At 37.8% G+C, this 285,350-nt stretch overlaps 20 protein-coding genes and 24 non-coding genes across 50 annotated transcripts; 27 read left to right on the top strand and 17 right to left on the bottom strand.

Moving 5' to 3' along the window:
* Positions 1 to 3,810: 3,810 nt before the first annotated feature.
* abhd11 (abhydrolase domain containing 11) lies at positions 3,811 to 7,620 on the bottom strand. The gene is made up of 6 exons (XM_063011938.1): positions 7,478 to 7,620; positions 6,378 to 6,513; positions 5,563 to 5,736; positions 5,298 to 5,468; positions 5,009 to 5,190; positions 3,811 to 4,047 (listed from the first exon to the last, which is right to left on the bottom strand). The coding sequence occupies exons 1-6, from the start codon at positions 7,609 to 7,611 to the stop codon at positions 3,912 to 3,914; spliced, it is 933 nt and encodes a 310-aa protein (XP_062868008.1). The 5' UTR covers positions 7,612 to 7,620; the 3' UTR covers positions 3,811 to 3,911.
* A 1,514-nt stretch (positions 7,621 to 9,134) lies between these two features.
* On the top strand, positions 9,135 to 9,207 carry trnaf-gaa (transfer RNA phenylalanine (anticodon GAA)). Its single transcript has one exon. It is a non-coding gene; the product is annotated as a tRNA-Phe (tRNA).
* A 492-nt stretch (positions 9,208 to 9,699) lies between these two features.
* Positions 9,700 to 9,772, top strand: trnaf-gaa (transfer RNA phenylalanine (anticodon GAA)). The gene has a single exon. It is a non-coding gene; the product is annotated as a tRNA-Phe (tRNA).
* An 821-nt stretch (positions 9,773 to 10,593) lies between these two features.
* trnaf-gaa (transfer RNA phenylalanine (anticodon GAA)) lies at positions 10,594 to 10,666 on the bottom strand. Its single transcript has one exon. It is a non-coding gene; the product is annotated as a tRNA-Phe (tRNA).
* Positions 10,667 to 11,789: 1,123 nt separating this feature from the next.
* On the top strand, positions 11,790 to 11,862 carry trnaf-gaa (transfer RNA phenylalanine (anticodon GAA)). Its single transcript has one exon. It is a non-coding gene; the product is annotated as a tRNA-Phe (tRNA).
* A 611-nt stretch (positions 11,863 to 12,473) lies between these two features.
* trnaf-gaa (transfer RNA phenylalanine (anticodon GAA)) lies at positions 12,474 to 12,546 on the top strand. Its single transcript has one exon. It is a non-coding gene; the product is annotated as a tRNA-Phe (tRNA).
* A 497-nt stretch (positions 12,547 to 13,043) lies between these two features.
* On the top strand, positions 13,044 to 13,116 carry trnaf-gaa (transfer RNA phenylalanine (anticodon GAA)). Its single transcript has one exon. It is a non-coding gene; the product is annotated as a tRNA-Phe (tRNA).
* Positions 13,117 to 17,024: 3,908 nt separating this feature from the next.
* Positions 17,025 to 17,097, bottom strand: trnaf-gaa (transfer RNA phenylalanine (anticodon GAA)). The gene has a single exon. It is a non-coding gene; the product is annotated as a tRNA-Phe (tRNA).
* Positions 17,098 to 24,964: 7,867 nt separating this feature from the next.
* LOC134330612 (claudin-4-like) lies at positions 24,965 to 30,665 on the bottom strand. Its single transcript, XM_063011812.1, has 2 exons — positions 30,159 to 30,665; positions 24,965 to 26,388 (listed from the first exon to the last, which is right to left on the bottom strand). The coding sequence occupies exons 1-2, from the start codon at positions 30,663 to 30,665 to the stop codon at positions 25,777 to 25,779; spliced, it is 1,119 nt and encodes a 372-aa protein (XP_062867882.1). The 3' UTR covers positions 24,965 to 25,776.
* A 9,216-nt stretch (positions 30,666 to 39,881) lies between these two features.
* LOC134330088 (claudin-4-like) lies at positions 39,882 to 40,797 on the top strand. Its single transcript, XM_063011038.1, has one exon. It carries the CDS (start codon positions 39,932 to 39,934, stop codon positions 40,574 to 40,576), a length of 645 nt encoding a protein of 214 aa, XP_062867108.1. The 5' UTR covers positions 39,882 to 39,931; the 3' UTR covers positions 40,577 to 40,797.
* A 3,923-nt stretch (positions 40,798 to 44,720) lies between these two features.
* On the top strand, positions 44,721 to 47,462 carry LOC134330087 (claudin-like protein ZF-A89). Its single transcript, XM_063011037.1, has 2 exons — positions 44,721 to 45,199; positions 46,763 to 47,462. Exons 1-2 carry the CDS (start codon positions 44,721 to 44,723, stop codon positions 47,400 to 47,402), a joined length of 1,119 nt encoding a protein of 372 aa, XP_062867107.1. The 3' UTR covers positions 47,403 to 47,462.
* Positions 47,463 to 49,144: 1,682 nt separating this feature from the next.
* On the top strand, positions 49,145 to 49,711 carry cldn28 (claudin 28). The gene has a single exon (XM_063012296.1). It carries the CDS (start codon positions 49,148 to 49,150, stop codon positions 49,709 to 49,711), a length of 564 nt encoding a protein of 187 aa, XP_062868366.1. The 5' UTR covers positions 49,145 to 49,147.
* Positions 49,712 to 51,718: 2,007 nt separating this feature from the next.
* Positions 51,719 to 52,630, top strand: LOC134330885 (claudin-4-like). The gene has a single exon (XM_063012155.1). The coding sequence runs from the start codon at positions 51,719 to 51,721 to the stop codon at positions 52,628 to 52,630; it is 912 nt and encodes a 303-aa protein (XP_062868225.1).
* A 4,864-nt stretch (positions 52,631 to 57,494) lies between these two features.
* mettl27 (methyltransferase like 27) lies at positions 57,495 to 60,425 on the bottom strand. 2 transcript variants are annotated; one of them, XM_063011882.1, is made up of 6 exons: positions 60,361 to 60,425; positions 59,415 to 59,533; positions 59,186 to 59,314; positions 58,952 to 59,087; positions 58,682 to 58,774; positions 57,495 to 57,851 (listed from the first exon to the last, which is right to left on the bottom strand). In XM_063011882.1, the coding sequence occupies exons 2-6, from the start codon at positions 59,529 to 59,531 to the stop codon at positions 57,649 to 57,651; spliced, it is 678 nt and encodes a 225-aa protein (XP_062867952.1). In that variant the 5' UTR covers positions 59,532 to 59,533; positions 60,361 to 60,425; the 3' UTR covers positions 57,495 to 57,648. The 2 variants fall into 2 exon arrangements, with proteins under 2 accessions (XP_062867952.1, XP_062867951.1); XM_063011881.1 differs by lacking the exon at positions 60,361 to 60,425 and adding an exon at positions 60,220 to 60,270.
* A 2,788-nt stretch (positions 60,426 to 63,213) lies between these two features.
* On the top strand, positions 63,214 to 75,851 carry nf2b (NF2, moesin-ezrin-radixin like (MERLIN) tumor suppressor b). Of its 3 annotated transcripts, XR_010014985.1 has the most exons (18): positions 63,214 to 63,357; positions 64,557 to 64,665; positions 64,791 to 64,916; positions 65,612 to 65,734; positions 65,842 to 65,925; positions 66,049 to 66,117; positions 66,250 to 66,332; positions 66,946 to 67,021; positions 67,118 to 67,255; positions 67,567 to 67,641; positions 67,741 to 67,854; positions 67,984 to 68,106; positions 68,634 to 68,851; positions 68,935 to 69,037; positions 70,522 to 70,658; positions 70,810 to 70,963; positions 72,628 to 73,276; positions 73,351 to 75,851. XR_010014985.1 is itself a non-coding variant. In XM_063011147.1 (17 exons), the coding sequence occupies exons 2-17, from the start codon at positions 64,576 to 64,578 to the stop codon at positions 72,673 to 72,675; spliced, it is 1,761 nt and encodes a 586-aa protein (XP_062867217.1). In that variant the 5' UTR covers positions 63,214 to 63,357; positions 64,557 to 64,575; the 3' UTR covers positions 72,676 to 75,851. The 3 variants fall into 3 exon arrangements, 2 of the variants coding, with proteins under 2 accessions (XP_062867217.1, XP_062867219.1); XM_063011147.1 differs by having other exon boundaries at positions 72,628 to 75,851; XM_063011149.1 differs by lacking the exon at positions 63,214 to 63,357 and adding an exon at positions 63,422 to 63,470 and having other exon boundaries at positions 72,628 to 75,851.
* A 31,255-nt stretch (positions 75,852 to 107,106) lies between these two features.
* On the top strand, positions 107,107 to 135,827 carry caln2 (calneuron 2). Its single transcript, XM_063011771.1, has 6 exons — positions 107,107 to 107,272; positions 112,516 to 112,637; positions 115,991 to 116,134; positions 118,274 to 118,386; positions 131,245 to 131,401; positions 135,646 to 135,827. Exons 2-6 carry the CDS (start codon positions 112,523 to 112,525, stop codon positions 135,771 to 135,773), a joined length of 657 nt encoding a protein of 218 aa, XP_062867841.1. The 5' UTR covers positions 107,107 to 107,272; positions 112,516 to 112,522; the 3' UTR covers positions 135,774 to 135,827.
* A 7,082-nt stretch (positions 135,828 to 142,909) lies between these two features.
* On the bottom strand, positions 142,910 to 148,115 carry sdf2 (stromal cell-derived factor 2). The gene is made up of 3 exons (XM_063011603.1): positions 147,938 to 148,115; positions 145,253 to 145,449; positions 142,910 to 145,040 (listed from the first exon to the last, which is right to left on the bottom strand). Exons 1-3 carry the CDS (start codon positions 148,113 to 148,115, stop codon positions 144,744 to 144,746), a joined length of 672 nt encoding a protein of 223 aa, XP_062867673.1. The 3' UTR covers positions 142,910 to 144,743.
* A 1,120-nt stretch (positions 148,116 to 149,235) lies between these two features.
* On the top strand, positions 149,236 to 168,275 carry supt6h (SPT6 homolog, histone chaperone and transcription elongation factor). Its single transcript, XM_063011310.1, has 37 exons — positions 149,236 to 149,332; positions 151,276 to 151,389; positions 151,816 to 151,974; positions 152,474 to 152,547; positions 152,920 to 153,091; positions 153,219 to 153,300; positions 153,585 to 153,840; positions 154,148 to 154,249; positions 154,370 to 154,483; positions 154,839 to 154,928; positions 156,604 to 156,746; positions 157,127 to 157,275; positions 157,361 to 157,468; positions 157,682 to 157,811; positions 157,948 to 158,098; positions 158,791 to 158,945; positions 159,069 to 159,264; positions 159,733 to 159,872; positions 160,019 to 160,136; positions 160,240 to 160,316; positions 160,419 to 160,554; positions 161,266 to 161,403; positions 162,245 to 162,412; positions 162,489 to 162,616; positions 162,711 to 162,918; positions 163,233 to 163,380; positions 163,486 to 163,628; positions 164,076 to 164,216; positions 164,364 to 164,559; positions 164,738 to 164,976; positions 165,135 to 165,248; positions 165,412 to 165,536; positions 165,623 to 165,735; positions 165,913 to 165,990; positions 166,077 to 166,258; positions 166,782 to 166,978; positions 167,776 to 168,275. The coding sequence occupies exons 2-37, from the start codon at positions 151,284 to 151,286 to the stop codon at positions 167,960 to 167,962; spliced, it is 5,163 nt and encodes a 1,720-aa protein (XP_062867380.1). The 5' UTR covers positions 149,236 to 149,332; positions 151,276 to 151,283; the 3' UTR covers positions 167,963 to 168,275.
* A 3,796-nt stretch (positions 168,276 to 172,071) lies between these two features.
* On the bottom strand, positions 172,072 to 175,400 carry rab34b (RAB34, member RAS oncogene family b). The gene is made up of 10 exons (XM_063011665.1): positions 175,347 to 175,400; positions 174,836 to 174,927; positions 174,606 to 174,671; positions 174,323 to 174,424; positions 174,047 to 174,111; positions 173,661 to 173,712; positions 173,480 to 173,561; positions 173,311 to 173,401; positions 172,727 to 172,834; positions 172,072 to 172,225 (listed from the first exon to the last, which is right to left on the bottom strand). The coding sequence occupies exons 1-10, from the start codon at positions 175,398 to 175,400 to the stop codon at positions 172,161 to 172,163; spliced, it is 777 nt and encodes a 258-aa protein (XP_062867735.1). The 3' UTR covers positions 172,072 to 172,160.
* Positions 175,401 to 178,025: 2,625 nt separating this feature from the next.
* On the top strand, positions 178,026 to 181,207 carry rpl23a (ribosomal protein L23a). The gene is made up of 5 exons (XM_063011304.1): positions 178,026 to 178,094; positions 179,541 to 179,721; positions 180,013 to 180,189; positions 180,377 to 180,446; positions 181,150 to 181,207. Exons 1-5 carry the CDS (start codon positions 178,070 to 178,072, stop codon positions 181,162 to 181,164), a joined length of 468 nt encoding a protein of 155 aa, XP_062867374.1. The 5' UTR covers positions 178,026 to 178,069; the 3' UTR covers positions 181,165 to 181,207.
* On the top strand, positions 179,869 to 179,938 carry LOC134331006 (small nucleolar RNA Z17). The gene has a single exon (XR_010015078.1). It is a non-coding gene; the product is annotated as a small nucleolar RNA Z17 (small nucleolar RNA).
* On the top strand, positions 180,237 to 180,301 carry LOC134331000 (small nucleolar RNA SNORD42). Its single transcript, XR_010015072.1, has one exon. It is a non-coding gene; the product is annotated as a small nucleolar RNA SNORD42 (small nucleolar RNA).
* On the top strand, positions 181,017 to 181,081 carry LOC134330999 (small nucleolar RNA SNORD42). The gene has a single exon (XR_010015071.1). It is a non-coding gene; the product is annotated as a small nucleolar RNA SNORD42 (small nucleolar RNA).
* A 3,463-nt stretch (positions 181,208 to 184,670) lies between the features above and the next one.
* On the bottom strand, positions 184,671 to 188,145 carry tlcd1 (TLC domain containing 1). Its single transcript, XM_063012225.1, has 4 exons — positions 187,940 to 188,145; positions 186,226 to 186,308; positions 185,785 to 185,867; positions 184,671 to 185,054 (listed from the first exon to the last, which is right to left on the bottom strand). Exons 1-4 carry the CDS (start codon positions 188,143 to 188,145, stop codon positions 184,671 to 184,673), a joined length of 756 nt encoding a protein of 251 aa, XP_062868295.1.
* Positions 188,146 to 190,764: 2,619 nt separating this feature from the next.
* ca4c (carbonic anhydrase IV c) lies at positions 190,765 to 195,592 on the top strand (the record flags this gene model as incomplete). Its single annotated transcript, XM_063012154.1, has 8 exons — positions 190,765 to 190,855; positions 192,408 to 192,455; positions 192,543 to 192,707; positions 193,089 to 193,234; positions 193,319 to 193,411; positions 194,959 to 195,025; positions 195,125 to 195,288; positions 195,398 to 195,592. Coding segments are annotated over 8 exons (969 nt in total), but the record flags the coding sequence as incomplete, so codon positions are not given.
* Positions 195,593 to 197,541: 1,949 nt separating this feature from the next.
* Positions 197,542 to 205,253, bottom strand: asl (argininosuccinate lyase). Of its 2 annotated transcripts, none has more exons than XM_063011337.1 (16): positions 205,101 to 205,253; positions 204,305 to 204,499; positions 203,694 to 203,777; positions 203,105 to 203,161; positions 202,895 to 202,992; positions 202,182 to 202,259; positions 202,011 to 202,088; positions 201,725 to 201,777; positions 201,518 to 201,580; positions 200,854 to 200,968; positions 199,538 to 199,622; positions 199,301 to 199,360; positions 199,132 to 199,215; positions 198,981 to 199,061; positions 198,789 to 198,895; positions 197,542 to 197,943 (listed from the first exon to the last, which is right to left on the bottom strand). In XM_063011337.1, exons 1-16 carry the CDS (start codon positions 205,113 to 205,115, stop codon positions 197,799 to 197,801), a joined length of 1,398 nt encoding a protein of 465 aa, XP_062867407.1. In that variant the 5' UTR covers positions 205,116 to 205,253; the 3' UTR covers positions 197,542 to 197,798. The 2 variants fall into 2 exon arrangements, with proteins under 2 accessions (XP_062867407.1, XP_062867408.1); XM_063011338.1 differs by lacking the exon at positions 205,101 to 205,253 and adding an exon at positions 204,771 to 204,908.
* A 1,832-nt stretch (positions 205,254 to 207,085) lies between these two features.
* Positions 207,086 to 210,975, top strand: crcp (calcitonin gene-related peptide-receptor component protein). Of its 2 annotated transcripts, none has more exons than XM_063011700.1 (6): positions 207,086 to 207,118; positions 207,894 to 207,930; positions 208,023 to 208,121; positions 209,047 to 209,141; positions 209,411 to 209,468; positions 210,389 to 210,975. In XM_063011700.1, the coding sequence occupies exons 1-6, from the start codon at positions 207,111 to 207,113 to the stop codon at positions 210,530 to 210,532; spliced, it is 441 nt and encodes a 146-aa protein (XP_062867770.1). In that variant the 5' UTR covers positions 207,086 to 207,110; the 3' UTR covers positions 210,533 to 210,975. The 2 variants fall into 2 exon arrangements, with proteins under 2 accessions (XP_062867770.1, XP_062867771.1); XM_063011701.1 differs by lacking the exon at positions 207,086 to 207,118 and adding an exon at positions 207,249 to 207,269.
* Positions 210,976 to 214,726: 3,751 nt separating this feature from the next.
* Positions 214,727 to 223,249, top strand: tpst1l (tyrosylprotein sulfotransferase 1, like). 2 transcript variants are annotated; one of them, XM_063011441.1, is made up of 4 exons: positions 214,727 to 215,026; positions 219,730 to 220,814; positions 220,898 to 221,096; positions 222,764 to 223,249. In XM_063011441.1, exons 2-4 carry the CDS (start codon positions 219,994 to 219,996, stop codon positions 222,806 to 222,808), a joined length of 1,065 nt encoding a protein of 354 aa, XP_062867511.1. In that variant the 5' UTR covers positions 214,727 to 215,026; positions 219,730 to 219,993; the 3' UTR covers positions 222,809 to 223,249. The 2 variants fall into 2 exon arrangements, with proteins under 2 accessions (XP_062867511.1, XP_062867512.1); XM_063011442.1 differs by lacking the exon at positions 214,727 to 215,026 and having other exon boundaries at positions 219,592 to 220,814.
* A 1,267-nt stretch (positions 223,250 to 224,516) lies between these two features.
* trnaw-cca (transfer RNA tryptophan (anticodon CCA)) lies at positions 224,517 to 224,588 on the bottom strand. The gene has a single exon. It is a non-coding gene; the product is annotated as a tRNA-Trp (tRNA).
* Positions 224,589 to 225,066: 478 nt separating this feature from the next.
* Positions 225,067 to 225,138, top strand: trnae-cuc (transfer RNA glutamic acid (anticodon CUC)). Its single transcript has one exon. It is a non-coding gene; the product is annotated as a tRNA-Glu (tRNA).
* A 2,061-nt stretch (positions 225,139 to 227,199) lies between these two features.
* On the top strand, positions 227,200 to 239,920 carry zgc:152891 (uncharacterized protein LOC767741 homolog). Its single transcript, XM_063011600.1, has 14 exons — positions 227,200 to 227,346; positions 227,446 to 227,659; positions 228,046 to 228,127; positions 228,250 to 228,339; positions 228,447 to 228,562; positions 228,695 to 228,867; positions 229,413 to 229,556; positions 229,663 to 229,866; positions 230,430 to 230,516; positions 230,644 to 230,813; positions 231,233 to 231,354; positions 238,495 to 238,595; positions 238,814 to 238,984; positions 239,540 to 239,920. Exons 1-14 carry the CDS (start codon positions 227,200 to 227,202, stop codon positions 239,717 to 239,719), a joined length of 2,001 nt encoding a protein of 666 aa, XP_062867670.1. The 3' UTR covers positions 239,720 to 239,920.
* LOC134330983 (5S ribosomal RNA) lies at positions 232,040 to 232,158 on the bottom strand. The gene has a single exon (XR_010015062.1). It is a non-coding gene; the product is annotated as a 5S ribosomal RNA (ribosomal RNA).
* LOC134331013 (5S ribosomal RNA) lies at positions 232,646 to 232,764 on the top strand. The gene has a single exon (XR_010015084.1). It is a non-coding gene; the product is annotated as a 5S ribosomal RNA (ribosomal RNA).
* LOC134330981 (5S ribosomal RNA) lies at positions 233,767 to 233,885 on the bottom strand. Its single transcript, XR_010015060.1, has one exon. It is a non-coding gene; the product is annotated as a 5S ribosomal RNA (ribosomal RNA).
* Positions 234,433 to 234,551, top strand: LOC134331001 (5S ribosomal RNA). Its single transcript, XR_010015073.1, has one exon. It is a non-coding gene; the product is annotated as a 5S ribosomal RNA (ribosomal RNA).
* A 385-nt stretch (positions 239,921 to 240,305) lies between the features above and the next one.
* Positions 240,306 to 240,424, bottom strand: LOC134330989 (5S ribosomal RNA). Its single transcript, XR_010015065.1, has one exon. It is a non-coding gene; the product is annotated as a 5S ribosomal RNA (ribosomal RNA).
* Positions 240,425 to 242,069: 1,645 nt separating this feature from the next.
* Positions 242,070 to 242,188, top strand: LOC134330984 (5S ribosomal RNA). The gene has a single exon (XR_010015063.1). It is a non-coding gene; the product is annotated as a 5S ribosomal RNA (ribosomal RNA).
* A 999-nt stretch (positions 242,189 to 243,187) lies between these two features.
* Positions 243,188 to 243,306, bottom strand: LOC134330980 (5S ribosomal RNA). The gene has a single exon (XR_010015059.1). It is a non-coding gene; the product is annotated as a 5S ribosomal RNA (ribosomal RNA).
* Positions 243,307 to 243,853: 547 nt separating this feature from the next.
* Positions 243,854 to 243,972, top strand: LOC134330982 (5S ribosomal RNA). The gene has a single exon (XR_010015061.1). It is a non-coding gene; the product is annotated as a 5S ribosomal RNA (ribosomal RNA).
* Positions 243,973 to 244,944: 972 nt separating this feature from the next.
* On the bottom strand, positions 244,945 to 245,063 carry LOC134331025 (5S ribosomal RNA). The gene has a single exon (XR_010015095.1). It is a non-coding gene; the product is annotated as a 5S ribosomal RNA (ribosomal RNA).
* Positions 245,064 to 254,027: 8,964 nt separating this feature from the next.
* st6gal1 (ST6 beta-galactosamide alpha-2,6-sialyltranferase 1) lies at positions 254,028 to 266,375 on the bottom strand. Its single transcript, XM_063012153.1, has 8 exons — positions 266,260 to 266,375; positions 263,350 to 263,556; positions 261,855 to 262,223; positions 259,209 to 259,473; positions 257,617 to 257,714; positions 257,417 to 257,518; positions 254,951 to 255,125; positions 254,028 to 254,305 (listed from the first exon to the last, which is right to left on the bottom strand). Exons 1-8 carry the CDS (start codon positions 266,275 to 266,277, stop codon positions 254,028 to 254,030), a joined length of 1,512 nt encoding a protein of 503 aa, XP_062868223.1. The 5' UTR covers positions 266,278 to 266,375.
* A 2,994-nt stretch (positions 266,376 to 269,369) lies between these two features.
* trnav-uac (transfer RNA valine (anticodon UAC)) lies at positions 269,370 to 269,442 on the top strand. The gene has a single exon. It is a non-coding gene; the product is annotated as a tRNA-Val (tRNA).
* A 1,323-nt stretch (positions 269,443 to 270,765) lies between these two features.
* trnaa-cgc (transfer RNA alanine (anticodon CGC)) lies at positions 270,766 to 270,837 on the bottom strand. Its single transcript has one exon. It is a non-coding gene; the product is annotated as a tRNA-Ala (tRNA).
* A 647-nt stretch (positions 270,838 to 271,484) lies between these two features.
* Positions 271,485 to 271,566, top strand: trnas-uga (transfer RNA serine (anticodon UGA)). The gene has a single exon. It is a non-coding gene; the product is annotated as a tRNA-Ser (tRNA).
* Positions 271,567 to 285,350: the final 13,784 nt, after the last annotated feature.

Raw genomic sequence — 285,350 nt, 5'->3', positions numbered from 1 at the left:
GAAAAGCCTCACCTTAGGAGTGTCAACCCAATGAAACCAGAGACACCTATTAGCAAGCAACGGTTAGCTATTTTACTACAGCAAAGTAAATTATTCCTGTCAGTGTGAATGCAGGGTTACAGCTTAAACCAAAGTATTGCTTTATATAAAAACAGTTTCTGTGCAACTCATCTCAACAACTCACACCACCAGTTTGATCCCATGCATTTGTACCGTTAACCATAAAACTTAAAACAAATGTTGGTTAAATCTATAAACCTATACATTTGAAATAAAATGACCCTCCAATATATCTCAGGTTTACATTCTGTTACAGTCACAAAATCCTCTTCACTAAGTGCAAAGTACTGTGCTTAAAGAACTATACATCAAACATGTTTGATTTGTTCATTTATAATTAGTTAAACATGACAGAAAAGACAAAACATACCTATTTTACATACAATTAATTATAAGCTTCCAAACCTGTGCCAACAAAGCCCTTATCTCAACCCCAGTGAGCATCTTTGGGATGAATCGAACCTTTGTAAGCCAGCTAGTCCAACATCAGTACCTGACCCCACAAACGCTCTTTCAAATAAATGGGCACAAATTGCCACAGACAGACAACAAAATCTTCAACAGAAGAATGCTGTTATAGCTGCAAAGGTCACCAACATATCAACAGCCAAGTCTGCAATGTCTGCAAATGTTTGGTCATGTGGTGAAGCTTTGTAAATTTGGCCAGTCACTTAATTTTGCCCAAATTTAGTCATTTTCTTATTTGTGACAGATTTCTTACAATTTTAAATAAGGCCACTTAATGCAACACTATAATCTGGTCCACCTTAATGTGATCCGAGTCAGATCAGAATTCATGTCAGTGGATGTCGACCCAACTAAATAGAATTGCTTTAAAATTATATTAAGGATTAATGATTTGAAATACATTTACACCGTCATAGACAGAACCAAGCTATAGTTTTACTTTTTAGATTTTTAGGCTATTATTTTTAATGCATTTGTACAGATCACTGTCTACTTTTCACTAAAATGAACAGCCTGACAAGATTGTTTGAAGCAGAAACGGAGCTTTGCTGTGTGAGCAGCTAGATATTACAATCAATAACACTAACATTATTCTGATAACTGTTAATACACCACAAAGCACAATACATCACAATGAAACAAGTGTTCTGGTTTGTAACATTCCAAGCAAGGAAAACTGACTGACGCATGATTAATATCAGGGTTGGGTAGAATACATTTGGAAAAAGCACTGCTGATAAATACACTGATCTAAAAGTGTTGTCATTTATTTCAAGAAACTTGTATTCTTGTGTAGTTACTGTATATACATAAATTCTCTATTGCTAGAGCAGGCCAAATTTCAACAAAGCTCAAAGAAGGTTTTCCCAACAACTGAGATCAAAACATCCAGCCATATGACTAAAATGTGACCAGTGATTAAACAACAGGACAAGCAAAATAGCGTCAGGGAATAAAATAATGATGCGTAAGGCTGTTGAGTGTTGGTGGTACAATTTTAAACAGCCCAGCAGTTGAATAATTAAACTTGGTCCCTTATTATTGTATATATCATCATTAATAAAGAACAGCTATGAGAACAAGTAGTCCAGTTCATCGACTCACAACACAATATGTTCATAACAAACATCTAGTTATCAAGAACAGGATCAAAAGGGTGTGTGAGGGAAGAACAGCTCATATAATTCATGTGCAAATTTTCAATACATTAGCCAATGAGCTGACCCAGGCAGAAAGATTTAGTGGAAAAGTCAGATTACCACATTTTGTGTGTGGAGCGGTGTAGGGAAAAGAGCTGCTCTGATAATCTGTTTGTGTTACATCATACAAGTGTTCTTCTAAATCCCACCTTAATACAACTACTTAATTTTGCATGAATTACATATATTGTTGGAGTATTCCCCTGAACAGAGCCTTTTAAATAAATATCTTGGACTTACTATAAATTTGTACTGTTTGTATTTGTAAAATATATTCTGATAATCCCAACCTTGATATTATTTTTATGCTATATAGAGTCTATGGCCAAAAATAGGTGGACAGCTCACCATGAGCTTTTTGGACATACTGCTCCAAAAGTGTGGATGATTTAGAGTTGGCGCATGCCATCATGGCTATTAAAACACAATCCAGTATAGCTCCACAGTCTCACTCCACAGTCTCACAGGTTTACAGACTCATTTTCAAGAGAGTCAATAAGAAACGAAGACGATTGTACATACTTTGACTAAATGCTATAACTACTTAGAATAAAGATTTTAAGTTGAGGTAAATATTGGATCATAAAAGTAAACTTTAGTTTAGGAAAGACACTTTGGAAACATACAAATAGACATTTCCATACACACAAAATGTCCTGCAGCATGTTTCATAATGATAAAATACCACCTACAAACATGTAACCTACAACAAAGTGTTATAACATCACAACAATAAAATATAAGTATTTCTGTTTCATTACCTAAATGTAACTGTAAATATTGTGATATAAAATACATATCAGTCACAAAATACAGACACATCACACAGTTTAAAGGTGTTCACTTAAAAGCACAGTGCTATTGAACTTGAATGAACTGTTTTAAGACTAAAATACCCAGCAGCGTAGCTGTTAGTGTATAAGGTTTTAATTTATTATTAATATCAGTTTTGGTTATATATCCAACACAATACTACACGACATTATTGTGACGGTCACATTACATATAAAATTGCACCACTAGCACCTAATGCATCAAAAGAGAATAAAATACACTTATGCATCAGGTTATCTATTAAATCAGGAAGATTTCAGTAAATCTCATTTGCAATACAGGAAGCTACTGTATGTGTACGCCTAAAAACAGTGCCAAAAAGCCTGACCCTGTCTGCATAGGCATCCTTTTTCCACCTTAGACTGGAAAACTCGTGTGGAAGTGTCCATCACACTGCAGATTTGACCTTTATATTAAACACTAAATACATTTGTTCATAAAAGTTATTAAAATCAATTCAAATCAACTGCATTCATTTCTCATATGAATGCAACAAAATATGTCCAAAAACAGGTGATTATACTGAGCAAGGCCGAGATGACCTAGCCTCCTACAGTCTGTGTACATATAGGTACACTATAAGGCCAAAAGTATTAGGACAGCTGACCATGGGCTCGTTGGTTATCCCAATTTAAAAACAAATAGTAGAGTGACCACTATGTGATCTTTTTAGCTATTACTGAGAGGGCTTCTTACAAAACTTTGAAGTATGTCTGTGTGAATTTGTGCCCAGTCAGTCAAAAGAGAATTTGTATGGCTGAGAACTGATGTTGGTCAAGAAAGCCTCAACATTAAACATTTAAAGGAAAACATCCTTTAAAGCCAGCTTTTGTTTGTGTCATAGAGACAGGTAAAAGGCCTTCCCTAAACTGTTGCTGCAAAGTTGGAGATATATAATTTTCTTTCTATCACTGATTTATTACAGCTGTTGGGAACCGGTGTGCCAGAAACACTTGAATAAAAAAAAATTATAAGGGATGTCCTAATACTTTTGTCCACATAGTGTATTGGTGGATGAGAAATTAAATAAGAAGCTTTTTTAATAATTAAGGAAACAAAATAAGAGTACATGCCACTGGGAGATGATGCTGGCATATGACATTTCAGCAATAGATGCTCGGTGAGGGGCAAGTGCACCTATTGCACCCCCACGCCCATGTTTCCGAATTCAATTTAAATTAAAACATTTAAGAACTGTTAGAACCAATCTTCAGTTAACATCAAGACAGTGCATACAGAATATATGTTTAGCTAGGTGTATTACATGTATTAATACCTAATCGAAGGTAAAAAGGTCTACTCAAGGCTAGGTCCTGCACAATCATCTCACTGTAGTCCTCAGTTTGGAGACTAGGACTGCAGGAAGGTGATGACAGAGCTGATGAACTCCAGAGGCTTGTCAGCATGGATCCAGTGACTGGCATCAGGGATATACTGAATATCTGCACACGGAAACAGCCGCTGGATCTCTGGATAATCCTCAGAGCTGGGAGACAAATGAGGGTGTCAATGTAATAAAAAACAGAATAATAATAATAAAAAAAAACTTAATAAGCCAAATTGCTGAATTTGCTAAACTGCCAAATGCCATAGACATAAATGTACACTAATTGTATTGGTTCTGTGTTCCTTCTGCACTGTAACTAAAGTCTCAGCAATGGTAAGCCAAAGTATTACAGTAATGCACAACCCGAGCACCCTAAAGTACTGAAAATAACTTTTAATGACTTTAAATATTCCTTATTTAAAAAAAATTTAAAGACTGCAAAACGTTTTTATTCCACTCCTGTTTACAGCCCACTGAATCATGTCTAGGCTGCAGCTATTGAAAGAACCATGGTAACCCAAAGATCTACCCAAAGGAACTTCAATTAGTGATGGCTAGCCATTGGAAGGTGCACTTGTCAGTGTCGGTCTGTTTGTTTGTTTATTAGGATTTTAACATCATGTTTTACACTTTGGTTACATTCATGACAGGAACGGTAGTTACTCATTTCAAGGTTCTTCAGTTCACAAGGTTATATCAAACACAGTCCTGGACAATTTACTGTCTCCAATTCATCTCACTTGCATATCTTTGGACTGTGGGAAGAAACCGGAGCTCCCGGAGGAAACCCACGCAGACACAGGGAGAACATGCAAACTTCACACAGAAAGGACCCAGACCGCCACACCTGGGGATCGAACCCAGGACCTTCTTGCTGTGAGGCAACAGTGCTACCCACTTAGCCACCAGGCCGCCCAGTGTCGGTCCTAAGCACGAAAAAAACAAATAACATCCAAGATAAAAACTGTGCCAAATCAGGTAGGTGGACCAGAATGATCCACTGTGTTTGTGGCCGAAAGAGTAAAAAAAAGAAAGTATAAAAATAGCAGTAATAAATAGCAATACTAATACTTATTAAAACATAAAGTATTATGTAAGTGATCTCTTCAAATGCTCTTACCTGATGTAAGCTGAGCTACTGCCACCCAGAAAGAGAGTGGGACCTTCGTAAGTGGTGCTAAACTCAGGAAAGCCCATGAGGTCCTCTAGGTGATTTGATATAGCTTCTAAATTGACTCTCCATTCATAATGTCCATTCTGTTCCACCAGATTAGTGAGGAGAAACTGTCGAACCGAATGCTCCTATGCACAACCCAAAGAAAAGACCACCATATAAAATCTACATTTAGCCATAATACAGGTCATTTAAAAAACAAGAACATATTTCAAATATAATCTTAAATGCTTACTTTAACTCCATGTCTGAGCTGATCTTCTGCTAACCTGCGTGCTGTGGAGCGTGGAATGTCGGTGGCTATTTTTACAGTCTTCATAACGTCAATATACGAGCGGAAATTGGTCCGGACTGATGTCGGAGATGGACTGATGTCCACAACGACGAGACGCTCCACCAGACTAGGCTACAGTCGACAGAAGTTCAAAGATGTGAAACTGAATAAACAGCACAAACTTTATTATTTTAAATGGAAACCCATGCACAACAGATAATAATACCTGTGACAAAGCTGTAGCCATAGCGACTTTGCCACCCATGCTGTGCCCGATGAGAATACATTTTCCAATGTGCAGCTGATTAAGTAGGTGCTTTAGGTCATCGGTCATTGCCTCGTACGTCAAAACTGGGCTGTGTTCGCTTTTGCCATGGTTGCGGGCATCGACTGTCAGCACCTGACTGGACAAAGTACAATTAGGGCACTTTTTTCATTTTAAAAATTGTGCAATAATAATAATAATAATAATGGACATAAAAACATCACAGCTAAACCATGAGCATTAACATGAAGAAAAGTGACTTTCTAAAACTGTTGCCACAAGTTAGGAGACACATAACACTTGTCTATATACACCAATTCACTGTTCAATAAGGCATTCTTACTGCTCTAGGGTCTAATGGCAACATGCTTTACACCACTAATTCAATGGCAATTTGAAAAAGAATGCAGTAAAACATGTTTAGTTATTACAAAGAGATAATTAAAATTATTAATATAAAAGTTCTAGGCATTACAGATCTAGCTTGTAACATATTTTTTTTACTATAATAGATTGTGTTCTTGGCATGCCATTACATAAATAAGCTTTGGCTGTTTGTTTCATTTGGAGCTAACATTGTGGAAGATGCACTTATTTACAATAACAGCTCACAAGGTGAAATGTGTGGTTCTGATGGAGTCAGGACAATTTAAAGCCTTTAAAATTAGGTCTATGGACAAGAAATGTTAAGTACACCTGCTTTTTGGTAGGATCAACTTTCATTAATTCTACTCTCATAAATACTGTAAAAAACACTATCCTTCACAAATCTATACCTTTCGGCCGGTCCTCTGTACCAGAGACTTGGCTATAGAGTGGAAGTTTGACTTGCTCCCAAATAAGCCATGCAGAAAGACCAGAGGTGTGTCATCCACTTTCCCATCAAACACATCATAGGTGAGATTTACAGGACTGGAACAGAGCAAAAAAAGCATCAATATGATGATTTATACTGATAAATTATTTATTAACTTACTGAAAACTACAAGTGTAATAAGACAAATGAACCTATATCAGATATACAAAGTGTCTCACTTGCTGGTATAAGCTCAGCATCAGTGACAGTAAGTGCATTTTAAACAGGACTGACTCATCATGAGGACTCATTTGCAGGTCAGAAAAAGAGGTGTTAATAACAGGCTGTGGGCTGTAAACCTTTTTTGCCAACACATTAGCAACATAGCAGTTGAAGGTTTATCTTATACTATATTTACATTTTCAGTATTTAACGGACGGCTTCATCCAAAGTGACTTACAATAAAGACAGTATACATTGCAAACAATTGAGGGTTAAGGGCCTTGCTTAAGGGACCAACAGTGGCAAGCTTGCAAATCTGGGGCTTGAACGTATGACCTTCCAATTACTACCCCTGCCCCAAAACTATGTACCATAATTATACACGAAACTAAATAGGGCATCTGATTACTAAATGGGGTGTTTCTGTTTTCTGTTAACTGTAACAGTGTTCCATACAGTGTCAGTGCTAGGTCTTCTACTGAATATAATTACATATAACTGGCTGAAATGAACCCAACCGAGGGTTTAAAATGTACACAACTCTCTCCAGTGTTTAAGACAGCTGGTGCAGATGTGTAGTCACACCGGTGTGTGGTTGAAGTGAAGTGTACGGAACAACGTTAGGTACACTGTTATTCGGGTTCAAATGTGTTCAAAGGTGTAGGTCATAATTTCAGTTATCATTGACAAGCTAACTATAAACAACCAAGATTTAATCCAAAATCAAAGATTATATACACTCATGCACATCACTGAAACAGAGTTCTAGCTTTTAAATTAAAGCACATTTAAGTATATCTGCCCTCAATACAGCTTGTTAGCTTTAGCATTAGCATTAGCATTAAAGGTCAGCAGCACCTAGTGGAGTTAGCAGAGCTGTCTCGCCGGGCACTGGATACTCCGCTACAGAAACACTGCAGTCCGGCTACAGAAGCCCGCTGAGACTGTCCAGCTATCAATCCTCGGCTTAAGATCCGACACAGGACACTCATTGTGAGACATGGACTGTAACAGCCACGCAGAATGAGTCGTTCAGATTCGGTTTACACTTCCACAGCTTCCACAGGTCCAGACACCCAGCTGAGTCATACGTCATCACGTCGTACGTACTGGAGTCGTGTCTGCAGTCACATCCCAGTTCCTACGTCAGAGAGCAGAGTTTAAACGTGCTGCAGGTAAGAGACCCATCATGTGCAAAAATAATACCATAAACCCACAGAACTCATGAATTTATACTTTTTAAACATCTGTGGATAGATTATTCTACAGAGAAGAAATAAAGAGATTACCAAATTACCAAACACTTACAGAATTGGAAAAATTACAGAAAATGCTGGGAGAAGGACATACTGCCCCCCTCGTCGCACAGTATGTGTCGGCTCCACACCGCCTGAGACAAATCTGTGTGTATATATACATATGTTTATAAAGGACATACATAAATATATATATATATATATATATATATATATATATATATATATGAGAGAATTAAAGGTGCTCACTCAGTACATGCAGTCTGAGTCATCTACAATAGACTTCAAGTCCAAATTCCTGATATTATTTTTAATGTAGTTTTAGTTATTTTAATTGTACTTTACGAAAATATTGTAATATAATAATGACGACCTGGCGAGTGCAGCCAATGGGGGGCAGTGAGGTGAGTGGTTGAGTTCATGTCGTGGAGCCTCCCCCCCCCCCCAACCATGGGCCCCAGTGCACCTGCCCCCCCTGTAGTTACACCACTGTCCTCTGTATATCTTTCTGTAAATTTGCCAAAATATTTTATTGTTTATTTTTTTTATCTTTATTCACTTTTATTGTTTATTGTTTTACTGTCATCTTGTTGCTTCTTTTGTAATTTTGTTATTATTGTTGTAATGCTTTAGTAAGTCTGTTGTTTTCTGCAGTCATGCCAATAAAGCTACTTTAAATCTTGAGAGAAGAAACAGCACAAACTGATCTAGAAAAATGTCAGTAAGAAATAGGAGCTCACAAAACACATTAGAAACGTAGAAAACTTAATTCTACATGTTTCTGTAGTTTGTCGATTTAACTTGATCGTGTTAAGGCAAAACGCTGATAAAATAAACATAAACATAAAGATGAAATCTGACATTTGAGGGTTGGCGCAGCGCTAAAACACACGGCGGCGCAAGAGACCAATAAACCGCATTTTAAACCCTCTTTTAGATCTTTGGACCTTTAGATCTTCAGTCTAACGCGGTCCGAACTGAGCTATTTCGGCTGCTAGTGTAACACTTGGAAGGACACCCTGCATAGTTCACTAGTAAATACATCAATGACCTAGTGCCACTTGAGAGGAAAGTTTTTAGTGGAAACTGGAGTACCCACAAGCTGTATATTTATTTTTCCTCCCTTAATATATTTCCATATTACAATTGAATCACTGCTCATTTTGGTGCCCATTCTAACAATTTAAAGATAGTCAGTGAGGTTGATTTTACCCATTTCAGTCTGCGACACGGACAGCTCATTTTTATTCCTGCATGCAGCCGAAATAGCTCAGTTGGGAGAGCGTTAGACTGAAGATCTAAAGGTCCCTGGTTCGATCCCGGGTTTCGGCAGTGAGGAAGGTTTTTAACAGCATATGTTACCATCTATGGGTAGAACATTAATATACATTTAAAACAAATCTGTTCTGAGTGCTCCTCTCACTCCTGTCAGAAAAAGATGCTTGATAACCAAATAAAATTATGTTGATAGTCTGCATATTATAATCCAAGATCATTGTTGTTAGTCATTAATCTCCAATCACAAACTAAATCTGTACCCGCTGTATCTTTACTAAATCATATAATTTAATGAAAATTACTAACACGTCCAAATATGTTTTTATAACAAATCTATCAATGTTTACTGTTCTGTAAAGGTAATCAACACCCTGTAAGGACCTTACACAAGGTGGCTTTTGCTTTCAGGCATATTGTGCTCATATTGTGCTCTACCTTAAAATATTTGCGTAATGTGTGTAAGTCACTACTTATTTATTGGTACTCAATTACTAACAGCCCTTTACAGTTTTCGGCCTGAGAAGCCCATTTTACTGTACTAGAGCAGCCGAAATAGCTCAGTTGGGAGAGCGTTAGACTGAAGATCTAAAGGTCCCTGGTTCGATCCCGGGTTTCGGCAGATAGGATACTGTTTTAGTAGCCCTATCGGCAAGTAGAAAATATACATGTATATATGATTTATCTAACTATCTGTTTAAATAAATTATTAAATAGGAATTTAAAAATATGTAAATATTTTATATACAAACTCCCCAATAAATCATGTGTTAACAGGTTTTTGCTCATTGAGAGAAGTACTGTGATGCAGTATTGGCTAAAAGTATTTTATTTGGATATTTTAAAGTTGTGGGAGGTGCAAGGTGTGCAATCTATCACAGCGTGTTACACATATTCACTTACACTTAGGGGGAATTTATTGTTGCCAATCAACCTTCTGCGTGTTTGGTAAGTAGCCAGATATGGAGTGTCTGGCAAAAACCCACACAGACAAGGGAAATACATGCACAATTCTTCACAGACAACAAACCTGCCCCCTGGGATCCATGTTACTGTGCCACACCTACTCTACTAGAAAAAAAGGAAGAAAGAAAGTTGCTGCAAAAATGTTTTGAACGTTCAGAGCACAGTCTACATATTATTTATTGTGTGCACATTTTGCAGTATATATTTTTTTGGTACAGTGACACAATAACTTGGGTGAAGGGAGCCCAGGTTTGTTGTCTGTAAGGAGATCTGCATGGATTCCCCTTGACTGTGGGTTTTCTCTAAATTCCCCCTAGTTGTACATGAATATGTCTAACGCACTTTGGTAGATTGTGCAAATCTTGTGCATTTTTTTATATATGTAGATAGGTTGATACATCATCTACACATATACATCTTGGTTTTCACATAAATTTTCTATTTGTCAGTGGCGCTACTAAAACCTGATCTGAATTTTGCCAAAACCCGGGATTGAAACAGGGACCTTCAGAGCTTCAGTCTAACGCGCTCCCAACTGAGCTATTTCGGCTGGTAAACAAAGCCATGGAAAGGACATCCTGCATAGTTCACCAATACATCAATGACTATTACACTGTCACCCACAGGTTATCCCATTTCTCCATCTCGCACTCATTCACTATGTATTTTTTAACTGGTGGTTGTGATTACGGTTTATCCTGGGGGAGGGACATTTCTGTGATTGGCCAATGGACATGCAGTGAGGATACTGTGGTGGGCCAATGCACACTTCAGGATTATTATTCAGGAATATTTAAAACAGAATGTATTTTTCACTCTCTCAGCGGCCCACCAGGAAAACCGACCCTCCCGATGGCCAGTCCATCCCTGAACATGGGTAAAGGGGGCTCTGGTTTATTATCTGTAAGGAGATCTGCATGTATTTCCTGTGGGACTGTGGTTCTCTAAATTACCTTTAGCGCTACTAAAACCAAGCCTACTATCCTGCCGAAACCGAACCAGGGACCTTTAGATCTTCAGTCTAACACTCTCCCAACTGAGCTATTTCGGCTGTGATGTGTAGCTTCTTGCATTGGACTGTAGATTTTAAACCCTTTAATGGGTCATGTCATTTTAGAAATGAAAATGTATATTTATGTAAATATTTCTATTTTGCACATGGCATGTAGGATAGTTTGCAGATTATAAACTAAACGAATTAGCTGACTCTCAAGATTATTGTCATTAATCTCCAATCACAAACTAAAGCTGTACCCACTGTATCTTTACTAAATCCTGTAATTTAATGAAATCCTGTAATTTAATGTTTATAAAAAGTCTTTAAATACTGTTCTGTACATTATAGAACTGCTTATTTTTTATTCCAGTCTAATCAGTGCAATTTAGACAGAAAATGTCTGAAAGCATGGAGGAGTTTAAGGGGTTAGTTTGGTTACTGTAGGATTTCACCAGTTTCTGTGTGGATTTTTCGGTTGGAGGCCTAAAGGTAATCTCCACCCTGTAAGGACCTTACACAAGGTGACTTCTTCTTTCAGGCATATTGTGCTTGTATTGTGCTCTACCTTGAAATATTCGCGTAATATTTTTAGGTCACTACTTATCTACTGGTTCTCAATTACTAACAGCCCTTTACAGTTTTAGGGCTGAGAAGCCCCTTTCATTGATCGAGAGCAGCCGAAATAGCTCAGTTGGGAGAGCGTTAGACTGAAGATCTAAAGGTCCCTGGTTCGATCCCGGGTTTCGGCAGTGAGCAAGGTTTTTAACAGCGCCATCTATGGGTAGAAAATTAAAATACCTTTACAACACCTATAAATCTGTTCTGAGTGCTCCTGTCAGCGTTGGCTTTTATTAAAGCAATAAGCCACGAGAGGCCGTGCGTTACTGATAATAATTATGCAGTAATGTAAAACTAGCCTAGCCTAGTAGCCTAATATTAAATATTACTGTAGACAAATATTATAGATTTTAAACTGCCTTTAATCTCTGTTTTCAAATATAGCCACCTATTACAGTTCACCCTAACAAGACAAAAATAAATGAATAAAAACATACTGGAAAAAAAAAAGTTATTGCTGAATGTGCACAAAAGTAATGCAGTATGTTTATATATATAAATGTATATTTGTGTAAATATTTCTATTTTCCACATAGCATGTAGGATAGTCTGCACATTATAAACCCAACAAATTAGCTGGCTCTCAAGATTATTGTTGTTAGTCATTAATCTCATATTGTGACCTACCTTAAAATGTTTGCCTAATACTGTATATTTAAGTCACTACTCATTTACTGGTTCTCAATCACTACTAGCCCCTCATGGTTTTAGGACTGAGAAGCCCGTTGTACTGTGTAGGGCAGCCGAAATAGCTCAGTTGGGAGAGCGTTAGACTGAAGATCTAAAGGTCCCTGGTTCGATCCCGGGTTTAGGCAGTGAGGAAGGTTTTTAACAGCATATGTTACCATCTATGGGTAGAACATTAATATACATTTAAAACAAATCTGTTCAAATCTGAGTGCTCCTCTCACTCCTGTCAGAAAAAGATGCTTGATAACCAAATAAAATTATGTTGATAGTCTGCATATTATAATCCAAGATCATTGTTGTTAGTCATTAATCTCCAATCACAAACTAAATCTGTACCCGCTGTATCTTTACTAAATCATATAATTTAATGAAAATTACTAACACGTCCAAATATGTTTTTATAACAAATCTATCAATGTTTACTGTTCTGTAAAGGTAATCAACACCCTGTAAGGACCTTACACAAGGTGGCTTTTGCTTTCAGGCATATTGTGCTCATATTGTGCTCTACCTTAAAATATTTGCGTAATGTGTGTAAGTCACTACTTATTTATTGGTACTCAATTACTAACAGCCCTTTACAGTTTTCGGCCTGAGAAGCCCATTTTACTGTACTAGAGCAGCCGAAATAGCTCAGTTGGGAGAGCGTTAGACTGAAGATCTAAAGGTCCCTGGTTCGATCCCGGGTTTCGGCAGGATAGGATACTGTTTTAGTAGCCCTATCGGCAAGTAGAAAATATACAGGGGTTGGACAAAATAACTGAAACACCTGTCATTTTAGTGTGGGAGGTTTCATGGCTAAATTGGACCAGTCTGGTGGCCAATCTTCATTAATTGCACATTGCACCAGTAAGAGCAGAGTGTGAAGGTTCAATTAGCAGGGTAAGAGCACAGTTTTGCTCAAAATATTGCAATGCACACAACATTATGGGTGACATACCAGAGTTCAAAAGAGGACAAATTGTTGGTGCACGTCTTGCTGGCGCATCTGTGACCAAGACAGCAAGTCTTTGTGATGTATCAAGAGCCACGGTATCCAGGGTAATGTCAGCATACCACCAAGAAGGACAAACCACATCCAACAGGATTAACTGTGGACGCAAGAGGAAGCTGTCTGAAAGGGATGTTCGGGTGCTAACCCGGATTGTATCCAAAAAACATAAAACCACGGCTGCCCAAATCACGGCAGAATTAAATGTGCACCTCAACTCTCCTGTTTCCACCAGAACTGTCCGTCGGGAGCTCCACAGGGTCAATATACACGGCCGGGCTGCTATAGCCAAACCTTTGGTCACTCGTGCCAATGCCAAACGTCGGTTTCAATGGTGCAAGGAGCGCAAATCTTGGGCTGTGGACAATGTGAAACATGTATTGTTCTCTGATGAGTCCACCTTTACTGTTTTCCCCACATCCGGGAGAGTTACGGTGTGGAGAAGCCCCAAAGAAGCGTACCACCCAGACTGTTGCATGCCCAGAGTGAAGCATGGGGGTGGATCAGTGATGGTTTGGGCTGCCATATCATGGCATTCCCTTGGCCCAATACTTGTGCTAGATGGGCGCGTCACTGCCAAGGACTACCGAACCATTCTGGAGGACCATGTGCATCCAATGGCGGTGCCGTGTATCAGGATGACAATGCACCAATACACACAGCAAGACTGGTGAAAGATTGGTTTGATGAACATGAAAGTGAAGTTGAACATCTCCCATGGCCTGCACAGTCACCAGATCTAAATATTATTGAGCCACTTTGGGGTGTTTTGGAGAAGCGAGTCAGGAAACGTTTTCCTCCACCAGCATCACGTAGTGACCTGGCCACTATCCTGCAAGAAGAATGGCTTAAAATCCCTCTGACCACTGTGCAGGACTTGTATATGTCATTTCCAAGACGAATTGACGCTGTATTGGCCGCAAAAGGAGGCCCTACACCAGGGGTGGGCAATTAAACTTTCGAAGGGGCCACATAAGCAACTGGGACTGTTGTGGAGGGCCGGACCAATAAGGTGAACTTAATTCTGCTCAATATTAATTTTATCTCTTTATTTACATTTTCAGCATTTAGCAGACGCCTTGATCCAAAGTGACTTACAATAAAGTTACAGTATACAGTCTGAGCAATTGAGGGTTAAGGGCCAGCAGCAACCTGGCGGTGGTGGGGCTTGAACCAGAGACCTTCTGGTTACTAGTCCAGTACCTTAAGCACTAGGCTACAACTGCCCACTCTTTATTAAAAGCAGTAAATTGTGCAGTTCTAATAAGTTGTTAATGTTTAGATGACAATTAGAAGTAGGCAGAGTAAAACATCAACATTATTTTACTATTTAAACAAACAAATGCAAAAAAAAAAAAAAAACAAACAAATGTGAACAAAATGTGCAGGTTTTTAAACTTTACACTATTTTGTTTTGAGTCTAATTACCTCATTTATTTTTGAGTCTTTTGTTATTGTTGGATATTCTTATTAAAATCACAAAGCTGGTCCTGACTGCTTCAGTTCTGGATGTGTTAAACTTTATAAAAAGTCCTTGTTGCTTTTGCAGTTTAGTTAGTAAAGCTTCAGGTGTGACGCTCCGCATCGTTCATGTTCTTGTATTTCTGTTTAGTACCATAACAGCGATTTAAACCCTAAATTGTGATCGTTAAACAGCGTTACACCTGACTTCAGTACATAAATACTTCAGAAGTTCACGTCTTGTTAAAAACTCCACCGTCAGTCACACTCAGTTGTGTTCGCATTACAGTGAAGCTGATACACTCTCACACACGTAAAACGAAACGGATATTTAAAGACACAGCGCTCCCGTCAAAATCAATCCTGTTATATTGCATGTTTGATGTACATTTATTTACGTCTAATTTTTAATTGCCACGAACCTCATGCGGGCCGGTTGGGAATGTCTCGCGGGCCGGATGTGGCCCGCGGGCCGTACAATGCCCAGGTCTGCCCTACACGATACTAATAAATTATTGTGGTCTAAAACCAGGTGTTTCAGTTATTTTGTCCAACCCCTGTACATGTATATATGATTTATCTAACTATCTGTTTAAATAAATTATTAAATAGGAATTTAAAAATATGTAAATATTTTATATACAAACTCCCCAATAAATCATGTGTTAACAGGTTTTTGCTCATTGAGAGAAGTACTGTGATGCAGTATTGGCTAAAAGTATTTTATTTGGATATTTTAAAGTTGTGGGAGGTGCAAGGTGTGCAATCTATCACAGCGTGTTACACATATTCACTTACACTTAGGGGGAATTTATTGTTGCCAATCAACCTTCTGCGTGTTTGGTAAGTAGCCAGATATGGAGTGTCTGGCAAAAACCCACACAGACAAGGGAAATACATGCACAATTCTTCACAGACAACAAACCTGCCCCCTGGGATCCATGTTACTGTGCCACACCTACTCTACTAGAAAAAAAGGAAGAAAGAAAGTTGCCGCAAAAATGTTTTGAACGTTCAGATCAAGATCTCAAGCAGAAGAAAAAGCTGTTTGGACTGGACTGTGCCAATGTGACCAGTGAAACATAGGCTATGTGTTTGGAAATGATTAGACATTTGTACATTTGTGCTAGTTTTTAACCTGGGTAAAATATCTGTTATTAATGAACTGTGTATACTGAAGTAATGTGCATATTGACAACAGACCTACGGTGTACGGTTTAATGTTTTCAACACCAACTTTGTTAGTTATGAAGACTAACATTTTCGAGCTTTTTCTGCCTTTAAACTGAGAGGAGCACAAAGAACAGATTTATAGGTGTGTTTTTAAATGTAAACCGATCAGCCATAACATTAAAACCACCTCCTTGTTTTTACACACATTGTCCATTTTATCAGCTCCACTTTGTAGTTCTACAATTACTGACTGTAGTCCATCTGTTTCTCTGCATGCTTTGTTAGCCCACTTTCATGCTGTTCTTCAATGGCCAAGATCCCCACAGGACCACTACAGAGTATGTATTATTTAAGTGGTGGCTCATTCTCAGCACTGCAGTGACACTGAAATGGTGGTGGTGTGTTAGTGTGTGTTGTGCTGGTATGAGTGGATAAGACACAGCAGCGTTGATGGAGTTTTTAAACACGTCGCTGTCCCTGCTGGACTGAAAATAGTCCACCAACCAAAAATAACCAGCCAACAGCGCCCCGTGGGCAGCGTCCTTTGACCACTGATGAAGGTCTAAAAGATGACCAACTCAAACAGAAGCAATAGATGAGCGATTGTCTCTGACTTTACATCTACAAGGTGGACCAACTAGGTAGGAGTGTCTAATAGAGTGGACAGTGAGTGGACACGGTATTTAAAAACTCCTGTTGAGCTGCTGCACAACACACACCACCTAAATAATACCTACTCTGTGGTGGTCCTGTGGGGATCTTGACCATTGAAGAACAGCATGAAAGGGGGCTAACAAAGCATGCAGAGAAACAGAAACAGTCAGTAATTGTAGAACTACAAAGTGCTTCTATATGGTAAGTGGAGCTGATGAAATGGACAGTGAGTGTAGAAACAAAGAGGTAATTTTAATGTTATGGTTGATCAGTGTATATTAATGTTCTACCAATAGATGGCGTGGTTAAAAACCTTCTCCCAGCTGCCGAAACCCGGGATCGAACCAGGGACCTTCAGATCTTCAGTCTAACGCTCTCCCAACTGAGCTATTTCGGCCTGCTGTCAAGTAGTATTTAGCTTTCTTCCTCGAAGGGTATAACTAATCAGACTGACTAACAAATTGTTAGAATGGGCAACAAAACTGTATAATTTAGTCAGCACCGGACTTCAGTGAACTTTAAGGTGCAGATTTTGGATTCTGGAGCACCTTGGACATCCTCTAAGTCCATAGCAATGTTAAGTTCACTTTACTACGGACACTGTTACCCACGTTCCATGGATTTTTCATGAAAGTAATGAATTTAGAAAACTTTTTTAAAGACAAAGCATGTGTACTGATTATTCAGTCACAAAAAAATCATGAAAATTATTTATGAGTGTATGTAAACATTTGACATTAACTGTATGATCAACAAGCTCATTTTTAAATATTTCTTATACAGATTAGGAAAGGCAGTAGGGAAATAAGTAACAAGTTAAATCAAAGGTGTTTTTAGTAATTTAAATATTAGCCAATAAAGTCAAATGACACACATAGAGTGCAAGTAATCAGTTACTTTTCAACACTGACCTTGTGTAGCTGTTAAGCTTTAAAGTTTATTAGTGGGGGTCTTAATCAGTTGCACATTGTACTTTGAACCATGGTGGATGCACAGAAAAACCTGAATAAATCTCTGGTAAGCAGCTGGGCGGGGGTTATATCAGCGTTCCATATCAGGCGCCTAACAATAAAAGTAATGTGTCATCAAACTAAAACGTTAAAATGTACCATTCAGAGTTTACATACATTAGCAAGAGACGTATATCATAAAGTCTTTCAACTCTATTTTTCTATGACTAAGAAACTGGAACATATTCATCTTTGTCCAAAACTATTGTCACCATTATAAGTCCTAATTTTAGATAGTAGATAATAAATGAATTGGTGTTGAGGGAACCAAGCAAATCACAGGTTTGCCATTATAACACTAATGGATCAATGCTGACCCTCTCAAAAGCAATGGTACCTTCTCTCATCCAAAAAGAGGCAGGGCTGACTCCACTTGTTTAGTTAGTTGGTCTTGGTATTCAAACTAGTGATGTAGTGCCTGCCTATTTGGTATGAAACCCTATATATATTGTTTTCAATTAGACAAAGTTACATAAACATACAGTAGCAAAAACCATAAAGTCAAATGTCACGTCTTGCATGTATACACACTGTCAAATACACATAAACTTTTAACTACCTTTTATTTGTAATAAAATTATACAGGAGTGAAAGGTTATCAGTTATCAGTTGTGAGCATACTAGGCTAATAAAATCTGATTCTCATTCTGATAAAACCAGTCAAAGACTACAGTAACTGAAGGGCCCCAGAATGTAAGAATAGACATGATCAAGAACACAGGAAATCTTAGCTAGCTTAGGTAGCTTCATTAATTTAAACAACACACATACAAGAATGGCAAGGTCAATACCAGAATGATGATAAAAAAGAACCTCAAATGAATAAATTACTCAGATTTCAGTATTTATATTGATTAGGATGCAGCGGCTTTATTCTAGTTGCTTTTAAACATTACAAAATTAGCTGCATTTTGGTAAGATAGTTCTCTGTGTGTATACCATTGCAGTATTTATTCTTCTAGTGTTTGCTTATTTTGAGTATGTCTGTAAATTCTTCCTGTCTCATGGTGGCATAAGATAATTAGCGTTCTAGGTATGTGAGTCACATGTCATTTTTTTCAAATTATGTTCCTAGGAAGCAAAGAACCCTATAACCAAATATGGCAACCCACTAATACCAATGTTCTAATACCAAGAATTCTGAGGATCTGAGTTAGTAATAAAATCAGACATGTTTAAATGTAGGGTGGTTTGTGCTTAACATTAGGTACTGTTTAAGTGAATGTTTTGTTTTCATATGATCTAACAAAGCACTGTCATAAGATTTAATATCAGGAACTGAACATTCTATCTAGACTGACAAAAAACGTCTGTGCGATAAGTTGTTTTAACGTCTGTGTGATAAAACTGACATAATCACTTAGATAGGCTGACCTGTTTTCTTCATGATGAGCGAATGAGTTTTATATTTTCTGTTGGGGAAGATTCAATGTTCTGTCACAACAAAAAGTTTACTACAGTCATCTCATCGTTAGATTAATTTCAGGAGAATCTGATGTAAACTGGATGCAAGGACAATAAAACATTGTGAACTGTACCACTGTTACAAGAAGGACGACACAGTATCTATGTTCAAATTGAAAAACAAAAGGATTTTTAATAAAGGAATGGTACAAAAACTATCAGTTATTCTATTACAGATTATTGATGTTTATGTTAAGGTTAAGAACTGGGAATGTGTTAAAAGACATGACAGTTATTTTATCGGGTGAATGATTCTGATTATATAGACTAGTATACAGTGTATCACAAAAGTGAGTACACCCCTCACATTTCTGCAAATATTTCATTATATCTTTTCATGGGACAACACTATAGACATGAAACTTGGATATAACTTAGAGTAGTCAGTGTACAACTTGTATAGCAGTGTAGATTTACTGTCTTCTGAAAATAACTCAACACACAGCCATTAATGTCTAAATAGCTGGCAACATAAGTGAGTACACCCCACAGTGAACATGTCCAAATTGTGCCCAAATGTGTCGTTGTCCCTCCCTGGTGTCATGTGTCAAGGTCCCAGGTGTAAATGGGGAGCAGGGCTGTTAAATTTGGTGTTTTAAGTACAATTCTCTCATACTGGCCACTGGATATTCAACATGGCACCTCATGGCAAAGAACTCTCTGAGGATGTGAGAAATAGAATTGTTGCTCTCCACAAAGATGGCCTGGGCTATAAGAAGATTGCTAACACCCTGAAACTGAGCTACAGCATGGTGGCCAAGGTCATACAGCGGTTTTCCAGGACCGGTTCCACTCGGAACAGGCTTCGCCAGGGTCGACCAAAGAAGTGGAGTCCACGTGTTCGGCGTCATATCCAGAGGTTGGCTTTAAAAAAAAGACACATGAGTGCTGCCAGCATTGCTGCAGAGGTTGAAGACGTGGGAGGTCAGCCTGTCAGTGCTCAGACCATACGCCGCACACTGCATCAACTCGGTCTGCATGGCCGTCATCCCAGAAGGAAGCTGACGCACAAGAAAGCCCGCAAAAGTTTGCTGAAAACAAGCAGTCCAAGAACATGGATTACTGGAATGCCCTGTGGTCTGACGAGACCAAGATAAACTTGTTTGGCTCAGATGGTGTCCAGCATGTGTGGCGGCGCCCTGGTGAGAAGTACCAAGACAACTGTATCTTGCCTACAGTCAAGCATGGTGGTGGTAGCATCATGGTCTTGGGCTGCATGAGTGTTGCTGGCACTGGGGAGCTGCAGTTCATTGAGGGAAACATGAATTCCAACATGTACTGTGACATTCTGAAACAGAGCATGATCCCCTCACTTCGAAAACTGGGCCTCATGGCAGTTTTCCAACAGGATAACGACCCCAAACACAACCTCCAAGATGACAACTGCCTTGCTGAGGAAGCTGAAGGTAAAGGTGATGAACTAAACCCAATTGAGCACCTGTGGCGCATCCTCAAGTGGAAGGTGGAGGAGTTCAAGGTGTCTAACATCCACCAGCTCCGTGATGTCATCATGGAGGAGTGGAAGAGGATTCTAGTAGCAACCTGTGCAGCTCTGGTGAATTCCATGCCCAGGAGGGTTAAGGCAGTGCTGGATAATAATGGTGGTCACACAAAATATTGACACTTTGGGCACAATTTGGACATGTTCACTGTGGGGTGTACTCACTTATGTTGCAGCCATTTAGACATTAATGGCTGTGTGTTGAGTTATTTTCAGAAGACAGTAAATCTACACTGCTATACAAGCTGTACACTGACTACTCTAAGTTATATCCAAGTTTTATTTCTATAGTGTTGTCCCATGAAAAGATATAATAAAATATTTGCAGAAATGTGAGGGGTGTACTCACTTTTGTGATACACTGTATATAAGTTGGGGTGGTAACTAAAAAGTAATTACCTGAATTGAACTTTTATCTACAAATAAGAAAATGTGAGTTGTACAATCCCATTACATTAAAAGAATCATAACCTAGGACCTGGCCACAATAGCATATCTTGCTAAATTAATGAGGGTGTAGCTGCAGCTATGAACTGAGTTGATGTGTTAGAGACCGCAGTGGATCTGTTCAAGTTATGAATATGTGTGTGGGGTGTGCATTGTAAGAATGTGGTTAAGACAAACTGAGCTTTTACAGAACCTTCTCCAACTGATTGCACCATATCTTGCAGACAAGAAGTGGTAAAATGTATCTTTACAAACTGTATCGACTCAATGATGTCAGCCAGCAGTCTTTTTAGTACATACAGTTAATATTAAAAATGTACACTGATATGTGATATGTGATGTCACTGATATGTCAAGTCACTGGAACTGTACTGAAACACCATTCTTTCAAACGATCTTCACACAATTCTGTTTTGATTGTGCTTTGAGTGCACTGTCAAGCACATCTGTCCTAAATTATCTACAGGTGTTCAGCTGGATGGACATCTTTTGAATTTTGACTGCAGCGTATGATTTACATCATTTCTACTGTCATCAAACCTTTAATGTTGTGTGAATGGGGACCAATTTGCCATTCACCACTTTAAAATTCCACTTTAAACCAACATTTTCCATCACTTTGAACAGGTAATTCTTTAAAATAATCAAACCATTTTAGCAAAATGTCCACCACATCCTTAAAGAGCCACTAGATCCCTATTACCATGGGTCAAACATCGAGGCAGTATTGCTCTCTTTGTACGTATGCATCACAAATCATTAAACCCAAGCCAGCGAAGCTTCTGCTCTCCATGCCCTAACAGGAAGTCCTCTTTTAAAGTAACTTTGATCTTTTTCTCTTGTACCAAAATCAAGTTAAGCCTGCTCAGCATATACAGTATATACATGACACAGAACATTGTAAAATGTGAATTGCTAAATGGTACCTATGTGGGAACATTTGCATTTATTATGCTTCTCCAATCATATTTTCAGATTTTGGTGTTATCTGTGCTATATGGTATGTGGACCCAATAAAATGGCTAATGGATGTAGGCACAAGGCAGGTGTATCTAATAAACTGAGTGGATTTTATTATCATGGCTGTACAATAAGCTGCAATTTCATGCTTCGTGAGTTTTACATTTTATTGAAATGTATGATTAACAAACAGTAAGCGAACAGCAAAGCATCACCTATACAAGCTGCCTAAAATCCCCTTCCATAAAGCTGATGAATTTGTATACTGGTAGGAAGGCTGTACACAGTGAAAAACAACACAAACAACACAAACAAAACAGACTTATCAAACTGAAATGACACCTTGTTGGTTCCCCTGATTGATGTTGACCTTTTCTTTCTCAGTAAGGATTTCCTTAATTCCCACCACACAATCACATCAGCTAAGCTGCTTACCATCAGTTTACTGGTGGCTACTTCTCGAATTGGCTTACCAAACAATTATAAATGTTAACTACTAAAGATGTTTGTAATTTAATAAGTACATCTTGTGTAAAAACACATGCACAACCTAAATCATCAGCAAAAACCTGCAGGCTGATTTACTGACAATGAACAGCTGATTTGCTCAGTCATATGAGTGCAGTCAAACTGGTCCTATTAACAGAGAATTTACTGTAAATAAAAAAAAAAAAACCTTAACATGTTTTCACTTCATTATTGTGAGTGATCAAGTGTAAATTGGTGAGAAAAAAAAGACATTTCCCTTTTGAATACCCATTTAAAATCTAATTATTAATTTATTACATGCAAGTGAGTGTGCAAAATGTTTCTATATATTTTTTTTTACTTATTTTGTCTTTTATTTAGCTGCTGCTGGTCTCTCTAAAAGCTACCAAACTAAGTTTTGTTGCATAACTACACAATGCCAATAAAGTCTTATCTTATCTTAGCTTATCGTAAAAGGTCAAGGGGGTCTGAATGCTTTCTGAATCCACTATATACTGGGTCACAGAAGTCACCAGCTGTAGTCAGTTATGAAATTATAGAATTATAAAATTCTCCACATTAATGTGTTTTATTTACGTTTATACATACTGTATGTATACTGTGTATATTTTTTGAACCAGCAGGTTTTGTTAGATATTTAGATAACCCACATTCATACTCCTTACATCTGTATGTACATTTTTACCTTAGCTGTATCTGTATTTATATGTTTTGGTCTTTATTGAAAAATCTTCACAGATTTCCTCTTTAAAAATTGCAAAAAAATGTTATTCCATGAACACTGATGATAAAATCAATGGTTTAACTATAGAGGTGATGAAGCTACACAGAACAGTATGGAATCATTTATTTTAATTGGCTCCTGCATGTTCACAAAGTGGAAAACAAGAAGTCGGTCTCGAGTGGATCGTATCTATAGTGATTCAGCCTGAGAAAGGTGTGTTCCATCAGCCCCCCTGGGCAACTTCAAATCCACTGACTACACCCCCCCTCCCCGTAAGCTTTCATGCAGTATATTCAGTACAATAAAGACTGAATTATCTATTAAACATGAATTAATGAGTGACTAGAAGTGTTTAGTAAATAAGTGAGAAATAAAACAGGATATAACTGTGCAAATAGGAAGAACCGTGAAGCAAATCAGGGTTTGATTCATTACACTTAAACAACTCTTACCATTCACTCAGCTTCTCACAACTCGGGGCAATTTAGAGTGGTAAATCTACCTGCAAGCATGTTTTGGCAGATGGAACTGAATAGTATTTATAGTATAGTAATGAATCAAATCATTATGAGACATTCAGATGATCTTGGTCATTTTTTATGATTAAGAGAAGCAGCAATATATTTGAAATGAGACTAATGGTATTTTTTCCCTTTTTACATTTTACTGCCCTGTACATTGTGCTTCTGGTGTTATCTTTGCAGAACGGCAATTCCAAAAAAAGCAGCAACAGTACTAAATTCCTACATTTTTAGACAACTATTAGGTTTTGGGCTACAGTTTTACTAGGTTTCTCTTTGTATGAAAATAAAAAAATCACTGTCTTATTCACTAACAACGCAGGCCTCCAACTATGTTCTTCTTTCATCCTAAATGATCAGGTGATGAAAAGACTCTTGACATCACACAGTGGACCAAGTTATCTACACAGTAATGTGAATGACTGATCTTTGCACGTGACTCAATCAGTGGGATCCAGGTTTTGAATTCCCAGCTGTGCTATTATCCAGTCAGGTGTGTAAATACAGACATAATTGGCTTTGTCTGTGGATTGGCTGGGGCCCAGCGATGGATTGGCGTCCTCTCTGGGGTGTGTTACTGCATATCACCTGATGAAAAACGGCCACACCAAGACCCTGACCACGAAAAATCTGTGACAAAACCTGAAAATGAAATTAATCAATTAATAATAAAAAGTGTGTTTTATGTTTTCTTATGATCTTCTTGTTTTGCACACAATGTAAAAACACTTTTCACTTTATTCACAGTATTGATCTTCAAGACCAGCTTTTGTTGGCTGTTGCAATCCAGCTGACAAAACCAGCAATTAACCACTGCTATAACCATAATATATGAGAGACATTGTCTCTCTCTCTCCTTCTTCTTTCTCATTCTCTGATGACTTTTATGTAATTTGTCCCACCTAAAGTAAACACTCATGCATTTTGAAGCTCTGTGTGCTAAGGGCCTGTGTTTGTATTCATTATCCAAATAAGTAGTTTTTCTCCTTTGTGGTTCTAAATGACTGAGTAAATAATGCTCACAGTTAGAATGTCACACCCTTCAGGTTTTTGTAGGAGATTTTAAAAGTCAGTTTGATTTATTATTAACTCAAATGCTTGTGCTAAAAGCTGACAAGTGACAGAACATCAACTGAAAATGGCTCGAATTTACATGAAAGCGTAACAAAAAGCACAAGCAAGTTTATTAACAATCAGAAGTAGATGCTTCACACAATAAGTGAAAAACAAAAAGGAAACTGTCATTAAACATGCAATTCAACAGAAGGTCTTATGAGCAAATTAGGACTCTGGTCTCATCTGTGTGATAATCCATGCGCCATGTTTCTGTCCTGGTTCTAATTTACAAAGGCAAATATATGTAAAACTGCAGCGCCCATTGTGCTCTCGACATTACATCTCAGTGCAAAATGTTTTACAAACATTTATTACAGTGCAATTTATCCATTGCCTAAAGAAAAAAAACATACAAATACATATACACATATAAACAAAATACATACAAGTATAAAAGTACTTAAAATTCTTAATAATACAATAAAATAACCACACACATAGGTACAGAGGCCCTGTACGGTAGGTCAACTTTAAAAATAAAAAGAGACAGGGACTGAGAGCCAATAAAAATAAGAAATAATGTAGTTATTTTAAGTATTAATCTTTGTATTATTCTTAGTTTTTTATCTTTCAAGTAAACAGAGTAAATAAATAATAGAATGGAAATTTAAATGAAGTAACAAATATAAAAACATCACTCATCAACAACAAAAATATTTAGTGTAATTTCTAAGTGATTATTTTAAACTAGTTGTTTCTAAAAACACCCTCACAATTGACAACACAGCAAACATGGCACAAAGCAAATATAAACAGCATAACATGGCCCTTCATCTTGGAGTCTCTCAAAAGAATCTTTATCCTCTTGTACATCATAAAATCGTCATTAATGTCTGAAAACTGTTTAGACATAGTCCTTTCCATATGTGGATCGCGGTGCGGAGTAACCCTTTGGTGGCTTGTATTTCCTCTCACTAGGTGGACAGGTGCAGCACAGCAGGGCTCCTCCGATGATGAGAAGGGCAGCAGCAGCAAACCCAATGTACAGCGAAGTTCCGATCTCCCTGCGCTGAGTCGTAGGCACCAGTGGGTTATAAAAGTCCTGGATGATGGCACTGGTGGTCCAGGAAATGGGAACAAGCTGCAGCACACCAGAAATGATAAAGAAAACACCAGAAATAATCATGACCTTCGCCTTGGATCCCTCGTCCTCGATGCAGTTGGTACACTTGGCACCCATGATGGAGACCAGCAAAGCAAGCACACCCAGGATGATGGAGATGATGGTCATTGCCCGGGCTGCCTGTAGGTCCTGAGGAAGGGCCAGCATGGAGTCATACACCTTACACTGCATCTGTCCTGTGCTCTGCACCACACAAGACATCCAGATGCCCTCCCAGATGACCTGTGCCGTAACAATGTTAGCGCCTATAAAAGCTGTAACTCTCCACATTGGCAGGGCACAGGTGATGATAGCGATGATCCAGCCAAGCAGACCCAGGGCAATGCCCCCGATCTCCATTCCCATAGACATGGCGGATTTAGGTAGATGTTCCGGCCCTGACGATGCAAATCAGGTTGGAAACTAGTCCAACCAATCTCGACTTCACAATCTAGACTACTGGAGATGTGGTGATGCTCTGGTGACAACCAGCTCTCTTTATACTCCCAGAGCAGCAGCAGAGGAAGGAGGAGGAAACCTCACTGCCATGACATCATGAGGCACAAGGGCAGGAGGCTTCTGGTTGTCTATACAAAATACAAAACACCTGCCTACATTAGCCAGGATCTGGTTAAAACTAGGATATAGTTCAAACAAACAATAATGTTGACCCTGGACAAAGATAAACCCAGAGTTATCTGTCTACATTAGATCTACATTGGAAATAGTAAATAAAAGCAGCTGATGTATTTGCTTAAATGAGTCATAAGAAGCTCTAACACTTCAGTGCTGTCAAAACCATTGTGAGTAAAATAGAACATAAATTCCACACTATCTTTTAATTCAGTTTAAATCTTTTTATAGTATTTGTATAGTAAGTATATAATAAGTTTTATATTATTTGTGAACATACAACTTCTTGTAGTTTTGCAAGTGAAATGTTTTGCCCATTATTGTTAGAAACAAGACTTCAGCTGCTCAGCATATCTGGTTTCCTCACACAAGGTCAAAGACATGGAGTTTAGGCCAACTGTAGCTACTAAAAAGTGTGTTTGTGTGTGTGTGTGTGTGTGTGTGTGTGTGTGTGTGTGTGTGTGTGCCCTTTGATGAACTGGCAACCTGTCCAGGATGTATCCTGCCTTTACTCAAATGAATTAGACCCACCACAACTCTGACAAGAATAAAGTGGTGATAAAAGAGACACTAAATTAATTACAATTGTATTATTTAATACCCATTATTATTGTCAAAAATAATTATCAATAGCTATTATTATTATTATTACTATTATTATTATTAATGTTATAATAATTATTATTTTATTATATTAATAATTTTACAATAATTATTGTTTTATTATTATTATTATTAATTTTATAATAATAATAATTATTATTATTATTAATTTTATAATAATAATAACAATAATAATAATAATTATTATTAATTTTACAATAATCATTGTTTTATTATTATTATTATTATTATTATTATTATTATTAATTTGTAGCGTAGTTATTAAGTTACTGGACTAGTAATTCAAAGATTGCTGGTTCAAGCCCCACTACTGCCACCGTTAGGCCCTTGAGCAAGGCCCTTAACCATCAGTTGCTTAGACAATATACTGTCACAGTTCTGTAAGTTGCTTTGGATAAAAGTGTCTGCTAAATGCCAAAAATGTAAATGTTATTATTATTATTATTATTATCATTAACTTTATTATTATTATTATTAACTTCAGTTATATGACTGACAAACTGCCTAAAGTATAAAACAAACACTTCTTGTGTGCTAACAGGCTTGTTTGCTATTTAAGTTTTTGAGGACATGTAAACCCATTAAAAACCATTAAACCAGTTGAGGTACTCAGGTTTATAATCACAACAGCTGTTTGTAGTAAAACATCTTACTGCGGGAGGTGAAATGATGTGAGATTAATCACTACTGAGAGAGACTGTCCAGCCCTTAAATGTGCATAAATCTTCTGTCAGTCATTCTTACTAAGGCACATATTAAATGTTAAGTGTACAGAATCAGTAAATGATATCTAATCTGCTTCAATGTCATTTCTATTTCCCTTTGCATCACAATAGCAATTAATATATTTATATATGGAAACGTAAGTAGAACATAAAAAAATATGATTTTTTGATAAAACAATATGCCTATAAATGTTTTACACTGAAATTATTACTGACTGTAATTAGCACTTCATTCCAATATTTTGGCTCATGTCATAAATAAAAAAACTGATGTAAGAACAGCCAAATGTTTTGGAACACACTGTTATGAACAGGACAGGAGCTTCAGTTTCCTCCCACACTTCAAAGACAAGTAAGTTAAGTGAACTGATGATACAAAATTGTTTGTGACTGTGTTTCACACTGAACTTGAACTGATGAATCACGTGTAACCAGTAACGACCTGTCCTGTCATAAATGGAACTGAATGTGTAATCCTAGTAAACAAACAAACACTGTCTGGTCTAAACCAAAGATAAAAAGGAAGATCCAGACATTTCCTTGTAACAAGCCCCAAAACCAGTGTGGAGGAAGCACTAACCAGTACATAGCCATTCTTTTGTTCATGTATTTGCTGAAATTTGTATCCTGGTCAGGGTCAAGGTGGATCCAGAAAAAATTTGTGCAAGGCAGGGAAACACTCTGGACAAGACCAGGCTGATCAATTATATGGCAACACAAACTCACATTTAGGTATAATTCAGAACAGCCAGTCTTCTACATTTTGCGTGTTTTAGGAAAAAACCAGAGTACCTCACACAGACAAGGACCAGAGGCAGGGATTATACCCAGTATCATACGACCAGTGATAGCTCAGTGGTTAAGGTACTGCACTAGTAACCAGAAGGTTGCCAGTTCAAGCCCCACCACCACCAAGTTGTCACTGTTGGGTTCCTGAGCAAAGCCCTTAACCCTCAATTGCTCATCGTGTTCAGCTCATTGTGTAAGTCGCTTTAGATGAAAGCGTCTGTTAAATGCTGGAAATTTATACGAGATATATTCCTTACTATATGTATATGACCAGTGTTGCTATGTGGCACTCCCTTTTACTAGCTGGGCTACTGTACACTTATATGTATTTATTTTTTAACTACCCAGTTGTATAAACCAAATTATGTAACAAGCTTATGTATGAACAGGTTAACAGCTCAAAATATGTTTTTATTAGAGGAGAATTGATACATCTGTAGTGCTGTGTCCTTCCAGTATTAGAGTCTGGCCCTTCTGTTAGAAACTATTATGCCTCCACCTGGCAGTAATCAAGGCCATAAAAAATGATACGATCAAGGTCATTTGCACAAATATATAGTATAGTATGATTCATTTACTGGTGTGTTTGTGTCTGTTAACTTCTACATTTATACACATTACCTCAGACTGAACTACACCACTGAGCACAAAGTTCTAATTTTGGTACAAAACTACAGTTTATTGTGTGGTTTTCAATAAAAAAAGGACTAAGTATAAAATGCATTTATTATTAATGTACAAGCACATTACATAAATTAGCTTTTTAATTTCATTTTTAAACATAGGTCCTGATTAAAATGTGATCAGCATGATTTATTACATAACCTTAGTATGGAAATATAAAGACATGGAAAAACTGATACCCAATGACACCCAAAAAGCAAAATATATATCACATTTGGTTATTTGTAAGTCCAGAATAGCATATGAAAACATAGAAATAAGTATTTAATATTAATTCTTCTTCTGTTGACCTACCCTGTTCGCAGGTTCATACTGAGCCACATGGCATCACATGGTGCCAAGTATTTTTAAGCATTTTTCCCCAAAACAATAATAAATAGTCACTTCAGAGTGTCCTTTGGAATGTCTCTGCAGTTTACTCAAGCAAACTTCAGGTAAAACATTGGCAGAACTCATATGCTTGTATTTTCCATCCCCTGAGGCAAGGCAGTCAAAACCAACCCGGGTTCAGTGTTCTCAGACATAGTCCTTCCTGCTGTAAGTACTGGGAGCCACAGAGCGGTTGGCAGAATAGGTCACACGACCTGCCGGAACGTACTTCATTTCCTTTTGGGTTGGTGGACAACTACAGCACAAAATGGATCCCCCGACCACCGCCATCGCCGCAGCAGCCCAGCCCAGATACAGCGAGGCACCTATCTCCATCTTCTGAGCTTGAGGTATAACCGGACTGTAAAACTCCTGAATTACAGTATGAGCTGACCAGGACACCGGGATGAGTTGCATGATCCCAGCGGTTATAAACGTCACACCAGAAACGATCATTACGCGGGCTTTGGCACCTTCATCCTCGATGCAGTTGGTGCACTTGGCGCCCACAACAGATACCAGAAGAGCCAGGAAGCTCAGAATAATGGAGACCACTGTGAGAGCCCGGGCTGCCTGCAGGTCCTGAGGCAGAGCCAGAATAGAGTCGTAGACTTTACACTGCATTTGGCCGGTACTCTGAAACACACAGCTCATCCAGATGCCCTCCCAGTAGACCTGCGCCGTGATGATGTTGGTCCCTATGAATGCAGTGACTCTCCACATGGGAAGTGCGCAGCACACAATGCTGAGAATCCCACCAAGAATTGAGAGACTTATTCCCAAAATTTCAAGACCCAATGCAGCCATAGTGTCCTGTTTCTTTGTGTTCCTGTTTCTTAAAACAAATTCCAGCAAAAAAATATTGAGTCTTTTTAACAAAAATTGTTAAAAATGTTGAAAATCAGTCCTTCAGCCAACAATATTCACATCAATTGTTAAAAATGTTCGGAGCATTTCCTTAGCTTCTATATCAAGCAGTGTGCAGAATGAGTTTGTCTGAGCAGAACTGCCTTCCCTTATCTTTATAACGTTTAGGAAAAGAAAGGCTGAACTACCTGTGATGTGACATCTAGTGATAAGGTGCAATTTTGTCATTGGGTAACCCACTTTAACTCAGAACTTTTTAATGACCTCTTCGCTCAGAGTACAGTTTCAACAACGTCCTGTTTATTGAACCTACCTGAAGTATAATAAATGGCCAAGGCTTGGCTTGTTGTTCCCTGATGTTAATGGTTAGCTTGTCGCATGGGTGGTGGAAGCCGTGTAAAACATCTATTACTAAGGGACATTAGTCTCCACTCTCCTTCCCATTGTGTGAACAATCCCCACCTCAGGTTATATATCATGCACATAGGACATAATGACTGCTGTGTCCACTTTTGAACAAAAGAACCCTTTGAAGTAGTATTCTATATAGTACATAAAGCCTTCTGTTGGGTTATAAAACAATATCACACTGATTATTCATTGCTATATTTATTTGGCATAGAAATACATCAATCACATGTCTCTGGTATCAAGGTCAGGTGGAAAACCCCAAACTGTCCTGTCATGCTTAAGAGCAATTTGTGTGAATGATCAAATGTAATTCAAGAATCACCAAGAAACTAGAAAATAAAAGCCAGACCTTTTCTGAGCCAGATTGTCTTGTCTAACATTATTGCCTGACCTAAAAAATCTATTTTTATTGAATCCCCACAGACAGACCTTTGTGGAAAGCTAGAAGAGTGAACACTGTTAGTTGTTGCCTATGGTTTTGAAATCGGATGTCTAACAAGCTCATGGCTTGGTGTCTACATACTTCTGGTCACATTGTGTATATATGCCATAGATAAAAGGCTTTTCAAACAATGTGGCTTATTTAGAAATTAATAATAAGACTGTTACATATCCTCTACATGTTTTTTATGTTTGCTTATATATTCCACTATCAAGTAATTACACATGTACGCAAGCTGATAACATCTAGTATAAACTGGGTTTGATTGTGATATTATTGTATTGAGTCTGATATTATTGTATTATTGTAATCAAATTAGTTGGTCACTTTGATGATTTTGACAGTGTAAACATAGATTAGCTACCTAAAGTTGGCACAGAAAGCAGGACCAACAAAATAGTGGTTGAAGGAGTTGGTATTATGTATTGTTGATGTGTTGGGCTGATATGCAAAGTCAGAGAAATATATTAAAAGATTATCCTATTTTATGCCAGTTTAGTCATTGACAATTAACAATGTTTTTCCTAACCATGGTGGCAGTTAGGATGTACAAATGTATCGTCATTGGGCGCCATAAGGCAGCTGAGACTTGGCAAGTGTTAGTTTGATTGGTAGCAAAAACAGAAATACCATTTGTTTCACTAGTGGACCTTTTTTTATCCCATTCATTAGCTTAGTGTATGTAAATATTTTGATGCATTACTTAGTTAGCATACTGACCACAGGTGTTGCTAATGTGACCCAGGTATTTTGATAATAAAACAACTTTTTAATAAAACTGATTCTTTCTGAGGTCTGAGGTTAGTTTAGCATGGACACCTACATGGGCAATGCTCATTTTAATTCCAGCTATCAGCTTCTTAGATTCAAAGAAATAATTTGAACATGTGTGGTGTTTAGTTTTAGGTAAACCTTATCTTGGGTGTTGGGGTAACAAAGCTGCCTAATACCCTCTAAGCCGTGTAGCTCAGTACTACATAGAGCTCTAGATCTCGAGTTCAAATTTAAGCTGTGCTATCAGCCTAATGGGGTGCTTTAAAAGCACATTTGGGCATTTTTGAGGAAGGGGAGGTCAGATGGGGTTCCTCCTTGCTGTTGCTGCAAAAACGTGACATCTGCTGTCTGGTTAAATCACCAGCATGAGTGGTAGAGAATTCACAAAGGGCTTAATAAGGTCCTCCCTAACCTTTGTAATGTGACATAGCTCTCTGTGAGAATTCACCTCGGTTGCTGTGGGGGTGGTACAGCTCGCAGGGGAAGTGCAGTAGGGAAATGGAAATGAATAGATAAAGAGAAAAAGTAGCAAAATTCTAACATGGAATTGGTATGATGGCATAAGTACGGTGGCCGAGAAGTGCAAAACAAATTTACATTTCAGAAAACAAAATTACAAAAAAACAAAAACAAATTTACATTTCAGAAAACAAAATTACATATGCCGAAAACAAATTTACAAGTGCTGAAACACTTTTACATATGCCAAAACAAATTTACAAACACTGGGTACCCAAGCACTTGCAAATTTGTTTTGCTTTCATTGTAAATTTGTTTTTGTTTATTTTTAATTTTGTTTTCTGAAATGTAAATTTGTTTTGCACTTCTCGGCCACCGTACATAAGGCTGATCCCACAAAAATAATATGTAAAATTAATGAAATTAAATTTTATATGTATGGACTTTTATTTATAAATTGGTTAAGCTCGTAAAAATCTTTTGTTGTGTGTACCAGACAGACAGTAACTATACATGGTGTAATTGTGAGTGACATCAGATCACAAGCTTATCAATTTCCTGTCCATGATTAAAGTCCCTTTGTGCAGTTTCTGTTCCGTGTGGCAGGGTAATGAAGCTGCGCGACGAGTTTCTGTTTGCTCAGATTGTTTCCCTATGTCACCTGGACACATGCGCACTCATTCGATACTCAGCAGATCAGGCGTAGTCTGCATTTAGCATGTAAATAGGCTGTAGTTCAAACAGACTTTTACAGAGAACTGGGGGAAGGCAAAATACAAACCCAAACATAATAGTCAGGGCGTGTTTGTGTACAGCAAAACCGCCAAAGACAGCACTGTGGTACAAAGTTTAAACCTCCAGCAAGGAATCTGTTATCTTATAATGGCTCTCATTTAGAAACAAAGTTTGATATTGATGTGCTTACACAAAACTACACCTAAACATCATTTTAAACATTTAAAAAGAACACCTTAACTTCTTAAATATACTATTTAAAAATACTATTTAAAACTGTCTTCCTGCTATCCCAATAGGCTGGGTAGCTAATTGCTAGCTATATATTTTTCTATACATACATACAAATTCTATTAACATTTAGAATTAATTTATAAATTAGACACAGTAAGATATAAGTAAGATTATACAACAATAATACTACAACAGAACCATACAAATATTTTGGTGTTACAACATTTTAGCAACTAACTCTACAGCACTGTGATACTGTCATAGTTGACGGCATCTACATGACATACCGCATGTACCATAAACTAAAACTGACTGTGTTTCAAAATGCACCCTAGTGCATCATATTTTATGTTTAGTTAGTGCACTTCCCATAGTATAGTTGCACACTGTTGTACAAACTATGAACACTAGGACTTGTATTGGAGCTTAGCACTGTGCTGCCACCCACAGGGCACTGTATTAAAACACTTCTGAGAGAATGTAATCCAATGTTAAGCCTATTTTGAATGATTAGTTTGAAATATTTTGGTTGATGAAGAGTAAATAAAGAGGGGGTGAGTTAGAAAGTACCAGATGTGATGTTGCAAAACTGGCAGTTACCTAACTGGCCTGTTGTTTTGGGATGATAGAAAATAGGCTGTTTTAAATGCCATGTTTATGAATATTTTCAAATTCAGAAATTTCTATTAAGGGGTTCTAAGAATGATTTGATAGTATTTTTATTAATTTTTGGACTTCAAGAAATGCATATAAGAATATATTTTCTCAACAAAAAAGAGTTTTATTTATTCATGCATTTTTGCTAATCATATTATTGTGGTGAGGATTTTAGTGTATCTGGCAACAGCTGGTAACACGGTGCACACTGAATTAAGCATTATTCTATTAAGAACAACACACATATTTACTCATTTACTCACATGTAAGGACAATTTAAAGTAATTCTTACTGGTCTGCAACCTGCTTAATGGTATCTCATAAACTAATTTTTAAAAGTTTTTAAAAAATAAAATAAAGTAAGTTGTGATATTCGGTCACTTTTAATAAAACTACATGAGCTTTCTTTCCTGCCACACATTTTTTCAAATCCTTTGTCAATGTTAATCGTCATTGCTTTTATTATTAACTAAATACAAAGCAAAAGCTAAAGTCATTGTATTTTGTCATTGTCATCCTTTGTTCATCCATTTATATTTGGCTGTGTCATTCTTTCATTCGTCTATTGTGTCAGTCTCTTAATCACTGCAGTATATTGTTATACAGTGCTCTAAAAAAGTAAATGCCCTCCTCCTGAATGCATGTTATTGCATGCTGTGTTCATTACATTTAATTATTTCTAACATTTTACAATCTGTTTAATATTTAAGTCCACAAAGGGTTACAAAGCTATTTGTACTGGTATAATGAAATAAGAGAATGTTACATTACACATTTTGAATGTTTTAAATAACCACAAATCTCCTTGTTTTAGGCAAAAAAAACTACTTCTGAATTTAGTCCAGGACAACAGTAAAACATGGTGGTAGTTGCATGATGGCATAAGGGTGCTGCATCAGATCAGATCAGACCCAGATGATATGGCATTATTAAAGGGAACAAATGCTGTTCAATGCCAAAGCTCTTAAAATGTTTTTTTTTTTTCTTAAAGTAATTAATAAAAATAAAAAAAAACAGAGGAAATGTGACCAGTCATGACACTCTTGGCTCACCAGTCAAGATATTCTTGGGATAAAAGTCAGTAATATACTTTTTTTGCTGCATAAAGCAATGTTTGTTTGTTTGTTTGTTTTATTAGGATTTTAACGTCATGTTTTACACTTTGTTTACATTCATGACAGGAACAGTAGTTACTCATTACACGAGGTTCATCAGCTCACACAAGGTTATATCGAACGCAGTCATGGACAATTTAGTATCTCCGATTTACCTCACTTGCACGTCTTTGGACTGTGGGAGGAAACCGGAGCTCCCGGAGTAAACCCACACAGACACGGGGAGAACATGCAAACTCCATACAGAAAGGACCCGGACCGTCCCACCTGGGGATCGAACCCAGGACCTTCTTACCATAAAGCAATGAAAATACTATGAAAATTTTTTTAAGAAGTGTAAAACCATCTGTCCATAAGCTGTTCCTCTAAACTGTTTCCACTCATTTGGAAGCATATAATGTGTTTCCCATAACTGATACACCTAAAGCATTAGCAGGCCATATAGAGTAAAGGTAAAGGTGGTGTAACCAGTTCAAAAAATGGGAAGAAACAACAATAACGGGAAGAATGATGACAATCGCAACACAAATACACAATTTTAATTACAGCTGACAATAACAAAGCTTTGGAAGAAACAGTCACAGATTTAGATAGTGGAACGTTATCTAACACCACACCTGCAATTAAACTGCAAAGTAAAATGGGTGTTACCTAAAATAATGTTATTTTGAAACTACCAGTTCAGGCATGTTCACAATAAACTGCCACAGTTTTACAAAACCTTCACATGGTTATGTACACACACACACACACACACACACACACACACACACACACCTGTAGCTGTGTCATTGGGTTTGGTTGACAGGTCTGCACCTGCTGCAGTATGATTTCCCATGGCTGAGTCAAAAATAAGGTTTATGCACATTTGTATATTAATTTTAAAAAATGCAACATTTCTGTAACTGTTCCCATCTTGTGATTAAATAATTGAAATTAAAAGACAAATTACCCTAAAGTTTTCAAAATGAAAACTAAATCTGAACGGTCAGAAATACTCATAGTGTACAGTACCCCTAATATTTGGTTTTGTTTCACTAAGCTCAGTTTAACTGGATCAGCTGCTTTAAATTGCCATCAACCATCTTTAGGCACAATTCCTGATAAATCTTAGACAACTCTACTTAGCTGAATTGAGTTCAGTCTAACGTGTTACTTTTGCATTTTACATGTTCTTGATGCAATTAAGGTGAGGAATTTGGAAAGGTATTCCATCTAGGTTTCATCTTAGCCTGATTTCAAAACCATTTTTTTCTGTGTTTTGGTTCTTTGTTTTGACTTTGCACTAGTTCCAATGGCAGCATAACATTATCATCATCATGCCTGACAGTATGTAAAGTGTACAGACCATACTTTTGCTCATTGTGTCCAAATTACTCAATTTTTATTTCATCTTAAATAAATTACTTTGTGTATGAGTGGGTGTCGTTTGGGCTTTACAGTTTCCACCTGCTAACAGCAGCATTATACTGCAGTAGAAATGTGAGTGTTGAATTGTTAAATTAGTAATTTCTGTCTTTACTTGTTTTTTTCACGACATTTACAGAAGAACCAGAGAGAATCCAGTGTGATTTATAACTTGATTAAAAACTAAATGCTGGAATCCAGAATGCTGAAGCCTGTTTAATTAAAGATTAAAACGCTGCGTTTTGTCATGCCGAGGCACAGCGTGAGTCAACAGTCACACAGTCAGAAACTGGTTCAACCAGATCAGGTGAATACCGGTTTGGTCCACCTGTCCCAACCCCCCACAGAGTCCTGCAGTCATGTTTGTACTAACACAGAGGAAGTTTCAGGGAATGTAGGTGATTTTTTAATTGGGTTTTAGCTGGTAAGCATGTGAAATTGCCCCTTGAATTACTCATTAAAGTTTTGTTCATGTGACGTTATAGCTGTGATTGACTGGTGATCATGAGTCATTTACTGGTACTTTGCACCTGTGTTAACTTGAATGATGTATAAGGACACACTGTTTTTTCAGTCCATGATGTTCTCCAATGGGTATAAACATACACAGGATTAAAAAAATACCAGGACTATTAGACAGAAAAAAACAAGAAAAATCATTCTCATTTGATGCAAGAATTGAGTTGGTCATCTTCTAGACCTTCATGAGAGGTCACAGGACGCTGCCCATGGCACGCTGTTGGCTGGATATATTTTTGGTTGGTGGACGATTCTCAGTCCAGCAGTGACACTGAGGTGTTTAAAAACTTGAAGAACAGCATGGCAAAGGGGGCTAACAAAGCATGCAGAGAAACAGATGGACTACAGTCAGTAATTGTAGAACTACAAATAGCTTCCACTGCCATCCAGTTTTAATTATTATAAACAAATATTTATAACTAAATTACTGCATGTACCCTGTAAAACACTCCTTATACTTTCACTTCTTAGTTTCCATGTTTTGTAGACTTTGTTTACTCACAAATTTACCATGCAGCTTTGTTCATGCACTTGATTAAACAGTCAGTCGTACCTGCTTCCAGTGTCGCCCTAACACTGTTTATCTGTGAAATATAAGCAGTTAGATTCAACGTTTTTGTTTTTATTTTATTTTAAGGAACAGGCTGAAGTTATGTGGATGCTTTTTTCAGTGACTGATACGACATGTACTTTAAAAGAATACACAAAATTATACCTAAAAGTTTAATATCTAAATAAGACACAGCGCTTTATGACCAGAAGTATGTGAACACCCATGAACTTATGCATTAACATGGTTCCCCCAACACCTTTGCAACTATTACAGCATCTGTCCTTTGGGAAAACTTTCCATGAGACTTTGGATTGTGTCTATTCAGACAAAAGAGTGTTTGTGAGGTTAGGTGCTAATGTTGTACAAAAAGGCCTGACATAAACGGCAGTCCCTTCACACCAAAAACATCAAAACATGTATTTTTGGACCTCACTTTAAACACAAGGTGAAAATCAAGCTGAAAAATAAAGATTTTTTTATTGAAAGTACTTAAGTTATTTTATTTTAATCATTTTATACACCTGTTAGAAATCTGTGAGGTGAAAAATCTGCACTTAGTATTTTATACACTGATCAGCCATAACATTAAAACCACCCCCTTGTTTCTACACTCACTGTCCATTTTATCAGCTCCACTTACCATATAGAAGCACTTTGTAGCTCTACAATTACTGACTGTAGTCCATCTGTTTCTCTGCATGCTTTGTTAGCCCCCTTTCATGCTGTTCTTCAATGGTCAGGACTCTCCCAGGACCACTACAGAGCAGGTATTATTTGGGTGGTGGATCATTCTCAGCACTGCAGTGACACTGACATTGTGGTGGTGTGTTAGTGTGTGTTGTGCTGGTATGAATGAATAAGACATAGCAATGCTGATGGAGTTTTTAAACACCTCACTGTCACTGCTGGACTGAGAATCGTCCACCAACCAAAAATATATCCAGCCAACAGCACCCCATGGGCAGCGTCCTGTAACCACTGATGAAGGTGTAGAAGATGACCAACTCAAACGGCAACAATAGATGAGTGATCGTCTCTGACTTTACATCTACAAGGTGGACCAACTAGGTAGGAGTGTCTAATAGAGTGGACAGTGAGTGGACACGGTATTTAAAAACTCCAGCAGCGCTGCTGTGTCTGATCCACTCATACCAGCACAACACACACTAACACACCACCACCATGTCTTTGTCACTGTAGTGCTGAGAATGATCCACCACCTAAATAATACCTGCTCTGTGGTGGTCCTGTGGGGGTTCTGACCATTGAAGAACAGGGTGAAAAAGGCTAAAAAAAAGTATGTAGAGAAACAGATAGACTACAGTCTGTAATTGTAGAACTACAAAGTGCTTCTATATGGTAAGTGGAGCTGATAAAATGGACAGTGAGTGTAGAAACAAGGAGGTGGTTTAAATGTTATGGCTAATCAGTGTGTACTGTATTTTATAATTTGTAAAGTATAGGAATATAAAGAGAATATGGATTCATTTATGGATAAAGGATTTAAATATTTATAAAAAATAATATTTGTATGAATATATGAAAATCTGATAGCATAATCACAACATACTTAGATAAACAGAGTATTGTTTTCATTAGGGACATTACGGTGCTTCACACTATGACTCAGATTAAGCTTTTGGACATTTTTGATGTATGCCTATGTAAGGCAAATTGTTTTCTTTTAAAGTTGGTCAGGTATCGGCGGGTGAGTCAGTAATTTACAGGGACATCCTATGAAGTCGAAACAGCCAAACCAGCCAAGCGAGTTGTGAGGTCACAGACCCCACCCCCCTCAGATCTTTTATAGTATCGGCTTTCACACCAAGTTTCAGATGCAAGAAAGGAGTCCACAGGTTCCATTCTAACAGCAAACAGGAGAGACAATCAGTGAAGCACAATGGTATCTGCTGGCATACAAATGCTGGGCGCAGCCCTAGGAGTGATCGGCTGGATCGGTGTGATAGTGGTCTGTGCTCTCCCCATGTGGAGGGTCACGGCTTTCATCGGCAGCAACATTGTCACCTCGCAGGTTGCGTGGGATGGCATATGGATGAACTGTGTGGTCCAAAGCACGGGCCAGATGCAGTGCAAGGTGTACGACTCCATGCTGGCGCTCAGTTCGGACCTCCAGGCTGCACGTGCCCTCACCGTGATCTCCATCGTGATAGGCATACTGGGTATCATGCTGGCCATGGCTGGAGGAAAGTGCACCAACTGCGTGGAGGAAGAGTCAGCCAAGGCAAAGGTGGCAGTGGCTGCGGGCGTGGTCTTCATCATCTCTGGTGTTCTCTGTCTGGTTCCTGTGAGCTGGACTGCTCAGACCGTCATCCAGGATTTCTACAACCCGCTGGTCAACCAGGCACAAAAGAGGGAGCTTGGTGCAGCGCTGTTTATCGGATGGGGAGCTGCTGCTCTGCTGATCATCGGGGGAGCCCTGCTTTGTTCCAGCTGCCCTCGCGATGAAGACACAGGCTACACAGCCAAGTACAAGGCCACTCCTCGCTCTCAAGCCTCTGCACCGTCCACCAAGGACTATGTCTAAAAAGTTCTCCAGGTTTGAAAATTGCATTAGTACTGTTTGGCTAAGATCGTAATCATGAGGACTCGATGGACTTCATGTTGCTGGTTTATGATTATGCATTGTGCAAAGGAGATCAAGGACGCACAAAGAAAAATCTGCTCGTGTTCCACTAAGCTCTGCGCTTACTGAATGTTTGTGGTCTAAAAGTGTGATTTTCTTTTTTTTTTTTTTTTTTGTAATGTCATATATCCATTGTTGTGCCATGTTTAAAACAGTATAATTTTTCATTTGTCATACTTTATTATGGAATCCATGTTTTTTGTAAATAAATGTTTTTGTACAGTTTACCTCACTTTTCTTTATCTGCTCAGGTGTTAAAACAGGAAAAAAATAAAACCATGTTTTTCCTGACAAGCTTTTTGTTTTCACTGACTACCTGAAACTGAAGTTGAAATTTTTAAACAGGAATTTGTGTCAACCGCTACGAGCAGAACAAAAGACGTTGGCTCACCTTGAAAATCCAGTTCAGGTGGGGCTCAGTTTGAAAGATTACAGGTACAGGTAAACTGATACCAACATTTGTACAGCACACAGAAAATAAGCTTTTTTGACTAATCTGGGTGGCACTTCTTAACACTTTAGAAACAAAAAAAAGAGAAATGTTCATCTTTCATCATCTTTAACTACCAGCAGGTCTGAAATTAATAACCATTTGTATATATCAGCATATCAGGAAAAATGATACCATTTTAAAGTTAAAATCTCTACTTGCAAAAAAGTTTATTTATATTACAAATATGTAGTTTCAAAAGATCATGTTAAAACATTTTTTTTCATTTGCTATATTTTGAACACAATGTGATTTTGAACATGTATCATATTACTATAAAATTTCAAATACAAAATGTCAACATCATGTGTGGAGTTAAATAAAAATAAAGTTTTTTAAACACTTTTAACTAGTATCATTATATGGCACAGACAAGACACTCTTATTAAAGCAAAGGTAGTATTTATTTATATTTTCATACATTCATACATTCATAAACGTTTATATAGTGCTTTCTCATAAATGAAAAGAAAAAATAAAGTTTGAATAACTAAGTGTGGTATTGATTTGATATAGATCGTGTACACCCAGTGTGCCTAAAAAAACTAGTTTAGGTGTGTTGGGAGCTGCAAGCAAAATGGGTGTGGTTCCATTGAACTGGATTTTGTTTCAAGGCCTTTCGTTTCAAAACAACCACATTTGAATATTTCAATAGTAGAAACGGCTGTGTACTATAAAAGATTTAAATACATATTACCTAGTTTAAAAATTATAGAAATATCAAGAAAACAGGACCAATGAAATCAGGGAGGGAACACTTTAAGGGAAAACTTTATTTCCCCGACCTATTTACTAATAAACAATGCATCTTCTAGTTTATGGTGCTTTATTGATTCTTGGGGGTGGCATGGTGGCTAAGTGGGTAGCACTGTTGCCTCACAGAAAGAGGTCCTAGGTTCGATCCCCAGGTGGGGCGGTCCGGGTCCGGGTCTGTTCTGTGTGGAGTTTGCATGTCCTGCATGGGTTTACTCCAGGAGCTCCGGTTTCCTCCCACAGTCCAAAGACATGCAAGCGAAGTAAATTGGAGATACTAAATTGTCCAGGACTGTGTTCGATATAACCGTGTGTAAACTGATGAATCTTGTGTAATGAGTAACTACTGTTCCTGTCATGAACGTAACCAAAAGTCTAAAACATGACATTAAAATCCTAATAAACAAACATTAATTCTTGGTGTTGCTCTCACTGTATGATACAGATCCAATTTTTTACATTAAAGTGTTATTTTTTAAAACTAGAAAAAGAAAATGATAATAGATAAAAACAGAAAACTGAAACTGTTGATTTTAACATGCACTATGCTAGTAAATAGTTTTTACAGTTTTTTTTAGTTACATTTATCTGATGGTAAAAAAAATAAAGAAAACAAATCTATGTGTGTTTGTGGACCTCAGCTGATATAGTTCGACACTCTTTTGCCCCCAAACACTTCTCAAACAGCTGGATACTGAAACAGAGCATAAATGTCGACTGTCTGGTGTTTCCGAAAAGTGGTCTAGAAAAAATAATGGAAAAAAAACACCTAATGTTTTGTACGGTCCAGAGTACGACGACACAGCTTATTATTATTAGTCTCAGCCACACCCATTGCTAACAGGTGTATAAATGTAATGATGTAATTGGCAACAGTATGAGGAAGGCCCTTTCCTGTTTCAGCATGACTGTACCCTGTGCAAAGTCCACATAGACATAGTTTAAAGAGTTTGGTATGAAAAAGATGGTCTGCACAAAGCCCTGACTCAACCATACTAAAAGCTTGAGAGATTAACTGGAACATCAGGTGTGAGTCAGACCTTCTTATTTAATATTGGTGTTTGATCTCACAAATCCTTTTAATACTGAACAGACACAACTTCTAACAGACACACCAAAAAAAAGTCTTGCCAACAAATGGGGGCTGTTATCACTGCAATTAGGGGGAACTCTATATTAATGCCAATTGTTTTATAATGAGATATTTAGAAGAATAAGAAAAAAAGTCTGCCTTGATTTGTCATATATACAGCTGTACAGTACAACGACATTCTTTGCTTATTTGGAAGCTGGGGTCTGAGCGCAGGGTCAGCCATTGTACAGCACCCCTGGAGACAAGAGGGTTAAGGGCCTTGGTCAAGGGCCCAACAGTGACTTCATGACAGACCTGGGATTTGAGCTCTACCCACTAGGCTACCACTGCCCCCCTTAGCATGCTCATGGCCAGGTGTCCACTTACTTTTTGCTATATAATAATATCACTTAAAGACTGGTAACAATTTAAAGGAAATACCCAATTAAATGAGTGCATTAGGCATAATAAATACAGATGCTTCCAAAAAGGCGTGTTAATGACATAAAGGCAGTTAATGACCTACAGTGCTCTGTGGTACTGGTCCACAGAGATGTAGGGAAAAAGTGATATGACCAGATGAGTGCTACTTTAATATTTTATATGTGGTAGGTACACCAAGAAAACAGTACAGACCTGGTAGGCGTGGTCTCTTTCAGAATAACAACTCTATTAACAAGCATAAAGGTTCAGTTGTTTGTTTATTAGGATTGTAACGTCATGTTTTACACTTTGGTTACATTCATGACAGGAACGGTAGTTACTCATTACACAAGTGTCATATCGAACACAGTCATGGACAATTTAGTGTCTCCAATTTACCTCACTTGCATGTTTTTGGACTGTAGAAGGAAACCGGAGCACCCGGAAAAAACCCACGCAGACACGGGGAGAACATGCAAACTCCACACAGAAAGGACCCGGACCGCTCCACCTGAGGATCGAACCCAGGACCTTCTTGCTGTGAGGCGACAGTGCTACACACTTAGCCACCGTTCCACCCTAAAGGTTCAGTGAATTGTTTCATTTTTAATTTAAAATATATAAATATTTTGCTTTGGCCTTTTGCAGTAATCAGATTTCAACCCCGATGAAACACTTACTTTTTAGCACATTAAGCCAATGCCAATTTAACACACAATTTAACATTGCCAATTGGCATTAAGCCAATGCCAATTTAACACATATGTTCCAGCAGATTTTAATTCATGGCAGTTCTGTTTTTGTTTTCTCATTATCTGGAAATAATGTTTGGATTTTCTGCTCAACCTTGGCAAGAAACCACAGTTCTATGTACCTAGTAACTGTTGCGGTCAAACTAGTTCTTTGTATATGATTAATAAGTCACTAGCTGTAGTCAATGTGTTCATAACATTCAGTCACAGAAGAAAAGTTGTGGAAATGATGCGGAATTCCATGTCATAAAACACAACTTTGATTAAATGTGTGGATTTTAAACAAGATTCTAAACCAAATCATCATGACAAAGTTCGTGATGTTATTCAGATTCCATGGTTGCTCAGCTTCTGAGAACTGAATAGGACCTTCAGAACAATAGATGGAAAAGAGCTCGTATCAAATGACTATTTTTTTTTTTAATATGTTAACAAGAACCCCTCCCATTGAGTCTGGGACATAAAAACTTTCTGTTAGTAGCTTCCAGGCACATTTCTTGAACCATCAAATGAAGCACTGACCTGTTTTATGACTTGTTAAGAAACTTGGTAACAATGGCATCCCAAAGCATCCAGATACTAGGCGTGATGTTGGCTTTGTTAGGTTGGCTGGGCACCATTATCACCTGTGCTCTGCCCATGTGGAGGGTCACAGCTTTCATCGGAGCTAATATTGTTACAGCACAGGTCATATGGGAGGGTTTGTGGATGAACTGTGTAGTACAGAGCACCGGACAGATGCAATGTAAGGTCTACGACTCCTTGTTGGCACTGCCGCAGGATCTTCAGGCAGCCCGAGCTATGGTCATTATCTCTGTCTTAGTGGGCGTCTTTGGTGTGCTGATGGCTGTAATTGGAGGAAAGTGTACAAACTGCATGGAGGATGAGTCGTCAAAAGCCAAGGCTTGCATCGTCTCAGGGGTGATCTTCATCATCGCCGGCTTCCTTATACTAATACCTGTGAGCTGGTCCGCCCAGACTGTTATCCGGGACTTCTACAACCCCCTGTTGTCCGAAGCACAGCGTCGGGAGCTGGGAGCCTCGCTCTATATCGGCTGGGGTTCTGCGGCGCTCCTGCTGTTGGGCGGAGGTCTGCTTTGCTGGAATTGCCCACCCAAGGACAATAGGCCATACATAGCAGCCAAATTCGCCTCTGCAAGATCAACATCTGCAGGAATGAATTATGTTTGAGTATATTGAGAACTGAAGTAGGTACTGAATCCTGAACTGAAGCAGACTTTACTATTTCAGCTGTCATGAGTATTTTATTAATGTCACATGTATTTTTATTTTGTGATTAGAGATTTTGATAATGATTTGATATGTAGAATAATAAGAAACGCATTTAAGAATTAAACCATTTTGAGATCGAAAGCCCATAAAACTCAAATTCTGTAATGGTTCTGTAATTAAATATGCTGTGCTTAAATATCATAAATGTTACTGTTGTTTTTTCTTTTTACGTTCTTCCTATTCCTATTCTTCTTCTTCTTCTTATTATTATTATAAAAGTCATAATCCGGTGTACTCCCACCACCCAGAGGCATGGCTTTTCTGATTTGTGTCCTGTGTTTTTGTGACCCTGTTCAGGATGAAGTTATTTCTGAGCACAAATGATTCAATGAATGAATTAATAAACTGGTGATTATTGGTTGATATTATTACTTTTATTAATTTTTATTTATTGTCTATCTAGCTCAAATACTTTATATCGTAAACATAAAGTCTTTGGACACCTGAGCAAAAGCTTTTTGAACACAATGCAGTAATATACTCAGACAGGACACATTATTATTATTTTTTTTTATTAGAATTATTGTTATTAGTATTACTATTATTATAATAGATGTTAAATTGCCCTATGTGTGTGTGCCCTGTGATGGACTGGTGACCTTTATGGTGTGTTTTCTGTCTTTCGCCCAGTGAAACTACCTTAATACCTAAACCTTGATGACCTAAATTTTATCCTCTTTATTGTAAACTGGGAGGTTCTAATCTTCAAACGTTTCGCCCTAGCCCTCACCGCTGAACAGTCCCAGTTCTTTCTGGTGGCATTATTGTGTTATGGTTTCACATGGTGTAGTTTTACTGTTGGGTAGCAGATCGAGACAATGGGGTCAATCACGTGACTTTTGTCTTGTTTGTTAAAGACTAACTGTTAATTCTAAAGTACTAACCTGTTTGCCTGCATACATATACGAACCCTATTTTACTGTATTTTATGTCTTGCTGTATTACTAATAAACTACAAAAAAAAGGATCTTATATCCAATTTGTGTCTACTGATTATGGTGCAGTTGCATTACAGCTACATGTGACAACATCTTTTTAATGGTGCTTCACAATGTATTTGAAAGTTGAGTTTTAGGCATACACTGTTCCCATATTTCATTTGTGTTTAGTGACTAAACAGGCTAGTGTGTTACAGAGCTGAGCAGGTCTAATTGGTTTAACCCGAACGCAGTCACGTGGTGCAATCAGCCTTAATGAGCAGCACCTGTGGTTAATTAGAGTTGAGGGGTATAAAAGGGGCAAGAACGAGCAGACTTTTAAGAGTTTGTGATTTCGGCATTTTCACTAAATAACCGCTAACACTGGAATACGATGGCTGCGTCTGGTCTGCAGGCTCTGGGTTTGGCACTGGCTCTGATCGGCTGGATCGGTGTCATCGTCATCTGCGCTCTGCCCATGTGGAAGGTCACTGCGTTTATCGGGCAGAACATCGTGACCGCGCAGACCTTCTGGGAGGGTTTGTGGATGAACTGTGTGATGCAGAGTACCGGACAGATGCAGTGTAAAGTCTACGACTCCATGCTGGCGCTTCCTCGGGATCTGCAGGCTGCCCGCGCCATGGTCATCATCTCCATCTTGGTGTCTCTGTTCGGGCTGCTGCTGGGAGTCGCGGGAGGAAAGTGCACCAACTGTATTGAGGATGGAGCTGCGAAAGCGCGGGTGTGTGTGGTGGCAGGGATTCTGTTCCTGATCGGCGGAGTTCTGTGTCTGATCCCGGTCTCCTGGTCCGCTCATACCGTTATTCTGGACTTCTATAACCCGGTGGTGGCGGAGGCGCAGAAGCGTGAACTGGGTGCGTCGCTGTTTATCGGGTGGGGTGCTGCTGCTCTGCTGATGCTCGGAGGTGCCCTCCTCTGCTGCCAGTGCCCAAAAAACGAGTCCCGCGGTTATTCTGCCAAATACACGGCTCCCAGATCTAATGCACATGGTGGAAACTACGTGTAGAAAATTAGTTATCCTGGACTGACTGGTTCAGATTCAGTCATGTTTTATACAAGTCTTAATTTTGTCTGTATTTGGACATTTTTATGTAATAAACCTATTTTTAAGTATCTTTGACGTTGTCTTGTGTCGAATCTAAACCATCCTTGGTGAGATTTACTATTGAGTTCCAAAGGAAAACTGCTGTGTTTTAACAGCAAGTTAAACATCAAACACTTCTAGTGCAAAATGGACCTAAGCTAGTTTATATGTAAACTGACTTGTGTAACTATGGTGTGCCCTGGAGAAGCACTGTCTTTTCACAGCATGAAGGTCCTGGGTTCGATTCCAAGGTGGTGTGGTCTGGGTCCTTCCTGTGTAAAGTTTGCATGTTTGCCGCATAGGTTTCCTCCCACAGTCCAAAGACATGCAGGTGAGGTGACTTAAAGCTAAATTGTCCATGACTTTTTACAAACTTCTGAACTGACAAAGCTTGTGTAATGAATAACCTCTAAGTGTTAGGGTGTGCACTTGTGCAAAACATGGTACAATGTGCCGTTATACTTTTTAGAGGGTATAATTTCTTTACATCAGGGAAAGTATCGGTAGAAATTGTGCCACTGCTGTGGGCAGTATTTCTGCTTAAACGTTTAATCAAATCAATCACTACATAACATCAGTAAAAACCAAGAGGGTAACAGGAACTGCTGTGGCAGGTTACCACCATGTGTCATCTTAAGTTTATATGTTTAATATTATTAATGTTGAGTGACGTGTTGGCTGAATGCTGTATTTTACATCTGAGCTGATTTATTACAACCTGAAGTTTCAGTTGAATCTAGTTTACTTTGGCCCACACTTGTGCCTCATATGTAAAGTCAATGTTTACACACTTGACTTTACTTGCTCAGAGTTAAATGTTAAGTGTAAATGGTTACCATTTACACTTAACATTTAACTCGGAGCAAGTAAAGTTGTCACATCTCTCTTATGTCACATCTTTCATTTAAGGAAATTACTTAAAATCCATTACTAATCAAGGCTTTCATTTTAATCCAAACCTGTTTGTGCTTGAATCACAATTTTGAATAAAAGAACCTTATGCAGCATGGTGGTGCATCTGACAGGGTAGTTAGGTGGTCACAGTTGTTAATGATGGATTTGGTCACATTTGATTCATGACACTGAGCCCTGTTAATTACTATAGATTAACGAGTGGGTTTTCACCAGGAAGTAATCACCCATATATGTATGTCTTAGTAACCAAAAGGTAATGTTTGTTTAGCTCCAGAACAGCACAGATTTTTGTTCTATGTGCTGCTGTACTACAGTCTCTGTCGAGAAACCACAACTTTTTCTCTGCTTTACTTGTAAATACATGGAATAACCTGCTTTGTTCACTGCTTTTGTGTAATGCTCACTGATGCTATACAGATCACTGGAACGCTGGAGTGTATTTCGATACTTGCAGTCCAGGTGAACAATGAGGTCTTTTCTTTCTGTTTTTTTCCCACCCTGTCTGAGCTGCTCTCATGTTCACTTTTAATAGAGCGCACACAGTTACATGCCTTCTCTCTCTTATGCTTGCACTGATTTGTTGTCTCTCCTGTTTGCTTTTGCAAAATCAAGTTGAACAGGAAACCGTGCCTGAAAATAGGTAAACTCCACCCTTTTACTTCTGTCTGCTGCTTATTACCTTTTTATATATTGAATCGTAACGCTGCTATGTTTATATTTATGTATTAAAAACACAGAGCTCTTCAGCAGATATGGACAGACAAATCGTGGCACTTCTCCTGGCTATCCTGGGCTTCATGGGTACCATCCTGATAGGAGCACTACCTATGTGGAAGATGACAGCCTTCATTGGAGCCAACATTGTGACAGCGCAGGTTATCTGGGAGGGATTGTGGATGAATTGTGTACTACAGAGCACCGGACACATGCAGTGCAAGGCATACGACTCTGTTTTGGCTTTGCCCCAAGATCTCCAGGCTGCTCGAGCCCTGATTTGCGTCTCCCTTGCTGTTGGTGTGGCAGCCATTAGTTTGATGGTGATTGGAGCCAAATGTACCAACTTTTACAGGGAGGACCATCACAGCAAATCCAGGGTTGGAATAGTAGCAGGAGTGGTATTCATCATTGCAGGGCTGCTGTGCATTATAGTCAGTAGCTGGTCAGCGTACACTATCATTGTGGGATTTTACAATTCTCAAGTAATCTCTGCAAGAAAGGGGGAGATGGGGGCATGCATTTATGTTGGATGGGTAGCTGGATTCCTTCAAGTCTTGGGTGGAGGAATATTCATCAGTTCATTTACAAGCAGCTGCTGAACATATCCTTGTTTAAGGTGTAGCAGTGGATTAAGTACCTAGCACATCTTTGACATTTTGGTCATTCAAGACCATTAAACTAAAGGAAGTGGACCAATAAATGTACAAATATCAAGACTGTATCAATAAACGGCCAACACGTGATGGTCTATCAGTGAAATGATTAATCAACATTTGAATGTGTGTTTATTTATGTAAACTAAAATTAAACGTTCTTGTTGGAAAATTATTTTACTTCTTAATAGCTTATGACTTATTATTAAAATACTATGTACACTCATATATGCATGTTGGACTTAATGGAAAACTATAGAACTTATCTTTAAATGTTATAATCTTGTTGATGTACGTATACTGCTGATTACAGATGCTTTGCTTAACCACTAAAACCAGACGTTTATTTCGGACATATACATATTTCACATATACTGGAACATTCTGTGACGCAGCTTGTGGCTATAAAAAAGGAAACCATGTCTGACTCTCTCTTTCTTGCTATCTGAAAAACCCAAATGCATCTGAATAAACTTTGGACTCTTCTGACCTGCGTTATGATTAATTATTATTGCTAATATCTTAATTGATCTTATTTTATAGAAATTTATCAGTTATCCAGTGTGATTTTTGTTCCCTGGTACCATTGTAGAACAAAACTGGTCCTCCTAAACTTGTAACACATGGGAGCAGCATTGGTGCCACAAGTACTCAGGTTCAATACTTGTTCACATGTTCTGTCTGTTTGTGTTTTCTTTGGGTATGCCAGTTTTCTTCTGACATCCAAAACCATGCCAAGTGTAAATGAGTATGTGTATAAAGGCCTGGAATGGACTGGCACCATATTAAGAGCTTTCCTGACTTGCACTCAGACACATTTCAGTGTAGACAGTATAGGTTTTTTCCCCTCTGCTATCATAATGTGGTCAACAAAGTAACTGTAGTTAGAAGTTGATTTGAGACTGAGAGATCTGACCATACTAGCAATGATTTGCCTTTAATTCGTAGTTTCAATTGTCAATTGCAATTGTCTGTAAATATAATTTTTAAAGGTCGTTGTATATGTGGTTTAATAAACAATAAAAAGTGTATTTGTATTCTGTATTTATTTGTGTCAATATATAAAGAACTGTTGTACAAAAATCTAAAACCAGCTATTTTTGGGAAAAAAAACATCTAAAAACCTTCAGAAAATGTGAATATTTATTAACAGCAATACTTTGTCTACATAGGTCTACAGCCTATCCTTGGAGCACTTTAGTTAAAGTTAAAGTACACCTGAACTGGGTACTAATTCATCACAGGTCATCACACAAAGTCATTACTCACATCTCACCAATTTAACTATCAGTATGTTTTCTGTGATTGGAGAAAAGCAAAGTACCTGGAGAAAACCCACATGGACCTGAAGACAACATGAACGTTAGAAATAAATCCTCACAAACAATTGAGTGGAGGTATTGATTTTGTGACACTAAAGATTGAGGTACCTCTAGCAAAAAGGCCTATTAGAGATAGCTTGGCAGATATGAAACCTAAATTGTATTCTGATATATAGTCCTCAATTTAACTGCCAGCTCATTCCCACTGTGCCCCATTATTTTGGTGCTCACAATGAATAACTCACCGGAGGAACAGTTTTCCAAAGCAAAAGTGAAAATTGTAGGTTTTAGAAGGGGTCAACTTTTAAGCTTGCTTATTGTCCACAACTGGACAAAGAATCTGGTTTGGCAGGTAGTGTGTAAGTTTAGACTGATGGAGGCATGGTCTGCTCTGAAGTCCACACCTCTTCTCTCATTGTTTTCTTCTTTAGTTTAGTGTAAGTACTTGATGTAGGTATTCATGTGAATTTTCAGCTAGTGAAATGAAAGGCGTGTGGGAGAGAGGATAGTTAGGTGCTGCCAGTGCAAGTAGGTATGATGCAGTTTCAGTAGACTGTAAGATAGAAAGGATCATTTCCACACCAAGAGAAGAACATTTTGGCTAACTAAAGGACACAACAGCAGCTAGAAAATGGCTTCACTGGGCATGCAGATGCTGGGCAGTATCCTTGCCCTCATGGGTTGGGTTGGCGTCCTTCTGGCCTGCATCCTACCAATGTGGCGTGTGACTGCCTTTATCGGCATGACTATAGTCACCTCTGAGACAATGTGGGAGGGCATCTGGATGACCTGTGTGGTACAGAGCACAGGTCACATGCAATGCAAACCATATGAGTCCATGCTGGCACTCACTTCTGATCTTAAGGCAGCTCAGTTCCTAACAATAGGATCAATCTTGACTGGAGCACTGGGTCTTATTCTGGCCTTTGTTGGAGGTAAATGCACCCGCTTTTTGGACTACAAAAGCAAACCAGAAAAGGCCAGAGTTGCCACGGCCGCTGGGGTGGCACTGATCATGTCGGGTTTGCTGTGTCTGATTCCGGTCTCCTGGTCTGCCGTTGCTGTGGTCCAGATTTTCCACAACCCACAGATGACAGACTCACAACGCAGAGAGCTTGGCGCTGCAATCTACATCGGCTGGGGTGCTTCCATTCTTCTGTTCTTGGGCGGCGGGATGCTCTGCAGCACCTCGTGTTCTTCAAATGATGAGAGCCAATCAGTCGAGTACAGGACTGTTCTCTCATCCAGGGCTGGATCTGGCATCAGAGGTTCTCAGCAAGTACGGATCCTAAGACCAGCTCAGAATGGCCATTCATTGGGGAGGTCTGAACAAAGTGATGAAGCTTCAGCCAATCAGAGGCAAAACAAAACAGCATTAGACAGATCAATGTCGGGCAAAGCATCATCTACAAAGTCACAGCTCATCATGGACAAGTCTGATCAAAGTGATGTGCCATCTACAAAGTCGGGTTCTTCTCAGAGCTGGACAGCTTCACAACTAAGTGAATCAGCTTCAGTCAAACATGAGAAGACTTATCTCTGATCTGAAAAGGGTTTACATTAGCAGCTTTAGTTGTAGACATATTTTGATTTGAATGGCAATAACAATTAAGCACTTAGACATTTATGCTAACAAAGTGTTTATTTCACTATACAGAAGCTTAAATCATATTACTTTACTGGTACCAGAGAGATTTATGCCATATAAATCTGTTCAGCAATACTAAAGAATTAGTCCTGGAAAAATAATTAGTAAATATGGTTTAGTTTATTTAAATAGAATCAGATAGCATATTCACTGAAATATAGAAAAATCAACTTTATAATATTGTAAACATTATAATAATGTTTTTAACAAAACAAGTTTAAAATTACAAAAAAGATCAGCAGAAATCATCAATCTTAGGACATTAAATAATCTACCACAAGTGTATGTAAGACTTCAACTGTATTAAACGTCATTTCAACATTTTAATGTTAACATAGATTTAACTCTAATTCTGTTTGTTTGAGTTATAGAAAAACTATTAAAAACAATGCTATATTAATAGTATAGTATATAACTACAAACCCAATTGCAAAAAAGTATTTTATAGTTATTTCAATCCATTGTGATTTTACCACTACTTTATCCTGGTCAGGGTCATGGTGGGTCCAGCTTCACCTGAATCACTGGGAGCAATGCAGTAACACACCTCAAACAGGGTGCCAATCCATCATAGGGTCCATCATAGCCATCCCCCCTCAGACACAGCCAATCATGTCTGTATGTAGACGTCCAGTTGGCAATAGAACCACTGGGGATTCAAACCTTGGATTCCAGTGGTAGTGAGCTAGCACAATTTACTGCTGCACCAGCTGAACGCTGTCTTTTACAGTTATTTTATTAAAATGTTTTACCCTATCAACTTTATTATTTTTGTACATTTACAGTAATTCCTTATTTGGGAACAACTAAATACAGTTTTAAAATAATAATTTTACTTGCTTAATTTATCCAGCTCTGTATGCCCCCTTGTTTCTTAATTAAGCAGTTAACCAAATGTAATTGATACAATTTAGGAAGATTAGAAACTGCCACATCTTTTGAATCTACTCATCACCTTAACAGAACGTTTCCATCAATGTGAAGTAGAATAAAAAGTGTCTCAACAAGCAGCACAATATGCTGCAATTTAAAAACACTCAAAAGTCCTACAATATAGTAAAATTAAAATAAAAAATCCTCCACTGTCATTTGTAAGACTGAAATCAAGTTACCTTGATTTGTATGCAGTGGTAGCTTACTGGACTACTAATCAAAAGGTTGTCAGTTCAAGCCCCACCACTGCCAAGTTGCCACTGTTGGGTCCCTGAGCAAGGCCCTTAACCCTTAATTGCTTGAATTGTATTTAGCCACAATTGTAAGTCACTTTGAATAAAAGAGTCTGCTAAATGCCATAAACGTAAATGTACACCTGTTGGCAATGGGCGTGATTGCCGATATCAATACTATCAACCGTACAGTGTGTTATTACAGACTACATTTACAATGGGTTTTTAAAACATCATACTAGGTACAGTACTGTGGCATTTCCAATAAAAACCCTGTCTGAGTGGTACGTTTACAGTAAACATTTGATCTGAAACCCACCTTTGTTTATTACTTATTCACCAAGGCCTCAGCAGTGAAAGAGAGTTTCACACCAAACCGGTTCGACAGAGAGTTCTCTCAGGGAAGTGGTTAACATTTCGTGAGGACTCATTCACATTCAAAAAAGATTCAAATAGCTTCACTGGATGATCAGTACAGAAGTGTGTTGTACTAATGTGTATTTCAGTATTCAAATGATTAGCTCTATACTTCAGTAATACATACGTTTTCCTGTTTGCCTTGTGAAAATAACATGCTCTATTCTGCAGCATGGTGCTTGATCTTGGTCTGTTTGTTACGAGTTTGTTTCTGCAGTTTTCAGGTTGGCCAGCAGCTCTTTTTGAGTAACTGCTGTTTTGTTTTACATTTCTTATCATGTGACTTTCTGTGTTTATATGAACGAGCAATTAAGGGTTAAAGGCCTTGCTCAGGGGCCCAACAGTGGCAACTTGGCAGTGGTGGGACTAGAACCAGCAACCTTTAAATTAGTAGTTAAGTGCCTCAACCACTGAGCTACCACTCCCCTTATTATCATCATCATGTTTAAATCCACATGCTGAATATCACTGAGCTAAGGCTGGGATCATTTTTGCATTCTGCTCCTTTCGTCAACGTTTCGTTCAAAATGTAGGAACAATGTCTGTTGATTTAAATGCATATAACTAATGCAGAATGAAGGCATATGGATAGATTCCTGAGATATAATTGTATCCAACTGTAAAAAGATGCTTATCAGATATTAAGTACAAAATTTTACCATATGAGCTCTGACCAAAGTATCTACAAGTGTTTTTGATTTTCTTTTTCCTTACTGATATTCTCATTGGTGCAGTGGGTAGAATGATTCTTTTAAACTACAAAAACAGCTTGCTTTTCTTTTTTGACCTTTTGATATTAGCCATTTAGCACAGAAGTCTGCCATGTTTGTATTTGAAGACTGCAGGGTCATTAGAGGCATGTTTATAACACAACACCGCGGCTCAGACCTGTGTTTTTACGGGACTGTTTTCTAAACACCGAGTTAGATCAAATTGTCTTAACAATTCTATCTCATTGTGTTTAGCAGAAACATTTTTTACAGTATTGCTCCCACCTAGTGGTGAAATTACAGTCTGGCTGGGCACAGTTTTTGTTGTTATTGTGTTTGATGTATGTACATTCTGCACAGTATCTTATCAACATTTGTCAGAATAAGTGACAAGCAGACACTCAGTAATGAGTAGACATAACACTTATTAAAATGTAATACCTGATAATATGATATAAACATTTATACAGGACACCTGGATTTAAATAGCAAACAATGATGCATCTTTATAGAAGCTATTCTGTCCCTTAGATCTTTAGGGGAAAAGCTTGACTCTGTCTTCGAAAGCCAATTGCAAGGCAACACAGTTTGCAAACATTAAAATCCGCAACTAAATATTTAACATTAAAGTGAATTAGGAGCAGCGGGGGGTGGCACGGAGGCTCGTGGGTAGCACTGTCGCCTCACAGCAAGAAGGTCCGGGTCCTTTCTGTGCAGTTTGCATGTTCTCCCCGTGTCTGCGTGGGTTTCCTCCAGGAGCTCCGGTTTCCTCCCACAGTCCAAAAACATGCAGTCAGGTTATTTGGAGACACTGAATTGCCCTATAGGTGAATGGGTGTGTGTGTCTGCTCTGCGATGGACTGGCTCCCTGTCCAGGGTATTACTGTGTGCCTTGCACCCACTGAAAAGCTGGCATAGGCTCCAGCACCCCCTTGCAACCCTAATTGGATAAGCGGTTAAGAAAGTGAGTGAGTGAGTGAGTGAGGAGCAGTGGGTTGCTAGCCCAGTCAATGCTTCAAATAACCAGTCCAAAAATATGTGATACATGATAAAACTGTCCCAAAACACTTACTATAGTACTTAATATGGGGCAGTGGTAGCTCAGTGGTTAAGGTTTTGAACTAGTAATCAGAATTTCCCTGGTTCAAGCACAACCACTGACAGGTTGCCACTGCTGGGCCCCTAAGCAAGGCCCTTAACCCTCAATTGCTTGGGTTGTATATGGTCACAGTTAAAAGTTGCTTTAAATAAAAGCATCTGTTAAATGCCGTAAATGCAAATAGTATACCAAAATGGTAAGCTACCACTAAAAAAACACTGGTTTCTACCATCTCCATCAACAAAACAGCTTATCTGCAAGCTTTCATTTTTGAGTAGTAATGATGCTATCACTTCACTACTGGAAAGGAAATGAAACTGAAGTATCATCACTACCTGTACAGAACATATTTTTTATTATCACATTACCTAAAAATACTGACCAAAAATAATGCCATAATTTTATTTCTTGCAATTATCTGATAAGTATACACTGATCAGCCATAACATTAAAACCACCTCCTTGTTTCTACACTCACTGTCCATTTTATCAGCTCCACTTACCATATAGAAGCACTTTGTAGTTCTACAATTACTGACTGTAGTCCATCTGTTTCTCTATATGCTTTGTTAGTCCCCTTTCATGCTGTTCTTCAATGGTCAGGACTCTCCCAGGACCACTACAGAGTAGGTATTATTTAGGTGGTGGATTGTTCTAAGCACTGCAGTGACACTGACATGGTGGTGGTGTGTTAGTGTGTGTTGTGCTGGTATGAGTGGATCAGACACAGCAGCACTGCTGGAGTTTTTAAAACACCTCACTGTCACTGCTGGACTAAGAATAGTCCACCAACCAAAAACATATCCAGCCAACAGCGCCCCGTGAGCAGAGTCCTGTGACCACTGATGAAGGTCTAGAAGATGACCGACTCAAACAGCAGCGATAGATGAGTGACCGTCTCTAACTTTAGATCTACAAGGTGAACCAACTAGGTAGGAGTGTCTAATAGAGTGGACAGTGAGTGGACACGGTATTTAAAAACTCCAGCAGCGCTGCTGTGTCTGATCCGCTTATACCAGCACAACACACACTAACACACCACCAACATGTCAGTGTCACTGCAGTGCTGAGAATCATCCACCACCTAAATAATACCTGCTCTGTGGTGGTCCTGACCATTGAAGAACAGGGTGAAAGCATGCAGAGAAACAGATGGACTACAGTCAGTAATTGTAGAACTACAAAGTGCTTCTATATGGTAAGTGAAGCTGATAAAATGGACAGTGAGTGTAGAAACAAGGAGGTGGTTTTAATGTTATGGCTGATCGGTGTATGTAAAGATATCAGTACATATTGAAGTACATTAAAAGAAATTTAGAACAAAATATAATTGTATTTATTAAAATATGTAGAATTTCTGTTTGCTTGTATTTTTAAAAAAATTATTATTATTATTACTTTTTGTCCTATCTTTGTGTATGTAATAAAAACTGACTAAAGTTTGACGTAATAACTTCTATAAGGAATTCCTGTATGTATGTAAATCACTGCTTGGAAGTGAATATTTCTCCAACTGTGTGTTTACATTTTCTGATACAGATAAACAGATCCAGGTATGTATCCACTCTCATGCTCAGCCACGGCCCTCTCCCAGTCTTCCACTTCAGTGATGCTCACACAGCTCCATTTCTGCTCATCTTCCATCAATCTCATCATGTTTTCCAGCTCGGCCTTGTACTCTAGATTATCTGTGTTTCCTCTTGTAGTCATACACACAAAACCTCCTGTAACATGAAGTAACAGCTGAAGGCAACTGTCATAAATACAATGCATGTACAGGCATGTTCAGAACACTTTTGGGGTGCGGTATTCTTACAGGCATGTGTCACAGGCATGTCTGAACTGGGGAACATTAACTGTGTAGCCAAACAACTAATTAAAAATATAAACATTGAAGAATTAATAACACCCTAAAATATTGAATTAATTATTGAATTAATTATAATTTAATCTTAGACTTAGTATTATCATCATGTCTGCATTTACATTCGCTGCATTTAGCCAAATAACTAACAAGTATGACTGAATACAATCTGAGCAATTTAGTGTTAATGACCTTGCTCAGGGGCCCACAGTAGCGACTTGGTGGTGTTGGGGCTTGAACTGGCAACCTAGTGATTACTAGTCCTGTACCTGGTTTTAATAATAATATGGCAGTGGTGGCTTAGTGGTTGAGGTACTGGACAAGTAATCCGAAGGCTGCCGGATCAAGCCCCACCATCAACAAGTTGCCACTGTGGGCCCCTGAGCAAGGCCCTTAACCCTCATTTGCTCAAATTGTTTGGATAAAGGCATCTGCTAAATGCCTTAAATGTAATATTCAACATTTAATAACATTTGTTTTGCATTTGTGTGAGGTGTATAACTGTAAATGTTGTTTTGAGTTAGTATGTTATTTGTACATCATACGTTGTGTGGCATGTCTGGCAAATAGAAGCCCGATTATCAGCTTATCATCATGTATCATGTGCATTATAGTAAACAGCTGTACTGGAACACTGCTTGATACATTAGTGAAATAGCTGAATGAGCAGATGTCTGAATGAGGGCCTACCTGGCTTTGTGGCTTGCCAGAGCTCCTTAATAACTTGCACAGACACTTGCCCAACACTCAGAGCTCCAACAATTACCACAATGTCATATGACTCTGAAACAAACAACAGCATAGAATAACACATTTGGGTGGCAACTTTATTATACATAAGTCAAAAGACAACAAAAAAGTGGTTGCATCTCAAATTCTCCTCACTGCACTTGATTAAAAAAGGTCAGTGCAGATCTAGGAGCTAAATATATACAGGCAAAGCAAAAATACGTTTATTACCATCTTGTACAGGCAAGCAATCCTGACCCAGCATGCACTGCTTCAGCTCCTGATAGAGTTCTGTTTTTCTGGCCAGATTCAGCATTCCCTCACTGCCGTCTACTCCAACAAACTGACGAAACCCCATTTTCCAAAGCTTCATCAGTGCAGAGTTTACAGAAATTCTGGTGTATTAGCAAGTTTATGGATATAAAACTAATTAATAACTGCAAAAAAATTACAAATGCCTCTTACATGTGCAGAAACCAGCCCTGTTCCACAGGCCACATCCAGAATAACTGCACTCTCTTTATCACAGCTGAAGGATGAACTGATGCATTCTGCAGCTAACTGAGGAGCACGGTAGTCCAACAGTCCTACATCCTTTAAAACAATGTTTTAAACACATCAATTATATGAGTCCTGTTTGGTCCGGTCATGATTAAAGCATCTGTGTTACTGAGCATCTAAACTCCTATACTACCTGTTCATAGTTCTCAGCCCAGTAGTTGTAGAAGCCAACTTTATCCTGCGGATCAGTGTTTTTATGAGCAGAAAGGATTACATTCTTGACGTCTGCAAATGACCTGGTGCCAGCCATTACTGCACACAAACAAAAAGAAAACACGTTTAATATGTATTTAGGAAATGGGGAGTCAGACATGCAAACCATGTAAACAAAACACTGGCGCAAAAATGGCATCTCAGCTGGGCATGGCCTGATATAAGATGCCACCTTTCCAATGAAGCAGCGTCATTCCTGCCCAGTTAGAGCTTTCCTCTGCTATTGCTCTTATTGCTGTTATTGTAAAGCTGGAACGTCTAGGAGCAACAACAGCTCAGCCACAAAGCAGTACGCCACACCAGCTGTCCGGAAAAAAGGACCAGCACAAATCTAGAAATACTGTGGTAAAACAAAACAAAACAAAACAAAAAGGTCTACTGTACAGCAACTACATACCCCAACAACACCACTACACCTAATACACATTTACCAGCTCCACACACTATCATGTCATTGTCATGCTGGGTATGATTGATTCATCCTGAGTAAACACAGTGCTGATCAGGGTCACAGTAGATCCAGAGTCCATTCAAGGTATACCAGGAGCAAGGTCGGGTGTGAATCTGTTATAGGGTCAGTAGTTTAGGGTCAGATTGGTTGCTAATCCACCACCTGGCGAACTGAAGTACTATTAGAAAAGCCACGTGGACCAAGGAGGAACAACCTAACATACACAGACAGTAACGAATCAAACCCAGTACCTGAAACTGCGCACCAACATTACCTGCTAAGTAAAGTCCAATGCCAAGTCAGCAGTGGTCATTTAGTGGCGTCTATTACTGTACAAAGACATATAAAATACTGTACTCTATACATACACTGCACACCGTGTAATAAGTACCAGCTCACACAAATACCAGCTCACATGCTTTAAATTAGATCAGTTGATCGCATGTTGAGGTTCAGCAGCCGCAAAAGTTAATCCAAATGTCATCGGTGCTGTTCGTTTTATCTGGATTTTACTTTGGTGAAATATCCTTTGTACATAAATAGTCGATGCGCTGATGTTGCATGCTTTACGGTAGAATGTAAAGACAGCATTACAGCGCCCTCTGCTGTTCATTCAGGCTGCAGTCTGTTCTGAAGTGATCATCACCACGACCTAAAGGTGACATCCACTGTAACTGGCTTAACATAAAGGGTGAAAAGAGTAACTTTATCTTCAAAGCCTAATGGTTAATTTAGTAATAGTGTAGTGGGGAAATATGAGTGATGTTTTGTTCAGCCAATCAGAAGAAAGTATGCATCTTGAAGAATTGTGGCACATGTACATGTACAATTAATCTATGTATGTGGGTGAGCACGTGTGTGTTCACATTTGTGGGCACTCGTGTGTGCACTTGCACAGACAGGCACATCTGCACCTTTTGTACATTACATTAATCGGCACATTTTCTTATATGTTCTTACATTTTCCTATATCTGCATTGTGGCTCACTTTATAATTCCACTTGACAATTCACTTTAAATGTACTTTATTCACTTTATAATTCATTTTATAATTGACTTTACTTTATAATTTATGTTTTACAGCTGTTGTAACTTATAATATATACCAGCCTTGTAGTGTTAACCGAAATAACATTTCCATCTGCATCAGTTCCTGTTTGGTGTTGTGTGTTGTCTGAGTGTTGTTGTGATTATACAGATACTTGTTTGTACAATGTGAATCTATGTAGTGTGTACTATTACTTTTGACTTTTTGATTTATGTAACTTATGTATCTATCTATCTATCTATCTATCTATCTATCTATCTATCTATCTATCTATCTATCTATCTATCTATCTATCTATCTATCTATCTATCTATCTTATCTAACTACTAACTAACTAACTAACTAACTAACTAACTAACTAATCTGGCCGCAGTGTTGAATGTAATAGTTAGTTTGGGTGTCTGAGCTAAAAAATCCAAAAAGATACATTGTCCCTAAAGTTAGGAAGAGAATCCTACCTTGTCATGTGCATGTCTTTCTACGTCGACATCCACCGGGGAAGCCTGACTGAAGCTGATGGACAACAGCCCTCGCACATAGGTTAGTTTGCCCCAAAGTTATCAGTAGTGTGTGGGTGAAGAAAAAAGAATTATGCAACAAAACAAAGTCAATATTTAAATCTTGATTAAAATGAAAATCCCGCAGAGAATTTCTGGAGGTTAAAGGCCAACATCAGTTCTCCAGTTTTAAGATTTAAATGTTGCAAAAGGCCCCTTATTAGCATGACATTATTAAACAGTATTTCCTAAGCATGGGGAAGCAACAGAAATGGTAAAAAAAAATAACAACAATAATAAAATGTTGCTGTGTGTTTTCCCCATAAGAAAATAGTTTTTCCTCGAGTGACATGTTTCTGTATCTGCTCTTTTCCATGGTGAGACCTGGATCCACATCTGCTCTGTATCTCTGACCATGAGGGAATACTCTGCCATCAGCAAACCATATTCTCTATTTAGAGCCTGAACTCTATAATCATCTGGTAACCAAATTTGGCATAGAATAGAATAGAAGAATGCCTTTATGTGTCATTTATACATATACAGGTGTACAGTACAATGAAATTTCTTCTTTGCATATGCAGCTTGTGTGGAAGCTGGGGTCAGCCATTGTTCGGTGCCCCTGGAGCCAAGAGGGTTAAGGACCTTGCTCAAGGGCCAAACCTTGACTGCATAGCAGAGCTGGGATTCAAACTCTCAACCTTTTAATTCATATCCCAAAACTCTACCCTCTAGTTACCACTAGGCTACCACTGTCCTAATGAGCATGAGTACTTGGTCACTTGGCAATGGAAACAACAGCTATATCTAGGCTTACAGATTAAGGGTACCTTACCGAAGGGTACTGTGCAGTGGAAAAGAGGCATAATTTACGTAAACTGTGTTCTAAATATGTTTTACATTTGTATTTGCTGTTTATGGCTGAATTTCCTGTTGATTATCAGATTGGTATTTTGTATTTAGATGCAGTACTGGAAAGTGTGCACTCACTTTTAGTGTCCAGTGCCTTTTAAAGTGTAGGAATTTGTACACTTTGGTTTGGAACAAGTGGTCCAACTCTCAAGAGCCCTTGTGAAGAATGATTCCCTTCCCCGCCTGAATGGTTTGTTTATTAGGATTTACATTTCTGGTTACATTCATGACAGAAACGGTAGTTACTTATTACACAAGATTCATCACTTCTCAAGGTTATATCGAACACAGTCCTGGACAATTTAGTATCTCCAATTCACCTCACTTGCATGTCTTTGGACTGTGGGAGGAAACCGGAGCTCCCGGAGGAAACCCACGCAGATACAGGGAGAACATGCAAACTCCACACAGAAATGACCCGGACCGCCACACCTGGGGATCGAACCCAGGACCTTCCTGCTGTGAGGCGACAGTGCTACACACTTAGCCACCCCCCACCTGAATGGAAGGCATCCTGAGAAACTGTCAAGAATATTTCAGCAGCATGATTGGCACAGTGCCCACAACGTGTATTCCTGTTTTACGCTGTGCCAAATGTTTTTCGGGTGGCACCACTGCGCGACCCTGTCCTGGATGAAACTGGAACTGCTGCTGTATACAAAAGTGCATTAGTATGGGAGGTAAATGTACCATGATGACATTTAGTAAACCGAACTGTAGGCGGCGCTGTAATACTGTACAACAGAGGTTTTACGACCGTAAAGTGTCTAATAGTCTCGCGCGTTAGTGATTTGTGCTTACATGGATTCGCCAAGTAGAAACTTTTTGCCCGACTGAATTATCACAGAAGACCTGAAGAAGTCAAAAAGTCGTTTTGAAATTGGTCATGGATTTGTTTAAGTTTATTTTTGTTCCTCAGTGACATTAAAAAGCTTCAGCACAGAAAACAAATCAGGTCAGCACGTTTGAGTATAATTAGCTCACATTGTTTAGCCAGCCTAGCTATACAAATAAAAGTTTGTTTCGTCTGTTGTTGCGAACGAAAAGCTACCATTTTTAATTTACGAGGTAATATGGGCATCGAGTACAACATTTAGTATAAAGACTTATTATGTTTAATTTGTTCGTCAGTACAACTCCATAAGTAACTTTTGTTGTTATAAACATTGTTGGGGTGCGTCCCAAATAAGGTACTAGCTTCCTAGATAGTGTATGAAGTAGGGCGCTTGTGTGGACCTGAGAGCACTATGGACTTGAGTGCACTATGTAGTGTGGTAGTATGCTGTTTGATACACAACCCTAACAAGCTAAGCTAATCGTCTCTCCAACTAAATCCCACAATGTACTGATTTGAAACTGAACTGGTTCTGTTTTACTGATTTCGTTAGTTTTTATTTAAATATTTTTAAGCATGTGTCCACAAATATAATTTAAATTGATAGTCAAAATAATTCTCACTGTCAAAAATAGTAAATACTTAAAGGCTGGATAAAGACAAGGTTTTAGATGCAAAATGAGTGCTGCAAATGATGTTTCCTGAAAAAGCTTCAGAGCCACAGCAGATATCATAAATGCCCTTGTTTAGCACACATGATTTCACTTAATATACTCAGTAGAGTAAGAAAAGAGTCAGTGATCACTTGAGACAGTTTCACACTTCACTTGTGCATTTGGACTGACCTGATCTCAACCCTACAGAGAATATGTGGACTGAAAAATCAGATTGGTGCCAAATAAAACAGCAAATTTGGTTTGGTTCTTAATTCTGCCCTGTGGTCGAAACAAAAATCCAACCAGAGTTAATCCAGAATCTTGCTGGCACCTTGGTTAATCAAGGAGAACAGAGTTAGGGGACATAACCAAACATTAGTTGTGATGTATGTACATTTTTGATTGAGCTGTTTTTAGAAAACCCACAATAAACCTATTAAAGAACTTAAATTAATAATTAATGAATGAAGATTATTATTCATTTCCATTTACGGCACTTTTATCCAAAGTGATTTACAGTTGTGACTCAAAGCAACTCAAGCAATTGAGGGTTAACTCCTTGCTCAGGGGCCCAACAGTAGCAACTTGGCATGATAGTTAGATGAGTTGTTGTTTTTTTTAATGCTGTACATTCATGTTTATTTACTGTTTCACTTCTTTCAGTGTCATTAAAAAATCCAAAATGTCGATTCTGGGCCTTAAAAAGAAACAGCCGAAGACTTTTAAGGTGAAAGTCGTCACCATGGACGCTGAAATGGAGTTCAGCTGTGAGGTAATACATGTTGTAGACATACTATTAAAATCCGTTCTTCAAAGAGGCTTTTAGAAGTAATCAGCCACCAATAAAGAACTGCATTGTACTGTTTGTTATACCTGATAATGCATTATTACCACCAGGTTAAATGGAAAGGGAAGGACCTGTTTGACTTGGTGTGTCGTACCATTGGACTGAGGGAAACTTGGTTTTTTGGCCTAAGATACACTGTGAAAGACACTTACGCCTGGCTTAAGCCTGACAAACGGGTAGGTGCCGTATTGGCTTGTGTATTTTGTAAATATATACTTTTATATTTGTGTACACATGCAGTCAATGTCAATTCTGAATTTCATCATACTTATTCTAGCATGGGCAATTTTGTACAAGTACATGTCTGATTAAAGCAGCTTTCCTTTTATTTTAAATATTTTCCATCTGCCAGGATGACATGGCATTTGTCATGGAGCTGCAAACGAATGTAGCTAACAAGAAGTGAATGTTTACCCAAAATCAGGTCTAGTACATGTACCCACATGCTTGGTGTCACTTCACTCACTCACTCACTTACTTACTCACAAAGAAGAGAAACCCATGCAAACAAGAACATGCAGTACACAGATAGTGACCAATAGAAAGGATCAGACCTTAGTCTCTAGGATGCATAATGCTGTGGGGCACCCACTCTATAAGCTGTGCCATCTTGGCACCTGAAATGTATATTGTTTTCATAATAAATGTCAATTACTTGCCAGCAAGGTTAGACTTGTTGCTCCAGGGCACGACTAAGGAGGTGAACGTCAAGTCACCAAATAGTCCTGGCTGGTCATATTCAGTGTGAAGAAAACTGTGGAAATGATTTTATTATTGTTGTATTATTCCTGTCACTGCCAAGTTTATTTAGGTAAATAGAGGAAACCTAGATTTATGTGTAATTAGTTAATCATCTTGTCGTTTCCTTAAGGTTTTGGATCAAGAGGTTCCAAAGGATTCTCCTATAACATTTCATTTCCTTGCTAAATTCTTCCCTGAAAAAGTAGAAGACGAGGTTGTTCAGGAAATCACGCAGCACCTTTTCTTCTTACAAGTAAGAGAGAATTAATAGACTGGTTATTATTATTTTTATTATCAGTGTACTTGTAATGTATGTGCCTTTGGTTTCTCTATTTATAATGTGTTGTTTCACACCCCAAGGTAAAGAAACAGATACTAGATGAGGAGATATTTTGTTCTCCAGAGGCTTCAGTCCTCCTGGCATCATATGCTGTTCAAGCCAAGGTCAGTTTCCATAATAAAGTGATGAACATAGCATTACTGTGATATACTTAATGTTATGATATTGCATGTACTGGGTGTGCTCCTACTAAATAATTTACTTTTCCTTTTTTTAAATAACTGCAGTATGGGGATTATGACCCAAACTTCCATAAGCCAGGCTTCCTGGCTCAAGATGAGCTCTTACCTAAAAGGGTAAGGAATAATTATATCCTTATAGTGTATAGGTTTTTCAGAGACGCTTTTATGCTGTTTGTAACTGTGTGTGTGTGTGTGTGTGTGTGTGTGTGTGTGTGTGTGTGTCCGTCCGTCCGTCCGTCCATCCAGGTGCTGATGCAGTATCAGATGACACCAGAGATGTGGGAAGAGAAGATCACAGCTTGGTATGCTGAACACAGAAGCATAGCACGGTAAATAAACCTCCTTCAGCTCTTATACTTTCACAATCTTTAGGTTTAGAGTCTGATTGCGTTTTCTCATCTGATTCATCTCCCAAAAACTATTTGATACTCAGAACCTAGATGTATTAGCAGCTACACCACCAGTCCAATGTTTGGACACATCTGTTTAAAGTGAAATAAATTTTAGTAAATAATAAATTGAGTAAAGAGAGATAAATAGATAAATCAACAAGTGTTCAGCAGATGTGGGAACTCCCTCAAAAGATTTAAACATGCAATTTAGGCGATCACCAAATCAAGCTGGTTGAGAGAGATTTTTAAGAATGGCGGTAATTTAAATGAAAATTGTTAAGCACTGATCAAAGTGCTTATGTTATCTTTATTCAAGGTAATACATTTAACTTTTGAACTTTTGACATGTCATGGTTTTGTTCACACTAGTTAATCACACCGACCTGCAGACTAATCAAAATGAATACTAAATAAATTTTAGTGTGAACACCAAGGTATGTCTTGTCTTTCAGTAGAACATCGAAAAGTTAAAATAGATTTTTTTGTTGCTGATCTATCACTTAAAGGACATTTCTTTATACCCTACTATTCTTTTATACATTTTTTATAGGGATGAAGCTGAGATGGAGTATCTAAAAATAGCACAGGATCTGGACATGTACGGTGTTAGCTATTTCTCTATAACGGTAAGTCATCCTTATGTCTGATTTATAAGTTAGCTCTCTAACTGTGCTGTTGTCTTGAACATATTTACAATAAACATAATTGTGGTTATTTAACAGCAAAATAAGAGGGACAAAGAGCTCCTGCTTGGTGTTGACGCACAGGGACTTCACATCTACAGCCCCAATAGCAAGCTAAACCCTCAAAAGTCCTTCCCCTGGAGTGGCATCCGTAACATCTCCTACAGTGAGAAAGAGGTATCAAACCAGCACCCAGCATGTCCAGATCAAAACATGAACTAGGCTTGACATGGTTCAGTGTTGCCATGTTACCATTTTTTGCTTTTTATTTGAAATCAAAGAAATTGTCACAGTACAACAAAGTACAACAGAGGGATAAATATCAAACCTCTGCATTGACTTTTGGGCATCCAGTTTACACAAATTTTCCCTGCTTGTATAGGGGCAGGACTGTCTATGTGTGGAACATTGTATACTGTTTTTGTGTTAATTGTGTTAAGTTTCTTCATTTCTGTGTTCTTACACTTTTCCATGTAAACACTTTGCAGTTCACCATAAAGCCGCTGGACAAAAAGAACGATGTTTTTAAATTCTATTCTTCACAACTCAGAGTTAATAAGTTGGTAAGTCAGTTGTTGTTTTTAATTGTATTCTATCGTTTTAATATATCTTACAGTATATTGATGCTTTTAAATCAGAAGGGTGTTTTATTTGTTGCTTAGATCTTACAGCTGTGCATTGGGAACCATGACCTGTTCATGAGGAGAAGAAAAGTGGATTCTATCGAGGTGCAGCAGATGAAAGCTCAAGCCAAAGAGGAAAAGGCCCGGAAAAATGTCTGTTTGTTGTGTAGCCTTCTAAAGTGGCTAAATCTTTTTGGATCTTACTTTATTATGCTAAATTTTCTGTTATACAATGTCTTTAATGTGTTTGTTGTTTTCTTATTTCATTTCATGTCTGTTTAGATGGAACGTCAGATTCTGACACGGGAGAAGCAGCTGAGGGGGGATGCAGAGCGGGCCAAAGAGGAGATGGAGCGCCGTCTGTTTCAACTGCAGGATGAGGCTCGTATGGCCAATGAAGCGCTGGTGAGAAACTTGGCAGCATTAGAAATATGATGCATTCAGAGAATTCTTTGTTCATTAAAGCTTTTCTTCATGTATATAGCACTGAGGGAATTGTAATGAAATGACTTTACATAATTTTCCACAGTAAATCTAGTCAGTCAGTCAAGCTGTCTGCATCTGCTTTTTTAGAGATGCATATGTACAATACTGTGTAAAAGTATTAGGCACGGTGAGGCTTTACAGATTTTGTGGTTATTTTAAGTCCTCTGCATTAGTTTGTCAGTGGGAAACAACATTTTCAATTTCAAAATACTTGTTTTGCTTTGGAAAACAAGTACACATGACTTAAAGAACCTCATACTCACTTTTTTATTGAAATCAGTCCAGCACCACTCAGGCTCAGAGGTAGCAAAACCCTGCTGAGCCTATTTACAGTCCAGTAAAGTCTTGTTAGAAGTGGTCTTCATGGAAGAGCTGTGACTGAAAAACCATGGGATATGTCTTTATGTATGTGTATAAAACTGTCTCATTTCCATTCCTCCCTGTAGATACGCTCTGAGGAGACGGCCGACCTGCTGGCAGAAAAGGCCCAGATTGCAGAGGAGGAGGCCAAGCTGCTGGCTCATAAAGCAGCTGAAGCCGAGCAGGAGAGACTGAGGCTGGAGGCCACGGCCATCAAGACCAAAGAGGAGCACAGACTGATGGAGCAGAAGATGAGAGAAGCAGAGCACCTGGCTGTGAAACTAGTGGAACAGTCGGAGAGAAGGTATGTGTTTAGAAAATTCTCTAAAAGCTTTCATCTTACAAAGCAGGTGTGTAAGTGGGTGTTTTTTCATATTTGCTTTTTAGGTCAAAGGAGGCAGACCACCTAAAGCAGGACCTGAATGAGGCCAAAGATGCTGAGCGTAGAGCCAAGCAAAAACTTATTGAAATCACCAAAACAACATACCCGGTACTGCAAACATCACTTACAGCATTTCATTTATTTTTGTCACAATTTTCAGGTATGCAGTAAGGCCAGATAAGTATATCACCTTTAAGCTTTTCCTGTAAATGGGCGGTACGGTGGCTTAGTGGGTAGCACTAAGTGCATATTTTTGTTTGGGTTGAAACTGCATTGCTCTCTCTTTGTTTGAGCTTGTGCACAGAACAGGCACATACACACTGAGGGTGGGTGGGGTTGAGTTGTGATTCAGTGTTATGGGCTCTCACTCTGTACCTTGTGTGTGTCTTAGATCTGTAGCTCTGCTAACACCAATTGTTGGAAACAAATTTAAATTATTTTTAAAACGACTTTTTATTCTGCAACCAGTTGATCATTAACATTTCTGGTCAATACAATGGGCATACTGTGATTCTCCGTATGTGTTTGGACTAACTGTAATAATTTTCCTAAATTTAAACCCTAGACCATTATTTTCAGGCCTTCTTTGACACATCTGAAGCCATCTGGTGCTTTTTAAAGTGTGATGCGCATTCATGTGGTCCAGGCTGTTTGTGAATGTCATTCACCTCCAAGATCGGGAACAGATTGTGATTAGCTAAATGTTCCATGTTACTTAATGTTTCAAATAAAATTTTACACTAGTATAAAATGTTGATCAGTGGCAAGCCATCTAAATAAAGCAATAAGCCACGAGAGGCCGTGCGTTACTGTGATTTTAGCACGGGGATGACGTTTTTGTCAGTTTTCTAAAACTTCTTTCCCCGTGCTAAAATCATAACAGTAATGCACGGTCTCGAGTGGCTTATTGCTTTTATAAAACGGCGGTCAACATAAAATATAATAAATACAACAATGTTTAATTCATAAATGTATTTATTGTGTATAAACTTACAATAAAGCATTCTTCCGCGACGCAAAATAGTTCGATTAACAGTGTTGCTAGGCAACATGAGGGTGAAAATAACATTAACTTTTGTATTCAGTGGCGTATTAATATGGAATGATGTGAGGTGGTCATAGGTGTGCGTTTATCGGGGATTTTACAACGGCTTCGAACGCGGCTCAGCCAATCAGATTTTAGGACCGGAACTATCCGTTTTATAAGAAACATTTAGTCACACAATGTACTCAATTAACCGTATTATGGATCATTTAGAGCTCTAATTCTTGTTTTCTATTTTGCAAATATTCTTGCATGTTAGGCATGATGGTAAAGTTGCTTTATTGAGGTAGTATTCAGGAGGACATTGTCTGTGAGAACTGAATACTGCAGTGGTGACACATTTGCACAAACAAGTCCAGAACTGATCCTGTATGCAGACACACATTTTTGAACTTGCTTAGAAATCAGCAGAAATCTGTTTGCTTCAAAGTTTGATTTATTAATAATCACTTAGAATCTCAATAATCATTAGCTTATATAGTTTACTGGAAAGCTCCTTAACATGTTTAATAAAATGCGTCATGATTAAAAAATGTTTTAAATTCAGGTAGCTGCATATCCCAATCCCCCTCCTCCACCTGGTCCTGACAACATGGAGGTGCAGGTGGACGTGGCTACCTCATACCGACTAGACTTCAAAGACTCTGACATGAAGAGATTATCCATGGAGATTGAACGTGAACGGTATGATTTTGTTTCCATTGGGTTTATTGTTTCATTTGGTAAAATGCTTTAAGTGAGGTAATTGATTGGTGATTTCTTGGGATAAGGCTATATTAAATATAGATGACCACAGATCTAACCTAAGGTGGTGTGTGTGTTTATTTCCTGCTAGATTGGAGTACATGGAAAAGAGTAAGCACCTACAGGATCAGCTGAAGGAGCTGAAGTCTGAGATTGAGTCTTTGAAGCTTGAGGAGCAGCACCAGCAGGCGGGTATCTATGGCCTGAGGGGCTACGCCGAACCCCCATACATCCCCCACAGCAATGTAAGACACCCAATTATTTTTTTGTAGAATCAAGTGGGATTACTTTAGGTTGCATTAGAGCCAAAAGTATTAAGACTGCATTGTTCAGTTTTTTAATGTTTCAGATTTGTATATTGTAAAACTGCTGTGTTGTTCACTGGTACTTTAATAGTGTATTTTCTGCCCTTGTCTTTTTGCTGTTGCAAAAACATCCCAAATGTTTTTTTAATTTCTAGTTTACCAAAGCTTTTTTTGTCTGCTGTATGTTAAAAATCATTTTAATCTTTTTGCTTTTTACAACAATGCGCTCCTGTTGGTATGTGAGGATTGTGTATCTGGAGGACTCTGCTTTTGTGTGTGCACATGTGCTTCTTTGTTTTGTCTTGACATGCAAGGTGACCTTGGGTTGGTCTCTGTAAATCTTTTTGTGACTTGACCAGTCGATTAGCACCAAGCTGCACATTGATTTTTACCAAGTGGTGTTCTGCATACCAAATGCTATGTAGTCAGTCCGGTTAGCAAGAGTATCCTTTTATCAGGTTTTTTTTTTTTAAAGTAATTTTAAAATTCTTTGAAGTCGTTAGAATCATATCCACAATGGCTGTTTCATTTATAAAACATACTAGCTGCATCCCATTCCCCAAACTCTGACTTTAGGTGTTGCTTGAGTACCATTTATGCATTTATCTTACTCCTATTCTGCATTAACATGCTATTGGTACCTGTGAAGTCTGTGCTGCTTAGCTTGCCGCTGTGCTACTTTGTGTGTGGTGAGTCACACACCACACACATCTGCCACTTTGGCACTTGGGATTTACCGCTCGTCGAATTTCAATCTGAATTCAATCTTTGATCCAGTTTGACACTGACCTTTTCAAATCGCCGTCAATGAGACAAATTGTTTATAGGACATAGACAATAGCAAAGCACAGACATGGTGGAGAAAAACTGATTCTCATTGTGTCATAAAACCTTTCACTGTTTACTTTGTGAAGAAATATGGCAGGGCGACTAGTGTGCTGTCAAACGGTGAGACCAGGTTTGCATTTTACACAGCTAACTTTCCATGGCTACATTTCCTCATCCTGAAATCACTTGTCTTGGCTTCGTCGCTCTTCAAGATAATTTAATTTGCCCTCAAATTGATGAAACAAAGTTTTATGAACCCAGTTTGTTGTTATTTATTGCTTTATTAAAATCTTTTCACGTCTCCAAATGACGACTGTTGTTGTGCAAAACTGGATCTGAATAAACTGTCATTGCCGTCAGTCACTATTGTCAATAGTGTTTATTGTTTTTAAGCTTGGTGCTCAGTCAGCTTGTCATGTGAAAGAAGTAAATGTGGCGGTAAGCAGCAATATGCGCCCAGCCTAGTGGTGAAGCGCAAAACACTTATCATGTGAAAGCCACCTTATGTGTCTTGTTATTTTCTGTCATAAATAGTAGCAACACCACTTAACGTGTTGAAAATAAATGCGACTCATCGGCTAAGTATAGTAGCCTGTGTGATACACTTAAATTTTTTTTAAGATAAACGAATATCATATATTGGGGTGTGATAATTGAGTGCATACAGATAAGGTTGTACTCTAATGCATTATTGTTCTATAGGTCCAGTTTTCTGTGATGGCATATTCTGTAGGTTTGCTGCGGTGGTGATCTGACTGTGCTCTGATGTTTTGCAGCGGAACTCTGCCTACATGGCTCAGATGACCTTCTTCGAGGAGGTGTGAATGGACAGAATGTGACAGAACAAAGGAGCGAGCAAAGAAAACATCTCTAGTGTGTAGCACTCATCAGTGAATGTAACCTGACAATATCCAGCATACACTCCTGCACAGAAAGCCTTAAAATGAGTGCTTTTTAATCATGTTACTGACATGTTTAGCGTTACGAATTACAAATCTATGCACAGAGACTTGTTTTACTGTTTATGAGCTGATCTTACAACAAAATGGTTTTTATTTGCCAAATATTAATTCAGTGATGCTAGTAGATATTTGCCTTGTATTACAAAAAAGGTTTTAAAGTTTATGTTTTTACTACTCTCTGTTAAAGTACACAGCAACTCTGTACAGTTTTTACACCAGTCGCATCACATAAAGGTTGTGTGCATGTCATGTATGAATCAAAACTTAGTTCACACCAGATGCAGGCCACTGAGATTCAAACCCCGTTTCTCTGGATCTCTGCAGTAGTGGGCTGGTGTGATTTGTCCTTTATATGGTGCCCACTTTCTAGCCTATTTGAACTGAAATGGATACTGACCTCCTTTACTAGTGCCTTTCTTATGTGCTTGACAGGCCTGCTTTACATTGCACGGCATTATGCACAGTAGGTATTTGTTACTTTCAGTATTTTACAATTTATGCACACTGATTAATTTATTTGCATAATGCTTTTAATAGAATACATTGTCTTTAGGTGGGGTCGGATCTGTGACAGCAAATGAGTGAAAACTAGACAGTGTTTTCCAGTATAATTGTGCTCACTAAGTAACAGTGCTACCCTGCATTGGCAGCTCAATTCGTGCTATATGTACCTCACTCAGAGGACAAGTACCGCCTCTCTACAAAGCATTTAATCTACTTCAGTTCCAGTCAGATTCAAACTGTGTATTTCAACAGTTTAATTTTATATCTTTTATGGTGGCCTTTAAAATATTTTTGTATTTATTATTTTTATTAAAAAACACTAATGTATCTACCTTACTGGATCATGCTAGTTTATATTAGTGTTTTGATGGTATGTTTTCTTACTCCAGCAGTTGCAGGAAAGTTGTGAAAGGTACACTATACCCATGCTAGCTGAATTTCAAACAAGACTAGATATTCCAGAAAGGTAATTCTTTAACCACATCACTCCATATTTTGTTTTAATATTTTTAATGCACAGCGTATTACATTGTAAAGCAATATAGTATTTTAGTCAGCCTTACAAACCCTGTAGAAAGTTGGGGCTTTTTGTAAAATGCAATAAAGACAAGAATCTTTAATATTTTTTTATCCTCATGAACCTTTATTTAAGTGATAAAAGTACAAAGCAAAGATTTCCAATATTTTAACAGAAAATTATATGACTGATGAGGAAAGTGAGCTATTTGTTCCAATTTTAGGGAATGGAATTTTTGCCCATTCTTGCTTGATAAACAACTTCAGCTGCTCAGCAGTTTTGTGTTCACTGTTGTCTGATTCTTATACATTTTCAAAAGGAGACAGATATGGACTGCTGGCAGGCCGGTCATGCACATGCACACACTTTGTCTATAAAGCTGCACTGTTGTAGCAAATGCAAAATGAGGCCTGGCATTGTCTTGCTGAAATAATTATGAACTTTCTGGGATTATATGTCGCCTTGATGACAGCATGTGTCTTTCAAAAATCTCGATTATATGCCCCTGCTTCAATAAAATCAGCACACATATGCAAGTCACCCATGCCATGGGCACTAGCTGAAATGTGGACTGATCTGACTCATCTGTGTTTTAGTCATTCTAAAATGAGCTTGGGTCCAGAGAAGGTTGGCGTTTTTGCATAGAATAGATGTAGGTAATTTTGAACATCCTTTGTCTTGACTTAATTTTATTGGTGTGTTGCAGGCATTAAATTTAAAACTTGTTTATATTTACAAAATTTAATACAGGCTGGTCAGCCAAAGCATTAAACACATTTTTGTACACCTGCCAGTTAAATAAAGGGTTAAGAGAACTAACAAATCACAGATTCGATTTCTTTTTTTTTTTTTGCATTTTACAAAATGAAATGGGTTTTTATTTTTGTATTTAAGACAGATTTCATTTAAACCTGCAGAGGTTTTGAAATACAGACTTTTAAATGCTTAGGCTCAGGTATACAGTACCACACTAAAGCAATACTTAAAACCTTGATTACACTAATACGAGTTTTAGATTAGCCTTTGTAAGACAGTACACACAGTGCAAGAATAAAAAGCCATTTAAACCTGAGTTCAACTTCTATAGATGTCAGAATTCACATACATACAAAGAAATACAAAAACAGATCTGTTTAAGCAACACTGAGTATATTCAATAACGGATTATTAGATGTTGCTGTGTTTGGTAGTGTGTGTGGGTTTTGGCAAAAGTAATGTAATTGTTTAATGAGTTAATGAGTATTGATTACCCAGCAAAAACTTTGTAATGTAATTTTTTACATGCTTTTTCACATTTACATTTCATTGTTTTACTGCATCAGATTATTAAAATGACTAAACTGTTGAATCTCCCACTTTTTATTTAAAATTGAGATATCCATGTTGGTGTGAGCATGGTCAGTAATTTAACCAATTGGAAATGTAGGTGCCTTGTGCTTTGGGTATGTCAAGCATGAGGGGAATGCTTTTTAATTTTTGTAGTATATAATTAAAATGTCTTCGTGTTTAGTAAGAAACATTCCTGTGTTCTATGTATACAGCCATATACACAATATGCATCAGCTTTAGTAGGCTACTATTCATGTTTTAATGAAATTTGCCCGTCTCTGACCTATTAAACACTAATTGTCACACCAAGCTTTTTTTCATGCAGCTTTTAAGTGCCTTATATGTTTTGTAGAATATCGACTGTTTTTAATATTGAATGTGTTCATAAAGATTCAGTCACAAATACTTGTCTGAAAGTGAGTTTCTTATAACAGAGCAGAATTTAATCAAAGCATGGAGTTAAATTTTTTTCTGGCAGTGCTGGGATTTGAACTCACAAACATCTGTTGACTAGCACAGAATTTTAAACTTTGAGCTGCTGTGGTTGGTTACATTTACTGACATTAAGTTCTCATGAGAATTGTACACTAATGTACCTATAAATATGACTTTTTACAAGTATTGTGTTTATGCATTTAATAATAAAATGGTGTAAAAATGTATACACCCCCTTTGATTTCACATGTTACATATTTGTCTTTCTAAATGATTTTAGATTATTAAATTTGACTGTGCTTTGATGGCACATTTTTTAACCTTCAGGCGTTGTGTTCCAGTTGAAACTTTAAGGTAGCTGTTTGACTGTGTTTCACAAATGTAATATCACCGATATACACAGATCAGCCATAACAATAAAACCACCTCCTTGTTTCTACACTCACTGTCCATTTTATCAGCTCCACTTACCATATAGAAGCACTTTGTAGTTCTACAATTACTGACTGTAGTCCATCTGTTTCTCTGCATGCTTTGTTAGCCCCCTTTCATGCTGTTTTTCAATGGTCAGGACCCCCACAGAGCAGGTATTATTTAGGTGGTGGATCACTCTCAGCACTGCAGTGACACTGACATGGTGGTGGTGTGTTAGTGTGTGTTGTGCTGGTAAGAGTGGATAAGACACAGCAATGCTGCTGGAGTTTTTAAACACCTCACTGTCACTGCTGGACTGAGAATAGTCCACCAACCAAAAATATCCAGCCAATAGCTCCTTGTGGGCAGCGTCCTGTGACCACTGATGAAGGTCTAGAAGATGACCGACTCAAACAGCAGCAATAGATGAGCGATTGTCTCTGACTTTACAACTACAAGGTGGACCAACTAGGTAGGAGTGTCTAATAGAGTGGACAGTGAGTGGACACGATATTTAAAAACTCCAGCAGCACTGCTGAGTCTGATTCACTCATACCAGCACAACACACACTAACACACCAGCACCATATCAGTGTCACTGCAGTGCTGAGAATGATCCACCAAATTAAGGCACAAATGAACCTAATCTATGTCAGCATCATGCTTATCACAGCACAACAGAGCTACATAGCAGCATGGCTCCTACAGACCTGGGTTTGATTCTCACCTCTAGTCACTGTCCTAACTTTGCCATGTTCTCACAGTGTCCACATGGGTTTCCTTGATGTATGTTGGTTTCCTCTTACCTGTCAAAAATAAGCAAGTGTTCTGTGATGCACCCTGTCAATTCATAGTGTATTCCTGCCTTGCACTTAGTCTTTCCAGGTGGCATCCAACCCACATCAGCCCTAACCAGGATGAAACAATCAGTGAAAAAAATTATTAAATGTAAGAAATTATTTGGGACAAACAGGCAAAGCTACATTGATTATTTGAGGTTTCCAGATGGTTTAAATGTTGGATTTTTGTCTTAAAGTTAAAATCTTTTAAATTAAAGGTAAATCATCCTTTTAAAATCCAACTATAAAAACAGTACAAGTACATACAGGGCGTTTTTTTTATTTGACTTTAAGGTTACATATTGTATTAATTCGGACAGATTAGGGAATGAGTCATCTCTGGCTTTTGTTTTATTCTTTCTTCAGATTCAGCCAAGTGAGTCTCTTCCAACTTCCACTCGCTTTGCCAGACTAATTTAAGAGTGGATTTTTCCAGCTAAGCTTCTGTTTCGCCCTGTCCTAGCCTTAAGTGGAAATTGATATGTAACAGCTCTGAGCCTGCCCCAGGCTTCCATCATTTATGGACCATTTTTAAATCGATGTTACTGGGCCAACACAGAGGCTTTGCTAAAGAAGTGGGTGCTTTATAAAAAAAGGGGTGGGGGCTTTGTCCTTACCCCCTGGCTCTGTCTGCTAGAGGAGTTTTGCATGTTTTTACCATGTCTGTGTGTGTGTTTGTTCCCTCCAGGTGAATTGTCAACTTTAAAATTGCCCCCAAAATGATGATAATCTCATGTCTACATGCATTTTTCAGGTTCTTCAGTTTTTTAAGCTGTCAGGCAGATAAAGTACTACTGAATTGCTTTAGATATGTATGTATATGAGTAACTACGTGTGTATTGGAATTCTGTTCTCGATTCTGTCTTGTTTCTGCTATATTATCTGGCCCTTTTGTAACAGTGTTCAAGACAGAGCAGGTAATAAAAAAAGCAATTAATTCATGAATAAATCATATTTCTGCTGTTAGTGTGGGGCCATTACCACATACACAGTTATTTATGTTTCAAAAAAAAAAAAAAAAAAAATCCAGTCAGGCTAAGAGAATTTTAAAATCTCTCCATCCTCACAAATACTCAAACACACTGTAAAAATCCTGACATTAGCCTGCCAGCCAATAGGTGGCAATAATACATTATTGTATTGTACTTCTACTTTTAACTTATATAGAAAAAACAGTAAGAATAGTGTGTGTGTGTGTGTGTGTGTGTGTGTGTGTGTGTGTGTGTGTGTGTGTGTGTGTGTGTGTGTGTGTGTGTGTGTGTGTGTGTGAAAAAAGAAAACAAGGCTAACAAAAAATTTCAATCTACAGTAAATGATTTAACTAGTTTATTTATTATGATCTTAGCATGCAGTCAGTGAAAGTTTTTTTCTGCCTAGTTTAGACATACAAAAGTTATATTTGCAAATTATATCACATTAGCATGAATATAAAATAATTAAAAGAACTTTCTTTCATGTATTGCAACCGTGTGATGTATAATTAAGCTTGTAATCTGTTTAGCTACAGTTAAGTTGTCTGTAATGGTTAGCAAAACATCTGTCAGAGCTAAAAGTGTGTATTCATTTCCACTCCTTTCTGCTGACATGCTCACAAATGGGTCCTGAGGCAAACAAGGACAAAGTGGAGGTTTGTGTTGCCTTAAAATGCCTAAAATGCAGCTATTATAAAGTACATTGAGTTCCAATGTCTGCAAAATGTCTGGAAAAATTACAGAAACATTTTTGGTCTGTCCCTTTAAAAATCTGTTCCAAAAAGACTTAATGGAGAGCAATTAATGAGAACTCTCTGTGATTTCCTTATTCTTGGATCTTAGTATTAGGAGTTGTTTGGCTGCTAGGATGATTCTGTCTAAACAGCCAGCGTGTCCATATAGTCCTTCATCAGTTTCATATGGACAATGCATAATAAAGGTGGGTGTGAGGATGTGACCCAGGTAGAGAGTTGTATTGAGGACTCCTGAGGTGAGTCGCCAGATTTGGTTTCAATCCAAATTCACCTTTTTCTTATTTGCATTAATCTATAAGCAAGTAGTATTTTTTTGTGACAGCAGGTCTAGCTTAGAATTTTTTTATTTTAAAAACAAAACATTCTAACATTATTACTATTACTATAATTATCCATGGGTTTTTTTTTCTCCCATTTTCCTCCCAATTTAGCACACTCAATTTTGTCTTCCGCTGCTGAGAGATACCAGATTGCATCCAAGGAGAGCACGTCACTGTACACACCTCTTCCAACACGTGTACAGCCCTCCTCTTCTCGCACCTGCATTCTGCACAGGCGTCTCTTCCACCAATCAGGGTCCTTACACAGCATATGAAGACCCACACATAGTCAGGTCCCCACCCTGTAGATACGGTGGCCAGTTAGTATCTGCTGCAGGCACTGCCAATTATGCCAGCCAGATGGCGCCCAGCCGAACTATGGCAACGCAGAGTTTCGAACCAAGGAGTTCAGAAACTCGGTGCTTGTGTGCTAGCAGAATATCTCACTGCGCCACCTGGGCACCTTATCCTTGGTTTTTGTCTTTATTTTTGTCAGAGTGGTGTATGACTGCTCTCAGTAGCCTAAATGACTTATTCATCTTAGAATGAGACTATGCACTCACTAAAATTTGCACTGAAGTTTAATAAGTGACACTAAAACTTCTTTGTGCCCCATGCTGCCATTTATTTCCAAAAATGAAAAGAAGACATGGATATTATTCTTCAAGTGTATTATCCATCTGTACATTTCTAACCACTTCTCAGAGGGAATAATGGATTCAGCTATAGATTTTTGAAATGGAAAAAAATTTGATGTATGCCCCTGGCGAGTCTCTTCTCTCAGGTACTCAACAGACACAGTGGGTCAGTATGAAGAGAAAATAGTCTGGTCATCCTGTGTGGTGACTGCCGCTGGCTGGTGTAAAGATGTAGTTGGTGGCCTCACACATGTTGATGGAGCTTTGTGCCTGCAGCTCTCCTCTGCCAGCAAGGGTGTTGTGCAGCTGGCAAAGGGCACAGGTAAATCAAGTATATTTTTTTGTTGGTGTAAGCCATTAAACATGTCTCACCTGTTACATTGGCAATAAAAAAGGGAAATGACCACTCAGCACTGGACAAATCTTGGACATTTAAGCATCAAATCCATATTGCTGAAAATTTCATTCCAAAGTTGCGGGCATTGATATTAGGTTGGTTGCTGCTCCTCTATAAAGACCTTTAACTACAATTTGGAACATGACTGTGGGAAGCATTAGAGAAGTCGCCCAAACCCAGCTTTATCACTTAAAATGCCCAATGTTTAAGCACTCTAGAGAATGTCTTTCAACTGGTTTAGAGTCCAACATCCATGTGCTTTAGATCACATTATATTGCAACTGAGGTCAAACAATTCTTAATTTCTCAGCATTTAGTTCTCCTGCACTGTAAGCTTGTGTGGATTTGTGGCTGAGCTGTTATTGCTCCTGTTTGCAATGGATGTGGCTAAAATAGCTGAACATACAGTGGGGCCAAAAAGTATTTAGTCAGCCACTGATTGTGCAGGTTCTCCTACTTAGAAAGATGAGAGAGGTCTGTAATTTTAATCATAGGTACACTTCAACTATGAGAGACAAAATGAGAAAAAACAAATCCAGGAAATCACATTGTAGGATTTTTAAAGAATTTATTTGTAAATTATGGTGGAAAATAAGTATTTGGTCAATAACAAAAGTTCAACTCAATACTTTGTAACATAACCTTTGTTGGCAATGACAGAGGTCAAACGTTTCCTGTAAGTCTTCACCAGGTTTGCACACACTGTAGCATTTTTTGGCCCACACGGTATTTTGGCCCATTCCTCCATGCAGATCTCCTCTAGAGCAGTGATGTTTTGGGGCTGTCGCTGGGCAACACAGACTCCACAAATTTTCTATGGGGTTGAGGTCTGGAGACTGGCTAGGCCACTCCAGGACCTTGAAATGCTTTTTACGGAGCCACTCCTTCGTTGCCCGAGCGGTGTGTTTGGGATCATTGTCATGCTGGAAGACCCAGCCACGTTCCATCTTCAATGCTCTCACTGATGGAAGGAGGTTTTGGCTTAAAATCTCACGATACATGGCCCCGTTCATTCTTCCCTTAACACGGATCAGTCGTCCTGTCCCCTTTGCAGAAAAACAGCCCTAAAGCATGATGTTTCCACCCCCATGCTTCACAGTAGGTATGGTGTTCTTGGGTTTTTCTTCTTCCTCCAAACACGACGAGTTGAGTTTTTACCAAAAAGTTCCATTCTGGTTTCATCTGACCACATGATATTCTCCCAATCCTCTTCTGGATCATCCATATGCTCTCTGGCAAACTTCAGACGGGCCTGGACATGTACTGGCTTAAGCAGGGGGACACGCCTGGCACTGCAGGATTTGAGTCCCTCTTGGCGTAGTGTGTTACTGATGGTAGCCTTTGTTACTTTGATCCCAGCTCTCTGCAGGTCATTCATCAGGTCCCTCTGTGTAGTTCTGGGATTTTTGCTCACTGTTCTCATGATCATTTTGACCCCACGGGATGAGATCTTGACCCCAAGGGAGATTATCAATGGTCTTGTATGTCTTCCATTTTCTTACAATTGTTCCCACAGTTGATTTATTCACACCAACCTGCTTTCCTATTGTAGATTTACTCTTCCCAGCCTGGTGCAGGTCTACAATTTTCTTCCTGGTGTCCTTCGACAGCTCTTTGGTCTTGGCCATGGTTGAGTTTGGAGTCTGACTGTTTGAGGCTGTGGACAGGTGTCTTTTATACAGATAACGAGGTCAAACAGGTGCCATTAATACAGGTAACGAGTGGAGGACAGAAGAGCTTCTTAAAGAAGAAGTTACAGGTCTGTAAGAGCCAGAAATCTTGCTTGTTTGTTATTGACCAAATACTTATTTTCCACCATAATTTACGAATAAATTCTTTAAAAATCCTACAATGTGATTTCCTGGATTTTTTTTTCTCATTTTGTCTCTCATAGTTGAAGTGTACCTATGATGAAAATTACAGACCTCTCTCATCTTTCTAAGTAGGAGAACCTGCACAATCAGTGGCTGACTAAATACTTTTTGACCCCACTGTACACATTAAAAGGAGTGTCTACATAATTTTGCACAAGTAATTTACATATAAATGTGAATTATTCAGGAACAGTTGTAAATGTTTGTAAGATTTAATGGCTTATGAAACTTGTTGCTTTTGCTAAATGAGTTTAATTACTTTGCACGGCTGCTGTACAGTTGTTTGTGCTTAGAAAGCATTTTCTGATTAAATCAAGGTCAGGTGCACAGTTCAGATGAGCATTCTCTCTGTGGGGTGCTGAGAGCTCCATGCTGTAACATCTGTTTGATTAAAAGAAAAAATAATGCTGTACTTTCAAAATTTTTATAGTGCCTCTACAAATGTTCAAGTTACCCATGCCATGGACACTATGATGCCAACAATCTGTATGGCCTATTACTTTGGCTCAGAGAACACAATGTCCTTTAGTTTTTGAAAGGTCACTTTATCAGACCACAATACAAAATCTGAGTTGGTCAAAGTATTTCCAAGCTCATGCTGTGATATCCGGAGCCTGTAATTTTCAAACCGTTTTGGGTGAAAATTTCCTTCAAAAAAGTAGAAAAGTTTTCTTTTCTAGTCAGACGCCTGCTGTTAGAAAATAAACAGATGTAGCGCTGTTCATTAGCATTTAAAGTCCAAGCATATTAGATGTTTCCAGGATGATTATTTTAAATTTACCATGTTTCCTAAGGCAGAACAATTATTCATAATCTTTTAAATTATTCGAAAGTTTTGTTTAGTTCTTTGATGTAGTGTGGGAATAGAAACCAGAACTGTGAGGTCGTCCATGTTGTTATAAGACACTATCCTCCAGCAGCAGGAGGACATTTATCATGTCGAAGCCTGCTGTCAGAGCTGAGATACACCCTCCACACCCCACACATACAGTCCTGTCACGGAAGGAGGGGCAGATGTTCTATCTTCCAGAATATGTACTTACATGGAAAGTTAGATGGACATTGGCAGACATTCTAAGAACAGTAAAGTCTAATTTATGAACAAACCATTTCTGAACATGACCGTTTACATGCTTAATCAACACTCAATAATTATAACAAATATTAAATCATATTAAAATAAAATTCTCCCTCTTAATCAGAAAGAAGCATTTTGATTCAAATTGGCCCCTTATTTAACACCAGACTTTGAGTGCTATCCTTTAGTCAGCTGCTATGGAGTTGGTGTAAGTTGTTGAAGTTGTAAAATGTGACAAACCCACCACTGCTACGATCTGGGGATGAAGGGTTTGAATTTCAGTGGTGCTATTAGCCGGTTGGGCATCTGGTCCCAAGCTCTGATAGAAATGGGCTGGTTGCTTCAGAAGGGGCACCATGCATAAAAACTGTGTTGAGTCTGCAGTTCGGATGGCGCAGTAGTGTATCACGTTAGCCCATCGGCTATCAGTCGGCCAGCACGCTACCCAGTGTTTTTAGATGGACCGGACCTACCACTACCCTGACCAGGATGAAGCATTTAATGACACTAAAATTAAAACTTATCTACAACGTAATTAGACAGGAATATTTAAAGCTCCTAAAACATATAGTTAATTTATATTTTAAACAATCTTGTATACACTACACTAAACTGGACTGTAGAATTTTGGTTGTCCACTGTATTTCCACTTGTGTCAGAAGATGGATAAATTTACCAGATTAAAAGTAAATCTTGTTTTTACTAATTTATTTGAGTAGAAGTAAAACACAGAGGAATAAAACAAGTAATGTAGTAAATTACACTAAATGTAAAAGGTTAACTAAGTAAATACAGTATAAGAAATGTAGTGCTTCTTTAGCCTCCTCTGATTTTCACTACATTCGGAGTGAAGTGAGAAGAACATATGCTGGTAAATGTGGGTTGCAAATGATGGGATAGCGGCGAAGTGTTTATGTTTTCCCTGTGGGCACCTCTGTACGTGCACTGCATGCATGCATGCATAAGACCTAAAACCTGCATACATACACAGCTCATTGTTTCCAGAATTTGTACTTCACTTTCTTTATCACATCCACATCCTTCCTCACATTTGTGCCCAATAAGACATTTTACATTAAAAGCCCGCTGTAAATGAATCAGTTTCTTTGGTCTTACTATTAATGGGTATACGTTTATTTAAAATTATCATTTTTGTTTCATCATATAAATAATAAACTAATTTGCAACTGGGGCGGTCCGGGCACTTTCTGTGCGGAGTTTACATGTTCTCCTCGTGTCTGCGTGGGTTTCCTCCTGGAGCTCTGGTTTCCTCCCACAGTCCAAAAACATGCAGTCAGGTTAATTTGAGACACTGAATTGCCCTATAAGTGAATGGGTGTGTGTGTGTGTGTGTATGTGTGTGTGTGTGTGTGTGTGTGTGTGTGTGTGTGTGTTTGTGTACGTGTGTACGTGTGTCTGGCCTGTAATGGACTGGCACCCTGTCCAGGGTGTTACTGTGTGCCTTGCGCCCATTGAAAAGCGCCCCCCCCCCTCCCCCCCCCGCGGTTAAGAATGTGAGTGAGTAATTTATATGTAGTCACTCAAAAGCATCTGCTAAAATCTGCAAATGTAAATAAAGTCCACATACTTTTGGTCATGTCGTGCATTCTAAATAAACAGTAAATCATTAATGATTTTCTCAAATAGATTTTTATTCATTTTGACATTTATTACAATGAGTTTGTTACAAAATAGTTCAACTTTTAAAGCGTTGCCATGTGTACTATTTTTAACCATTTCCCTGTTTTTCAACTTTGGTTTCCTAATTTGGACTCGTTCGTTGCTGTCACAGTGCGGCAAAACAAACAGCTGTTTGGTTTAGCATATTGTTTTCTTGTTAAAAGATCTAACTGTATAGAGGCTCAGCTTGCAAAGAATTTTCTCTTTTATTTTTCACAAAATCTACTTGTAAAAAATCTAAAAGATTCTTGTTGTAAGGAATCACATCAATCTGCCTGACAACTAAAATAAATATTTTTGTGGTCATTATATAGGTTTAAAAACATACATAAAAAGTTTGCTGTAAAACAGATCAGATTACAGTTTAGAAGTCATTAAAACAGATTAAATTATAAATGCATAAATTTTTTCATTACTGTATTTTGGTACACTTTCCTCTCTTTACCACCTGGGCTCTTCATACATCTTCTGCATTACACGTGATTGTTGAGCTGTCACGTTGAAGCAGATGGAGGTGATTAGTAGATGATATGAAAAATCTAAAAAGATTTTCCAAAGCAATCACCCACCCACAACAGGGCTATTAATCCCACCAGCAGTGTTTGATTACACTATGATTGTAGTGCCTGAGACACACACATTAGTCTACACTATCACATAGGGAGAGGAAAACGCCTGTCAAATGAGTTTCCTTTAGCACCTGCTCAGGGATTCTTAATGTGTGGTGCAATTACTGAATAATGCTAAAACTACTGAATCTGAACTCTCATTAGCGACTAAGTGTCGGGATGTCTGGTCATTTTGGCTTCTCTGTTTACAGCTGGGAAATTTAGCTTCCGTGCATAATCAATAAGTCTGCCATGAGTCTGACACGTCCAAATGAGTGCATAAGATTAATACCAGACATAATTAAGCTGATTTTAATTAGACTGCTTTGGGGCTTTGTTTATGGAGTTTGTAACTTACAGTATATGACCAAAAATTATATAGACTCCTTTTATTATCACTGAGTTCAGGTGTTTCACACAATTATATAGATGAATTTGCATGCATCTGACTTTGACTTTTCTGACTTCTTGTTTGACTTAAAGCCAGAAGCTTCATATTTCACTGCTGGTATGCACAACACTTTATTCGTCAAACATCATAAGCTGAATTATTGCTAAAGATTTCTGTTTTTGTTTTGTCTAACCAAATGATTTTTTAAAAATGTTTTTATTGATCTAAATAATTTTCTTTTTTGCTTAAGAGGAGTGAGGAGTAAGAACAGAGATGCTGTTCTTGTTTGTTATTAACCTCAGAGCCTGTGAAATATTGTGTACTTGTCCTAGACGATTGTACGATTGTAGTATCGTAAAGCCTTAGAAGATTATTAAACCAATTGTTCTGACAGAAATGTTTAAGGTGTTGCTGTAGTTCTCAAACTTTGGTGTTTTATTTTTGATCATGAGAACTTCTGTATCTTTACAGTGATTGCTACATCTGGATACAAATAAATATTCACTTCAAATCTGTTCGACTTGGTTTAAGTCTCGGCTTTGGCTGGGCCACTTTTTTCAAAGAATTACTTCTAAATAATTTCAGTGTTGTTTTGGCTGTATGCATGGGGTCACTGATGTGTTGAAAGGTGATCTTCTGCCCCATTCTAAGTTTGCAAGCATTCTGGAGGAGGTTTTTTCAAAGTGCCTGTTTTTCACCAGACATTTTTGTCTCATTTTTTTTCCACATGTTGCCAAATTCTAAGCAGGCTTTCGTATGCCTTTTACTCAGTGGTGGCTTCCATTTTGCCCATCTGCCACAAAGCCCAAGTTTATGGAGTGCGGCTGAGATATTTGTGTGTCTTACCTTTTTGGGGTGACCGTTGGGTTATTTCTTACCTCTCCATTCAAGGGTCTTCTTGTATTAATGCCTAATTTACAACCTACTATAAAAAATCTGTATTGAGCCATGCTTCTTCCGTTTCAAAATATCTAAAGCCACTGTTGTCCTCTGAACAACAAAGGCTTTTTTGTCATAGTTTAAATTCTTGCTTTGATCTATACATTGCTATAATATGATCAAGTATATTCACAAACAGTTCCCTGGTCAATGCAGTGTAAATTCTGGGCTCTTACTGACCCAAGTGTATAGCCATCCAAACTATGTCCAATCATATTCAAATTGCCACAAGTGGACTCTAATTCTAGACACATCTCAGGGATGATCAAAGCAAACAGGATGTGCCATACAACAAAAGTGTGAATATTTTATTAAATAAAAGATTCCTATTCCTGATTTTTAAATACAAACTCTAAAAGCATACATTTATGTCATTATGGGTGATTAGGAATAGACTGATGGGTAATAATAGCAGTTATACCTTAAAAAATCTCTGTTTCCTCTCGCTGTATTGAGAAATGGTACAAACTCAACACATATTTTATTTTTTGTCCTTGCTCTTATTGTGTTGTTTGCTTTCTAAAGAGATAAAAGGGCTCCGGAACTGTTCTCCCATCTTACTGTGTCTTATCATCATCACCATTTCTCCTCTTTAACCTTCAATTTTTCTTCTAATTTTTCTTCTGAATTTGTATCAAGTCACTCTCTCCCGGGGTATTGTTTAAAGCCCAATCCTTCCAAATCCTTCTAGCTTAGCATATCCTCCTGCCTTTGGCTGTTTTCTGTGTCTGCTCATGTCCATATGGTGGAAATCCATCAGACGCCAGTCTATGCTGCCCACAAGGCCGTAGAGAGCCACTTCCCTTGCACTATGTGCACACACACACAGACACACACAGTGCTCTCTCACAGGTAATGTACAAAAGGGCATCTTGCTTTATTACACTCATCCCCCACACAGACTCACATTGATATATCCATAGACAGCCTATTTCTCACTGCAGGGCATTTGTATTTAGAGCTGAACTCTGAGGTGACTCTCTATACCTGTGCCCTATTTCCAGCATGGCCACGTGGGCAGGAGGCAGTGCCACTCTGATTAGATCTGGAGACCCACAGGTCCCTGAAAGCCTCGAGCAAGCCCACTGATTCTGCTTTCCACCAAACCTGGGCTCATTATAATTAGTGAACTTAGCTGCAGGTGACTGCATGTGTCTGGGAAACAGGAGAGAAAATGTGTGGTGAGCGAATAAGTAAAAAACACTTTATTATTAGTACGGATCAGTTCCAATGCTGGTCTTTGGCCTGCACCATTCTCTACTGCAGTGCTACTTACATTTATCCACAAAGGAGCATTATGGCTGCCGAAGATTCTTCTAATCCAACTGATCAATAGTTTTAATACTAAGACCTTTTAAATAAACAAGGGGAATTAGGTGTTGCTTGTTCCTGGTTGGTAAAAACCCACAGCCAGTACCAATGCTGTACTACTGTAGACGATACTACTATACATATTATCACTGGCATTATGCCCAATAGATTCCATAATTCTAAAAGCCTTTGTACCTTGATTGTTTTTTCTTTATTTTCTTTATGATTCAATCCACTTTTTACAACAGCTAGGTGGCACTGGAGAAAAATGCTTTTGGACCGTCTTCTGCCCTGCTCAGTAGATAAAGCTGTGTCACTCACTTTCTTAACCGCTTATCCAATCAGGGTCGCTGAGGGGGTGCTGGAACCTATCCCAGCTTTTCAATGGGCACAAGGCACACAGTAACAACCTGGATGGGGCACCAGTCCATCGCACACACCCATACAAACACACACCTATTCACCTATAGGGCAATTCAGTGTCTCCAATTAACCTGACTGCATGTCAGACACGCAGACACAGGGAAAACATGCAAACTCCACACAGAAAGGACCCTGACCGCCTCACCTGGGGATCGAACCCAGGTCCTTCTTGCTCTGAGGCGACAGTGCTACCCACTTTGCCACCTTGCCACCCTTAACAGACGTGTCTTGCTTTAAAATGATGAATGTGTTCCATCAGCTTTCTTATTAATGAGACTTTTTAATAATTTGGGAACTGAGGTCACTAACTGTTGCAGTTCTCCATTCTTGCTCAACAGTCTGTGGTCACCGTTGTCTAATTCCCTTCATCATAATGCGTTATACATTTTCAATAGGAGACAGATCTGGTCTGTGTAATGCTCACCCTGGATAAGTGATGCTGAAATAAAATTCTAATTAGTTTCATTTCATGAGGCTCCCAGTCTGTCATGCTCTTTAGAAATGGATTAGGCCTGTTACATGGTTAGCTTAATAATAATTAAAATAACAATGCAATTTATTCATGCAATGATTAAATCAAATGAACCGTTTTCCTTCCTGACACAGCTCTCCTTATTTTATCCTGGCTTGGGAGGTGCACCTTCCAATGGCTAGACTGTTTAGCCATCAATTTCCCCCATTTCCTCCACAGCTCTTAATGATTTTTAGTTATTCATTAATTGTATGTTTTACCATCACTTTATCCTGGCCAGGGTCTCGGTGGGTTCATTTGAGGAAAGGCAGGAAACACCCTGGGCAGGTTGCCAGTTCATCACAGGGCAGAGACACACACACACAGACTTTTTGGGCAATTTTTAGTAGCTTAAATTGGCCTGGCTACATGTCTTTGGACTTGTGTGAGGAAACTGGAGCACCCAAAGAAAACCCACCGATACAAAGCAAAAACATGTCAAGTCCACATATAAAGGACCCTGGCCGTGCTGTGAGGCAACAGTGCTACCAACTACACGACTGTGCCCCCCTTTTTGCATTCAACATAAAAAAATAAAAAGGCAGGGTCTGGTTGCCCAGCACAAAGGAGAAGCCACCCTGAGCTCCATCCCAAAAAGGAAAAGTTCCTCTACTTGTCAGTCTCTTCATTCAGTATAGTTAAAGGTGTGGCCTGCACTCGTTAAGGGTCTGGCTGGACCGGGTGAACATCTGGGTAATGTAAGGGGTAAATGTCCCCATCTATATTAGGCATGTCCTTCATTTCACAGCACCACTAATGCTGTAATGAATCAAACACCACCCTCAGCATGCTCTCTCTCATGTTAATTCGATTTTTCTCTTTTTTGCTCCGAGCTTATAATCCCTGATAAACCATTTTCCATTTCTCATTTTGTGTTACACGCTTTCTTTTCTATTCTCACTAAATTCGGAGAAAACAGAAGGTACTGATTCTGGGTATTAAATCTGCCTGAGATAAGGTCACTGATTCCTGCACCGAGCTTGTTAACTGTTCCCATAAGCCAAACACCACAGGACCTTGATGTAACTATTGCTGCTGCTAATACTGCATTTACAAATCACAACCCAAATTAGACAGTTCCAGCAACAAAGCTTGTTGCAAGATTGTTTATACATATTTCCCCAGTCGTGTTCAGTATTCCCTCTCACAGAAGAAAAAAGGGTATTTATTTTTGTTAAATAAAATAATTTTACTGTGTAGATACAGTTCAACTTTACTCTCATGCAGATTGCCTCTGGTTTTACCATTTTTATTTTTTAAATTAACAAAAAAGATGCAATCTTGGTGAAAAATGGAGCTTCCTAAAGTTACCAGGGACAAAATGGGAAGAAAAAGCTGCAGTACCATAGAAAACACTTCTGTCACGCCACACAAACATGTCTGTCAGTTTAATTGATTTGATAATCTGCATATGGAAAGGAATCACAGACCATTCCCAGACAGGTGTGCACCATAACATTATACAACATGATCTCAGACGATAATAAAGAAAGCATTCACTCAGAGTGATGCGTTTGTTTTAAAAGTACTGATGTAAAGCACAGATTACTGTGAACTGTCCTTTAGATGACTTTGCTTTAAAATAGAAATTATTCTCTGTCTTGTACCTGGATGTTAATAGAAACAGTAAGTGCATCAGTCAGTCAGTGAGAGTGGAGATGGAGGAGCTGACCTTTCCAATCCAGCATCGAGTTCCACATCAGCGATTCATAACAGGTGACCTGAGTAGATGCACTCCATCAACAACAGAGGTATGGTGTTCTATACCAATTAAATGTCCTTGTTTATAATTCTGTTTGCTAATGCATAAGAATTATTTATGTCCTCTTAAACCGTATGAATGTAAATAGTGTATCTCTGAGTAAAGCAGCGACCCTGCTGTGTATTGCTCTGAATATTCTGCACTTTCTCTCCCGGTGTGTGTGTGTGTGTGTGTGTGTGTGTGTGTGTGTGTGTGAATCAAACTCTATTCCTAAGTACACTGGTGCTGTATAGTACAAACACTTCCTGCTGCACCACCATGTTGCCCAATAGTTTTATAACAATGTATATAAATAGGAAAGTACAGAAATACATTTGTCTTTATTTAATATTAATATATTAAACTTCCTGAGTTATCATTTTTGCACTGGAAAACAATGTAGATACACTGTTTCTTCCCTTTCAAATTACCCAAAAAGTGTTCCTATAATAAATTATGCCACTAAACAAAAAAGCTGAGACAGCTACTGTATTTCCTGATTGCAGCATTAGACTTTTCAAATAAGTGTAATTTACATTTACATTTTCAGCATTTAGCAGACGCTTTTATCCAGAACGACGTACAGAAGTGCTTCCATAGTGAACATTACATTACTCTAGTTTAAGTAGACAACAGTCCAAAAACACAAATCTGCTAAAACCTGTTAGAACAAAAGTTAGTGTTTTTATTTTTTTTTGCATAAAAAATGAATTAGTATTAGTGAGTGTTAGTAAGTAAGTACATGTCAGCTTAAGTGTTTAGTAAAAAGGTGATGAAGGTTTTTAATTGTTTTTTAAAGACAGCAAGACACTCAGATGTTCGGACAGAGGAAGTTCGTTCCACCACTTGGGTGCCAGTACAGAGAAAAGCCTTGATGCTTGTCTTCCTCAAGTCCTAGGTGGAGGATCAAGTCGAGTGAGACTAGTGAATCGGAGGTTGCGTGGTACAGAGCGGGGTTTTATTAGACCACGAAGATAGCTTGGGGCTGGTCCATTTTTGACTTTGTAGGCAAGCATCAGTGTTTTAAACTGAATGCATGCAGCTACAGGAAGCCAGTGGAGAGAACGCAGCAGTGGAGTGATGTGCCAGTGTTTAGGTTGGTTAAAAACCAGACAGGCAGCTGCATTTTGAATGAGCTGCAAGGGTTTAATAGTGGACAACATGTAATCATTACCTGCATAACCCTGTTAACTGACTTACACTAGTATTTAGCAAAAGTCCATAGAGCAGTAGGTAGAATTAACTGCTTAACTGATGATTATTTATGGCTGAGGATGTTCACCATATGGCCAAAGATTTGTGGACCCCTTACTAATGAGTTTGTTTGACATTCCATTCCAAAACATTGAGCTATATCTGAAGGTGTCCATCCTCTTTGTGGCTAAAATAGCTTTACCTCTTCTGAGAAGTATATGTGAGACCAGGCACTGATGTTGGTTGAAGAGGCAGGCTTGCAGTCAGTGTTCTGATTAATCCCACTGGTGTTCTGTCGGATTGAGTTTGGATGGGATCCTTCACACCAAACTCATCAAACCATGTGTTTATACACATTGTATCATTTATATAACTGATTTTACATCGGAAGTGTCCAAACACTTTAGACCTCATAGTGCATCAATAGTTTTTTATTACCCCTACATTAAGCACTTCGTGTAGATCCAGGGGTTTGATGATGGGACTGGAATGACCTTTAAAAAAGCGTAATTTAGTGCCTATCAAAAATATGTTTTAGATCACTGTCCTGTTGGAACAGAAGGTGAATTAGCTACTCTAAATTAACCCAGCCAGTGTTCCTGGATGTTGCTGCACCCACCTTGGCCCTCACCAAAATAAAGCAGCTAAAATTAATAAATTAATGTAGTAGAAATTAAATTATGTAATGATCGCATGAAGCATAATACAACTGTGCTATTGCTAAATGAGTCTTAACTAAAGTCATATTTTCCGTTATTAACACAATAAATACCACAATGGGTGAAAATCCCTCATATTTGTGCAAGTTCCAGTCTGGGCTTTTTAAAGTAAATGGGATGTTGTTGGTAGAGTGGATGGGATCTTGTTGGTTGAGTGAATGGGATCTTGTTGGTTGAGTGGATGGGATGTTGTTGGTAGAGTGGATGGTATCTTGTTGGTTGAGTGAATGGGATCTTGTTGGTTGAGTGGATGGGATCTTGTTGGTAGAGTGGATGGGATCTTGTTGGTTGAGTGGATGGGATCTTGTTGGTAGAGTGGATGGGATCTTGTTAGTAGAGTGGATGGGATCTTGTTGGTTGAGTGAATGGGATCTTGTTGGTTGAGTGAATGGGATCTTGTTGGTTGAGTGAATGGGATCTTGTTGGTAGAGTGGATGGGATCTTGTTGGTTGAGTGAATGGGATCTTGTTGGTTGAGTGGATGGGATCTTGTTGGTAGAGTGGATGGGATCTTGTTGGTTGAGTGGATGGGATCTTGTTGGTAGAGTGGATGGGATCATGTTAGTAGAGTGGATGGGATCTTGTTGGTTGAGTGAATGGGATCTTGTTGGTTGAGTGAATGGGATGTTGTTGGTAGAGTGGATGGTATCTTGTTGGTTGAGTGAATGGGATCTTGTTGGTTGAGTGAATGGGATCTTGTTGGTAGAGTGGATGGGATCTTGTTGGTTGAGTGGATGGGATCTTGTTGGTTGAGTGAATGGGATCTTGTTGGTAGAGTGGATGGGATCTTGTTGGTTGAGTGGATGGGATCTTGTTGGTAGAGTGGATGGGATCTTGTTGGTAGAGTGGATGGGATCTTGTTGGTTGAGTGAATGGGATCTTGTTGGTTGAGTGGATGGGATCTTGTTGGTTGAGTGAATGGGATCTTGTTGGTAGAGTGGATGGGATCTTGTTGGTAGAGTGGATGGGATCTTGTTGGTTGAGTGGATGGAATCTTGTTGGTAGAGTGGATGGGATCTTGTTGGTTGAGTGGATGGGATCTTGTTGGTAGAGTGGATGGGATCTTGTTGGTTGAGTGAATGGAATCTTGTTAGTAGAGTGGATGGGATTTTGTTGGTTGAGTGGATGGGATCTTGTTGGTAGAGTGGATGGGATCTTGTTAGTAGAGTGGATGGGATCTTGTTGGTTGAGTGAATGGGATCTTGTTGGTTGAGTGAATGGGATGTTGTTGGTAGAGTGGATGGGATCTTGTTGGTAGAGTGAATGGGATCTTGTTGGTTGAGTGGATGGGATCTTGTTGGTAGAGTGAATGGGATCTTGTTAGTAGAGTGGATGGGATTTTGTTGGTTGAGTGGATGGGATCTTGTTGGTAGAGTGGATGGGATCTTGTTAGTAGAGTGGATGGGATCTTGTTGGTTGAGTGAATGGGATCTTGTTGGTTGAGTGAATGGGATGTTGTTGGTAGAGTGGATGGGATGTTGTTGGTAGAGTGGATGGGATCTTGTTGGTAGAGTGAATGGGATCTTGTTGGTTGAGTGGATGGGATCTTGTTGGTTGAGTGAATGGGATCTTGTAGGTAGAGTGGATCTTGTCTGCAGTCACTGTTAGTGAGGAGTTTTTTCCTTGTGTGGATTATCTCTGGCTACTCCAGTTCTCCCCCATTCCCCTAAATCAGTTAAAGCTGGACTTAAATTGCCTGTAGGTATACTGTAAGTATAAGGGTGAAGGCAATACATTGGCACCCCACCCAGGGTCCCACCTTGCCTCTAGTGACCAGGATGAAGTGGTGAGTAAATAAACTGAATGACTTGTTAATGCTTGTCCCATGTTTTTCCTTCACTGGTTTACAGCGTTTTATTCTTTTTTAATGTTTTCTCTCTTAGTCTGAAATGATCAAGGTGACTAGAGGAATCTCATTGGGAAGGTAAATCTGTGGACAAAAGGCAGCAGAGGCAGCAACTCCATGCTGGGAGACATATTTTGGCTCCTCATCACCTGCACACAATCAGCCGGCTCTTCCTCTGCCCTGTCAACTCTGATTTATCAGTGAGCTGAGGTGGGTGTTCATTATTCTGAAGCTCCTCCATGCCTGATAACCACCATCAGTTCCACTGACCAGAGCACAAATCGGAGACCAGCCACCAGGACAGGCTTGGCCTCATTTTACAGAAGTGTTTGGAAAACTTCATTCACACAGACAAGGATATCAGCATAAAGCACAATGAGCAACAATTTTTTATTATGTTCATTTTTTAATGTAACTGTTAAATTATGGTTACTAGGTTCAGAGGAAACCAACATAGACATGGTCCTGGTCAGGGTTGTGATGGGTCCTGTGCCACAAAGAGCTGGACAGGCTCGCATAGTGAATCGGAGGTTGCGTGGTACAGAGCGGGGTTTTATTAGACCACGAAGATAGCTTTGGGCTGGTCCATTTTTGGCTTTGTAGGCAAGCATCAGTCTTTTAAACTGAATGCATGCAGCTACAGGAAGCCAGTGGAGAGAACGCAGCAGTGGAGTGATGTGCCAGTGTTTAGGTTGGTTAAAAACCAGACAGGCAGCTGCATTTTGAATGAGCTGCAAGGGTTTAATAGTGGACAACATGTAATCATTACCTGCATAACCCTGTTAACTGACTTACACTAGTATTTAGCAAAAGTCTATAGAGCAGTAGGTAGAATTAACTGCTTAACTGATGATTATTTATGGCTGAGGATGTTCACCGTATGGCCAAAGATTTGTGGACCCCTTACTAATGAGTTTGTTTAACATTCCATTCCAAAACCTTGAGCTATATCTGAAGGTGTCCATCCTCTTTGTGGCTAAAATAGCTTTACCTCTTCTGAGAAGTATATGTGAGACCAGGCACTGATGTTGGTTGAAGAGGCAGGCTTGCAGTCAGTGTTCTGATTAATCCCACTGGTGTTCTGTCGGATTGAGTTTGGATGGGATCCTTCACACCAAACTCATCAAACCATGTGTTTATACACATTGTATCATTTATATAACTGATTTTACATGGACAGGAGATGGACAGGACGCCAATCCATTGCAGGGCAACACACATTCACAAGTCATTCACTCTCCTCTAGGAGCAATTTAGAGCAGACAATCCATTTTCTATATTTGTCTGTATTTTTAAAAGGTAGTAAGAGGCTGGATTACAGATTCTAGGTGAGATCCAACACAGAGGGAAAATATTCAAAATAAAGCTTTTAAAATAGTTTCACCATCTGATTCAGTTCTCATTTCTGTGCACTGGTAAACTTTTTGCATTGTTTCCTGTGGCTAACAGTGCACCACTATGCTCCAATGCAAATTCTAGTGTTCATTTTTTCCTAGCTGTAGCTGCCAAATCCATTAGCATATATTAACTCTGAGTGGATGGTTTCTTTTGTAATCAGCAGAGACACACAGCAGTATTATTCACTTTTCCTTCATGTACAGAAAAACCTGGGAATGCTACAGCGACTGAATTTTTTTGCAATGGAAAACTGTACATATACTGTTGTACACACTCACTGTTCAATTTATCCTTAATTGACATATTATCTGGTGATTATAAACCATGTAAAATTACATCCATGTCTTTTCAGGTGGACACTGTTTATGCAGCACACAAAAGGGATTTTCTGGATGTCTTCTTATACACAGATCAGCCATAACATTAAAACCACCTCCTTATTTCTACACTCACTGCCCATTTTATCAGCTCCACTTACCATACAGAAGCACTTTGTAGTTCTATAATTACTCACTGTAGTCCATCTGTTTCTGTACGTTTTAACCTGCTTTCACCCTGTTCTTCAATGGTCAGGACCCCCACAGGACCACCACAGAGTAGGTATTATTAAGGTGGTGGGTCATTCTCAGCACTGCAGTGACAATGACATGGTGGTGGTGTGTTAGTGTGTGTTGTGCTGGTATGAGTGGATCAGACACAGCAGCGCTGCTGGAGTTTTTAAATACCGTGTCCACTCACTGTCCACTCTGTTAGACACTCTTACCTAGTAGGTCCACCTTGTAGATGTAAAGTCAGAGACGGTCACTCATCTATTGCTGCTGTTTGAGTTGGTCATCTTCTAGACCTTCATCAGTGGTCACAGGATGCTGCCCACGGGGTGCTGTTGGCTGGATATATTTTTGGTTGGTGGACGATTCTCAGTCCAGCAGTGACAGTGAGGTGTTTAAAAACTCCATCTGCGCTGCTGTGTCTTATCCACTCATACCAGCACAACACACACTAACACACCACCACCATGTCAGTGTCACTGCAGTGCTAAGAATGATCCACCACCCAAATACTACCTGCTCTGTAGTGGTCCTGGGAGAGTCCTGACCATTGAAAAACAGCATGAAAGGGGGCTAACAAAGCATGTAGAGAAACAGATGGACTACAGTCAGTAATTGTAGAACTACAAAGTGCTTCTATATGGTAAGTGGAGCTGATAAAATGGACAGTGAGTGTAGAAACAAAGAGGTGGTTTTAATGTTATGGCTGATCTGTATGTGTCTTCAAAGTTTAATTACATTTTTATTAGTGTACTAAATAGACATAGTATTATCATGCTGGGATGAGGTTTGGAATGCAGCCTGCTTATTCACATCTACCCTTAAGCCAAAATTCCCAAGTTTCTCCAGACTATATTGTTTGGGAAAAAAAATATGGTTTGTTATCTGAGAAAAATAGATGGAAAATACAGAAGATCTGTACAATCATTAATCAGGCATTAGTTCCCAAAACATTATTGTTGATCTTAACTACATAAAGGAACCTTCAGTGCTGTAAGATGCAAAAAGACAGGCCCTAAGATTATCACCAAAAAATAAATCCACAGCATTCAACAATATTGCAACAGTTTCAGTTAAAGTGCTGAACAAATAATAGCAAAATATAAAAGAGACCACTATTTTAGTGGATGTGAAAGCTGGACAGTTAAAAAAAAGCCGGACATGACAAATATCAATGCCTTTGAACTTTGGTTTTGGCAATAATACCAGCACACAGAACAGCAAAGAAGACAAACAAATGGTTCTTCAACCAGCTCTTACCTAACCTCAATCAAAGCCTAGATAACCAAATTAAACCGCTCTTATTTTGGACACATTATGAGAGGAACCAATTCTTTGGAAAGACAATTACACTTGAAAGAGTTGAATGTAAAAGAGGAAGAGGGCGCCAGCAGCAAGATGAATGAATGCAATTAGAGGAATGATGAACAAGCCATTAAGAAGCCTGAAGACCCAAACAGAAGACACACCCCGGCCAGGATGCAGATTTATTTCTTACACTTTTGCAAAAGCGATTTGCTCCCTCCTACTCTCTATTCCTTCTGCTCATGTACTGCTTGACTTTTGTCTTCCTGGACTCCATTTGTTTTTTATTAAAATCTAATACTTTAAGGGTTGCTCTCGGCCAATTATAGTGCTAGAGGTGCAGAGTTAAACATTTCCAATGCATTAAAATGTCTGATTCAATACATCAGCCAACTGCCACATCCTCTACTGGTTATCAAGGGGACCTGGAGGGAAAAAAACACTCAGCAGCAACAATCATTCAAAATTTGTAGCTGCATATTTCAGATCCTGGGAGTCAGTCAGGGGTTGGCTGGTAAGCTCGGTACAATTTAGATAGTTCCATGTAGTTGCGGGCACACAAAAAGCTGCAAAAAAATTCTGTAGCATCTAACCTTCCATATACAGCATTTGGTACAAGAGTTGTGTATAAGGAAGGAAGCTATTGTTTTTTTATTAAAGTTATTAAAACTTCACAATGATTGTGGCCAAGAGTTTAATAAAAATCAGAAAATGTGGTTACATTTAAATTTTCGGCATTTAGCAGATGCTTTTATCCAAGCGACTTACAGTACTGTGACAGTATACAGTCTAAGCAATTGAGGGTTAAGGCCCTTGCTCAAGGGCCCAACAGTGACAACCTGGCAGTGGTAAGATTTGAACCAGTGACATTTTGATTACTAGTAGAGTACCTTAACCGCTAGGCTAAATAAGTCTTTAAACAGATCTTTGTTTTATGAACAATGAACAAAAACTAGAAAGATATTAGATAAATGTGCTGCTTTCCAAACTAAGTAATAACAGGTAATATAGGGTAAAAAAAGATGTTTGATTGAATTAGTTTTGTATAACATTTGTGTGACTTGAGTTCTAGTGTGCAAATAGTGTTACACAGTGTAAAGTCTACGTATGTTTCTCAAAAAAATAAATAAGTAAAAAGATTCATCACTATACTGACAACTTTGATGCCCAATTACCAGCTCTATTAAGAATTTCCTTAAGCATTTTGGAACCATTGTGGGGTTAATTCAATTCCCGCCGTCTGCTGCAGGCACTGACAATTATGCCTGCTAGATGGCGGCCAGCCGACCGGTGGCAACGGAGTTCAGAATCACGGCGCTGGTGTGCTAGTGGAATATCCCGTTGCACCACCTGGGCCCCGTTTGCTTTACATTTTATACTTTACAAAAAGGTAAGTTTAGTGCAGTGATTTTTCCCAATCTATGGTCTGCACATTCCTATTACTTAAAACACTTTATATGCTACTGCCCTGATAAAATACATTTAGATATCAAATAAAAAATTAACTAAAACCCAATGATAAGTAAAATTGTATTCTTAAAAAATGGTCGCATTGTGATTACTGATGCTGTGACCACCTATTTAACATAATTTACTAACTTCACAGTTACACTGAACCTTCTATTACTTGTAGTTTCTATTATGGTACATTGTTCATGCATACATTCCTAAATAATTTCAGTTACTCAGTCACTCTAAGTAATGAAATTAGCATTTTATCACTTGGTGCTATATTCTAATATAGATGGGTTTTTTTTTTTCACTTTAGACACACAACGTTCTGACCTCGGCTTCACTGTTTTATATCAGTATCATTTATACTTTTCAGCAGCTTCTATTTCATGCTTGCTGGAGACTGTTACAAAATTAGACACGCTGACCCTTGTTGGCCCTGGAGTTTTATTGATTTTCACTATTTGTGGTTCTTGGTAAGAGTTATGAGGATATTGTGATGGACTTTAGAAGGGTGGGGACACAGGAGGTTGTTATTGGATTGGTATGAAATACAGTAAATGTCTTCTATTGGCATTTTAAAGGACAAACAGAATATCCAAAATAATTAAAAATGGGCAAACTTCTTACAGGAGGTTTAAACCCAGGAGATCTGCAGGATTCCCACTATTTACTGGGCTACAGCACGACCCTAAATAATGAAAGTCGCCTGAAAGTTTGCTTAGGTAAATCTCTACAAGCTTTAGATGCCTAGATTTGGGCGGTTTATCTCACTCTTCATGGCAGATTCACTCAAGCTTTATCCGTTTAGAGAGCAAGTGACTGTTAACTGCTATTTTCAGGTCTCTTCACAGACATTCAATGGGGTTAAGTCTGGAGTTAAGGACATTCAAAGTTTTGCCCCAAAGCCACTCCAGTGTTGTTTTAGCTGTAAACTTTGGGCCATTGTTACGTTAAAAGGTTTGGTTGCATTTCAGAAGATAATTTTATTCATTCATTATTCAGTTCTTACCAGTCACCTTGTCTCTGCCTCTAAGGAGCATATCTGTTGCATGATGCTGCCACAGACTTGTTTCACTGCATGGATGGTACTAGCCAGATGATTTGCAGTGCCCTTTTTCACCAGATATAATACTCGCTGATCTACCCAAAGAGTTCAGTTTTAATTTAATCAGTTTATTTAATCAGCCAGGAAATCTTTTTGCTCATGTTGCCAGAGATATTTACATGCTGTTTAGCAAACTCCAAGTGAGCTGCCATATGCCTTTTTTCTCTAAAGTTGCCTCTAACATAAAAGCCTGATTTATGAGGAGCTGCAGAAATGGATGTCTGTACAACAGCTTTTCCCATCGCTGCACAGGACTTTTGGAGCCCTTTAAGAGTGACTGTCAGGTTGTTTTACCTCCCTGACCAAGGTCTTTATTGCCCAGTTGTCTAATTTGGCCAGACAGCCAAGTCTAGGAAGGTTCAATGTTGTGCCAAGCTTTTTCCATTAGAAAAATTGACATTTTAAAACATATGAAGCTCTAAATAATGTTGTTCTATGCCTTACAGATTCATGTGTGTGCCTTTCCAAACTATGTCCAATCATTTCAAACTGATAAACGTGGACTCCAAATGAGCTCTAGACACATTGCAAGGATAATTAAAGCAAACAAGATGCAACTGATCACAGTTTGCAGAGCCAGAGGAAAGGTCCTAAATATATCTGTAAATAGGAGACATCAATTTTCTATAAAAAATAAAACATAAAGTAAAAACATGTTTTACTTCAGCATTGTGAGTAACTGTAGATTGATGGGAAAATGGCAATCTCAATTCAAAACCCAATCCACAACCTCAATCTACAATTTTCTGACACAGTCTTTGACCAATGCACTTGGCAAAATTGTAGTTGATTTTGTTGGAGCTTTTTTTTCCTGGCACAAGTTTGAACTCTCATGCCTATTCCAGACAGAGTTGTGGTTAAGACTGAGAAGACTATTCCAAAAGCTTTACTTTAGCCTTAATTAGGTATTTTTAAACCAGTATTGTGTGTTTTAAGTTGTCATACTAGAACACTCCATTACCATGTTTTAATAAAATAGAATGCCTTTATTTGTCATATATACAGTGTATCACAAAAGTGAGTACACCCCTCACATTTCTGCAGATATTTAAGTATATCTTTTCATGGGACAACACTGACAAAATGACACTTTGACACAATGAAAAGTAGTCTGTGTGCAGCTTATATAACAGTGTAAATTTATTCTTCCCTCAAAATAACTCAATATACAGCCATTAATGTCTAAACCACCGGCAACAAAAGTGAGTACACCCCTAAGAGACTACACCCCTAAATGTCCAAATTGAGCACTGCTTGTCATTTTCCCTCCAAAATGTCATGTGACTCGTTAGTGTTACTAGGTCTCAGGTGTGCATAGGGAGCAGGTGTGTTCAATTTAGTAGTACAGCTCTCACACTCTCTCATAGTGGTCACTGAAAGTTCCAACATGGCACCTCATGGCAAAGAACTCTCTGAGGATCTTAAAAGATGAATTGTTGCGCTACATGAAGATGGCCAAGGCTACAAGAAGATTGCCAACACCCTGAAACTGAGCTGCAGCACAGTGGCCAAGATCATCCAGCGTTTTAAAAGAGCAGGGTCCACTCAGAACAGACCTCGCGTCGGTCGTCCAAAGAAGCTGAGTGCACGTGCTCAGCGTCACATCCAACTGCTGTCTTTGAAAGATAGGCGCAGGAGTGCTGTCAGCATTGCTGCAGAGATTGAAAAGGTGGGGGGTCAGCCTGTCAGTGCTCAGACCATACGCCGCACACTACATCAAATTGGTCTGCATGGCTGTCACCCCAGAAGGAAGCCTCTTCTGAAGTCTCTACACAAGAAAGCCCACAAACAGTTTGCTGAAGACATGTCAACAAAGGACATGGATTACTGGAACCATGTCCTATGGTCTGATGAGACCAAGATTAATTTGTTTGGTTCAGATGGTCTCAAGCATGTGTGGCGGCAATCAGGTGAGGAGTACAAAGATAAGTGTGTCATGCCTACAGTCAAGCATGGTGGTGGGAATGCCATGGTCTGGGGCTGCATGAGTGCAGCAGGTGTTGGGGAGTTACATTTCATTGAGGGACACATGAACTCCAATATGTACTGTGAAATACTGAAGCAGAGCATGATCCCCTCCCTCCGGAAACTGGGTCGCAGGGCAGTGTTCCAGCATGATAATGACCCCAAACACACCTCTAAGACGACCACTGCTTTATTGAAGAGGCTGAGGGTAAAGGTGATGGACTGGCCAAGCATGTCTCCAGACCTAAACCCAATAGAACATCTTTGGGGCATCCTCAAGCGGAAGGTGGAGGAGCGCAAAGTCTCGAATATCCACCAGCTCCGTGATGTCGTCATGGAGGAGTGGAAAAGCATTCCAGTGGCAACCTGTGAAGCTCTGGTAAACTCCATGCCCAGGAGAGTTAAGGCAGTTCTGGGAAATAATGGTGGCCACACAAAATATTGACACTTCAGGAACTTTCACTAAGGGGTGTACTCACTTTTGTTGCCGGTGGTTTAGACATTAATGGCTGTATATTGAGTTATTTTGAGGGAAGAAAAAATTTACACTGTTATATAAGCTGCACACAGACTACTTTTCATTGTGTCAAAGTGTCATTTTGTCAGTGTTGTCCCATGAAAAGATATACTTAAATATCTGCAGAAATGTGAGGGGTGTACTCACTTTTGTGATACACTGTACATATACATGTACACGTACAGTACAACAAATTTTTTTCTTCACATATCCCAGCCTGTTTGGAAACTGGGGTCAGCTATTGTACGGCACCCCTGGAGCCAAAAGCGCTCAAGGGCCCAACAGTGGCTGCATGGCAGAGCTGAGATTTGAACTTTTAACCTTTCAATTGATAGCCCAAAGCTCTACCCACTAGGCTACCACTGTACCACTGTTTAAAAGTAGGTACAGAATTGTTTGTTTTTATTCATCACCTTATCTCAGGCAAACATGCTTTTTGTCATTCTGACTCAATATTTGTTGTGTTTTTTTTTTTAATCCCATTTAACTCCTCTCAGTGCTTTAAGGTGCTGGTTTTGGAGCAGGGGCTACTTTCTCTCACAACAGCTTGTAGACCTTGGCAGGCCTGTGGTAATGTGAAAACTGCTTGACTGTGTACGGTGATTTTTGGATGACATCAGTGTCTCAAAACATATTGTCTCCCAGGTGGTGGTGGGGCTTCACAGCAACAAGTATTTCCGGAACACTGGACCCAACTAAACCCTGATAAAGTAGCTGCCGTTGATAGATTAATCAATAAATATTAATAATAGTAGTAATAATCTTATAGAGACGTAGAACATAATTGCCAGTGCTCTCTAGGTGGGGAAAATGACTTTCAGTCTTTCTTATAGAACGTAGCTAACTATTAGACTCCACTTATAGATTAGTCATCTGCATGACACCAATAGTTTTTCTAACCCATCTCCACTTTCCAGAGGACAGATTTCTTTGTCAAAGTAAATTTATTTATGCAACATGTACAAGTGTTTATTCAAAATGACTGAATTACCTTGCTCAAGGGCAAACTGGCGGCTCAAGACTTTACGTCCACGCTTTGTCCAAACAGATCGGTTCAAATGTTGGTGGTGGAAGTAAATAAACAGATGGGGTTTGGCGAGAGCGTGAGCTGGTTAGTGAAGAGGAAAATTATATTTGGTTTACACCTCAGGAAGAGAGCAGGCTGACACTGGAGGTTACAACCTTTTAATATCCAGTGACTCAACATGATCTGCTCAAAGTCATCATACATAAATCACTGGTAATAAACAAATCTTATCCATAAATAAAAATAGGGTCTTACATCAAGATTTCTATGAAATCTACAGACTATAGACCTAGAGAGTGTCAGAATATGCACTATATGGTCGAAGGTATTTGCCAAAAAATAAATGACATGCTTTCAACTTTTTGGCAGCAACTAGGGCGAGGACATTTCATTTTCCAGTGTGACATGGTGTGGAGTAACTCCACTGACTTGCACATTCAACACTTTCCTTAAATTAATCAGTGCTTTGTATTCTATCATCACATCTTGCCTGTGCTGAATCTGTAGCCATCCTTGAACCCCTATCTGCATTTTAATTATAAGCCTGCCAATGATGTTTACCGGCATTAGATCTTATACCACATCATCCCAGTTAATACCCATTTAAGTAGTGCAGTGCTGGAGTAACTAATGTGGAAATTCATTTAACGCGGCTAAACAACACGGTTCTTATTTTGAACAGTTTGTTCAGCATACTATTAAGACAAGATGGAATAAATTAAATCAGTCTAATAATTAGTGGTAAATCTAGTATAAATACAAGACTCAAAAGCAAAGGAACTAGATGTGCACATGAGAGGGAAGAGAGTTTCTAACCTCTATGAAGGTCATGTTACATTCCAACTGTGATGCATTATTCATTTGTGTAAAGTCACTTTGAGAGGCTACATAAATTCTGACAGTTTTTACTGTTGTACAGTATTTCTTTATTAGCTACATACTATCATCTGAATAAAAAGAAAAAAACACTTACAACCAAGTCTTGCCTTTACATTAAAGAATTGCTGGTGTTTTTTCTTTCTTTTTACAGAAAAGGCAAGTATATGTTTGTTCTTGGATCATATGAGAATCAGGGTTTGAGTCTGATTTGTGTTCAATGTACACTGCAATAGCAAGATGGTAGCAATTTGCCTTTACATAAAACTAGAGAATGTGTCCCAAAAGACACCCACATGTGTAAAACAATACAGCAAAAAACCTTTGCTTATATACAGAATACTTTATAAGGGCCTCCTCAATATTTCTGTAGCTGTTCTTTTTCTGTGACTGACTAATTGGAAAACATGTTTTACAAATTTAAGTTCTTTCTTTAAATTTAGATTCAAGAGCAGTTTCTTCCCACAGGCCATCTCCCTCCTTAATAAATAAACGACTGACAATACAGACTTGAGCATGACAATATTCACCTGCTGCCAATTGACTAAATTTTGAAGTACTCATCCTACATGCTGTGCACTTTACTGTTTTTGTAAATATTCCACACACTGCTAACTTACATATCTGTATATTACTGTAGGCTATATTACCATTGGTATGTTACCAGATATTGTGTACCTCTGTTTATATGTACATACATACATTGGTCACTGAATACTGTACATACATACATGCACACGTCCATACATTTTCTATATATTGCCTGTATATAGTCTTATAGTTTGTATATTTTTGTGTTTAATGTTTAATGTATACATTGCTTGTATACTGTATTTATACTAGAGAGGTACCATCAGCCGGAACCAAATTCCTTGTGTGTATCCACATACTTGGCCAATAAATCTGATTCTGATTCTGATTTAAGAGGATGTGTAGACACCCCTACTAATTACTGAGCTTAAGTGTTTCAGCCACCCCAAAACATGGCATAAATGTTCATTACTAAGGTTTGCAAAGTCGTGTCAAAGTTGTGACACAACGTTTTAAAGCAAAGCAGTACTATTCACATTGCTGAACACATCACATCTGATCATCAGGGAACCAGACATTTACATCTCAGCCTTGGTGTATTTTTTGCGTTTTAAGCTCAGTATTTTCACGACAAGCAAAAAGTGAAATTCAATCACAGTTTTAAAAATGGTTTTAGATGTGAATTGTTTTGTAGCATAACATTGGCTTATGTGTGAACATTAAAAGATAAGGTGTAAGATCATAAGATTCATAATCAATGTGTGTGTCTCACAGTCAACGCATGAGACTTGTGTGCAATCAGACATTTATTACATTAGGACCTCTGGCCTATGGAAGACATTAAATACATTTATTGTCAATAAATTACAATAAATGAAGAAAGAACACACAAATATGTTACATAACACCACATAGAAAAGGTTTTTTTCTAGATATCTGATACTAAAAAACAAAACATGTTGTGAGTGGGCTGTGATTCCGCCTCATAACGTGTTCACAAAACCCATCTGATGTGATTCTATTTATATCTCTGTAATACTGCATTATACATAAATCATATCATACTATCAGTAGGCAGTTAACCCTTTAAAGACTGATATCATTTATTTTTACTAACCACTTTATCCTGGCCAGGGTTGTGGTGGGTCAGGTGCCACCCATGAACACTGACTTCAAGGCACTAACAGGGCATCAATCCATTTCTTTTTTTTTTACGATTTCAGCATTTAGCAGACGCTTTTATCCAAAGCGACTTACAGTACTGTGACAGTATATTGTCTAAGCGATTGAGGGTTAAGGGCCTTGCTCAAGGACCCAACAGTGGCAACCTGGCAGTGGTGGGGCTTGAACCAGCAACCTTTTGATTATTAGTCCAGTACCTTGCCCTGCCCTATCACACAATCACACTATCAATATCAAGGGAATATTAAACTCCTCTGGTTAGCTACATATGGATAAAAATGTTTCCAAGAATGACAGCAAGAAGAAAATGATTGTTTTGTTAACTGAACCCTGGTGTCTTAAATTGTTGCATTAAACTGGGTCTCAAATATGAGGGATTAGTTCTTAACATGTTAACAGGGGAAGATTTGTGCATGCTATAATAATCTCAAAGCAATTTACACTAAATTAGTCAATCCACCTGGGTACATTTTTGAAAGGTGTGAGGGAACAAAGTAGCTGCAGGACACCCACGTAGAAAACCAGACTCCTCACAGACAGAAACCTGAGCCGAGGGTCCAGATCAGGTCCTCATGGTCCACGTTTCTGTTCTGGCACAGGCACGAGAAATGAAACACGCGCTCAACGCTACACTCACGCGCGCATACACGCGCGTACGCACGCACACAGATTGCGGTTTGAGAGCTGCAGTTGCTGCCGCGTTTCACGGCCGGTTTGCATCGTTGAATGAAAACATTTCACGCGTGTACAGTTTAATGTACGGTGAATATTTTAGGATCAGTGAGCTGCTGGTGTTTGGTCCACCTGGCGCGCGGGAGGGAGTGGGAGCGCGTTTTAAGCTCAGCCTACCTTCAGAAGAACTTGAGAAGATGGAGAATGATGGAGGAGCTCTAACATTCACCGTGACTGAACTGTCCGCTGCTGGAGCTACACTTTCTCCTCACACCAGCCGGACTAACGGCTACACAATGGATTTATAAATGTTAGAATTTCGTCCTGACTTGTTTGTGAATATATTCAACCAAAACTACACATGAGTAGCCGGTTAACAGATATTTTATCCAGACTCTGGGCTTCCCAAACGGACTGAGGTGATCCGCAGCAGGACTTCACACAGGTAAGTTCTACTGCAGACTGGCGTGAACAAACCACCTGAAGCCGCCACTTGAAAATACACCTGTTGTAGCCTCGTTTTTGGGCTATTGACAATCTGGGGATGGGAGTAACATGGGCGAGGCAAATGTTCTCAGATCATATAACCAAGTGGCTTGATACCCACGAAATAAAGCATAAAGGCAGTTTCTCTGTTTCCTTTAGTGATTAAGAAACGCGATTCATAAATAAATACCTATATTGCATAAAGGGAAGAACGTGGTTGCTGGCACATGGGCTTGGTTGGCATTGTCAAGGGCATAGGAGGGTAAGGGTGCATTTACCGCCAACACATCATTCAAAACTAAAGATCTATTAAATAATTTAGAATGGTAACGACTAGGTGGGGCGGTCCGGATCCTTTCTGTGTGAGTGTGCGTGTTCTCCCCGTGTCTGCGAGGGTTTCCTTCGGGAGCTCCGGTTTCTTCCCACAGTCCAAAGACACGCAAGTTAGGTGAATTGGTCATACAAAATTGTCCATCATTGTGTTTGAGATTAAACCTGTGAACTGATTAATTTTGTGTAACAAGTAACTACCTGTTCTGTCTGAATGTAACCAAAGAGTGTAAAACATGACGTTAAAATCCTAATAAATAAAGTCTGTTTTGATACACACATAATCTAAGGGACTTGTATTTCATAGCAGTTTTGAGGTTTTAATGAGTTGAGACATTTCATTTTGTCCATAAAATCACAAATTTAAGTTCTATTAATTCTAAATTTAAGTAATTTAAGTTATATTATGTCGTTTATCCATGTTGCATGATCTCCTAGTTTCTCCTTATGATTGTAAATAAAAACAGCAGCTGACTTTTTGTTCTCATACAAATAGGGCTAGTTTGACTGCACTCATTAGAAAGCTTGCAAACATTTTTTAAAACCCAAACAGTTTCTTTGCACTAAGAAGAAAATTGTCTTTCAATTTGGCTTTACATAATCAAGAGACAAATATATCAAAACACAGATAAAGTGGCACAATTTTGACAGAACGTTGAAGACAAGTTCACATACGCTTGTGGGGGACTCGCATCTCATGGCTTTTTGCTATAAATTTGTATTGTTTATAAGTTCACTGTTGGTTTTTCAAAAATATGTTGACCGAGTGGTGAAGTCAAACCCTTTTTTAAATTGCCACAGATACCTTACCAGCTGTAATCACCAACAAATCATGTTCTCTAACAAGGGATTGAGGCCATGCCAAAGTTAAATGACATTTCTAAAACCTTTTTAACCACAACATTAATAAGTATATATATATATAGATATAGATATACTTGCACCTATGTATCTTTTAAAAACAGCATATTAACTAGAAAACTCACTATAAACATAAATATAAAGTATAAGTATAAAGTTTTCAGACTAAATGTTACCCAGTAATTGAGTCACAAAAAGAGAATTGTTGCTAAATTATTACAATCATAAGCTTGTTGTGACAGTTAGTAGCGTGCCAACTTTTGATGCTATAATTGTACCTGTAAAATTAGACATAAATTAATAACTAAAAATGAATTCAACCCAGACAAACATTCTGTCACCACTATTTTAATGACTTGTTAATGTTTTATCTGTGTGTAGTGAGTCAGGTAACCCCAGTTATTTTCCCATTTAGCCTGATTAATGAGGCGTGTGATTAATGGGCTTTGTTGTTGACAGTTAGTCTTTGATGCTGTTTGAGATGTTTATGATGGAAGCTTTTTGTTGTTTGTGTTTTGAGATGCTTATGTTGGAAGCTTACAATTTTTAGATTTATTCCCAAAAATATATGTACAACAGCTAACAGCTACAACAGCGCCCACAGTCCAAAAACATGCAGTCAGGTTAATTGGTCTATAGGTGAATTGCCCTATAGGTGAATGAGTGTGTGTGTGTGTGTGTGTGTATGTGTGTCTGCCCTGCGATGGACTGTCCGGGCGGGTCCTTTCTTTCTGTGTGGAGTTTGCATGTTCTCCCCATGTCGGCATGGGTTTCTTTCGGGAGCTCCGGTTTCCTCCCACAGTCCAAAAACATGCAGTCAGGTTAATTGGCCTATAGGTAAATTGCCCTATTTAACTAATTGGATAAGCGGTTAAGAAAGTGAGTGAGTGAAGCTACAGTGAGTAAAGTGGTGCAGAGGGTAGTGCTGTTGGGTTTGAATCCCTGACCAGGGTCTTTACCTGTTTTTCCTGTGTCAGTGCAGGTTTCTTCCATGTGCTCCATTGTTCTACCACAAGTCCAAAGACGTGCAGTCAGGTTAATTGGAGCTGCTAAAAGTGCGTGTGTGTGTGTGTGTGTGTGTGTCCATTACAGGGCGACACATGCTCATTTACTCACTACCACCTAGAGGCAATTAAGAATAGCTGATCTACTTGACCAGAGGCAGTTGGAACCCATGTGCCCAAGATCAGTGTTGCTGTGTGACACCCACTCTACCAGCTGCACCACTGTGCTGCGTGTGATCAGTGAATGTGACTGTAAAATATTGTGCAGTTGTAGACACGTGCTATAAGTGTTATTACGCTTTATTGGGGATGGAACGACATTTCTGACACCCAACAGTGCCATCCATCATGAAGAGCATCCTGGCACATCGCTCGCACATGTACTCTTCATCATTCATTTTTACTTAATACAGTTTGACAGTGTTTTTATTACTTTTTCATCATTAGCATTTCTCTTCTAATACTGTTTTGTCCCCATGACCTTTTATATTCAATGTCTGTCACTGTTTTGATGACAGATCCATCAGTATCAGCGTTTAACCTTTAATGTGGTGTACTTTTCAACATGAGCACTGCAATTAACCTTGTGGAAGCACAGTGTTGGTTTTAAGGGTTTTTATTAACACAAGCACACATGCCTTTACATTGAGATACCTAGAAATTGTGACAGGTTGATTCTTGGCGGGTAGGTTACTGAAAAGCCACCAGTGGTTTCTCTTCAGGTCCTGGACCAGAGCCAGAACAGATGTGCTGGTTCAACCAGAGCACCTGCGTACTCATCTCTAACACCTCTGCTGACATTCTGCATGTGTTAGTAATGGTCCATTGAAAGTCACTTCAAGCCTAAGATAAAATATGCCAATCCATCAATGTGTATATATTTGAAATGTTACATGAAAAATATTTGGTACTTAAGATCAGCCTGAAACCATCAACTTCTTTTCCGTTTATCCTGAAGTCATCATTGTTGATTAATTTAAAATATGATTTTGCTTTTACCTTTGATGGGTCTGTGTCTAAAAAATTGAATCTGAGGATCTTTTTAAGAGCAAGTGTAAATTTCAGAGCTCTCATACAAAAAGTATGGATTACAGCTTATGTAAGTATGGATTATGTAAGCTTACAGTTGCTACACCAATTCACCAACTGTACAGTACAGTGAAATGTTTTACATATTTTAGGTTATTTGGAAGTTGGGTCCAGAGAGAGAATACCTCAATGGTTTAGGGCCTTGATTAAGGGCCCCAAAGCGGCTGTTTGGCAGGGTTAAGATTAAATTTTTCAACCTTCCAAGTAATAGCCCAGAGCCCTAACCACTGAGCTCCCACTGGCCTGTTACAGTTTGTACTGGGCATTTTAGCAGGTAGAATTCTCTGGACATTTGCCTTATCCAAAATCGTTCACTAGACTGCCAGATTTTAAAGCGTGATTCATCTCTCTTACTGTATCACCATCCAATAACTGTCTGTTTTATACCTCTTCAGCTACTGCTTGGCATTGCACATAGTGAGCACAGGCCTGTGTGTAGCTATTAAGCCCAAAGATCCAATCCACGAAGCTCCTTGAGGCTACCATTATTGTGCCAGTGTAATTTCTAGAAGTGATTATAAACTCTGTACTCATGGTTGTACCTCAGGATGGATTTTGTACATGTGCTTAAATGCTTCAGTCCTCTGTTGCTCATTATTTAAACTTGTGTGGCTTTTGACTTTCTAGCTGAGTTCTTGTTGTTCCTAGACGTTTTCACTTAACAATAACAGCACTTACAGGTTAACAGAGCAGCTCTTGCAGAACAGATTTGAAATACTGACCTGTTGAAAATGTGCCATCTAATAGTAGTGCCCCCAACCCCCACCCTGCCGGCCAGTGTGTGCGAGGCAGTATGGCACACTACACCAATTGTGTTATTGTTTATGTTTTAAGCATTTAAAAGTTTAACCAAAATTCTATTACTTTAAATGTTACTAATGGATCATAAACCTGTAAGTTTTTGCAGCCATAACATAGAAATCAGTTATTTCCCTGCATGATACATTCAACAATTTTCATTAATCTTTCTTTTTTATTCTAATAAATGAGTAATTTCATAAATGAAAAAATAATGCAAATTATCCAGTTTTTTCAGCTCTTAAATAATATCCAAAATCCAAAAATTGATAGTCACACTAATAAACAGTCAATGGTGACTTTAGCACCACAGTTGATTTTGTACATCCATCCTGATCAAACCACTAGCTGATTATTCATGCTCATCCCTAATGAATATTAAGATATATAGCACTTTTTCCAATGATTGCAGGGTAATTTGAGGGTAATTATAATATATTATGTTCACAAAGTGGCAATCTGTTGTTCATTAGTTTAAAACAGTGAATGAAGTTTACAAAGTACTTAAATATCACAGTGGGTATGTTGTACAAACTAAATGTATTGCTTTTCAGTACACCAGACAGAATCAGCCTGTGGTTGATGATACGTCTCAAACTGATTAATATTATACCACAGAATGGTTGGAGGACATCGTCCAAGAAGGCCATTAACTCCTACAATCATGACTGCATGAAATATTTAGGTTTACACTTGGATTATAAACTAGAATAAAGTATAAAAACCAAGGCTGGGCAAACATAATGTTTGAATTATTTTAATTAAAATTCATTAACAACATGAAAGCAGGAACTTGCTATCTAAACTGGTTTGTGAAAGTGGAAATATGGATAATTATTATTAGTATTATTATTAGTAGTAGTAGTATTGTTATTCATATTAAGTGCTGTCAAGTTGATGACTATGGTCATGATGGGCTAACATGTTATACGCTGTGCCTCCTGAGCGCTTTAATGGTTATGTTTATTTACCTCTTTTTCTTTTTATATAATGCATTGACTATATAAGAAGAAAATGGTCCCTTACAAGTGTATACAAACGTTTAACTTAACTTCAGCGTGGTTTAGGTTTGCATTTACGTGTATTTGGTTCATTTTGTAATGTCATGCATGTGTTTCAGGGAGAAGATGCCTTTTCATCATGTGAGAGCTGGGCTGCTGTACACAGACAACTTCCTGGCCCACTCGCTCTCTGAAATCAGTGAGGAACACCTAGCCAACATCTCCACTGAAGAGCTTGGTGGTAAGGAAAGTGTGTGTGTGAGTGTGTGTGTGTGTGTGTTTGTGTGTGCGTCTGCCTGCCTGAGGTGATTTTTTGCTTCTCCACAACCTCTGCAAATGTACTGATAATTAGATTTGTTTTGAATTTGGAAATATACTCTCTACTCTCTGGAAAATGACAGTAAAATATACAGTCAGAAATAAAATAAAAACTTTGTTTCTGTGGCACCCCAGGTTCTGTAGGCAGAAGAAATAAGCAAATAGGGCTGGCAAGCAAAAAATAATTAGGAAGGGTATGAATTAGTTGTTTTATTTATGTATAATGTATTCTAATATTCTTTTGAGTATTTTACTTTTTCTCCACCACATGATTCACACACTTGATAAAGAAATAGCAGTGGATTCATACAGAAAGCTTTAGCAATTGTGGAAAAAAACTTATTTAGTAAACATAAAAAAATAAACATATTCAGTTCCCCCAACTCAATTGTTATGTGCAACCAATCCATTCTGACCAAAAAGGCCCGGAGACACCACTTAAGGGTGGTTCAGTGGATAGCACTGTAGCCTCACAGCAAGAAGGTCCTGGGTTTGATTCCCAGGTGGAGCAGTCTGGGTTCTTTCAGTGCGGAGTTTGCATGCTCTCCCCGTGTCTGCATGGGTTTCGTCCGGGTGCTCCGGTTTCCTCCCACAGTCCAAGACGTGCAAGTGAGGTGAATTGGAGATACAAAGTTGTCCATGACTGTGTTAAACATTAAACTTGAACTGATGAATCTTGTGTAGCCAGTGATTACCTGTCCTGTCATGAATTTAACCAAAATGTGTAAAATATGACATGGGCACATACAGTATATGTATGTATGTATATATGACAAATAAAGGCATTCTATTAAATCTTAATAAAATAAAAAATACATAAACATCACTTAGGACATGTGTGAAGCCTTGTCTTCTTTTCACAAGACATTTGCTCACTTGTTATTGTGTTCTTTACCGCTGTCCATCCTGCCGACTATTGTAACATTAACTTTTTTATACAAACATAAACTGTTTTTGGCTTGTTTACTTTTGTAAACTTCCACTATGACACAAATACACATGTGCAGAAGGTACTTGACTTTTTCGATTGGGAACGTAATCAGATACAGGTGTTTATGTGGCTGTTATTATTCTATTTTACAAATCATTATAAGTAATACCCACCTCATTCAATCAGATAGAAATTGTATTTGGATTCGCCTTAATCAAACTAATCTATTCCAATTTAGGTGTATATATGGATAAATTCTATTCCAAATTAGCTGTTAGTCGGATTATTAATGATTTATTATTTTGCATGTAAACGTGGCTATTGAGATGTAATGCACAACTAAAGTATTCTTTCTACTATTCATGCAGGTACATTGATCAGTCAGCAGGCACAGCCAATTATGGCAGTAGAGCACCCAAACAAGCAGGGTTGGGGTCTCAGCATGGTGGGCTCGAATAATAACCTGCTGAGCCACCTGAGCTCTTTATAAAAAAATAAATGATCATATCTGCTGCATTAAGATGTTTCTTGGAAACTGAATTAGCTGGAGGTGAGATAAATTCAGTTAATGGCCACTGCAGTGAGCCTGGTTAATGCCAGCTGTATGTAAGCGGAGCTGAGTGGCCCGTGGGTTCTGTTAAGAGCTGGATGGGTTTTTATAATCACACCGTAGAGAACCCAGCACTAGCTCTCCACTCCAATCACTTTACTGGCTTGTTTTAAACACCTCTAACAGAGAGTAATGAAAGAAGCTATAGACGCTGGAGCGGAGCAATTTCACACTTGTTGTTGCTGCCTTACAGCTCCCAAAAGAATGCCAGTAGGTGAATTAACTACACTGAACTGACCCTATTCATGAGTGAGTTTGAATGATTATGTAAGTGTGTTGCGCTCAGTAATTAATTGGTTTCCTGAATATATATGAGCATAGAAAATTCACCAGCTCTAATTATTCATAATTAATAACAAAAAATGTGGTTCTGTCCTGTTTTAATTATTCATTCACAGAGAAAAAAATATTTGCAGAAAGCACTGAAGTTTCAAAACTATCTTTACATACACTATATGTCCAAAAGTATATGGACACCTTATCATAGGCATTACAAACCACTCACTCACTCACTCACTGTCTTAACCGCTTATCCAATTAAGATCACGGAGGGGTGCTGGAGCCTATCCCAGCTTTTCAATGGGCGCAAGGCACACAGTAACACCCTGGACGTGCAGACACACATACACACACATACACACACCCATTCACCTATAGGCCAGTTAACCTGACTGCATGCTTTTGGACTGTGGGAGGAAACCAGAGCTCCCGGAGGACACCCGCGCAGACACGGGGAGAACATTCAAACTCCACACAGAAAGGACCCGGACCGCCCTGCCTGGGGATCGAATCCAGGACCTTTTTGCTGTGAGGCGACAGTGCTACCCACTGTGCCACTCTAATTACAAAACAATGCACATACAGAATTGTCCTTCTTTGTGGCTATAACAGCCTTCACTCTAATGGTAACACTTTTAACAAGATTGTGGGTGTCTGTGGGATTGATGACCATTCAGTCAAAAAGAGCATTAGGGCCGCTCAGGTGGTGCAGCGGTAAAGTATGCTAGCACACCAGAGTTGGGGTTTCGAATACATCGTATCGAATCTCAGCTCTGCCATCCGACTGGGCTGGGTGGCATGAACAACGATTGGCTGTTGTTCAGGGTTAGAGGTAAAAAGTCAGATCATAGGTTCTCATAACTGGTGCAACTGCAGCCCCTACTGGCTGACTGATGGTGCCTGCACAGGGCTGAGGAATAATGCTGATGGGAGTGGCTCCGTACACAGTGCCCGTCAGTGTATGAACTTGACTTGTGCAGGTGAAAAATGTCTCCACTGACTGTACGTGCCGGAGGGGGCGTATGTCAGTTGAGAGGCGTCCTCAGTCAGCGGTGAAGCGGTCGAATCAGTATAGAGGACGCATTCAGGGTAATTGGACACAAGTAGATGTGGCGGGGCGGGGCGGGGCGGGGCGGGGCGGGGCGGGGCGGGGCGGGGCGGGGCGGGGCGGGGCGGTCATTTCATGGCTGAGGTCTGTGCAGACCACTCGTGTTCCTTTAAGCCAAACTTGTTAAATCTTGTTATTGTTGTTGTTATACTGTAGACCTCACCTCTGTGTACAGGGGCACAATCAGACCGGGATAATTAGGAGAGTTAACTTTATAATGTACATGTCCTGTCTGAGTGTGCTTAAACATTTGATATCAATTATAGATTAATTAATTTGATTTGTTTCTGCATGTGATTATTAGGATCAGTTTTGGTTAAAATATTCTACATCTTTCCCTGTGTACAGAGATCCGAGATGCCTTCCGGGTGCTGGACAGAGATGGGAATGGCTTTATCTCCAAGCAGGAGCTGGGTATGGCCATGCGTTCACTGGGCTACATGCCCAGTGAGGTGGAGCTAGCCATTATTATGCAGCGGCTAGACATGGATGGTGAGTTTTAGTATCTAATGCCCTTCCTTACTATTTCTCTTAGCCTTTTATTCCCCTGAAAGCTTCTATTACTTTACTCGCAACCCTCCCTGCCTCTCACTGTATCCTTTCACACTAGCAGCAGTGTGATGGGGATATATTTCTGCATTATACAAAGTACAAAGGCTAAATTAAAAAATACCAGCTTTAGGCACAGCATTCATTCATTCACCAGTGTTTTTATTACACACTATTAAGCCAAAACTATGTGGACACCTGCCCATGAGCTAGTTAGATATCCTATTCCAAAACCATGAGAAGAATGTGAGAGAGCCTTTGAAAGAGGATGAAAATGCCTTTGTTGTCATAAATACATAAATACACAAGTACAGTACAATTCAGTTCTTTTGTTGTATATCCATGCTTGTAATATAAAGTTGCTTCTTTTTGCAGACTCCACACTTCTAGTAAGCATTTCACAAGTTTTTGGGGTGTCTGTTGGAGTGCCCATGTAGTCAAAAGTATTTGTGAGGTCAATTACTGATGTTGTATGAGAAGGCCTGGCTTTCAACTGACGCACAACTTCATCTTAAAAAGTGCTCAGTAGGGTTAGGATTAGGGCTCTGTGGGCTCAGTTCCTCCACACACCAACTTCATTAAGCATGCTTTGTGCACAGGGGCCCAGTCATGCTTTAACAGAAAACGTACTTCCCCAAACTGTTGCCACAGGATTGAAAGTATGTAAAAACTTTTTTAGTATACATATTGGCATCATGATTTTCTCAAGGGCAGATCAGTGATAACGGTTTAAGCAGCAGACATGTTCTGATTAATTTTATCAGTCATTAGAGCAGGTGATTTATCTTGAGAGCACAGCTTGATGGTTGTACTTAACTCTGGAGAGCTGCACAGTCCAGCTGTGTGTCACAGCAAAGCAAATTCTTTTTAAACACTGTCATCATATGGAATGAAGACATATATCTGCCTAATTGTTTGAACCAAGTACTCATAATTATACCAATTTGATCTAAAATGTCTTCTTGATAAGTCCTGATATTGGCGCTGGCTGAGGAGAGTTAAGAGTATCATGCATGCAGTGGGTTGGCCACATATTTTTACCTCCCAGAGGTGGATTTTCATAAAGAGCTGTATTGTGTATGGGGAGCCATGCCAAGCACTCTGCAAGCCATTAACTATTGATTAGTGCAGTCAGCAGAGGGCGCATATACTCTGGGACAGTGAAACCCTTTCTGACTTCCCTCCCTCAGACACAGCCCAACTGTTCGGGTTGGTAGTTGTTATCATTGTCTAGGATTCAATCTCAGGAGCTTGAGCTAGCACATTAGGCCACTGCACCATGCAAGTGCCAGCAATGTGAGAGTTCTAGAGAGTTCTAAGCATTGATTGTTTTTTTTATCATTCATTATATGCTGTATGTACGCTAAGCTAAGCCGGCTGGATGTTTGTGCTTTTACATTCTAATTATTTGGGAAACCAGTCATTTTTCTGCTCCTAAAGACTTTAATGGGATTAAAAAGGCTTTTCTCAGTGAAAAACTGAAGGATTTGTGATGTTTTGTGTGAGCAATACTGACAGACAGAACTAACTGAACTGAGATGCAGCTATATGACCTGAATGAACCCAAGCAGTTTATTGCTGTGCTTTCAGCACTGGACTCTTATGTCCAGAGGCATCTTTTCTAAATGGATTTTAACTGTAGAAACGTTTAGGGTTGAAATGGTTAGATGATTTCTGTTGGTATACTGCTCACTAATATAAAATCTGCTAAACTGAACCTTGTCCTTTAGTTTTATAGGATTGTTTTGCATGAGACCATTTTAACAGGAAAATAAAAACAGAAGTGCCTTGTCTTTGGCTGATCCATGTTTTACTGCATTGAACAGAAGAAATGTTTTAGTCTGAAACTAGCAGTTTAAACAGGTTCTGGTAAGTATTAAGTATTCAGTAGTATTAAGAAAACGCTTTTTTTGTTTTTTCACAGTATTTTCCTGTAGTTGAACACAGTTTAGCTGGCAACCAAATGTCACACACCTTTTATTATTTGCTATGTTTTTACTCTGTAGCTCTGCAGGCTGTGTATTGATGGGGGATCACTATAATGATTTCCTCCACTGTTGCTAACAACCTTCTGCACTGCAGGTGATGGACAGGTTGACTTTGACGAGTTCATGATGATACTCGGACCTAAAGTCCTCTCATCCGACACCAGAGAAGGCTTCCTGGGCAGCACAATAGACACCATATTCTGGCAGGTATGTTTTGGTTTTCTTTTCTCTCTTTGTGCGCTGCACTATTTTGAATTAGCCTTAATATTTATGAAATAGCTGTAATGATCTAAAACATGCTGTAGGCAAAAGCTTTCTGTCTAAGTCCAATACAAGCATCAGTTACTGGCTAGTTCACTATTTTTCCTCCTTTTCTTTGAATTTTCCCCCAATTTTCTACCCTAATCTAGTCATATCCAATTAACCTGATTGTGTTACGCTTCACCACCATCGATACAACCCTCCACTGCTGACTGAGGAGCTTTGCAACTGACACATGTCCCCTCCGACACATGAGCAGTACCAACTGCCTCTATTCACCTGTATGAGGCGAGTTTATATGCGAATCAGCCTTGTGCATGGAGAGCCACACCCTGAGCCACACCCTGATCAGCATTATTTCCCAACACTGCGCATGCACCGTCAGTCAGCCAGCGGAGGTCGTAATTGCACCAGTTATGAGTCATATTATGGCTTTCAATTGAGAGTGCAATTAGTCCGGCTTTCCCACCCTGTGAACAACAGCCAATCGTTGTTCATGTGGCCGCCCAGCCCAGCTGGATGACAGAGCTGCAATTCGATATTATCGAAAATCCCAGAAATCGAAATCCCAGTGCTAGTGTGTTTTTTTACCGCTGCGCCTAATTCACTATTTTAAAGATATAGTCTAAAAAAAGAGATGAGGTCTATGTGCCTATAAGCTGCAGTAAAGGCAGAATAAGCCTCTGTGCCGTGAGTCCCAGTAACAGCTACAACTACACAATACTGAATTATTTTACATCAGACCATCTTAAAATGTTGCCTTGGTGGTACATTGGTCTATTTCACTTGCTCACCACTGCTGGGATCTCAAGCTCTCAAGTTCAGATCTCAGCTGTGCTATTAACCTGGCTGGGTGTCTAACAGACACAGTTGGATGTTTCCAAAGGAGAGATTTCAACAGAGTTTTATTACTGGTGGACAAATGTTTGAGGTGCTCGGATGAGGCTTGGAAGGTTTTTGGAGAGCTTAGGGTACCTCTTTATGGAGTACGACTCTTTGTGAGACCCCACCACTGGCAGAAAAAGGGAGTGTGTCAGTCTGCATCCCTCTGTTATTCAATAAAACAAAATGTATCCTTCATCCACTGCATTTTTGTCCATATATTAAGATGCACATTTTAACAGTCAGGAGTGCAGATATACCCACATGTTTATTCATAGTATGCTTTGTGTTTTTACTTATTTAAGTAGGTTAATATTCTGGGCACGTTAAAGAGATACCTTCCACCTCAAACACTGTTTTTCTGGGATGACAGTACCCCCACCTCCTCAAACACACACAGACACACAAACACACACACACATTCACACCATAACCACCAGCTCATGCTTTCAGCACCCCGTGACAAGCCCCAAAGAGATTCCTTCGCTTAATCCAACCTTAGGTGGTGAGAAAATGCACTAATGCATAGTTTATATAAACTTGTCTTTGGATTTTTGCAACTGTTCTCTTTTTGTAACTGAATGATTAGAACATATACTTCTTTGTCCAAATAAAATGGTTCACTATAAGGGCACATATACAGCAGCTTAGACAGTTAATTCATTTGGTAGTGTAAACAATTCCATAATGCCATTTAACCTTGTGGCTTGGTCTCTTAATTCCTCATTAATGGTTATGGTTGACTATGACTGGTAACTTTAGTCAGTGATGTAGTGCTATTGCTGTATCCCGCTCTCGATTTTTGCTTAATCAGTATTGGACACATCTTGTTTTAAATGTTGCTACTTTATTGTGATTTGTTCTCTACCATACCAATAGACTTCACAAAGAAAATGACTATTTATACTTGGAGTAACTAAAAACTGACAGGTGAGAGAGCTGGCAAGGTTGATATAATTCACCATGTCTTACTGACCACCTGGATTTTGAATATGTAATCTAGCGCACATAAATATACAAATACTTACCAGGGCTAAATATGCCTCACCGTGCTGTGCTTATTGGTGCATTTTCTCATGCCAGCAGTTGTGTCCGTCATGCAGTTGTGTGTTTCTTACTGCACCCCAAATCAATTTAAGGACTGCTCACTGATCATATATTTACTGGTAAGAAGGGTAAAAATTTAATCAACCACTTTATTCTGGTCAGGTTAGCAGTGAGTCTGCTTCCATCAGAAAGGGCTTGGCACAAAAAGTCCCCCGGACAAGGCGCCAATCTATTGCCGCTCCTCTGCCACTCCTCCTCAGACATAGCAAATCATGTCTGTATAGACGCCTGGCAGGCCTATAGCACAGCTGAGATTTAAAACCGGATGTCAGAGGTGGTGGATTAGCGTAACAGATGGCTGCGCCACTCGAGCGCCTGTTGAAATTTTCATCTGATAAAAACTCGCTTTTATGTTTAATCCAGCTGATTTAATAGAAGCTTCATCCCTGATTTTGTAGGATAATCTGCATAATAATTGATTTATTAAGGAAGTTTAACCTTCTAAGCTCTACATGAATTTTTTTTAAGTAAATGTGTGAACTGGCGGCCTCATGGCTCAGTGGGTAGCACTGTCACCTCACAGCAAGAAGGTCATGGGTTTGATCCCCAGGCGGGGCAGTCCTGTGCAGAGTTTGCATGTTCTCCCCGTGTCTGCGTGGTTTCCTCCGGGAGCTCCGGTTTCCTCCCACAGTCCAAAAACATGCAGTCAGGTTAATTGGAGACACTGAATTGCCCTAAAGGTGAATGGGTGTATGTGTGTCTACCCTGCGTTGGACTGGCGCCCTGTCCAGGGTGTTACTGTGTGCCTTGCGCCCATTGAAAAGCTGGGATAGGCTCCAGCACCCCTCCCCATCCTAATTAGATAAGCAAGTGAGTAAGTGTGAACGGCCACCCTGTCCAAGTATTAGTGCCTTCTTTCCCTAATGTTGTCATCATAGTCTTTAGACCCACTGCAAATCTAAAAATCTCTACCAGCTGCATCACTATGCCACCCAGGTTTAAAATAAAATAAAATATTTACCTTAAAGAGATACAAATGATTAAACTAGAGGCTAAAATATAAATTGGAAGCTTACTTGTGATTGCATAGGGCAGTCAAATCCCAATATTAATGGAAGTAAATGTGATTTTTATGCATAGTGCGAGAAACAACAAATGCCACTTAACATGGCGTTTAACATAATTGTTCACATTAATGTCTTTGTTGATTGTAACAGAGTAAAATTAGTTGTGTCATAATAAATGCACTTGAGTCAGAGTAAGAAGAAAAAGTACCTTAAATTTAAAAGTGCATTTACAGAAGTTTTTTTTTTTTAAGTAACTTAACACAATAAAATTGAATGATCTAAGTGTATTATTACCCACCTCTGGCATTAAATGAATGAACTTTACGCTTCTTGTACCTACCAAAGTTACACGTATGAGCAGCTAAACCGTTACTGTCTCTGTGCATTCATGTGAAAAATAAAGGAAAAAACAGTTGCTAAGCAACATGGAAACCGGAAAATGTTCTAATTGAATTATAAAATGTGCACAAAGCCACAGTGATGGCTAAATACAGCAGCATAATCATGAAAAAGTGAGAAAAAGAATAACAGTCAAGAGAAATGAAAAGAGAAATGAATGTAAAAGATTGTAGAAACGTTATTGTTTCATTGTGAGTCTTTAAGTCTTATTATTACAGTCAGTGCAGAGTTTCCTTCTGTTCCATTCATCTGCCATCTGATACTACAATAGTTACACAGTGACTCGTCTTGAGAGGCTGGCTGTGATCTCAACTGAGATGAAGTCTGGCCAGAGTCTCTGCAAACGTTAGTTTAAAGCAGTGCTGAAAATGAGCACAAATATAACCACAGTGTACAGATCACAGCTGAAGGGATGAGAATCACACACCATATCAATCCCCACTGTTCTAATAAACAATGACACTTTTGGCTTTCCATTGTACAACTTAGGCTTCTTTTATGCATACTTCTATAAAAGCACATTGTGACTTAAAAGGTATTCATAAGTAGTCTGAATGTGGTAAGTGTAATTCTAATTGGAATATTTTACTAAATACACCGACCAGGCATAACATTATGACCGGTGAAGTAAATAACAGTGATTATCTCTTCATCACGGCACCTGTTAGTGGGTGGGATATATTAGGCAGCAAGTGAACATTTTATCCTCAAAGCTGATGTGTTAGAAGCAGGAAAAATGGGCGAGCGTGAGGATCTGAGCGAGTTTGACGAGGGCCAACTTGTGATGGCTGGGTCAGAGCATCTCCAAAACTGCAGCTCTTGTGGCGTGTTCCCGGTCTGCAGTGGTCAGTATCTATCAAAAGTAGTCCAAGGAAGAAACAGTAATAAACCGGCGACAGGGTCATGGGCGGCCAAGGCTCATTAATGCAAGTGGGGAGTGAAGGCTGGCCCATGTGGTCTGATCCAACAGACGAGCTACTGCAGCTCAAACTGCTGAAGAAGTTAATGCTGGTTCTGATAGAAAGGTGTCAGAATACACAGTGCATCACAGATTGTTGCGTATAGGGCTGCATAGCCGCAGACCAGTCAGTTATGAAGGTGGTTATAATGTTATGCCTGATTGGTGTATATTCAAAATAAAGTGTATTTAGTGGCCAACCATTTCAAAGGGTTATGACCATCCCTGGTTCCAACCAACTTGGTTTACAATTAGGCAGAAGTCCAGATGTTGCAGCTAGTTTGTTATTTTTTTAATGAGAGCTGTCCCATAGTCTGCATTGTATTGGTCAATAGACACAATACAATGTTTACATAATGATGTAAATGTACGTTAATGATTGTAACTTTGGTCATTTATTATATTATTAAATGAGCATTAACAATAACAGATGTAGACATTACTGAACAATTCTCATGTGTCTGTATGTGACTGAATTTTGCAGCTCTCACAGTTGCAGCATTCTGACAAAGTCAGACAAGGTCAGACATTTGTTATACCTGATTCACTGCACAGATATGATTACTAAACACTCACGAGGTTTCAGCCAAATAAATTACATTATGAACTGCTCTGAGGATTTGAATTTTTGACATTGGGAGATATTAAACAGCATCCTGAGGTAAACATTTATTTAGAATTATTAGCATTATTTTCCACTGAAGCTGAAGTATTTCAGCCCTACTGATACATGAGTATTTCTACAGTTTAGGGTTTTATATCAGTAAATAAAATGTAACAACCAAAGCAAAAGCACTTTATAGTTGCATCAGCCTTTCACACCAAGTCATGCACGTATTTCTTATCATGAAAGTGTGAAGTATAAAACAGTGTAAAATGTTTGCACAGCAAAATCTCTCTAAACCAAGTTTAAAAAGATAAATAATTCTGAGTTTAGCAATTTATTTTAAAACTGAGCAATATTTCTAGGATTGACTACACATCTCTCCTACACATGCAGCACAATTCATCATTCATTCAATCGTTTTACTTTTTACTAACTGTTTTACTAACTGTCTCCTCACAGGCAGTGACAGGAGGCAATGAATAATCTTTAATCTAATACTGTGAAAAGAACCCTTTAAGTTTTGGTCTTGACTCAGTCTTAACTTTTTCTGGTTTGGACTGGTTTTTAAATTATTTTTCTACACCCACCTGTAACAGATGGTTCTAACACCACCCCACACAACTGGCCCCGCAAACTCATGTGAACCACAGATACACAGATTTATATACGTAAAGAATCTTAACACAACCTGCCTCCTTCTGCTCTGGTTGATGACCTTACAGACCTACAGACTTGGATGAGTGCAAACTTTTTGAGGCTAAACAATAATATAACTGAGGCATTATTGTTTGCATCCCCAGCGACCTTAAAGAAAATAAAACATCAATCCCAATTGACCATCTCAGACTTTATAACAGTCACATCAGCACAGGTGTCACTTTGGACTCTGCACTTACATTTCATTCTCACATTGAAAACATCACAAAGAACATTGCCAGACTTCCCTCCTTATCCCTTGACTATTGCAATGTTCACATCACTGCCACACTCAAACATCTACACAGGTTTAATATAGAATACAATATTTTGTATTCTACTTCTGCTGGTTTTTAAGTCCCTGCACGGTCTGCCCCCCACCTATCTTTCCAATCTCCTGCAAACATATTTACCTGTGCACTCTTTTCAATCCTCTGACACTTATTTGCTAGCTGTTCTTTCTTTTAGACCACACACTTGAAGATAGTGCTTTTAGCATGGCTGCCTCAAAACTATGAAACACACTCTCCACCTTCATGTGTGTATCTTTTTTCCCACCTCAAAACAACTTAAAATACAGCTTTGTCAGCTTGCTTTTTATATCTTTTGATTAATACTGTGCTTGTCTTCCAATAAGTAAATCCTCTAGGCAGCCCGGATCTCAGTGTGCTGTGTGAACAATAACTGTCTGTCATAATCATAAAAGTGCAAATCCCTAAATATCTCTGTTAAGTGTTGCTTAATAAACATATCTCGCTGTTGCAGTGCAGAAAGCACACTACATGCAGTAAAACACTCAGCATTTAAGTGTTTAGTTAAAACAGACTGTCTTTACCCTGGAAATGACTTAGTAACAGTTTCCAGAATTATATATTTTAATAATTGTTAAAAAAAAATGATAAAAATATATTTAATAATTAATAAAAGAAGTGGGCCAAAAATGTATCCATATTGCGCTCATATACTGATCTTTGGTTGTTGCTGCTAAATGTGGCACAAACCAGGTTTAAAGTAAAATGAATTTTTTTACACTGGTTGGTGTAGGATATTTTTTTATGCATTTTCTCCCCTTTTTCTCCCGATTTCGTAGTGGGTCCAATTTTTTACCCAATTGCGTTATGCTTCCTCTCTTCTGATGCTGACCCCCTCCCCAATTAAGGAGAGCAAACTGACACACGCCCCCTTCAACACAAGCGCAGTAGCCGACTGCATCTTTTCACCTGCACGAGGCAAGTTCATATGCGGATCAGCCTTGTGTACGGAGAGCCACACCATGATTGCATTATTCCTCTACTCTGTGCAGACGCCATCAGTGAGCCAACAGAGGTCGTAATTGCATCAGTAATGAGGTCCCTGTCCGGCTTCCTAACCCTGTATGAACAACAGCCATACATTGTTCATGCAGCCGCCCAGCCCAGCCGGATGGCAGAGCTGAGATTCGATAAAATGTATTCGAAATCCCATCTCTGGTGTGCTAGCATATTTTACTGCTGCTTAATTTTTTTTATAAATTATCTTTAACTATGTTTTGTTTTTAGGGCTATTTTTGTATTATAAAATGTCTGAATATCTGAAATAAAATATGACTACAGTTGACTATTTTCATGGCACTGTAGTAACCAGCCCATTACTAGTTTTGGGGGCTTTAATGCTATTAAGTGTTCATTCAATCAGTAGCATTAATTTTTTGATATTTATAATAATTTAGAATTTAATAGAGCTTCTTTAATTATGGTGCTTTCTTATTTATAAACATTATTATTATTATTATTATTATTATTAATAATAATAATAATAATAACAATAATAATAATAATAATAATAATAATATATTTTAATGAATATTTTATTCTAATTTCCTGTTACTTGTATCCCATAACTGCTGACTCTGACGTGAGTGAAGTTTTATTTGCAATACTTTAATCTGTATGCAGTGTTTGTTCCTCTCAGTCCTGCCCACCACTCCATGGGTACTTTGCTAATTGAAGTCCTCTCATATATCTTGCAAGACAAAAAAGAAAATTTGGTTAGAGTGAGTCTGGCTGAATGCGCCTTTCAGTCCGACCATTAACATAACACACTAGAGTAGAGATGTGATGACTCACTGTGACGCAGGTTATGTTTTCAAGCGTTTATATTTATAGCTGACATTTGTATACTGAGTGATGGAGTTCAGTCTCAATAAATTAACTGTTGAAGGCATTACATATTGTTTTGTTGCTCAGGCTTTTATGCTAAGTTGCAAGTCCAATTAATATTGATATACATCATCAAGCTTCTGACACAAGTGCTATTAGAAATATTTAACAACTCCCGCCTAAGAGGTATTATGGTGAAGTGTATAGATTAATTGTTTGTATTAATTTGTTTATATAAGTTACAATTACAATTGTTGGTCAGTAAAACACTGGAAATATTTTCTTTGTACTTTTGTTGGTGTAATAAATGTTCATGAGTATTAACAATCATATTCTTTTCTTTACTGCATTTTACATGTTCTAAGCTTACTAGAAATGTGCTTTGTGGAATCCAAACATAAACTATTATCACCAAAACAGCCAGAATTTTAGCTGTATTCTAACTCAAATGCATCTGTGTTGGATAGTATGTGAAATTGGTGAACTATTACATAATCCTTTGATTTGAGTTGGTTTGAATTTAAGCAGCATTGTAGTAGATAAATCCTAATCACCTCAAATCTCAGTCTTGCAGTCAAGCAATTATGTGCAATAATTATATTAGCATCTCTAGTTGAGCATGTCAGATTTTGGGTTGTTTGCAGGTAGCTGAAACCAGGAGTCCATGGTGAATGAGAAAAGGTGGTGGTAATAAAAAAATTAGAACAAAAAAATGAAAATCAGAATATGCATTGTTATTTTGGGCTGATAAACGGCACACTTCGTGCTAGAAATGCCTGCTTTCTGACACACCGTGCACTACAAAATGCCATCTGTCTAATTCACACCTCTCCAAACCACACGAGAAGCTCTGGGGAATGAATTTCAGCCTGCCATAGCATCGGGAAGAAAATCCAGAGAATATGTGTGTGTGTGTGTGTGTATGTGTGTGTGTGTGTGTGTGTGTTTATTTCAAGGTCAACAGTTAAGTGATTGAATACATGAGTGCGACACAACAAAATGGAAATGATAAGGACTTTAAGACGGTGCCTTGTGATGTCTACATGTGATAATACAGTATTGATTGGCTGATGGGATTAGGGGGAGTCATACCTGTGTGAGTGGTGTGAATCATCTCCAAATGGGATCTCTGATGAGATCAATATCTAAACTGCATCTACTGAAGGAGGCTTAATAAAAAATATCCTGGTCTTATCTCATAATTGGCATTACTGCATTATACGTACATCGCTAATTAATAAACTGATTCTAGCAGAGCAGAGATGGGGAGGGTAGCCAAAAATCTCCCGTAATTAAATTTTATGTTACTTTAAAATGTAATGAGCCGAGCAGTTGCTCAAATACTGACTTTTGTAGGAGTAAGAAAGGATGGAAAGGAAAAAATACACATTATTTGTTACAATATTTGTTAAGATTTACAGTTCGAGTAAAAGTATTGGGACACCTGCACATTACACCTACAGTGACTTTTATGACAGCCCATCCTAAATGTCATTAATACATTAAGTATTAAGTACATTAACAATAAGTTGATAGCCTTTTTGCAGCTATAACAGCTTCTACTTCTCTGGTAAGGCGTTTTACAAGATTTTGGAGAGTATCTGTGGAAAATTTTGCCCATTCATCCAGAGGAGCATTTATGAGGTCAGACACTGATGCTGCTCACAATCTCCATTCTAGTTCATTCCAAAGGTGTATGATGGAATTGAGGTCAAGGATCTGCATGGGCCAGCCAAGTTCTTCCATACCAGACTTCAAACCTTCCAAACCTTGAATAGTAAATTAAGCCTAATTATGCAATTGCCAAATTTAAACTGCTTTATCCATCCTGTTCTCCAGATATTTCCACATTTCTTGTAATAGGAAGAGCACTTAAATATTGTGCACATTTACAAACATAATTTTTGCTTTATGTTCCATTTGTCTGGATTTATGTTCTTGTAACTTTTAGTTTAGTTATGTTAGTTTGTGTACAGCCAAGGAATGGCTGTAATTTGCTATGCATACCGTTAGTGGTGCAGAAGTGCACCCTTCCTCCGCACAGGATTCCTGTGAAAATGTAGGTTACATTTCATGCAAGTTGCAGATCACACTGACAGTGTTTATTTCCCTTTAATTTCTCCCACCACACATCTCATCTGTCTTTTTTTTTTTGCTGACTTTCTCTCTCGAAGCTATGCAAATTTTAACAGAACTATCACCACGTTATCTTCTGCTGTGCAAAGTATCCCATAAGAAAATTAAACAAAAAACACAATATGATTCAGCTTCTTCTAATGAATTCCCTCCGAATCTAAAAAGGTCAGACCTACACCAGAATATTGTACCTGTCAATCAGCGAGACAACGGTGTTATCGAGCTAATCCCTCAGCTCGCTGTTCTTTTATTCACTTCTCATTTAGTCTGCCATTCAGATAGGATGTCAGGCAAACGTGAATTATCTTTGCTTTCACTCTGAATGCTTTAGTAAATGAACAAAAAGCAAACTAGGTCAAGACAAGTAGGAGGCATGAAGACATAGAGAGAGGACGGAAACGAAGGAGAGAGGTATGATATAATCTCACAGTGAACACAGAAGTATTTTTGGCCACTTTACCAAATGATAGTTAGTGAGTACTAGACCACAAAAATGGTATAGACAAAAGTGTTGTGTGGCAAATATAGAATACACGCTATATGGCCAAAATTATGTGGACGCCCATTTTACTTAATGAGTTTCAGCCACACTCATTGCTTGAAACGTGTTTAAAATCACTTATTTAAAATTCATGCTTCACACTTTGTGGCAACAGTTGGCTGTGCTCCTGTGCAACGCTACACTCTACCCATGAAGCGATATGATTTACGATACTGGGTTCATTTTGCGATTTTTTTCCAGATTTTTTAAACAAAATGAAATTGAAGACAAATTATGACAAAGTTTCCTTTTATTATTTCTCTTGAAAAAAATAAATAAAATCTTTAATTTATCTAAATAATGAATGCCCTTTATTTTTGAGGTAGGTAAAAACTATGCAAAACAATGCTGCACATTTCCCTTTTTGTGTAAAAAAAACTTAAATAAATTTAAAAACAAATCCAACATTAATTACCAATTCGTGGCACATGTGCACCGGTCTTGTGGTGCATCGTTACATCCCTAACAGACACACTCCAAAATCTTGAGGAAAGCCATAGCAAATGATTGCAGATAAGGGAGAGGGGGGTACTAACTCATTAGTAATTCTCATGGCTTTTGAAGGAAATGTATTTATATTTTGTTTGAAATAGTGGAAGTGCTACATGTTTCTTATCTGCAGATGAAATAAATTGTAACATATCAGGATGGTTCATCAACTTTTTTGTTTATTTCAGCAACATACTGTTTGGGCTGATAAGTTCATTGTAATAAGTTCCTGCTGCCAAAACTAAATAAAACATGAATGAAAGATGAATGAAAATCTAAATTATAACGATTTCTGAAAACATACGCTAACAGGTCTTGCTCTACTTTGCTGGCCTCCCTGTATTTTTAATTACTACACTTATTAGCTGCTCTGAGAATGTTGGTCTCTCTGCAAATTACGTCATAGTCCATCAGTCTGTGGCATATCTGATGTGTGTCAGTAATACCCGGCTGTTCTGTAGGTGTGGTTTTGCTAGACTAGTGAGTACTGATGACAGAAGAACATATCCCGATCATTTCAACAGTATCCACTCTTATTTTATGCAGTTAAATAATTCATTGAGTCTGGACGAGTTTCACCATCCAGAAATCAGTGCAGAGGTAGCTCAAGGATTTTATAGGTGCTCTTGTTAAAAATACATGCTTAAGAAAATGTTTCTAAAGGTGTTTTGTGATTAAACAAGTGGACAAGTACACTTCTCTGGCCAGCAGGTTAAATCAGCTGAAGAGAATTTGTTTCTCTAGGATTCCTCATTAATAAAGAAGAACCTAAACTCTGTTTAAGGGCATTAAGAGAGTTAGAATAGAATAGAATACAATACAATACAATAGAACAGAATGCCTTTATTTATCATAAATACATATACAGTACAGTGCAATGATACGTGTACAGTACAATAAAATTATTTTTTTACGTATCCCACCTTGTTTTGGAAGCTGAGGTTGGAGCACAGATATGATTGCCTATGTCTGAGTGGAGATAGCCAAAGCCCTGCAATAGACTGGTGCCCTGTCCATCCTAGTGTTTCATGGTGAAACTGGACCCACTGTGACCCTGATCTAAATGTTGTTGATGAAAATAAAATATTAGTTTAAATAATTATTTAATCAAATGTATAATAGCCGCTCAGGTGGCGCAGCGGTAAAAACACATGCTAGCACACCAGAGCTGGATTTTCGAATACATTGTATTGAATCTCAGCTCTGCCATCTGGCTGGGCTGAGCAGCCACATGAACAATGATTGGCTGTTGTTCATATAGGGGTGGGGTATTAAGTCTGATAGGGACTCCTCGTGACTGATGCACTATGACCTCTGCTGGCTGATTGATGGCGCCTGCACAGAGGTGGGGAAAGAGTGCGGATCAGGGTGTGTCTCTCCGTACGCATATATGCTCTCGCCTGGTGTGGGTGACAAGATGCATACGGCTGCTGCCCATGTGTCAGAGGGGGCGTGGGTTAGCTTCGTTCTCCTCAAATCAGAGCTGGGGTCAGCATTAGTGGAGAGGAAGCATGATATAATCAGGTAATTGGACACGCTAAAAACTTGGGATAAAAATGCATAAACAAAATATTTAAAAAAGTATAATCAACTTGCAAATTAACATATATTTTTATATACTTTTATTTTTATGTACTTATAAGTTTTTTGTTTGTTTTTAGTACTAGTGTTTTTAAACCCTTTATCTGTAAGTGTGGATGGTTAATGAGGATAAAAGTCATGTGTTCTGTAAAAAGCATATTGACCTTATGGTTTTTTTTGTTTAGTTTTCATGCTTCTTTATCTTGTTGATTTCTCCTATAAATAGATGTTGTCATGTTGTCCACCTCTCTTGCTCCCCACAGTTTGACATGCAGCAGATGTCTCTAGAGGAGCTAAAACAAGTCCTGTTTGATGCCTTTCGGGACCATCTGACCATGAAGGACATCGAAAACATCATCGTAAATGAGGAAGAAAGCCTCAAGGAGAACTCAGGAAACTGCCACACTGAGTTTGAAGAAGGTAGGTTGTGGTGATAAATGATGCGATGTTGTCCTGTCTCATTTCCTAAAAGTGGAAATGTGTTACTGATTGTGTAATGAATGTTTAATGCTGCATATGACCGGTAATATATAAGAGAACATGCTATGGTCAAAAGTATGTGGACACCTGACCTTGAACATGTCAAACTTTTGGCATGAATAGGGCAATGCTCAGATCACTTTATGCACAAGGACACAGCCATGCTGGAACAAGAAAGAGTCTTTCTTAAACTGCTGCCACACTGTGGGAAGCAAACTATTTATATAATTGATTTAGGATGGTTGGGTGGCGCAGCGGTGAAATTCACTAGCCTCTAATACTGGGGATCCAGTTTTCGAGTCTCCAGTGATGCTGTCAGCCAGTCAGGTGGCTACATACAAGCATGGTTGGCTGTAACTATGAGGGGGGTGTCCGAGGCCTTGCGATGTATTGTCATCCTAATCAGTTTGTGTTAATGCATTACAACCTGGTGATTCTGTGGAGACCTGCTGCAACCCTAAAAAAAAGGAAAATTATTTAATCATTGCACCTGTTAGCAATAGTCAGTAGGAAGGAAGTTTAGATATGTTTGGCCATATAGTGTTATGTGCCATTAAGAAGCTCCTAAAACGATCGACTGCATCAATGTATAATTCCACCTCTTTTGTATTTGAATCATTGTGTTAAATTAATTAATTCGATTAATTGTGTGTTCGTGTTTCAGTAGTAGATTAAATGACCAAAGCCAAAGTATTGCTTCGCTTTGGCAAATACTTTTACCAGTGTAGTTTAATGTAACTTGTTTTAGGTTAGAAAGCAGCTCTTGATATGTAGTTGCTTGGTCACTGCTGTATTTGATTGTTCTTTCTACCATTTGGTTGTGTAATTTTTTCTGTAGTTTTAAAAGAATGGCATAAATATAGTATGCTTTGCTAACTAAAGAAAACAAGCCCTTATAAACCGTTTATTGGTAAAAAATGAAATTATTTTTGTTCTGTGTGGAAAAAATATAAGACTGACACATCTAGACACCCTGAACAACACGATCAATGATGAAGAGAATGATTCAAGACAATAGTACTTTATCAAACAACAGATATACAAGGACTATCTATACAAAGCACTCAAAACATACAGGTTCACTGTAGCCTTTATTATTTACAGTTAAAGTCATAGGTTTACCAAACCTTAGCCACTTTCAACTCAGTTTTTAAACTCAGTTTTTTACAATTCCTGACATTTAATTATACTACACATGCCCTCTCTTAGGTCATTTAGAACAACTATATTTTTAAAATATGAAATGTCAGAATAAAACTAGAGGCAATGATTTATATCAGCTTTTATTTATTTCATTATATTGAATGAATACAGATCAATCATGTACAGGGTAGAAGTTCCAGACAACTTGTTAGAACTCTAGTCTGTTGACATGAATTCTGTGGAGGTGATAAAAATGACTTCAACCTTAGTGTATGTAAACTTATGACTTCAGCTCTGTGTGATATATCTTTAAACCTGTTAAAACGTAATCATTTTGCTTGTAATCACATGCTTTTAGTGAACATACTCAGTGATAAAATTCCGCTGCTATGCACAATAATAAAAAAGTAGGTCAGGCTATACAATGCAACTATTATCTGATTGATTTCAGGAGAAAACTGATTATTGAAGATGTACTCTGATACCTGGAACTATGACATCTTAGCTCAGTAATGACATTAAGTAGTGCATATATGCTTTTAATGATATTTCAGCTGTGCATGTGTGGAAACTGCTATGTTTGGGTACCTTTAAAGCACACACCAGATTCTAAACAATAGCTCAAATTAGAAACGCCCCCCAGTGTGTAGTTATTGTTTTGTGTTTTGTTTTTGACTCGCTGGATGAGTCTCTAAGCTCCTGAATAAACCAGCCAACTACTCCTGAATAGATTCAGCACTGATCCAAGGTCATTTCATTTGGAGCTGATAATAATCTTTGTCATATATTTGTAATATTTTTTTCCACTTTTTCCAAGTTATTTCTACAATTTTTGTAAAAAAAAAAAAAATAATAAAAAAAAAAATATATATATACAGTGTATCACAAAAGTGAGTACACCCCTCACATTTCTGCAAATATTTCATTATATCTTTTCATGGGTCAACACTATAGACATGAAACTTGGATATAACTTAGAGTAGTCAGTGTACAGCTTGTATAGCAGTGTAGATTTACTGTCTTCTGAAAATAACTCAACACACAGCCATTAATGTCTAAATAGAACTCCTCCACCTTCCACTTGAGGATGCGCCACAGGTGCTCAATTGGGTTTAGTCCATCACCTTTACCTTCAGCTTCCTCAGCAAGGCAGTTGTCATCTTGGAGGTTGTGTTTGGGGTCGTTATCCTGTTGGAAAACTGCCATGAGGCCCAGTTTTCGAAGGGAGGGGATCATGCTCTGTTTCAGAATGTCACAGTACATGTTGGAATTCATGTTTCCCTCAATGAACTGCAGCTCCCCAGTGCCAGCAACACTCATGCAGCCCAAGACCATGATGCTACCATCACCATGCTTGACTGTAGGCAAGATTCAGTTGTCTTGGTACTTCTCACCAGGGCGCCGCCACACATGCTGGACACCATCTGAGCCAAACAAGTTTATCTTGGTCTCGTCAGACCACAGGGCATTCCAGTAATCCATGTTCTTGGACTGCTTGTCTTCAGCAAACTGTTTGCTGGCTTTCTTGTGCGTCAGCTTCCTTCTGGGATGACGACCATGCAGACCGAGTTGATGCAGTGTGCGGCGTATGGTCTGAGCACTGACAGGCTGACCTCCCACGTGTTCAACCTCTGCAGCAATGCTGGCAGCACTCATGTGTCTATTTTTTAAAGCCAACCTCTGACTATGACGCCGAACACGTGGACTCAACTTCTTTGGTCGACCCTGGCGAAGCCTGTTCCGAGTGGAACCTGTCCTGGAAAACCGCTGTATAACCTTGGCCACCATGCTGTAGCTCAGTTTCAGGGTGTTAGCAATCTTCTTATAGCCCAGGCCATCTTTGTGGAGAGCAACAATTCTATTTCTCACATCCTCAGAGAGTTCTTTGCCATGAGGTGCCATGTTGAATATCCAGTGGCCAGTATTAGAGAATTGTACCCAAAACACCAAATTTAACAGCCCTGCTCCCCATTTACACCTGGGACCTTGACACATGACACCAGGGAGGGACAACGACACATTTGGGCACAATTTGGACATGTTCACTGTGGGGTGTACTCACTTATGTTGCCAGCTATTTAGACATTAATGGCTGTGTGTTGAGTTATTTTCAGAAGAAATCTACACTGCTATACAAGCTGTACACTGACTACTCTAAGTTATATCCAAGTTTCATGTCTATAGTGTTGTCCCATGAAAAGATATAATGAAATATTTGCAGAAATGTGAGGGGTGTACTCACTTTTGTGATACACTGTATATATATATATATATGTGTGTGTGTGGGTGTGTGTGTGTGTGTGTGTGTGTGTGTGTGTGTGTGTGTTAAATCTACACATTAAAGCATTGAGAGGTTAATTTTAAATCTACAAGGAATTACAGCAATGAATTGTCTTTTTCAACCATAACTATGGCATGATAAGATTCTACTCATTGTGCAAGGGAATGTAAACAGTGTAAACAAGGCAGCCAGGCTAGTCATCATATGCTGTTTGTCTCTTATGTTTCTTTGCTTTAATAATTTCTGGTTTATTAAATAAAAAAAAAGCTGGATCTGGTCCACAAACCAGACTTGGCACAGTTTTAACACCAGATGCCCTTCCTGACATAATACTCCTATTTATATCCAGGCTTGGGACCAGCACTGAGAGCACACTGATAAATACACCTGCCACTGGTTAGGCCCAACCTGTTGATAGCACATCTGAGATTCGAACCCTGGACCCCTGGATCTCAGCAGTAGGCGAGGGTACTTTACCACTGCACCACCTGTGAAGTTTTTCAAAGATATCCACCCTATTTTAAATACTGTAAACAAATAAATGCAAATAAAATTTAAGCAAAACTGATGCAATCTTTTCTAAGAGACCTTACCTCTCTAATGAATCTACAGTATTATTGACTGACTCATCTAAATCTCTTACCAGATTTTGTAAATTTTGCAATTTATTGCAAAAATCTGATATATTGCAGTTATCTATGAAACACTCTTTGCCTGTTTTATATGTTTTAATATCAATATGTATTCTTTACTTTATCAGTGCATGCGATAAAGAAGAATCGACAGACGTGCGTCCGAAAGAGCCTCATCTGTGCGTTTGCAATGGCCTTCATCATCAGCGTCATGCTCATTGCAGCCAATCAGATGTTACGGAATGGCATGGAGTAACCCCACTCACTGTGACTTTTGGGAGATATAACTTGTGCTCCATTTAACTTCCAAATAACACCACAGGACATCTAAAAACAACACCATCTGTAAATGATATATATGCCGTTGTGCAGGATTCACACTGTGCAGAAGACACCAGCCTGCAAACTCTGGATGTGATGCACTAAGACTCCAATATGCATCCAGGTTTCAACATAATAATCAAGGACTCCTGTTTCAGCTCTGGAATTAACACATGGATGTAACATGACACTGATGAACTGATACGAGTCCACCTATGTTTTTTTTTTCTGACAGGGAGACAAGGGCTCCTGACTGGTGTCCTTTTAATGCAATAAGATCCAGGATTCCTTGGGCCTTGTTAATATGCATTTGTGTCTCTTATAGTTTCTCTCCAGCTGTCAGTGTTTAACCTTTCTACTACAAACCAACTTAGACATGGTCATGCTGATTAGCAATGGTCGTTCACTAATATCACAAATCAAGTTCACTTTGTCTGTATGTGTGCATGTGCATGTCTTTAAATAATAATGATCATTTTTCACAAATGTTTTTATTAGATTAAAGTCACACAACCTACAACAAAGCACAGTGAATGAAGTATGCTGTTGTGACAGTACAGTACAACTTTCTTAAACTAACTATACACCTTATTCTCTGGACAGGAAGGCACATTAGATTTTTTTTACCAATAACCAAGCATCCTTATCCTTACATGTATTGTGTCTCATGAAAGTATCAGACGAGTTAATGGGTTTTATGTCAGCACGTATCTTTCAGTTTATTCATTTTAGCAATTGCCTAATGCAACAAACAAAGTGGTAACCATTTTTAACGTGAGTTACATCAGGCATAAAGGTCAAGATCTGAGCTGGTTTGGCATTCAGAACAACATTGAAAGGTCAGTAGTTATCTGTTGTAATTATTAAGAGTTTTGGAGTGGGATAAGCAAGTAAATCAGACGTCGTATGTATCTCAAAGCAATCTCCTACACATAATCTGGTAAAACTGTGGGACAATGGTTGACATTGTCCTATCCTAACATGATGGCAAATACTGTAGACATTTTTCTTGAGCAATACCAACACATCCACATGCACAGGGCTTAATTTTTTATAACGTCTATTGACCACCAGACTAATGTCTGGTTAGTACCAAATACACTGGTTTTGACTTCATGGTGCTTATGTGTGATATCTACACTAGCAGTCTCAGCTCCGCTCTCAATTGAAATATCATTTGTCTGTAGTTGGAAATTAAAATACAACACTAAACACTATTTCTTTTTAAGACAAATTTATATTGTGCACAGTGGTAGCTCATTGGTTAAGGTACTGAACCATTGCTTGAAAGGTTGAAGCCCAACCACCACCAGAATGAAAGGTTTTTAATCAAGTCTGGATCATAACTTGCTTTGGATTAAAATATCTGTTCCTTTGTTGTATGTTGTATTAATCAACCAGGCATTTTTGTTTTACCTATTTAATTTTAATGCTATTTCAGCATTAGTCTAAGTAGATGGAGTAGTTTATTACCTGTTAAAATTTGTGCAGAAATGATATACTTGTCCAAGTTTCAATACTAGTTTAATAGTTTGTGAATTCAGTTAAATAATGGAACTGGAACATCCAACCAAATGCCCATTTTGTAAAATGTAATAAAAAAGAATTTGTGATTTGTTAAGCTCTTGAACCTGTTTTAAGTGTGTTGAGTGACAACGGTTTTCCGAAGTACTCCTGAGCCAATGTGGCTATGTTTATCACAGTAGCATGACAGTTTAGCATACAATGCAGTCAGAGTGCTTAAAGGTTATGCACAATAAATAATGGTTTCTGGTCTTCCTTTACACACACTGAAATTTCTTCTGATTCTTTGAATACATAATAATATTATCAATATTATAATAAATAATAGTATCATAATATTATATACAGTAAATAATGACAGAACTCATTTATCTTGTGTTGAGAAATGTTCTTTTTGGACTAAATGACAGTTCTCGCTTAGAGCAAAGTGGTGAGCCAGACCCCATTTTTGCTTTTGTACCCAATGATGAAAACCTGTTACTAATGCGCTTGTGTATTGCGAAATGTCAGAAGGGTGTAACTTAAATATTCTACAAACATGTCACTCTTATTTTGCCTCTGTCCCAACTTTTTTGTGTGTGTTACAGACATCAAATTCAATTATTAATTACATTTACAAAATACACCTAAGTTGGTCAGTAAAAATATAAAAAGTCATTTCTTCGTACTTTTGTCAGTTAAATAAAGGTTCAAGAAAATTAACAAATCTCACATTCTCATTTTTTTATTATTTTGCATTTTAAAAAATGTCCGAACTTTTCTGGAACTGTTTTTATCACAAAATGTTTGCTTACAGAGTAGATACTAACACTGCCTCATTGAAAACTATGTCCCACCACAACAACAATAATGGGTAATTTCACGCTTGAAAGATCTGAATGACCCCCCCAGACAAACAGCGGGTGGAGTAAACAGTTTTGTTAATCAAAAGTCAGTATGAGGTCTCCTTAAAGTCTAAAAATATTGTCTCATCAACAGTATGATGACTTCTGCAGACTCTGATGAGCTCTTGGACTTTTTGTCTTTTATGGTCACTGTAATAACTGGTGTAATTCAGTCTTAACTATAGCAGCTACACTGTGCCAAGTGTCCTTGAACATTGGGGGAACAAATGTATCCGGTTGCCATATGAACAACGCTGACAGATTCTTACGCAAAGCTAATTTGGGTGGGGTGTTGGGGTGGCGTATATATTGTGACTATGATCTTGGTGTCCCCTATCCCAGATTCTTTAAAGGTACAAGTATCTCATTTTAATTTAGAACAATTTGTAATGTTTTGTAATGTTTTGGCGACTGTCACTGAATATACTGTATATCTTTTGGCACACCTTGGTATAATGGTATAAAACACAATTGTAATCAATCATCATCATCCAACCAAAGGTTCAAGAGAAACCTCAACTTATTTAAGGTGTTGTGTTTTAAAACACCATTAACTGTTCAATCACTTGTCTTTTAATATAGCTAATGTAAGGTTAGAGAACATTACAATACTAATGTTCATTCTAACATATTAGTGTGTTTATGTGTGGTACTGTAATAATGTAAATGAAATGAATTAAAATAGTTACTAGTCACAGTTGCTTGCTAGTAGAAATAGCATTTTAATTTGTCTAATGTTTCAACATTCACAAGAGACTTCTGTCAGATTTCATTTACATTTACATCAAAAAGAAAATATTCATTTTAATATTCAGTGTTTGCAAAACAGTAAAATAAACTGTTGCTGTGATGGTAGATTTAATCAAAACGCCTCAGGTGGGAATTAACACGCTGCATTTAATTTACATTTATTTATTTATTTATTTACTATTTCCCAAATACTTTATTGTAATTATTGTAGTTATTATTGTAGTTGTTTGAGTAGAGTACAGTAGTTTCAATTTACTCACAAGTAATTTTGAAAATAAATTTGTAATAACCAATATTTAACATTTTTTGTGGCTAAATTTTATCGGATAATAATTAGGGTTTTTTTTAATACTTAAAAGGGTTTTTTTATCGCTCCTCCCTCCTCCCAGCATAAAAACTAAAACTGTTTTCCATGTCTTACATAACATTAATTCGATGGTTGGTTTATAAAATGGAGCATGAGGGGAATCTGTAATTATGTTTAGCAGTTTACATACATTAGTGAGGTACATGTATGTCATAGTCACAGGATTTTAATAATTTAGTGACTAAAAGATTGGAACACATTCTTCAAACTTTTATGAATTTTGTTTAGATTTAAAATATGACATATATTGTCTCAAAAATAAATCCACACAGCAACTTAGATTAATTATTTGGTGGTGTAAACGTTGCATGATGTTATTTAAATGTGTGTCATGGCCTCATAATGCCCTGTTTGTTATTGTGACTTCAGATAATAGCTTCTTTGTTGCCAAATAAAAAGGGCTAGTTTTACTGCACCCAATACACTGAGTCATAGGTGTTACAATAGAAAAGTCTAAGAAGCTTTGTACAGATGACAGCAAACAGATTATAAATTTGTGCTAATCAACAATATTGTCTAAGGGCATTTCTAAGCAGCTTCAGTGTCCGAGATACAAACAACTCCTGATTAGATTAAAGTACAAGAAATTGTGTTATTTTTGCCAAGGTCAGGAAAACAAATGCTGAAATGTAATTCAAGAAACACCAAAATGCTATAAATAAGAAAATGCTGGAAAACAAACTATTCACAATGAAGAAAGGTCTACATCACCATGGGCTTAAAATCTTGCTCTCTTTTTATATTTATATTTTATATTTATATTTTCGACATTTAGCAGATGCTTTTATCCAAACACAAAGGCCAAACCAACACATTTGCTTTGACTTTACCAATCCCAGTCAATACCAGTCAAAGTGGTCAAAGATCCTACCAATGGCTTGTTGATTAGTAGTAGTAAGGTAACACACTAAGTAACATCATTAATTTACCAAAAATAACCCAGCAGATTCGTGATATTGAAGAAAATCCACAATAAACTTATACAAGAACTCATATTCACAGAAGTTTTAGATGAAGATACATGCATTTTATTAATTCAGTGACATCAAATAAAACAGTTGCAAAAATCATTGAAATCCCAGAACTGCCATGACAAGCTCTCAGTGTAAACTCATTGTTGCCCAGTATATGTGACTAGACTTAGTAACAACAGGGACTTTAACACTGTATGTGTTTGTAATGTCTGTAATGTAAAAAATGTAACACTGTCCCATTTGTTAATGTGTAGCAGTGTGAAGTGTAAGTCATGTTTACTTACGTGATTATTGCATGATTGTTTATGTATGTAATGTTTAATGAAGGCGTAGTGGAATGTACTTGCATGTAATTTCATGTAAAGCACCGGGTTTGTTGGATTTTGGGGAGGCAGTTGGGACTAAACTGGTAAAGGCATCTTGGTATCAGTAAAGTTTGATACAACCTACACATCTGTTATATAATTAGTGAGATATTATTAAGAAACAACAGTGAAATTAATATCTGTTGGCACTTGTGCTTTTCTCTTCTACTCCTGTCCATTTCTGTCCTGTTTTAAGATGAGACTGTATTAATGAATCACATTGTACTGATTCAAATGCACACGCTACATGGCCAGAATTGTGTAGAGACCCCTTCTAATTATAATTTATAATGCTATTAATGTATTATTAGTTTTATTTACTATTTAATTTTAAATACATACAATGCATAAAACATGCAAAAAAATAAATTTAAGGCAAATCTCCGTAGACAAACATGGCAGTAAAATGGGTTCTATAGTACAGTGGGCAAAAATGTCACTGATTCAACATGGCTCTCATATGGTCATAGGATGCCACCTTTCCAGCAAGTTTATTAATTTGCCATGTATAGCTGCCCTGCCCTGGTCAAGGCCCAGGCATACAGATCCTCACATTGTAAGGATTTGTGATTTAAAATACCTTGTTTAAGTCATTTGAGTGCTCCCAGCTATGTGGCAGCAGTTTGGCTTTCCTAAAGTAAGCTCAATAAATAAATGGTTTGGAGTTACATGTGGAGGAACTTGACTTGAATCGTCGCTGCTCGGCCTTATTTATGGTAACTAGTGTTAGAGGAACAAAAGGGAAACTAACCTTAAAACAATGCCCATAGTTTTAAAAGCACCCATCAATGTGTTGTCTTAATGTCCACATACTAATGGCCATGTTTGGTGTGATTTACTATCATCCTGGAAGAAACTAGAAACACTCTATTCTAGGTTCCAAATGAATGGAACAGTGTTGTGGCTCCATCTTGTGAGACTTTTTGCAATTGCAATTTGCAATGCAACCTCCACAATCACTAAAACAGTAAATATTACAAATAATTATGTGCCGATGTGATTTTAATGACATAAATATAAACTATTTTATTCTAACACATTACATTTTGTTAAATGTTTTAAATTATTCACATAATGGTATATATAATGCTATTGTTTTAGTTTTTCCCCTTAATCTGAATCTGCAAGTGCCAAAGGTTGTTTTTGCCAAATGATTTACTTTCTGCAGCATTGAATTGTATGTTTTTTATGGATTTTGTTCACAATTGTTTGTACTTTGTTTAGGAGTTTTTTAATCTGGAAAAGGGGCAAACTGGAGTGTTTATGGGATATTTATTAAAATTATGTAATTATTTTCTGAAAATGAGAAAGCTTGTTGATATGCACAGCGTGTAAACTCTGCATACAGGTTATGGATTGACAGCAGGATTAAAGCAATATAAGTTTTAAACAGGGAAAATAATTGTATGTATTCACAACTTGTGAATTTGTATTTAAAGCAAATAACAAATTAAGTGAAATTGAAAATAAACAGCCACCTTGCAGACAACATTAGTCTTGTTTTTAATCTCACATTAAACAACATACTTTTACATGTTCCAGAATTCAAACTGTATAAATTGGCATCATGCCATTCAAACAGGGTGTCATGGAGGGAATCTACAATGTACTCATTTAACTGGTATCCCACAAGGCTCTGTACTTGGTCCTCTTCTGTTCTCTACATACAACCCGCTCTCTTAAGGTCATATCCTCCCATGACTTTTCTTACCACTCCTATGCAGATGATAAGTCTCAGCTGTATCTCAGCATGTCTAGAATATACCTCACTGTGGATGTCAGCTCATCACCTAAACCTAAGGAGTGTTTATTATTTTGGATTTTCTCAATTTTAACTCAACCATTTGAGTAAAAATAAAGCATTTAATATCAGACTACACCATGTTTGGCACTACTAAAACCAAGTAAGTACATGAGTAAAATTGGCCAATGTCCTTTGTTCAATAGGTCAGATTTGAGAATGTGGACTTTATCTACTCATCAAAAGCTAGTTTGCAGCTATAGCTTTATTCATCTGTTATAAGTGCAAATTTTCAGTGTATGTTAACACACTCATTCATTAAGAGCAGGTATCTCAACAATTCCTGATCACAGAAATAAAAGAAAACAAATTATTTTAAATGTATGTTTATGCTGAAGGTAAAGATGGATGAAAGTTCATTATAATTGTAAAATCAATTTAATTCAAAAATGTTAAAGCAGTGTCTTTATAACAATGTATACAAAAATACAAAGGTACACCAAACTGTTGTAGATAAACACTGTGCATGTGGTTTTAGTACAGGAATATGTAACTTGGAACAGGAAACATCTGTAAAACAGAAAAGTAAACCCTTAATGAGATCTGATTTGAAAAATGTATGTTGTAGAGTTAAACGTTTAATGAAGTGTTGTTCACTGATATAAACAGAGAGCAGATATTTAATGTGTTCCCTCCCGAAGCGAACTAATTGTTTTGGTTTTTTTATTTACCTAAAATATCTTTCTATAACACATGTTTTAATTGCAGCAACATAATAACTGATTTGGTTAAAAGTGTTTGAGTATCTTACAGCATTTGAACTTCATAATGTTAATTTATTTACTGTAAGAAATGATTATGTAACATCTACCAACAAACACTGTTCAGGTTTGTAAATTATCTGAATACCATAAAAGTATATTAATGTAGTGTGTGTCTCAAAAATCCATTTTCACTACTGAATTCATATCTGAACTGAATCATTAAACACATCTGCTCATGATTTATCCCTTATTTGTTACATTTTGGTAAAATGAGCTCAAGGTTACCATTAATGTACCAAAGCTCAGATCTATTTTGTCTGTGTTACGATCCCAAAAAATAATACTGATAAGGATGTTGCACAAAGTCGTTGCATTTAATAAATAAAGGCATGATGACCCAGACAGCTTTACTGTACACTGCAGTGTTTATGTAAGGCAGCAATTCTGTAATGTTTCTAGTGTATGAAAGGAGTAATTTATCCACAAATTAAAATAAAACAATTAACAGTCAGTCTAAATGTAGTCATTCAGACATGAGACATATGATAACAAAAAAATTTGCTTCACTAGTGACAAAAAAAACTTTGAGACTTATGTTGCTTACAACATAAACATACAATCTACAGTTTGGCAACATGAAAATTACATGCCTATAAGAGCCCTCACTCACCTGAAAAGAATCATTAAATAAGTTGGGAGATTCATAAATTAGGTGTGTATTAATTATTACATTTAAGCAAATGGTACTGGATATGGATATGGATATGATACTTTGTGCATTTATTAACTTACAGTTCAAGCACCTTTTTGTTCAACCTATAATATGCTCTAACTTGTCGGACGCATTAGCCCACTCTTAATTCACTTTACAGGTAAACCATTAGAAGTTGTTGTTTTAAAAAGTGCAAATCATCTAATCCTCTGCCACACTTCATGTTCTTAATAAATAACAGAAGAGCTACATCCTAAACACCTACCGCATGAAATAGTACACCAACAATGGTGGTGTTACTATTTTGAGATGATTCTTAGTATGTGGTTTAGGATGCTCCCACGTAAATAAGGGTGGCAAGCTGGCATAGCTTGTGGAGTTTCTCCCAGGTACTCTGACTTACTTTTACCTTATTTTGAAAGGAAGTGAAGTGATTTTGCCAATTGCACCTATGAGTGAGTGAGTGAGTGAATGTGTGTTGACCTATGATTAATTAGTGCAGTCAAGGATGTATTTTTGCCCTGTACCCAGTGTTTTCTTGAATTGTGTACCATATTATGAGCTCAAATCCTGGTGTTTGAGTTCTTAAAATCTAAAACAATCATTGTTTAATGCTTAACTGAGCACTTTAATAATTAAATGAATCTGACGATCCAAATGTTAGTGTGCATGTAAACACACTCAGTGAGTTCTGTTCATCATTGCACTGTCTTTGTAATCTTTCTTGTACGAGGTATAAAATAAATGAGATTGTAATTTCTGTAACAGAAATAAAACATAAACAGCTGTGTTGTCATTAATACTGCCTGCTGAAGAGAAAACAGTTAGAACTCTGTGTGTGTTGGTCCACTAAAGTCTTTGGTGACAATATCACTAGGTTTCATAAATACACCCTCCATGGCTCTCCAGTAGCTGTGCTGGCTGCTGCCGCTCATGGCATGTACTTCTCTCTGGCCATGGATGGGTCTGCCGTACTGTTCTCCCGTCACTGAGAGCAGCGCGTCTGTAGCAGTGTGGCGAAAACGCACTGACTCGTCACGCTCCCATAGAGATCCAGAACAAAGTACAGTCCACTCATCTAGGTGGTCGCCCTCACCTTCCTCTCCAAATGCACTGACTTCCTGATAGGAAAACAATATATTAAATGTACATAATAACAAAACAGCTTAAAAATTTAAGATTTTGTCAAGCCATTTATTAAAAACACACGTCTTACACATTACCATGTACTCTAAGTTATATATTATTTGCACAATAAAAAAGCTTTCATGGATATTTGAACTAGGTTTGGTTTGGAGAAATTCTAGTGCAAAAGAAATACATGCTTGCAAACCTGATTGGATGACAGTGGAGATGAAAAGTAGTGGCTATGCAGATTTCTCCCTGTGTTTACATGAGTGAGCCTGATGTTCTGGCCACATTTGACCGGAGTCCCTCGGTGACAAACTGCCCCACTGGTGCCACGCACACTCCAGTAACTGCTGCTGTCCTCTACTGTCGTAACTCCAGTAACTGACTGCTGCCCACTGCCTGAGATACAACAGTAGAATTGTACGATAATAAACCACCATCCTAAATACAGACACAAGCTACACACAGTCCTCCACACAAAAACACAGCAACCACACACAACAAATTTGTTAAATATGAGAGGATGGATCCTGCAATATAAATGTACATTTTAAATGGAAAAATTTAAGTCTTAGTGGTCACTAGAGTCTGCTGCATCCAGTCTAAGTAAGTAAAAACAATATCCTCCCACATGCTTCTTAAAAGCATGAGCGTTTTTTTAAGTGTTTCTGTATAAAACTTCTACAAACTGGCGAGTAAATGAATGGATGTGACGACTTATTTTCCTTCTTTATTTTTTTAGATACAATTTAGACATACACTTGCTAGTACTTTATTCATACCCATCTGGACCATACATGTACTAATTATTTTATAAGCTACACCTACCAGATGAACCCTGCGGATACTTACCAGAACTCATAATTAAGAATGATGTTCACATACTTCCCATTGTGTTAACCTAAAAATAAATTTTTTAAATGAAGTTTTAAATAGTCTTCATTACAGGACTATCACAATACTTGCAATCAGCAGTTTGGCAGAAATATAGCATGACAGCCATAGCCATCCTTGGCCAGGGGTCTGAGAGAGTATATCTGGTCTCATTCTTTCACTGACACAGAGAGAGCATCTGAAACTCTACAGACAGTAACTCAAGTTGATGCTTCAACCATGGTCCCTGGAGCTGTGCTCTACCAACACTCTAAGGTTCTGAAAAATGTCTTCATTAATTATGGATTATAGTGAAATGTAGTTGCTGATTTCAATTGTACTTAAGTAAGGACATTTCAAGAGTTTTATTGGGAACTTAACAGCAAAGCAAGAAGAAAGTTATAAGTCAGGGGTGCCCAATACGTAGATCGCGATCGACCAGTCGATCGCACAGTGCACACTGGTAGAGCAGGCCTCATTCAAACAGGTCACCGTGATTGACATAAAATGTGGCCACTATTTCTTTAATTTGTGGTTTGTTACCATAGTTACGCCTCAGCCCGCCTAAAGCACCGCTAATCTAGAAAGTTTTCATTCATCAGTAGCCAGTTTGCACAATTTTTGCATTTTTCCTTTTGTAACCTGCACTGTTTGTGAAGATGAGTGCGCAACCAACACTGCAAAGACGCTGTTTCGTTCATACGTGGAAGAAGCTGACTGAGAATATTCAGATCTCATGTTGCATATAGAAATTTAAACCCTACAATCTGACATTTATATGAAGTCAAGGGCCTCTGCTGGACAGTTTTGGAACCTGCTGGCCGAGGAAAAATATCCAAACATAAGAAAATGTGCCACATATTTGACAGCATTTTTGGATCAACCTACCTGTGTGAATCAGCCTTTTTTAACATGAAAATAATTAAGTCTAAATATCGGTCCACCCTTACTGATGAACACTATTCAGTGCAAATCATCAGAAAAAGGTTAGTGTGATTTCAGTCGCTTGCCATGCAATGCTAAATATTAATATAGACAACTAAAGCGCATTTTTTAAAAAAGCTTTTTTGAAAAAATGAGGCCAACTTTTTTAAAACGTAGATTGCGATGACCTGTGAACTGAAATAGTAGATCCACGAAAGTGTGGGCACCCCACCCCTGGTATGTCTGTCTGTCTGTCTGTCTGTCTGTCTGTCTGTCTGTCTGGTAGGTAGGTAGGTAGGTAGGTAGGTAGGTAGGTAGGTAGGAAGGAAGGTAGGTAGGTAGGAAGGTAGGTAGGTAGGTAGGAAGGTAGGTAGGTAGGAAGGAAGGTAGGTAGGTAGGTAGGTAGGTAGGTAGGTAGGTAGGTAGGTAGGTAGGTAGGAAGGTGGGAAGGAAGGTAGGTAGGTAGAAAGGAAGGAAGGTAGGTAGGTAGGTAGGTAGGTAGGTAGGTAAGAAGGAAGGTAGGTAGGTAGGTAGGAAGGTAGGAAGGAAGGTAGGAAGGTAGCTAGGTAGGTAGGTAGGTAGGTAGGTAGGTAGGAAGGTAGGAAGGTAGGTAGGAAGGTAGGTAGGTAGGTAGGTAGGTAGTTAGGTAGGTAGATAGGAAGGTAGGTAGGTAGGAAGGTAGGAAATTAAGGCCTCAGTAGCAAGTTACATAAATCAAAAGTCAAAAGTAATAGTACACACAACAGAGATTCACATTATACCAAGAAGTATCTGTATAATCACAACAACACGCAGACAACAAACAGGACCTGAGGGTACATGGAGGTGTTATTTCGGTTAACATTGTAAGGCTGGTATAGATAGAGAAGTAACAGCTGTAAAATTAAATACATTATTAGTAAATTATAAAGTGAATTATAAAGTGGTTACTGAGAGTTAGAATGAAGATATAACAGCACTACTACCTGCTGATACTCACAGTAGTCAGTAAAGTGCATGATAATATTTATAAATGTTAATATTAATGTAATATGTCTTACTGTTACACTGTTAAACTTTACTGTTTCTGTTTGGGTTTGAACTGACTCACCGGATCCGTAACGAACATCGTGTGAATGTAATCTAACATTGTGTTTCACGTTGAGCAGCTTCACCACCGAGCCACAGGTTACAAAACTTATCTCCGAAGCCAAGTTAAAGTAAACACATGATAATAAAATATAAAGAGATAAATACAGAATATTCACGTTAGAACCAGAACCAGCCATTACTGGAACTTCTATAGATCACTAACACCACTGAGACTCAGCGATACGTCATTACAGAGCAACGAAGAAGAATAAACACCGGTAAAATTCTCAGCGCCCCATCTGGTCTGGAGTGGTAATGATTTAAAACCGCCGCCACGGTTGTTAACTTCTCAGATCATTGTTTTTATGTTATTTTATTATTTAATTCTTGAAATTGCAAAACAAAGTAGGAAGCATTATTATAATCAGTCTTATAATGGCAAGAAACAATGTTTACACATCACAAAATCTGTACAATGTCACCATAACTCACTATCAAAATTACTATTTAGTACAAAGGATGTCTGTCCGGTTATTTGTCACACCATACCAGTGCATTACACACTTATTTAGTCTTTACTTAGTAATTCATGCCTGGGGACAATTTAGACTAGCCAATCCATATTCTGTCATGATTTGGGAGGTGAGAAGGAACCAGAGGACATGAGGAAAACCGTAATATGCTGTTAGAATTGAACCCAATTTAGATTTGAAAATATATTTGCAAACAATAAATTCCTTGAGCCCTTCTTTGAACAAGAAATTATGTAGATTGTTAACTGTCTTAAAGCGCTTCAAATTTATATAAAGATAACACATTTTCAAATGAGGATTTTATTTTATTGTCTTTCTTGTTTTATATGTTATGCCATTGGAACAAGATTCCTTAAATGGTTTGTAATTCTTCTGTTTTATTGTTTTTTTCTTTGATGTTTTTATTTGTATTCTTTTATTGTCGTTAAGCATATACTGTTTATTGTTGTATTAATGTTAAATCATATTTTTGGTAATATGTTCATATATATTAAGTGTACTGTTGTGTTTACTGTATACTGTAATACTGTTAAATTAATTTAAAAAAATTAAAAAAAGAATTTAATTAATTCTTGTTTTACTAAATCTGGATCGATACCTTGTCGTGCCACTCAGGACTACATTATATCGCGAGATTTACTCAGATACGCAAGATTATGCGAGATTATATTTACGCAATTTCTGAGCATGCGAGTTTTTTCATGAGCCAACATTTGACAGGATCAACTTTTCTCGTCACACCGGATGTTGCTTATTCTGTACGGGATGCAAAATCACGCAGCATTGTCTCGCCATTTTTGTTGTTAGCTGCTGTTAATGAGGCGCTCTTCACAAATTTGAACATTTTCCGAGTTTTTAAGAGAGTCGGATACCAGAAGAGGGTAAGTGCGATTCATTTCGGTATGTCTGGAGGTATTAAAGGAGGAATGTTTATGGTTCTTGCGTGTGTACTTTTGAGCAGCTAACTCTGCAGGCTAGCATCAGTGCTTCTGAAGGCCGTGGCTGTGTCCCAAATGCGTACTGTATCGAATTATTACACTGCATGCAGAAGTATAGTGTTTTTTAAATGCTGTTTAGTTTAGCAGTATGCGTTTCGTAGGCCTTCCTTTTTACAGGACCGGTTAAAACAAATGCATGCTAACTCCTTTGTCGCGTTTAACTTGTATGTTTGTTGTAAATAAGAGAACTATAAATTTGCCTCATAAGCAGTAAAATCCGTTTTTAATCACACCAACGTATTTTAATATTATTAATTAACTAGCGAATCAGTGGTCAAATCGAACATTAATTTGCTCAGTTTAGTAGTGTTAGCTGCATGTGCACAACATCTTTCGCAGTTTCGAAATTTGTGGTTATTATATCAAGTAATGATGGTAACCGGTTAATCTAAACCTGATGTCATACGATTTGTCGGTATGACAGCAATCGATATCGCGATATATCATCAACAGACACTCTTCTGTATCATATAACGTTAGTCCAATGTGTGACAGAGATATTTATTCACATATCAATTATTTTAAACAACACACTTTTACCCTATAAATAGGAATAAAATAATTAAGACAGACTGCATGTTTAAATATTTTTTAAAATGAATACAGTTAGCATTGCAGCTGGCTGGTTTACAAACTTGTCAACAGTTTACATGAACTTGGAAGGGACAGGTATATTAGGATTTTGTAGTTAAATGGAGAGTGGGACACACTCTTTTTGTCTTTCCAATTTCGAATATACAGGATAAAAAAATAAAAAAAACCACTTTGGAAATAAAGATAATTTGTAAAATGCAATCAAACAAGTGTCTTGATTTGTTAAAAATGTGTGGACCTTTATTTAACTGAAAGGGCGGCATTGTGGCTCAGTGGGTAGCACTGTCGCCTCACAGCAAAAAGGTCCTGGGTTCAGTCCCTAGGTAAGGCGGTCTGGATCCTTTCTGTGTGGAGTTTGCATGTTGTCCCCGTGTTTGCGTGGTTTTCCTCCGGGAGCTCTGGTTTCCTCCCACAGTCCCAAAGACGTGCCAGTGAGGTGAATTGGAGAAACAAAGTTGTTCACGACTGTGTTCGACATTGAACTTATGAACTGATTAATGCTGTGTAAAAAGTAACTACCTGTTCCGTCTTGAAATGTAACCAAAGTGTGTAAAACATGACTAAAATCCTAATAAATAAATAAACATTTAACTGGAAAGTAAGTTTCTTTGGCCAACTTAATTGAAGTTTGGAAGTTGATGCCTGCATTAAGCTGGGGCAGACCAGAGGCGGCAGACCGTACCTTTCCGACCAGAGCCCCACAGAAGAATCCACCATTGACCCAGGGTGCATCAGTGATGGAGTGGCTGCATTGCTTCTTTTTGAATTGACATTCCTACATTAACTGTGCTTTCTTTTATCCCCCACCCCAAAATTGTCATAATTAGAAATAACATTTAACATGTCAGGTAGCAGCATGGAGATGCTACACAGTACCCGGCGCATTAGGAACAGTATATTGCCCCCCACATCTCCACACTGCCTGTTAAATGTTGAGAATGTTTCCTCGTTGTCTGCATGGATTTCCTCCAGGTAGCCCAGTTTTCTTTTTTCTTCCAAAAACATTCATGTTGGCCTGACTTCTCCAAAATTATAGTTAAACTTCTTCTTTGGAGTGTATTCACACCCTGTGCCCAGCGTGTCTGAGTAGGACACAGCACAACCCAGGATATCGTTTACTGAAGATAAATACATGACAATTTAACAGTCTTGTCGTCTTTTTTCAGAAATGTCCTGACCTGATACTGGGCACTTACTTTAACATAGTAATGTCTTTGTGTATTTTACTATAGCCGCAGACATGTCTGAGTTTATTGAGAGTGAGGCAGAGGAATCTGAGGAAGAGTTTGAAGAAAAGGATTTAAAGCCCAAGAAGACTCAGAGGTTTTTGGAAGATGATGATGATGGTAAGCACTGAAAGATTTCTGATTGAACTATAATTGTGCTGGTTAGTATTTAAATTAGAAATGGCAACGATTAACCAATAACCGATACAGATGACATTGTTTGATTATTGCAGTTGTGTAATGCGATGTAAATTCCTTGTGTTGATTCCAATAGAGTGTGTGTAGACAACTTTATTTTCTGAACAGGAAACGTTTTCATGAATTTATTTTAATTTAAATCAATGACAAAACTATTACACATTAAAGTCACAAATGTGGTAATTTTGTATCATGTCCCAAGGTAAACCCTGCTTATAAAGGTAAAACCTTTGCCGGTTACCAGTTAACCAAGGAATAATAACAGTTATATAAAGTCAGTTACATGTGTAAGAAGTTGACCAATTTGCATCTTTAATTAAACATCTGTTGTTTTCCTTTGTTTTTTAGAAGAGGAAGAAGAGAACACAGAGGATCAGGATGAACACGGAAACCTAAAAGGATTAATTGATGACGACAATGTGGAAGAAGAGGAGGAGGATGGAAATCGCAGCGGGGCAGGCGGCAGCGACTCTGAAGAGGAAGTTCGCCACCGCCGCAGAAAGAGGAGTAAGTACACGTACCACCGAACTGTACATTTTATCTTTTGTTTTTGCCCATAAAATTGTTTAAGAGGAATCCTTACCACTGTGTATAATTTCCAATGTGCTCTTAGGCTATGCTTATTTTGGTTTTTATTTAAATAAAATTCAATTGCATCCTAATATTCTTAGTGATTATTTAATGGTAGCCAAATGTCATGCATTTTTCCCTCTACATTATTTTGCATATTTTTCTACACTATATAGCAAAGACTGTGGATACCCCTCCTTGCAACCTTTTGTGCATCAAAAGGTCAATGTGATTAAAATATGCAACATTATTCTGTTAAATGTATTGGATTCATGTTTTTGTGGGTGGAAAAGTGTAACACCTGAAAACAGGATTGATCTTGAAAGTATCATAAAAGCACCCCTAAGGATGCTTTAGACACCACCAGGGGTACTACTGCCACAATTTAAGAACAATGGAGTTATGTGATGGTTAACTGTGTGCCTTTCTTTCCAAGGTTATGATGACTACCTGGATGATGATGATCTTGACCTTATCGAAGAGAACTTGGGAGTTAAAGTCAAAAGGAGGGTATGTCAGCAATAGCTGAGATTCAGCAACTAGATGAAGATAGGTTTCACTGATTTGTAAATCTAACAAGCAGCATTTTTAGCCTTTGCAAACACACCTGTATTATGTTTGTTTAACAGATGAATAAGGATGTCAGTTAAAAATAAAACCCTTCATCATAAATAACCAAATCATTTGAATATCAGAGGATGAGGTTGCAGTTGTTTTATTGTTAATGGAAGGAATGAAACAAAAAGTTCAGTGAATTTCATCAGCTCTTATAAAAGCTTAAGCTCTACAGCGAATGGTTCCTGACATTTGCTAGTAATTTCTAGTCACTCTTTAGCCTTAGGTTTGTCTGTTTTATTAAACCCTTTTTTGATCACTTTACAGAAAAAGAAGTACTCTAGATTGAAAACTATAGAAGACGAAGGTGAAGATGATGATAAAGACCAAATTGCAGATGAGATCTTTACTGGTGACGGTGATGGAGAGGCAGAGGAAGCAGAACCTGGAGAAATGCTCCAAGCAGATGACGATGAGGAAGAAGAGGGAGATGAATCTGGTAGGATTTTATGATGTACTCTATGGCATTTAATGCCACAATAACACTTAATGTTTGTACTGTATTGCATATTAGTGAATTTATCAGGACATTGATGGTAACTAACTGGGCTTTTTTATCTGTACAGATATTGATGATTTTATTGTTGATGATGATGGACAGCCCATCACTAAAAAACACAGAAAGAAGTTTTCTGGCTACACTGATGCGTAAGTAATTACCACAGCTTCTCCACCCACGCCCTTTACTGCAGTAATATGTCATCTATATTAAAATCTTCTGCTGCCTCATGAAAAAAAAATGTCAGTTTCAAACTATGTAAAGACTATCTGTGAATCAAATAATATGCTTTGGAATTCTTAGTGTATTTTTGATTGGATGTCCTTGTCTTTAGGAAGTAGAATTGAGTACAACTGGTATGGAAGTTCTGGAGTCTGAGCAGCTTGCATTGCTGTGAACACATTTTAAACTCTTGTGATATTTCACCCTGTAGTGCTTTACAAGAGGCCCAAGAGATCTTTGGCGGCGACTTTGACTTTACCGAGTTTGACCCGGAGACATTTGATCATGCTGAGGAAGAAGAGGAAGACCAAGATGATGAAGCTTGGGATCGACCAAAGAAGCAGACCAAGAGAAAAGTGGGTCGTCGTAGCATCTTTGAAATCTATGAGCCCAGTGAGCTGGAGAGCAGCCACATGACTGACCAAGACAATGAAATACGTTCTACAGACATGCCCGAAAGGTTCCAGGTATGTGTGGACAGTGGACTTTCTTTACATCTGCAAAACCACCTGTAATGAATGAATGTTGTTTTATGTTGATGCATGCTCAATAATCCAGGTACACAAATCCACAAAGTTGGATCAGTTCATCTGGACACAAGTTTGTTGTAGAGATACGTTTCGTCACTCTAAATCCGAATAACTTCTCCAGACTGAAGTCATTCGGATTGAGTGACGAAACGTATCTCTACAACAAACTTGTGTCCAGATGAACTGATTCAACTTTGTGGAATGTTGTTTTATGGTTCTCATTATATGTTATGGTGGTCTCCAGTTACGTGCTATGCCTGTCAAGCCTGCTGAGGATGATGAACTGGAAGAAGAAGCTGAGTGGATCTACAGAAATGCTTTCTCAACACCCACCATTTCCATGCAGGTATTTCAATCTTTTTATGATGCTTTTATTCCAAGCATCCAGTACTGTAATAGCTACTGTTTATGTTGTATTAAAACCCCATAAGCATCAGAGCTAGCCTGACTTTCGACTGCATTTTAGGAAAATGCGGACTACCTGGACCGTGGCACCACAACAAACTTTAGCAGACGAGGCCCAAGTACCATTGCCAAGATCAAGGAGGCACTTAACTTTATGAGGAACCAGCACTTTGAGGTACCTTGTTGACACACTGAAAACATAAATCATTTTTTCATAAATACTTGTCATGAATATTTACGATGACCATTATAACGTTCTATTGGTAGTGACTCACTTCTTCACATCAGTATGTACAAAATACCTACTCCTGGACATTGATCTTCCCAGTCATAAACTGGTCTCCACACATCAGTTCCACACTAATTAGGAATTTGTCGTGATTTATATCATGTCACAGATTTGTATCTCAATAATTATAAAGATAAATATGAAGTATTTCTGTAATAAAATCCACATCAGTTAAAATCATTCTTTTAGTAAAGTCAGTTTAGATTTGTACTCTAATTGCTGTTGTATGTTTTTCTTTTAGGTTCCCTTTATTGCTTTCTACAGGAAAGAATATGTGGAACCAGAGCTCAACATTAATGATCTGTGGAGGGTGTGGCAGTGGGATGAGAAGGTGAAGTGGATCTGTTTATTATTTGTGCCTAGATATACAGTGGGGTCAAAAAGTATTGTCAGCCAGCCACTGATTGTGCAAGTTCTCCTACTTAGAAAGATGAGAGAGGTCTGTAATTTTCATCATAGGTACACTTCAACTATGAGAGACAAAATGAGAAAAAAAAATCCAGGAAATCACATTGTAGGATTTTTAAAGAATTTATTCGTAAATTATGGTGGAAAATAAGTATTTAGTCAACAACAAACAAGCAAGATTTCTGGCTCTCACAGACCTGTAACTTCTTCTTTAAGAAGCTCTTCTGTCCTCCACTCGTTACCTGTATTAATGGCACCTGTTTGACCTCGTTATCTGTATAAAAGACACCTGTCCACAGCCTCAAACAGTCAGACTCCAAACTCAACCATGGCCAAGACCAAAGAGCTGTCGAAGGACACCAGGAAGAAAATTGTAGACCTGCACCAGGCTGGGAAGAGTGAATCTACAATAGGCAAGCAGGTTGGTGTGAATAAATCAACTGTGGGAGCAATTGTAAGAAAATGGAAGACATACAAGACCATTGATAATCTCCCTCGATCTGGGGCCTCACGCAAGATCTCATCCCGTGGGGTCAAAATGATCATGAGAACGGTGAGCAAAAATCCCAGAACTACACGGAGGGACCGACCTGATGAATGACCTGCAGAGAGCTGGGATCAAAGTAACAAAGGCTACCATCAGTAACACACTACGCCGAGAGGGACTCAAATCCTGCAGTGCCAGGCGTGTCCCCCTGCTTAAGCCAGTACGTGTCCAGGCCCATCTGAAGTTTGCCAGAGAGCATATGGATGATCCAGAAGAGGATTGGGAGAATATCATTTGGTCAGATGAAACCAAAATTGAACTTTTTGGTAAAAACTCAACTCGTCGTGTTTGGAGGAAGAAGAAGAACCCAAGAACACCATACCTACTGTGAAGCATGGGGGTGGAAACATCATGCTTTGGGGCTGTTTTTCTGCAAAGGGGACAGGACGACTGATCCGTGTTAAGGGAAGAATGAACGGGGCCATGTATCGTGAGATTTTAAGCCAAAACCTCCTTCCATCAGTGAGAGCATTGAAGATGGAACGTGGCTGGGTCTTCCAGCATGACAATGATCCCAAACACACCACTCGGGCAACGAAGGAGTGGCTCCGTAAAAAGCATTTCAAGCTCCTGGAGTGGCCTAGCCAGTCTCCAGACCTCAACCCCATAGAAAATTTGTGGAGTCCGTGTTGCCCAGCGACAGCCCCAAAACATCACTGCTCTAGAGGAGATCTGCATGGAGGAATGGGCCAAAATACCAGCTACAGTGTGTGCAAACCTGGTGAAGACTTACAGGAAACGTTTGACCTCTGTCATTGCCAACAAAGGTTATGTTACAAAGTATTGAGTTGAACTTTTGTTATTGACCAAATACTTATTTTCCACCATAATTTACAAATAAATTCTTTAAAAATCCTACAATGTGATTACCTGGATTTTTTTTTTCTCATTTTGTCTCTCATAGTTGAAGTGTACCTGTGATGAAAATTACAGACCTCTCTCATCTTTCTAAGTAGGAGAACCTGCACAATCAGTGGCTGACTAAATATGTTTGTATATACAGTGGGGTCAAAAAGTATTTATAGTTGGTTTGTTTGTATTTTTCTCCCAGTGGACCCAGTTGAGAACACGTAAGCAGAACCTGACACGTCTCTTCCAGAGGATGCAGTCATATCAGTTCGAACAGATCTCAGCTGACCCAGATAAACCCCTCGCTGATGCTATTCGTCCACTGGATACAGCTGATTTGGAAAGGTAAAGGTTCCATCTAATAGCATGTTGGGCTTTGTACTTTAAATTCGTGCCCATTATACAACATTTTTAGATCAGTGATTCACTAACTTTATGCTTTATTAAATCATTCTTAGTTTTTAATCATGGTTTTCACAAAACTAACAAAGCATTTTTTGGGTGCTGAGAGTGAGCTCCTGCATTCTGTGCCACCTACTGATTTGTCAAATTCAAATAATCTACCAGTTGTTGGAAATAAATGTAAATGACCCTTTTATCTGACAACATTTAGCTAGCAGTGAATTGGAATTGGAATTGATAATCTACCATTATTAGTATACGTTTGTTAAACCATTTCATATTTTGGCCTTGATATTAATCACCAGATTTTATTATTGTGGCAGGCTAAAAGATGTCCAGTCTATAGACGAGCTGGGAGACGTGTACAACCACTTCCTGCTCTATTATGGGCGAGACATTCCAAAGATGCAGAATGCTGCCAAATCCACCAAGAAAAAGCTGAAGAAGATCAAGGAGGTGTCAGAGGAAGATGGTATGTCTTTAATATGTCATAGATTTATTTAAATGCATTATTGAATCAGCTTTTAGTAAGTTGCTGTTTTGTTTGATTTCATCAGGTGAGGAAGCTGAGGTGGAACGGGAGGAGGAAGAGGAGCATAAGGGGCCTGATCTGAAACTAGCTTCACGTAGAGACATGTACAGCATCTGCCAGGGTGCTGGACTCGGTGTGTGATTGTTCTTGACTTGCTTATTAAATTAAGAAGATAATGTGGTAAAAAGTATCTAATCAACCAAGGAACATGCTTGGTCTTTAAAGTTTAATGCTTTAGTTTGACCCTAAATCTACAGGGTTACGACCTGTTATTAATTGAATATAAATAAATATAGAATTGTTTATTCTTGACTATATGTTGTTTACATATGTTTTTACTGTACAGATGGACTAGCAAAGAAGTTTGGTCTCACTCCTGAACAGTTTGGTGAAAACTTGCGTGACAGCTACCAGAGACACGAGACTGAACAGTTTCCTGCAGAGCCCTTGGAGCTGGCTAAAGATTACGTCTGCAGGTAACAGATACATCTTAGAAATGAGGTTTTACAATTGTTACATTTATAAAATCTAGTTACTAACCCAAAACTATATTACTGTTCTGAAAGGGGAAATTCTTTTATTTACTGTATCTCATTGTTTTTATTTTCACAGTCAATTTAACACACCAGAAGCTGTTCTGGAGGGCACACGCTACATGGTGGCTATGCAAATTGCCCGTGAGCCTCTTGTCAGGCATGTGCTAAGACAGACTTTCCAGGAAAGGGCCAAGATCAATAATAAGCCCACTAAGAAGGGCAAGAAGGTAAGACCTAGATAATGTGCCGGCTTTAATCAGTTTGTTTAATTAGTTGTTTTCAGATCATTTAAACTTTTATTTACGAACCCACCAGTGATGAAAAATATAAAATATTTGTGATCACTCACTTGTCAGTATATTTACATAGTGATCAGTCCATGACTGTAGTAGTTTTGCAAAGTTTCTCCCAATAAATCCATTATGATTGTTAAACTAAAGTAATTCTACAAACATGCTTGTTAACTTACTTTTTTCCATTTGAGCAACAGTTACGTAACTTTAGCATACATTTATCGCTGTTCAACTCTAAAAGGCATTAGTCCCTTTCCCTTATTTGAGGTCTGTTTTGAAATATTAAATGCTTGTGCATAGACATGAGTGGCAAGGGTTTCTGGTTTGTTCAGTGTTCTAAGCTCTGACCTAAATTTTAAAGAGGTGTGGGTGGGGGAAAATGGTGTTCTTTTTCCGTTAGATAGCCAGTCAGCCATCTGTCAGCTCATTCATCAAGAATAAAATAGGTACTGTAAAAAGTTTCTGCTTTGATGTTCTCTAGGGTAGCATATGATATCCTTCATCCAACTGGATACATTTTCTTTATTTACTCCAACCTCCAAGTCTCCAGCGCTTCCTATAGCCATTAATTGCATCAGGTGTGTTCGGTTTTTGTGAAAGATTTGACTAGTTGTTTGGTTTTTCAGGACATTGATGAGGCACACTACGCATACTCGTTCAAGTACCTGAAGAACAAACCCGTGAAAGAGCTGAGTGGAGATCAGTTTCTCAAGATGTGCTTAGCAGAGGATGAGGGGCTGCTCACCATAGACATCGCCATTGATCTGGTTGGGGTTAAAGGGTAAATGCTGGTGAAACCATATCTGATATGTAGCTATTTGATAAACTTTGCCTAACCTGTAAATGATTCCAATATGGTCAATGTTCTGATGGGTTATAAACATTTGAATTTTCTGTTTTGCAGGTACAGTGGTGATCAAACATATTTTGATGAAATAAAGCAGTTCTACTACAGAGATGAGTTCAGTCACCAGGTGCAGGAGTGGAACAAGCAGAGAACGCTGGCCATCGAACGTGCCCTTCAGCAGTTCCTCTATCCCCAGATGGCCAAAGAGCTGAAGAATAAGCTTGTTGCTGAAGCCAAGGAAAATATAATTAAGGTTAATTGAAAAATGTCTATGCTGATGCCCCTTATGTATTTAAACTGCTGGTGTTAAATTTCACATGCAATTTACTTGAAATTTATGTAACATTACAGCACATAGTAAGTTGCAATGGCAAAGCTTTTTCTTTCTATTAAACGTGGCACAAAGTAGCATAAAGAAATGTTTAGCGCAGGTACATCTCAGTGACTGTCAATAGTAAATGTAAATCTGGACACTGGCAGAAAATTATTCTATATTAATAACTTTTCTTTTTAATTTTCAAAAGCAGAAGTTTGAAGTTTTTATGAATGTAACCAAACAGTGTTATTTTAATTACTTTTGGGTTTTTTTTTTTTTTTTTAAAGTAATCCATTTCCCTGTGTTTACCTGTGTAACCGTCTGTCTGGAATCAAACTTTTGTTGTAGCGTTCCTAGAATGTTCACTAAGTTTGTGGGGTTTCCCTCTTTTGTACTGTGATGCAGTCATGCTGCAAGAAACTGTATAACTGGCTGAAAGTGGCTCCATACAGACCAGACCAGCAAGTGGAGGAGGATGATGACCTGATGGATGAGACACAAGGCAAAGGGATCCGTGTGCTTGGAGTGGCCTTTGCCTCTGGCAGGTACTAACTATCGTAACAATTAGCCAAATTGCTTTGTGTAGCCTTTTTAGTTTTTTATCACTCCTCTGCTGTTTGTCGTGGCAGTTACACTTTGACAAGTGTTAGGGCCGCTAATTAGTTAACTCTAAACATACCTGTGTTTTTAGAGATACACCTGTTTTCTGTGCTCTGATCAATGGTGAAGGCGAGGTTGTAGACTTTCTCAGACTTCCTAACTTCTTGAAAAGACGGAATGCATGGAGAGAGGAGGAACGGGAGAAAAAGGTTAAAGTTTAAGCTCACAAATCCTATAAAGGCTATAATTGTGTTAACTGTTACTGAGTTTAAAACTGTCAAAATAGTAAAGCTTAATATTGTGTTCTGACAGCTCCAAGACATTGAAAACCTAAAGAAGTTCCTTCTTAGCAAGAAACCACATGTTGTGGCTGTTGCTGGTGAAAATCGGTATTGATTTATGTTTTTAAAAATTACCTAATTAATGTCAGTTTATATGCAGTGTTGCTCTTAGTATTAACTGTTCATTGTGTTCTGCTTTATCTGCTGCAGAGATGCTCACATGGTAATGGAGGACATCAAGCGCACAATCAGTGAACTGGAACAAGACTCACCTTTACCTGCAGTTGGAGTCGAGTTGATGGACAATGAGTTGGCTATGCTGTACATGAACAGCAATAAGTCTGAGGTGACCTTCTGTGGTTTAAGCTGTAGGGTTTACAGCAGGTCTTAATAGAAATGCACCAACATGCATGACTATTATCTAAAAAAATGCTTTAGTAACACCTCTGTTGCCTTGTTTACACTAGTGTTCCTCTGACGTGACTGCAAATTTGTCTCTTGTAGACAAGACAGCTTTTACTTTTGCACCCACACAGAAATATATATGGCATAGCATAGAATGGTAGTATAGAATATAACAGCAGTCTAATTACAGGCCAGCAAATAAGGTTTTGGGCAAGTTTGGGTAAAGCTTTTCAGACATTTATCTTTTTAGGGTGACTAAATTACTTCTCGACTGTATAATGAACTTGTAAGAAACAACTATTAACCAATTTGAAGCTACTGAAATAATCATTTCTGTAATAAACATTTTCCACTTTTTTACGAAAGTATTATTGTGATATATATCGTTACATATATAAAAAATTACGTATATCATGTGGAGGATTTTAGTTGTACTGCCCATACCTACCTGCAACTGCTGTTAACAGAACAGAAAACCAGGTAAACATCTAGCAGAATTCTTAAAATTGGTCTGACAATTTAGTGCCAATTATTAATATCACAGCTTCTTGTAGTGTGGTACACTGGAAATATTTAGCAACCTGTTGCTTTGTCACTTTTTGGTTTGAACCAGGTAGCACACCTTTCACATGAGTGTTTTTCTCCTTTTCAGACGGACTTTAGAGACTACCCTCCTCTTCTTCGCCAGGCCGTGTCCGTGGCCCGCAAGATTCAGGACCCTCTGGTAGAGTTTGCCCAGGTGTGCAGCAGCGATGAGGACATTCTTTGCCTCAAACTGCATCCTCTGCAGGTACTGTGCTCTGCGAACCAAACAATTCTCTAACTCTTTAAACATGTGGTAATACGGCAACCACACACACACACACTGTAGTGTTGAAACTGTGTAAATTTTAAATACCATTTCAAGTGGATGGAGGCATTCTTGGGTTGTTTGTATATTTTAAAATAAAGGCCCAGCCACCATGACCACAGTGTAAATAGAAGTCTGCAGAGCAGCCGGTTGGGTCATATTTAAGAAGCAGGTTACAGAACTTTAAGGAACTGTACACATTATTGCAACATTTTTATGGTAGTGTTTATTCTGTATAAAGATTGGCTAAGGTTCCCTCTTTTGATCCCAATTTTTTAAGACTGAACTGAGAACTTTTAATGTAGCCTAACCTGCAAACTGGGATTTACAGAATAGAGAATTATCTCCCATTGGTTAATGGTTGGTGTTTATTTTATGCTATTTGCTTGTAAATGCTGAGGTGAGTGTAACATCAGTCTTAATGTTTGTTTCATACAGATAGCTGATATTTAATGTTGGACTGAATTAAAGAGTAAACATGTGGTTAAGCGCACAAGCTTTCTTTGTACAGCAACTCTTTGTTGCCTAATGGCAAAACTGAATGATTGCACAAACAAATTCCCTTTTTATTCAAAACTTTTATGTTCTTTTCTATTTAAATGAATGCCCATTTTTGCAAGGTCAATTCTGGGTGCAGTGACTGTTTAACACACCTTTACCAAAGCTGAAATGCTAACACACTGAAGGTGATGTGACATAATGATAGTCCTGAGTTTGTTTAGGTAATTTTTTCCATTTTTTTTCCTCAAACTGTTTGTATTGTTTTTGCATTGTTTGTTAGGAGCATGTGGTGAAAGAAGAATTGCTAAGTGCTCTTTATTGTGAGTTTATTAACCGGGTGAATGAGGTTGGTGTAGATGTGAACCGAGCCATTGCTCATCCTTACACACAGAGCCTAGTCCAGTATGTCTGTGGTTTGGGACCGAGAAAAGGCTCTCATCTGCTCAAGGTAAGACCCCTCCAGTAGGAATGCATTGAGGTATGAATTGTAATTTGAGGTTAATCCCTGTCATGTTCTTCAACAGATCCTTAAACAAAACAACACTAGGTTGGAAAATCGAACTCAGCTTGTGACCATGTGCCATATGGGACCCAAAGTATTTATTAACTGTGCTGGTTTCATCAAAATTGACACAGCCTCCCTTGGAGACAGGTGAATTTTATGTACCCTTCCTTTTACATGACATGCTTTGTCCTTTAAAATCATAAACACAACTAAAATCGTTCCTTCCATTTTCATCCTGTAGCACTGACTCGTATATCGAGGTTCTGGATGGCTCTCGTGTGCATCCTGAGACTTACGAGTGGGCACGTAAAATGGCGGTGGATGCACTGGAGTACGATGAGTCAGCAGAAGATGCTAATCCAGCTGGAGCATTGGAAGAGATTCTGGAGAATCCAGAGAGGCTGAAGGATCTAGATCTTGATGCCTTTGCTGAAGAGCTGGAGAGACAGGTGAGCCAGCAACAGAACTAAAAGCTTACTGACTTAGAGACATACAGTGTCATCTAAAATAATATTGGGCAAAATGTTTTGGTCAAAAGCAACTTCATATGCTATAGCAGGTCATTTAATAATGCTGTTACAGCTAGCCTACGTTCTAACCTCAAACTGTCTTTCACTGCTAACAGAATGGTGTGTGCTAACATTTAGAAAATCAAACTCAATTAAAGAGCTGCAGATTGTGCTTAAATCATTCATGATGTATAAATGATACATTTGCCATATACATCTTGTAATTGTTACACCTATGTTTACCCCCACACCAGGGTTATGGCAACAAGGGAATCACACTATATGATATCCGTGCAGAGCTCAGCTGTAGGTATAAAGACCTTCGAGCACCATACAGACCCCCGAACACAGAGGAAGTGTTTAACCTTCTCACTAAGGAAACCCCTGAGACTTTCTATATAGGTATGCACTATGTTTGTCAGTCATTGATACATGTACTGATAAGATGGAATTAAAAATCAATGTCTCCCTTCTAATCTTCCTGTTTCCACTGTTTTGCCTACATAGGTAAGCTTATCACCAGTGTTGTGACCGGCATTGCTCACAGAAGGCCGCAGGGTGAAAGTTACGATCAGGCCATTCGTAATGATGAGACTGGATTATGGCAGTGTCCTTTCTGCCAGCAAGACAACTTTCCTGAGCTTAGTGAGGTGAGGCACATTCTTCTTTAACATACTCTCAGTGAATTTTGACTTATTCTTTATTTTGCTCTTTACTGTAATGAGTTATGAGAGTGTTTAAGTCTAATGGTGCAGCCGTCAAAGCCTAAAAGTGGATTTTAATGATCAGAATGTGTACATATTTGCCACTTAGTTAAGAAGTAAATATGCTACTGGACTGGTAATTGGCTGGTCACTGGTTTAAACCCCACTACCACCAAGCTGCCACTTTTGGGTCCCTGAGCAAGGCCCTTAACCTTCAATTGCTTGCACTGTCATTAGCTACAATTGTAAGTCACTTAGCATAAAGGTGTCTGCAAAGTGGCTTATATGTAAAATAGTCATTTAAAATAAAACAAAAGGCTGTTTAATACAGTATCATATAAGAATAGACTGTACCAAAAAGATCCAGCTTAAATAACTGCTTTTCTTTTTCAGGTGTGGAACCACTTTGACAGCGGTTCCTGTCCCGGTCAGGCTATTGGTGTAAGATCTCGTCTAGATAATGGTGTCATGGGTTTTATTCCCACAAAATTTCTCTCAGACAAGGTGGTTAAGCACCCAGAAGAGAGGGTCAAGGTAAGGGATGTTTAATTTGGGTAATTTCTCCTATTGGGGCAAAAAAAAAATTTTGTTTTGAAGTTGTGCTTTAACAGTCACAAAGTTATGATTAAAATAGGACTGTGATTTTTTTAATTTGGTTGCTCATTGCTCGTGTTTTTCTAGGTTGGCATGACTGTGCACTGTCGTATTATGAAGATCGATATTGAAAAGTTCAATGTGGACCTTACCTGTCGAACGTCAGACCTCAGTGACAAGAACAATGAATGGAAGCTTCCTAAAGACACCTACTATGACTTTGACGCTGAATCTGAGGACAACAAACAAGAAGAGGAACTGAAAAAGAAACAGCAGAGAACCAGTAAAAACCCAAAATCTCATTAGATAAACTAGAATAAGACTGGGATGCTAACACTTAAGGCTGAATGACACAATATGGGACTGTGTTGGTCCGTTCCAATACCAAGTACAAGTCATGTTTTACAATGTTGCAAATATCTTGTTAATGTGTTTTAATGTTTCTTTTTCCCTTTTCACAGCGTATATCAAGCGTGTCATTGCCCACCCATCGTTCCACAACATTAACTTTAAACAGGCAGAGAAGATGATGGAGTCGATGGATCAGGGTGATGTTGTGATCAGGCCCAGCAGTAAAGGAGAGAACCACCTGACTGTAACCTGGAAGGTAGCAGATGGAATCTACCAACATGTTGACGTGCGTGAGGAGGGCAAAGAGAACGCTTTCAGCCTGGGACACACACTGTGGATTAATACTGAGGTGAGCTTTTATCTAAACTTGCAGCTTCTGCTGGTGCAGATTCCTTGCTTTTACCTTTATCACATATGTAGTTTGTGTAATTTAATATGGAGTGAAGGAATTTGCATCCACCACAAATTTACATCCACCACAAATAACTTGTTTGTTCCTGATTTTAGGAGTTTGAAGATCTGGATGAAATCACAGCCCGTTATGTGCAGCCTATGGCTGCTTTCGCGCGGGATCTGCTCAGCCATAAGTACTTCCAGGAGTGCAACGGTGGAGACAGAAAGGTACAGCATCTGTAATTTCTGCTTATATTTTTTCTTTACTGCATTTCCCCCCTTCCCCCATCTAGTTTGCTTATAAGTTTGTGGCACCTTGAAATTAACTATGCATTGACCTAATGCTAATATTTTTATAAACATGTTTTCCATGTACTTCTCTCTTTTTTAGAAAATGGAAGAGATTCTTATAAAGTCTAAGAAAGATAAGCCCACATTTATCCCCTACTTTGTTTCTGCCTGCAAAGACCTGCCAGGAAAGTTCCTGCTGGGTTACCAGCCTAGAGGAAAGCCAAGGTAATCCACGCTCTTTTGTTCAAGCTTGCAAAAAGAACTCTGGTACTTATGTACTATGTTTAACCACCTATATTGTATTTTTATAGGATAGAGTATGTAACCATCACTCCAGATGGGTTTAGGTATCGCTCCCAAATATTCTCCACAGTCAATGGGCTCTTCCGCTGGTTTAAGGACCACTACCAGGAGCCTGTGCCAGGTCAGTGGCAGCTTATGTCAGACTTGTTTCTGTACTGTACAATATAGCAGTACTGTTAAAGTCTTTACTAGAGTTCATGATGGTAATTTCTTGCCCCTTCCTGCACCACCCTTTATCGTGACTTGCCAGTTTTAAACTGTCTTGTATGTGTAAATCTTTTAATGTGTCTTGTTTAAGGTGTCACGCCGAGCAGCAGTAGCAGACTGCGAACTCCAGTTTCTGTGAACGCAACTCCTGCCAACATTAACTTTGCAGGTTAGTGATGTTCTTATAAAAGGAGACATTTTCTTTGTTGTTCTTGTTATTTAACCCTTAATATTTTTTCTTTATCTCTATTTCAGACCTAACCCGGGCAGTCAATGCTTTACCCAGAAATGTAACATCCCAGATGTTTAATGCTATTGCAGCAGTGACGGGACAGGGCCAGAATCCAAACACTACTCCAGCACAGTGGGGCTCCAGCCAGTACGGATACAGCGGAGGCAGCAGTGCTGGAGGAGGAGGCAGCAGCAGTGCTTATCATGTACGCTATACACACCTTGATCCTATATTTACCCAAAGTCAGAATAAATCAGGATGTCATTTTCCTCTGCATCCAGTCATGTAATCTGAAATTGATCCTTTAAACTGATATCAATATTGAGATTCTGGAAAGCTAAAGTGTTTACATCCTTATTTTTTTTTTTTTATTGTTTATGTATACAAAATATAACAAGATGATCTGCACTGATTATGATCTGCAAGATGATCTGCTGTACATTAGCAGCATTAGAGGAAACATTATGCAACTTCAACAAATGAAAAATGTTACTGTTTTAATTAGATTGTTGGAAAAAACTTAATAAGCTATATATACAGTATTTGTCCCTCACCCCAGTCCCTGTTCCTGATGTTGCCATTTCATGCTTTTTCATAAAAATAAATACAGTAATCCTCGTTTATGGGATAGTTTTATTGTTGGCTTTGAATTTTAATGGGTTTTCTGTGCTTGTTTTTATAAGCTTTATGCATGAAATAATTTACTACAAAAACGTGTCTCTTTGCAGGTGTTTGCCACACCACAGCAGCCTATAGCTACACCTTTGATGACTCCCAGCTACTCTTACACTACACCAGGCCAGCAGCAGGCCATGAGTACCCCGCAGTATCCCAGCGGCACGCCACAGTCCTCCCACGGCCATCACGCACAACCCTCGTCCACACCATCGTCTTCTTCCTCCAGGGTCCGGACACCACAGCCAAAGTGAGTGCAATTTAAAAAATGTGCTGACAGTCCATCAGCTTCTTGCCTTGTAGCATCATGTAAATGTAGGTTACATGTTTCAAATACAAAAATGTAGTTGATGACCCATGTCTTAAGTGTACATTTAGTATGTAAAACATATCCAGGTTGAATACCCTAAATACAACAGAGAAATGCAAAGACTACAGTATGTATGACACATACCTAAAAAAACTCTCATTCAAGATAATAGGGTGGCTCGGTGGGTAGCACTGTCGCTTCACAGCAAGAAGGTCCTGGGTTCGATCCCCAGGTGGGGCGGTCCGGGTCCTTTCTGTGTGGAGTTTGCATGTTCTCCCCGTGTCGGCATGGGTTTTCTCCGGGTGCTCCAGTTTCCTCCCACGGTCCAAATACATGCAAGTGAGGTGAATTGAAGACACAAAATTGTCCATGACTGTGTTCGATATAATCTTGTGAACTGATGAACCTTGTGCGATGAGTAACTACCGTTTCTGTCATGAATGTAACCAAAGTGTAAAACATGACTTTAAAATCCTAATAAACAAACAAAACTATTCGAACTCTAAGCAGTACTTTACTGCATTGTCAGGAAAAAAACCAACCCATGAAGTCCAAGACAAATTAGGGCAAAGATATAAAACAACATCTGAGGCTTTTAAGTGTTCCCAGGACCACATTGGCCTCAATAATTTTTAAACAGTCGAGGCTTAAAACGGCCTTGAACCTTCCTTGAGTTGGCCAAACGGCATTTAGATAATTTTACTCAGTAATGTGTGTTTGTTTTTTTTTTTCTCCAGACCAAGCACTCATGCGGCTGTGGATTGGGGTAAAATGGCTGAACAGTGGCTACAGGAGAAGGAGGCAGAGAGACGCAAGCAGAAGTCTCGCGTGACTCCACGCCCTTCGCCGAGTCCCATGATTGAGAGCACACCCATGTCAATCGCTGGAGACGCCACACCGCTGCTGGACGAAATGGACCGATAGACATTTAACACAGTTGGATCCCAACTGCAAAAACCTTTCATCTTCATTTCATCTTCATGTCTGTTCATCAACTCTCACTGATCACTTTAGTTTTTTTAATGGTCATACAGAACTAAGTGAGACAAACTCTGCAGATATGAGCTAATGACAAACTGATTCAGGAAAAGGACCTGTGGTGAAATTTGTCAAGTTTTATTTTTTCATTTTCATTCTTTTACAAACAAGTGCAGATCAGCGTTTTGAGCTTTTTTTGTTGGTTTTAACAAGAGCTAAAGTTAAGACGAGACACTTAATAAAAAACAAATGGATGATGGTCTGTGTTACTGTTACTTCTGAAAGCTGTCTAGTTCAGACTTCACTTAATGGAGAGTTGTTCACCATTTATATTATGCATTTAAGTAAACTGAATTGAGATGCAGGCCATTATTCTATGATGCACACACGTACTGCATCACCCATCTTTTTATTGGTGAAATCAGTTAAATAGTGTGGCGTTTAAAAAAAATACTCAGACCTAGACACTTTTGTTGGACAAGGCGTAAAAAGGCCATCTTGTGGGTCTTTTTACCATCCTGTGCTTATTTGCCAGTCTGGGTGCATGGCGGTTATGAAGGCTGTTGTTGGTATATACTAATATCAGAGACTTATAGACATTTCTGACCTTTGTGGTACTTTTACAGGTGTTTGTTCATTCATTGTTCAGCATTGCTTTGCAAGTATGCTGGCTCATTAAAATCCACTCTTACAATTACGAGTTAGTAATAATTTGAGTTTATTTGGTGAATAAAATATTAATTACGTTTTCATTGTTTTGCTCTAGCCCAGCTGGATCTTAATGTTCTGCCATTTTCTTTGCTCTTTAATTGCTTTAGTTCTCATCTAAATTTCTTTATTTTTAAACACCATACAGAGAAATATATATTAATTCTAGGGATGCACCAATACGATCCGCTGCCGTGATTTTATTCTCTGGCGTGCATGTGTGTGATGTAACCATCGGAACACAGATCTAGCATGTAATAATGGGACACATTGTCCTAAAACCTGATGGGTTTCATATTGAAAATGAAAAATTGAACTGGTGCACCCCTTACGGATTCCAATAACTAAGCATAAATTGAATATCTTATAATGTGCAGATTTCTTTCTATTCATTGACTCCCACACATCCATGTTGGACCTAGTTATAAATTTTCATATTTTATCAATTTATGGTAAAAAGCAGTTAGTAGTTTGGTTTTATATACAGTGTATCACAAAAGTGAGTACACCCCTCACATTTCTGCAGATATTTAAGTATATCTTTTCATGGGACAACACTGACAAAATGACACTTTGACACAATGAAAAGTAGTCTGTGTGCAGCTTATATAACAGTGTAAATTTATTCTTCCCTCAAAATAACTCAATATACAGCCATTAATGTCTAAACCACCGGCAACAAAAGTGAGTACACCCCTTAGTGAAAGTTCCTGAAGTGTCAATATTTTGTGTGGCCACCATTATTTCCCAGAACTGCCTTAACTCTCCTGGGCATGGAGTTTACCAGAGCTTCACAGGTTGCCACTGGAATGCTTTTCCACTCCTCCATGACGACATCACGGAGCTGGCGGATATTCGAGACTTTGCGCTCCTCCACCTTCCGCTTGAGGATGCCCCAAAGATGTTCTATTGGGTTTAGGTCTGGAGACATGCTTGGCCAGTCCATCACCTTTACCCTCAGCCTCTTCAATAAAGCAGTGGTCGTCTTAGAGGTGTGTTTGGGGTCATTATCATGCTGGAACACTGCCCTGCGACCCAGTTTCCGGAGGGAGGGGATCATGCTCTGCTCAGTATTTCACAGTACATATTGGAGTTCATGTGTCCCTCAATGAAATGTAACTCCCCAACACCTGCTGCACTCATGCAGCCCCAGACCATGGCATTCCCACCACAATGCTTGACTGTAGGCATGACACACTTATCTTTGTACTCCTCACCTGATTGCCGCCACACATGCTTGAGACCATCTGAACCAAACAAATTAATCTTGGTCTCATCAGACCATAGGACCTGGTTCCAGTAATCCATGTCCTTTGTTGACATGTCTTCAGCAAACTGTTTGCGGGCTTTCTTGTGTAGAGACTTCAGAAGAGGCTTCCTTCTGGGGTGACAGCCATGCAGACCAATTTGATGTAGTGTGCGGCGTATGGTCTGAGCACTGACAGGCTGACCCCCCACCTTTTCAATCTCTGCAGCAATGCTGACAGCACTCCTGCGCCTATCTTTCAAAGACAGCAGTTGGATGTGACGCTGAGCACGTGCACTCAGCTTCTTTGGACGACCAACGCGAGGTCTGTTCTGAGTGGACCCTGCTCTTTTAAAACGCTGGATGATCTTGGCCACTGTGCTGCAGCTCAGTTTCAGGGTGTTGGCAATCTTCTTGTAGCCTTGGCCATCTTCATGTAGCGCAACAATTCGTCTTTTAAGATCCTCAGAGAGTTCTTTGCCATGAGGTGCCATGTTGGAACTTTCAGTGACCAGTATGAGAGAGTGTGAGAGCTGTACTACTAAATTGAACACACCTGCTCCCTATGCACAACTGAGACCTAGTAACACTAACAAATCACATGACATTTTGCAGGGAAAATGACAAGCAGTGCTCAATTTGGACATTTAGGGGTGTAGTCTCTTAGGGGTGTACTCACTTTTGTTGCCGGTGGTTTAGACATTAATGGCTGTATATTGAGTTATTTTGAGGGAAGAATAAATTTACACTGTTATATAAGCTGCACACAGACTACTTTTCATTGTGTCAAAGTGTCATTTAGTCAGTGTTGTCCCATGAAAAGATATACTTAAATATCTGCAGAAATGTGAGGGGTGTACTCACTTTTGTGATACACTGTATATATATATCTCCTTTCAAGCTCCCTCGTAGGCTAGTCATTCCTCAATACGGTGTTGTTGCAGCTTTGATCTGTTCATGGTTTCTGTCATGTGAGCGGGTAATGAATGCAAATGAATGTGAATGCTGTTCTTTATCAGTTACTGCTGAGATAATTCTTGTGTATTTCCATTGATAAAATTATGAAAACACTGAGCTGAGTTGCTGTTTTCATTACATATAATGACATTAATAGATCTTAGCTCTGTCTAAAGGCGATACACTGTAAGTGTAAGGTTAAAAACAAAAGAAGTATTAATTACGGTTTTCTGAGGCATCTGTGATACAACATTGAATCAGTACCACCACTCGTGCTGCTGTTTTTTTGTAGTTAAGTACTATTTAAATCTGTGTATACATTGTCTGCACTCAGTGGATCCTGTTTTGTGAGGCCTACTGATTCATTGCTGAGCTGCTGTTGCGTCAAGATATTTGAACTTTTCTGCCAGTGTTAATCAATAGAGATTGAATGTCAGCTTGCTTGATTTTACACATTTATTTGTAATGAGTGGCTGAAATAGCCAATTAAAGGAGTGTGTGTTTTCTTTAGACCAGATTTTAGTTTTTGTTTAAAATAGTATCATTACTGTTATGATAATGAAAAGTAATTATATTATTACTGTTCTGTAACATGCTGGACACAATTGGAAAAAAAACTACATATTTCTAGGGTTAGGATTCAGTAATCTGAAAGAACTTTTTACTGGAAAACATTCCATAATTTTTGCTTGGTTGAATTAAGAATGTAGTCATCTGGCAGATTCTGGTCACAAGTGCTGGCATGTGTCTCACATTAGCCAAAGAAGCACATGATTTGGCTAATATGAGCAGTAAACAGAACAAAGACTCCACTTAAAAGTCCAGTGAGAAATGCTTGGAGGGCATTTTAAAGTCTGATGTGATCTCTTCCGCAGACTGTTTTCATATTGCTACCACAAACCATAATATCAACCCTTTAGCTTTACATCCCAGTTTAATTACCTGTTTATTATGTAAAATGTGAATTTTATATTCTAATTAAGACAAGATTTCCTTATATTTCTGGTGCAGATGTTTGCACATCTGATGACAAATAAGCAGAAAACATTTTCTTTTTAAGACATTCAATTAATTGTTGAGCTTGAAGGCGACTCTCCAAAATCCTCTCACATTCCACAGCATTATTTTATTTGAGGTCAGATTGAGCCCAACACCACAGTCTGTACACCTGAACAACCAGGGTCTCTGGTTCATCCTTAGAAGTCCATACACATAATGTTATTCTTCATCCACTCAGTTACAGCAGTTAGCATTTTTCTTTTTTGATGAATTTAAATCACTGCGATCATCTGTGATTTCTAAAGAAAAAAAAAACAAAATTAACAAAACGTATCGTAATTAATGAAACATAAAATCAAGTCACATTAGAGTTTAGCTATTGCAGATTAAAGGGGGTGTGGCCTCTGTGACTGTCAGTCCAAGTAAACAAGTGAGGCTTCAGTTCCTCTCAGTCTAAATGAAAAAGCATTGCTGTTTTTTTGTGCCTGTTCATCCCTACAAAGGAAACATGGCCTGGGTGCATGTCAGTCCAGGTACAGAACACATTGGTCCCTGCCTGCCAGTCCCTATTAATTCAGCATGGCCTTGGTGTGTGTCAGTACCAGTAAAGGAGAAAGGCTTTTGTTTTCAGTCCCAGTTAAGAAGAAATAAGTCTCCGTAAATATAGTGAGCACATCAAATAAAATTGAGGGCAGAGTTCGAACCCAGGTTTTAAGAGCTGTGCAGCACCAATACTACATGCTACACCCCACAAAATTTGACAAAACAGTATTGTACAGAGAAAAACCTAGGACACTTACTAATAATGTCATTGTTTTGTCTACTTTTCTTCTCTTCAAGTTCAGCTAGTACAGATGCCTCAAATGTAAGTGATGCCACCCGGAAGAAGAAATTCCTCACACTCTCTCCTATGTCAAGATAAAAACATAGCATTACAGGTTAATAAAGTTATGTTTACAGTGGGACATCATTTCATTTAAAGTCTCGCATTATACTACATTGTACTATAGTAGTAGTATAACAGTAGTGTTAATAGATAGGGTGGTAGAAGTACTAATTAGAGCACAATAGTATCATAGTTGTAGTTAGAATAACTAAGTAATAGTAGCAACAAGAGACTTACTAGAAGTTACTGGAATGGAAGTGGTAGGGTTAAAGGCCTTGCTCTGGCAGTGGTAGGCTTTGAATCTGTAACTTTCTGGTCACTAGACCAGTACCTTAATCACTAACCCAGCCCAGACTGAGCTATTGTAGCAGTAGTAGTAAAAGTGGGAGTAAAAGTTATTGTACTAGCACTGTAGTATAAGTAGTAGCAGTGGTAGTTGCAATATGAGCATCCCTAGAAGTATTAGTACTAGTAATAGTACTAGTAATAGAAGTGTACCTGACAGAGCAGACACAGCCCAATACTCCGCTCTTATCTCCTCTGACAACTTGATGGCTTCTTGCTCCATTTCAGCTAACAAGTCTGGAGGCTAACAGAAAAAGTTAACATGATGTTAACACTTGTCTGGTAGAGCATGTGTGATTAGTTAGTTTAAATACAAACTCACACTCAGGTCCTTTTTGGTTCCTACGAGGAAGAGCAGCACACTGGATGGATCGTTGTCTAACATGGCATCTTCAAGCCACTGTCTAAACAGTTATGAGTACAGAAGAGTGAAATTAAACAAGCCTGCTGAGACAATGGTTTTGTTATTAACATACCAGAAATCATGCAGTTTTACACATTACCTTGCATGAACCAGAGAGTAATAGTTGCTCAGGTCAAACACAGCAATGATGGCTGGAGAACATAAAGCAAAAACTAAAAGTTGTCATCAAATTCATGTGAATTCAGGGTGATATCAGGTACACTGGGCCAAATTATACCAAAAACACCAGAACAATGAATAGAATCTGTGCAATCAATGCATTACTTTCAATTGGGTGTTGTTTTATTGGGTCAGACATCAATGCCTGTTTATTATTTGAATAATTTGTAGTAATAAACTTTTAAAACATCTAGCTAAGCTCATAAAGTTCAGAAGTTTGCCTAATTTAGAATTTGAGGTTAAACGTACCAAAAACTATTTAGTCCTAAAACTATTAAGTATTTAGAGATAATAAATAAATATTACCTTGAGCCCCTCTGTAGTAAGTGGAGGCAACACATTTAAATCTTTCTTGACCAGCAGTATCCCACCTAAAGGCCAAGTTTTAGTTAATTAACTTTATCATCTTCAAATTAGACTACTAAATCCCACACTGTTTCATTTAATTATTTAGTGTAAAAGATGCAACAAATATAAACAAATGTTTATTGTACTGTATCACTGACATATTACCTGCTGTACACTTCACATGATAAATTTCTGGTACATATTTATTCTTCTACACTGTAAGCCATGACTCACAGCTGCAGATTGAAAGGCACTCCCAGTACTTCAAACCTTTCCATCTCAAAGTCCACTCCAATGGTAGCTTTGTAGCCTTTCTCAAAAGTATCCTTACAAAACCTGATAGTAAGAAGAAAGTTAATAACACATTTGAGTACCTTCCAGAATTTCTAATTAGCCTCAATTTTTTTAAAATGTATATAATAGCATACATACAAAATTATTTTAATTATTAGTTTTACCTCACCATCTCTGTCTCAGTGTAAAAAAATGTATATAAAAATAATTTTTTGATAATCACCTGTTAATCAAACATGTTTTCCCCACTGCAACATCACCAACAACTATCACCTTGGCTACTTTGAATCTGCAGACAGTATGTGATTAGTATTATCACAATACTTTAAAGCAAAGTTTTAGCTTCTTAAAACTCGTGTCAGCTTTATTTTTATATTTTTATTTTTATACAGTTTTATAATTTTACTGATTTATAAGGTAATGATGGAGTGGATGTAGAACAGTAAAATTTACCCCACTGGATCTGTCATCTGAACCTGACATGTATTTTGCACAGTAACATGGAAGACATCTTTGGTGTGCACCGCAGCATCCTTTCTAAAGTACTAAACAGCAGACCAAAAACAGGATGGCATTTAACTTTCATTAAAGAAATAATTACTTTTATAATTAAAGTTTGGATAGTAAACAAACATGTAAAGAAAAACAGACAGCAATGATTTGCACATCCTTTTTGACCTGTATGTAGATGAAAACTGTACCTATCTCAACCTTTTTTAAATGTTTCAGGCATCAAATTAGGAATAAGTATATCTTTAGAAAAATCATGAACTGTAAATATTTATGTATTCCGCTGTTTTTAATTAAATACTTGTATAACAATTTGTAAAACACTGCCATCTGTATTCTCTAAGCATTTTGTCTAGGAAAGGGTGTCATATTTATTGTGAATGATGCCATATAAAAATGGTTATGATTTATAGTACACAAATGAAAAGTGTAGGATGGAGTGAATGACTGTTACCAGTGGAAGCTCATGAATGATTCTGTCTTCTCGTACAGGTGGTATGGAGCTCATGGCTGCACTACTTAGTACAAAAACAGAAACATTAGGTTAAATGACAAATTGCATGGCGTTATCGGCAGTAAACAACTACAACAAGGAATTCCAGTTATGTGTTTTAAATGGAACACAATATACAGCTTACTTGACTTGGACAATGTCACCCATGTTACAGCAACTTTTAATAATTTAGGGCAGAACTTTTTTTGGTGATTCCTGGATTACATCAGGCCACACACACAATTTTTGTTTTAACTTGTAATGAGTGCAGTCAACCTAGGTCTCAATGGTGAGATTTGGCATTTCACGCCTGTGTTCCTTTGACGATTTCTAATTCATGTGTAAAATGCTTTAGAATTAAACCAAGTGAAGTTTGAACAAGAAATTTTTTTAAATTATTTGGACTACTATTATCCAAAACTTTACATATTTACAATTCTAATCTCTAAATACATTTCCCTATCAATGTCTTCATCAATATATAAATATGAACAGAAAATATGTATTTAAAAGTCAAGCAACACTGTGTAAATTCAATGTGACTATATGCCCTGGGATTAAATAAAATCAAAAACAAAATGATTTGATATTGATTATGTATTTCTATTTATTTCAGTTCAAATTGAAATTTATTTGTATAGAGCTGTTTATAGTAGACATTGTCTCAAAGCAGCTTTAAAGACTTCAGGACCAAAACCCCTTAATAAGGAAGCTGAGGGTACCAGTAGTCAGGAACTGTGAACTTAGCTTGAGTTTTAATAATTTTATTTATGTTTACAGCTTTTCACCTTTTGTTTTATTTCGTTTTCTCTTTTCTTCTCTTTAAATTGTGTATTTGAAATGAACTATATATTGTTTAAAGGTATTTCTAGTACAAGAGTGTCCATATAAAGTAATTTGCCAAATACACAAAAAAAAAACATGAATTCGGTTTAAAGGTATTTAGTGTCTATGCATCATTGAATACGTTTATTTACAACTGAACTAAAAGCAAATATGGAAGAAAACGATACATACCTGGGTATAAAAAGCAGAATCTGTAAAACAGAGGACTCGCTCAGTTCGTACTTGTTGGTGCGAGCAGTCTCAGTACAGCACTGGTTAAACTGATGTGTTTCTATATATCGGTCAGCAGCCAGAGCCAGTGGAACAATAAGCAGCATTTTAAGCACGAAGTTAAAATGTTGGTTCAGGATAAGATATTTTCACCAATATGAAAACACACCACAGATCATCTAAAACAGTCCTTAGCGATGATGAGTAGTTAGTGAACGAGTTGTTTTTATGTTGCTGTAAAAGTGCACACACATGAAATCTGAGAGACTCGTGTGATAAGCAGCTTTTTTTCTAAACTGCAACAGTTCTCTTTTATACATCTAATTCCTTTATTAATGTCATTTAATTAAGTCATACTTTTTATTCTTTTCTTTTTTTTGCTTTTAACAAACATTGTAATGCTATATAATGTTATTTTGTTAATTATGTAATTTTGTTAATTGGAAGTTAGAGGAAAACAATGTTTTGGTATGGACAAAAGTATTAGAGCACCCCTTCTAGTATTGAATTCATGTATTTCAGCCACAAAAATGCTAACAGGTGTATTAAATCAATTATATAAATAAAATTATATGCTTCTAACTTTACAGCAATAATTTGGGTAAGGCTCTTACCTGTTCCAGAATTACTGTGCCCCTGTGCATAAAGCAAGGTCTATAAAGACATAAAGAAAAGTTCAGTTTAAAGAAACTCCGCTGGCCTGCTCTTTTGACTGAATGGGCACAAATTCCCTCAGGCACACTTCAAATTCTTGTGAGAAGCCCTCTCAGAAGAGGGGCTGTTGTTATAGCTGAAAAGACAACAAAGAGGTCACTCTACAGTATTTATAATACCATTTGTTTTTGGAATAGGGTGTTCTACAAGCCCATGGTCAGGTGTCCAAATACTTGTTCATATAGTGTCTGTGCACTGAACAAAGAGTCATTTGAAAATCAAAATAGCCTATTGGATGCTCAAGCCAATTGATATAAAATGAATAGAGCCAGAACGCTCGTGACAAGTCTTCAACCCCTGAACTCTGCACTCTGTTGGTTACAGTCATTGCGAAACTGTTGTTTTATAAGTTTGTGATTACCCACATCCACTTATTTGCAATACTGCAAATTTGTTACATTTCAGGGTAGTCAACATTATATTATTGCATTTATTTTATATGAAGTGTAAAAAAGTTGCAGTTTTCTATTTAGTGTGTTGGTGCCAACATGACCAGTCCAATCTATTTTACCATCTAATGATATTACATGAAAGCAGATTATATAAAAACGTAAAGTACAAGTTATCATTTCACAATATAGTTCACTACAGAAAGTGGTAGTTAGTTTAGCTAATATATGATACAGTGACTGGGATTTAGGGGTGGCTAGTAACAAGTTACAACCCATGTTTTCACTGTTACATTTATTTAATCAGTTTAGTTAAAGAAGCAGACTAGAATGTTATAGGACAGTTGACGACAACATTAAAACCAAGTTCCCAACAGCATTACAACCACTAAACACTAAACCTCTAACTACATGTGTAGAATAAACTACACTACCCATCAGGCACCGCTCTCCTCTCGCGATAACAGCGGACTTCTGAGCCCCTGCAAAACAGGGGAGGAATCCCCTCCATCTTCCTTTCTCAACATGGCTCCGAAGGCGAAGAAGGAAGGTGTGCAGTTTTTTATTAATAATGTTTTAAATACTTTACTTATACATCATATTTATACATTATGTAAAGCGTGACGTGAGTGTGAATGTGTATGTTACCTGCTGGGGTTATTTGGGATTGTATAATGGGTTTATTAGTGTGAATTGTTGTAATGGTAAAACGTACATGGTGTAGAGCACACGTTAGCAAAGCTGTTTCACTTAGCTTCCATATTCGATTGATTTTCTATTAAATTTGGATATATTTTTGGTTTATTTATTATTCGGATGTTTTTGTTTTGTTTAAATAAGAATTATATGGCCGTTATGTTTGTGTTTATGTTGGTTTATTTTACATTGCCGGTTGAATGCTAAGCACGTGAATGTGAATCAGGTCTACATACTGAACACAGCTTGAATAGAACTCGACACTTTAGGATGAAGATAAACGCTTTGTTGGTATTTTCAACATACAACGTATATATCTCTACGTGACTTGATTTCTTATGTAACTAAATTTCTCAATTTATGTATTCTAATTTTAATTTCGTCGGAATATAAATATAACGTATCATAAACTTGACCGACTAACAGTATTGCATTAGTACTCTGAGGTGAAGTGGATATACTAAATTGTCCATGACTGTGTTTGACATTAAAGATTTGAACTGATAAATCTGTGTAACCTGTAAATACCTGTTCCTGTCATGAATGTAACCACAGTGTGTAAAACATGACGTTAAAATCCTAATAAATATTATAAATCTTTTCAGGTTGCTTTATATTTCACAATTAAATGATTTTGACAAAAACAAGACTAACCAGAAACGGTCAATTCTGTTTGTTTATAACTTTCTTATGAGTGATACATGACTTCATTTGGATTTTAACATATTTACACACTTTGGTTACATTCATGACAGAAATGGTAGTTACTCATTACACAAAATTCATCAGTTCACAAGTTTAATGTCAAACACAGTCAAGGACAATTTTGTATCTCCAATTCACCTCACTTGCATGGCTTTGGGAGGAAACCCACGCAGACACAGGGAGAACATGCAAACTCCACACAGAAAGGACCCAGACTGCTTCGCCTGGGCATCGAACCCAGGACTTTCTTGCTGTGAGGTGATGGTGCTACCCACTTAGCCACCATGTCGCCTCACGTGACGAAAAAACCTGTCATTTAAGATACTTAAATACATTTTTGCCCTTGTTAGAGTTAAGTTTTAATAATTATTATATAATTTGTTTATAATATTTGCATTCATGCTTTAAAAGAGTGAAAACAAAATCATATGTGGTGTATTATGAAATGCCTTGAAGGGTTTTTTTGTACAAAATGGCCAACACGATACTTGTCATTTTGTTGGATTTGTAAACCACAACATGGTTTTGTGTGTGTGTATATATAATGTAACAGTTTAAGTGAAACATGTTGGATTTATGCGATTTATTTCCATAGCTGTCCCGGTCAAGACTGAGGCTAAGTCAAAGGCCCTGAAGGCCAAGAAGGCTGTGTTAAAAGGTGTGCACAACCAAAGGAAAAAGAAGATCAGGACCAGCCCTACTTTCCGCAGGCCCAAGACCCTGCGCCTGAGGAGGCAGCCCAAGTACCCCAAGAAGAGTGCACCACGCAGGAACAAGTGAGTACATTTGCAGTCAAGACTGTAACATTCTGTAACATTACTGGAGTCGGTAACGGAGGGAGAACAGATAAATACTGTTGCTGTTTAATACAGTGTGCTGGTTTAGTAATTAGTGCCAGTTAAATATGAGATGTTAGATTACAGGATGCAAATGATGGGAATTTGCGATCAAAGCATGACATCATGTGATTACAGCTTTTAATACTGATGCATCCTGAAGACCTGCACAACATGCCACGTTAAATTGCTTACAAGATTATTTAAGTGTCCGATTAATTATCTTTCCAGGCTGGACCATTATGCCATCATCAAGTTCCCTCTGACCACTGAGTCTGCCATGAAAAAGATCGAGGACAACAACACTCTGGTCTTTATTGTTAATGTAAAAGCTAACAAGCACCAGATCAAACACGCTGTCAAAAAGCTGTACGACATCGATGTGGCCAAAGTCAACACACTGATTAGGTATGATTCCTGTTTTTAATTATTTCTTTATTTTTTTAAGTCTCTCTGTGTAATGATGTAAATTATTTAATTACTCTGATCCCTGATGTTCTCAAAGGAACCACTGATGCACAAAAATGTAACATTTTAGTTTTGTGACAAGTACAGTGACGGGTAAAATAGTGTAAACCTGTATATATCTGTTTAGGCCTGATGGTGAAAAGAAGGCATATGTTCGTCTAGCACCAGATTATGATGCACTGGATGTTGCCAACAAAGTAAGTTGCACTAACTGACTTCAATCTCCTGCATGAAATGTTAACATTATTAATAATACAATATTAAAGAGTAACCGCAGGAAATGGTTGTTTGAATAGCATTAAGCAGTTTGGTGAATTCAGTCTAAAAACTCGGTTCCCAGCACCAATTTCAAAGATCTTATCATTGTGAGCTCATTTTTACATGCTTGCACACATTAAATTAGAAAAGCCAGAGCTTCACAGATGTTAGTGTATTGTTCTTTTTACCCAGCAAATATGCTATAACTTTTGAACCCTTTTTAAGGTGCTCAAACTCAATTAAATATTTTATAGGTTGCATATTATAGAGTAACTGCTGTGTATAATAAGAATCAATTGTGTATTAATTTGGGGACATTATAATTGCAGTTACTTTACATTCCTGCAGGCAAACCTTTTTGGTGTGTATTTATAAAGATTATAAAAACATTTATAACCAATATTTAATTACTATAGTCCCTGAAAGTAAAAAATCTTCAGACTCATTATCTTTGATTCATGATTGTTGTGTATAGGGTGTAGAAAGTTCTGAATAGATGTCCATCAGTTATGCATATGATGTAAATATTCCTGGCTGAATGATTTTGATGCATTCAAAGGAACCACTGATGCATCCATGTGTTATGATCCATGTTGATATGTTGACCTGTTATAATTTTATGTTTCTGTTTTTGTTTTACAGATTGGTATCATCTAAACTGCTCTTGATGTGTACAGAAAAATAAATGTTTGTAAAAACATATTTGCTGTTGGTTATTGATTGACTTGTTTCAGTGTGTGTATAGACAGACATACACACACATATATGCACGCACAATAATTGACAACTTATAGTAAGTCACGTGAAGTAGTCCTGTGGTATCTAGTACCTCAATTGTTTGTGTGTATTTACCACGGCTCAATGTGAGCACCTCTTGCCTTTTTGGCAGTCCTTTAACCCATGTAAAGACTAGATAAAATAAGCAGACTCAAACATAATACTGATTATGCTGTAAATTAACAAACAAACTTTAATCCATTCATCTGGATATAAAGATGTTTTCTAATAATCATTTGTCAATCTGCAAATTTTTGGGGTGTGATGGTGTGATCATAAATGTTTTGCCTAATCAATGTATATATAAACTTGTGTACAAGAAAGGCAATAGATATACAGTGTATCACAAAAGTGAGTACACCCCTCACATTTCTGCAGATATTTAAGTATATCTTTTCATGGGACAACACTGACAAAATGACACTTTGACACAATGAAAAGTAGTCTGTGTGCAGCTTATATAACAGTGTAAATTTATTCTTCCCTCAAAATAACTCAATATACAGCCATTAATGTCTAAACCACCGGCAACAAAAGTGAGTACACCCCTTAGTGAAAGTTCCTGAAGTGTCAATATTTTGTGTGGCCACCATTATTTACCAGAACTGCCTTAACTCTCCTGGGCATGGAGTTTACCAGAGCTTCACAGGTTGCCACTGGAATGCTTTTCCACTCCTCCATGACGACATCACGGAGCTGGCGGATATTCGAGACTTTGCGCTCCTCCACCTTCCGCTTGAGGATGCCCCAAAGATGTTCTATTGGGTTTAGGTCTGGAGACATGCTTGGCCAGTCCATCACCTTTACCCTCAGCCTCTTCAATAAAGCAGTGGTCGTCTTAGAGGTGTGTTTGGGGTCATTATCATGCTGGAACACTGCCCTGCGACCCAGTTTCCGGAGGGAGGGGATCATGCTCTGCTTCAGTATTTCACAGTACATATTGGAGTTCATGTGTCCCTCAATGAAATGTAACTCCCCAACACCTGCTGCACTCATGCAGCCCCAGACCATGGCATTCCCACCACCATGCTTGACTGTAGGCATGACACACTTATCTTTGTACTCCTCACCTGATTGCCGCCACACATGCTTGAGACCATCTGAACCAAACAAATTAATCTTGGTCTCATCAGACCATAGGACATGGTTCCAGTAATCCATGTCCTTTGTTGACATGTCTTCAGCAAACTGTTTGCGGGCTTTCTTGTGTAGAGACTTCAGAAGAGGCTTCCTTCTGGGGTGACAGCCATGCAGACCAATTTGATGTAGTGTGCGGCGTATGGTCTGAGCACTGACAGGCTGACCCCCCACCTTTTCAATCTCTGCAGCAATGCTGACAGCACTCCTGCGCCTATCTTTCAAAGACAGCAGTTGGATGTGACGCTGAGCACGTGCACTCAGCTTCTTTGGACGACCAACGCGAGGTCTGTTCTGAGTGGACCCTGCTCTTTTAAAACGCTGGATGATCTTGGCCACTGTGCTGCAGCTCAGTTTCAGGGTGTTGGCCATCTTCTTGTAGCCTTGGCCATCTTCATGTAGTGCAACAATTCGTCTTTTAAGATCCTCAGAGAGTTCTTTGCCATGAGGTGCCATGTTGGAACTTTCAGTGACCAGTATGAGAGAGTGTGAGAGCTGTACTACTAAATTGAACACACCTGCTCCCTATGCACACCTGAGACCTAGTAACACTAACAAATCACATGACATTTTGGAGGGAAAATGACAAGCAGTGCTCAATTTGGACATTTAGGGGTGTAGTCTCTTAGGGGTGTACTCACTTTTGTTGCCGGTGGTTTAGACATTAATGGCTGTATATTGAGTTATTTTGAGGGAAGAATAAATTTACACTGTTATATAAGCTGCACACAGACTACTTTTCATTGTGTCAAAGTGTCATTTTGTCAGTGTTGTCCCATGAAAAGATATACTTAAATATCTGCAGAAATGTGAGGGGTGTACTCACTTTTGTGATACACTGTATATATTAGCACAATTTAATCCTAGTGAACATAGCACAAAGTTTAGAAGTTCACCTCACAGCAGTCCAACTACCTACTGAGTAATACTTGCAAATGACAATATTACTTAAAGTTAACCATAAATATAATCATGGTTTTATATTTCTGCTTAAGTAACTAGATTTTGTTTAATGTTATGACTAAAAATGTAATAAAAAAAAAAAAAAAAAAAATAGACAAAGCAATTAGGGAGTATTGTTTCATTATTTTAACAGTTTTATTATATTAATTAAAAGAAAACATCTGGTTAGGGATTCTTCATTTATGCGGTCAGTAACATTTAAAAAACAACAATGTAACAATGGCTTGTAAATATGTTGATCTAATATGAATACGTAAAACTCAATTATTTGTCCTAAAAGAGTTAACATGCAAAAACGTTTTCAAGTGGTAATATAATGTAATTTCAGCATTTTCTATAATAGTGTTCTTTGTGGTAATGTCAAACATTTGCGAGCATTAAAAGCTTTTAAAGAAAACAAAGGGTAATGTCATCACATTTTAAACCCACAAAAATATATAGTAAGTTTTCCAAAGTTAAACCCCTAATAATTCTAAAGGATCTCATGTCTTGCCTCAGTTCTTTTACATACAGCACATTTGCAGACATCCTGACATTGGTGGTGGTGGTCCAAACTTTGTGAGTCCTGACCCAACTAGTAGTGTGATGTTTGGTATTCAGCATCTTGTCTGTTTTATTGTACATACAGGAAAAGAGCAACTTTATGTATCTAAAAACAATTTTTATTTATTTGCTAGGTAACATGTCTGTACAGAAGCAATACGCTGATATTTAATCTGTCTAAAGTCCAAATTATTTACTTTAAGGAAGAAACTGCTACTTGTGTTAACTGTGAGCAGCCATACTGATATAAAATTTTTGGCCCTTTCTGTATTAATTAGCCAACTTGCCAGCCCAGGCTGTTGTCTGTCTGCTGACATTGATAAAAAATTGTTTACAGGTTTGGATACTTAAGACTTGCATACTAAAAAAAAATCTATGTATTTGCTATTAGGATTAATATTTGCCAGGCTAATTAGTGGCTACCTGTCAGCTTGTTTGCCAGTGTTTTGTACATAAAATCAAAGAAACAGTATTTTCTAAAATATTAAGAAAATATATTTATTGAAGTGTCTTGAGACTATAATAGTAAAATAATACTTTAGCTAGCCTGCTTGCTATGTGAAGTTACTTGTCAACTCCTATAGTGTGTCCTGCCAAGGGTATTAACAGCACTGGTTGTGCATTAATGTGACATACTGTATAGCTTAATTACAACTGCTGTTGTGGTATTAAAGGAGGACAGTTTGCATGTTTACCTCCCCAGGTTTTCACTTAGCACCGGTGGTCAGCAAAATACACAGTTTTTAGTCCTGAACAAATTTTTGGTTTCCATTTTGATGACAGTGTTTAGTAAAGAAGTCTGCCCGCAGCAGACGGTGGAAATAGATGAGCATCATGATGTTCATCAGCATCATTGATACCAGGAAGTAGAAAGCATGGTCCAACAAGGAGTAGTTAACAACAATGTAAAAAGTTAGATAGAATTGAGCTCCCAGACGGAAGCTGACGTATGTAAAGATATTGATCAGTTTGTTTATGGTGTAGACAGGTGAGTCTTTGGCCACTCCGGTCATTTTGAGCATTAATCTCAAATGCAGAAATACACTGTTCACTTCGACGAAGAGAGCCAGCACAGCACCTGCTACGTAGTGACTGGTGAGAACAGCATAGAGGAAAGTCCAAATCACCTGAAAAGAGAAGGAGGCATCAAGACAAGCTTCATGGTTTCCTAATGTAGGTTACTCTGAGTTCTATTTGCATTTTAAATGATGTACATCAGATATAGGCTAATATAAGCTAATGAATAACAAAACATACCTTACACAAAATCTTATTGGTAAATATATTGAAAAGTTAGTCAAAAGTTTACTTTAAGCCTAGGACAGTTTAGTTTGCTTACTTCATAATTAGTTTGTTTTATAGGCGGTTCTTGGAATACATTTAATCAACTGGAACAAATTTCTCATGTAATTCAATATTTTGTGTTCTTGCCGAAGAGACAACTGTTGTGTAAACTTTGTACTTAATCTAGGTGTTTGATGTCACTTAAAAATAACAGAACTGTACAGAGATTCCTAGAAGTATCTATTGTAATGCTTTTGACTTAGTTTCATGGGTACAGTCAAACTAGTCTTATTTATAAGAACACAGGAAAGTCACCATTGGTGGTATAATTACATCAAAGAAAAAAATAGTTCTTGATGTATAACAAGTTATATAAATAAAAATTCATACTTAGACTCACAATAAAGATGTTTATAAAAAATTGTGCCTTTTGGTGGCCTTGTCAGGCCAGTAGCACTGTTGATACTGGAACTCTAATCAGGGTACCAATTTATCACAGGGAATTACACACATTTTTATAATTTGTAATTTCTGAAATAAAAGATCATATTAAATTGAAAGCCTTTAACTTACTAAAACATGATGAAGCAGAAACTCCCATGATTCTCTTGCATAGCCGCCGAAGATTATGCCTCCAGCATCATGGATGAAATACCCTGTCAAAGAAAGTATGTCAGTTTTAAGCATACTGTTGACATGGTGCTGGATAGAAAGGTTAACGGGAAATCATGGCTTTATTTTGGCTTGCCATTAGTTAAAAAGTCATCTGCTTTAATCTACACATGAATCAAAAGAAAAGATTAGTGTGGGGTTTTAAGAACTAATACACTTGCTTAACTGACATTCATTTAGATCACTGCCTGTAAAAGACCCTAAAGGTAGTTTAACCAGGTATGAATTTTTTTTAATCAAATTTTCTGTTTATAATTATTTCAAATTCCAAGCTGACAGTTATTAGTGTGGTGATAAATACTTTTCAAGTCACTGTATTCTAGAGGAAAAGAGGGAACTGACCTGTTGAAACAGTGACGAGAAGATATGCGAGTGGGGTGAAGGCGGATCGGATCTCGTACACCATTACTGGATACTGAAACACACTGAGAACACCAGTAAGAAGTAAGTGTTATATAGTTATTAAAAGGAGGCTACATGTATACATTAATGTGCACATGATCCAACATATGAAAGTTATGTTGCTGCCACATTTTCTCAGCTTTTTTCCTGTGGATTTAAACAAAACTTTTAATAAATATATTATATTTTAAAATAGTGTCATATAACAAAGATTTAGTTAACAAGCTCAGATTTATGAATTTTTATGAACATGCCATTTAAAACATCCCATGTCCACCTGTCATCCTCTATTGCAATCCAGCAAGCTACCACTGATAACCACCGTATTTTACTTTACATTATTTAAATTATTGGAGTCTGGATTTATATCTTCATGTACTGTATATTGTAGTTATACCTCTGAACATACATTTTACAATGCTCTGTTGATAAAAAAAAAAAAAAAAAAAACTCCCACAATGTAAGTGGGTTCCAACCATACACTGCTAAAAAGTAAGTTAGTGTTATTATTTTGACTCTGTTCAGTTGAAGTTAGCGGGTTTGCTAGCATTTGTCAGGTAGATTTTTGGAGAGCAGTCACAACACATTACACTTTAATATTTTACTTTTAATTTTTACACTTTAAGGTTTTGATGACATATTTGACTCTTTATGTGATCCTTTGGTGAGATGTTACTTTAACATAAAAGTTAATTAATATTTATTCCTTGTAAGATGGAGACAAATGATGATTTAGAGCACCTAATTTAGGCAATAAATTTACTGTTTATCTGAAAATAAGCACTAGTGTGACAATCATTTATCACTGGACTTTGACAAAAAAAAAAAGGTAAAACATCACAAACTACATATTTATTACACAAACACACTAGATGTGTTATTTAACTTATAGAATATGTCATTATTCATACAGCCTGTTAGTAAATTAGTGTGCATACTTACTAAGGTGTTACTACATTTGACACAGCTTTGGCAGTCTTGGAATTTCAATAATGTCTGTGACTGCATGACAGGAACATATACTTCTTTGTCAAGAAAAAACTCTGTAGTTTTAAACTTAATTTTAGTTGTTTTTTTACTATGACAAAGTGAATAATCTAAATAAATCCAAAAGAGACCATAAACGAGTGTGGCATGAATAAGAAGCTGCTAGAACAAAGCTTTATGCCTACATTATCACCAAAAAAAGAAAAAAGCCTCTCGTGTTTTGAGGCAAAAACCTGAAAATAGATTTAAAAGACCAACAAGGCGAGAGCTGCACAATATCTGAATAACAGAAGCCTGGCAAAATCAGTGTATTGTTTGGTTACTTGCTGTGCTATCTACTCAAACAACCATGTTTAAGCTTCTTTAGACACACTTTCTCATGAAATGCTCTCCCTGTCTGACAAGTTTGACTGGTTTCTGTATTTCTGTAAGTGGACTCTTCAACTGTAGATGCAAAGTACAATTCATTATGTGTATCTTATTGATCGACTAAAAACTTTAATATTTAATCAATAACAACTGTTAATAGTGTAAATCTTTTGACAGTACTATGTTTAGAGATGACACTAATGGTTACACAGATTGTGCCCCACACAAGCAAGAATGAGTTCTCAAACACACCAAATGAGCTGAGTGTAACTGCTGTATTTTACTGAACAGAACTCACCAGAAGATAGACCAGGTCCCTGTCAGGAGCGAGTGGACAAGTGACACAGAGAGGTTCTCCCATTTCCATTTCTTCCAGGGATCAAATTCAATGATGCGTGGTCTGGGCAGAAGCTTTAGGAGTGTGTGGACTAACCTGAAAGCCACTGAGCTGCAGAAGATGGAGAGAATGGGTCGACGCTGCACCTCGATCAGCCATCCATCCATCCTGATCCTTCTGATCCTCTACTTCTGATCTGTTACCTACCTGCTTTAACAGTTTTTTTTCTAAATGTAGCTTCTTTCCTGTTTTTTTATGTCCTACAATGTCTCTACTTAAAGTTAAGCCGGTAATTATGTAGGTATAATTTTACTTTCTACTTCAGTCTTAAACAGTTTTGTAACTTCTACTGAACTGTCAGTTTGCCTTCAAGCAAGTGTCTCTACCTCACGTGTACCTCTGTCTCTAAGTGTTGGAACTTAGCATGGGTGTGTTTGTAACAATCTATGTTTGCTGAACAGTGATTGGACCAGAAAGAATGACTTCTAAATGTGCTGCCACAGGAAACAATGAACATAGTTCTCCCACTAGCTGTCTTAAAAAGACTGCACCATACAATGTTTTTAAAAAAGTCACTTAATAATACATTTGTCAACTTTATATAGAATGGAAGTGTGTGTGCATGTGTATGTGTTCAAAATGTCTAAAACCACACAGCTGGGTCTCACCTACGTTAACATGAACTGCTGAATCATGAAATGCTAGAACTTAAAAGCAACCTGGTTTTACTTGTTATAAGTGGGTGCACAATTATTGGATTGGAACTTTCATATTCACTAGACTCCAGAAAATAATGTAAGTTTTTTATAAAAAATACAGTTTGTGTTGAAGTTCAGTGGTTAAAAGAATATACACTGATCAGCCATAACATTAAAATCACCTCTTTGTTTCTACACTCACTGTCCATTTTATCAGCTCCACTTACCCTATAGAAGCACTTTGTGGTTCTACAATTACTGACTGTAGTCCATCTTTTTCTCTACATACTTTTTAACCTTCTTTATTGCTGTTCTTCAAAACTACAGCAGCGCTGCTGTGTCTGATCCACTCATACCAGCACAACACACACTAACACACCACCACCATGTCATTGTCACTGCAGTGCTGAGAATCATCCACCACCCAAATAATACCTGCTCTGTGGTGGTCCTGATCATTGAAGAACAGAGTAAAAGGAGGTTAAAAAAAAAGCACGCAGAGAAACAGATGGACTACAGTCAGTAATTGTAGGACTACAAAGTGCTTCTATATGGTAAGTGGAGCTGATAAAATGGACAGTGAGTGTAGAAACAAGGAGGTGGTTTTAATGTTATGCCTGGTTAGTGTATCTGGGCACTTAAACAAGACCCCAACCCTGTAACTGCTGGTGTGTAAATAACATATATACCCTATTACCACTATATAATGTACATCTACCTTGTACATACACTCAGTGTCCAGTGTGTCAGGCACACCTTTGTACTGTAGAAATTCACACTATGTGCAGTAACTGAACACGAACTGCAAAACTTGTCACACCCACGTTGATGATACTTACTAATAAAAAGGAACTGATCTTTTTTTAAATTCCTTAGTGTCAAAGAAATCCAAAAATTTTCTTTAAAGGGTGCCTTTTTTGAGCCAAACTTCCCGAACTTGAGAACAGAACTTCCCCATGCCTTGGTACAAATTCTATAATTCTCTGTAACAGCACTGGATAAACAAAAATGAATCTCTCCCGTCGGTGTACAGTTGGGTTGAGATCTTTTGACATCTATAGCATATGCCTTTCATCATTTTTATATTTTTATACAGATCATACTGAGACCAGTTGTGTGTTGTGGACAGGCATTGTCATTCTTAAAGAGAATATGTATCATTACTATATAAATGTTTCATCATATTGCTCTCAATATGATGCAAAGTAAATTAATAATTTCCAGCAACCATTTTTCTGTGGGCATAGCAACAAACCATGACAAAAAACGACTCTCACTTGAGCATATTTATAATTCTCCACTCATCTTTTCAGTGTTTTCCTTTAGTAATATACTAAAGTAAAACTTTCCTTTCAGAAAAGGTGTCAGTTAGTTACTTTTGGGCTATCTATGTGTCTGTGAGATCCATCCCTCATTCTATGCCTTCCAGAGGATAAAAAAGCCACCGAACTCCCTTACAGTTGAGGTTAAGTATTCAGGCCTGTACCATTTTCTTGGTGTATGGCACACATGCATTTAGAAACAGACAAGCAGTTTTCGCCATTCAAGTGTTAACATAATTTTGACTCCACTTTTTTGGTCCACTTGTCCTCATTGAGGAAAGAGATAGTATGAATGAATGTAAAGTTCTGACTAATCACCAGTTAAACAATTTTTATTCTGGGTAGCATAGTGTTACAGCATGTAATTTACCACAAATATCCATGATTCTGGTTATCTGGAAGAGATTGTCATGTCAGATCACTGTCTATAAAATTTGGCGAATGTCTATGTGGGTTTCCTTCAGGTCCCCGTTTTCCTCCCTATAATGCTAATGCTCTTTCTCAAGTTTTTTGTAAACGTTTGGTACAAGTTTTTTAATCGTATGCATCATTAATCACCTCTCTCTGCATTTGCTTGGTCTTTTATGTCCTTTTAACAGGAACGTTTTTTCAGGCGTTATATTTCAGCTTCTAGTTCACTTATGCATAGAGCAGTAAATCATCCACCTGTAGACAATAATAATGAGCAATACAAAACATTCTCTCTCTTTCTCTCTCTCTCTCTCTCTCTCTCTCTCATCTTTACAGGTGGGTGCTCTTCTAACACTTTGATTTGGGCACACCACGTTTTGCGACTGCAGACATGTGGTCCACTCTCCTTGTAATGTGTCTTCTACTTGCTCCTGGCATCTATTCTGGTAAGATTCTTCCATTCTTTAATGAAGTCTATACACTAATGTGAAATGTTTTAATTGATTATATTTAATTTTAATGTAAAATATTAAAACAGTAAAATATTAAAACAGTATGATTATAAAAATGATGCTAAATATTGCAGATTTGATGTTTATTGCCATACACTGCATGGGCATGTTTGCATAGTTATATCTATGTATTATATAATTTATAGCAAATATTGTATTTCAGCTATAACTCCCAGGACATTTCACACTTAAATACATATATATTTGCTATTGCTTTTACTGTAGTTTCAGTTTCCTGCAGATTCTTTGATGCTTTTTTCCAACCCAAAACATTCTAGTAGAATGGATTGACCTTATTTTAAGTCTGAATAAGTGAGTTTGTGATAAATTGTGTAATACACTCTTGTCTTATTTATGGTATATTCCCGCCTTGCACCCAGGTAGTGTTTGAAGGTAGGCTCTAAATCAATCATTTATTGAAATTTTTTACATTACTTCACTTATGTGATAACTGTAAGGTAAGTTTTGTAAGGTCTATGTAATAAATAGCTGTGTGAAAAGGTCTTACACATTAATCTATTGTAAACCATAACAAAGCCTGTTTATACCTGATAGTTTCCTACTGTTTTCATTGTATTTGACTTGCTTTTAAGTAGGGGACTTATTTTGAAACTGTGCGTGCGGTGTGTACTGTAGGAACTGTAAGCATTGTTCATAGTCTAGTTTTAGCATGTTCAATAGAGCATGGACAGTTAACATTCAATTAATGTACCACCAAGACGATTCATTTCAACCCTTGGCTCAGTCACAGGATAAGAAGCAATATTGCATTTAAAAAACAGGCCTAGATGGAAGCCGGTGCAACTGAGAGTGTACTTAAAAATTCAGTTTTATGAAGCAGATGTTACAACAGGTTACATGCAACATTTCCTTTCAAAACAGTTCATCTAAAATTCTACAAAATAAAACCCTGTGTAGGTTTCCTCCAGGTACTTTGGTTTCCTCCTGATTACTCTAAGTTATCTCTTGGTGTGAATAAATGTCCAGGGTGTATCTCCATATAGGCTTCAATCCCACCATAGCCATAACTGGGATTAACATTATTCTTTCGTCACAGTGGGTAACACTGGACGCAAGGCAGGAGTACACTGTGAAAAGAGCAATATTCAGAGGTAGGTATGAGAAAACCAAACTATAGTGCCTGGAGACAAAGTACTAGGAATACACATTACTTTGCAACACTCAATCTACCTGCCGTGCCACCGTGCCACTCCTGCCTACCTTACCTCTGTAGGTAAGGTACCATCTTTTTTTGTAGCCCTTCTGCTTAATACACACCAAAGTTCCAGTAGGTCCTACTGGTAAATTTTAAACATGTACCAAAAATCATACTGGATCCCTTTTAGACTTGACAGGTGAGCAGTAGAAAATGCACACTTTTAGATTTCTGTTATGAAAGGTTCTGGAAATTTGTGCACTAAAAAACTGTTCTGAGTGACTGTGAACTGTAATGGTTCTTCATGTTAAGTAGTTTTCTTTGTTTTAGTTCAGTGGTGCTACCACAGCCAGTATTCCTGTCAGGATCAGTGCAGAAGTGAGTTTGATTAAGTTTCAACTTTTATAGATACATACATTCACTTTTCACTGATACATTAACCTCTTTTTCGTGTCATTGTTTCAGAGCCAGATAAATGGTTCCTAGATGTTCCAACGTGTGGAGGCCAGAAGCAATCACCCATTAACATTGTCACAAACAAGGTCCAGTTTGATCCCAGTCTGAGCCCGATCATCTTTGAAAACTATACACAAGTTCTGAACATCACTGTGTGGAACGTCGGATATGCTGGTAAATTTGAAATGTATTTAATTTGTTTTAACCCTTTAAAATCCCTGCATGATTTAAAAGTTTCCCATTTAAAATGGCATAAAAATGTTAATACTTTAATAAATCCTGGTCAGGGTTGCAACATCATTTTGACTGAATTAAAGAAAGCAAAAGAAATATTTAAAAAAGTTTAGACAAATATAAATAACTTTACAATCTACTTCCAGGATGTTTCTTATCTTAAACTGTCCATATATTTAGTGAGAATAAAATGTTTTCCTGTCTTTTCAGCTTATTTTAGCATTTTTCAGTTCTGATTTATGTATTATATAAATTGTTTCTAAATGTGTTATGAAGACCTAATGTAGGCATCCTTCATATCAAGCATTATCTGTCTCTCAGCTGTGTTTGGTCTTCCTCCCTCTGCACGGATTCGTGGTGGGGGTCTACCTGCCACCTACAAGGCCATTCAGTTTCACCTACACTGGGGGGTGACAGGTGGGCTGGGATCAGAACATACTGTGGATGGTGAGCAGTACCCCATGGAGGTAGGTTCCAGAATGGCACTTATACATGTTCTGCTAGTTGCCAGTATCCAACATAATTTATGTTAAACTTACTTTTTCCACAAGGTCCATATTGTTCATATAAAAGAGCAGTATGAAACGCTGAAGCAAGCCATGGAAGATCAAGAGGGTTTAGCAGTTCTTGGCTTCTTCTTTGAGGTAAAAATGTTTTGCAAAAATCTTAAGCCCAGGCAAAAGGACCAAAAGTCCTAACATACGGCTGTGGTAATCACCTATTTGGGTGTCATGAAAGGGGCAGGAGTGCCAGAGTACATCAGAATTAAATAAACCTGAAATGGAACAATACAATTAAAACAGGACAAATTTAAATAGCATTTGTGGCATGTGCAAAAGTGTGGGCACTAAGTCAGTCCATAGTAACACTCTTTTAAGCAGATATAAAAACTTATGGACACAGAGTTCAATTTTTACTTATTAGTACTGACTTTTTAATGCAGATCATGCTTGTGCATGCAATATTTCACAGTAGAACAATACACCACTACTCCTGAGTCATACAGAGATTTTGCTTTGCCTTTGCCTGGCCAGCATACAGAATCTTTGCTATGTGGACAAAGGCCTATGTTAAGGAGCCTATGTTTTTGAATGTTGGCACAAGGGTTAAGTAGTTAGAACACTTGTTACCCTTTAAATTTGTCTCAATACTTAAAAGTTCATAATGTTATACTTAACTTGCCTAAGGAGTTGTAGTCTATTAGTTGTAGTCTATAAAATTAAGTTTTATTATTTTTTAACCAAGTAAATATCTGTGCATCAACATTTGCAACATTTGCAGATGCACCCCCAAAACTCTTGCTGTAAAAAATCTGCAAAATATTTCATTTAGCCAAAGTAGCCCAATGTACAATGTACCTGAAAACTGTGTGTTTGTTTATAGCTGTACAAGTTTTTGTATTTTTTATTTTAAATGAAGCACTTGCAGCTGTGTGCATGTAAATGACTAATGCAGTTTCATCGTTTTGCCAACAGATGTCGCTAAACCTAAAGTAAAATCGGAAGATTCAGTTAAAAGTCCTCATGTACACAAATACACATTTAGAAAAATACTTGGATATTTATTATAAAAATATAACAAACATGCCTGGGTGTTTTTTTTTATTTCTTGGAAATTGTTTGGGATGTGTTAGTGCATTATGCAAAGTGATTCCAGGCTAGCTAAAAAAAAACATGAAAATAAAATGACAATATACAGCTGGATTATTTAAATAACTTACCTGTGGTGAATGGTTGACTTAATGAAAATGTTGAATAATAATATAAAAATTGTCTTAAATCCTGAATTTACATCGTTTGTATATCTGAAATTAAAAATGTCTAAAAATAAAATATTAATTCAGAATATTATTGTTATACAACTCCAGATCTTTAGGATATTACACTCTGTCCTCTTTAATTTAGAAAAAAATTAAAAAGTAGTGGTGCAGATGGTAAAGAGTGTGCCCCACAACAACATGACTGAGGACCTGGATTCAACCCTCAACCAGGTTTTGCCTAGTTTTTTTGTGCCTGTGTGGATTTACTCTAGGTACTTTACATTTCCTCCCTCATACTGATTGCAATTACCCCTCGTTGAGTCAGTGAATTACCTTTTACAGTGTTTTACATTGTATAAGATCAAGCACTACCACGTTTTCAGCACACTGAAGATGACATTGCTAAAAAGCTGTATTTATTCTTCATCTTAGGTGTCATCAGATGAAAACCAGCAATTTAATAAAGTGATTGAAGCATTGCAAAGAGTTCCATACAATGGTGAGTTCCAGTAAAATGTTCAGAATTTACACTTGCTGAACATAATTGATTCTCATGCTGGTGTATAAAGTATTTGTTATGCTTATTTCATTTACAAAGGGAACAGCAGAATGATCCCTGAATTTAGGTTGACTGATATGATGACGTCAATTGAGAACCTCTCAAGTTACTACCGATACTCAGGTTCTTTGACCACACCTAGCTGTGATGAGACTGTTATCTGGACTGTCTTTCAACGGTCAGTTCCCATCAGCCATCAACAGGTAAAAAAATTTTTTTTTTAATTGTCAGTCAACTTACACGTCTCCTTATAATTGCATGATATTTAAATTGACCAGCATAACCTTAATGCTTTATTTAACACTTTTCCAGCTGAATAATCTAACTGAAGCAATGTTTATCGAGACTGGACAACCCATGACTGACACCTTCCGTCCAGTGCAAAAATTAAATGGCCGTATGGTGTACAAATCCATGGCAAATGCCTCGTCACGTTGTGGCTGTGTGCTGTCACTTCCACTCATTCTGCTAAAGGGTCTAATCTTTGTATTTGGAATGAAAGAATGATATCATGGTGTTCTTGGGTAACAAACTGGTACTTTACTTCAAACAATGTGCCCCACACATCTCTGTTGACTATGCAGTTATTCATGAGTAGTACTTTGCAAAAAGATTCCTATGGTTGTTTATTCATTATTATCAACGTAAATGAGCAAAGTCTTTTCTAGTACATCATGTTTTCAAATAGAAATTATTAAGTACATTATTTACACATGACTTTATAAAGGATGGCTCTAAAAAAGTTGGTAGGCAACCAAAACAATACACTTAGTTGCAAGTTTATTAGTTATACCTAACAGGTACATACAGTCTAAGCCTTTTTACTAGATACACTTACCTTATACAGTTGAAGTCAAATGTTTAAATACACTGGTTATCAGGTACAGCTTAGCTGTCCTGAAATTGTAAAGATTTTTTGCAATTTGTTTCCAAAAACTATAAATTATTTTGGTGATCATTTATTATTTAACTCTGTGACATGACCATCCTGTTAGTTGTCAGAGTTAGTCCCATATAAACTGACTACACAATGTTCCTAACCAAGGTCAAAAGAAAACCCAAACCATGAACCATCAAAACCAAGTTTACCATGAATTAAAAGCTGTTGGAACATAGGTGACATTGTCTACAATCAAGTGAGTTTCATGTGTCAAGGCTTAGAGGTCCCTGTTTTGTCTTTGTCCATGTGATCATTTATGTTATTTATTTATTAGGATTTTAATGTCATGTTTTACACACTTTGGTTACATTCATGACAGAACAGGTAACTACTGGTTAAACAAGATTCATCAGTTCAAGTCTTTAATGTCAAACACAGTTACAGACAATTTTGTCTGCTCCACCTGCGAATCAAACTCAGGACTTTCTTGCTGTGAGGCGACAGTGCTACCCACTGAGCCACCGTGCCACCGTGTCCATGTGATCAGCAGCAATTTTTTATTTGAAGTTCAGTGTGCCAGTGTTGTTTCACCACTGCCTCTAAGTACCTCTAAGTAATTTATTCTTCACTAATTAGGTTTTTACAGTTATAATTAACGCACAATCAAACATGTTCACAACTCTGCTATTACCAAATGTATTCTAACTATAAACAGGGTAACATATTAGACTGCATCTCAGACCTCATACTAGCATACTAAATTGTGTGTCAAATGGTAAACATCATTCCCATCTATCAAACTGAGATGAGCAAATCACAGGTGTCTGTGAAAAATACTGAAGGGGCTGGTTGTGCGTCTTTCAGGTGCATTCAGCTGCCCTATTACTTAGGTGTTGTGTGTAAACTGGGCAGAAAGAAAAGTATTTTTAATTTAATCAAACTCATAAATGATCAAAATATAAAGAATTTGCTACATAATTTCCAATTATTTAAAATTCATAACTACATTGACATGATCTACAACGGTGTTATGTTAAATCTAGGCATCAATTTTACCTGATTGAGAATTTTTTAAAATCACCCTTGTTCACTACCAAAATATCATCTTGTTAGTGGTTCTTACTAGAGCTACAGAAAGTAATTTGAGACCTGATGCACCCATTGACAAGGGTGCACCCATGGACAAAGAGTTAAGGGACATGGTGGAATCTTGAATCTTGTACTGTGTGTGTTGTTTCAGGTTTACAGTACATGTTGTAAGTTTACCTACAGTTTTGGATCACTAAAGCTACATTTGAACTGACGTTGTTGCCATGAACACTCTTGTCAAAATATGTATTGATGTGAGTTTTTTTGGGTTGTGTTTTTCATCCCTATATCACTGGAAAACTTGCTTATTAAATCATATTCTATAAACTAAATGGGATACAGAACAGCAACAACACTAATGTTTGCTTACTTTTCTGTCATGTAATTAATACAAAATGATGATGATTGGGACACAGCTATAGATGTTATAGGCCACCAGCTTTCCTTTATATTTAACATGCTGTTTAAATCTGTAAAAAACAACATATCCCAAAAATAAGAATATTTATTTATATATGTTATGTTAAGTCTCTGCATTTTCATGTTGAATACATAATGGTTCATTTATTTCCTTTATGTAGTTTATTTTAGAACAGAATTTTTAAGTGTTCTGAATGCTTTAATACAAAAAAATCTGCTAAAAGTTGTGGCCTATTTTAAGTGTGATCAAAGTGTGATTTTGTATGTTCAACAAAACAGTAAATCAGGTGACCTTTTTATACATAGTGAGCTGTGTAGAATCATCTATTGTTCGTGTGCCTTCAGCCAGGTTCTCATGTGTTCGACCTGTGCTGTAACGCTACTCTTTGCTGTACCTCCATGGGCGCTGTACTGTTCCACACTGCTCTGGTAGTCCCATACTGAAGACACATCACTGTCAAACAGAGGGCTAAAAGAAATAGGGCAAGAGCATTTAAGAATTAGCTGTTTCTATTTGTGAACCACACACATTATCCACACACAGCCAGTATAAAATTAACCCCTAATGGTGACAAAGCAGTTTCATCAACCAGGTACCTTAAAAGTTAGCGCAAAATCTATTTATCTATCTATGTGAGAATAAGATGGAAAATAAAACTGCTGTAAATACTTTAGTACTTCAGAGTAGCAGGATATTTTGTTAAAACTGCCATGTCACAATTATTAAACCCCTTCATAAAAGTGATCTTAAAACCTACTCCAAGTCTGTATTACCTAAAGTTGGGTTACAACATGATTAAACCATTGGGAACTAATTTCAATAAATAAAGTTATGAAATTAGTTTGGTAGAAAAAAGTAATGGCTAAAACTGCTCCCACACCATAATCGACTAAATACTTCTTTGAATAAATGATTTCGGTGGATTTAAATGATTTTTCATTTAACAAACAATGGCTGATTAAGTGTAAACTGATTGGTAAAAACAGCCATAATTAGTCATAACAGCCAAATCCACAATGTGCAAATAGGTCAAGGGGTGTGAATACTTTCTGAATTCACTGTATATGCCTTATGATTAAATGAATATGGAAACCCAACCATGAGCTTGTTGGAAATCCCATTACAAAACCATAGGCATTCATATGGATTTACAGCACTGACCAGTATTTCGGTAGAATATACAGTGCAGATAACATAATTTTGTTTGGGGCTTTGAGAAAGCTAGAAGTATAAGACTTCTGTATGGTTTTTAATCATTTGTAATATTTAAATAATTAAAATTTTAATTTTCTCATTTGTGTGAGTTTGCTGACCTGGCAGTACGGAGATCGTCCACAGTAAGCTGATTCAGTTGGATTCCTTTTGATTCAGCAAGATATACAGCTTTTCCTGAGCAGCTGTGAGCTTCCCTGAATGGCATCTTCAACAAAAACATGAATAAACGTGACATTTAATGCACAGTCTAACATCTTCACTATGAAACTATTAAAAGCTGGTTTACTCACTCCTTTTCTGACAAGGTAATATGCAAGATCAGTGGCCAGCATGTCTGGACTAAGAGCTGCCTCCATGACTTTTTGATTCACCTGCAAAAGACTGTAATTAGTAATCACATTTTTAGCCTGTACCTGTAACAGACTTGCATTGGTTTCTCACCTCCAGTGTTGACATGACACCTGTCGCTACCTGCAGTACAGCATGGAGTGTATCATAAGTGTCAAACATGGCCTCTTTATCCTCCTACAACACACATTTAAAGAATATTAAAGCAGACAGCAAACTATGGCACATATTATTTCCTAAATTTAGACTGAAGTGAATATACCTGTAGATCTTTGTTGTAAGTGCTTGGAAGACCCTTAAGTGTCATTAGAAAACCTGCACACTGAACCACAGACTTCATGTTACAACAAGTCAATTCATATGTTAAGGATTAAAACTAATACATAAGAAGCAACCTGATTGGTGAATGTTTAAAAAAATCTTGATTAAAATCTTTCATATTTATTATTAATGTTTTAGGAGTGGACTTTTAAAGAAATCAGGCCATGACATATCTTACCCGTCCGAACACTCGACCAGCTTTGCTGCGAATCAGCTCCAAGCTGTCTGCATTCTTCTTCTGAGGCATCAGACTGCTTCCTGTGCTGCTCACACCAAACACACACAAGCAGAGCTCTAACTTACTCAGACTTTTCTACACATACTAGTACAGAAACAAAAGGCAGACAAGAACAGGTTAAAATTCCCATATTAATATTGCAAATTATAAACTGTTGTTACTACAATCAGTCTTTTTCAGCAGTATTCAGTGTTTATAAAAGTACAGCCTGGTTTTAAAGCCTTTAGATCAGCATCTAAGAGCCAACTGTACTGATTGGCTGGTATAAAAAATAACTGGACAATTCAACTGTTATGATGAACTGAGCATGGTTTAGGCATTCACAATCACTGAGCACTTAATCAGATACACCTAATCAGTTATGTACATCTGTTAATGATTCATCTGTACACCTACCGTACAGATAAAGTTTGTATTACGATATTCCACAAAACTGATGTCTGTGAGAATTCAGGCATTTGTGAGATCAGGCCTGAGAAGGCCTTCTTTTGTAATCCATGTTCACTGTGGTTGGTGTCAGGGCTCAATGCTGGCCAGAAGAGCATCTTTACAGTAAACCCTGCCTTATGGACCTTGCTATGTGCACAGAGGCACTTTTATCTAACATTTATTTTATAGGAATGGTTGTAGTTGAAACACTGGAACTCAATAATTGTATCAATTTATCAACATACACTCGAGTGGGCTCACAAATAAAGAAGACACATGGTGTTACATGAGCCAAGCCATTAGGGAGGCACATATCAGTGCACCCCAAGTGCCAGTCCCAAGGCTAGATAAATAGGATGGTTGAGTCAGGAAGGGCATCTGGTGTAAAAACTGTGCCAAATATGCAGACAAATTATCCGCTGTGGTGACCCCTAAGCAGCAGCTGAAGGGAATCATTATCAAGGGTCTGTTATTCAGTGTTTAGCAAGTGTTTTGTTGTTGTAATTTGTGTCAGGTACATCTACCTGGACAGAAAAAGACAACATCCTTTTCTCGGTCATGACAAAGCAGAGAAAGAGACAATGTGTACCTTGTACTTTCACCCTTCCCTTGTTATGATTGAAAGCTAAGAACCTTTTACTATTTTAATAAAGCATGTTTGTTTCAGATGGTTTACAGAAGCACTTTTGAAGAAGCATAAATCAGGCTTTAATACAACAATATATACTTATTTACATATACACTGATAACATGGAAATAGAGAAAATTACTCTGAACATGATTAGTAGTTTTAGTAATCATTATTTCTGAAAAGTAGCTTAACTTACCTGTAAGCATCAGACAGAGATATAAAGGAGAATTCTTTAGTGCTGTACAAGAGCAAATCCTCTGCCATCCTACTGAGATGCATAAGACACATTGATCCCCAGAAGAGAAATTCAGCTGTCATAGCACAAAAACATACGAACTTCGATTAAGGACTACATTTTACTACATTTTACATTAAACATTTTCCCTACAGTATAAATTAAACTAAATTCTAAACAGCACAGCATGCAAATAGACTTTGACCTGCAGCTCTACTAAACTTGGTGGTTTAGCAATAAACTACAATATTTCCACAGTCATTCAAGAACAGAAATTTTTTCGGTGCTTTATAAATGCATGTTTATCCTGGGCTAAAGGATCTGTCAGGTTCCAAAAATCTTTTTTAAATGATGTCTTTTAAATGGTATTCAAAATGATATGATAAAGTGCCAGTCCTGAACTGAAACCAACTGCACTAAAAGATGCAGAGAAGATATTAAAATATGTTCAACATTATTATTTCAAGATTTTTGTAATTAAACATTTCTTTTTTTAATGCAGCGATGCAGCTTTACCACTTTAACCCTTTACAGGCCCTTCAGATTCAAAGGGTTAAAAAATTCTGTCATTGATTTTTAATCTGTATAACCATATTTCCTGGGGTTAAAAAACAACAAAAATTACCAACAAAATCTCTCTGTCCAGTAGCATCCATACTGTTAATGCTGATTCCATCAAAGTCTAGCTCTGCAGAGAGGTTGAAATCATGGGAAGAGAAGAGTAAAGTAAATAGACACAGAATATTACATACCTGATACAAATATGACATTCCTAATCATTTACATTACACAAATTTGATGAATGTGCAAGCACTGCAAAGTACAAACTGACCTTTCTGAAGCAGTTCCCTGTCAATGTTGAAGGGGTTCCCAGCAATAGCTCCACTAAAAAATGAACAACATACTTACTACATGATACTCAATATAATAGTTTATTATTTAAAACGTTATATAGGTTCCATATAAACTTCCATAGTTTCGATTTTTTAAATCATGCACACCACAAAGCAGACTGATTTACTGTGTTTGAGGTTAATGGAACAACAGTTATACCTGTTGTTCCATTACCTGATTACTCATTTACACACATTTACTTCAGAATTACTGTACACACTGACCTTCCTAGTGGCAGAACATTAACACGTCTCCCGATTTCCTCCAGCTGTTCCACGTCACGGCTCAGCGCCACTGCATGACTGAAACAACAACAGCACATACATTAAGCCAATTCATCTATTAACATTATAAATGGTTATGAATACAGACTTAAAGATGCTTTATTTATTTACCTGAGAATCCAGTGGCTCCACCTGATTGGCTGAGCTCTCTGCATGTGAGTGTATCCAGGAAAAAGAAAATCAATCTCGCTAAGATGCAGAGAAAAGAGCATAATGTGGAATTATAGTGGACCGACCACATGTTTAAGCTTTTTAACCTGTAAGGTTTTAAGATTGTGTGACATCCGATATAAATATGGATGTCTACAACTCAAGCAGGGACAGTTGTGTTGTGTTTGTTCTGTCATAATTGCACTGAATTTCTGACAATGCTATCATGTCATTATAACCATTCCACTATTCGATGGGATCTGGGTTTGGTGGATATTAAGGAAACACAGTGCTAACTCTAAAAAAAAAAAAATTTTTATTGATATGAGCTGGGTTATAGAAAACAAAAATGCTTTTGAGGTTGAATGGAATAAGCTAACATTTAGGTCTGTATTGTTTTTAATGTTAATTAAACGTATGCAGTTTATCATGAGGAAGGTGCCAGGTATATTATTTTAGGATGTTTTCACACCTGCATGTTTAAATTTTGGTGCGATTGGATTATTCTCTGTGTAAAAAGAAACCAAACCAAGTGTAGTCGAGTTAACAAACTCATTAACTGATTTGGACTACAAACTATGGGTAACAAACTATGGTGTAAAAACGCTCTAAGCCTTTTAACAGTCCTCGCTGATATCATCACATTTGTGTGTATGTAGAAAATCAGTTCTTACGCTGCTGCCCTTTCCACCATTGTGTTTAAGAGTTCAATGGCATTTCCCTTTAGAGTAGTTATGGAGTCCCGTAACCAGATCCTCATATCCGTGACAACCTTTCAGAGCAAAATACATTATACAGAAAATAAAATACAAAGTACACTGTACAAGGCACAAGGACTAGTTACAAATATGAATAATAAATAATTAAAAATATCTTAGACTTACTTGATCATTCCTACTTCGGCCTGTATGAAGCTTTCCGGCTGCCTCTCCAATCAGTTCCTATTAAAACGTTCATTTTAAACAAGACAGTCAGCAACATGCACATATGAAGTACAAGATTCTGTACGTAGATCTGAATATTTGTTGACATTAAATACACACAATCATGTTCATATTTTTAAATTAAGCATAAACAGCTAAAAATATTTTGAAACCGTACAGTATTTTAGGATCACCACAGACATAAAAATGTGACAAAATGTAAACCTCCCAGTCATTCAACAGATATAAACCAGTGATTTAAACCAAAAGTAAACAATATTTTCATTACTTTATGTTTCTTGTGACTTGAAAATGGTCTTACATTTATGCTTTTAAAATAGTTAGATTTCAGACACTATTTTTTTGGTCTAATGGCATGAACTGTTACTTTTTTACATATATTAATATTTAAAATTATATTGTCTAATTCTATAAAATTTAATGTAAGTCTATTTTTATGTTCTTTTATTCATTATGAAAATGCCCCCATTTTTAAAAGAATGACTATTATGGTTGATAAATTAACAATACAGAGAGCAATAAAGTTCACCTTAAGCCGGCGCTCGTTGGCTGTGTGAATATCCTCATCTCCTGGTTTGATCTGGAACGTACCACTGGACCATTCACCATAAACCTGGTTGAACGCAACAGAGTTACTCATGTACACATTGCAGGGAACAACAATAAAGGACAATGTTTGTAAAAAATAGTACCTGTTTTATCACTTTAAAAAATTATAAAACCTATTAAATTTCTCTGAACATAATTTACTATTTTGATGCATAATAAGAATTGTAAGAAATTGTGAACTGTTGCTGGTAAATTCTCAGCGCAGCGTATGTGGGTTATAAAGCAGGACAATAATAGAAAATACACATTAAAATACACATAAAAAGACAGTAGCCAAGCTGAAGCAAATAAAGATGCTGTGACAAGACCCTAAAATTATCCACAGCAATAAGAAAGTCTGTTTTAACTCACACACTCACACACACACTCACACACTCTCACACTCTCACACTCTCACACTCTCACACACACACACACACACACACACACACACACACACACACACTCACACACTCACACACAAAGTTGCTATTCTAGTTGGACCACAAACGTTAAGGTTTTCACAAAAGGAAACAAAAAATTAAAACTAACCTTAGTGAGACCTTCCTGGATCTGCTTCATTTCCTCCTGAGTCACCAGTTTGGCTTTGTGTAGAGCCTTTACATAAGCTTTACTGCCTCTGATGTCTGCGTCCCACATGCGCTGATCATACGCTATCGATGCATTAAACTTCTCCATGATGGGGTCTGTGTTCCCCACAAACCTGCCACCCCACAACTTGTTTCCCTACAAAACAACAGTAACAGTTTTAAAGGAAAGAAAATTTACATTTTCGGTTATTCCCATTTGCTCCTAATCTAGTCGTCTCCAATTCATCCATTTACATCAGGCTTATCTTGCAGCCTTATCACTAAGACATGTGGTGGAAAAACCCTTAATGAAATACCTCAGAGACTGGATTGTGAGTAGAAAAGTTTTAATCTTGTCTGCAAAGAAAGATCACACACAGACTCTGTGTACGCGATAACAATAATGATAAAATAACATCCTTATATACCTTGTTGTTGGTGAACTTCCACAGATTCCACAGCTAGTACTGGGTTTTGGGTGTCATACAATGTAATTGACGCACTTCTAATCATGTACACATCCAGTAACATTATATTGTAGCAGTATTCTTGGAATATGACTACTGGCAAAAATGCCCTAAGCATATTTACATTTTCTAAATAGTAAATTATCATGTATTAATAATTAATAAAGTCCCCTAGCTAAGACTGAGGCAGCGTGCCCACCGCGACCTTGACCTATGAACCTACTTCTGACCAATACATAAAAAACTGTTGTAAAAAGTAAAGCAAGAAAAAAGTAACTAATTAGATTTTACCTCAGAACCTGCCATGATCACTTCCTCAGTCTTTAATGTTGGTTTTAAACCTGTTCTCCGGCTTCAATACACTGCAAACTATAAACCAAAACACTAATTCTGTTTATAAAATTATAACAATACCTAACAGTACGTAACAATATCTCTCACAACAATCAAATCACTCACACAACACAACTCCAATCGCTAATATAACCTAAACCCGAGTAAAACCCCCTCTGATGCAACACACATCCAAAACATCCCTCCTCTCCACTCCATAGGGTTTTAGACTGTTAACGCCTTAGAGTTACATATTGGCTGGGTTTCAAACCGCAAACTACACACTAAACAGTGCGCAAGCGCAGCTGTCTTAGTATTTTAATAAGTAACCCTATATAGTGCAGTAGGGTGCAAATTAAACGCAACATGTTCTTCTTTGAACTGAGGTGGTTGCAGACCAGCTGTTGTATCAAACACTATTACCACCATCTACTGTACTGGAGCTTAGACAGACGCTGTTTTAATACAACGTGGTGAAAAAGTATTTGCCCTCTTAATTCTTTTTTCTTCTTTTTGTCACACTAAGGGGTAAAAATGACCCGCCAGTATGGTTGACATTAGAAAAAAACCCAATTTTTTCATCTTCGAATTTTGAGATTCATATTCGACAGACATGATTGGCGCATGTCGGGGCGTGTTGGGGAATGGTGGGTTTATTAGATCAGATAAAACCAGACCCGCCGTGACCCTAAGAAATAAAAAGCAGACACTGGTCATAACTATATACAATTGTTTGGCTGCTCCTGTATTTATGGGTCACCTCATCGGATCTGACCCAACCCTCATATTTTAGAAAGGCTTGGGACCAGCATTGCGAGCGCACTGACAAGTGCACCTCAGATTAAGTATACTGTTTTGGCCATTCCCTTTCCATTTCCATTGGCCATTCATGTATATGCACCACTGAGATTGAAATCCTGAATCTCCAGATCTCAGCAGTAGTGGGCTAGCGTACTTTACCACCGCACAACCTAAAAACCCTACATGGACATAGAAAATGAACATAGAGAAGACTATACAAGGGTTAACCACTTCAGATTTCACAGACAACCTTAGTAAACACGAAATACATTTTAAATGATAATTTATTAATAGAGGAAAAAACTGTCCAACATTTACTGCCCACTTACACAATTAAACAATTAATCAATAATTAGATTCATTTAGACTCAACATTATCTGCCATTTCACTTTAATAGAACCATTTCATCAATGTTAAGCAAAGTGGCATAAAATCAATTACTGAGTTATTGAAACACAGCAGTGCCACAGTTAACTGGAATCAACTTGAAACTATTGTGAATGTTCCAAGAAGGGTCTGGTTCACCAAAATGTCACCAAGAGCACTTTAACGATTTATCCATAAAGTCACAAAAGAACCCTGACAGACAATTATGGCAGGATTTTTCAGCCGAAAAAATGGGTCGCAGAGAAATAATAATAATTAAATAAACTTGTATGCAAAAGCCCCCTTATGGAGGCTTTATATTACACCTTGTAATCACAGTGAGACCTGATTGTACATAGAGTAAGATGCATTGATTGTGTTGCCTGGGTCGTGTCAAAAATGATGGACAAAATGTGGGTCGCTTAAAAAAAAGTTTGAAAAACTCTTATCTATGGAACTCCAACCATTGCTCACCTCATATATGGTCAACATTCATGATTACACTATTATTAACCAAGAGGACCATTAAGGCTGAACTTATATTTTATTAAAAAAGACATTAATTACCGAGCCTTTTTGGAATTTTTTTGGAAGACACAAAAACATTATACAATAAGAACATCAGTTGCAGTTGCAGAAATCAATGAAATTACAGGGCTGTAATGACGTGTTTTAAGTTTAAGTAAACTTCTGACTAACGATGTACTGTATACTTCAACATAATTTTCTGTAGGAACGGAAAGCTTTAAGGTAATGTTTCTACCCGTACCATTTGTAGGCGTGGGACCAATACCATAAGGATGGAAGTGTGAGTGATAAATACATTAAAAAATATTGCATTAACTTTTTTATTTAGTTTGTTATGAATATTTGAATACTGGCAAAATGTTAATCAAGTCAAAGACGTTATACGAAAAAAGCCCGCTTGAATTGTTATTATTAATATTATTAATGTTAATGTAAGTAAAGTGTGTAAAGTAAATCAATCACTGTGATCCATACAGCTGTTCTTCATTATAAAGTTGTTCATCTTGTATATATATATATATATATATGCCAGTAAAGCAAATAAATACAAATGCTAACGGCACACTTTCTGGGCGAAAAAACAGTCGCTGTTCAAGAGTAAGGAACCCCGGTACCTTCAGCAAGTGTGTTGGCTGGAGTAGTTCTGTTTTATTTACAATAAGACTAAAAAACAAATTAATATCAGTTTAACATTAATAAGTACATTATAAAAGCATCAGTACTTTTAGTGTAATAATAAATACCACGATTTTTCCGTCATGTATAATGTAATATTACTTTTACTGAATGCATTACAGATTTAGTCACCTTTTATTTCTTTGCTATCATACCTTAATTTTTATTTTAATTTCCAAACAAGGAAATGATCCATCCGTGTTTAACAGAAATAAACAATGCACATTGTTTACTACGTGTTTGCTGCATGAGATGTTAATTAAAAATCTACTGATACTAAGATAAGCTCTTATATTTAAGTAACCCAGCCCGTTGCTGATTTCTGTTTAAAAGTATTATATCTGTAGATTAATTGTAATAATCTGGCATGTGTGTTGCAGGAGAGATGCCAATGCTGCCATGCTTAGCAACTATGAGGTCAGTAATGATTCAGTTAACCTGAACAGTTTTTCAGTGTTTACCATGTTTTCAAAACCATATGCTTGAGGTATTTCTGATTTACATTGTAGGTCTATCAGTTGCTGATGGAGCTGAAAGAGAAGAGGAAAGAAAGTGTTAAAAACAAACACAGCACCGGACAGCAGAACCTTAACACAATCATGTATGAGGTTGGTTACACAGCCCTACTATGATGTTAATTTGCATTCCTAGGAAAAATAGTTTTTAACAATTGTAATTAGTCGACAGTTAATGGATAACTGACAAGCTTGTAGCATCCGATCACAATATAAAACCTCACTGTTAAAACTTGATCTATGTTTGATAAAAAAGAAGCATAATGTAGTGAACATAGAGGTAATGTAGAACAGTATGATGAACATAAACACAGTTTAACATGATGAAAGTAGATTTGAAGCAGTTAGTAACAAATAGTTTCTTACAAACGCTAACTAAACATGAATCTAAACAGATATGGATTCGTTAAATGAATTTTTATTCCAGATAGTTTTGGTGTGGATATTATATAATAAGCAGAGTTTTACCTTCACACTGGGACATAATGTAAAATATCCACACCATTTTTGTAAAACTAAATTACAAAATGTCACATACAGATCCACATGTGCAGAATTGAACATGCAGTCAGACTCCATACTCCTGCAAAGCAGCTTTACCGTTTGTAATTGTAATGAGCAATAGTTTAGTTTTATAAAAAAATTTATTTTTTAAATAACATAAATACATAAAGTTCAGATTACAAATGCGGCTGTACACAGAGCTGGTGCATTTGCACTAAAGGTTAGTCGAATGTTATTATTCTGTGTTGAACTGTACTGAACTGTACCAAAATCTGATTCAGAACATTCCCTAACTACCTACCTTTTGTTCTTAATATTCGAACATGCTCGATTTTCCTGTGCACTTCTCTGGCTGCTGCACCCATACTGCTAAGTATATAGTATAGTCTATAGTTTAGTATTTATGGAATACAGTCTAATACTTTTTTGTGTTACTAAGCGTTTACATTTAGGTCCATATTCTGTTCAGTTTTTAATTTATCGCTTTCGTGTGTCTGATCTTTTATTTTTATAGACTATTAAATACCTCTCCAAGACACCATGTGTTCACCAGAATCCTGAAATAGTAAAGGATTTTCTTACAGCAATGCTTCCCCACAAACTCACCAAGTAAGTACAGTTCACATTTTCACATTTGACCCATAAAATAACATTTACATTATTCACATGTACATTTTTTTTATTGGATTTGTTACACAGTGTAAGTTGTCTAGCCTTTACTGACAGGATCTGTAATTTGCATATATGTGGTAAACAGTGTGCAGTACACGTACTACTTTTTGACTTGTGTATTTAAATTTGCTTATTCTTGTGTAGTCAAAGGCAACAGCACAAAAACAGGCTGTTTTTTTTTTTCCTTTTTCCTTTTCATCTCACAGAGCAGAGAAACTTCAGCTCCTGAACCACAGACCACAGACGGCTGTCGAGATCCAGCTGGTTAGACTTTATTTCTCTTCCCTTTAATTTGTGCCCCTTTACTTCTGCCTGCCTCTCATTTCATGAATCATATGTTCCAGTGTTGGATGCAACTTTACCCTCTAGCAAGCACAGTTAAGGAATGTGTATGTTGTAATTTTTGCACATTGTATGTAATATTAACTCTGTGCCCCTATAGCTGGAATATAGGCAGAACCCATTGGGATCAGGCATTCTTAGAACATGGTTGGGTCAGAAAGTTTGCTTTAAACATGACGAACCAGACAAGATAAACAAGGATTAAAATGTACATAAAAATCTACTTTTACTCTCATTCTAAGTAAGTGTTCTATAAGAAGATCAGGAGGGTGGCAGTATGTGTTTTTGCAGTGCATAACAGCAGGACATGGGTCAAATTTGTTTAACTTTAAACCATAAATTTGCATCAGTGACCAACAGCACAACCGCTCTGTTGTGTTAATCTCTGACATGATGGTGCTTCATGCTAATACACAGTTGATCCAAGCAGCAGAGGTGCTTACCTTTTTAGGGTAACAGCTAATATTTGATGCAGTATTATTCAAACTGACTACAAATTATTTAAAAACATGTAGCAACGTTGTTCCTATTTAGTCAGAAAGCTGAAAGCAGCAGCAGCAGCAAGCAAAAGAGCAAGTCCAATTTTAAATGGCCAAAAAGAAACAAAATTATGTTTTCAGAGTGGCCCAGTCAAAGGCTTGACTTGTATACAATTTACATGGTGGGGTAGGTCATTAAATGGGCATTTACTTTTTCAGGTAGGTGTTGCAAAAAAAAAAAAAAAAAAAGTGTCATATACCAATGTGCAGCTAATTGTCCACATAAGGTAAATGATATGATGCTTAATTTGATTTTTTTTTTAAAAAGAAATAATTAGGATATGTTGTTGTGCATTTTTGTAGATGGTAGAAGAAAGTGAAGAACGATTGACTGAAGAACAGATTGATGAACTTATTCAGAAGGTCACAGAAATCCTTCCTGGAGATCCTGAACAAGAAAATGCTGCTGCAGGAGACGCTGAGATGGACGAAAGCACAGATCAGTGAATAAAAATCATCAGAACTGTTTATATTACACATGCTAGTCCTTACTCACCCAGGTTGGTGGGTGTCATGTGATGGGGTGGACAGATTTCAAGAAACTGATAGTTTGATTCTGGGTGGCAGCTGTAATGTGTGCATTATGCAACCAACCTATGTGATGGGGGGGAAGTAATTCTGGATGTGAGATGTCTTTCTGTTGCCATATTAAATTATTATTATTAAATTTGTAGAAAGCATTATGTTACACACAGATGTCACAAATCCCATTACAATTATTTACCTTTTTACTATGATTTGTGAAATTATAGTTATGCACAATGCTGATGGTAGCTTTCTTTACCTATTAGCAACATTAACAGGAGCAGGAGTGCTTTGGTTTTCTTTACATTAATGAGAGTTTGTATTGTATGTATATGAACAGTCATTAATAAAAACCTGTAAAATTACAGATATTTATGTTTTTAGGGTTTAGATATCTGTGTTCAAACTTTTTCATTTTTAAACTTTTAACAAATGTATGTGATTTTAAACAATTACAAACATGCATGCATGTACTCCAACATGCATGTTTGTACTGTACAAAGAGCAACTAGACTGATTGTTTTGTCAAAGCGTGATCTGTGTGTTGAAATGGGTTGGAGTAAAAAGGGAAGTTGAAGCTGCTTACACTTTCCCTTTTACATATTTCCTGTTCTCTATTTTTGTTTGTGCATTTGTAAACCAGTAGTACTTTTTAGAGATTTAGCTTGCCTTGTCCTGGCTGCTTGTGGATAACTTATTCAATATGCTGATTTTATATTTACTGACTTTTATATTTACTGAAAACACAAAAAAGAGGGGAGGAGATTTTAATGATTTATTAAGTGAAAAGAAGCCAACTTTAACAACAGCAGTTTTAATAGTAGTTTAGATAGAGGATTTTTTTTATTTATTATCATTGACAAAATTATTAAACAACACCTGAAGGCAAAAACCTTAACGTCCCTATCAAGACAGTTGGTTTGATACAAGTAGAAGGTTAATGAAACTATAAATCATCCCCAGACAGGTGAGACACAATATTTTGCAATGTGCCCTAAGAGTTTTTGATAAGAAAGGTGAGAAAAAGCCTGCAGTCTCTAGAAAAGAGTTGCAGGGTGATCTGAAAGCAGAGGGAAAACATTTTCACAGAGAACAATAACAAATTTACACTACACTACAATCATCTCTTATTTTACACCCCACATAAAGCTCCTTTGCTAAATCAACACTATTGAACGAATTCCTGCTGACTCAGTCCTCCCAAAAAAAGTGTGGTCTGTTACAGACACAACACCACTGTGGTGGCTGCATACTTCAGCCTATGTAGTGTAAGTGGAGTGTAGTGTTGTATAGTGGAGTGTAGTGTTGTATAGTGTGTAGTGTAAGTGGAGTGGAGTGTTGTATAGTGGAGTGTAGTGTTGTATAGTGTGTAGTGTAAGTGGAGTGGAGTGGAGTGTTGTTAAGTGGAGTGTAAGTGGAGTGTTGTATAGTGTGTAGTGTAAGTGTAGTGTTGTATAGTGTAGTGTAAATGGAGTGGAGTGTTGTATAGCGTAGTGGAGTGTAAGTGGAGTGTAGTGTTGTATAGTGGAGTGTGTAAGTGGAGTAGTGTATAGTGTAGTGTGGAGTGGAGTGTTGTATAGTGGAGTGTGTAAGTGGAGTGTAAGTGGTGTAGTGTAAATGGAGTGTAGTGTTGTATAGTGGAGTGTGTAAGTGGAGTAGTGTATAGTGTAGTGTGGAGTGGAGTGTTGTATAGTGGAGTGTGTAGTGGAGTGTAAGTGGAGTAGTGTAAATGGAGTGTAGTGTTGTATAGTGTAGTGTAAGTGGAGTGTAGTGGAGAGTGTAGTGTTGTGTAGTGGAGTGTAAGTGGAGTTGTAGTGTGTAGTGGAGTGTAAGTGGAGTAGTGTGTAGTGTTGTATAGTGTAGTGTGTAGTGGAGTGTACGTGGTGGAGTGTAAGTGTAGTGTGTAGTGAAGTGTAAGTGGAGTAGTGTATAGTGTGTGTAGTGGAGTAGTGTAGTGTTGTGTAAGTGGAGTGTGAGTGTAGTGGAGTGTGTAGCGTAGTGTTGTATAGTGTAGTGTGTAAGTGTAGTGGAGTGTGTAGTTGAGTGTAAGTGGAGTAGTGTTGTATAGTGTAGTGTGTAAGTGTAGTGGAGTGTAAGTGGAGTGGAGTGTTGTATAGTGTAGTGTGTAAGTGTAGTGGAGTGTAAGTGTAGCGTGTAGTGGAGTGTAGTGGAGTGTGTAGCGTAGTGTAGTGTTGTATAGTGTAGTGTGTAATTGGAGTGTAGTGGAGTGTAAGTGGAGTAGTGTAGTGTGGAGTGGAGTGTAGTGTTGTATAGTGTAGTGTGTAAGTGGAGTTGTGTAGTGGAGTGTAAGTGGAGTGTAGTAGTGTGTAAGTGGAGTGTAAGTGGAGTATTGTAGTGTATAGTGTAGTGTAAGTGGAGTGTAGTGTTGTGTAGTGTGTCAGTGGAGTGTAGTGGAGTGTGAAGTGTAGTATAGTGTAGTGTTGTATAGTGTCATGTGTAGTGGAGTAGTGTGTAAGTGGAGTGTAAGTGGAGTAGTGTGTAGTGGAGTACGTGGAGTAATGTAGTGTGTAGTGGAGTGTAAGTGTAGTGGAGTGTGTAGTGTAAGTGGAGTGTAGTGTTGTATAGTGTAGTGTGTAAGTGGAGTGTAGTGTAGTGTAGTGTGTAAGTGGAGTGTAGTGTTGTATAGTGTAGTGGAGTGTAGTGGAGTGTGTAGCGTAGTGTAAGTGGAGTGTAGTGTTGTATAGTGTAGTGTGTAAGTGGAGTGGAGTGTGTAGTGGAGTGTAAGTGGAGTAGTGTGTACTGTTGTGTAAGTGGAGTGTGTAGTGGAGTGTAGTGTTGTATAGTGTAGTGTGTAAGTGGAGTGTAGTGGAGTGTGTAGGGGAGTGTAGTGTTGTATAGTGGAGTGTAGTGTTGTATAGTGTAGTGTGTAGTGTATGTGTAGTGGAGTGTGTAGTGTAGTATAGTGTAGTGTAAGTGGAGTGTAGTGTTGTATAGTGTTAGTGTAGTGTGAAGTGTAAGTGGAGTAGTATAGTGTAGTGTGGAGTGTAGTGTTGTATAGTGTAGTGTGTAAGTGGAGTAGTGTGTAGTGGAGTGTAAGTGGAGTGTAGTGTTGTATAGTGTAGTGTAAGTGGAGTTGTGGAGTGTAAGTGGAGTGTAGTGTTGTATAGTGTAGTGTGTGAGTGGAGTGTGTAGTGAAGTGTAAGTGGAGTAGTGTATAGTGTAGTGTGGAGTGTAAGTGGAGTGTAGTGTTGTATAGTGTAGTAGTGTGTAGTGGAGTGTAAGTGGAGTGTAGTGTTGTATAGTGTAGTGTAAGTGGAGTTGTGGAGTGTAAGTGGAGTGTAGTGTTGTATAGTGTAGTGTGTAAGTGGAGTGGAGTGTAAGTGGTGTAGTGTGTAGTGGAGTGTAAGTAGTGTATTGTGGAGTGTAAGTGGAGTAGTGTAGTGTGTAGTGTAGTGGAGTGTAAGTGTAGTGTAGTGTTGTATAGTGGAGTGTGGAGTGGAGTGTAAGTGGAGTAGTGTATAGTGTAGTGTGGAGTGTAAGTGGTGTAGTGTAGTGTGGAGTATAAGTGGAGTGTGTAGTGGAGTGTAGGTGGAGTAGTGTATAGTGGAGTGGAGTGTAAGTGGAGTAGTGTAGTGTATAGTGTAGTGTGGAGTGTAAGTGTAGTGTAGTGTTGTATAGTGTAGTAGTGTGTAGTGGAGTGTAAGTGGAGTGTAGTGTTGTATAGTGTAGTGTAAGTGGAGTTGTGGAGTGTAAGTGGAGTGTAGTGTTGTATAGTGTAGTGTGTAAGTGGAGTGGAGTGTAAGTGGTGTAGTGTATAGTGGAGTGTGTAGTGGAGTGTAAGTAGTGTATTGTGGAGTGTAAGTGGAGTAGTGTAGTGTGTAGTGTAGTGGAGTGTAAGTGTAGTGTAGTGTTGTATAGTGGAGTGTGGAGTGGAGTGTAAGTGGAGTAGTGTATAGTGTAGTGTGGAGTGTAAGTGGTGTAGTGTAGTGTGGAGTATAAGTGGAGTGTAGGTGGAGTAGTGTATAGTATAGTGGAGTGTAAGTGGAGTAGTGTAGTGTATTGTGTAGTGGAGTGTAAGTGGAGTAGTGTTGAGTGTAAGTGGAGTGTAGTGTTGTATTGTGTGTGTGTGTGTGTGTGTGTGTGTGTGTGTGTGTGTGTGTGTGTGTGTGTGTGTGTGTGTGTGAGAGAGAGTTAGTTTGACTGCGTGTGTGACAGTGTACAGAAGAATTAGTTTCAGGTGGATCTGATGGAGATGTACAATATTTCTTTTCAAATAAAGAAGAGCAACGAATGATTCATGTAATCATGGACGCTGGCAATTGCACGACTTTCTCCAGAAGTCTGGCGGTCTGTATGTTCTTACTGTCCACATGGGCAATGCGGATGTTTCTCCAAAACAATGTAACAGTGATCTGGAGTATATGAGAGACTGTAGAATGGAGTTGTTGTATTACGGTAAGATATGAATGGCTGTATTTGTTCAAAATAGTTCATGTGTGGTTAACGTTAACAGTATCATTTTAGTTCTGAATCCTGACAGAGAAGTATGTTGATCCTTCAGTTTGTTATCATTTTCAGACCACCTTAAAAAGCTGCTGAAGCGGCCGTTAGGCGTCGACATTTACTGTCATTTTTTAAAAGTAACTTCAGTTTTTCCAATATTTTCAAGTGATCTTTAAGTGATCATACTTAACATGTCATTAAAATTATTTACGTATACATTACGTTTATGCAAAGGTTTAAACACCCGTACCCTGAAGTTTTGGTTTTTAAAGTTTAAATAAACGAACACATAATCTACAGGAAAACGCATGTGGCATTTTAATATACAATTATGCATTAAAAGTCCAAAAGCGTCTCACTTTTTGAGGATGTTTTAATTTATTTCCACTTTTGACCACGAGTATCGAAAAAAACTGCTGCCGACCGACATCTGTTTTCAAGTCAGCAACTTTTAAGGAGGAACGAAAAAGTTAAATGTGAAACTAGATATCGTCACAGCTCTCGTTATTTAGCCAGTTGTCTTCTCATTGTAATGCAACACACTGCTCTAATAACTAGTTTAAACTTAACAACTGTGATAATTTTAGTATAAATCCTAATTTTAATTTAAATAAACACTCAAACTTCGACACGACCGCTAAGCTAGTGTGTTTTAGCTCGTACCTGCATTTTTAGCAACTTCAGTGGTGGGCCGCTCTAAACTAATGTATTTATATTATCTCTAAAATATTAGTTTTAAAATGTTAGACAGAAATCTTTGTGATTTCTTCCTTTCATAAATAAATTGTGTTAATTTGATAGTTTTCGTTTGTGTGTATTTGAAAAACCTGAAACGGTAACGAGAAGCTGCAGTGATTTTTAATGTATTAAAAATGACCTCACGAGAGGCCGTGCATTACTGTTATGATTTTAGCACGGGGAAAGAAGTTTTAGGCACTCCGCTTCGCGTCGTGCCAAAAACGTCATCCCCGTGCTAAAATCACAGTAATGCACGGCCTCTCGTGGCTTATTGCTTTAACAAAAAGGATTTACAAGCTTTGATATCTGACAGAGGGAGAATTGTGTTGGTAAGTACTGACTTAGTAGGGTTTCCAAACATTTGCTCATGCAACAATTACGAGTTTGTCAAATACAGTAACTGTGGATTTGCTGCAGATGTTTTGTTTAGTTCTTAATACTTTAAAAATCTTTAAGGGTTTACAGCTGTACTGTACTAAACACCTACAGTGGGGGAAATAAGTATTTAATCCCCTGCTGATTTTGTAAGTTTACCCCCTTACAAAGACTTGAACAGTCTATAATTTTTATGGAAGGTTTATTTTAACAGAGAGAGACAGAATATCAACAAAAAATCCAGAAAAAAAACATTAAATAAAAGTTATAAATTAATTTGTATTTAATTAAGGGAAATAAGTATTTGATCCCCTACCAACCAGCAAGAATTCTGACCCCCACAGACCGGTTATGTGCCCATCAGGCACACAAATTAGTCCTGTCCCTATATAAAAGACTCCTGTCACAGAATCAGTTTCTTCCGTTCAAATCCCTCGACCACCATGGACAAGACCAAAGAGCTATCAAAGGACGTCAGGGACAAGATTGTAGACCTGCACAAGGCTGGAATGGGCTACAAGACCATCAGCAAGAAGCTTGGTGAGAAAGAGACCACTGTTGGTGCAATCATTCGAAAATGGAAGAAATACAAGATCACAGTCAATCACCCTCACTCTGGAGCTCCATGCAAGATCTCACCTGGTGGGGTAAGAATGATTCTGAGAAAGGTGAGGTCAGTCCAGAATTACACGGGAGGAGCTTGTCAATGATCTCAAGGGAGCTGGGAGCACAGTCACCAAGAAAACCATTGGTAACACACTTCGCCGTAATGGATTGAGATCCTGCAAAGTCCCTTTGCTCAAGAAGGCTCATGTACAGGCCCGTCTGAAGTTTGCCAATGAACACCTGAATGATTCAGAGAAAGCTTGGGAGAATTTGATATGGTCAGATGAGACCAAAATTGAGCTCTTTGGCATCAACTCCACTCGCCGTGTTTGGAGGCAAAGAAATGTCCGGTGGGGATGGTGTTCTTGGGGTCATATCCAGCATTTCTCTGCTCCCAGCTCCCTTGAGATCATTGACAAGCTCCTCCCGTGTAATTCTGGACTGACCTCACCTATCTCAGAATCATTCTTACCCCACCAGGTGAGATCTTGCATGGAGCTCCAGAGTGAGGGTGATTGACTGTGATCTTGTATTTCTTCCATTTTCGAATTATTGCACCAACAGTGGTCTCTTTCTCACCAAGCTTCTTGCTGATGGTCTTGTAGCCCATTCCAGCCTTGTGCAGGTCTACAATCTTGTCCCTGACGTCCTTTGATAGCTCTTTGGTCTTGTCCATGGTGGTCGAGGGATTTGAACGGAAGAAACTGATTCTGTGACAGGAGTCTTTTATATAGGGACAGGACTAATTTGTGTGCCTGATGGGCACATAACCGGTCTGTGGGGGTCAGAATTCTTGCTGGTTGGTAGGGGATCAAATACTTATTTCCCTTAATTAAATACAAATTAATTTATAACTTTTATTTAATGTTTTTTTTCTGGATTTTTTGTTGATATTCTGTCTCTCTCTGTTAAAATAAACCTTCCATAAAAATTATAGACTGTTCAAGTCTTTGTAAGGGGGTAAACTTACAAAATCAGCAGGGGATTAAATACTTATTTCCCCCACTGTAGGTGTTTAGTACAGTACAGCTGTAAACCCTTAAAGATTTTTAAAGTATTAAGAACTAAACAAAACATCTGCAGCAAATCCACAGTTACTGTATTTGACAAACTCGTAATTGTTGCATGAGCAAATGTTTGGAAACCCTACTAAGTCAGTACTTACCAACACAATTCTCCCTCTGTCAGATATCAAAGCTTGTAAATCCTTTTTGTTAAAGCAATAAGCCACGAGAGGCCGTGCATTACTGTGATTTTAGCACGGGGATGACGTTTTTGGCACGACGCGAAGCGGAGTGCCTAAAACTTCTTTCCCCGTGCTAAAATCATAACAGTAATGCACGGTCTCGAGTGGCTTATTGCTTTTATAAAACGGCGGTCAACATAAAATATAATAAATACAACAATGTTTAATTCATAAATGTATTTATTGTGTATAAACTTACAATAAAGCATTCTTCCGCGACGCAAAATAGTTCGATTAACAGTGTTGCTAGGCAACATGAGGGCGAAAATAACATTAATTTTTTCTATTCAGTGGCGTATTAATATGGAATGATGTGAGGTGGTCATAGGTGTGCGTTTATCAGGGATTTTACAACGGCTTCGAACGCGGCTCAGCCAATCAGATTTTAGGACCGGAACTATCCGTTTTATAAAGCCTTTTTTTTTATACTTGTTTTATCCATTTTGGATCCACTATTCTTTGTAGAATAGTTAAAACTTACTAACTTTTCCCCCCTTTTTCTGTCCCAAACATACTTTTGATAGTATTAATTAAAGTTCAATTTTTATTTAATCAGTCCACAGCACTTGATTTTTAAATACCATTGGATGACTGGCAAACTGATAAATTCCTCTTGTTTTACAGATGTTAACTATTACCAAATGTGTTTCCTGGAACTTTTACACCACTAAATTATTAATCTAAGCATCTGTATGTGTATTTTAACTAAATATACAAGTTTGTGCTTAAAAGCCCTCCAAAGTGGCTAAATGAATGAAATTCAGTAAAGATGAGTGGGCCACAATTCCTCTGTAACAGAATAAGCAGAAGGATTAGGTTGCAGTAATTGCTGTTGAAGACGTCAAAATCAGTTATTACATTTAAGCAGCAGTAATCTTCTCACATGGGTGATATACGTAGATTGCAATTCTCTTTAATTACTGAAGATGGTAGTTTAAAAACGATTCTTAAACTAAAAATGGTTTTCCTTATTACTGTTTGTATGCAGTCTGAAACTATTTAGTGTGGCATATGTAAAAATAGAAAATCGGAAGGAAGTAAATACTTTCTACATCACTTTTGTTAACCATTGACTTTTAACTTTATGTATTCATGTTTTTACAGCTTAAGTGAAAACATTTTGGGTGGATATATCCTATGTCCAACAGTATGTGGACACCTGACCATGAGCTTATTGGGCATCTTATTCCAAAAGCATGGGCATTAATGTGGAGTTAGCCCCCATTTGAGCTATAACAGCTTCCACTCTTTTTACAAGAATTTGGAGTGTATCTATAAATATTTCTGTCCATTCAGTCTAAAGATCATTGTGAGGGCAGACATTTGTCAGGCACGTGATTGGTGTTTTAATTAATTCTAAAAGTGTTAATGGGGTTGAGGTTAAGGGTTTGTGCAGGGCACTGGACACAACAAATTCATTGAAGCATCATTTATACTCACCTCATTTATACTCGGGGGCACTATTATTTTTGTTTAGGAAAGGGCCCTTCCCAAATTGCTGTCAAGTTGAAAGTATATCTTTTATTTCATTTTAATAATTGTATTCACCTGTTAGTAATGTGAGTGGCTAAATTACCTGAACTCATATATCATAAGGAGGGGTGTTCACGTACTGATTTATCAATAGACCATTTTCTGACTGGCCTTGTCTTATTTGTCATGTTGACTATTATTTTTCTTTTTTTTTCAGGGGCCATTGAGCGTATCAGTTACCATTTGCCAGGACTTGATGTAGCTATCAGCCCTTAAGCAAAGTTTTAGTGACCTTCCCTCCCCCTACCATTCTTTCCACCCTGCATTCCTCTGTTCTTGCATTACCAACCTTTGGGTCTAATGTTCTCTTGTTTGAGTTTGTTTTGTTTTTGTACTTTCTGTTTTTATACATTTTTTTTTCCTTTTGCATTGAAAGACTAAGGTCCATACTGGCACGGTTCACATTTTCTGGACTTGTATCATGAGGAAACAGACTTGTAATGTCTTGCTGGCTTTCGTGGTCATCAGCTCCATCACAATGTTTTACCTCAGCCTTAGTACTATGGAATGCAGAAACCCTAAATCTGGGACCTCTTGGAGTGTATGGTCTTCAAACCAACGTTTTAGCCTGAATCGGAGTTCTCCCTTGACCGGTGAGAACATTCCTCTCATTTTTGTTGGTGGTGTCCCACGTAGTGGCACCACTCTAATGCGGGCCATGCTAGATGCCCACCCAGAGGTGCGCTGTGGAGAGGAGACTCGAGTCATTCCCCGCCTCTTAGCTTTGCAGGCCAGCTGGAGCCGGTCATCCCATGAGAAAATGCGCTTAAATGAGGCTGGTGTGACTGACGAGGTCTTAGACTCAGCTATCCGTGCCTTCCTTCTGGAGATAATAGTGGGCCATGGTGAACCAGCCCCACGACTCTGTAACAAGGACCCATTTGCTCTGAAATCACTGACATACCTCTCCAAACTCTTTCCAAATGCCAAATTTGTGTTGATGCTGCGCGATGGCCGGGCCACTGTTCACTCCATGATATCACGCAAGGTGACCATTACAGGATTTGACTTGACGAGTTATAGGGACTGTCTGGTGAAGTGGAACAGAGCGGTGGAGGTCATGTATGAGCAGTGCCAGTCTGCACCAGAGGGGATTTGCCTACCTGTGCACTACGAACAGTTAGTGTTAAATCCAGAGAAGGTCATGCAAAAGCTGGTTCAGTTTCTGAAGTTGCCCTGGGACCAGGCTGTGCTTCACCATGAGCAGCTGATCGGAAAAGCTGGAGGAGTGTCCCTCTCCAAGTAAGTGACGTCCTAGGTTTTAGCAAAAATAAACAATTCTTGGTGTAAGTGGGGTCTAACTAACTTGATCACCACTTTTGCAGGTTGGAACGGTCCACTGATCAAGTATTCAATCCAGTAAATACAGAGGCCCTGTCTAAGTGGGTGGGAAACATCCCAGATGATGTAGTGAAACAAATGGCTGAAGTTGCACCCATGCTAAAACGTCTAGGATATGACCCTTTGGGTAACCCTCCAAATTATAACAAGCTTAAGCTTATACCCCTGAGAAACCCTCAACTGGTAAGTAAATGAACACACTGCCATTATTTAATTAACTGACAAATTAAAAAACAACAAACTTAACTATAACAATAGTAAAAAATAAAAATGCAATAAAATCTTTGTTTAAAGGTCTTGCTTATGGATTTTGCATTTTGCCAACAAGCTAAAGTAATGTGTAACAAACAGTAATGAACCATAAATCTTAAACTTCAGCTTATATTAGACTTGTATTTGTTTAAATGCCGACACTGTCAAATAATTAGCATATAAAATAAAATTAGAACTGAACACTCATTATATTATATTATTACATATTATTTTTTTTACATATTGTTACCCTGTGGTAACAAAAATTTACCTGGACATGTTATTTAAATTGTGCTGTTAAGAGGCATGACGGCACATTAGGTAGTTTTAGTGCATTACAGCTCCAAAATCCTGGGGAATCCAGTTACTGTGTAAAGTTTAGCATGTTCTTCTTGTAAATACATTTATTTTTTGCTATTCTAGTTCCCTCCCAAAACACTCCAGCCCCAATGTGTGTGTGTGAATGAGTGAGTAATAGTCTGCGATAGATTGGCACATTGCACTGCAACCCTAAACATGGTTTATAAAGCAGAGCAAATGATCACTGGTGTAATATGCTGCCCATGAACTTTTAAATCTGCACTTATTATTTTAATTTACAACCCCAAATCAGAAAAAGTTGGGACAGTATGGAAAATGCAAATAAAAACTTTGGGTTTCTTACATTTACTTCGACTTTTATTTAATTGCAGACAGAATAAATCCAAGATATTTCATGTTTTGTCTAGTCAACTTAATTTGCTAATATACATACATTCCTGCATGTCAGGCCTGCAACACAGTCCACAAAAGTTGGGACAGTAAAGCATTTATCACTTTGTAATGTTGCAATTTCTTTTCACATCATTTAAAAGACTCTTTGGCATCAATGATACTACGCGATGAAGTGTTTCAAGTGTTACTTTGTCACATTCTTTCTTCAAACACATTTTTTTGTTTCAAAATTCTTCACACATTCTCTATTGGGGACAGGGCAGGACTGCGGGCAGGCCAGTCCAGTACCCGTACCCTCTTCTTCCGTGGCCATCCATAATAATGTAATTCTGATCAACGTAATTTTTTATTTGATTTTACAAATCCCCTCTGCTTTTTTTCATTTCCTCCATTGTCTCTGAACTTCTGAAATTAAAAAGAATGTAGAATAACTGGTAGTTTTTCAGTAAATTAAAGTAAATAAGTAAATTACAATTACTGTAAATCAGTTTTAAGAACTTCTTTACATGTCCACTCTTAATATTAATATTATTATTAGTTAATATTATTATTAATACCAAAATTGATTGCTGCCAAATAATAACAGCAGGTGACCAGAGTAAAGTAACAACATTCACCATGTTGGCTCACTCCCGAACCCAAATCTTTGCAGGTCACTTGTTCTACAGGGCCAGTTTTGAGAAACCCTGATTCTTTATACTGTGTGAGTGGATGTTGTATCTATGTATGATCTGTCAATCTATCAATCTATCTATCTAGACAATAAGTTGCCATGTATATTATTGGTCTCATTAGTGCGGTGCTATCTGTATTCTCACAGGAAACCAATTTATAGAGGAAGTGAATATGTGTTGCATAGTCTGACTGTATTTTTTTTTTCTCAGCTTAAGGAAGCCAAAGAAAACACAGAAGTGTTGCAACCAAGCTGATCTGTGCTGAATTTGACATGAAAGACTCATGTCATGCACAAGTGAATTCTACATTTAAGTTACAGAAAATAACCTTTGGATACAGACTTTAATGCTGTGAAATGTTGACTGATACCTCAAAATCAGAAGGGCTGTCATTTACAGATAAGGGATTAGTTATCACCTACAAAGTTAAAGATGTGTTAGTATTTTGGGACAGTGGTAGCCTAGTGGGTAGGGCTTAGGGCTATCAACTGCAAGAGTCTGAATCCCAGCTCTGCCATTCAGCCACTGTTGGGTCCTTGAGCAAGGCCCTTAACCCTCTCTACTCCAGGGGCACTGCAATGGCTGACCCTGCACTCTGACCCCAGCTTCCAAACAAGCTGGGATATGCAAAGAAAGATTTTCCTTGTACTGTACACCTGTATATGTATATATGACAAATAAAGGCAATTTATTCTATTTTATTTTCTAATATTTATTTAATATTTTATGTAGTGGTATGCAATTTGACTTAAAATAATTTTACTACATTTTACTATTTCTAAACTGCAGTGTTACTAATGTGGAGTCATGGCACTGTGTATTGTGCTTGTATGAGTGCATCAGATACAACAGCAAATCTGGGGATTTAAAATAATGTTTAAATGCACTGGCCTTCTTATTAGGCACACACTGTTAACACTCATTGTAGGTGTGCAGTTGGGGACTGAAGCTATTGCTTTGTGTCCAATGTGTTGTTATTCTTCTTTCTTTAATAAGCTTATTACAGATGGATGTTGGCTTTATATTTTTGGATGGTGCACTATTCTTCTCCCAGCAATGACAATGACAAAAATCCCAAGAGCACTGCAGCACTTAATACCAGCAAAACACACACATACTACACATTTACCAGATAGTGTTTTATGGGACTCCCTTTATGAAAAGTAAATAGAAGTTAACGCGATTTAAAAAAAAAAATCTTAATACACAGTTATTGTCTATAGTAATGTACTTTTACACACTGTCCCTTCTAGTTTTTATCCTTCTATTTTCATCTGTGTCAGTAAACTGTGAAAGCTATTTCAAAAGCAAAAGTGGTAGTAGTAGTAGTTCAGGGTAGATTTTGAGGTATGTTTTAAATAGATTCACCCTCATGCTGAACGTGCTATTGGTGATGTGGCCAATTACTTTTATTTTAATTAATAATTCCAAAGCACTTGTTTTAAAACGTCACTGCATATCTGTTGTTTTGCATACTTTAGCAGTTGACTTTTGTGACTTGTGTGGAGTCTGCGGGTTAAGTTTCCTTTCGATGACTTTTTCATACAGATAATCTTCGTGCAGGCAATGCAGCACAGTAAAACCATAGACCACTACTGCTGTGTCAGCTAAACCACCACTTCTGACCAGGGTTTTCAGATTGCTTTGACATTTACTATTCCCCCTAATTACCAGTTTCTAAATGCAGTGAAATCTTTTTGCTTTCCACTTTTTTACACAGTTCAAAGCTTTAGAGAAAAAGTTTACAATTCTAAATGACAATTCCTTGTCTGTTAATTACATTTTGATAATTTAAATGTGAAAGCTTTTGCACATGCCTCAATTAGTATTTTATTTTAATATAGTTAGGTTTTAGTTGAGAATCAGGCCCTTTTCCATCATGCAGAGTTACAAGCTAGTCTTGATAAACACAAAGACTATACAGTACCAGTGCTTTATTTGGGAGAAAAAGAAGAAATATATTTGACCTCGACGTGATTTGAACACGCAACCTTCTGATCTGGAGTCAGACGCGCTACCGTTGCGCCACGAGGTCTATATTGAGAATGTAAATACATTCTGTATATAACTGCTTGATGTCAGGAAATGTTTACATTCGGACCAGACTTTTATGTTTCGTTTATACTGGATTCAACACAGGTCGAATACTAAATGGCGACCATATTTAATTAGTTCATTTCCATGAATACAAATAGCTATAGGGGATTGTTCATTAAATTGTTAAACACCAGGTAACCTTTTCACCAGATTACCATTTAATCATTACATATTTTTCTTGTTGCTATTTTACAATCTATATACGATTTTCAGCATTTACTCATATATTACACCCACAAATCAACTCAAATTCTTACTGAACCGGCAATGGAGAAAGAGTTAGTTGTGTGTAGGTCTACGTGTTGTTCCACCTCAAAACATTGTACAGAATAACATGAAACTAACTTCATATAAACAAACAGGAAAATAAAATCTCTCATAGTTGTCAGGTCATGGCAGTGCGCTTGCATTAACCTTCCCTGGTGGTCTAGTGGTTAGGATTCGGCGCTCTCACCGCCGCGGCCCGGGTTCGATTCCCGGTCAGGGAACAATACTTTTGACAGTCAGCTTTTCTTACCATAAGAGGCGTGCAGGAAGCATTAGATCTGTCAAGCTGATAAACCACCCACACGTTTACTGTCTAACCACTGACAGCTGCACACTGGCACTACACTTTACAAGTTCTTTACTAAGGTAGGACACAACAAGCTCTCTATTTATTATAGTTATTAAACACCTACTTAAAGGTAACTTTATGTGTTTTATGATGGGTGATTTTTAATCTAGGGTTGCCAGCCTCCTTTGTACATGTATCAGTTTGCTTAAAGAATGCTTTTAATTTATTATTAAGGTGCCTTCTGGCAAGTGTGAGACAACAATTTCTTGGTCTCCCATAAATGTCATTTTTGTCCAGTCTTGTTTTAGTGGTAAAATCATGAAAGTTGACAATCATTGAGAAGAGCAAAGTCTGCTGTTTTTAGAAGTTTGTTGTGTTTTTTTGTGACGTCTTGAATATACAGTCTGTGTACTCTTGGAAGAATATCAATCGACCGGCCACTTCTGGAAAAAGTAATTTTCTTTGTTGGAAGAAAATGACTTTACAGTAGTTTGCTGGAGCCTCTGAGCCTGAAAATGAGTTTTTTGTCATTTCCAGGATGGTATATTTTGAGAACTTATCTATTTCCAAATTTCTTTTGATTTTTAGGCTGTAGTTGTAGGCTGGGGGTTGCCTACAATAGTTAAACCCAATTATTAACTTAGTTTGGTTAGTTAGTTGAATTAAATAAGGGGCAGGATTTTTAACTTTTTTAACACAAAGCACTTTGTGACTTACAATGAACTTTGACAGTGGCGATACTACGAGGGATCTTCAAAAAGTTTCCACACTTTTATATTTTTGTTGGAAACGGTGAGGGTGGGAGGAGTAGTAATTGGTCGTGTCTGAGAGAGCTTATAGTCCGAATTTAGCACCATCTGATTTCCACCTTTTTGAACACTCAGAGAAGCTTTAAAGGGAAGATTTTCATGTGATGATGATGTGAAAGCAGCGGTGTATCAGTGGCTACACGCTCAATCAAAAATATTTTTTGCTGATGGTATTAAAAAGTTGGTTAGATGCTGGGGAAAATGCATCAGAAGGTGACTATGTAGAAAAGTGATGTCATTTGTTTTTGAAATTCTTAATAAATAAAGTTTTTAAAAAGTGCTGAAACTTTTTGAAGAACAGTTGTAAAATACTGGAAAACTGGATAATTGAATGAGGCATTTCTTTTGCAAAATTTGACACTTTCTCAGATTTGCATCATGTATGTTTTTTTTATTAATGCATGTTGTTTGCAATTCAAATGTATATGTGGCTTGTTAGTTATCTATGCAAATTGTGACTGTAGGGATTCTTTCCCAAAGATCAACACATTTTCCAACCAAGTCACATATGCATGTTTGGTAATTCTGCAATTACCTATTGTTTGTTCCTTAGCTTGTTAACTATTTTTAACAAAATAATAAAAAAGATGGCCCAATTACATTTATATAAACTTAGTTTTTACAAAGTATTACAACTTAATATCAAGCAGTTGTATAACCTTTCATGTTTCCATTGTGTAAGCATGGGACATGAAAATCTTTGTCATTTTAAATGTATATACTCTATATTTTTTCATACACATGTACAAACGGTTTGTGGTCTCATACATAACCAAGAAAGACCCTAAAATAAATGTTTTGTTGTCCTGCATCTACTTATTTATTTGTATTTATTTGCAGCTATCATGCCTGTCAGTTAAACTGTCTTCATGACTTACCCATTTTAACCTTTTACTTAATCTGCATCTATGGACAGATGGTGGCACGATCAGTCATTTTTAAACTCTGGAATGCAAAAGTCCCTAAAACAAAGCAATTTACAAAGATGGCGTTATAGATTGTCAAGTATTACTTCTAAAGAATAATAACACTCTAAAGAGAAAATGCACATTCTGCCATTAACCTATACAGCACCTAAAAGAACAGGAACCACTATATATTTGCTGGTGATTTGTTCATAAAATACAATGAATACATTTACCATTCTAATGTGTAGGTGCCTCAAACTCTTTACTTGAAGACTAATGGAGAAAATATATGTGACAATCCGAACATCATCAGACCCTATCGCAGGATCATACAACACGCTTTGGATCTCACTGATTGGATCTCAGTCAAAGTGTCCACCATTTAGAGCTACTTCAGACAAAGGGGAGCTCTTGGCTGGCTCAGTAAGGACTATATTTAGTTTTAAAGGCTACACTAAAAATTAAGATAAAAAGCCAAATGTACCTTTCTATTAAATGTGCATTTTTTTCTTACTGAGGTAGACTTACACTGTCAAGATCAAGCCTGATGCGAACATAGGCAATGTTGTTCTTGTACGTTTGAGACTTGAGGCTCGGCCAGGCTTCCCCGATCTTGCCTGGCACTGTCTGGACATTCAGGTGAAGCTGACTGCTAATGCCACTGAGGTGGGGTGCTTTCCATGTCACAGATGGATCAAAAGTTCAGATGGTGATGTGGTACTGCGCAGTGACAGAGGTAAGCTGTGTATTTAAGGTATTTGTTTCAGTGATAATATAACGCCTTCCTAAAATGTACACTCAACCACATGAGAAATGTAGATAAAATTTGACACTAGCAGTTATTTTCCAGGTCACATGCTGCTCATACAAAAAGAACAATGTATAACAATCTAGCTTATCACTTGTAAACATCTTTTGGAGAACAATATTTTCTTCACTCAATTAGGATGTTATCTCATAGCTGTTATTTCTCTTATTTGACTTCTTAAACATTGCACGTAGTAGTTTATGGTCAGTTTCTCACACCATTCTACTGCCAGTTTATCTTTGATGGGTAAAAGTAAATTAATTAAACATGAGCTACAGACATGAACATGAGCTTTTTTGTATTAATATTGTTAGTGTGCCTGCTAAATTGGGAGTCACTGCAGATACTGAAAGACCACCGTGCCAAAGAGCTGAAGAGTAAACAACAACACATCAGGTATTTCAAAATGCAGCCACCATCTCATGTTTTTAAACAAAATAAAATGTATTAAAATACTTTATACCCCGTGGATTAACTGGTTTTACAGTCAGAGATGACAGTTTCATTTTGCCCTGCAGATGGAAAACTTTTTTGGAGGGCACCATTCGTTGCATAGACATGACCAGCGTCCAGGCTCTTGATCCAAACTTAAGTTTTACCCGGCAAAGGTAAACCTTTCTGAAATGTTTTATATAAAAATCCACAACATTTACTAAATAAATGAAAGTTTTAATTTTAGTAAAGACTATACACTTGCATCTTTTTGGTCTTATAGCCCAAGCCTTAACTTACACTACCTGAGGGGATTTACTGACCGAGCAGAATCCTGGAAAAGCCTGGGTGAACTAGAGATGCTATTTCTTTACAACGGACAAGACAATGCTGTAGCCAGTATGCTGACAGTGATCATGTTTTCATAGCAGTATTCACTTTAGTTACAAACTAAATAAAAACATGTAATTCCACTGCACATATTTACACTCTGAATTTACTTTACCCCCGTTGTTTCCTTTCTGTTTTAAGAGTACGTTCAGGCTCACTGGAGAGAGGACAATTTTTTTGGTTATCAGTGTCTTAACGGATGCAACCCTCTACAGATCAGACAGATCCACAGTCTTCCACCTAACCTAGCTGTCACATCCGAGATGCTCAGGGGTTTCCTACCACTGTGTTCTTCTTTAGAGCAGGAGTTGAAGGTATGTGTTACCTTGTTACTTTTGCTTCAAGTTGGTGATTACGAGTGAATCGAGGCACAGTGACCATGCTAGAGCTCCTGCATGTAATATATAAATGATTTTACTGTAATTTCTAAACATCTGAAAGCAACATCAGCTTGTTCAAAGCAGGAATCCATACATCCTTACAGAATGATCCATCCTTGATTGCAACACTCATCATTAAATGAAATTAGTCAATGAAATTACAGTAAAATCATTTATACATTAAATGCAGGAGCTCTAGAAATCTTTTCATTACCTGGCAGAGATACTCAGCCAATCCACCTTATAATATTTAGTAATAAACCAAAATACCAAGAAGAAAACTGACACAGATACAGTGAGAACAGGAGAAAGGTTCTTAGGACCCATGTTGCTATGCAGTATTCATTCCACTAGCTGTGCCACCAGACTAAAATAAGTCTTAACAAAAATTTGTTTACACAGTTTAAAGAAATGTCCTCGAGTGAGTTTAACCTGATCCAACAATGATAACACTCCAATACATGTTTTGTGCATCGTAGAAAGGAACTATATTTCTTCTGAACTATGAGATACTTGATCAGTTGCCTGCAAATGTTATTAATGGCAAACAATCGTACCTGGCTGCTCCTCTGTGCCTACTGCACTACAACCAACATGAAGAGCTAAAACCCATTGCCATCCAGGTATGTCTGGACATCAGTTTAACTCACATTATTGCATATAATATGGTATATAACTTATATTAGATAACCTGAATACTTAAAAAACAGATTGCATATTTAATTCCAGCTCCAGCAGACTCCTGGCCCTCTAAACCCATTGTTCCTGCCCTCCGATCCTGCACCTGACTGGCTGTTAGCAAAGATTTGGGTCCGTAACGCAGATTTTCAGGTTCACCAGCTGCTCTCCCACTTCATGCGCACTCACCTGGTGGGAGAAGTGTGCTGCATTGCCACCCTCAGGAATCTACCAGAAGTACACCCTCTGCACCAGGTAAATAAAAACAAATACCAGGAAAAATGCTTTCTTGTTAGATTCATAAAAAAATAATGAAAATATTCCTGCTAGGTTCTGTCCTGCTGTAATCCTACCTAAGTTAGGTTGTTCTTCATATGTAGCTTTTCATTGTGTGTATTGCTCAAAAGAAATAAGTAACAATGAGAAAAGAACTGCTTTGTTACATAAATGTTTTGATCTTGGTGAGCTAGTGTGCTAACATTGGCTTCTTAGCAAAATCTATTTTTTATTAGTTCAGTAACATTAGTAACTTTAATAGTCATGTTTATGTTTATGTTAATTTTTTTATCTTTTAAAACTTTTTGAGACAATGATAATGGCAACAGATAATCTTTCTGGATCTCAAATATGTGTCCCAAACACTCGTTTACCATTGGCATCACTCTTATCGATAATTTAGGCATACTGTTTGTTATGTGGTGTGGGATTTGGAATCCAGCCTTAAATTCTTTAAATATCTATTAACCTGAACTGAAACAAAAAGTGATATGATTGTTGTGGTTGTTAATTTTTTTTCACATTGCTGGCTTCTTTTTTAGCTTTTGGTGCCTCATATAAAGAACACTCTTCAGATCAATATCCAGGCTCGGGGCTATCTTCTGGACGCTAATGGTGTATTTGACAAGGCTAGTATATTTCATTACAGAACTGATTTAAGCATGTGAGTGTGTTGTTTGATTAGATTTGTGGGTACCAGAACTTTCTGTTCACTTACAGTAAGTTAGATTACACTGTTTACTTTTTCTACATCAGGCCATAGGTTGTGGCCTGAAAGCAGCACCTATCCTCCTTGCTCGTGGAACACAACAATTGCATTATACTTCACTGTGTGTACCGGATGACCTGAAAGAACGAGGGGTGGACAAACTGCCAAACTGTTACTATGCACAGGATGCTCTGAGGGTGTGGAATGCACTTTACAGGTGCTTTAAAAGATTATACAATTATACAGTAGATTAGGGTCACTTTCACTATCTCAGTTTTACTTACATGTGTTTTGTTGTTAAAGACATTTAATCTTACCACTTAAAATTCGTTGTTTGTATTCAAGGTGTCACTTTTCATTGGCCTTTAAATTTGGGCAGTTAGCTAGAAAGCTATTAATACACACCAGTTACTGATAATAAATGTTATTGAATAAACACTTTATTAATCAATTTAAAGAAAAACAATATGTAAAGTGAGTACCACTGACTGGTTTTCCCAGACAGTTACATCTAAAAAAAAACATATATGGTGCTTATTGGAATAATTTTAAATTTTATTCCACATTAATTTACTATTGCAATGAACTGTTGTGGCATTGAATTTAAGTGAGCATTTGAACATGTTGTTTATATAGGTTTGTGGTAAACTGGGTGGACCTGTATTACCCCGATGACCAGGAAGTCCAACATGACTCAGAGCTCCAGAACTGGATTAAGGAAATCCATGTGGAGGGATTTCTTGGCCTCACGCACACAGGTACACACAGCGATAACAACACACATGATGCATTCAACTGTAAATCATTTTTTCCATTCTGTTCATAACACTACAGCAAATAATCTGCAATTGGCTTATACATTCCTAAGTATCAGAAAAGGCATCATTTCATGCCTGCTTTTGTTTTAGATTTTCTTCTTGCCGGTATGTTGTTAAATAGAAATAAAAAGTTTATAAAAAGCTAAAAGTTATTTTAACTTCTTAACACACAAACTAATCAAAATTGTCAGATTTAAGGCGCTGTTAATTAAAGCTCATGTGGAAAACCAAAGCAACAACAAAAAAATAAATCATAATAATTACAATGTCATAAATCTATACCCCATCAACCAGATGTAACTTATTTCTAGCACCACTAGATGGGGATGATGTCTGTACATGATTTTGAACTTCACTTTAAAAGTCACTTGAATGTTAAATATTTTAGTTCGGCTTTTCAGTATAGGTAATAATAAATACAATCCAACAAAGTTATTCGTTGATTTTTTAAAAGTTATATTTACCAAATAATTTCCTTTCGTACAGCCAGGATGGATAAGTGTTTTACTCTACTCAGAATGAAAGTGTCAGCTGCCTTTTTCTTGACGTATTGCTTTGATGATGAAGAAAAAATAAAATGTTAAGCTCCTTCGGCAGGAGGTTGAAGTAAAGATGTGTGAGGAAAAGCTTACAGCACCTGGTATTCCCAGGCGGTCTCCCATCCAAGTACTAACCAGGCCCGACCCTGCTTAGCTTCCGAGATCAGACGAGATCGGGCGTTCTCAGGGTGGTGTGGCCGTAAGCGAGTGATGCTGTAAATAGTTTCCCTTTTATAGTCGTCCATCATTTTAAAAAGCTTTCGATAGTGGCAAAACACGACAAGAACAACACACACCGTTCAGCTGCTAAACCCTTTTCACCTCCATTTTCTTCAAAACACCACAACAAATCAGCAGCATTCGGCTTTTCTTTCCTATGTACCAGAAAAATCGTCATTTCATTCCTGCAACATCTTACAAAACACTTGGGACGGGGGAGCCTTTATAAACTAATCAAGCTCGTCATATTTAAGGCGCTGTTTACTTAAACAAAAGTCTCAAGTGAAAAACCAAAGCAATCATTCATTTATAGACGGTGGTGATTATGCGTTTACGCTTCAACCTATAAACAGTTTTAAAAAATATATATGTTTAAAATAATAACAGTCACGACAACAAATAATCAAAACCTCGAGAAGTGAAAGACTAAATGATGGACGACTATAAAAGGGAAACTATTTACAGCATCACTCGCTTACGGCCATACCACCCTGAGAACGCCCGATCTCGTCTGATCTCGGAAGCTAAGCAGGGTCGGGCCTGGTTAGTACTTGGATGGGAGACCGCCTGGGAATACCAGGTGCTGTAAGCTTTTCCTCACACATCTTTACTTCAACCTCCTGCCAAAGGAGCTTAACATTTTATTTTTTTCTTCATCATCAAAGCAATACGTGAAGAAAAAGGCCAGCTGACACTTTCATTCTGAGTAGAGTAAAACACTTATCCATCCTGGCTGTACGAAAGGACATTATTTAAATAAATAAATAAAAAAAGACGAATAACTTTGTTTTCCTGCTTTAGAAAATCAAAAGTTTCCCTGGATTGCATTTATTATTAACTATACTGAAAAGCTGAATTAAAATATTTAACATTGCAGTGACTTTTAAAGTGAAGTTCAAAATCATGTACAGACATCATCCCCATCTAGTGGTGCTAGAAATAAGTTACATCTGGTTGATGGGGTATAGATTTATGACATTGTAATTATTATTATTCACTTTTTTTTATTATTATTGTTATATTTTTGATTATTTGTTGTCGTGTTTGTTGAGATTTAAATCATTTCTTTTTTGAAAACTGTTTACAGGTTAAAGCGTAAAAGCATAAACACCACCGTCTATAAATGAATGAATTGCTTTGGTCCTCCACTTGAGACTTTTATTTAAACAGACACAATGACAAATAATTAAAAAGACAGTAATAATAAATAATAACAATAATGTCACAAATCTATACCACATCTACGAGATGTAACTTATTTCTAGCACCACTAGATGGGGATGATGCCTGTAGATGATTTTGAACTTCACTTTAAAAGTCAATAAAATGTTCAAGATTTTAATTTGGTTTTTCAGTAAGGTAACAAATACAATCCAGGGTAACGTTTAAATTTCCAAGGCGGTTACACATTGATATTTTTTGTTATATTTACCAAATAATGTCCTTTCGTACAGCCAGGATGGATAAGTGTTTTACTCTACTCAGAATGAAAGTGTCAGCTGGCCTTTTTCTTGACGTATTGCTTTGATAATGAATAAAAAATAAAATGTTAAGCTACTTCGGCAGGAGGTTGAAGTAAAGATGTGTGAGGAAAAACTTACAGCACCTGGTATTCCCAGGCGGTCTCCCATCCAAGTACTAACCAGGCCCGACCCTGCTTAGCTTCCGAGATCAGACGAGATCGGGCGTTCTCAGGGTGGTATGGCCGTAAGCGAGAGATGCTGTAAATAGTTTCCCTTTTATAGTCGTCCATCATTTAGTCTTTCACTTCGATATGTTTAGTCTTTTTCTTTCTTTTATTCTACACGCCCCATTTTAAAAAGCGTTCGATAGTGGCAAAACACGACAAGAACAACACACACCGTTCAGCTGCTAAACCCTTTTCACCTCCATTTTCTTCAAAACACCACAACAAATCAGCAGCATTCGGCTTTTCTTTCCTATGTACCAGACAAATCGTCATTTCATTCCTGCAACATCTTACACAAACACTTGGGACGGGGGAGCCTTTATAAACTAATCAAGCTCGTCATATTTAAGGCGCTGTTTACTTAAACAAAAGTCTCAAGTGAAAAACCAAAGCAATTCATTTATTTATAGACGGTGGTGATTATGCGTTTACGCTTCAACCTATAAACAGTTTTAAAAAATATATATGTTTAAAATAATAACACACACGACAACAAATAATCAAAACCTCGAGAAGTGAAAGACTAAATGATGGACGACTAAAAAAGGGAAACTATTTACAGCATCTCTCGCTTACGGCCATACCACCCTGAGAACGCCCGATCTCGTCTGATCTCGGAAGCTAAGCAGGGTCGGGCCTGGTTAGTACTTGGATGGGAGACCGCCTGGGAATACCAGGTGCTGTAAGCTTTTCCTCACACATCTTTACTTCAACCTCCTGCCGAAGGAGCTTAACATTTTCTTTTTTTCTTCATCATCAAAGCAATACGTCAAGAAAAAGGCCAACTGACACTTTCATTCTGAGTAGAGTAAAACACTTATCCATCCTGGCTGTACGAAAGGACATTATTTAGTAAATATAACTTTTAAAACTGATAGTTCTGGTCCTAAAATCTGATTGTGCTGATAAATTCACACCTATGAGCACCTCACATCATTCCATATTAATACGCCACTGAAAAGAAAAAGTGACTGTTATGTTCGCCCTCATGTTGCCTAGCAACACTGTAAAGAACTACCTGGGGTAGCGGAAGAATGCTTTTTGTGAGTGTTTTTGTAAATTAAAACATTTATAAATTGAACATTGTTGTATTTTATTATATTTTATGTTGACCGCCGTTTTATAAAAGCAATAAGCCACTCGAGACCGTGCGTTACTGCTATGATTTTATCACAGGCAAAGACGTTTTAGGCAAAACAACCTTCCCCATGATAAAATCGCAGTAACGCACGGTCTCTCGTGGCTTATTGCTTTATTTTATCATTGTTGTCTTATTATTATTAATATTATTATTATTATTATTATTAATAATGCATTTATTATTAACTATTCTGAAAAGCCGAATTAAAATCTTCAACATTGAAGTGACTTTCAAAGTGGAGTTTAAAATCATGTACAGACATCATCCCCATCTAGTGGTGCTAGAAATAAGTTACATCTGGTTGATGGGGTATAGATTTGTGACATTATTCATTTTTATTATGATTTATTTTTCGTTGTTGTTGTATTTTTGGTTATTTGTTGTTGTGTTTGTTGTTATTTTAAACAGAATTTACACTCCACAGGTTAAAGTGTAAAAGCATAAACACCACCGTCTATAAATAAATGAATTGCTTTGGTCCTCCACTTGAGACTTTTTGTTTACTTTTAACCAATGAACAGTTTTCAAAAAATAAATTATGTTTAAAATAACAAATAATACAAAAACAAATGTAATTGTAAAATAATATTACAATCCCATCAACCAGATGTAACTTATTTCTAGCACCACTGGATGGGGATGATGTCTGTACATAATTTTGAACTTCACTTTACAAGTCACTTAAACCTTGAAGATTTTCAGTTTAGCTACCAATCCAACCACACCACACCAACGTCTGCATTCCTAGTGATGACGTAAGGACGTCATGACGTAATATCACCATAATAATAATAATAATAATAATAATAATACATTAATAATACATTAATATAATATATATCGTGTATAATATATTATCGTGTTTTTGTTATTTATTCGTCTTTAAAATGTTTTATTTTATTTATCTTACTTACACTTGTGAACAGAGGACTCCGTTTTCCGCTATCTTTCTTGTTTCTTATTCCGCTTTGAACGCCTACGCAGCTCCAGTTGCATTATGGGATACATTAGCGGACCGCAAGTGTGCATCGCTTGCATACTCAAACATGGCTGCCCAATAAGTAGGTCATCCGGGTATTTCTCACGTACCTCTTTATTTATACTATGTATTCGGACATACTAACCGCTCTCGCGTACTCATTTCGCGTACTATTGAGTATGGAAGTATGCGATTCCGGACGCAGCTTCAGTTTTTCTCTCAACTCCCAAAAATCTTCTCAAGTTAGACTTTTGGCCCCGTTTTGACGGGTGGGCAGAATCTTGTCACTCATTGGCTGCTGGAGATAAGCACCGCTCACCGAGTACCTCCTACAGACATCCTTCGTCTTATGGCAGCCTGAAATAGTTTCAACTCCTCTGAAGGAGATGGGGTGTTGTCTGAATTTTCAATTAGCAAGCAGAAATTAGGAAAGGGTTTTTTACAACTTTGTGATCTTGCAAATTTTAGAGGCAACTGCACTCTAAAAAAATGTTGGGCTGAAAACAACCCAACCTGGGTTATTTGGCAACCCAGTGCTGGTTAACTATCGGACAGAACACACGCTGGGTTATTTAAACCCAACTTGTTTGGTTATGTAATTGTGCTGGGTTGTTTCAACAACCCAACTGTAAGGTTCTTTTCTACCCAATGCTGAGTTAATGTCACCATGAATGTTGTTTACTCCAATGCATTGTTTACTGATGCTGATATGTAAATAATAATGCTAATACTACTAATAATGCTACTGTTGCAGCTTCTAATAATAGTTATAATATAATAACAATAATAAAGTCAGCACAAAGATGTTTTTTTATTATTATTTTAAATAAATAAAAAATATTAAGTACAACAATGTATATGGATACACACAAAAAACTAAATTTGAAAATGAAATCAGACAGTTTAATATATTATTTACGCTTATATAAGAGGTTCATGTGTTTCTTTGATTACAGCCCACAGATCATTTGTAGATGTTTGGATAAAAGACGATGCTCTAAAGGATCATACAAACGGGAATGGATTCCCCTGTTCATATTGCTGCAAATACTGCACCATGCTGCTCCACACTGTAAAAAAGGAGCAAAAAGAGATATTAATAAACTAACTATGGTTAAAACATTGGAAATAAATAATAATTAATGTTATTGTAACTTTTGCCCATGCTCACAAACGTTTCACTGAGGTAAAGTCTTATATCCACTGTAGTTAGCAAAGTAAGCTAAAGCTAACTAATTAAACTAAACATATGGTTAGAAATATTTAAAAGATATATTTTATTAGCATTTAAATATTAAAATTAACTGAAAACACTTACCTCAAATACGCTGCTCCTATCCAGCAAATCTCCAATCTGTGCTGTCATCAGGGTTGCCAGATTGCTACAGTGTTAAAACGTATTTCAAAACCTGCCGAAATGCATGGAAAATCACCCAAGCATGCTCATACTAACAAACTAACATTATACTAATAAACTGATATCTTACAGATTAGTTATTATAAATTCAGTGACATTTGAAATATGTTTATTTGCAATGTCGGGATTTATTTAAAATCCTTCCAATCTGGCAACACAAGAATATAAACGTAAACATGCTTATCTCCAGCAGCCAATGAGTGACAAGATCCCGCCCACCCGTCAAAACGGGGCCAGAAGTCTAACTTGAGAAATGTTTGAGTTGAGAGAAAAACTGAGAGAAGCGTAACTGTAAAATACAAAATGAACACAAAATCTGCTCTTTAGGTTCTCAAAATCTGCTTTTTGGTTCTCAATACTATTTTGATGGGCCAAACCTAAAATTGCACTGATATTTAGAAAGAAAAACAAGCCAGGCATTAAATGGAATGATGGTCTGAACACCCAGACGTGTTAATCTGAGCTCTACATCAAACATTTAAATCTTTTTATGAATTTACCTTTCTGCACCGAAAGGCATTTTAAGTTAATTTTCCTGTCTCCAGCCCCCATTCCCCAAACAGTTCACTGCAGCAAGGAGGAGTGATAAGCAAATGGTGGCATAGAAGAAACAGAAGTGACTCTGAAAAGCATTTTCTCCATTTTTGCTCATTTTCTGACAGGTGGTTTGCTGTTAAGACCATTAAAAGTAACTTTGGCTTTGGTCAATGTTTTGCACAGAAGCTTAATCTGTCATTTATTTAGTGTATAGTTGGACAAGGCACTTATATATGTATGTCAGAATGGAAAACTGAACAAACTATTCACAATGTAGGGAAGAGATGCATTTGTAGATGCTGTGTAACGAGTTTTTTTAGGTTTTTTTTTTTTTATTAAATATATTGTCTTTTTGGTTAGACAAGTTTGGTGTGAAGGAACTCCAGTGGCCTGCACAGAGCCCTGAATTTTTTTTACAGATGCTGAATTGGTCTTCGTAAACACAGCATTAGCTTTCACCCTCCCATGCTTCATGACTGCAAGAGGATAGAACAATCTGGAGGTTGGGCGTTTGTTCTAATGTTTGAAAAACTTTAAATTTGATTGTTTTTTATTCAGGTTTTCCACAGTCATTTAAGACAAAATTGGAATTAAGCAAGTTCATCACCATGATGATGTTCACCTGTTCAGCCCTGCATGCAGCTGTCAACTTTTCTCAGGTGGGTTCATTCTTTTTTAGTCATTTGTAAAACTCACTTATTTGTGTTTACATTATTAACTGTTATTAAACCAAGCAAATACAGATAGGACTGTAGTGTGCCTTAAAGTGGCATAGATATTTATTACAACATGGCTAGTTTATAGTGCTGCTCACTATTAAAACTGGTTTTACCTTTGTATTGTAATTGTATTTCCTACTGCTTTTTGACTTAATTAGGTGGATTTTAACTTATGGATGCCCAACTGCCCAGCCGCAATGTGCCGGCCCCCTCCTAATGCAAAAGGCTTAGTGACAGAAGAAGAGATTTTGTCTTTTCTTCCGGATGTGAACAGTACTTGCAATGTGCTCCTCGTACTGTCCATGCTATCACAGCCAGCAGTTAACTTTGTGAGTATAATCAACACCTTTTGTGTCCTGTAGCTCTCGCTGACATGGGTGTAAATATTTAACAATGACATGGGTGTAAATTGTTAACAAAGGTGGGTAGATTACACAAATTATCACGAATCAGATTTCATCAGACAGAAATGTGTACAAAAGTGATTGAAACATAAGTAAATTAAAATATAAGTTATATTGAACCCACTGTTTCAAACCAGTGTTTTTGTTTTTATTTGCATTTTAACTACTGTATTTTTTTTAACTGTACTGATATCTAATTTTTTAAACTGTTATAAAACCTAGAGCAGCAATTATTTTTATACATTTAAGTCTGGTAGTTATTGGGCAGATTTAGCCTTTACTAAAGATGATTATCTAAAGACAAAAAGACCCAATGTTATCATATTATTTATATCAACTATTTTGAGACCTGCTGCCATGAATAGCAAGTTAATAAAAACCACAAATCTATGTTTGTGGCAGTAAATTCCAACACTACAAAAGTAGGTAAGTTTTTTTAATTTAGTAATGTTTTTTTTTTTTTGGCTTATTGTACTGTAGGTGCCCTTGTGCCAGTACCGTGAGTGGTACTTCAGAAGTGGTGACCATCACAGGCTCGTGGAGATGGTATTAAAAGAGCTAGGAGCCATTGCTGATGACATTATCAAAAGAAACAGCAAACTGATGCTTCCATACCCCTACCTCTGCCCAGATTACATTGAAAACAGTGTGGCTATCTGAGTGCAGTAATATAAACCTTTATGTTATAAGTTCAGTTTAAACATGAAAAAAAAACTTGCTATTCTAAGTTCAGACAACTGGTCTGTTGAATGCTGATATGAATTTTTGAACAGTTGCATTTGCATGAACTTGCTTTTATATTACAGAATGTGTATGTATGTCTTTATTAGTGATGCAAACTTCTGCCAATTTGTTTTTATTGATAACCAATTTTCATTAGTTGTCAGTTAACTAATAACAACTGAACTTATAGTGTTCCATTAAAATATCACAATTTTTATGTTATATAAGTTTTTTATTTCATAAAAAAAAACCCATTGTAACACAGTAAACATGTTACTAATGTAGAACAGTAAAAAAACAGTGTGTGTGTGTGTGTGTGTGAACTGTACCCACCGCAACCCTTATTTTTTGTTATATTTGAAAAATAATGTCCTTTCGTACAGCCAGGATGGATAAGTGTTTTACTCTACTCAGAATGAAAGTGTCAGCTGGCCTTTTTCTTGACGTATTGCTTTGATAATGAATAAAAAATAAAATGTTAAGCTCCTTCGGCAGGAGGTCGAAGTAAAGATGTGTGAGGAAAAGCTTACAGCACCTGGTATTCCCAGGCGGTCTCCCATCCAAGTACTAACCAGGCCCGACCCTGCTTAGCTTCCGAGATCAGACGAGATCGGGCGTTCTCAGGGTGGTATGGCCGTAAGCGAGAGACACTGTAAATAGTTTCTCTTTTATAGTCGTCCATCATTTAGTCTTTCACTTCGATATGTTTAGTCTTTTTCTTTCTTTTATTCTACACGCCCCATTTTAAAAAGCTTTCGATAGTGGCAAAACACGACAAGAACAACACACACCGTTCAGCTGCTAAACCCTTTTCACCTCCATTTTCTTCAAAACACCACAACAAATCAGCAGCATTCGGCTTTTCTTTCCTATGTACCAGAAAAATCGTCATTTCATTCCGGCAACATCTTACACAAACACTTGGGACGGGGGAGCCTTTATAAACTAATCAAGCTCGTCATATTTAAGGCGCTGTTTACTTAAACAAAAGTCTCAAGTGAAAAACCAAAGCAATCATTCATTTATAGACGGTGGTGATTATCATACCTGTCAAGTTTTGGATTTAAAAATAAGGGAAATTTTCCGCCGCGCGCTTCGAGCCGTCCCACCAGCCCAACCGAGGTTCAGTATCCCTTACATTTTAAGATAGGTTTACAAGAAATCTAAAATAACCACCTGTGAACCACTTACAAACTACAATTAGATTATCAGAACATGATAGGCCTACCTTTGCATAACTCTGCCCCATCCTGCTCCTCTTAAGAAAGGTAAATTCGATGTCCCATTTCTCTACATATTTACATGCAGTCTTTACTTTTTTTGGCAGGAATGCCCTCTCTCTCCTTGCATCCATCCATCTCTCCCTGTTCCAGGTTTGTTCCCGCTGTGCGCACTAACCTCGCGAGAACTGCCACTTGCAGCAGCCTGGGTGGCAGTTCTCGCGAGGTTAGTGACTATTCTGCCCCTGCTCGTGTGTGTGGCTACAAGCTCGACAGATAGATAACAGTTTCCCAAGAAAAGCCGGAAACCGAAATAATATCCAAAGCTTTACTTAAGACTCACTGTAAAACTGTAAAGCAGACATACAAAATGTGTCTTAGTTACATTTGTTTCCTGAGTGCATTTACGTGACACTGTACATTAAAATTAATAGAACAGAATCATTAGCTTAAAGCTAACTTCTATGGAAAAAACCATATAGATGCTAGCGGTTAGCATTTACAAATTACTCAAGAGATTTAGAACTTATTTTCATACATTAACCAAGGTTTACATCGGAGATAGTCTAAAAATAAAGTTATACAGTAACTAAACATAAAAATACTCACAGGCATATGTTTTCTTGGCCATACAATGCAGAGTAAGAAAAACACAACTAATTAGTTTTCTCATACAGTCCAAACTACCCACTGGAACAGCAAAGGCACAAATGAACGCCAGGGGTCTTCCCTTTGCCCAATGTAAATAACAGAACATCACAGTGACATTTCAGTTTGGAGAGGCACAGGAATGTTTTTAAAATTATAATATAATACGGGAAATTTACGGGAAAATACTAATACGGGAGGACGGCGGGAAAGAGGGGTAAAATACGGTAGTTTTCCGGCCAAAACGGGAGACTTGACAGGTATGGTGATTATGCGTTTACGCTTCAACCTATAAAAAGTTTTAAAAAATATATATGTTTCAAATAATAACAGTCACGACAACAAATAATCAAAACCTCGAGAAGTGAAAGACTAAATGATGGACGACTATAAAAGGGAAACTATTTACAGCATCACTCGCTTACGGCCACACCACCCTGAGAACGCCCGATCTCGTCTGATCTCGGAAGCTAAGCAGGGTCGGGCCTGGTTAGTACTTGGATGGGAGACCGCCTGGGAATACCAGATGCTGTAAGCTTTTCCTCACACATCTTTACTTCAACCTCCTGCCGAAGGAGCTTAACATTTTATTTTTTTCTTCATCATCAAAGCAATACGTGAAGAAAAAGGCAGCTGACACTTTCATTCTGAGTTGAGTAAAACACTTATCCATCCTGGCTGTACGAAAGGACATTATTTAAATAAATAAATAAAAAAACACGAATAACTTTGTTTTCCTGCTTTAGAAAATCAAAAGTTTCCCTGGATTGCATTTATTATTAACTATACTGAAAAGTTGAATTAAAATATTTAACATTGCAGTGACTTTTAAAGTGAAGTTCAAAATCATGTACAGACATCATCCCCATCTAGTGGTGCTAGAAATAAGTTACATCTGGTTGATGGGGTATAGATTTATGACATTGTAATTATTATTATTCACTTTTTTTTATTATTATTGTTATATTTTTGATTATTTGTTGTCGTGTTTGTTGAGATTTAAATCATTTCTTTTTTGAAAACTGTTTACAGGTTAAAGCGTAAAAGCATAAACACCACCGTCTATAAATGAATGAATTGCTTTGGTCCTCCACTTGAGACTTTTATTTAAACAGACACAATGACAAATAATTAAAAAGACAGTAATAATAAATAATAACAATAATGTCACAAATCTATACCACATCTACGAGATGTAACTTATTTCTAGCACCACTAGATGGGGATGATGCCTGTAGATGATTTTGAACTTCACTTTAAAAGTCAATAAAATGTTCAAGATTTTAATTTGGTTTTTCAGTAAGGTAACAAATACAATCCAGGGTAACGTTTAAATTTCCAAGGCGGTTACACATTGACTTTTTTATTATATTTACTAAATAATGTCCTTTCGTACAGCCAGGATGGATAAGTGTTTTACTCTACTCAGAATGAAAGTGTCAGCTGCCTTTTTCTTCACGTATTGCTTTGATAATGAAGAAAAAATAAAATGTTAAGCTCCTTCGGCAGGAGGTTGAAGTAAAGATGTGTGAGGAAAAGCTTACAGCACCTGGTATTCCCAGGCGGTCTCCCATCCAAGTACTAACCAGGCCCGACCCTGCTTAGCTTCCGAGATCAGACGAGATCGGGCGTTCTCAGGGTGGTATGGCCGTAAGCGAGGGACGCTGTAAATAGCGTCCGTTTTATAGTCGTCCATCATTTAGTCTTTCACTTCGATATGTTTAGTCTTTTTCTTTCTTTTATTCTACACGCCCCATTTTAAAAAGCGTTCGATAGTGGCAAAACACGACAAGAACAACACACACCGTTCAGCTGCCAAACCCTTTTCACCTCCATTTTCTTCAAAACACCACAACAAATCAGCAGCATTCGGCTTTTCTTTCCTATGTACCAGAAAAATCGTCATTTCATTCCGGCAACATCTTACAAAAACACTTGGGACGGGGGAGCCTTTATAAACTAATCAAGCTCGTCATATTTAAGGCGCTGTTTACTTAAACAAAAGTCTCAAGTGAAAAACCAAAGCAATTCATTTATTTATAGACGGTGGTGATTATGCGTTTACGCTTCAACCTATAAACAGTTTTAAAAAATATATATGTTTAAAATAATAACAGTCACGACAACAAATAATCAAAACCTCGAGAAGTGAAAGACTAAATGATGGACGACTATAAAACGGAAACTATTTACAGCGTCTCTCGCTTACGGCCACACCACCCTGAGAACGCCCGATCTCGTCTGATCTCGGAAGCTAAGCAGGGTCGGGCCTGGTTAGTACTTGGATGGGAGACCGCCTGGGAATACCAGGTGCTGTAAGCTTTTCCTCACACATCTTTACTTCAACCTCCTGCCGAAGGAGCTTAACATTTTATTTTTTCTTCATCATCAAAGCAATACGTCAAGAAAAAGGCAGCTGACACTTTCATTCTGAGTAGAGTAAAACACTTATCCATCCTGGCTGTACGAAAGAAAATTATTTTGTAAATATAACTTTTAAAAAATCAACGAATAACTTTGTTTTCCTGTTTTAAAAAATCAAAAGTTTCCCTGGATTGCATTTATTATTAACTATACTGAAAAGCCGAATTAAAATATTTAACATTGCAGTGACTTTTAAAGTGAAGTTCAAAATCATGTACAGACATCATCCCCATCTAGTGGTGCTAGAAATAAGTTACATCTGGTTGATTATTCACTTTTTTTTATTATTATTGTTATATTTTTGATTATTTGTTGTCGTGTTTGTTGATATTTAAATCATTTCTTTTTTGAAAACTGTTTACAGGTTAAAGCGTAAAAGCATAAACACCACCGTCTATAAATGAATGAATTGCTTTGGTCCTCCACTTGAGACTTTTATGTAAACAGACACAATGACAAATAATTAAAAAGGCAGAAATTATAAATAAATAATAACAATAACGTCACAAATCTATACCACATGTACAAGATGCAACTTATTTCTACCACTAGATGGGGATGATGCCTGTAGATGATTTTGAACTCCATTTTAAAAGTCACTAAAATGCTAAAGATTTTAATTTGGTTTTTCAGTTAGGTAACAAATGCAATCCATTGAAACGTTTAAATTTCCAAGGCGGTTACACATTGACTTTTTTATTATATTTACTAAATAATTTCCTTTCGTACAGCCAGGATGGATAAGTGTTTTACTCTACTCAGAATGAAAGTGTCAGCTGCCTTTTTCTTGACGTATTGCTTTGATGATGAAGAAAAAATAAAATGTTAAGCTCCTTTGGCAGGAGGTTGAAGTAAAGATGTGTGAGGAAAAGCTTACAGCACCTGGTATTCTCAGGCGGTCTCCCATCCAAGTACTAACCAGGCCCGACCCTGCTTAGCTTCCGAGATCTGACGAGATCGGGCGTTCTCAGGGTGGTATGGCCGTAAGCGAGAGACGCTGTAAATAGTTTCCGTTTTATAGTCGTCCATCATTTAGTCTTTCACTTCGATATGTTTAGTCTTTTTCTTTCTCTAGTCTACACGCCCCATTTTAAAAAGCGTTCGATAGTGGCAAAACACGACAAGAACCCTGAATTGGATAAAGCAGTGGTAAAACAGACAATGAATTGATGAACTTTGTCATATTTTAATGAAAATATATAAAGCACTCAAAGTCCTAAAAAGTTTTCTAAACTAATGGGTAATGTTTCACAATAACCTAATACGTGCATTTGGAAATGTTCATGCTGTTTCACAATCAGGAAAAGATGTTTTAACAAGGCAGACATGCAGTATATTAATCAGTAGCTGTTGGGAAACTTTGTGGTGTGAAATGCAAAAGCTCCCTCTGCAGCAGTAACAACATCTTTAGTTTTACTCAATCTCAAAAAATTGTTCATTTACCTGACAAACTCTTTCCTTTAGCTGCAGTTTTGTGTTTTGCTGAACTAGCACCTTTGTTGAAGACTTTGCAGGTCATGCATTCTGCTTCCTATGAATCACAATTGAGACGAAAACACAGGTTTTTTTTTTGTGATTTAGAAATCCCAGCCGGACACATGTACAGGAAATAAGAGAACATATGGTCACCTTAAATATTAGTAATTGGAAATAGGTTGGGAAAATATTCCCCAGGTTAATCAAAATCACACAAAATTGATTTTATTAAATTATATGAATTGTCTGAATCTTAAGGTCTTAAGTCTTAAGGTTATATAATGTAGTAAAAAAGATATATACAGTATTTGTATATTTGTATAGCACTTTATACAACTACTTTTAAATTCTGGTAGGTTCATTATCGTTTTAAGTAGGACACAATTTTGAAAATCAACTTTCAAAAAAAAAAGAAAAAAAAGTACAACTTTTATTATTTCTACAGTGGGGTCAAAAAGTATTTAGTCAGCCACTGATTGTGCAAGTTCTCCTACTTAGAAAGATGAGAGAGGTCTGTAATTTTCATCATAGCTACACTTCAACTATGAGAGACAAAATAAGAAAAAAAAATCCAGGAAATCACATTGTAGGATTTTTAAAGAGTTTATTTGTAAATTATGGTGGAAAATAAGTATTAAGTCAACAACAAACAAGCAAGATTTCTGGCTCTCACAGACCTGTAACTTCTTCTTTAAGAAGCTCTTCTGTCCTCCACTCGTTACCAGTATTAATGGCACCTGTTTGACCTCGTTATCTGTATAAAAGACACCTGTCCACAGCCTCAAACAGTCAGACTCCAAACTCAACCATGGCCAAGACCAAAGAGCTGTCGAAGGACACCAGGAAGAAAATTGTAGACCTGCACCAGGCTGGGAAGAGTAAATCTACAGTACAATAGGCAAGCAGGTTGGGGTGAATAAATCAACTGTGGGAACAATTGTAAGAAAATGGAAGACATACAAGACCATTGATAATCTCCCTCGATCCCGTGGGGTCAAAAAGATTATGAGAACGGTGAGCAAAAATCCCAGAACTACACGGAGGGACCTGATGAATGACCTGCAGAGAGCTGGGACCAAAGTAACAAAGGCTACTATCAGTATACACACTACGCCGAGAGGGACTCAAATCCTGCAGTGCCAGGCGTGTCCCCCTGCTTAAGCCAGTACATGTCCAGGCCCGTCTGAAGTTTGCCAGAGAGCATATGGATGATCCAGAAGAGGATTGGGAGAAAATCATGTGGTCAGATGAAACCAAAATGGAACTTTTTGGTAAAAACTCAACTCGTCGTGTTTGGAGGAAGAAGAAAAACCCAAGAACACCATACCTACTGTGAAGCATGGGGGTGGAAACATCATGCTTTGGGGCTGTTTTTCTGCAAAGGGGACAGGACGACTGATCCGTGTTAAGGGAAGAATGAACGGGGCCATGTATCGTGAGATTTTAAGCCAAAATCTCCTTCAATCAGTGAGAGCATTGAAGATGGAACGTGGCTGGGTCTTCCAGCATGACAATGATCCCAAACACACCACTCGGGCAATGAAGGAGTGGCTCCGTAAAAAGCATTTCAAGGTCCTGGAGTGGCCTAGCCAGTCTCCAGACCTCAACCCCATAGAAAATTTGTGGAGTCCGTGTTGCCCAGCGACAGCCCCAAAACATCACTGCTCTAGAGGAGATCTGCATGGAGGAATGGGCCAAAATACCAGCTACAGTGTGTGCAAACCTGGTGAAGACTTACAGGAAATGTTTGACCTCTGTCATTGCCAACATAGGTTATGTTACAAAGTATTGAGTTGAACTTTTGTTATTGACCAAATACTTATTTTCCACCATAATTTACAAATAAATTCTTTAAAAATCCTACAATGTGATTACCTGGATTTTTTTTTCTCATTTTGTCTCTCATAGTTGAGGTGTACCTGTGATGAAAATTACAGACCTCTCATCTTTCTAAGTAGGAGAACCTGCACAATCAGTGGCTGACTAAATACTTTTTGGCCCCACTGTATCAGTAGCCTAGTGTTTACAATCCAGTGTTATCCTCCTAATATGCTGGTCAGCTTCTTACAGGGGCGTAAGGGGGGGTAATATTATATATTATATATAACAATATAATAAAATTTCAATATATATATGAAATTTGTTAAGGGGGGCCCAAATTTTTTTTTTTTGCATTGGGGCCCATGAGCTCCTAGTTATGCCTCTGGCTTCTTACTAGCATGCAAGCATAGCAAGACTATATATATACAGTGTATCACAAAAGTGAGTACACCCCTCACATTTCTGCAGATATTTAAGTATATATTTTCATGGGACAACACTGACAAAATGACACTTTGACACAATGAAAAGTAGTCTGTGTGCAGCTTATATAACAGTGTAAATTTATTCTTCTCTCAAAATAACTCAATATACAGCCATTAATGTCTAAACCACCGGCAACAAAAGTGAGTACACCCCTAAGAGACTACACCCCTAAATGTCCAAATTGAGCACTGCTTGTCATTTTCCCTCCAAAATGTCATGTGATTTGTTAGTGTTACTAGGTCTCAGGTGTGCATAGGGAGCAGGTGTGTTCAATTTAGTAGTACAGCTCTCACACTCTCTCATACTGGTCACTGAAAGTTCCAACATGGCACCTCATGGCAAAGAACTCTCTGAGGATCTTAAAAGACGAATTGTTGCGCTACATGAAGATGGCCAAGGCTACAAGAAGATTGCCAACACCCTGAAACTGAGCTGCAGCACAGTGGCCAAGATCATCCAGCGTTTTAAAAGAGCAGGGTCCACTCAAAACAGACCTCGCGTTTGTCGTCCAAAGAAGCTGAGTGCACGTGCTCAGCGTCACATCCAACTGCTGTCTTTGAAAGATAGGCGCAGGAGTGCTGTCAGCATTGCTGCAGAGATTGAAAAGGTGGGGGGTCAGCCTGTCAGTGCTCAGACCATACGCCGCACACTACATCAAATTGGTCTGCATGGCTGTCACCCCAGAAGGAAGCCTCTTCTGAAGTCTCTACACAAGAAAGCCCGCAAACAGTTTGCTGAAGACATGTCAACAAAGGACATGGATTACTGGAACCATGTCCTATGGTCTGATGAGACCAAGATTAATTTGTTTGGTTCAGATGGTCTCAAGCATGTGTGGCGGCAATCAGGTGAGAAGTACAAAGATAAGTGTGTCATGCCTACAGTCAAGCATGGTGGTGGGAATGCCATGGTCTGGGGCTGCATGGGTGCAGCAGGTGTTGGGGAGTTACATTTCATTGAGGGACACATGAACTCCAATATGTACTGTGAAATACTGAAGCAGAGCATGATCCCCTCCCTCCGGAAACTGGGTCGCAGGGCAGTGTTCCAGCATGATAATGACCCCAAACACACCTCTAAGACGACCACTGCTTTATTGAAGAGGCTGAGGGTAAAGGTGATGGACTGGCCAAGCATGTCTCCAGACCTAAACCCAATAGAACATCTTTGGGGCATCCTCAAGCGGAAGGTGGAGGAGCGCAAAGTCTCGAATATCCGCCAGCTCCGTGATGTCGTCATGGAGGAGTGGAAAAGCATTCCAGTGGCAACCTGTGAAGCTCTGGTAAACTCCATGCCCAGGAGAGTTAAGGCAGTTCTGGGAAATAATGGTGGCCACACAAAATATTGACACTTCAGGAACTTTCACTAAGGGGTGTACTCACTTTTGTTGCCGGTGGTTTAGACATTAATGGCTGTATATTGAGTTATTTTGAGGGAAGAATAAATTTACACTGTTATATAAGCTGCACACAGACTACTTTTCATTGTGTCAAAGTGTCATTTTGTCAGTGTTGTCCCATGAAAAGATATACTTAAATATCTGCAGAAATGTGAGGGGTGTACTCACTTTTGTGATACACTGTATATATATATATATATATATATATATATATATATATATATATATAAAACTACCTTAACTAACATTGTTTGGTTGCGATTTCTTATTTTATAGTAGTAAATGTCTAGTAAACTTACAGTAATGTTCATGTTGTTTGTGAGTTGTTTCCTCCTTTAAATCTGAGTTTTTAAAACAGCAACCTGCACTGTCCTCGGTTGCTTGGTAACAAACACAATAATAAATATACGGCACGTAGAAACCAGCTGCAATAGAAGGATGAATGTGAATGTAATGTAATGTAAATGCTTCAGTTTTGACAGTAGAATCTCGATGGTATATTTCAAAAAGGTATGAAATGAAGAAAATATTGAACTCCCCATCGGGGAATCGAAGGCCGGTCTCCCGCGTGACAGGCGGGGATACTTACCACTATACTAACGAGGAGAACATGCTGCTAGCGATCTATCTACCTCTGCTAAACACAAACAACAGTCCTGTTATCTGTGAAGATTAATCTATCAGTCTTTCTGTTCATGTCTTCATTTCGTAAATAAGTTACCAATATTTTGTTTTTATTTTAGTCTTTATTTTTTCTGAACGCAAACGATCCAGAATGTTACATACTAAATAGCACGTCACCTGTGAGCACAGATCACTATGATGTGAACAGTTACCATATCTATTAATTGAAGGATCACCAGATGTCAGTGAACTTGTCTTATTCCCAGATGTGCTCTGAGACATCAGATGTCTTCTCATTGCGTTCAGGACTGAGTTTTAGCAGAATTAGTAAATACATGAAATGTAGCAGCATAAAGCTCATGCTAAAAGCATAAGAACACCGGGCACAGTCCAGTGATTTATCAAAAATTTATTTTAAAGAATAATAACATCTTAGGTAACAGGAATGTTCAGTGAGAATAATCTACTCAGTCAGAGTTACAATTTTATCAAACATACAGGGGGGAAAAGGGAGAACTTAATTTTGGTCTTCCTTCAGAAGGATGAATATGTTGGGGTAACAGAACTGAGTAAAAACATGGGAACATGACTAAAACATGTATTTTAACTACATTATTATATCTTTTATGGCAAATAAATATGAAAAACATAGATGGGATATTGCATTATACTAAACAATGCACAATTAAAAATTTATTTTAAAGTAAATTTTCATATACATTTATCAGACACTTTTACCCAAAGCAACTTACAGTACTGTGACAGTATACAGTCTAAGCAATTGAGGGTTAAGGGTCTTGCTCAAGGGCCCAACAGTGGCAACCTGGCGGTGGTGGGGCTTGAACCAGCAACCTTTCAGTAACTAGTCCAGTACCTTAACCACTTGGCTAAATCGTCTCTACGCATATGGCACAGAATCAACAAAATGGTCCTTATGCGCTTCAACAAATGCTAAAGGTTTAAATGCTTCCCTGCTTGGTAGATGTTTAGGCAGAAGAAAATAAATAAAATAAAACCCACACTATTCTGAACATCACATTTATTAATGTATACATTCACAGTACAACTTTAATACAGTAATAAGTGAAAATATCATGCTAAGTGGCAAAAAACATTTTACATTTGCAATAGTAGAGGACAAAGTCTGAAATGTAATACAATCATGTTAAATGCATCTGTTTTCTTGTGGTTAGGTGCTAAAAGGAGGCTAATCAATCAGTTTACAATTTGCTAGATGAGGTAAGTCTTTAGACCAGGCAGATCATATAATAAATATTTTTTCTAAACAGAAGATATTGTGATTGAGATTTAATACAGTTTTGTAGAGTTTCATTAGCTGCTTATAAAAGCTAAGTTGAAGTAGTATTTACATTAAAGGAAAGAGTAAAGCTTGGCTGTTTTAATAGCAAAACAAAAATGCTTAAAAAAAAAAGAAAAAAAAAAAAAAAAAGGAAATGCTAAAGCTTTAAGAATTTTTACATTTGATAAAAAAAGAAATTCCAGGCAAAACCTGGATCTATGAAGTCTGCATCATGCAGAGGAAGAAATAATTCCCCGGGATTCAACATGGGAGCATGACAAATCAGGCTGGGGAATATAGTTTAGTTTCCCCTTTCCTGATAAAACAATAAATAGTCCTGGCAGTAGTTTCTCTTTTAGTCATTTCTCATCAACAGTTTTGAAATCCCATATCCTTTTCTGTTTCTAATATTAACAGATATTTACCATTATGTAGAACAGATTTATTGATACTTTTTGTGTTGGCACCTTTATATCTAATAACACATTTATACAATGAAGTCACAAAACTAGCTTTATCTGATTCTCTCCTGAGTAAATGACTTAAAGCAGCATGCTGATTTCTCTCAACCACAAATTCCAATGTTACACAGTTCCTCAAATCAGAGGAGAGAGGAATTGTGAGAGGAGAGAAAATCTGCTAAAGGATGATTAAACATGCTTTGTAGAGGTAAAGAAAATCATGTCTTGTTCTAAGCAAAAATGAAAAAATATATATTTACATAAATATACTGATCTCATTTCCCATTAAGTTGAAATAAAACGTGCATAGCTTAGTTTCAAGCAAAAGTTCAGCAAACAATGTAATCTACACAATGTTTTACTTAAACCAATGATAGTAGTCACATCATGTTATGTGGCAATTTTCTTTTTTTTGGTTTTGACACAGAAAAGCTACAATGTTTATGTAAACAACTAAAGAAAGCTTGTACCACCAGTATAACATCACATGGCTAAATCATGATCATTACTGTTTCTAATGTGGTTAACTGCATGTTAGAAGGATTTTTGATATAGGAATACAAATATTTATCTAACTGTCTATATTTTTCAATCATTTTCAGTAACTGCTTCATTCTGATCAAAGTCATGGTAGTTCTGATGCCTATGAGGCAAAACTAGGCACACTGTCTGGAGACCATTGTTTAAGTGACTCCTCCAGTCAGTCTGTAAAGTAGATACATGGGTGATGATTTAAACATGTAGTTTGTACTATTAAGCAAAAATAAAGCAAACATGGCTTACCCTATTAACTACATTTTTAGTATGAAAAAGATGTCAGTTTAATTTCTGTACAAACTATTTTTACTAACTTTAAATAAATTGTTGCAGTTCAGTGCTAGAATTTAACATATTTACAACAAGTTAATCAGGATTGAGTTAAAAGTCGACATAGATATGAATTTGATAATTTGTATCTTATGTCATCCTAACCAAGTAAACTAATAACCAAAAAAATAAGAACTGCTATCAAAGATTAATAAATAAATATCTACACACTGATGAAACACAACATGCATTTTTAACAAACATCTTCTGCAACAAAAACAACACAAAGTTTCAAAGCTCAAAAGTATGGTGCAGTGCAATGCATGCATGAAGTAATGCATGCATGATCATTCAAAAAGAAAGAGTGCTTCTGTTGGTCTAAAACGTCACAGTGCAACAAGCAAATGCAAATATAAAGTAAAACCTTGCTGAGTATTTAAATTAGACATCATAGCAGTATATAGAAATATTCTCAAATATTGATTTAGTGATCCAAGCCTTTTATGATAGATCATAATTAATTTAATTCTTTTAAGTGAGGCGATATAAAGTGGCAGTGAGGCTAAAGTTACTACTTAATACAAAAATCACAGGTAGATAGATGACTAAAATTTACCAGGTTATGACCTCCTACAACTGAGTAATTAACAGAAAGGTAACTGTTCCATAACCTTTTTGCTGCTGCAACAGTGACTCCTATTGACTGGACAAGGTACAGCCACAACAAAAAGGAATACAGAGAGCATAAAATAACTGTCTATACAGGTTAAAGCTCTGTCTATAAGTCTCACACTTCGAGAAGCCTGCAAAGCTTTTTGGCCAAGGTAGGCATCATGCATGTGGCAGAAACTAAATATAATACAGAATTTTTAAACCAATTTTTAAATGTGAAAGAGGTTATAATTGTACCTGAATTACATGGTAGATTGTAACATGCTATATTGCTACATCATGGATCGTTATTCTATCATTTCTTCAGACTTGGTTGAGGTTTTTCGGACTTACAAGTCACCAATGACTGACTTACCGCATTTAAAATACTACTTGACTGCATGCACTTATAATATATAACCATTATATTAATCTGTAAAGTGAGAGGAAGCTTTGCAGTAATCGCTTTGTAGTTTGGTTCAAATCCCACTCTGAAAGTTCAACTAGACTGATAACCCATTATCTGTTTGTAAGCCCACTAAAATGAACACTCTGTTAGTGAAAAAAATGCAACCAATGACTAAAGTAAACTATCACACTAATAATACTGCAGTGTGGTTTGTTTTCTCATATTTTGCTAATGTAAGTTTTTAAATTATCATAGCATTTTCAACTAAGAAGCAGAGCAGTTATTAGTATTTTTTTAGATAATTTTAATGCTATAATATAGATATATATAAGTACCTTTCTCTGTCATGTTAAATAAGTGCTCATCAGGGGTTTCATGAACTGAAAGGGAATAACTAGAAATACATTTGGAATAGGATGAGGAGCGTGTTCTACAGGTGTAGAACTTCTTGTACTTGAATTTTAGCTGTTACATATTTAATCATGCAGCAAAAATACCTACCGAAATACCATCTAAAGTCTACGCCTCTGAAAGCATAGAGTAGTTGGAATTACGCATGCAGTTAAATGTTCTGAATCCAGGCAATGTAACCCTGCCATAAGTGTAGATGTCTTTATCAGAACCCTGGTTCATTCTTTTTACTAGGTTCTTCTCGTAGAGCAGTGGATGGTAGGCGCCAAGAGTGCAAGCCGCATCGATGAAGCGCTGGTAGTAATGGCAGAGCTCAGTCCTGCGCCGTGACGGCAGGAACTCATAGACATGTACCACGTCACACACTGACATCATCATTATGGTTCCTGGGTAAAACAAGACACATTAGCAGTTTGTTTACAGAGCTAAATAAAGTTGCCCCACCAAGTGCTATTAGGTTTGTGGCCATCTGCTGAAAGGCCGAGCAATTTAATACCAAAACAGATTACAATTAGTGATGGAGACAGACAATAAATAACTGACGCCGATATTCACTGATTGAACTGCTTGAACAAAGCACTTATAACTTTGTTTTTTTTTGGCTGCACTTAACACAAGTTTCACATTTTACCTGTCCAGTAACAAAGCATGTAGGACATTGACCAAGGCTACCAAGGCTTATAAGTACCAGCTCCGCCAGTCATTCAGAATCAAGCAATTTATAGCTGACACACTATTATGTACATTTGTTTAGTTGTCTAATAACAGTGGTACCACATAATCTTAATATTTTATGCCAAGACAAGATAAATGTAATAAATGTTAGTAATATTGTAGCTATTGATCTTTTAATTTCATCACTTTGTCTGGCACCACCCAAAAACACTAGGTATGAAGCAGGAATACACCCTGATAGGGGTGGCAATCATACACACACACATTCACTCCCCCACTCTCACAATTTCACTATCCTTATTATTATTATGCTTTTGTGAGTATGGCATGTGCCTGTAATATTAAACAACACCTACCCAACAAGCCTGAAGATGGTGGGTTCTTTTGGATAGGCTCAACCATGTTTTCTTGTATTCGTTTCCACAGTTGCCATTCCATGCTTGGATGCAGAATATAAAATGGCTGTTGAGGGTGCAGTCGTCTGTACCGCTGATATTGTTTAAATATCGGATAATCTGTCTTGTTGTACCACTGAAATATAAAATGGATACAATTATTGTAAACTGGTTTGCACTTTGCAGCCAGCTACATTTCTAATAAATTATAGTTTTTTGTAATAATGATTATTTCTGTGTTATCTTTATAAAGTCCAACATTTATATATGGTAGTAAAGAACCAAGACTGAGACAATTTAATCTTTAAATGATTTTGTAACAATTTTCTTTCTGTGACTAAAGAAAGAATTGCACTCTCAGTTTATTTACTGCACGCATGAACTCCTAAATCCTGGTTAGTGCTTATGACTGACTATAGCTGTTGGCCTCTCTGTGCACACATACTTAACTGTGGACAGCGTCACCTGTCTTCCAACAGCTTTTAAATAATGGCAAACCTGTTTTTCAGTAGTTCTTGGATTAGCTTTTTTTTTTTTTTTTCAATACTGACATATTCCGATATTTTATGTCCATTTTAATAAATGCAGTCAAACTAGACTTCTCAGTTTATAAGGTACTAAAAATTGAGGTAATCACAAAGTTAAATTTAATTCTACATTATCAGAATAATTTTAAACGTTATATGTATATTTTTAATCAGTATATTAAAACAAGTTACAATTACATGTTAAAAGAACATATACATTTCATTAAATAATACGTTTAAATGTAGCCACGTTGTTTATTTATACATTTGTATTTATTATAGACGTATTTTTCTGGCCTGGTGGCATTTAAAAGTGATAGTGAGTGAAGTGTAGTGTAGTGCGGGATGGGATCGCCCAGTAAAGCTTGTACAGAATGGGGCTGATATTGTAACATTTCTTGTTGTGCGTAAGTACCCAATCTGAGGAGTTTTGAATGTACTGTAACTGACTGGTGGTTTTGAAAGGAACTCTTATAAGAGGAGAACACATTGCATAGGAAAATAATATATCATGTACATTATGTAAAACTTCCAAACCAAAATCCGGGACTAAACAAATATGTAAAAGACCTGGTAACCACTCTCTGCAGCACAGATATGGCTCATTTATACCTGGTTTGGAAAACAAATTGCATTTGCAACACAAGCCACCGCCAACTGCCGTAATCATTGTATATCAAATGAAATGTGCAGTAAGCCACACATCCAAAGTCTACACCCTTTTTCTATTTGGACTTCCCATATTTTGCACAGCACTGGAGATTGGCATGTTCCCCATGGCCAATATGGGATTCCTTCGGTTACTTTCTCCCACATCTGAAAAAAAGTCTACTTATTGGTTTAATGTTTTACATAAAAATGCAAACAATACAGCTTGAATTGTTTTAACTGTTGATCTTAAGTTAATATTGCATAATATGTATCTATCATAGTCATATTATCAGACCTACAGGAAGTGGACAAATTCAAAGAAACACAAAAATAAGAAACTTAACTTTAAAGTAAAACTACCTCCTCTAATTAATTTAGTTCAATAAATATGGTTTAAATAATTAAAATATTTTAACCTTTCATACATCAGTTTGTGTAACCTTCCTGCATATCTTCCACTTTAATTTAGAATAATTTTAATAGCTGTATGTATATTTTTAAACCAGTATATTAAAACAAGTCACAATAAAATAAAAAAACTTCAATCATTTAATTAGCAAAAAAGAACAATTGTAGAAATCATTAAAATTCTATTAAATAAATACTGAATTGTCAAAGGGTACGTTTAAATGTAGCCACGTTGTTTAATTATAAATTTGTATTTATTATAGATGTATTTTTTTGACCTGTATCTTATAAGTGTAGTGTGATCGCCCACTAAAGCTTGTACAGAATGGGGCTGATTTCTTGTTGTGCATAAGTACTCAATCTGAGGAGTTTTGAATGCACTGTAATTGAATGGTGGTTTTGGAAGGAAGACCAATGAAAAGGACATTGCAGTAGATCATTCTTATGAGGGGGAAAGCCTCTGTATCTTTTATACTGAGTGAAGGACAAAGACTTGTAATCTTACATAGATAAAAAGGCAGTTTGGGTGCGAGAGCTGATAAAGGCTTTAAAGTAAAGCAGAGAAAATTACACAGAGGTTACGGACTGCTAGTGAAGGTTTGAGTAGTGTATTTGATTATTATGGCAGACTAATAAGATCAGTTTTTTCAGTCAGACTTAAGACATTTTCTCATTTGTGTGCAAATTATCTGTGTCAAATAAGACATCATTACACATGTGAGACTAATTAGCAGCACTGCGATAATGACTTACTCTGGAGGCCAACTGCGGCTCCTCTGCGTTTCAATTTTTTAGGTTAAATTATTAAAAGTTACACAGACAAGGAGAGGATCATGTTTACCTCATTTAGATCAGACGAATAGGGTGCAGGATCCCAGGCTACTAATGTGCCAGTACTGTATAAAGAACTGGACAGGAAGTGGTAATCTTCTGATGCCATGACCTTCAAGTGAACACATAATTAGTTGTGACACATTACACAGCTCATGTAACATTTTTCTTGAATCACATTGTGGTCGTGTGTTGGCTTTTTATAACTACCTGAGAATTGATCAAACGCACTGTCGTTTTAGAGCCTACGTCCTTCTCAAAGCCCTGTGTTGGTGCAGCATTAAATCGTACAACTGCATCATGGTCATCTTAAAGTTTACAGAGGAAAAAAGCATTATATTAGATACTATTGTGGTTGTAATGAGTATTACTTACATATATCTATAAATAATAGGATAAACTGTTCTTGTTAGCTTAATTTAACACAAAAGTGAGTATGTGTAATAATTTGATCAACCATCTGGGTAATCTATAGGTTTCTGCACATCTTTAAAAAAAATTACAGCATCAGATTTGTACAGCAGTATATAGTTTTCCAGTTTAATAATGTTAACTCCCCAAAACAAACCATGTCTGTACTGGGGCAGCACTTGGTCACAGCTGTTGTAGTGAGTACCACACGACCACATAGCATGACCACATTTACCAGGATTAAATGGTTACTAAAAATAAATAAATACATAATAAAAATAGCTGACATTTGTTGTGGCTTGTACAAGCCATATAGGCTGAGGAAAAGGCAGCAAAAAGCAATATTAAACTCCTATTTCTAAATAGTTCTAAAGTGGTCTTGTATTATTAAATATATTTATAAAAACAATATTTGTATTAGAAAGTCTTCGACTGGATCACAATTGAAAATTTAAAAGAAGAGAAACACATTGCATAGGTGGCAGTTCATTATTGATAGTAATATATCATGTACATTATGTAAAACTTCCAAACCAAAATCGAGGAGTAAACAAATATGTAAAGGACCTGGTAACCACTCCCTGTAGTACTGATATGGCTAATTTATACCTGGTTTAAAAAACTCAATGCATTAGCAAAACCAGCCACCGCCAACTGCCCCAATCATTGTATATCAAATAGACTGTGTAGTAAGGCGCACATTCAAAGTTTACACCCTTTTTCCCTTAGACTTCCCATATTTTACACAGCAATATGGGGTCCCTTCAGGTACTTTCAACCACATCTAAAAAAATTACAGTATGCAGAGTGGCTGATAAATAAATGCATGAATAAATAAATGAATAAACGAACGGAAGCCTTTGGCCATCCAATCGCACTCAGACATAGCCAATCATGTCTGTGTAGATGCCCGGCCAGCCGATAGCACAGCTGAGATTCAAACCTATAGGGTTTACTTGTGGGTTCTGGGATGGCCACAGCAAAAGCTTTACTCAGTACTTATCAAAACCTATTTATATGGGATATATGTCCTACAGAAAAATCAATCTATTACCCACTGGCACCCTAATAATTGAAATTAACTGCTTCTGCCACATCCATTGCTAACAAGTGTATAAAAAATACGTAAGGTAAATTATATGCTTTTTACAATGTATTAACATTTTAGGGAATTCCCCTTTCGCTTTCAGCATTATTATGCGTCTGAGCACAGAACAATTATGAATTAAACTTAGATAGCTATTTATGTGTCATGCATAAATATCCTACACCAAAGAACAGTGCTACCCCCACCATCTATGCCTCGGCCGAAGGGGGGGACGTGGCTAGAAAACAATCAGGTTAAAAAATAACATGCATATCTAAAAGAACAAAGTAAAGATTATACACACCAATCTCCTTTCCTAGTCCAGAGTTTCGTAAGGATCCTGCAGAAGACACAACAGCACATGTTTTAAATGGGCCGAGGTCAGAGATCAGGGGTCTCGCAGGCAGTTGAGGTGCCCAGGGCAATCCGGCAAATGGCTCCATGTCTGGTGTTAATGTGGTGACTTTTACCATCTCTTTAAGTTCGCACAGAAGCTCAGAGCCACTTAGCTTATGCCGTTTCCCAGCATACTCCAAATCAGAAAGCTTCACTCCGTATTTATTCATTGCCTAAAAGACAAGGAAAATGTATATCTGTAAAGTAACAAAATTATTCAATTTTTTTATTAAATACAAAGTATACCACTGTACAATTAAATAAATAAAAATCGGGGTGACTCTAAACTAGTTGCATAACAAGGCATAAACAAATCAAATCAAATCAAATCAAGGTTTATTTGTCACACAGATAGTTATACACAGTACAACTGGCAGTGAAATGCTTTTGTGACTGCTTGGCCACATTAGTTTCAAAATAGACAAAATTTATATTTATACAAAAAAAGTCTAAAAAGTGTAGAAAAAATAGAAAGTTTTTAAATTAAACAAATTGGAATGTGGCATCTACGAACAGAATGAATTGAGCATTATAAATAAATTTTTGATTGACTTATTTCATGTTTTTGAAAAGTGTATTACACAACCCAGAGCGGTAGAGAGAACAGAGTGGCGACACTCCCATAGGGAACCGTTGGAAAGGGGGCGGGACATTTTTTCTGCGCAGCTTCCGGGTTGTGGAGCTCTGTATAGTTCCAAACATCCCATAGAGCCCCATTCATTTCCACTACTTATCAAACATTTTTAGCTGTTTGTTGCTTTGTTTTAAAAAAATTATGAATTTAATGTCATTAATATACTTAATACTGTTATTGTTTAGCATTTGCTCAGCACTAAATGTTACATGTTTATCTTAATTAATAGGTATAACCCAATTTAGCTTAGTCAGTTAAGCTTAATTAATGACACACGAGTCTTTTCACCTAAAATGAGTTGATTAATCAAGAGTCTTGTTACAGAAATGATCATAAAACATTAGAACCACAATAAATCATTATACTTTTACTTTCATACTTAAGTACATTTGAAGGTAAATTTAGTTTAGTACTTTAGTGGAGGTAAAGAGTATTTTTACTTTTACTACTACTTTTACTGGAGTAATATGTTACCTTGGATATCTCTACTTTAACTCAACTACATGGTTTGTGTACCTTGTCCACCACTTACATTAGACAAAATGAACTAGTGCATATATTCATAATGAATTCATTAATGTATTACATGTAGGAATCAATTATTAATCACTCATGAAATAAGAGATGAATGAATGCTTTTTCATGTACCTGCACTATAATGTTTTTGGTACGGTAATGTGTTTATCAATCTGTTCATTCAGTGCAGGTAAACCTTATGAATCCAGCACATGACTTAGTGTTTAGCCAAAATGATTATTATTATGAATCCTCAGGAAAGTGAAGGGAGATTAGTTTATGCAAAAAACAAAACATAAAAAACTTTAATGTCTATACTGTATATTGTCTCTACTACTTAATGATATCGCATTATGTAATGTATGCTAATATAATGTACTGTGTGTTAACAAGAACGACCTATTAACAAATCATTATAAACATCAATCTTCCACTTTATGGTTGCAGTAAGATGCAGTAAATGTAAACGCAGTTGAAAATACCCAGAAATTGTACAAATGTTTATTATTTGCCGTTTAATATTTCATTTACTGCTGCCTGTCCCATTTGAGAACATGACAGCGCCGAGTTTGTTTGGAACTATTGAGGGTTACATGAACCACGTGACCGCGTAGCGGCGAGATCAAGGAGTGTCGCAACTCTCTCTATCTACGGCTCTGACACAACCTAAAGGAAAGTTATTATGCTTTGTTAAAGTAACTATCAACATTACTGTCAGGCTACAAGAGATACAAAGGATTAACAAAAAGACTGGCACTAAAAACAAGGTCTGTACTGCCTTGGAGATCAGTATAAGCTAAAGCAAATGATTTAGAGGTTTAATAATAATGCTAATAATAATTAATAATTTTAATAATAAATAATTTGTAGTAAATGCAACAAGTCGCTAATGAAAAATGAAATAAGATCAGGAAACATAATTAAGCATACTTGTTTCTTACCATTTTTAATAAACTTTTTACTGCTGCACATAACTTAGGCAATTCCTAGTTCACTAAGCACTATGAAATGTAATTAGAAAATTTGAACACTACTCTATTGGCAGTTTGACATTACAGTGTATACACCCACTACTTATGCCCAATAATTTATGCCTTATTTGTTAACAAAAATAATAATAATGTTTAGTATTTCTGCCTGTGTATAGGAGTTTTAAATATTGTCTTAGACTTGAGGAAGACTGCAGGAATAAGATCCTGGAATTTATTGTCTCAGTTACTCCTGCATCTTCCTTTATGCCCCCACGTGGCCAACACATACACTGGTTCTCAAAAACCCAAGATACCTCAGCTGTCCAAAACTTTATTTTTGTTCATGCATGCCAGCAATCAAGCAGTTCCACTATATTGTAATCTCCTTTGTAAAGATTGTCCAAGATGACCTATTAATTATTTTTTCTCTCACCTGATAGTTCTGCACCACTTTTCTCAGCCTTTTGCCAAGCATGCTGCTGGACATTTCATCATCCCAAATCTGTCTCATTAATTCTTTTGGTGCAAAGAACTCGTCTCTCTTAAGATGGGCTGTGTCTCCTTTTCTTTGGCCACCAAGGATCGTCTCAAGGGCCTGTCTCAATGGTCTTCCCAGCATCCAGGCCAGAAGTCCATGTCGCTCATTGTCTTTGCTCTTCAAGTGCTGCTGCTTCTGTCCAAAGTCCACTGTGTTGTTGGAGGATGAGAGAACAGGAATAGGTTTTTGTGGGTCTCCAGGAATGACCCCTGGAAGTTTTTGTGGGTCCACATATATAGGTTTTGCTCCCACTCCTCGCAGAACCTGTAATTAAAAAGCAAACACAACTGCTTTACATAGGATACATTTCAGTTACAATTTGTGTAGATATCCGATGTATACAATGGCCAAAAGAACATGAGCTACTAGGCCATCTAATTTCAAAATTATGAGCATTAATATGGAGTTCTATTTAGCTACAACATACTAGAACAGCCTCCATTCTTCTAAGAAGGCTTTCCATGAGATTTTTGTGTGCCCATATAAAATTGTGGCCATTTAGTAAAAAAGACAATTATGAGGTCAGCCACTGATGTTGGAGGAAAAGACATGCTTTGCAATCAACATTTTCATTAATTCCAAAGGTAATTTATAAGGGTTAAAGTCAGGCCACTGGAGTTGCTCCACACCAAACTCATTAGATGACTGGGTTGAAGTATCTCTGAAACAGCAATGGGTACTCAAAGGTAGCCATGGTGAGTAGACTTTTTTAAGCCAGAAGTCATGGATGGCTACGACGTCTGATATGGACAAACAGAAAGTCTACTGTTGTTAAAATTGCAGATAATGCAAGTTCATTCATCAAACCCTTTTCTGTATGATGTTGCATAGTCGCAGTATTGTCCTGGCCGCTATTGAAAGCACCTACAATAAGCACGCAGGCATCTAAACTGGACATCAGATCAATAAAAGAAGGTCGACTGGTCTGACAAATCATGTTTTCTCCAAGATCACATGGCCAAATAGGTAAGTGTGCATCATTTGCCTGCAAGAGAAATTACACCAGGACTCACAGTAGGAAAATCCACCTAGAAATGTAAAGAAGTTAAATAACCTGATGGTAAACATCCTGGTACCATATACCACACAACTCCTTCAGATGTTTTGTGGAGTTCCTGTCTAAATGAGTAAAAGCTTTTTTGACAGCAAATCAGGTGGGTGGCCCTAATGCTTCATCATCATGGTATAACCTGATTTAGGTTCGAACTACACAACAAAAAGAGGTGCAAATTTAAGCCACACAAGCAGAGATGGGACAGGTTAAAACCTGAAAAAGAACATACAACTTTTATCTCCAGAAAAAGTCTAAAAGCTCTTGTTGCAAAATAATGCAGACATGCAAACTGTTTATTTGTGTACACCTGTAAAGACAGTAACATTCCTAAAGTACCTTTACAATGGAGTGTGTTCGTGGCTGTGCTCGAGTCCTCGCCCTCACTCCAAAAATCGCATCGGTGACAGGTACACTGTTTTCAGCACACAGTGTGTACAATACAGCCATGGTCACGCAAAACAGCGCCATGCACAAAGCTCCTCGACGGGCTCGACGCCTTAATCGCCACAACAGGCTAACACGATCCATTGCAGCCCCTGGGATCTGAGAGAGACAGAAAATCATTAAAATAATTTGAAAACAGAACAAGTGTCTTATGATTCATGATGACAGGAAAAAGCAGACTGTCAAAATACAAATTCAGTAAGAAGTTAGCCTTTTTGTCATGGAAGAAACGCATTTGGATTAAAAATACTAAAGAAACAACCCCAAAGTTTGTTTGTTTGGTTCCTTACGCCATGCGAGGTACTAGATTTTCTTGTAGTTACTTACAGTAGAATTTAGTTCTTGAGTTGTTCATCTCATGGCAGGCAAAGATAATGTGTTTACTTGTGGTTCTTGACCCACAAAGGGGGCAAGTGGGAGTCTGGTCTTCTTTTAGCAGGTAAGAGAGGAGGAGCTTTGTATGTCCTATATAGTATATAGGGTTGGTTTCCCAGACAGGGATGGGAAAATCTCCATTGAAAATGCTGTGTAGTCTAGGACTAAGCTTAATCCCTGTCTGTGAAACCAAACCATAGTGTCCTATATTGTGGACTCTGTTTGTTGCTTTGTTTGAGTGGATCTCATAGAGTTTATGGGTAGTAGTATTCTCCCATTCATTTTGCCAAATGGTTGGTCTGAGGTCAGATGGAAGGTATCCTGGGACCCAAAAGAACTTTATGTTGTGACCATGAGACATATTTTAACTTTTAACTCCTAATCTAGTCATTTCCACTTTGCAACTGTGAAACTGCTGCCGCTTGCAAAACGCAATCTGACACATGTCCAATCACTTCTTATCACCTGCCAGTGTAGGATTCCCACAATGAGCCGTAATGCGTATGAAGAGCCATGCTATGTGTCTTGTGACTCCTACCCTACTTGCACAGACCAGTCCTGGTGATTGCATTTTGGAGCGGGAAGAGACCCTGTTCGACCTTCCTTCCTTCAAACATGGCTAATTGTGTCTTTGTGAATGCTTGGCCAGACTAATGGCACTGCTGAGGTTCAAACTTGCAAGTTTGAACACTCTGTTTAAACACAACACGATGCTAGTGGTGTGCTACCGCGTTAGGCCGCTGCTCTCCTACAAATTATTGACCAATATTTATTTTACACATTACCAGGGCAACAGATGTAACATTATAACCAAACAGTTTTGATATTTGTGAGTAAACATTCTTAATGTGATGGAAACTGTTTACCACTGTTACATAAAGTTTACTTAACAACATTCTGTAACAGTTTGGTAACAGAGAACTCTCCATACCATTTGTTCTCCCTAAATTCTCATACATTAATTTTTCATAAATTATAATTTGTTTTCATTAATAAACACAATGGAAGAACTGCAGGCAGACTACTTTAGCATGTGCACTCTCAGTATCTAATTTTTGAAATGTATTTATATAATTTAAATAATGAACCATGAATCTATTATGCATTTTACATGTATTCAGGTTTAAAACTAATATATTTTTTTGTATTGATTTGTTCTCTAGGTTAAAATGATTCACATTTACAGTTAAGTGATTGGCTTGACATGAGCGTAGACATACCACTGTCCTGAAATGCAAAGCATTAGTGCACAAAAGCATTTACTTCATGAGGTTGATACAAAATACAAATTAATTAACAATGAGGGGGAAACATTGTTACAGTAGAGATATCAAACAAGAAAACTTGTTGGACATAATCACACTGCTGATTTGAGAAGCACCCTTACATTTTCAGTGTCCATATGCCAGATGAGTGCACAGACTCATTAGAGAAAGTGCTGCTGTTTTGATAACAGAAAATTTTTAAATGTATTTCCACTATTGACATCATAAACAACTGATCTATTAAACATTACAATTACAAACAAAGCTGTTTTGTGTCAGTTTGGATTCTGAATTCATGTTAAACTTTGCACAAGTGGGACTGTGTGTATTATTTTCTCAATTATATGAATATTCTAATCATAGCATGTTCCTCCATAAACGTAGAACACAGTTTATCATCTCAAAACAGTAAGGTGCTTCAGTAACAGGGGTCCATTATGCTAGCCCACCACTGCTGAGACCCAGGTTCAAATCTCTACAGTGCTATTGACCAGCGAGGGGTCCACACAGACATGAGTGGCTATGTCTAAGTGCAAGGTGGCCAAAGCCCTGCCATAGATTGGCGCCCTGTTCAGGGTGTTCCTGCCTGGCTCCCAGTGTTTACCAGTTGAACTGGGTCTGCCGCGAACCTGACCAGGATAAAGTGGCTGATAAAATTGTAGACTTAGAAAACAGTTTATCATTTCATAACAGCAAGGTGCTTCAGTGGCAGGGGTCCATTATGCTAGCCCACCACTGCTGAGACCCAGGTTCAAATCTCTACAGTGCTATTGGCCAGCTGGGGATCCACACAGACATGAGTGGCTATGTCTAAGTGCGAGGTGGCCAAAGTCCTGCCATAGATTGGTGCCCTGTTCAGGGTGTTCCTGTCTTGCGCCCAGTGTTTACACCTGACCAGGATAATGTGATTGATAAAATTGTAAATACAAAAGGCTTCAGACCTGTTTACATCCTAATGCACATGTGCGTGATCCTTCAAAAAGAGGTATTTCAATGCAGCTTTCCTAATGGCTACAATGTGAACAAACGCTGTTTTGAATTTACACCAGTGAGAACCCAGTCTTCTGCATTGTTCGTCATAAATACACGAGTTGTATTAAATCATGCGACACGCCGCAATTTCGTTTGTTTTAAAAGGAGGATAACGTTCCACAATTCTTACCTTATAACCCATATTCATCTACGTCGTTTCAAATTGCTATTCCACTCCCATGCAGATCTACTACATTTAACAACGCATACTTAATCCATGTATAACAATGGTGCTGCTGAATTAGAACGCTTCCACCCTGGAGAGCAAAGATTCGTGTTTAAAAAGCATCAAGAAAAGGGTCGCGGTACGCGCAGTTCCTCAGCCTGATTCTCAGTGTATTGCAGCTGGTCCGCCATATTTATTTATATCTCTCCTCTGACATGTCCGTTAACAGACAACCTCATCGGGTACTAAAAAGTATGCGTGTTTTTCTGCATTCTGAGAGCAGCCTTTTTAAGGACGTTTGCTTTTTGATAAGGAGCCACATCAATTATACATTAGCTCATTAATAATTTATCAGCTGAAGGCTTGAGCTTACCCAGCAGTCAGACCAGCCATTAGGTGTGTCCTGGTCCAATGATGGGATTATCTGAGGGGAATCTTAAAAAATATATTAAAATAATAATAATAATAACGTGGGTTGATGTGAAGAAAACACATTGGCACCCAAATATTCATTCGTTCAGTTTTACTAACCGTTTTATCCTGTCCTCACATTCAATCACATTGAATCCTACTTGTTATTCAAGAGCACCCAGTAAACCTACAGCAATGGCTTGGGAGGTCAGAGGAAACCGGAGTACTTGGAGGAAACCCTCAGCAGAGGATAATACCTCCTAATGACCTCTTTACAGTGACCTTGGTTAAAGATTTTACCATGTCCAGAACCCATGTTGCTGTACAACATCCACTCTCAAGGCTGCACCACTAAGTTACCTTACACTAAATTACAATTTCTGTAAAAAAGTGAACAAAAAATAATGTAGTATTTATGACATTTACATTTTCAGCATTTAGCAGACACATTTTTAAAAGCAGCTTACAGTACTGTGGCAGCATACTGTCTAAGCAATTAAGGGTCTTGCTCAAGGGCCCAACAGTGACAACCTGGCAGAGGTGGGGCTTAAACCTGCAACCTTTTAATTACTAGTCTTTTACCTTTACCACTAGGCTACAACTGCCCCACAACATTGCTTGTACAGATGTTTGTTTTTAGCAACATAATTATTTTATTATTGAACTTTTTGTTTGTATTTTAGTTATTTTTTGTTTAACTATAAATGCTGTTAAATAGGTTAAATAGTTAAATAGGTTTAAGTCAAAAGGATGGCTTGTGCTTACTCATTTTAGCAGGCAGCCCTTCCCCACAAGGTTTCCCCTAAATTTCAACCTTTAATAAGTTTATGTGTAATAGTATCTATTGTCAATGTCTTTAGATGGGAAGATGTTCTTTTAATTTTGGTTTTGTAATGGATTTTACAAGGTACACTACATTCCAAAGAAAAAATGTCTAGTTACTCTGGAGGTCAAACCCAGGAAGGTCTGTATGTAAAGCAGACACAATGACTGGTATACTATGAAACCACTTGGAGTTAAGGAACAAGATATTTCACCATTTGGACAACCTGAGCCGCAGTGTTTGGTTTCTTTGAGTTTTGAAGGTGGTGTCAGGACTGAACTTTTAATGCCACAGCACTGATTTGGCATGAGCCAATTTTTGTTTTAAATATTCAGTGTTTTACAGTGTTCATTCTGATATTTTTACAGCAAAAAACTAAAAGTATAGTTATTTTCACAGACATGCATCATCAAAGTCACTATAGAAAAGCAAGTGTCTGGGCTGGGAAGTGAGAAACGAGAACTTGTGCTTATTTTTATCGTTAAATGTAGCGTGACCATACATCCTCTGTCTCTTTTTCCCCGGACATGTCCTCTTTTTGAGACCTAAAAAATGCAACAGGTGTTAAATCACCAAAAATGTCCGGGATTCGGCTTTTCTAGTCTGCACTCGTTGTTTTGTGTGTATGTTTTTGCACTGGTTTGTTTTTAGGTCTTTTTAGGATTGCATCTGTTTTGTTAAAATAAGTCTGATTTTCATGTGCACGTACTAACACAGAGGCTCTTGTCAACACCGTGATGGCCCTGTATTCTGTGGAAATTGCTCAGCAAGCACTAGAAGACACATCTTACTGCTGGGTTTCCACTGATGGGAGCAAGTAATTAAAGTGAATCAAATTAAAGTTAAAAACACTCCTAATAAGTCGGCTGATACGATTGTACAATACATCAAAGAAACTAAAAAATAAAGGGATTTTTATTTATAGCTGACAACTGTTTTTTAATTTGTTGTTATTATTGTTTAGGGCTTAACGCTGAATGTGAAGGAATAAGATTACCTGACCATAAAGGCCCTTGTTAAAGAGCAGCTGTACATTTATTAAAGTTCAGTAACACAGCTGGATGGTTATTGACTCATTTGTCAACTATTTAAACCTTTAAACTCCATACACATTACCATGGTGTCACCAACGACATGGAAATAACCCCCCGCCCCCTCCTTCCCCGAACCAGGCGTTCTCTTTTTTAAAAACAAAAATATGGCCACCCTAGTTAAATGTTTTGTTTATTTTTGGAAATTGAAAAGTGAAACTGCCAGCATGTGGTGTGTGTGTGTGTGTGTGTGTGTGTGTGTTATGAAAATCATGCCAACTGAATAAAGTCCCAGCCTTTAGTAACAATTTGCGTTTACATGCACAATTTAGTCTAATTACTACAGATTATGATCATTATTATGTTTACATGCACCTTTTGTTTTTATTCATAATATGTCTTCATAATTGCTTAGATAAACTTTTAGACATAGAATGTGAATGGGAAAAAAAATTATGTTCGATTTCACTCAAGTGAAATCACTCAATCACTTTAAATTTAAGGGGTGCCAACAGTTGTGGGGAAAGTAAACTATAAATCATAATAAGATTTAGTGCAGAAGTTTTACATCACAAGATGTTCATGTTTTCCAGGGGTACCAGTGTTTGTGGAGTGGAGTTACTTGGTGGAACCGGACCAGTCGCGAGTCTAGGGTTTGGTAAATCGGTTGATAAAATATAAACAACAACAATGTATTTCTTTATTTTAAACAAATTACGTTAAGAAATTACATAGCGAACTCAACGTACAAAAGCAAACACAACTTCAGATAAGAATTTAGCTAAGACTAAATGGTAAGAGGCGTATGTGGTTCCATAGTGTAGCGGTTATCACGTCTGCTTTACACGCAGAAGGTCCTGGGTTCGAGCCCCAGTGGAACCAGAAAATTTCCTTTATTGAGGTATATTTTCAACTGTGTGCTACTGTTTCTTTCGCACTGTAAACAAACAAGATTTTAACAAAGATGGAACAGAAACTAAATTTAGTATGTTGCTCCCTATTTGTGTCATTTATTGCAAACCTCACTTCAGTTTATTATACTCGCACGGCTCATCGTATTTCACTGAAGGTTCCTAAAACGAACATTAATAAGTGGCTGCAGCCATAGACTGGAACAAACTGCAAGAAACTCTGAGGCTGGATACATTTATTTCTAAGACAACTTTTAAAAAACAAATTACAAATATCTTAAGAGATACATGCAGCTGTATGACAAATTGATTCTTCTTTTATACTGTTGCTGGGTGATTCGACTATGTGTTATTGTATTGTGATCATCGTTGTTTGTTTTCAATGTCTTATGTAAATTTGTTTGTATGATTGTTCCTCAAGAGGCTTTGCCTTTTGTCAGGCCGCCATTGTAAATAAGAAGCAGTTCTTAATGACTTGACTGGTTAAATAAAGTTAAAATAAATAAAAAGATCATCTTGTTTCTGTGTTGTTTACAAACGAGACTGTATTGAGAGCGTTACGTGTTTATTCGTGAGCATTTTCGTAGTATTTTCATACAAATTCGAGCTGGAAATAAACCAGGTCTATTTACCAATTAAAAACAATGCCTATTTCAGAATAAAGTTGGGACATTTCAGAAAAAGAAGATTAAAGCAAGAAACTGCAACTTGTTAATTCTCTTGATCCTTTATTTAACTGAAAAAATGAAAATGAATTTTGATGTTTCGCCTGACCAAGTTGACTGTATTTGTAAATAAAAAATGAGAGTGAAACAAACAGTGAAAAGGTTTAATGAACATCCATTAACTTGTCACTTTTACACACTTGTTCACTTTAAATAGCTCCTTTTAAATTATATTGTTAATTTTTCTCATTTTTCTACACTTTACATTTAAAAACATTTTTATATTTTTTGTATAATATATAGTTTGACTATTTTGTAGTTTTTGTAATTACTGTGGCTGAGCAGTCACAAAAACATTTTACTGCCAGTTGTACTGTGTATGACTATGTATGTGACTAATAAACCTTGATTTGATTTGATCCAAGATACACACTTTTCTTAAACACTACACAAGTGGTGGTAACAGGCGAGAATAAGGGGGTATAAGCTCAGACCTTGCTAGCAAAGGGGAGTCGTTGTGTGATCACACGTGTTTACTTTTTACCGTACTAATAATGATTTCAATCATTTATTCACACTAGTTTTTCAGACTGGAAAAATATAATTGTGAACGTAAAAGGCAAAACGTGTGGAGATGCCGGGGATTGAACCCGGGACCTCATACATGCGAAGCATGCGCTCTACCACTGAGCTACATCCCCACGTGACAAGAAGCAACTAACTTAATGCTGTTTTAAAACCGTAGTCAGACGAAGGGTAAAGCGTACCCAGATAGATAAAAACATAAATATTATGTAGCACAAAGTAGAAGGGCAGCTTTTGTTGTTTATGTTGGCACCAGGATACAGAACTTCATCTTTCTGGAACATCAGAACTCAGAACATCTACCCACGTGCCTGCCTTGTCACCGTCACCACAAGAGCTTTACGTAAGGCACATTTAATACACATACACGTGTCCTCCACCAGGGGGTGCTGCAAATTCACACTTGGTTTCCTTCCTTAAATATATTAGTATACTGACTGAAGAGCTCCATTTGTATCTAATATTTCGTACGGTATTTGTAACCTTCAATAAAAACGTTTAATATTTGTAACATAATGAGAATCTTACGGTTTGACGGAGATATATTTCGACGCTTACGTTTATCCATGATAAAACACCGCAAAACAAGCGCTAAATATTAGACTACTAATAAATAAATAATAAAACGCCAGATACACAATGATAAGTCCAACAGTTTAATTATTGTGATAAACTATTAAAGCTTATTATTAGTTTATTATATTATATATTATTTTAAATTGCCCTCAAGTTGATAAACAACAGTGTAACACCAATTGCGCATGCTGCGATGGCCGAGTGGTTAAGGCGTTGGACTTGAAATCCAATGGGGTCTCCCCGCGCAGGTTCGAACCCTGCTCGCAGCGAGAAACCTTTCGATTTTTTCCTTGACATGCTTTTGAAATTCGATCACTGCGGTTATTTAAACAGAGGCGATGAGTACCAGTAAATAAGCCATGTTACAGTTTATAATTTATGTTTTATTTCTCATATATTTGAGTTGTTATCTTACTTCACCAACTAATTAATTTAACAGCTTGTGTTTTTAACAGTTACAATCAGAAAACCTTAAAAGATATTACGGTGATTTACTGAGACTTATGCCTACTCCACACTACACAGTTTTGCCCTGATTTTCGCTCGCCGACAGATGTGCCTGCTCAGAGACAAATCGGCTTTTATTCGGGACTCGAAAATCGACTCTCGATCGCTGTGTCTGAACTGTCGAACGACTTAATGCGAGCGGCTTGCTCAAGAAAAAATACAGCATGTAAAATATCTGGACCAGTCGGTAACTCAGAATCATGTAGTGTGAAACAGAGCGGTAGAGAGAACAGAGTGGCGACACTCCCATAGGGAACCGTTGTAACGGGGGCGGGAAATTTTTTCTGCGCAGCTTCCGGGTTGTGGAGCTCTGTATAGTTCCAAACATCCCATAGAGCCCCATTCATTTCCACTACTTATCAAGCATTTTTAGCTGTATGTTGCTTTGTTTTAAAAAAATAATGAATTTGATGTCATTAATATACTTAATACTGTTATTGTTTAGCATTTGCTCAGCACTAAATGTTACATGTTTATCTTAATTAATAGGTATAACTGAATTTAGCTTAGTCAGTTAAGCTAAATTAATGACACACGAGTCTTTTCACCTAAAATGAGTTGATTAATCAAGAGTCTTGTTACAGAAATGATCATAAAACATTAGAACCACAATAAATCATTATATTTTTACTTTCATACTTAAGTACATTTGAAGGTAAATTTAGTTTAGTACTTTAGTGGAGGTAAAGAGTATTTTTACTTTTACTAATACTTTTACTGGAGTAATATGTTACCTTGGATATCTCTACTTTAACTCAACTGCATGGTTTGTGTATCTTGTCCACCACTTACATTAGACAAAATGAACTAGTGCATATTCATAATGAATTCATTAATGTATTACATGTAGGAATAAATTATCAATTACTCATGAAATAAGAGATGAATGAATGCTATTTCATGTACCTGCACTATAATGTTAAAGGTACGGTAGTGTGTTTATCAATCTGTTCATTCAGTGCAGGTAAACCTTATGAATCCAGCACATGACTTAGTGTTTAGCCAAAATTATTATTATTATGAATCCTCAGGAAAGTGAAGGGAGATTAGTTTATGTAAAAGACAAAACATAAAAAAAACTTTAATCTCTGTACTGTATATTGTCTCTACTACTTAATGATATGGCATTATGTAATGTATGCTAATATAATGTACTGTGTGTTAACAAGAACGACCTATTAACAAGTCATTATAAACATCAATCTTCCACTTTATATACCAAATTGACATTAAAGCAGATGCAGTAAATGTAAACGCAGTTGAAAATACCCAGAAATTGTACAAATGTTTATTATTTGCCGTTTAATATTTCATTTACTGCTGCCTGTCCCATATGAGAACATGACAGCGCCGGGTTTGTTTGGAACTATTGGAGGGTTACATGAACCACGTGACCGCGTAGCGGCGAGATCAAGGAGTGTCGCAACTCTCTCTATCTACGACTCTGGTGTGAAAGCTGTTGCGATCACGTTGTGATTGGCAGTGAGTGCAGTGTCTACAGCCAATGAGAACGCCAGATACGGAATGATGGGAAAACTCGGGGTAGGAACTGTAAATGTGTGGGACAACCGTTTCTATCATAATACATTGCCATACACACAAACTATGCAGCATTTGTGACCTTATCGTCCATGCTACATCATAATACCTAGGTTGCATTGCAAAAATATTCATTTACCTCCAACTCCTCCAAAATCCCTGCTGGCCGGGTAGCCAAATCCACTCCTTTACCCAGAAACTTTTCTATTTACTCATACTAGGAGATATTGTATTCTGGTTTGATTATACAGATACAACATTCAAAACACTCAACTTATCACAGTTAGCTAGTGAAAGGGCTAATTCTGATGCACTTTACCCAGCATAGTACCCTACATAAGCACAACTGACACAACACTGTATAGGTTATAACCGATAAATCGAGTTTTGGGTGACAAATGATCAACTAGCCAGGTTCTCAAGTCTAACAAAATTTATTTAGAAAAGGGTTTGGTTCTCCTCAGGCCTCACCAGCTGGTATCTGTACTTCTGCTTTCAGAGAATAATCAATGCAAGTCAGAGAGATACAGACCCCGAGCGCAGGGTTCAACGTGCTTTTATAATTTTGCCCACACCTTCTGAGTTCTTTATTCTCATGGTCTGTTCAAACCAGTCCTAATTAATTCTTTCAGATGTTGCTTTCTCAGCGCCATTGACCTTGTCCGAGGCACTGAACCGGCCTTATCGGTATAAGGTATTTAGGGAGTTCTTCTATGGAGCTGTGTGCTACCAATTATCTGTTCACTCCCTACCTGTAGCTATTCACACCGACCTTGCACCAACTTAATTGGAACTCACTGTTTTACTTTGCTACATCTTTCACTTTGCTAATTGGTGGGGTGTCCAATTTTAATTATTCTAACAATCCCCCTTAGAATGCAAAACATTGCATTCTTCTCCCAAAGCAGAAGTCAGATCTCAAACTTACATAATTAAAAGCATGCGTGGACCCTCAGATACCCGATAGAGCAGAGTTTAACGTCCTTTAGCGACGGGAAACACCTATACAGTATGTGATAATCATATGTAATCAAACTAAAATACTCTAAATCCCTATTATGTCATTATGATGTCATCAAATTGATTATACATAACCACACAAAATAAAACGAAATACAAAGGTGTTCCATGTTTTTGATGATGATATCTTTTTATTAACAGGGAGCCTGGTTCAGTATGAGAAACGACAGCCTCATTCAGCAATGACCTTCCCCTTAGATCACTCCTTACTGTGTGCCTTCCCCAAGGGCACAGTCTCCCTGACGGCAAGGTGAGACAAAGCAGGCGTTCTGGCAATCTTTCCAGAAACTGCTTTAAGCTATCGCATTCCCCAGAACAACCTTCCTCCCTGAACCATCATCAAGCATACAGAACCTATTGTATACGGAGATGTATTTGTAACCTGTGCTAAAAGCAAGTTTACCTATGTGTGTGTTGTATTTACCCATTACTTTATTCATTTGCTATCAAGTGTTCCTCTAAATATTTGTGTATTGTTGTAATGCAAGCTAAATAGAAAAGACATAGTAAATTCAAAAGACAATCTTCTATTCTTGCTTCGTATCTTCTGGATGTCATCCAACTTCAAGGTGTTCCTGTGAATAAATCACACACTTCCCAAAGCAAAGAAATCAACATATTCATCCTTATTTTGATCACCCAGGTCATCATGAGCGTCAGGGTTAAGCCCTGTCGACATGAGCAGTACTGTCTCATCTGTTGTAACAGGAGAGGCCCCCTTTTGGATCACAGTGCTGATAAATTTTACTATCAGAGCTCTGATGCAAGGCACACAACAACATCCGCACACTACCACCATGGCCAAACTTACACACACAGCCATGGCCAATTGCATGATCAGACCTTTCCAAGACCCAAACACTCTTTCTAGCCATTTAGCAAAGGGATTGTCTACACCTGAATTTTCTTTCCATTCTCTGGACAAGGCTTTCAAACCTTCAAGGGCTCTAGAGACAGTACCGTCTGGGGCTGTATTGTTGGGGATGAAAGTACAACAGGTTGCTCCAACCATGTGACAGACATCTCCTTTATCTGCCAATAACATATCTAGGGCCATTCTATTCTGGATAGTCATTAGTGAGGTTTTATCCAATTGGTCCCTAAGTCCCTCTACTGCCTGAACAGTAAAGTTCACAAATCGTTGCTGGTTGTAATAGAGATAGTTAATCCAATCCACATTTTTATTAATAGTTGACCACCAGAACAAGATACTTTCAAAACCAGCTGCGACTTGATCTCTGGCTTTGAACTCATCAGGAACTCCTCTGGGAACGCCGATCCCATCTATCCATACAGTTTTATCAAATGATCCTCCAGGTTTTACTTCTCTGGTCTGTCTGTGACTTCTCATAACACCAGCTGGATCCTCCACTCCGTCATGTCTGAAGATCCTGAAAGGCATTATTAAAGAAACGAGCACATTCTCCTGTCCACACACCGGACAGTCTCCTTCTTACTTTCAAATCACCGCATAGCCACAGCAAATCAGCTCTGTTTGTCGTTTGATCGTAAAAGGTAGGATTTTTGAGACTGATGTTTTCAGTATTGCTGCACCACCCTTTGGGGAATTGTTGGTTAGAAATGGGAAACCCTTTTTCCAATTCTTGGCAGACTGTGGTGTTTTCTATAGCCATGGGTGTACTAAATAACGTTGCCGAACATGTTAAGTTTTCTCCTGACATGGGATGTGTAGCTAATTTGGGATTAGCTGCAGCACAGACAAAACAATTGTTAACCCCCAAACCCTCTGATGTGTATCTTACCCATTCCAGCCACATGTTTTTGTCGGTAAATCCTGTTTCAACGGCCAGCTGGTCTCTCCATGTCATGTTCTGGGTCTGAAGTATCATTTACATTTACATTTTTAGCATTTAGCAGACGCTCTTATCCAGAGCGACTTACAGAAGTGCTTCTATAGTGAACATTTCATTTCTCAAGTTTAGGAAAACAACAGTCAAAGAACACAAATCTGCTAAAACCTGTTAGAACCAAAGTGCTGCTTTTTTTTTTTTTTTTTTTTTTTTTTTTTTTTTTTTTTTTAAATGGAAAAGAATGGAACAAAATGTTAGTAAATAAGTACAAGGCAGTATCATCACTGCCTGTCCTCCATCAGAAACAATCGGGGCTGGTTTCCCTAAATTGTCAGTTTTGCTTGTAGTCCTAGGTTTCAGACATAGTCTCCCTAATGGATCACTACCTGATATGTCCGCACCCACCGTGATACAACATAGATCTGTGTTTTTCCACCCATAATCAGCTAATACTGGAACAGACAACAAGGCTTGGTCCCCCCTTAGTGTCATGTTAAAGTATGGAAACACTCTACTCTTACCCTTTCTCCACATGCAGACGGCTTTTGACAGTAGATAACTAGGCTGATATTGATATTTATAGCGCGGGTTAGTATGAGTGAATACAGAGTTCCAAGAGTCACAATATATTTCTGACGTGCCCCACCTGAGCGCATACCTAGGAGTCCAACTATCACATCCATACACATCATGTCCTCTCCAGTCCAGATTTTTCCTGTTTTTTCCCATAATTGTACGTATGTCAAACAGGATCGTGGTTGACTCATTGTAATTTATCTCTACTGTTACACCAGGCTGAAATGGTGCTGCAACTTCCCTTTTTTGTCTTTTTAGCCCTGTCTGTGTGTCATTTGCATTAGTAAAATTCTGAATACTGTCTTTCCCTTCCTTATCCTCTCCTCTAATAACCTCTAACCACCCATCATCAAACTGTTTCTTTCTTATTTCTTCCCCCTTTCCACAGAGAATCAATACAAAACCCACAAATGTTATGGATAGCACCATCATTGCAGTCGTGGTAATACACCAAGTTCTACAGCCCAACCTTCTCATGGCTTGACCAACCGGATCTGTAGGTTGGTTAAACGGCATCTTACTGAAAGTACCTAAACTAACTTTAATGGAAAACTGTAACTTGGGTCCTTGTTTGGTTCAAATAAGATTTGAGAATTGGTTTCACTACTTTCCACTCCAACTGATCCAGTCCACACCCTAATTTTGGAATCCCCAGAGTGGGCACATTAAGTGCCAGCAGCAGCTCCGCCAAATTTGCTACTGCTGAGATAAAATCCCTAAGCTTAGGCTTGTCAGTAGACCACCTCTTGGTTACCAGATTAAACACAGTCACCCCCTTTCCTGTGTGCACTGCACACTTACCAACCTGAACCGGATTCAGACCTTCCACTCCTAGTTGGCTTCTTATCTGCTTTGCCACTCCAGCTCCAAGAGTCAGGTCTGCACCTACACAATGAGCAATATACTCACCTCCTTCTGTAACCACGTCTCCCCCTATTTCTTGCCACCAATCAGAGGTTTGCTCTGGAAGGGGAGGCACTTCCCACCACACCGGCAAGTTCTTCAGCTGTGTTTGGACCTCTTCAGTTGGAACACAGTGGGTGATGTGGTGCCAGTGTTTGTGATTCCTTGTACCTTTACTGCGTGTGACGTCACTTCCTCCACTCTCCATGGACCTGTCCACCTTGGCTCATTCCACTTCCTCTTGTGGACCTTGGTTCTTACCCACTCTCCGACCACTGGTGCCGGAGTCCTGGTGTCCTTTCCTCCTTGTTCTTTAGTCACCTGTTGGTCAATCCTAGAAATAAGCTTCGTTAAACCCATCCAGTTCTTCCTCCATTAAATCTAACGTTTTGCCAATTGTCCTGTCCCTAAATGGACCAGGCATGGGTCTCCCAGTCAAAATTTGGTGAGGAGACAAATGGGTGTCCCCCTTTGGTGAGGATCTCATTGACATAAGCACCAATGGAAGTGCTTCCACCCAGGACAGTTTTGAGTTATGGCATGCTTTTGCCAATTTGACCTTTAGAGTATGGTTGGCCCTTTCCACCAACCCTTGAGATTGCGGGTGGTAAACAGAGCCAAATTTGTGCGTGATTCCCAGGGCCAATTCAACTTCAGCCAATGTTTTGTTATTCAAATGTGTCCCATTGTCAGACCTGATTACTCTGGGCACACCAAACCTGGGAATCAGTTCATTTTTTAGCCATTTAACCACTGTTTTGGCATCTTCCTTTTTGGCAGGAATGGCCTCCACCCACCTGGAAAATCGATCCACCATCACCAAGATGTACCTGTACCCATTCACGCATTGGTCAGGACCCATATCAGTGTAATCAATACAAATCTCTTTGAACGGCCCTTCAGGTGTTGGGAATTTCCCTATGTCAATCTTGTAACCTGGCTTTGGATTGAAAGACTGGCACACACTGCACTCACTCACATGTTGTTTGATCATGTCCCTAAGGTAAGGGTGCCACCATTTAGACCCAATTAAGTCAGTCATTACTGGTATGCCTATGTGTGTGGGTCCATGTGCTTCTCTTATTAGCAGTCCTAGAAGTGCCGAAGTGGCTACTGGTTTCCCTTCTGGATTTCTCCAAATCCCTCCTCTCTCTATCCATACTGATTTTTCATAGGGACTAGCTTTCCCTTGAATCTCTTTCAAGCTTTCCTCTGTTAGTTCTGGCTCTTGTTCTGTCCCTAGCACAACACATTGAGTTAGTTTGTACCCTCCTACTGTCTTGGCTGCCTGATCTGCTGCATCATTTCCCTCTGCTATCAGATCACCTTCCTTAGAGTGGCCTTTGCACTTTATGATGGCTACTTGTGCTGGGAGCTTCAAGCTTTTCATCAAGTTGTGAATTTGTGTGCTGTGTTTGATAGGGGTGCCTTGCGCTGTCACCAAACCTCTCTTCAGCCATTGTGGTCCATCAACATGGACAGCTGAGTGGGCATATGCAGAGTCAGTGTAGATGTTAACTGTTTATCCTACAGCAAAGTCCAAAGCCTTGGTCAATGCTGTTATTTCTGCTAATTGAGCTGAAGCTGGTTGTGGGACTATTCCTGAGTCCACCACAACGAACTTATCTGGTGTGTGCATGACTACTGCAAAAGAAGCAATCAGTCCTTTCTCTGCTTTATAACAACACCCATCACAAGAAAGTGTTAAGTCAGGCTGTTCTAGAGGCTCGTCTCTGAGGTCTTCCCTACTTTTCAGAAGTTTCTGGGTAATTGCCTCACAGCAATGAGGTTCTGAGTGTTGGTCCTGTGTCAGTCCTTCAGTCATGTTCACAATTCCTCCTGAAGTGTAAGTGATGTGTGGCTGAGTCAAAATGCTGTCAATCCTGTCTTTTCTCGTTCTAGATAGGGTGAAGGCCGCTGACGTCAAAAAAGCGACTACTCCATGTGTCGTGTTGATCGTCAGGGGGTGACACATCACCAAGTGAGCAGTTTTTGTAATGGCAGTTGCCAATGCTGCCAAGTACCTTGTACATCCTGGTTGTCCACAGACTACTGGGTCCAATTTTGAGCTGTGATACAAAAGTACTGCTCTCTCACTCCCCCTTTTCTGAAATAGAACTGCATTCACAATGCACTCTCTTTCAGAAACATCCAAGTGAAATGGTTTTGAGTAGTCTGGCGTCTGAAGCTCACTAGCCAGTGACAATTGTTGTTTTAAGGCAATGAAGGCAGCATGTAAGTCAGGTGTCCAGGTGATTTTTGCAGACAAATTTTTCTGGCCTAGTCTGGTAACTTCAGCTCTCAATGGGTCAACAATACCAGAATGGTTAGGAATGTAATTCCTTGAGTAGCCCGTGAGACCAAGAAAGGACAGAAGGTGACTGACTGTGGTTGGCTGAGGGTGATGTAAAATGGTGTTTCTAGTGTCTGCGGTCATGGAATGTCCTTTGACTGAAACCACTCGTCCCAAGAAGGTAACAACAGGTCTGTAAACCTGAAGTTTGGTCTTGTTCGCCTTATAACCTAAATTGGCTAAATAAGTCAAGGTGGAAACTGTGTCACGCAAGCAGACAGTGTCTGAAGTGCAAGCAATCAAAAGGTCATCCACATACTGGATCAAGACTGTGTCCTTGTGTAAGATCTTTGAGTCAATCAGAACAGAAAGGTCAGTATGCAAACACTGATTAAAGATACCAGGACTGTCTTTGTAACCCTGGGGAAGTCTGGTGTAAGTGTACTTTTGATGCAAGTAAGTGAAAGCAAAAATTGGCTTGACGTCATCAGGAATAGGAATGCTGAAAAAAGCATTAGCCAAGTCAATGACTGTGAAGACACAATGGGCAGGTGTCAGGTTTTGTAAGGATCTGTAAGGATCAGGAACAGGAAAGTTTTCGGTGACTGTGACGTGATTAATCAGTCTGAGGTCATGCACCATTCTGTACTCCTGTCGTCCTGGTTTCTTAACAGGCAAAATGGGCGTGTTCCAATCGGAGGTTGTGGGCTCAAGGACCCCTACATTCAATAAGTCCTGAATGGTGCTGTGAATGCCAGCCTGTGCTTCAGGTTTCAGAGGATATTGTGGTTTGTCAACCACCTGCACGTTAGATTTTTGTTTGATTGGGGCCAGATGGTGTGACACACATCCAACCTCCACCTTACTGACTGTCCATAGCTGAGCTGGAACCTCAGCTAAATGTGCTTCTGTGTCACAGTGGTCTGACAGTTCTCTGCCATGAAATCTAGTTAGCTGTTGGTGTTCAAAAGTAGCCAGGTCAGAGCAGTCACAAGGAATTTTCCAAAAGCGGCCACAGAGCGAGACTAACAAACCAGGGACTTCAGTGTCCTGGTAGTCCTGTGACATGGCTAGACGCATCATAGGCCCCAGTGCTCTGGCCTCCTTTCCAGCAGCCAGTAGCAGTGAGACATGTGGTGCGCAGGAGTCAGGATCAAAATGCCAAAGCAAAGACTGGTCTGAGGACAGCTGCACATGGGCAGCGACACCTTCAGGTCCCAAGATCAGATAGTCAGTGTGCACAGAGGTTTGTTGGCCCTCAGCAAGACTGTACCAGCCATGTTCATACTGCAAAGCAAATCCCTCCCTAACAAATTAACAGGACAATTTGGGGAATGTAAAAAAGAATGATACACAGTCTCAGTTCCCATCCTTACCTGCAAAGGGGTCGTAAATGGTTGCACCATGGGCACACCCGAGAATCCAGTAGTGCTGGCAGTCCTGCCAGACAACTGACTTCCCCAACTTGGATTGGTTAACACAGAAGTTGTGGCTCCCGTGTGAACCAGGAAGTCAACTCGCTCTCCTGCAACTAATAAAGTCAACATTGGTTCATTGGTGCAACCAGGAGAGGAACTGAAAACTGGGCAGCATCGTTGGTTACTGGGGTAATTCTGATTCATGGGCCGATACCCTGCTGGTAGTCTAGCCTGAGCGGGGACTGCTGGTAAGGCGTTGGCGGCTGGGGGTGCATAGTATGATGCCTGTGGCGCAGGAACAGGTGCCAATTGAGTGTGCTGTGATTGGGCTGGGTGTGGACAATTTCTCCACCAATGTTCTAGGGCCCCACAATTAAAGCAACCCCTTTTGGTGTGTTTATAGTCCCAAGAGGTTCTGAAATTTCTTCCAGACCCTTTTGGACTTCCCCTACCAAAACCTCTGCCCCTGTTAGGGTAGTTTTGCACATTTTGGTAATATGTAGGCGGGGCAGGCACCTCCTGAGCAGGTACCATTATTGGGGCTGATGGCATGGGCTGTGGCAACACAGGTGCATTTTGTACTGGCACCATACTGGGTGTGGCCACTGCCTGTAGGGACTGAGTGTCCACCACCTCCACCAATTGCTTTTTCACCTTACTGGCCTCCAATTTGTCCTTATGTATTTTAGCAAGTGTCACTTTATCCTGGTTTTCTGCTTCAGCTAACTTTTTATCATGTTTGGCCATGTAGTGGGTGACATGAGAAGTCCACGGGCCCTCATCCATTTGATTAAGTCCCACTACATCATCTAATTTATTCTGCACTGATAACGGTAATGAGGCAATTACAGCTTGTCTGAAAAGTGTTTCAGTGGCTAAGTTAACATCTGGCCTACCACCTGTGTTCTTCTTCCACAGGTCCTTCATACGTTGGATGAATTCAACTGGCTCCTCCCCTGGATTCCTGGTGACACCTGTAAGGGCTTGAAAGTTCACAGCAGTAGGGTGTTGGGTCCTCAACCTTGTCCACACTGCATTTCTAAAAGGATTTAATGCTCTCATGTCCCCCACGGCCAAAACTTCACCTGCAGTCAACGATTCTAAAGTGCTAATCCAATTACTGGCACCTCTAGCTAGTGGAGGCAACGAATCCAGTGCCTGTAAGTCTCTATTAGACCATGGCTCATATTCCCGTGTCCCTAGTCTAGTTCTTAAGGGAAAAACTCTGTGTAACCCAGTGTCCTCTGTGTGTTCCAAAAAATCACCTTCATGTGGTTGTTCCTTAAGCTTATAGGTCTGTGATCTAGTGATTATTGTCCCTGTGTGTGTGTTGGGAGATGCTTGGGGTGACACTGACAGAGAAGCTAGTTCGCGCTCAATCTGCTTGATGTCATGCTTATGCTTTGCTATTGACTCCTGTAACACCTTCTTTTCCCTATTCATCTGAGCTTCCTCATCGTACCTTTGACAGTCTAAGTCATAACCTGTTATGACAATAGAGTCTCTTTCTGTCCCTTCATTACCTGCAGGGTGTCTGCTTTTCTCCAGAGGCCCTATCTCAATCCAGGGGGTACCACAACAATCATTACCCTTACAAGTATGGGTTGGGCTCCTTTCTGGGCTTTTGCTCTGACACCCACATCTTTTAACTTTGCTGGAACCACTAGCTCTAGGTTTAATTACCTGCTCACTGTCTTTTCCAGCTTCCCTATTTTCAAAGACATATTTCACCAACTCCTCCTCTGCCTGTCGCACCCTCTCCCGATTCTCAACGCGCAGTCCCTCCATTTCCTCCTTTAACTGTCTCACTGCTGAAATAAGGTCTTTATTCACTTCCTCCTGTAAAGGGCAAGTACCCTCAAGCCAACCTTGCGTTATTTTCAAAGCCACATTTGCCTTATGGGAAACACTTTTCTCATCTGCTGCAGTAAGTACTTGTGTATTGTCAACCATAGTCGGCATCTGTAATGTAGTCAAGTCAGGGTAAACCGGAGCAGTCGGCGCTGCTCTGTGAATCTGTGTCTGTGTGTCAGAGGAAGTGGTGACTTCCTGTGTCTGTGTTGGACGGGGAGAGTAGGGTGGGGGGAATGACGTAGCCACGGTCTGCTCAGCAGTGGGCTGAGTAGTCAGATGCTTAACCCCTCCCTTCTCGTCACATAATGACGTAGTCAGGGTGTGCTCTGTGGTGGGCTGTCCAGTGAGTGCAGCAGTGGGCAGCACCCCTTTCTCCACCCCTCCCTTCTCCTCACACACACCGTTCATGTATTGTAACACACGCTTTGTAAAAGCAAGTTTATCTTCCAATTTACCAACTTCCTTTTTCGCCAAGAGTTTTTTGACGGCTGTAACTTGTCCAACTCGCTGTTGGGCGTCGGCCAGATTTTTCTTTGCTACGATGACAATTTTTTGACGCTCTAATTTGTCAGGTACTGGTTCAAAATCACTTGGGTACAGGCCCACCTTGGTGTGTTTCACACACCTCTCTGCCAAACACTGCTCCACGTCCTTTCTATCTTTTGAGGTAGTTGTGTCTAAAATCCTTAACATAACCAGCTTCTTCAATTCGCCGGCAGTAGCAGCAGTCATGTTACATACAAATACAACTACCCTATTGACACGTTTAAGCAAGCAGAACAAATATACCCAGCAAGAGTTAGTAGACTCAGGACAAAACAATAAAACACACACAGTTAGTAAGGGAAATAATTCACCAGAATCTCACTGAAAATTAATTTGGAATTGACTCAAAACTACGTGGTAAGGAGTTCCACAATTGCACGGTAATAGCTCTCTTTAGCACACTGTAAACCTGAACAAGTTCAACTGACTCAAAATTTTTGAGGAAACTGATTACCTCAAAAAATTTAAGTCGACAACTCTATTGTTTAAAGTAAACAAAACTTCAATTTATCACGTACTGTACTTCATAAAATTGATTACACTCTACTTAATATTTAATGTTTTCCTAACTATATCAATTTAATTTAATCTGATTTAAAAAAACTGTATACAGTGTACTTAAAATTTTAATGTTTTCCAAACTATATTTATTAAATTTAATACTACTCAGAACTTTTAAGTTTAATATACTTAAATATTATTATTAGGTATACAAGTAAAAGAAATGTGTCAGATGAAGTCTTAGTTAACTTAAATATTTCAACCAGAAAGTACTCAAATAAGTCTATTACCCTACTAAAAATATTTTAGGAAACTCATTACCTCAAAGTAATTACATAAACATAACTCAAATACATACAATCACAACAATTAAAATAAACAACAAAACAAAATCTGCTAAAATGAACATTTTATTTTAACTATAACCTGCCCATAACACCCTGACAGGATAGAAGGTAGTACAACTGCACAATTAATGTGCCAATTACAACAGTATGTATACATGTTTTAATAAACTTTCACTAAAGTACAGTAAAACATCAATAGAAAACATACATTTTACTGTTTTTTAAACAGAAATGTGCAAAAATTTGAAAAAGTGCAAACAAGTACACAAAAAGTGCATTTTTGTACCACTTTATCAATAATAAAAAACTTCATAAACAGCATAGTATTTACTGTAGACTATACACTGATCAGTAACATTAAATGCATAACATTAAAACCACCTCCTTGTTTCTACACTCACTGTCCATGTTATCAGCTCCACTTACCATATAGAAGCACTTTGTAGTTCTACAATTACTGACTGTAGTACATCTATTTCTCTACATACTTTTAGCCTACTTTCACTCTTTTCTTTCATGGTCAGGATCCCCACAGAGCAGGTATTATTTATGTGCTGGATCATTCTCAGCACTGCAGTGACACTGACATGGTGGTGGTGTGTTAGTGTGTGTTGTGCTGGTATGAGTGGATCAGACACAGCAGAGTTTTTAAATACCGTGTCTATTCACTGTCCACTCTATTAGACACTCCTACCTAGTTGGTCCACCTTGTAGATGTAAAGTCAGAGATTATTGCTC

The sequence above is a fragment of the Trichomycterus rosablanca genome, chromosome 16 (genome assembly GCF_030014385.1).
Source record: "Trichomycterus rosablanca isolate fTriRos1 chromosome 16, fTriRos1.hap1, whole genome shotgun sequence".
Classification (NCBI taxonomy): Eukaryota; Metazoa; Chordata; class Actinopteri; order Siluriformes; family Trichomycteridae; genus Trichomycterus; species Trichomycterus rosablanca.
Note: the sequence above shows the minus strand (reverse complement) of the source record. Positions and strands in the feature narration are given on the sequence as shown.

Bases quoted from the DNA above. Each gene is read 5' to 3' on its own strand.
- cldn28 (XM_063012296.1), top strand. From the start codon at position 49,148: ATGGACAGACAAATCGTGGCACTTCTCCTGGCTATCCTGGGCTTCATG.
- caln2 (XM_063011771.1), top strand. From the start codon at position 112,523: ATGCCTTTTCATCATGTGAGAGCTGGGCTGCTGTACACAGACAACTTC. The intron at 112,638-115,990 runs GTAAGGAAAGTG...CCCTGTGTACAG, and splicing joins CTCCACTGAAGAGCTTGGTG to AGATCCGAGATGCCTTCCGG. The intron at 116,135-118,273 runs GTGAGTTTTAGT...TCTGCACTGCAG, and splicing joins GCAGCGGCTAGACATGGATG to GTGATGGACAGGTTGACTTT.
- st6gal1 (XM_063012153.1), bottom strand. The intron at 259,474-261,854 runs GTGAGAGAAAAA...CTTGTCTTTTAG, and splicing joins AAGTGGTGCAGAACTATCAG to GCAATGAATAAATACGGAGT. The intron at 255,126-257,416 runs GTAAACATGATC...TTTATATTTCAG, and splicing joins ATTCGTCTGATCTAAATGAG to TGGTACAACAAGACAGATTA.
- abhd11 (XM_063011938.1), bottom strand. From the start codon at position 7,611: ATGAGTGTCCTGTGTCGGATCTTAAGCCGAGGATTGATAGCTGGACAG. The intron at 5,737-6,377 runs GTATAGATTTGT...TTGTCCAGTCAG, and splicing joins TACAGAGGACCGGCCGAAAG to GTGCTGACAGTCGATGCCCG. The intron at 5,469-5,562 runs GTATTATTATCT...TGTCGACTGTAG, and splicing joins TGGCTACAGCTTTGTCACAG to CCTAGTCTGGTGGAGCGTCT.
- LOC134330612 (XM_063011812.1), bottom strand. From the start codon at position 30,665: ATGGCTGCATTGGGTCTTGAAATTTTGGGAATAAGTCTCTCAATTCTT. The intron at 26,389-30,158 runs GCTGCGGCGATG...ATGGGAATGGAG, and splicing joins CGCTGTATCTGGGCTGGGCT to ATCGGGGGCATTGCCCTGGG.
- asl (XM_063011337.1), bottom strand. The intron at 202,260-202,894 runs GTAAGAACTGAT...TCTGCATCTTAG, and splicing joins ATGGTGGAAAGGGCAGCAGC to CGAGATTGATTTTCTTTTTC. The intron at 199,361-199,537 runs GTAAGATATGTC...TCTGTGGTTCAG, and splicing joins CTGGTCGAGTGTTCGGACGG to TGTGCAGGTTTTCTAATGAC.
- sdf2 (XM_063011603.1), bottom strand. From the start codon at position 148,115: ATGGCTGGTTCTGGTTCTAACGTGAATATTCTGTATTTATCTCTTTAT. The intron at 145,450-147,937 runs GTGAGTCAGTTC...GTTGTATCTCAG, and splicing joins CGATGTTCGTTACGGATCCG to GCAGTGGGCAGCAGTCAGTT. The intron at 145,041-145,252 runs GTTTGCAAGCAT...TTTTCCTATCAG, and splicing joins CTCCACTGTCATCCAATCAG to GAAGTCAGTGCATTTGGAGA.
- rab34b (XM_063011665.1), bottom strand. From the start codon at position 175,400: ATGAGCTCCATACCACCTGTACGAGAAGACAGAATCATTCATGAGCTT. The intron at 174,672-174,835 runs GTAAATTTTACT...TACTGTCTGCAG, and splicing joins CAGATGACAGATCCAGTGGG to ATTCAAAGTAGCCAAGGTGA. The intron at 172,226-172,726 runs GTAAGTGTCCTA...TTTTTTCTTTAG, and splicing joins ACAAAACAATGACATTATTA to AAATCACAGATGATCGCAGT.
- rpl23a (XM_063011304.1), top strand. From the start codon at position 178,070: ATGGCTCCGAAGGCGAAGAAGGAAG. The intron at 178,095-179,540 runs GTGTGCAGTTTT...TTATTTCCATAG, and splicing joins TCCGAAGGCGAAGAAGGAAG to CTGTCCCGGTCAAGACTGAG. The intron at 179,722-180,012 runs GTGAGTACATTT...TTATCTTTCCAG, and splicing joins AGTGCACCACGCAGGAACAA to GCTGGACCATTATGCCATCA.
- zgc:152891 (XM_063011600.1), top strand. From the start codon at position 227,200: ATGGAGAAAATATATGTGACAATCCGAACATCATCAGACCCTATCGCA. The intron at 228,340-228,446 runs GTAAACCTTTCT...TTGGTCTTATAG, and splicing joins TTAAGTTTTACCCGGCAAAG to CCCAAGCCTTAACTTACACT. The intron at 230,814-231,232 runs GTGCTTTAAAAG...TTGTTTATATAG, and splicing joins GTGTGGAATGCACTTTACAG to GTTTGTGGTAAACTGGGTGG.
- tlcd1 (XM_063012225.1), bottom strand. From the start codon at position 188,145: ATGGATGGATGGCTGATCGAGGTGCAGCGTCGACCCATTCTCTCCATC. The intron at 186,309-187,939 runs GTGAGTTCTGTT...TGGTGTTCTCAG, and splicing joins GGGACCTGGTCTATCTTCTG to TGTGTTTCAGTATCCAGTAA. The intron at 185,055-185,784 runs GTAAGTTAAAGG...TTCTCTTTTCAG, and splicing joins TTCTGCTTCATCATGTTTTA to GTGATTTGGACTTTCCTCTA.
- LOC134330088 (XM_063011038.1), top strand. From the start codon at position 39,932: ATGGTATCTGCTGGCATACAAATGCTGGGCGCAGCCCTAGGAGTGATC.
- mettl27 (XM_063011882.1), bottom strand. From the start codon at position 59,531: ATGGCTGGCACCAGGTCATTTGCAGACGTCAAGAATGTAATCCTTTCT. The intron at 59,088-59,185 runs GTAAGAGGCATT...GCACTGATGAAG, and splicing joins CAGGGCTGGTTTCTGCACAT to CTTTGGAAAATGGGGTTTCG. The intron at 57,852-58,681 runs GTAGGCCCTCAT...TTCATGTTACAG, and splicing joins CTGGCAAGCCACAAAGCCAG to GAGGTTTTGTGTGTATGACT.
- supt6h (XM_063011310.1), top strand. From the start codon at position 151,284: ATGTCTGAGTTTATTGAGAGTGAGGCAGAGGAATCTGAGGAAGAGTTT. The intron at 151,390-151,815 runs GTAAGCACTGAA...TTTGTTTTTTAG, and splicing joins TTTGGAAGATGATGATGATG to AAGAGGAAGAAGAGAACACA. The intron at 165,249-165,411 runs GTACAGCATCTG...TCTCTTTTTTAG, and splicing joins GCAACGGTGGAGACAGAAAG to AAAATGGAAGAGATTCTTAT.
- crcp (XM_063011700.1), top strand. The intron at 208,122-209,046 runs GTTGGTTACACA...TTATTTTTATAG, and splicing joins TTAACACAATCATGTATGAG to ACTATTAAATACCTCTCCAA. The intron at 209,469-210,388 runs GTTAGACTTTAT...GCATTTTTGTAG, and splicing joins CGGCTGTCGAGATCCAGCTG to ATGGTAGAAGAAAGTGAAGA.
- LOC134330087 (XM_063011037.1), top strand. From the start codon at position 44,721: ATGGCATCCCAAAGCATCCAGATACTAGGCGTGATGTTGGCTTTGTTA. The intron at 45,200-46,762 runs GGGAGCCTCGCT...CCGCTAACACTG, and splicing joins GAAGCACAGCGTCGGGAGCT to GAATACGATGGCTGCGTCTG.
- nf2b (XM_063011147.1), top strand. From the start codon at position 64,576: ATGTCGATTCTGGGCCTTAAAAAGAAACAGCCGAAGACTTTTAAGGTG. The intron at 67,642-67,740 runs GTAAGTCAGTTG...TTTGTTGCTTAG, and splicing joins AACTCAGAGTTAATAAGTTG to ATCTTACAGCTGTGCATTGG. The intron at 70,659-70,809 runs GTATGATTTTGT...ATTTCCTGCTAG, and splicing joins ATGGAGATTGAACGTGAACG to ATTGGAGTACATGGAAAAGA.
- tpst1l (XM_063011441.1), top strand. From the start codon at position 219,994: ATGAGGAAACAGACTTGTAATGTCTTGCTGGCTTTCGTGGTCATCAGC. The intron at 220,815-220,897 runs GTAAGTGACGTC...CCACTTTTGCAG, and splicing joins GGAGGAGTGTCCCTCTCCAA to GTTGGAACGGTCCACTGATC. The intron at 221,097-222,763 runs GTAAGTAAATGA...TTTTTTTCTCAG, and splicing joins CCCTGAGAAACCCTCAACTG to CTTAAGGAAGCCAAAGAAAA.
- LOC134330885 (XM_063012155.1), top strand. From the start codon at position 51,719: ATGGCTTCACTGGGCATGCAGATGCTGGGCAGTATCCTTGCCCTCATG.